Source organism: Cyprinodon tularosa, unplaced genomic scaffold, assembly GCF_016077235.1.
Source record: "Cyprinodon tularosa strain WSP-4 unplaced genomic scaffold, ASM1607723v1 ctg941, whole genome shotgun sequence".
Lineage (NCBI taxonomy): Eukaryota > Metazoa > Chordata > Actinopteri > Cyprinodontiformes > Cyprinodontidae > Cyprinodon > Cyprinodon tularosa.
Genome location: NW_024039720.1, coordinates 26,687 through 275,614, shown reverse-complemented (window position 1 = coordinate 275,614; position 248,928 = coordinate 26,687). Strand labels below are relative to the sequence as shown.

The following is a 248,928-nucleotide window of genomic DNA, read 5'->3' as shown; positions in this document are numbered from 1 at the left end:
GAATGCATAAGCATTCCCACTTGATTAGACCTAACATACAGTAATAACCAGATGCCTAATAATGTGTCTAGACCCTCTTTTCTTCCCAGATGAGCCATCTTCTGTTGTCCCGTAAGTTTTGATTTGCCGACTATGTGGATCAGATTTGCTCATCCTGCACATCTTACTGATTATCATTTGAGCAAATAATGATCAGCTCCAACATTTAAGATAATAAAATAACTACATAGTTTCTTTGAGTAGGAACTAGTTAATTTAACTGTGCTGTTAATTGTTACAAACTCACTAACTTTCTGAGGATAAGTATTTGAAAACTTTACGTTTTAAAATTGAAATCTTGGGAATTTGGAGGCCAGATCAACACTTTCAGCTTGGTTATCTGCTCTTCAGACCATTGCTGAAGCATGCTTTGCTTTTTGAAGGGCATGTTATTTTAGTTATATTTTCATAGGAACAAATTTTGGACCAGGTTTTACCACCCATGTACTGTACATCAGTTAGCACAGGCCACCCTTCATCTCATAGACTGAAAAAAAACAGCTCATAAGATTTACTTAAAAATATATTCTAAGTATTTGCACTCAAATGATTTAAGTAAAATTTAATGCTGCAATATCAAGTAACACTCACTTGCCAGTATCAAGTGAATTTTACTTTCCATTAAACATAACAGTTGTGAAGATATTAAGTAACATTCACTTAATTACATCCAAGTTGTAAGTTAGATTTATTAAAAAAATTAAGTAAAGTGAACTTGCATTTTACTCAAAATTTTAAGTAAATGTTATATCCCTGTAGAATTTGCTGTTATAAAGTAATTAAGTAGATATTAATTATTTTCTCTGATTGACATTTACTTTGCTTCATTTTGCTACATTACTCTCTAATATTAGGTAATCATTGCCATTTTTCTTTTGATAAATGTTACCAAATAAATTAAAATAAAATTCTATACATTTTATATACCATCCATCCATCCATCCATCCATCCATCCATCCATCCATCCATCCATCCATCCATCCATCCATCCATCCATCCATCCATCCATCCATCCATCCATCCATCCATTTTCTTACACGCTTGCTGGTGCCTATCTCCAGCAGTCAATGGGCGAGAGGCAGGCTACACCCTGGACACGTCGCCAGTCCATCGCAGGGCAACACAGAGACACACAGGACAAACAACCATTCATGTTGGGACTACCTCTTGCTCCGTCTCTGACGTCTGGACTCGGAGCAGAATCAGTCCTGCTGTGACACTACAAAAATGCTACATTTTTTGGATAACGTTTATCCAGTATTTGTAGGCTTATCTTCATATAACTGGTAAATATTAAAATAGTTTAAGAAAATCTAACAAAAATTTACTCTTCTTCCAAAATTCATGTATTACATTAAAAAAAGGTTTAATTTTACTTCAGAAATTCTATTTCTTACAGAAGCTTAAAAATTCTAATTAGAAATTATTACAAATACTCTAATAGTTTACTACACCAAAAAGTCATTTTTATCAGTGTCATGCCAGGTCATAACTCTTCCTACTTGGTACCCTTTAGATAGACGGTGAGTGTTGCTGACTAGGATCACTGCACAAACAAGTCAGTATTGGAAATCTCTTACATGTTGTTCCAAAAAAAAAGAAAACAAGAAAGTTAAAACCACCTTTGTGGTTTTGACTTTGGACACTTTGAACTTTGTTTCCAAGTTTTTTTAATTCAAAATGTCAGGAATAGCTTTGAGTTTTTATACAGTAGCCCATCAAAACCTTGTTTTTATTTTGAAAACATGCAAACTGAAAAGGGATAAAGGGGTCCACCCCCTTGGGATGGGGGTCATTTGGCTTCTTTTGTTAGCCTGCAATGCCCCATACCCATCTAAGTGTCTGAAAGGTGGGTCGTTAAAGGGAATTGTTGGCCTGGCTGAATAGACGAAGTCCTCCGCTCTCCTGTACACGGGGTGGGGCTTCAATGATAGCGGGAAGGGATTAACTCAATTGCTGCATTGCAAGTTTTTGGAGGCTTCCTTCACGCCCCTCTCAAACCACCTATTTTCTTTGGTTCTCAAAAGAATGTCCTTTGTCCATAAGGTATAGATATACCGCAGATGTACCGAGTCTTGTCCCAAGGAGGTCGCTCTTCTGTGTTGGGCCATACTTATGTGGAGAGGTTGTTTGGTTTCTCCAATATAAAGATCAGGGCAATCCTCACTGCATTAACCTGCATACACCACTCTGCTCATATTCAGTCTGAGGGTTTTGTCCTAAGGATGCACTAGCCTCTAAGGGTCTTGTTTTGTTTTTGCATTTAACCTTCTCACAGTTATGTTCTGCTGTATGTCTTCTGGATTTCCTTGCTGATTTGACAAACGTCCAGTTTGGGTATCCGCAGGTTTGAAGAGCATCTTTGATGTATTTCTGTTCGTTGTGCTTCCCTTCTGTTTTTGTAGCGACATGTTCAGCATGATGTAACTCAGCACGATGCAACTCAATCCTATTCCTGACATTTTGAATTGAAAAAGTTTCCTGGATGGGAAGCGAAACGTCTTCAAACTTGGAAACAATGTCTAGTGGATTGTTTTGAATTTTGAATTTGAATTTGAATTTTGAATTTGAATTTGAATTTTTTTGGGAGTTACTATAAACTGGATGACTGAGAATCTTCACCAGCTCTTACATGTTGATGTTTCACTAAAGTCCCTTAAAATTTAAGTAAGTTTGGCCTTTTTTGGGAGACCAATCGTCTTTTTTTTTTAATTCTCAATAAGAGTCAGCCCTCTTGAATCATGAATATCTGTTTATTTAGCATCTTTTATAATCATTAATTTATGTGTGTTTAGTATGTTACTAAAACTTTTATTACTTTTGTTTAAGATATTAAAAATACTTTTTTAATTGCAAAATTTACCAAAAAAAAAAAAAAAAAAACTAAAACAAGCCATCTAAACTTAAGTGAACAGCATCAATGTCCTCAGGTTGAATGAGCTAATCAGATTTCGTCTCTTGATGACGATATGTCTTGCCTTAAAGAAGATTGTTAAGAGGATCTACTGTTGTCAAGAATTTTAAGCATTTCATCAAATGTTTAAAACCCTTTTCCAAGGCAATGGAACTGGGTTAGAACTCAGCAGCTGCCATTTTAGCTAACTCATCATGGATTCTCTGCTGTTTGGCTGGGTCATCAGATTAATATAAACTGATTATTTGGTTTGAGCTGCAGGAGGATGGGTTATGCATTTATATCTGGGGATTGCAATAAATTTTTGTTTGTGAGACGAGACACAGCAGGATCAGTAGAGAGTGAGGTGGCATGGTCTCTTATTTGCTCCTTGGACAATTTGGATATGTCTATGCAGTTATGTGGTGAAACCTGCAAGCCAGAGATGGGTAGAGTATCAAAAAATTGGACTTAAGTACAAGTAGCACTACTTCACTATATTTTCACTCATGTAAAAGTAAAAAGCAGCCATCCAAAAAAATTACTTAAGCAGGAGTAACAGGTATTTGATGAAAAAGCTACTCAAATATCAAGTAACTAATTGAATATAAAAAAAAATATATGTCAAGTTACAGAATAGATAAAGATTTATGCAAAATCTGATGTTATAAAGGGTCACATTTCAAGAAAGGAATATATAGAATACAGTAAATACATAATAACAATTTTCAGCAGGAAGAAACATTTTTCAAAATTTGTTGTTTTGTTGTTGTTGTTTCAAAACTTTTCAAGTCAATTACTGCATGGTCCTTAAAAAGCTTAAAATAAAGTAAGTTAAATTTCTAGTAACAGGGTACAGTAAAGTGTTTACTGCACGTTTGTTTGACCTTTAAATGACACAGTAAATGTAAAATAGGAACAAACCAAATAAGTCTGAGTAGAAAAAAGACTCACATACGTAAGGATAAACTGTACATGCGTGTGTCCCTGTGTTTTTATTTAAAAGTTGTCCATTATTGGGTGAAACTACAACTTTTAAGTAAAAGTAAAAAGATACAATGCATTAAAACTACCCCTCAAAGTAATCTTAAAAAAAAAAAGTTACCTAGTTAAATGTATCTTGTTACTACCAACTTGTACTGCTTCCAGTGAAAGCAGCCTGGCTTTTTGTTCCCAATGTTATCATTATAATTAAAAGTCATAATCAGCAGCCAGGTGTTGCTTCTTAATATCAATTTAGTATCAAACATCTTGTTTTTCTTAATTGAACCTCCAGTTCTATTAAAAGTTCCACTAAACAGAAAAATCACCAAATACTTTGATATTTTAGATCATAATAAAGTAGCCACATAGTTACTTATTAGTTTGATTGTGCAGTAAAATAGTTACTAGTGTTGCGCTGATGCCATTTTTTTGGCCCCGATACCTGGCTGTGCAGTATCGGCTGATACCGATACCATACCAATACCATCTCTTTGAAATTGATGTGTGTGTGTGTGTGTGTGTGTATATATGAAGAACTGCATACTACTTGGATGTAAAATAATTGCCATCATGGCTTTGTCAAGCTGCTGCCTACCTTTTATGAAGCAGGAAAAAGACTAAAACAAAGTGAATCCAGTAGAACTTTTCTACCTGGAATGGGTGACAATAGTTGAATAAACTTTTGTCTCTCAAAATGGTATCGTTGCCCTATTCATTGGTACTCGCCGGTACCGATACCACCATTTTAGTGCTGGATCGGGGCCATGCCCGATACTGGTATCGGTATCGGTGCAACACTACTAGTTACTCAGTAACTTTTTTGAGATACTGTTACTAATTAATAAATATCCTTTTTTAAAATAATGTTTCAAACACTGCTAAGCAGCAACATGACATATAATCGTTTTTTTCCTTTTTCACACACGTTTCTAGCATGATTGTTTATTTTTGTTTTGTTTCTTTTTTAACTTCTGTCAGTGGTGATATTTTTCTCCTTGATCGGATATTCAAACCATATTCAATCACATGCAACGTCTATTCAGTACACACCCTAAAACCTCTGAAAGTAAGTGTTTTTAATCTGGCAAAGTTTACTCTTTTAAAGTTGAAGCAAGGCAGCGTTTTCTTTCTTTCTTTCTTTCTTTCTTTCTTTCTTTCTTTCTTTCTTTCTTTCTTTCTTTCTTTCTTTCTTTCTTTCTTTCTTTCTTTCTTTCTTTCTTTCTTTCTTTCTTTCTTTCTTTCTTTCTTTCTTTCTTTCTTTCTTTCTTTCTTTCTTTCTTTCTTTCTTTCTTTCTTTCTTTCTTTCTTTCTTTCTTTCTTTCTTTCTTTCTTTCTTTCGGAAAATGAGATTTAACAGCACAGACTGACTCCGTAATCGTGCTAAACGTTTCTGTGATGAAATGACACGGCGGCAGACTGCGTTCCGCCGCCAAACGCGTTTGCATGCCTGTGTTGGAGTGAGAGGACTGAGTGGAGACACGTCCGCTACAACAGGGGCTGTTATCAAATCCCGCAAAGCTGTTGGGCTTCCAGCAGCACAGAGACACTGAGCTGTGCACTCGCGTTTTGTACCGGGACCTACCGGCTTGGACGTTTAGATTCAGATTTATTGAACTTTTTTTTTTTTTTGTCATCCCATAACATTTACCCCTGACCTAGACGCGCTTTAACGCAGAAAAAAATGCAGCTTTTAGTCTGATCGATTGTAGTTTAACCTTCCGTAACAGGAAGAAGGCGACGGGAGCTGTCCGCGGTCCTGAAGGTCGGAGCGGCTCCTTCTCTGGAAGCGGGAGCTGCAGGGGCTGCAGGAGCAAGGACCTATAAACAGCGATCTTTCTGCGCAGACATAGTCCCTTCCATCAGTGCTACAATGGGTAAGATCAGTGAACATCGCGCCCTTTTAATTCTCATATTCGACCATTTCAGCTTTTTTTTCGAGGGGGTTTGTACTGTTATTTTCTTTAAGTAAATCTGCCCGTCAAAAAACGTTCAATTATAACAGCTGTTGCCTTTTTCTTTCTTATTGCGGTTATTTTAAGCTGTAGAAACCACCTACTGCACTGTGTGCGCGTGTGTTATGTCAGAGAGCAGGCGTCGTCTATCAAAATAAAAAAAAATGTTAGGTTTATTTAGGTCATAGAGAGACTCTGGGATGTAGCTCTGACAGACAGCCATTTCTCTGGATTTTTACAGTAATCTGATTGTTTTCCTTGTATTGCTGAACATCAAAGGAACATAAATATTAATGGAGTCTATTATTATTACAGACGCGCTTCCTAAAATTAGAACTCATTAAAATGTAATTCGCCATGTGCACGCTGTTGTCGGGGCATGTGAAAACAAGCACTTGTCATTCTTAATTGTTTCTTAAAGCTTATGCTTTTTATTTTCTCTTAAATGGGCACATAATTCATGATATATGCGGTGTCAGTAGATGATGAAGGTGGTCCATTGCATTTTTTTCTTTTTTTGCCCATTCATGATCGTCCCGTCTCTTTAAATGATTATGGACTTGAGAGTTTCATTCATTGCCTGCCTGGCTGATTAGAATGCTTGTCACTGCGACCTATCACGCTCATGTAGCCCCCCCCTCCCTCCTAAGCCTGGGTAACAATTTGCTCGGGTGTGTGCTAGACTGGCGTTTTTATGCTGGACACAGTCCAGGCTAGGATGGTCAGAGGAACCCTCCACCTACAGAACAATGAGCGTGTAATATGTTCTTCAGTTCACCCTAGTTCAGGTAAAGGAGAGTATCAGCAATGCAACATGATACCTGTGACATGCCATTTACTGGTCTATGAATAATGCATTCAACGCCTACTTTTCTCTTGACTTTATAAAAATCACCTTCTTAGATTTTATTTAAAATTAAAGTGATTGATTTAAAAATAAGTAGGTGGTTTAACTTTGAAGCTTGCATTTAGCTGAAAATGCTGATATTGCTGAAAGCTTCCTGCTGATTCATTCTAAAAGCTGGGTTAAATGAGGTTGTAATGCAGTTTAATGGCCACAAGAGGGAACTCTTCGTTATCACATGCTCTAATTTTAGAGTTAAGAGGAGATATTAATTACATTTAAACACTTTTGAATGGAATCTCGTCTGACCATTGCAGAAGGGGTAATTTTTAAAACTATTATTTATGATACATATTTGCAGCAAAATAAACACCCATCCCTATAAATTTAAATCAATAAGAAAATGTGTCGGATGAGCTGTACAGTATATAGCACATTATATTGAATGATGAGATTCTATTACCTTGAATGTAGCCCATCTCTCCATCATAAATCACCTTCATTCTTGCAACAGCCATCTTCATAAGCACAAATGTAAACTTAGAAGATGAGTTTTGCTAGTGTCCTCCAAAACCACAGCTGAATCTGATGAGATACCATTTGATAGGAAATTATTTATTGATTTCAGTGGCCTACTGTTTGTTTCTCTTATTTCACTGCCTCAGTAAACATTCCTCAGCACTGAAGATAGATTATATTTTCCCCTGCTGCTCACAGCAGGAAGAGGAACTCGTTTTTATTTATTTATTTATTTATTTATTTTAAAGTGCAGTTAAAATGACAATGAAATTAGCGACTACACAGAGAGAAAGGGGCCCGTCCACAAACCAGAGCCACCAACATTTAAGCTGACGGGAAGTGAGTTCCTGTGTGTCAGGAGAATCTTAAACAGAATGGCTTTAACGAATGTATACATAACGAGAGCCAGCTACAGCCTCTTAATTTATGTGTCTGTGTCAGTGAGGGCACAGTGCATGGTTCTGTTGTGTTTTATTATGGACAGGAGCAATCATAATTTAGTGTTTGGGCTGAGCTCAACCTGTGTCTGGGTTTTATCCCTGCCTGACCTGCCGGCTGTGCTTTGTGGATAGCCTTCAGTGCAGGAAGCGAGATAAGATGTTTCTGCTTCAGTCGGTTTTGGTGAAATATTGTAGAGGATTTACTGTAAGGTCATTTTAAATGTATCTAGAGTCATATTACTCCACCTTAAATCACATGTTGTTACACTCTTTTTGAGAGAATACCAGGCAGGAATAAATAGTTTTTATAGATTAAACAAATTTTCTGTTTATATAGTAGACGTAGCTTTTGTTTCACCATTGCAAGTGTTGGGCTTTTGCGGTTAAGAGTAATGTCAGTCCATCAGTCCGCTTTTTGTTCTTGAATGTACCCTAATCTGCTTTGCAGTTATTATGTTCTTTTAATGAAGGAATGGTATAACTTCTACAACTCAGGGGGGTCTGTCCAGTTGGAGTCCAGAGAACATTGCAGATGAGTTATCAGGTTGTATGATAGTTTCCTGTTTGTTTGATTTTAAATGTACACGTTTGTTATGTTTCAACTTTTCATTTTAATGCTATTTGCAGCTTTAATGTGATAAATAGCAGAACACTATACGGATTTAGCTACTGATGCAGGATTTCTGTTCAGTTCAATCTACAGGTGCTGGTCATAAAATTAGAATATCATGAAAAAGTAGATTGATTTCAGTAATTCCATTTAAAAAGTGAAACTTGTATATTATATTCATACATTACATACAAACTCATATATTTCAGATGTTTATTTTGTTTAATTTTGATGATTACAAATGACAACAAATGAAAATCTCAAATTCATCATATCAGAAAATTAGAATATTACTGAAGACCAATAAAAACAAAGGATTTATAGAAATGTTGGCCAACTGAAAAGTATGAACATGAAAAGTATGAGCATGTACAGCACTCAGTATTTAGTTGGGCCTCCTTTGGCCTGTATTACTGCAGCAATGCGGCGTGGCATGGAGTCGATCAGTCTGTGGCACTGCTCAGGTGTTATGATAGCCCAGGTTGCTCTAATAGTGGCTTTTAGCTCTTCTGAATTGTTGGGTCTGGTGTATTGCATCTTCTTCTTCACAATACCCCATAGATTTTCTATGGGGTTAAGGTCAGGAGAGTTTGCTGGCCAATTAAGAACAGGGATACCATGGTCCTTCAACCAGGTACTGGTAGCTTTGGCACTGTGTGCAGGTGCCAAGTCCTGTTGGAAAATGAAATCTGCATCTCCAAAAAGTTGGTCAGCTGCAGGAAGCATGAAGTGCTCTAAAACTTCCTGGTATGTGGCTGCGTTGACCCTGGACCTCAGAAAACACAATGGACCAACACCAGCAGATGACATGGCACCCCAAACCATCACTGACTGTGGAAACTTTACACTGGACTTCAAGCAACGTGGATGAAGTGCCTCTCTTCTTTTCCTCCAGACTCTGGGACCTTGATTTCCAAAGGAAATGCAAAATTTACTTTCATCAGAGAACATGACTTTGGACCACTCACCAGCAGTCCAGTCCTGTTTCTCTTTAGCCCAGGCAAGACGCTTCTGACGCTGTCTGTGGTTCAAGAGTGGCTTGACACAAGGAATGCGACAGCAGAAACCCATGTCTTTCATACGTCTGTGTGTGGTGGTTCTTGAAGCACTCACTCCAGCTGCAGTCCACTCTTTGTGAATCTCCCCCACATTTTTGAATGGGTTTTGTTTCACAATCCTCTCCAGGGTGCGGTTATCTCTCTTGCTTGTACACTTTTTTCGACCACATCTTTTCCTTCCCTTCGCCTCTCTATTAATGTGCTTGGACACTGAGCTCTGTGAACAGCCAGCCTCTTTAGCGATGACCTTTTGTGTCTTGCCCTCCTTGTGCAAGGTGTCGATGGTCGTCTTTTGGACAACTGTCAAGTCAGCAGTCTTCCCCATGATTGTGTAGCCTATAGAACTAGACTGAAAGACCATTTAAAGGCTTTTGCAGGTGGTTTGAGTTAATTAGCTGATTAGAGTGTGGCACCAGGGGCCATCAATTTTGAACCTTTTCACAATATTCTAATTTTCTGATATGATGAATTTGAGATTTTCATTTGTTGTCATTTGTAATCATCAAAATTAAACAAAATAAACATCTGAAATATATGAGTTTGTATGTAATGTATGAATATAATATACAAGTTTCACTTTTTAAATGGAATTACTGAAATCAATCTACTTTTTCATGATATTCTAATTTTATGACCAGCACCTGTATATGATGCTCTTTCAAATCTTAATTTAGAGAAAAACTTCTATTTTTTGTAATATTCTGTTTACCAACACGATGAGGAAGAGTATTATCAACCTATTTTCTTTACTTTAAAATATTTTTCTAAAGTATACAACCTTTAAAATTTATTTGTATCATTTGACACAAATACCAAATTTTTCTTTTGTACTTAAGTATAATGTAAAACCTGTACTTCTTCACTTTTACTTAATGAAACTTGAAAAATTAAATAAAAAAAAATTAAATTAGAAACAATGTTTGTATAATTTTTAGCGCTGAAACAATTAATTGGAATAATAGATTTTTGAAATAATCGTCAACTAATTTAGTAATTGATTAGTCATTAACTCGAGTATAGAGAATCTAAACATGCCTTTAGCTGACAGAGCGACCCACTTAAAGCAATAATTAAGGCAAGATTGTAAAAAATATGTCAACATTTTGCATTTAAAGAAAATGTGCCGTTGCAGAATACAAACTTCTGAAAGTACTTTAAATATGAAATTAGTACATACTGTTCAATAAATGATAAGTGTTTTTAATCAAGAGTCATTTTCATTTGAATGGAGACATCCATGTTTGTCAAAGAACACTACTGCCACCTACCGGTTTGTGACGTCACGGTGTGGTATCGGCTGTTGATCAAGTCCCGGTGCTGTATCTGATGTTTGTCCCAACGCAGTATTATCCAAGTCATCTTGAAAACATTCTTCTTCCAAATGTTGCCTACATATTACATGTTTTTTTTCTCCGGCCAGAAGTTCGATGGCAAATCCTCCCTCTTTAAGTTGGCAATTGAACAACAAACTGGATAGGATTGGTGAATCGGAAAGGTGAAATAACAAATGTTCTTTTCAGTTTTACCCGATGTATCACAACATCCAACTGCCATGCACATTGTCAGTTTAACTATACAGGTGCTGGTCATAAAATTAGAATATCATGAAAAAGTAGATTGATTTCAGTAATTCCATTTAAAAAGTGAAACTTGTATATTATATTCATACATTACATACAAACTCATATATTTCAGATGTTTATTTTGTTTAATTTTGATGATTACAAATGACAACAAATGAAAATCTCAAATTCATCATATCAGAAAATTAGAATATTGTGAAAAGGTTCAAAATTGATGGCCCCTGGTGCCACACTCTAATCAGCTAATTAACTCAAACCACCTGCAAAAGCCTTTAAATGGTCTTTCAGTCTAGTTCTATAGGCTACACAATCATGGGGAAGACTGCTGACTTGACAGTTGTCCAAAAGACGACCATCGACACCTTGCACAAGGAGGGCAAGACACAAAAGGTCATCGCTAAAGAGGCTGGCTGTTCACAGAGCTCAGTGTCCAAGCACATTAATAGAGAGGCGAAGGGAAGGAAAAGATGTGGTCGAAAAAAGTGTACAAGCAAGAGAGATAACCGCACCCTGGAGAGGATTGTGAAACAAAACCCATTCAAAAATGTGGGGGAGATTCACAAAGAGTGGACTGCAGCTGGAGTGAGTGCTTCAAGAACCACCACACACAGACGTATGAAAGACATGGGTTTCTGCTGTCGCATTCCTTGTGTCAAGCCACTCTTGAACCACAGACAGCGTCAGAAGCGTCTTGCCTGGGCTAAAGAGAAACAGGACTGGACTGCTGGTGAGTGGTCCAAAGTCATGTTCTCTGATGAAAGTAAATTTTGCATTTCCTTTGGAAATCAAGGTCCCAGAGTCTGGAGGAAAAGAAGAGAGGCACTTCATCCACGTTGCTTGAAGTCCAGTGTAAAGTTTCCACAGTCAGTGATGGTTTGGGGTGCCATGTCATCTGCTGGTGTTGGTCCATTGTGTTTTCTGAGGTCCAGGGTCAACGCAGCCACATACCAGGAAGTTTTAGAGCACTTCATGCTTCCTGCAGCTGACCAACTTTTTGGAGATGCAGATTTCATTTTCCAACAGGACTTGGCACCTGCACACAGTGCCAAAGCTACCAGTACCTGGTTGAAGGACCATGGTATCCCTGTTCTTAATTGGCCAGCAAACTCTCCTGACCTTAACCCCATAGAAAATCTATGGGGTATTGTGAAGAAGAAGATGCAATACACCAGACCCAACAATTCAGAAGAGCTAAAAGCCACTATTAGAGCAACCTGGGCTATCATAACACCTGAGCAGTGCCACAGACTGATCGACTCCATGCCACGCCGCATTGCTGCAGTAATACAGGCCAAAGGAGGCCCAACTAAATACTGAGTGCTGTACATGCTCATACTTTTCATGTTCATACTTTTCAGTTGGCCAACATTTCTATAAATCCTTTGTTTTTATTGGTCTTCAGTAATATTCAAATTTTCTGATATGATGAATTTGAGATTTTCATTTGTTGTCATTTGTAATCATCAAAATTAAACAAAATAAACATCTGAAATATATGAGTTTGTATGTAATGTATGAATATAATATACAAGTTTCACTTTTTAAATGGAATTACTGAAATCAATCTACTTTTTCATGATATTCTAATTTTATGACCAGCACCTGTAGCTCTGCTGAATTTCAATGGTAAAGTAAAGTGAATTTCCTCTCCACTGTCGCTACAAGCATGCTTAGTGTGAGGGATTGCCTTCGAGTCAATGAGTCGATGCAATCAACTGGTTTTCCTTAGAAAACTTTGAATCAGTTTGACTGGATGATCTGGTGAACTGTAAAGTGCCTTGAGATGATGTGTGTTGTGAATTGGTGCTGTAGAAATAAACTGAATTGAATTGAAGACCTCTGGAAATCTTCAATATTTGTGTCTAGTAGTTCCCATTGATTCTGCTTGTAAAGCGGGGAGAATGGTGCTAGGCTTACCACACCGTGACGTCACTGCGGGAAGATGTCAGGAGTGAGGTGTTACTATATCTGGACAAAAATGGCTGCTCCCCGACTCAGTGATGGCAATGAAAAATATTATTTTTGTTTTTTACTAAATAAGACTAAATTCAATAAATCACTACGAACATATTAGTTTTAGGTATAGATAATGATCCACTGATAATTCCTTGCTGACCGGACTTTTCCTTTAAGATAAAAAAAAATTCTTCTGTCAATCTGCTGTATCCAGAACCCCTCAAGTGGAAACGTTTGAGTTTCACCTGGTTTAATTTCATAAAGTTTTTCTTAAAGAATCTTTGTTTATCTGTTTATTAATTGGTTAATTTAAAAAATAATCGACAGATTTGCAAAATAACCATTAATTGCAGAATTATTTGTGATACACTAGGTATTTCCATGCAAGTTGTCCTAGATTTTCTGTTCCCTACATGTGCGTGATTGTCTAAAGCAGGGTTTTCAAGAACAAAATATCCCACTAATGATGTTGAGGTCTCTAAAAGGCCTGTATCAAATGATAAACTTGGTTTTAAAGGGTTAAGTAAAGCAGCCCAGTCGGTACTTTTACCAGAACATTTTCCCACAAATGTATCTATACTTTTACTTACGTTAAGAACATCAGTATTTTTGACACCTATGCAGGAAAACACGCAGTTTGAAAACATTTTTGAATATTGTGAAAATAGCATCAGTTTCCACTGACCCACATTTCTTCTGATCTTCTCTTTCTTTTATATCTTGTGCAAGGTAAACTTTGCATTGTATTATAACACAGGGCATCTAGGGCAGCATGAGTTTATGCTAATAGACGAATATATCACTGACAACCAGGGCAGGAATGCATGATGCTTAAAATATAATAACCCAACAAATCTTCCATGTGATCACAACATTGCACACATTGATGTTATAATAACAGCATCTGCATAATGTTATACTCCTGAACAAAGGCACCTCTCTTTCTTCCAATCTGATACTGAATTTCTTTTACACGTTTTCAAAAGATAAAAATCTAATCAGATTTTATGGGCTTCCTGTTATACTGTTATGATAGAGCATGCCTCGTATAAGATCTGTGCTTATCCAGGTGCTTCTGAGGTCTTAACCAGACATTTGGTTCACTGCAGAGTTCTTAGTATGACCCCACTTACATGAGGCAGCCATTGCCTCACTGCATGCACTCCTCTGGGATACATAAAAAGCAATTTATAGCCTCCCCGGTTCCATTGTGTGTCAGCACAGTTACAGCACATCTGTAACAGTGATAGCTGGTCATAAATGTCTCCTGTGTCAGTATCATCTTGTACCATGCATGCTGCCTGCTGAGAAAATGTCCGTTTTGTTGAGGTGAAAATGCAGCTGACATTTTTCTCTTATTTCATTGCTTTTTTTTTCTGTATTTGTTTTAGACAAGTGATTCTTTGAAATAATTATTCGTTGTGCATCACTGGAAAAACAACAACAAATAATTAAGAATTTAAGCTTGAATAATTTTTTTTGTGGAAGAATGTGGCGATATGATATGTGGCTTCACTCAGTACTATCTCAATACCAGTGAAGCTATCACCTTATTGTTTTTAAATAATTACTAAAACAAAATTTGGAAAGAAAAAAAAAAGAGATAGATCCAAAGAACCTATCAGTAACCGTGTCTGTTCCAGTGCATATCATCATTAGAATTTCGTTGAGTATTATATCTTCAGTACCGCTGTGCTTCCTTATGTGATGAGGGATCCCCAGAAAAGGTGGAGGTCTGTCTCAGTGCTTTGCCTTTACAGTTTTTGTGATTCATCCTTCCTAGGAGCTCCACAGCTGTGAAGCACCTTTAGGATTGTAAGCAGTATTCCATCTCTGGCCATGAAGTCAGGCAACTGTCTGGTCAGGAACCACTTCAATTCTTCAATTCTTCTTTTTGTCTTACTTCAATGTGTATTTTGTCTGTTAATAGATACTAATAGAATAAAATATAAAAAATGTCCCACAGTTGGCAAATTCAGGTGTGTTTGTGTCCTTCCGACACTTGCAGCTCAGACACCACTTTAAATGAGGTCTATAGAAATAGCATATTGGTTAATTTGGGGTCCAGTCACGTCACTAATAGTAATGGAAGCTTAAAGGAATAGTACACCCAAAACATGATTAGCCTTCATTTTCTACTCACCCCCCATACTGAACAACACTCTGGAGTACTTTTTTGATATCTCAAATGCATCTGGAGATCCGGGAGGCTTCTTGCTGTCTGCTGACATTCAAATAATGGAGGTCTACGGTGCCCGAGACAGAAAGGTCCATAAAAGTCCACAAAAAACGTGTCAATATTCCTCCATACTGCTCGTCCAATGTATTCCAAGTGTCCTGAGTGGGTAGCATCCAGAATTTACTCGAAACGAAGTCATTTAGAATGTTTTTAGAGCATAAACAGTAGTGTATAGGATTTCCTGAAAACGCGCACCTGCGCGATCACGACGCTACGGAAGCCGGCAGACCAAACCAGCGCATTCAGCTCGGCAAAGAACTCATGCTCTTCCTCAACACTGAAGTCCTCAGACATTTTTCTTTCGTTGTTTCTTTCTTTGCACAGGTAAACAGCACATTTCTTCTTCTACGCTTGCATTATCGGCAGAGCAGACGCTGAATGCGCACTTTCATCTGGTTTGGTCTGCCGGCTTCCGTAGCGTCGTGATCGTGCATGTGCGCGCTTTCAGGAAATCCTATACACTACTGTTAATGCTTTAAAAACATTCTAAATGACTTTGTTTCGAGTAAATTCTGGATGCTACCCACTCAGGACACTTGGAATACATTGGACGAGCAGTATGGAGGAATATTGACACGTTTTTTGTGGACTTTTATGGACCTTTCTGCCTCGGGCGCTCGGCACCTCCATTATTTTAATGTCAGCAGACAGCAAGAAGCCTCCCAGATCTCCAGATGCATTTGAGATATCAAAAAAAGTACTCCAGGGTGTTGTTCAGCATGGGGGTGAGTAGAAAATGAAGGCTAATCATGTTTTGGGTGTACTATTCCTTTAACTCATCTCAGCTGGTTTTTCAGCCTTTTGGTCCTATGATATTCTCTTAGTCGATCCATAGAAAAACCTGAATCATGATTCACTCCTGGCTTATAACAAGAAAGCTTTAAAATATCTGAATATGTGAGAGACATCAAAATCCTCTTGTTTTTTTTTTTTGGAAAAGACATTTTTTTCCAGCAACATGTTAACTTGTCATGACATGCAATATTTGATAAAAACACTTAAGTCAAAGGATTCTGTTCAGTTAGCAATAAAAAAAACATGAATTTAATGCATCATTAAATCACAAAACATCTACTGAATGAACTCACAGAAACTAAATATATGCCAACAATTACTTCTCTTTTTAAGGATTGCAAAAGCTGCTGAATGTGTAAAACTTTTCATTATTCATGTCTTTAAGATAAATGTAAGATTTATGCCATCTGTGTTACTACACGGCTTAAATGTCTCTAAGCAATGTTAAAAAGTCATTTTCATCCTGCAGCTGCGATTTGATGTCTTATACATTTATTTATGCTGCAGCTGTGTTTGTATTGAACTTTGCAAAAGTGTTTATGTCATGTTGACTTTATCATGTTTTGTTACATTTCAACCACAAATGTATGGAAGCACATTTCCACCACTTGAAAGTAAAGAAATGGCACGTGGCATGTCATGATTACGAGGTTTGGAAATAATAATTATGATATTAATGTCATAACTGTTAGACACAAAGTCATAATTTAAGCTTTGAAAGTCAAAATTATGCGATTCAGTCAAAATTATCCTACAAATTAAAAATTGAGTTCAAAGTCATAATTATGAGATACAAATTCATAATTTCTACTTTGAAAGTTAAAATGATGGAATTCAGTCATAAAAATAATATGTCATAATCCTGATATGTCATGAATATGTCATAACTATGTAATAATTATGATATTTAGAGTCATAATTTCAACTTTCAAAGTCAAAATTGATGACAAAGTCAAGTGTGATGTTTAAAGCAAGAGAATTAGGATTTTCTTTGTTTTGTCTTACAAATGTAATTCACCAAAGTTTATTGTTTATATATATTCAACCCCTTTTGCTCTAATGCATGTCTATAGGGAGTAGACAGCACCATGCAGTGCACCGTACTGTACCTCAAAGTACGGTTAAATAAAAGAAAAAACAATATCTTGAGCTTTTCTTTAATGCAGACAGATAACCGAGTAAGAGTAGATACAAAGATTAAATGAGGGAAATAAAGAACAATACTGGAGAAACAACAGTTATACTATAAAATGTATGGATAGTGAATTAGAGATTAAATGTGTACACCGAAGGTCTTCAACAGGGGGTCCGCAACCCCTAAGGGGTCCGTGGAGGTACTGCATGGGGGTCGCGAAAGTTTTGGTTGATCAGAACTTTCTTTTTTTATATTCCCCCCTGCAATATTTTCCACTAATTTAAATGTCTTGAAATCGACATTAACATGAATTGAACACACTGTAGTAAACAGATAAATGGAGGCAGAAGATGTCTTTCAGTCATCAATGCACACATTCAGTGACACACAGGAGCTCTTTCAAGCTGGGCACCGTTTCATTCACAACACCTGTCCCATCAACCAGGAATAAGAAATACTTTAATAATCAAATTCACTTTTGTTACATTACTCCATATGTAATAAAGTGACTATAGGACCAGTTTGATATAACACAATTTCATACAATATATATAAGTAGGGGGTCCCCGCTCCATCTTGCCATCAGTTTGGGGGTCCTTGGCCTGGAAAACGTTGAAGACCCCTGGTGTACACCATACACCAAGGTGCAACACCCAGCTGCATTACATACTTTAGTTTAAAGCAAAACGATCCTTTAAAATGATCGTATCTAAAACCTCATTTTAATTTAAACCAGATTTATATTTTATTTTTTTTGGACAAGATTTTAAAAAGTCCATGATTTTCATCCAACCCGATTAAGTTTGGCTATTTTATGAAGAGGAATATAAATACTGATCAGTTTCCAGCAATGTAAGCTATTAGAAGCGCACCTAGCTGTATGATATTTTTAACTCATGGGTGGTTGAACGTCAAGGCACTTAAAAAAATAAATTAAAAAAAATCAAAGATTGTGATTTTTTTTGTGTGAAAAAAAATTAAATCACCTGTCATTTTCCTTCCATTTCACAAAAGTTGGCTACTTTGATTAGATCTGTCATGAAGAAACCAATTAAAATGCATTCTCATGCATCATTTGAACACGAACATCATATTAAAGGTCAAAGGACATGAATACTTTTGCAAAGCCCTGGAAAGACACCCCGTTCCAGCCATCACAGTTTATCATTATAAAAAAAAGATGTCTTTGTGAATTTGGGAAGTATAAATCCCCCTTCTGTGCTTACAGGTTATGTGGGTATGCAACTTGTGCCGAAAACAACAAGAAATCCTCACTAAATCAGGAGCGTGGTTCTACGACTCGGAGCCCGGTCAGGTGCGTGGCGTGTTTGAGGGTGGGCCACAGGGAAAAAAGGCCAAACTACACGACCCATCCCTGTATGCCCACCAGGGAGCCTCAGGGGACTTGACACCAGCGTCAGACAGAAGCAGACCTCGCGGCGGGCTCCTGTCCAGACAGGCGTCCCTTGACAATGGAACAGGGCTGAGATACTCGGGGCCCAGCGATTCACCTACAGACAGGTCAGTTCTTTTTTAAAAACAACACTCTATCCTCTTTTATTCTTAATGCTCTAAAGAAATTAAATCGATGTATATTTTGTCTAAAATCATGTTGATGATTATGTCCAACAAAGCAGTTTTAGAGATCAGATCATAAGCTGCGGGCAGGATTTTACTTTGTGAAGCTTTTAAGCATTAGGGCTGATCTATATGGCTGTGTATAGGTTATGTGGGATGTGGTTTAAATCTCACAAGCCACGCAGGAGCCCACATAAAACTGCTGGTACATTGAGTCCCTAATGCCTATAAGGGAGACAGAAGCACATACTCTGTATCTAGCTCTAAGTCAGCATTTCTCCAAGAGTCATCCACCCACTCACCCTCACTTCAGCAGAGCATATTAAGACAAATAATTGCTGTCTGATTCAGCTGTGATGGAGCTTGGGGACTTTAAGGGTAATAGCAATCAATTGTGTTTTCTCTGTGCTTGAAATGAGCTGCTGTTATTTACTTAAAGTTATTTTAGTTATCCGATGGAAGTGCATGCCAGTTTGGTAATGAAATTATTTGGAAATTAACTCACTATTACAATATCAGGATGTAAGATAACGTAAACCAGAAGAAGAAGAAGAGGACAAAAACGGAACCATCGAATAGACGTTGTACTGTACATGAGCTAAAAACAATGGCCGTTTCTCAATTCAGAAGAACACGATTAAAGACTCGTGTCCTCGCCAAGTATGTTCTTGAGAAGAACACAGGATAGAGTGGACTCTGGGAGAACGGGAGCACGCAGCATAAATATGGGTCAATTGGAACAGAAGCGTACTGATGACATCACCACACGCTCGGCTCATTTGGAGCTGCATTTCACCTCCTGGTATTAATAGTCTCTAGATGATAATAAATTATTACTTTTTTCATTTAATAATGAACACAGTCAGATAAACACAAATCAAATGAACATTTTGCCGAATAAAACAAAAAAAATCGCCATCAGAGGCAGCGGTCCTTCACACACGGCTATGCAGAGAGAGGGCTGCTGCAGACGGGCTAAGACTAGACATGGCTGCCATTAGTCTCGGCACTCCGCTGGTTGCTGTGGTCCTTTCAACTTCGGAAATTCAGACTAAATCAGTAAATGCTCCATATAGTGACGCATAAAGGTATGATTTTCTCGCCTCAAATGATCTTAAAACGTACTTTTATTGAAGAACAGCAACAGAAAAGAGAACCTTTAACTTAATACTCTGAGCTCTGTAAGCGCTCCGTTGAAAGCTGCTGCTGCCCCAGTGCATGCTGGGAGAGCTGTCAATCTCAAGAACGGACAAGTCTGCATGCTGTGTAAAGAGGGAGGGGCGAGAACAACATTCAGGGACTTTGTCCATTCTCGGTCTGCTGTTCTTGTGAATTGAAAAAGTATTAGGGTTGAGGCTGATGACGTTTCACGAGTACACAAGTACACGAGAACACACAAGTACACATATTGAGAAACGGCCAACATTTCAGCAAAGAGATATGTGATTAGTTCTTGTAATCTTGTGATTCCTACTTGTAAATTTGTACTTGTAGTTTTATAAAGTTGTAATTTCTTGGAAATTAAACATCTGATGTCACATGTATGTAGGAGGTGACAACAAGAACCAAATATAAATCCTAAGTGTTCACGCTTTTTGACCAAGAAATCAAACACCAAGACATTTATTTATTTTTTTTGGCTGGTATCTTACTCCATAAAATATGTTTGGACTACGAAAGCAATACGTAGCTTGGTAAAATGACTGACAAAATGCAAGATTTTGCACTCTTTTTGATCTCATTCACTGAAATCCCTACAAAATGTTAAACATTCAGATGCTGGCAGCACAATCACGCAGCAATTTGGACTCTGCTTGATTGTATTCTGCTGTATTGTAGTTAAATCTGTGTCCACTCGGGGGGATTTTACCTTTAAGATGGAGAGATTGGAAGTTTATACATTGATCTTTATACCGTCAAAAATGTATATCAGCATTCTCTCTCTCACTTTTCTCAAAAGCTACATTTTACTTTGGTAATCTAATCTCTTTTTTATACAGTTTTCCTTTATCTCTGAATGTGCTCCAGATATAACACAATAAAAGAAAAATACATCAATCTAGCATATTTTTACCACAATAAAAGCCTGGGAATGATGCAGGAATGACTCAGACCACTAACATAGTGTAGTCTTAAGCCTTTTCCACTGCGTATTAATTAAAAATATCATTCGAGAAGTAGAACTGTTTCCAGTGAAAAAATCTGGCACTGATGTTGCTTACATTTGCAGTAGCAGGGAACAGGAAGCTGGATGTCTGAAAATTTACAGGATAATGGTGGTGATGGATAGCAGAGACTCCATAAATAGAAATCCCACTGAATAGGCACCAAAGACCACTTTCATTAATCTTAAACAATATATAAATTAATCCAGGAGTCTGTTCTGCTAAAGAAGGGAGGAGACATTCTGACAGAGTATTTATGTGAAGAGCTAACCCAGGAAGACCCGTAATGTGTCCCGTTATCAGCAGTGTCATTTAAAATCAGCACACACATTTAGCATGACGATGTGTTGGAGGCTCTTAAAAGAGCAAAAATGTGTAACATTTTCACAAGACTTTTGGAAATTCAATATTTTCATCCAAGGTAACACCTTATCTAGCAAGAATTATTATAAAACCTAACCTGAACTACGCTTAAAACATTAAAATAAACCAATTCAAATGAGAACCTATTTACAGATTTAGCCCTTTTTTCTTTCTTCTCATAAAAAACTTAAATCATGTTCTTTATTTTTTGCTGTGATATGCAATATATACTTTTTCAACATTATTGAACAGATGGACAGAAAATGCACAAAACACTTACAGTAAAATAACATATAAAATAAGTACAAGAAACAATAGTACAGAAGCAGTTAAAATAAAAAGATTAATTAATTTAGATTTTGACACCACTGCACTATTTAGTTAAATGAGGTGTACAGCAAAAATGTATACATGACCAAAATGAAGTTAATTTTTCCTTGATTTGAGCAGTAAGGAGGAGAATTGCCATTGGAAAAAGGTGATTTATGTTTAAAATTAGAAAATACAAGTTCATTATCTTATTTCAAGTGCATAACATTTAATTGTCCTATTTTAAGAGGAAAACAGTCCTTCCATTGTCAGACCATCTTATCTACCCGTCAAAATAAAATACAGTTATTTTACAGTTATCTTATGAGGTGTTTAATTATTTTTGAATGGGTTTTGCTTTGTGGAGAGCGTGTAAGGAAATAACAACATCTCCTTTGCCTTTAGGTCTAAAATAGAATTTTAAAATTAGAATTAAAATACACAGGATTCTGGGTAACTGATGCAAATTTTGTTCACCCACAAAGATTATAACGGCTTCATCTCTCTTTTTGTCATGATTTTATCTAAGGCTCGGACCCACATGCAGTGAAGCCAAACAGAGAGACACAGATTAAAAGTTCAACGGGTTTTATTGAAGGAATATGAGCTCGGTGCAGAGTGGCTCCGAACTCTGCTTAGCCGGAACTGGAAGACGAGGGGAAGACAGACTGTTAGTTCAAGCTCAGTGGGAAATGCGACTAGTTGATCTTGAAGGAGTGGAACTGTTAGTTGACACACGTTTCCAGAGTGGAGAATCCTTGACTCCAATCTGTGTGTTGGTTAACCAGAGTATGTTTGATTTGGTGGAGGGCGGAACAGGATTTACCCAGAACTCGGACGGTGAAGATTGATGCAGATGCTGGTTGCCACTCAGATTTCCTGTGGTACTTGAACGAGTCGTGGTGAAGATGATTTCCTTACTCAGAGAGTGATTTCAACAATCTCAAAGGTGGCTGGATCCAAACCTCCTGTTTGACTCCGTTGCTCAGTTTAAGGCTCAGTTGATTCCTCCTGGGAAGGGCGATCCGGAAAGGTCCAGTTTGCTGCCGATAGGCAAAGACAAAAAACAAAGTTGAAGCTCAAAATCTAATCTCAAAACTCAGATTACATTCAGCATAAACTCTGCATAAACAAGGCTTGGCTAGAGTACCCCAAACTGGCAAACACTCTGACGTCGAGGTAGTGGCAACCAGCAGTTTAAGAGCAGTCCGGTGATGAGGTAACTGTCCGCAGGTGTTATTCTCCCTTCCACTTCCTGGTGGTGGAAGGGAGAATAACACAAAGACAAGACAGACAAACACAAAAACTGGAGTCCTGACACTTTTAAGCCTCTTTTCATGTTCTAATAATATTTTCTTTTCCTGTAATTCTTCCTTTTATATCTTAAAATTTATCACTTACGGACTTTGAAATTCTTTTAAAAAAATAAAATAAAAATTCACACAGCTAAAAAAAAAAAATCTATTTTATTAATCCGATTGATTGATTTTTGATTGATTTTTGGAATAAACATCTAAATTTGTAGCCAAATTCTTAAACATGGCATTTGCTCAAAGAACAACCATAATGGCGCAGTAATTTAGTCCCAATTGGATAACAAATGTATACATTTTCCATGGAAAGAAAACTTTTCCTAAACACGATTTTCTGTCCAAATAGCAATGAATTAATTCTATCAAAAATAATAAATAAATAGAAGTTAAAGTAATTGAGACCATACTCTACAATAAGTCCAACAAAACAGGCTGAGGTGGGTGTGGAAAATCTTTTGATGTTAAACTTTGACCCTAAAGGACTCATCTGTTCGGGTTCTAACGAAAAAGACTAATAAATAAGTAATAAGTAAATCAGTGTAGTAATTTAGTAACAGTTGGATAACAAATGTATATATTTTGCACTTAAGATGGAGAAAAAACTTCTATTACACAGGTTTTGCTGTCCAAATATCAATTAATGAATTCTTAAAAAAAAAAAAAAGTAGTCAAGTTAATTGATTAGAAAAGAATAAATGATTAGCTGCAGCCCTTACTCTATAAGTTCAATAAAACAGGCTGAGTTGGGTTTGGAAAATCCCTTGAAGTTAAACTTTGACCCTAAAGGATTCATCTGTTCAGGTTGTAAAGAAAAAGACTAATAAAAAGTAATGCCAGAAGCACAGAACTTTTGTGTATACAAGTTTCCCTTAATTTGAGCAGTAAGGAAGATGATTAACCAATGGAAAAGATGATTTATGTTTAAAAAAAGCAAGTACATTATCTTATTTCATGTGCATAATTTCAAGTGCACTTCCACTACACAGGTTTTGCTGTCCAAATATTAATTAATTAATTCTTTAAAGTTGTAGGGAAGCTGCTGTTCCAACTAGAGTCCTGCAACGGATCGGGTACCCCGACGGCTGTCACCCGCTAAAATGCTCTTTTGCGGGTGAAAAATACATAAATAAAAATAAACGGGTCGGGCGGATATGTTTTTAGTGCGGGCGGGTAGTTGGTGATTTTTTTTAATGCGTGTGTGTTGTTATGGACATCAGAAATGTTATATTAATCAGGCACTGGGGTCACCCTTGTTGTAGCTTAAAGCCCTGCCGGCAGTGTGGGCTTCCCTCCAAAAAGGCCACAGTCTACATGTCTGCTGCAGTGTTAATGGCGCTGTTCTGCAGCGCAGCGTACTATAGCCTATTACTTGATGTGTTAACGGGTCGTGTTGCGGGTTAAATAACAACGGGTCGGGTCGGGTTCGGATTTGAATTGAAGATATCCGCGGGTGACGGGTCGGGTTCTGTAGTCATCCTAACGGGTTCGGGCGGGTACGGGTTGGTAAAACTCGACCCGTGCAGGACTCTAGTTCCAACCGCTGCAGAATTCTCCCGAGTGGTGCACAACTTTACATGAGTGAATAAAATGAATGTAGTTGGTTGATGATCGAAGGGGTGGGATTGTTGTGGCGGAAGGTTTGCAAGCACTTTTGGTTGTGGCCGGTTTGTCGGAAGCATCTTGCTAACCAATTAGCAATTTAGTGCTAGTAGTTTCCCAATAGAAAATTCCATTGGCACCAAGTAGCACTAAAGTAGCACTAAATTGGTGACTTAGAAACGACACTGTCAAGGAACGCTATGGACAGAGGAAACATGCAATAGGAGGAGAGTTTAGTGTCGGAGGTCGTGGATGAGTCTCCTCCATCTTAAAATTTTATATTTAGAGGAGGAAAGCGCGGACGAAGATGTTGTGGAAGAGGACGCCAGGGCGGCAGAAGCTTGGTTTGGTGTAGAAGGCTTCCAGCCGTACATGTTTGAGCCCTTGCCTCGCAACGCTGCCAGTTCAGTTAGCTCTACGCCTGCTGAAGACGCAGCAGGCGTGAACACTGCGAACACTCAATGGGAAAGGAAATGACTCTTATTTCAACCGTTGCGTATATTAGCTGCGACATATGAATCAAAGATGCTATGACCGAAAAAATTTTGATTGACAGATAACCGTTGATATATGATTGGCCGAATTTAGGCGTTCAGGCTGACGTATAACTAACTGGCCCGCAGAAGATAACACAAACAGATTTTAAGACTGGATTTTCTTTTTTATAGAAATTTTCTAAATTTTAGGACACTATTGTTTGATAAAGAGTACATTTATATACATGTTTATGTCAGAATGATTTGACATTTAAATATGACTTCCATATGACTTAAGTTAGGTTAATCAGATGCATCCCTTACTTCACAATAAGTTTTAAAAAACTGAGGTTGGTTTATGCAGAAAACCCTTTGAAGTTAAACTTTGACCCTAAAGGATTCATCTGTTCAGGTTGTAAAGAAAAAGACTAATAAATAAGTAATGCCAGAAGCACAGTACTTTTTGTGTATACAGTTTCCTCACAGATAGTCCAGCTTCATTATTGATGCAGAGCCTGATGGTATGGAGCCATATATGGCAGTCTATATATAAATACTCTGACGCCAGTATCGCCGCGCTGCGTTCTTATTGCATTGAGTTATTTATCCTCTGCTGCGCGCGTCCCCAAACCCTCCAGATGAAGCTGCAGAGCAAAACCGCTCTAGTCCAGGTTTTCATTTCTATCTGTTTGGCAAATATGAGTTGAATACTAGACAGCAGCTGATCCGCCGGTAAGGGACGCTGCCCTGCAGGCTGCTCCTCACTCCTCCGCCTCTTTTCCACTCTGGCCGCTCCTTTACTCCTTCCCTCTGCACACCGAGATGTGATGTTCAGCGCTGCCAAAGGAGCAGAGGGCTTTCGCCGGCATTTGGACTACCTCATTTTTATTAATTTTTTATTGGTCGCTTCAAATGTGAAGCATTATGACCGAAGAATCGCGATCAGAATGCGTTTCATTTAAGGACACTTTTATAAATAACCAGGAGAAACGCGGAACTTGATCGGTGCGTTTTTTTTTTTTTTGCGTTTCATGCGCCCTGAGAGATTCTAACTAAATAGTGAAGAAAGGTGCATGAGTTAACGGGAGGAAGAGGGGGGGTGGTGGGGATGTGGGATGAGGTGAGAGGAAAAAGAGTGATCACCTTCCGAGGATAAAAGGGAAAGAAAAAAAAATCCGGAGGGCGAAAATGCAGTTTGAGACATTGCGTCAGTTCTGTAGCTCGGTTTTATCACATTTCAACGGGGCTTTCTCTGCACCTCAGAACATCCTCCAAGCGGAGCTTTTCGAGCAGGCGTTGGGCAGCATCGGGTGAGTGATTCCTTTCACAGAAATGCCCAGATTTCTAAGGAAGGGCTTCCCCTGTCGGTATGGCAGTGGGTGGGGGTTGTTGCGTTTATGGATCGCATCCAGCCTGCGTAACAGCAGCCTACAGTGTAGGACTGTTGCTGCTGCAGATATTACCCGGCTTGGATCAGACACTTTCCGATCTGTGCACCTTTACTGATTGAGATTTTCATTTTACAATGAAAGGAGGAGATAAAGGTATAATGATTCGTTTGGGTGGAAATATCCGGTCGTAAATCTGGTGTTTGGCCCCAACGCATCGCTGCAGCAGCTCTGTGTGCCCCCCTCTGCTGCTCCTGCTGCTGTGCCTCACAGGGAACATACCGGTGCTACGGCAAAATCTGCCACCAATCACATATTGGGACTGAAGTGTCAGCTGGGACGGATTCTCCCCACCAGTCTGCTGTCTACTAAGCCTAAATTCACAGCAATCGCAGCTAAACCTAATGTCACAAAACTAATACATTAACCTTAATAATGCTATGGAGAAATACACGAGAGCGCCCCCTTGGGTCACAATATATAATGGGTCACATATTTGAGTGTAACACCGGGAAGCACATGCACTCAGTGGTGGATCTACACCAAATGTACCAGGGGGGCCAGGAGGGGGCCAGCATGTTTTCATGGGGAAACAGAAAAGCATGAAATAAAAAACAGGGCAAGGGATTCAAATACATTAACATAGCTGCATAAATTGAAAATTCTATTCAATTAGGTTTAATTAAAATTCTATATCTAAAACTGGGATCCTATCAATACCACTGATGCTATCACCGTATTGTTTTTAAATAATTAGTAAAACAGAATTTGTTAAGAAAAAAAATGACATAGATCTATAATTAAAATGTCTTTGATTATTATGTCTTCAGTACAGGGGCTGTAACAGGGGCCAGGACATGATTTACAGAGGCATTGGCCCCCATTGGCCCCTAATTAGAGCCGCCTATAGAAATAGATGTTAGCGCCCCCCTTGGGTCACAATGTATGATGGGTCACAGATTTTGTTGTAATACCAGGAAGCACATGGACTCAGTGGCGGTTCTAGACCAAATGTACCAGGGGGCCAGGAGGGGGCCAGCATGTTTTCATGGGGGAACAGGAAAGCATGAAATCCAAAACTGGGGAAAGGATTTGAATATATGAAGATAGCTGCATTAAGTGAAATTTCTATTCATTTAGGTTTAATTACAATTGTATATCTTATTAGCTCAATACGTGCATAATTTAGGAATTTTGCATATCTTTGACTTAATTTAAGTTAAAATGACCATTTTCTATAAAATCTGAATTAGAAATCAAGACAAACTGATAAAAATTAAAGTATTTATTTTTTTTTTTTGAGAAAAACATTTAGCAGATGAAAACTGGGATCCTATGTCAATACCAATGAAGCTATTACCTTATTGTTTATTGTTTAGTAAAACAGAATTTGTAAAGAAAAAAATGAAATAGATCCAAAGGACCTATCAGTAACCATGTCTGTTCCAGTGCACATCATCATTAGAATTTCTTTGAGTATTATGTCTTCAGTACAGGGGCCATAACAGGGGCCAGGACATGATCTACGGTGGCACTGGCCCCCGCTGGCCCCAGTGTAGAACCGCCTATGCATGGACTATTAGGAGTCAAGATCTTAAAGCAAGTGCATGCATATATCTCAGTGCTCCATCCCATTAAAAGCTGTTTCTTCCTCACAATGCTACTAAACTCTCAGTTTAACAGTTTGACCCTTGCCTCTTACTCAGCTTCGCCACAGAGCTGACCTAATGTTTTTTGAGGCCCTGAGTAGAAATGTACACATGCCATTCACTACAAGCTGCTCAAAGCTAATATTATGCTTGAACCACTTTTCTTTGTATTTTAGGGAGACATTATGATGTAGAAAAGCAGAGTGGTGGCCTAGTGGTTAGTGCATAGAGCTTGGAATCCTGATGTTGTGAGTTTGAAACCCACTCCCACAGACTGCCACTCTGGGTCTCTGACCCTTACCCCCGTTGCTCCATGGGTGTCCCATGATGGCAGCCCACTGTTCCCCACCCCAAGGGCATGGGTTAAATGAAGAGGTAAATTTCTTCAATGTGAGATAAATAAAGTTCAAATGTTGTAAGTTTTTACTGAAAATATCTATAAAATAATATTTTTATTTGACCTTTACGACTAAAACATAATTTAATGAGGACACCGACATCTCAGTAGCTGATGCATCTATAAGCCTGTGGTCTATTTTCCCTGAATGTACTTCAGGTCGCATGTTCCGGCGCTGCTCGGTCGTTCTGTCGTCAAGCATTTGGGCCAACCTAGCAAACAATCAAAGTGTTATATTCAAGAAGGAGCTTGTGAATACAGAAAAAGAACAACATTCAGCTTAAATTAGACACCAACGGCAACACCATGTAAAGTGAAGAAAAAAAACCCTCTCAAGTACAACCGTGAGCTAGCAGAAGGAGCAGAACTGTGCTGCAGTATTGTGTTTTGGCCACAGGTGGCAGTATCATTAGAAAACGCGATCATCCATCCATCCATCCATCCATCCATCCATCCATCCATCCATCCATCCATCCATCCATCCATCCATCCATCCATCCATCCATCCATCCATCCATCCATCCATCCATCCATGGCACACCCTCGACAGTTAGCCTGTCCATTGCAGGGCAACACAGAGACAAATAGGACAAGAAGACCACTCACGCACACACTAACACCTAAGGAGAATTTAGAGAGGCCAATTAACCGAACAGTAATGTTTTTGGTATGTGGGAGGAAGCCGGAGTACCCAGAGAGAACCCACATGCACAAGGAGAACATGCAAACTCCATGCAGAAAGACCCCGGGCCTGGAATCGACCCCGGAACCTACTTGCTGCAAAGCAGCTGTGCCCCTGAGCAGCCCAAAACTCCACCATTTGTCTCTAAATTAGAAAAGGCATGTACTTGACCTGTTTTCGCAAAGGTCTTTTTATTTGCAGCATTATAGGAGCTTAAAGGCAGATTTTTATTTACTTTCGCTTGAGGTAGTTTTTAACTTGTTTGATATAAAAAAAGTAAACGTACATAAGAGGAGATGGGAACACCTCGAATAAGTTCTGACATAGCAAATATTTTCCTCACATGGCTGATCAGGTGTTTCTGCTGCCGGTGGTCTGTTAGAACAGCATACGCTGTCAGATCAGCATACATTGTTCTGATACGCACGCACATGCGCAACAGAGAATTATTCCCACATTGAATTTATCAGCGGTGTACCGGAGAGCAAATACATGTTTATTTACTATTTACTTAAAAAGAAAATCAGCTTATTTTGAAGTAGAAACATCTAAGCCAGACATGATTGAAATTTCCGGGATGTTGAGAGAAGAAGCCTCTATAGTAAAAATGAATTAGTATTATATTTATGTTGAATAAAAACTAACACCATTGTGATCTGACAGCGTATGCTGTTCTGACAGAACACTAGCGTCCCATTAGAGCTGCATTTCTCGCTAACATCTGAATAGCATTTAACATCACTAATACATGCTAAGATGATAAAGTAAGTACAGCTTGAGTGATTGCAACAGATTGATTTAAATCTCGGCTCATTACTGATCTGTGGTCAACACTTGCTTGCTAAGTCTACTTCCTGTTCATTACCGCTATTGTTGTATGACGACATTATGCTTTGCATCACCTGGTTAATTTGCTCCAATGAATGGAAACATGTCTACTTGTCATTTCCTTTTTTTCTCTCGACATTTTAAAAGTTAGCAAAAAATTCAGAGAATTGGATAGAAACATGGTGCTAGAAATAGTGTGAGAATTCACTGAAATGGGATCAAAATATGTGGACGCATATAGATTTTACTGCAAAGTCGATAGATGCATGAACATGACCTTACTAGCACAGATGCTAAGCATAGCAGTGCTGTTTTTTGGTATATTCATGTCAGTTGATCATCCCTGGTGCTTAAATTTGTTTTAGGTTAAGAAAGATTAACTAAACGCTATTAGGATAAATTTTTTGCATAAATTGTTACATTTGAGGATTTATATGTTTTTTTTATGGGCCTTTTCTTATAGTCATAGTAGGGCCCTTTAAGCCATTCTGATGAAGTTCTTACAAGCAGCATGCCGTAAAAGGTATCACTAACTGATCTATGTATAAAACACAACAAAAAAGTAGGATTTACTAGATTAGATTATGAGTAGTAACTGCTTTTTAGCCCAGGAAGATTTTGAAGTTAGTTTCTTATGGGCTTTAAGGCTCTTTATACAAAGCATTAGATTAGACTCAGACTTAATTGTCATTTTGTACAAACAGGGTGTATGCAAAAAGAAATTTCGTTCTGTACAGCTCTCAAGACATTTCCATTTTTAAAGTGCAGCAGTGGTAAAAATTAAGCAGCATTGGTAAATATAAACATACGACTGTATATTATTTACAGTTTCCAACAATCAGTTTTTTGTTTTATATAAATGTTATTGTTTCGGTTCTGTTAAGTTTTATTTGAGTTTTCAGTTTCTTGTTGATTCTTGTTTTTCTTTGTTTTCTAGCTTTATTGGTTTAATTCTTATTTTGTTGTGTTTTTGGATGTTTTTGAGTTCTTAGGCTTTTCTTTGTTGCCCTCTTGTCTTGGTTTCCCTTTCCTTCGCTCTTTTCCTTGAAGCCTCTGTTCACACCTGCTCCCAATCAGCTCGTTAGTCCTCCCTTTGTTCAGTCAACCATAAACACTCTCCCTGTGCAGTTCCTCAGTGCTGGTTCCTCGTCTCTCTCTGGCTCCTCGTGCTTGTTTTCCCATGATGTCTCCATGGTTCTGGATTGTGTAACATTCTAAGTTGGATTTTTGGATTCCTGCCTCTGTTTACTGTGATAATTTATTAAATCTTCAAGAACTTACCTCTGCCTCCCTGCCTCTGCATCTGGGTCCTCAAACCTCGCCAAACATTGACAATAAACCCCATTTTATAAAACATTCAGCAGTCTAATGGCAGTGGGGAAGAAACTGGAATCTGCTGGACCTGCATCGGATGCTTTGAAGTCTCTTCTCACAGGGCAGCAGGGAGAACAGTTCATGGTGGGGGGGGTGAGGGGTCATTGATTATGTTACAGGCTCAGGACAGGCAGCACTGGGATGAAATGTCTTTGATGAAGGGAAGAGGAGCCCTGATGATCTTCTCTGCTGTTCTTACTACTCTCCTTACCTTCTTCCAGTCTGAGTCGCTGCAGCCTCCACACCACACAGTGAGACAGCTGGTCAGAACGCTCTCTATGGTGCTTCTGTAGAAGGTGGTGAGGATGGGTGGGGGCAGGTGGGCTCTCCTCATCCTCCTCAGGAGGTCCATGCGCTTTTGCGGCCTTTTGACCAGTGAGGTGGTGTTTACAGTGCAAGTGAGGGTGTCTGTGATGTGCACTCCCAGGAATTTGGTGCTGTTGAGCACCTCTACAGCTGAGCTGTTGATTACCAGTGAAGGGTGGTTAGGACGGTTCTTCTTAAAATTTTTTATTAATGTTTATTTTTAGTGGAAATGTAGTTTCATATATGCTAAATGTAATATAGCTGAGGTTCTTGTTTAAATCTCGATTAAAGGCATAATGTGAACAGTTAAAAGATCTGATCATCTGCATAGAGGCCTCTGGTCGTCCGGCAAGCTGCAGCTGTCAGACATTAAACTTGTAAACATGCACGCTGTCATGTGGCAAAAACAAAACAGTTTCTTTTCTTTCATGGTATCGATTCCCTTACCACTGCACCGTTCGCTGCCGTCTGTCTCTTGGGACTGCAAGTCTTTCCCTCTTGTCCCCCACCCTACTGTCAGAAATAATGTACAGCACTGCTGGGCTCTCTGCCACCTCACATTACATGGCCAGGACACTCGGGCACTGGAAGGGTGGAACGGTGGTGGTGGGGGCTCTCAGCCTGAAAACTGTGATCCAGTAATCATCACATCTGACTGATTGGATTGAACTTATTTTCCCTCTCTAGTCATTTTTCACTAAAGTCTTTATGTTTGAACACCTTGAGACTGAAGGTCCAAGGCAGGCTAAGCCTATTATTAACGTGCACCGAAGTAGTTAGAGTTTGTGCTTTGATGTGACTCCACACTTTCTGTTTCTTTGTCTGCTGTTTTTATTTCACTGAACAGTAAAAAGTAGCTCATATCTACAGAACTTGGAAAATCAGATCTGTGTGTCATCCTTATACGTGACTCTCTGCTCAGCCTGGGCTGTTTGAAGGTTATTTCTTTCTTACCGAAGCAGAAACCTTCTAATGGGCTGTGCCTTTTCAGATCTAGCTTCCATGTATTATGCATGTGTGCGTCAGCAGAGGTCCTAATGGTGTGCGTGGATCTGTTCTTAGAAGGTCTGACTGCTTTATATTTGAGTGGTCACTAAATTTAAGCTACTACTAAATTTGTTCACACACATGCACACACCTTACCCGAGTTAGTTGTTTCTCTGTCGGCTGTTGCTGCGGAAGTCATCCCAAGAAACTACAAACAAAAATCTGCTTTTGTTTGGCATTGATGTACAGGGATAAAGAGGATGATTTGTTCTTGATGAGTTATTAGCACCTTGGGTATGAATGATAGAAAATATAAAAGATGTCTCTGTGTTTTATATTGTGAATGTGAGATACATTTTTTCCCCTGAATTTCTTTAATTCATGAGACTCAATATTTAATCTACTATATCCTACTGTTGAAGGACTTTACACACTGGAAAAAAATCTAAATCTAGATAAGTAATTTTTTCTTAAAATTTGTGCATTTGTTCTTGGATTGAGGAGATAAAAGAGACATTTTGCCAATGGAATAAGAGAATTTGCACTTAAAATAAGAAAACACAATGGCATTGTCTTACTTCAAGTAGATATTATCTAATTATCTAATTTTAAGAGTAAAAATACTCATTCCATTGGCAAACTATCCTATTACCTACTCAAATTAAGGGTAAATACACTTAATTTAAGAAATTTTTACTTATTTCTAGATCATTTTTCCATTGCGGTACGTAAAAGTACTGCTTGTACACGTCTTCACTACTTCTACAATTCTTCTGTAGTAAAATCTTTTTTGAATAGTAGTCATAGTAGTCATAGTAGTCAAAGGACAAACAAACATTTGATCATTATGAAAAAAAGTATATACACCAACTGACCTTCCTGATAGTGTTTATATTAGCCTTTTAGAGCCTAAATAGAATTTCAGCACCGAATTCAATGAGCAGACATAAAGACGTGGCGCCCTCTGCTGGCACTGCCTCAGATCTATCAAAAAGCCAAATTGTGGCAGACTACTACATAGAGCCTGATTGTCCTGTAATGACTCATGGTAAAGTGACAGCTCTGCATGGTTGAAGACCAACAAATGCTAATTTAAAAAACTGATCTACAGCAGCTCTAAGTTCTAGTTAATCCTTCCCAGATCCTCTTTTCAGAACCTCAAGGAAAGGGAAAATTCCCATTCTTAACAAACACAAACAGGTATACAACATCAACGTAAGAACCAATCTACTACTTTATCTATTTATTTATTAGGGATGGAACGGTTTATGAAAACCGTCCGAACCGTTCGGTTCGCGTGTGTTGCGTTCGGTTCATGCGCTGCTCCTTTTCCTCATAGGCGAAGCGTGTACACTCCAGAGCAGAAGGTGGCGGTACTGCACCAAAACCACTCACCAGTAGTAAACGGCGGAAAGAAAGTTGTGGATAAAGCAGTGTGCAAGCATTGTGCAACACGTTTTGTTTATGCTAACAGCAACACGACCAACATGTCAGGCTAACAATCAACATATACTGAACCAAACCGAAAACCGGGACCACGAAACCGTGAACCGTTCCGTGGATTTTGTGAACCGTTCCACCCCTATTATTTATAATATTGTTCGTTCTTAGACTGTAGAGACCAAGAATAGCATTGCCATCACTGGTATCAGGATGTCTACTGACAAATCTTATCAACTTAGCAGCTATGTCTGAACGCCTGAGCAGCTGTAGCTTCCGCCTCAGAGAACACCAATTAATACTGTTAATACTGTATTCACGGCTCTGTTCCAGTCTTTTCCCTCTTGGAATACATTTTTTTTTTTTTGCTTTTTATCACCCTGGATGGAGGAGTTTTCTTAATTATTAACACACTTCACTAGGAGGTGCTAACTGGCTTCAGGGCTGGTTATACTCCTCCAGCAGTGTGCCGCAGAGAGCTTGTTGCAGATGTTTTTGATTTATGCCCAATATTGAAGCGTGGTCTGAGCTTTGTTATTTCACGCCACAACACAAGAGGGACAATCAGGAACTAGCTGTGGGTCTAGATACGGCCGAGGTGGTGAGGAAGTGAGGGCAAGTTTTTGTGACAACGGAGGGTCATGAGTGCGAAAATGAGCGGGGATCCAGGTGGAAAAAGGGTCCCAGCATTCTCATGCACCTCGCTCTTCTAGCTGGTCCAACTTCACGAGTCGTTTTCCACAATGGCGGTCATACAAACAAAACAAGCCGGTAAGGTACCAAAGAGGAATTACACATAGTGTAGAGCGGATGTAGATTTGACCAATCAGAGGCCTCCTGTCTGCGTCCACCTAGAATTTGGCAGGGGTGCAGCAGAGTGTCTGTAGGCTACTTGCCAGTTTACCCCCTGTGCACATGCCAAGTATCCTACCTATGGTGTTATCGTATATATGCAAGAAGGGATTTATTTATTATCAGAGGAAAACGAAACGTAAAATAATAATTAGCATGTCAGCAGATGTGTTAATCTCTCAGAAAAACTATGCATGCAACCAGAGCAACATATTACTGTAAAATGTGTCAAGTAACGTCGTTATGCACCTTTAAAATGTAGTTTTTCTAGTCCGTGTCTCTGTATCAGCCTGCACTAGATGGACATTGCAGATATTTTCTCCCTTCTGATTTTTGCCTTTGGAAAGCTCTCCCCTGATGTGAAGCATTGTGGGTATAAGGACAGAGGAAGTTCAGCAGGGATGAAGTAAAAATTTAAGATGAAAGTAGGAGAGAGACAAGAGCATCCCAGCATTGGTTACCATGGCGACTGATATGAAGACAAGGAAGATGCAGTGGACTGCAGCTTGCCAAACCTCTGCAGCTCATATTTTCATGTTCTTTGACATGTAATTAGGGGAGAGAAGAGGAGGAAACAAGCTTAGAGGGAGGAAATTAGACAAAGAGGGAGGAATCTAACCTGACAACAGCCAGATGCATGTCTCGCTCCGCCCAGCTCCACTCACATACATCTGGGAACCCGCCATAGGAATTGCCTTTACTGAAGGCTGGGCCTTATAAAAACTCCTTGCATATGATTGGATAAGCCACTTGTCTGTCATCTTTATTGACGTGCTATTTCAACCACTCACACCGAAGCTAACCCGTGACGCTGTGAGAGGAGGAGCCATTTGGTAGATCAAGCTCTTGCCAAATCCGGTCGGGAGAAGGGCGAAAACATCGTTTCCACCAACATAAGCCTTCAAAGCCGTTCTCTGATGTTCTTTTGATGAAACAATATCAGATAGATTGGACAACACAGAAGAAATAGCAGCATCAATGCTAACGCTTGCTTCCTCAATGCGAGCCGCCATTGTTGTTGGAATCTCACGGTCGCTTCTCCACTCCAGGACACACCCACCCTGCGTCCTGATTGGACAGACCATAAATTCGGTTGGGGAAATCACTTTCAATGAGCGGGTTCCCAGATGTATGTGAGTGGAGCTGGGCGGAGCGAGACATGCATCTGGCTGTTGTCAGGTTAGGAGGAATCAGATTCCAGATCTATAAAACAGCTGGACTCAGGAAATTAGCTACCTACCTTACCTTTTTTCCTTCACTTTGAGCACTTTAGCGTTGGTGCTCTACAAACAGTTCCTGGTTTTAAAAATGTATATGAAAACATGTGAACAAGTTAAGGCTGCTGCTTTAAAGTTTATTTAAATTATTATTGGTGACGGCAATTTGAAAAGCTGGGTTTTACTGATTGTCCATTTTCATGCAGACACTAGCAGGAATAAGTTAAAGCACAGTTGGACCATTTAATCTAACAACAACAAGAAAGGGAAAATGGTAGCTATAGTTTTGATTTTATGAAAAAGTAATAACGGCTTCAATTTTAATGTTTTATTCTTTATTACATGCAAAGGGAAACAACAGAAGTAGTCATTTCCTTTGCCTTGAACTTCCCCCAGTGGCCAAACCTCGGTGGGGTATCAGTTAGCCGGAGGTTTCTGGTCTTTAGAATTGTCCTGTTCATGAAATATTTTGAACCAACATTATTTTAGCTATGGAAGTGCTTATGTTTGACAGAACAACCAAAACACTACACAATAAGACACAGCATTTTGACAAATATTTGATGTATTAAACGTTTTCAAATAGCAGATACTCTTAGCCATAACCTCCTCCATTCATATATGATGGACATTTAAGTTTCAGAAGATGTATTTTAAAATGTCATAGTCATGTTATTTAGCTTTCTTTTTTTAAGTTATATGATAGTTTCTTACTTTGGCTGCATATAAAGTTTTTCTGAAAGATTAAAATGTCCTGTTAATATACTATTTTGTCACTTTAGTATATTGCACTTTTTTTTTGCTCAGTTTGTGAGAAAATAAAGCCCTTCATGTAAATTTAGAATAAGAATGGACGTCACTGCGACTTCACCAGTTAGCACCGCCCAGCAAAATTGGAAAGTAATGACTAGAAGTGAAAGATCCAGTGTGAAAAAAATGTGTGAAAGAAGTATAATACAAGTATAACTTGACGATGCCCCTTTAAGCTTCATCAAATAGGCTACAGTTTTCTCTTTGCCCATGAAAAACAATAAAAAAGCAACTCTTTAATTGTTCATATTCGAGGCGGAAATCTGTCTGTGACATTATTTATTGATGACAGCTGATGTGTTATTTTCAGCTTGCCCCAAAAATTACAAACAAGTGCTAGGTGCGCCACTGCTAGGTATCAATGCTAGGCATCTGATGCAGTGCAGACAGGAATAAGGTTGTTATACATATCCAGTGTTATACACAGCTTTGTTTTGATTCCATCTGTTTACACATTTTTCTTTTGGCATGTCTGGATTTATCTCATTAGATCTCTGTTAAGAACATGGTAAATTTAGAAAATGAGGAGTTATTTTCAATTAAATAAGACAAAACCGCAAAACCTAACTCCTGATGTAATATAGAGAACAGTTTTGTGTGATGGTGAGGTATAATACAATCCAAACCAACTTATATAGTGCTTTAAAAACCTACAGGACCAAAGTGCTTCACAAAAACAGCAATAAAAACACAATTAAATGGACTAAGATCATTAAAAACAAAATAAAATACCTGAATAAGTAAAAGGTATATAGAAAATAAAAGAAAAACTTAATATCAACCAACAGTAACATCCCTTTGAGTACTGAACACCAGAGAGAAAAGATGAAAATTTTAAATAGATTTAAAGTCAAGAGTTTTAGCAGGTTTAAGAGGTTAAGTAGGTGACTAGGTAAAATGACTACTAATCATGAGGAACTAGCAGTCAGTAATCAAGATACATTGATTACTGTTAGTGTTTTTATAATAGAATTTGAAGTATATCATGTTACAGTGTTCATACTTAACTACACAAACATTTACTTTGTTTAAAACACTTCTTTATGATGGATTGTGCATATTTTTGTGCTCTTGCAATGGCCTCCAAAGTTACATATTAAAACCTTGCGGACGCAAAATCAAGCTGACTAAGCTGCTCCCCTGTAGCTTCGGAGAGTTAAATGCTTGGCTGAAGGGCCCCTTAGCTGCAGCAGTTTAGAGACAGTAGAACATTATACTCTCTTTATTTCTGCCTCCATTTTCACAGCTAGCCTCCAGGCCTCCATCTCATCTTTTTTCATGTCTTTGAAAACAGCTTATGAAGTAATGTCATGAGGATTGTGGGTTGCCTAACTGAGACTGTAACCCAGGTAGGTCTTTAGCAGCGTTCACCTCTGCTCAACACCCCATCCTACCTGGCCCACGCTCAGCACCCCCTTGGTGTTTATACCTGGCTGGTGGTGAAACTCAGCAGCTGTAATTAAGCCAGCCCATTATTGGTTTTGGCCTCACCTGGGGGGGAAGATAAGGCGCTCTCGTTTATTGGGTGTCTAAGAGAGGCGTTGTTATGATTGCATGTGTGTGTGAGATGGGAGAGGAGAAAGAGAAGCAGGAGAGATGGATAAAGAATTCAAAAGGTTAAAGTTATAGAGAACAAGAGCAATATATTGGACAGATATATTTAAGTTGTCACATCACAGATGTGGGTCAGACTATAAGAAAATAGAGTTAAAGTGGATGTGGGAGGAAGAAATATAAGTAGTTGATTGTTACTCTTATTCACATAGATAAAATCAGATTGATTAATTGCTTTTTAGTCAAGTGATTAGTAATTACTCTGATTAATGAAAAAACAGCATCATGAAATTGAGAATCACAGCGTTTTATCATCCAAAAATAAAATTAGCATCACGCAAGAGTCCAACCAGAGAAAGAAGGTATTCATCAGAAAATTTATCAAGAGGTCCATTTTAATTCTGGACGAGCTGCAGAGATCCACCGATTCTATTATATAGGAAAACTATTATTTACACACTCCATAAATATTTATTTTATAACAATATGTTATCTCAAGGCACTTTACAGAGAAAGTTAAACTAGATCATACAGTTAGATTCAAAAACTTTTATCTGATTGCATCGACTCTTTAGCTACGTTTATCTGGACACAAATAATCGGATTGAAGGCCTGATCAGATCAAAAATGTTTCATGTAAACATGTCAGACTGAAGATTCTAATCCAATTCGGTCCGATCGGATCTAAATTTAATTCCGAATGAGAGAGGTGGTTTTTGCCGATCGCCATTCCGATTGGCGTCCATGTAAACACCCATTCGGATCTGAAGAGTAAAATAATCTTCACTGCGCATGTGTGCGACGTCAGCGTGACGTTTTTCCGCCTTGTCAACAACAGGAAACCACCGGTCGCTCTCGCTCTCGCTGTGAACAACATGGCGGGAGGAGTCTAGGAACGCCGACTTATACACTCAAGTTCATTTAAAGCTGCAGGAAGCAGGAATTTATCCTCCTCCTCTTCCTCTTTTCTCTCTCCACAGCCTACTCTCTCTCCCACACCGGTTCAATTCGCTCATTCTCTACATTTTCTCTCGGACATTTCGCTGCCAAGCGCTTTTTTCCTCCTCTCTCCTTTTTTCTTTCCGCTCGCTCCGAGCGCATCGTTTGTAAGGCCTCCCAAAAACCAGACGCAGATAGAACTGCCAAGTTTGGCAGGAAGTTCTGCGCATGCTTAAAAGATTTAATCTGATCCAACGCTTGGTACATGTATACACACGTCATTATCGGATCATTTCATTTATTGTCCATGTAAACGGAGATTTTGAATTTCCGATCAACCAAGGTTTGGATCGGATCGGGGAAATTTTGCGCATGTAAACGTAGCTATTGACTTGTCAGCAATCCCTGTCAAGACACAGTGCTCGGTGTGCTACTTCTTTGCACCACACCAAGCATGCATGTAGCGATAGTGGAGAGGAAAACTCCCTTTTGACAGCAGAACCACGCTCCACAAGCAGCCCCCTCCAGGAAACACAGAGCCATGCAGACGGGCTCTGAGCCAGCACCTATATTTGAGGATGAAAGAGAGCACATACAATTAGTTACAGTCAGAGAAACAGGACTACTCTGAAAAATAGCGCAAACTCCAACATCTCAAAGGTGTTAATGGCAGCAGCCCAGTGTCTTTCCGGGATTGTGTGACAGCCGTACGGGAACAGACCAGATGAAGCTACTATGAGGAGAAAAAACAGATGATAGCTTTATTGGATGAAATAAAAAATACTGCTGAATGAGAGAATAGAGATAGAATTAAGCAAAATGATTAAAAGTGGTCCCTATGCCCTCCAGCAGTCTTAGTCCATAGCAGCATCACTATAGAGATATCCTAGTGGGGCATTATTATTCGCAGTGCAGATCGCTGTCGCTCATCAGGCAAAATTCTGGCGAAATTTCACGCAAGCAACATTTTATGCAGATTTTACATTTAGTGTAAACCTACATTTAGAGGCAAGATAGGTGTGTGTATGTAGTTGGATAAGTGTGTAACCTCAAATTTGATAATATTTTAGATATGGGGGATGCAGTTTTCAACTAGTAAAACAACCTTTCTATTTCTCAATGAGAGCTCTTGCAGTACTGCGCCAGGTGCCTTATTTCTTTTCTTTCCACTCAAAAGAAGGGAGCACAGTCAACATGAGGCTCAGCTCTTTGACGTATCTATCCCTCTGCATTTTATTGAGGGTCCAAGTGGCACCACTTGTAGGCATTTGTGTTTGAAGTCAGCCTCTGGATGGCCTATTTTTCTCTTACAAAACCCTTTTATCAGTAAACGTGAACATATGTCTGATGTCATCTTGCTTTTGAACAACCAAGGAAGAAAAGAGAGCCTGGTATTACGCCCTTTGAATAGCGTTTTTATTTGAAAACCTTTTCCATTAAGAGCTATCCTATTTGTGACGGTGCTCTTACAGTAGTGTTATATTTTCTTTGGCCTATGCCATTACAGTACATTGGTGGCATGAAGACTTTGGCTTGTCAGAAGATTACTTGTATACACAATTGTTCTAAAGCAGGGGTGTCAAACTGGTTCCAGAAAGGGCCATGTGGCTGCAGGTTTTCTTTCCAACCAATCAATAGCACACCAGACTCCAGTCATCTCATCAAGGGAGTCTAATCTGAACATGATGACTTGATGATATGAATGGAGTCTGGTGTGCTCTTGCTTGGTTGGAAAGAAAACCTGCAGCCACACGGCCCTTTCTGGAACCAGTTTGACACCTGTGTTCTAAAGGGTTTACACTGTAAAGGTTCATCCATTTAGAGCTGCACCAATATTTAAAGTATTTTCTGCATCTCCAGTTCTGAAATGCCACTTTCCTGCAGAGAAGGATGCATCCATGCTCCAACACACCTGAATCAAATAAGTGGTAATGACCAGACCTTTGCAAAACTTGCTGACATGTTAGGGAGGTAATTCAGCCTTTAAAATCAGGCGTCTCGGAGCATGGATGCATTTAAGAGTTGTAGAATAGTGGCACCCCAGTTGCAAACCCCAGACTTTCAGTCTTAAAACACATGTTAAATGTTAATCAAGGGAGAAGAAAAAAAAAAAAAAAAACATATATATATATATATATATATATATATATATATATAAATATATATATATATATATATATATATATATATATATATATATATATATATATATATATATATATATGAGGTGTACCATGGACAGATCACAGGGGAACAGACATACTGGTCAAACACTCGTACCTGAGGGTAGGTTTTGGAGGAACAATTTGTTGTGCATTAAAAATGCTCTTTTAGCAAATGTTTTTTTTTTTTTTATCGAATAATTTTGAGACTGTCATATATATTTTTCTATTAACAAACCCCCAACTGGCTGTGTGTTAAGACAATAAATAAAAGTGTGGTTTGAGCTGAAATTACGGTCAAACTGTTCACGCTACACACTTATGGAATAAACAAAATATAAGAATATATTGAGAAAAATAATGGAAGTGCAAGTCAAAAATTTTTCAGTTGAAAAAAACGCTTGACTTAACTAGAGAAACTCAACAGAACTAAACTACTGTTTACATCTAGAAGAAGAAATAAAATGGGTTACCTATTCTATATCACCAAAAAGGAGGATATTATGTGGAATATCTATAATTTAATCTAAGGTTTACATAAGAATCTGGTATACTCTCATTTATAGTACAATTTGAGGGGTTTAAAGGGGATGCTTGTGTAGCCCTAATAGAATAAAAGAAATTAAAATAAAAGGTCAAAAAATATTGGTCCACAGTATTTCTTTTTATTCAATACATTGTGGTGTGCAAAAAGGGCCCACTGAGATTAATCTTTTAAAGTGCAGAATGCCACAAAGCATAACGTGTGTTAAAAAAAAAAATAATTTAACATGTAACAAACATAATACAAAAAAGCAGAAACTTTTATGTAAACAACAAAAGAAATAATAAAAAACACTTTTAACAGCTCAAAAAGTATAGCTTTAAAAAAAAATTATGCTTCAGTGTAATACACCTTACACCTTTTAATTTTTAGATGGTATAAGGAAAACCAGATACAGAGAAAACATGGAGTCTCCGCACAAAGTCTGCACACTTTAGTCCCAAAATCCAAACAGGAATTTATTGAAGTCACATTAAACCCACTGACCTCAGGTTTTGGCATCCCATCCACGAAAGTTAGATTATGATTAGTCCCCAGCGAAGGGGATAAACCTAAAAGATTAAATTAAGTTTAGGTGTAAATTCCAAAAACCTGAGGTTTATGGTTTCCTCCAAAACTTCCATAGCAGACTTTTTTTTCTTGTGCTGGACAGAACTTTATTGGCAAAGATGTTGTAGATAAATAGGAAAGAGATTTAAATTGCATTTAAGTTTGAGATAAAAAAAAAAATGTAATGAAAATTTGTCAGAATTACCAACATCCAGTCTGTTACTTCAGGTATATATTGTAAAAATTGTGTTCTGTAAGGCTGAGGACTCAGGACTCTGTGCAAGCCAATCAACTTTCTCTACAACAGTATTTATGCACCTGTAGACAGACAGTCCATAGATTCGCTGGTGTGAGGAAGTACATTTGATAACATAGTGTCAAAAGTATTTCCAATGACAATATTAAATTTCCACTGTATGATCACTTGATCTTCAAATGGCTCAGTTACCTTAGCACACAGAAAATACAATAAAAGCACCAAAGCTGGTGTATAAATAACAAGTATCACTTTATCACTGTGTGACTCTGGTGTCGTTCTGACTAAAACTAATCTGAGTTTAATTCAGTGAAGTTATTCAACAAGGGTAAAGTTACCACACATTTTATTCAAGTAAAAGTAGGGATATGTCCTTATATTTTCCAAGTGAAAGTAAAAAGTATATTAAAGTAAAAGTGATTTTTTTCTAGTAGTATTATTCAGTACACGCCTCTCCTCTGAGGTTAAGAACTAGATCTCAAAAAAGGGAGTTTTGAGACAAATGGGGTTTAAAATGTTTGACAAAACTGTAGATTTTTATTTAACTGTAATATTTTTTATGTTGCTAATAAGCCAGATCTGATGATGTTTAAAAACATTATGACAGTTAGGGTTAGAGAAGAGGCAAGTCAAGAAGCTATAAGACACCTTCTTTGGGATAGAGTGAACATCCAAAGAAACTGAAGCAATGGACAAATCGTGAATGACACATGTCAAAACATTTATTTTTAAAGTTTTTTAATCCGAGACGTGATGTTCAAGTGTTTAAGCTTTTAACAAATGGCTCTATTTTTCTATCAATGCACTGCAAAGTGATGCTTCCTGTTTGATGTTGTGGCAGCGTTTATGTCTTTCAGGTGCTGGATCATGGTGGTTTGATTTATTGAAGGCTTTAGTTGAATTAATTAGCTCATTCATTCCTTCCTTGCTCCATTCATTCATTAATTAATACATTCATTCGTTGAGTTTGCTGTTTGATGTAGATAAAAGCTTGTGTATTATTCATTCCCTTCCTAGTGTTACTACTCCATTAGGTGTTAGGATAGAAGTTGATCTTTTCTCCAGGGATGGATGTTTATGTCCTGAAAACAAAAAACTTGACTTTGAAGATCTCATTTTATTTTTTCTGCTCAACTTTCTTTCAATTTTGTAAATAACACTTCCGTACCTTTTTTCCATTGCCTCCTTGCTCGCTGGATTATCAAACATTTTTCTTCCATCACAATCTTAACCACAGTCTGCCTGTCATTTATACAACTTTAAGTAAAATGTATTGTCTTTTTGATTTTCTTTTTTTTTTTTACTTCTTTGCATTACAAAAGCCAGACAATAGACCAGCGTCTTAAATGTTGTGTCATGTGGGTTTGAACATGACAAAATGAAAATGGGCGTTTTGTAAACAATCAGGATTGTTGAATTCCTAAAACTATCTTTGGCAATTCTGGAAAAATTGCCATATTTTCTAGGTGTTGTACTGCAGCGTGATTAGATAAATATGAATCGAATAAATTAGTAACTAAGTGGTGCTACTATTAACTGAGGCTATACTTAGTATTCATCATGCTAAAATACTTGGAAGAGGAAACCCTATCAGTAAGAGACTCTGCATAGCATAGCTTAAGAATAAGTTAGGATATGATTATATCATTTCTTTGTCATATAAAGGTGCAAAGTCATGTTATATGCCTGCACAAAAAAGAGCAAAAAACCCCACTTAATCATAAAATAAGGTTATACACACAATCGTCCATCCTAAAACTGTTGTGATATATGCTGGAAAATAATTCCAGAACCTGCATAATAAGAAACAGAACTATCAGAAAATCAGATGATGAGAATTGAGGCATCTGCTAAATAGAACCAGATTGTCCTGCCCAAGCTCATTGTAAGGAGACACCTCGTCATGATCAAAGACGAAGTAGTGTCAATTAAAGAAACTGATCTATATTAACTTTAAGTTCAAGTTTTTCCTTCTGATGGAGTATTAGGGCCAGGATAGAGATTTTTATATTTTTTTATTTGGAGAATAAAGTTGTAATTTTATGAGAATAAAGTCGTAACATTACGAGAATAAAGTTTGATATTGCGAGAATAAAGTTGTATTTTATGACAACTCTTACAAGAAGCACTGTATTTACTAAAATGCTGAATGTCGAGCATCATGTGGAGTTATCCTTTGGCTCTGGTTTGACAAATAAGGAAATTTTTTTAGCACTAGCATCGAATTGGGCAGCAGGTCAAAATGGACTCAGGTTGCTGTTTGGTGGCGCTGGTCGGCCGTCATATGTTGGTTCTAGCTGGAAGCTTTCTTTCTGAAATGGGTTGTTGCATAATGACTTCATTCTCATAATTTTTCAACTTTATTCCAATAATATTACGACTTTATTCTCGTAATATTCCGACTTTATTTTTGTAATGTTGTGACTTTATTTTTGTAATATTTCGACTTTATTCCTATATTACGACTTTATTCTCACAATCTTACAATTTTATTCTCGCAATCTTACGACTTTGTTATCATAATGAGGGGTGAAAAATGGCAGATGAAGCAGGCAAACAGTTACTTTCTTGGCAGATGAATTCTGGTTGACTGTGCTGGTTTGCAGGGGTGAGAAGAGAACAAGGAGATGTAGATGTTGACAGAACCAATAGGCCATGTGGACCGGAGAACCACTAGAACAGGCAAGTAAGCAGCTGAGACTCACTGAGGAACAGCAATGGAGCATGTAGATAAAGGCAACCTCAACTAGAAGAGTTCAGCTGGCAGGGGACATAGGATCCAGTAGTGAAGGAAACAGGAATTAGTGCAGCATGCAGACACAGGCGACCTTAGCAGGAGATAGAGAGACATTCTGACAGAGATGAGTACGCAGAGGCAGGCAGACTGAGCTGTTGTGATAACTGCTGGTGGCTGAATGGTGACAGGATGAACAGAAAAAGTCCAAAACCAACTTAACCAAAACCATAGCTATGACAAGCTCTGGTGAATTTCAATGGTGAAGTGTTCTGGAAATCTTCAATAATTGTTGTTAATTGCAGATGTGTCTAGTAGTTCCCATTGACTATGCTTGTAAAGCGGGGAGAATGGCGCTAGGCTTACCGCACCGTGATGTCACTGCAGGAAGATGTCAGTAGTAAGGTTTTACTGTATTTTGGCAAAAATGGCCACTCCAAGACTCAGTGATTATATTAGTTTTTTACTGATTAACGCTAAATTAATTAAATCAACGCAAACGTATTAGTTTTAGGTATAAATAATGATCCATTGATTATTCCTTGCTGAACAGACTTTTCCTTTAAAGACAGTCCAAACAGACACAAGGCCTATAGTACTCTAATGTGTCTATAAACCCCTTCAAAAATTATATTTTCATCTTCAAAAAAAAAAAAAAGAAAAAGTACAGTGGGTGTTACTCCTGATAGTGTTTACTTAGTCATTTTTGAGTCCAGGAAGAATTTTTGCAGCAGGTGCAATCAGCAGACAGACACTGTATGCCATTGCCATGTGATGGCAATTGTTATTTCTGCATATATCGATAAGCAGCTTCTTTTAACCTTTTGTGCACTTGATCTTGGACTTTTCCTTTTTCTTTTCACATCTCTTTATGGGAAATGCTGACTTGCTTGGCTCCATTACTTCCCTGTTTAATCATTGCACTTATGCGCAATATTCTACCTCCAGTCGCTCTGTCTCTTTCTGTTAATTAAACTAAACACTTAAGTTTTATAACAAATGGCAGAAAAATAAAGTGTACAACTTAAAAATAAAATGAAATAAGCAGACCAGACTGAGCTAATGGCTTAGGTATTTGTAAAGTTGTGACCAGACCCCTTAAAGGCATAACAAATTCTTCTTACATCTGTCTAAAGAACCGCACACTTTCACCAATTCTTGTTTCCGGTACAGTCAGAGTACGAATTTTTTTTTTAAAGTGCAGCATTTTATTTTCAATAATGATTTACTTTAGTTTGGTCTCTGCATTCTGTGAATGCAGAGAAAAAACGAGCTAATCTGGCATGCTAAATAAGTGTTTATTTACATTTCGATTATCTGCCTGCTTACAGATCTATCGCAATTTGATTAAATATATCATATGTTATATTATTATCATTACAATATTAGCTGATTTGGCCACTATAGCTTTTCTGTTTGAGGGGCTCTGCTGCAGTTCGGTGCTGGCTCAAGTAATCCATAAGTTTCTTTTTTTTCTGTTTTTGTTTTAGATCTTACGCTGCAAATGTCTCACCATAAGTTAATTAAATGAGACAATGGCTTGTCAATGCTATTGAATAAAGGGGAAAGGTTTTTTTCATCAGATAAATAGAAAGCTTTCGGCAGAAGAATAGTGAAGTCCTGACAATGAAAAAAGGCAAGACATAGTTTTGAACTCAAGCACGAAGATAATCTTCATTTTTCAATTCACTGCAGTATCTAGTCGACAGTAAACTCAATTTTCTCTGCTGGGTCTGAATCCTGCCTACATATAGTGATTTTGCATAATAAGTAAAAAAAAAAATACTTACTTACTGTACTTACAAAGTACTAACAGAACAATAGTAACAGGGAAAACTTTGTTTATTGGTGGAGCAGTGTTCTGTTTTGAAATTGAAATGTGTTTATGTTGCATAATTAGAAAACAACTTAATCTTCTTAAGATGGACAGTTTTAAAGATGCAGAGGCTTATTTTTTCACAAGGGTAGACCTTAGGACCCCTCTCTGCACAAATAAACCCAAATCCCTACAAATGAACTTTCATTGCACTAGTATAACCCAAAAGAAAGAAAATATATATGCAGCCATTTTATAAAAATTATAGTTGGGAATCTTATGTTTTATTTTCATCTCCCTTTCTCTTTGTTATGTTTTTCCCCTTTAGGGAATTTTAGTGTTTATTTTCAGTTATTAGTAATTCTGTTTTGTTGATCTTTGCTTTATTTTCCATTTTTAGACACTCTTAAGTTACTCTCTGTTGCCCCCTCGTGCCTGTCTCTTTTCCTCTAGCTCCCTTCTAGTCTCTTCCATCCACTCCTGCTCCACATCAGTTGAGTACCCCAGTCTTTGTTCTGTCTCCCATATATACTCTCCCTGTGCAGTTCTTCAGCGCTGTTTCCTTGGTTCTCAGTTTATTTGTGTTTTTGGATGTTTGCCTCAGTTTTTCTCAATTAAACCTATAAGATCTAATCTCTGCATTTGGGTCCTAAAGCAACCTCACCCCCCACGTTAACACCCTTACGGCCCTTTGGCTTTTAAAGAGCACCAAAATCATATTGGCTTCTTAAAACTTGTTTGTTACAGTTGGTTTTTTGAAAACTTTTAATTCATCGGTCTAACTGTAAATATAAGATAGTTTGATCACCAACTGCAGCTCTGGTTGGATTTCCAGTCTTAGGAAAGATCAACACACAGCTGCTTCTTTGGAGTCATTAAGAGAACTTGGCCTGATGTCATGTTAGGTTTATACCACAGGGAAACTCAAGTTATGAATTATGATTGAACATTCCTTAACAGTGTGACAAATTAATAATTAATTCACGTTAAACATGTTAATAAAAAAATATGTACTTTAATTCAACTGCTTAAAACACCTGTAATTTAGAAAAACAATGAAGTCATATTTTATATATATTAGAAAATGAATTCAATCGAGGCTGTTTGTCAAATTGAAAATAACCTTTTAGTAAACATGAGATCTTTACAAACCATTTTTGTTCATTAAAAAATTCTTGTTTTAGGTCAGATGTAATAATCTAATCTTAAAGATGCATAGCCACATTCTTAGTCATTTTCTAAATTTATAACCATCTATATTAGGGCTACAACCTGTGGCAGCTGGCCCATAGGGGGCGCTCGGGCCATGCCCTCCCTAGATTTGGAGGGGAAAAGTCTTAAAGGAATAGTACACCCAAAACATGATTAGACTTCATTTTCTACTCACCCCCATGCTGAACAACACTCTGGAGTACTTTTTTTATATCTCAAATGCATCTGGAGATCTGGGAGGCTTCTTGCTGTCTGCTGACATTCAAATAATGGAGGTCTATTGTGCCCGAGACAGAAAGGTCCATAAAAGTCCACAAAAAACGTGTCAATATTCCTCCATACTGCTAGTCCAATGTATTCCAAGTGTCCTGAGTGGGTAGCATCCAGAATTTACTCGAAACGAAGTCATTTAGAATGTTTTTAGAGCATAAACAGTAGTGTATAGGATTTCCTGAAAGCGCGCACATGCGCGCTCACAACGCTACGGAAGCCGGCAGACCAAACCAGCGGATTCAGCTCGGCAAAGAACTCATGCTCTGCCTCAACACTGAAGTCCTCAGACATTGAGTTTTACTTAATAGTATGTGGCTACATGTAATTTGAATTATTAAAACAACATTTCTACCAACTGACTCTCATTCAACAGAGCATTTCGCCCATGCTACAGTGATATAGGTGATGTAGCTGGTAAGGTAGAGATTATGGCGACGAGTCCCAGCATGAATAAAGAAGGGTAGGACTGATTTAAAGCGTGTGTTAGAGAAGGCAAAGAAGAATAAACAATCACATAGAAAATAATAGAATATAGTGTACTTTTTCTAGGTGTCTGTTAATTTACAGTTGCTCTTAAATAAACACATTCTCAGAAAATAAATAGTTTTCATATATTAAAAGAATATTAAGCTGATTAAGAGCTTCTTCATTATTAAACTGTTACATTATTTTTTTTTAAGGTTTATGACATCAAATTGGCCCATGCAAAGCCTCAGAAGGGCAACATCTATGTACAAAAAGTAAACCTGTACATAAAATTATGTTTTGTTTTTATAAATTGTTTTTATGTTTTTTGTTGCTGGAATTCATATAAATATACTGGTGTGATAACTTATAGTGTATGTTTGACTGGTTTTCGGTATATGTCTGCTTTGAATTTATAATTTACAATTTTTGTATAGTTACTGCTAATCAGGCTAATTGTTTCAGCACTAATCTATACATAGTTCTTCTGAATGATTAGGCCTACCATGGCCTGACAATGTAGAATTTATGATTTTTGTGTTTTTGGTCAGTTTGAAAGCCCTTTATATATATTTACTGCTTTTGTGCACAAAGGGTAAACAAGGAAGTAGGCTGATGCGCTAAGCCAGTTAGCACCTCCCAGAGAAATTGATTAATCCAGGTGTGTGTGACCTCAGTAAGCATGACGAGAATGGCTAGACACACCTGGATTAATCAATTTGTTCAATAATGAAAGACAGAAAAACAAGGGAGCGGGCTGGAGTTCAGAAAGCAGTGGGGTTGGGCGTATAGCCCGTTGTCACCATCTGGCTTTCTGTTAGTTCTTTTGTACTGCTAGCAGATGGCACCATGTCTGTTTACAGTATGTGTTCTCATTGCGCTTAGTGCTAGAATTCTATTTAGGCTCATAAAGGACTATCTATGTACACTGGAAATAATTAAAGTAGGTAATAAAGAAGGTAAAAGAGACATTTTGCCAATGGAGCAAGACAATTTACATTTAAAGTAAGAAAATTCAATTGCATTATCATATTTCAAGTGCATTTGATCTAAACATCATACTTTAAGAGTAAAAATACTAATTCCATTAGCAAATCATCTCATTCACCTACTCTAATTAAGGGAAAATAAACTTTATTTAAGAAATTTATACTTATTGCTAGATCGTTTTTCCAGTGTAAACAATGTCAGGATGGACATGGTGTGTATAAACTGATATTATTAAAAACGATTTGTTGTCTTTTTGTATAGGCGTATAACATGACTATCTGCCATTTACATTAGGTGTAGGTAAAAATAAAAAATAAAAATCAGAATAATAGAAACAGGCTTTAAAACATCAATGTAATTATCTAATGTCTTTCACTTTGTCCATTTAGTTAGTGGAATAAATTATATACGCCACACTACACCCAGAACTGTGTTGTCCCCCCCCCTTTGTAGGTAAGCAGTCTCCAGTGCACACACCACTACCTCCTTTTAGGTCTTGTTGTATATTTGGAAGAGAAACCGCTTGGCACTGTGCCACAAAGGATCGTACTGCAGCATTCTTATCTGATGGTTGTAACAGACCCAAAGGACAAAAGAGAAAGCAGAGAGGGTGTGTATCTGGGCTTAATTTAGCTGTGGAAGGTAACGGTGGGACAAGTCAGTTTAATACCTCTGTTAGTTTGAACTGAGAGTCATTGATTAGACCATGAATATTCTCTTTGGGGTATCAAAGATTGTCTTTTACTTCTTTGCTTTCTTTGTTACCAGACAGCAGCACAGTGTCACTGGCATAATGATGCTTGCTCATTGAAATGAAAAAAACTGCATCCATTGCAGAACCAAGAGGAAACACATGTGCGGAGTCTGGCCGTGTTTGCAAAAGGACTTGTGTGTAAGAGAGAATAAAACAGAAAGACATTGTGTTTATTAACATCTCAGAGGTAGAGTCAAACACCCGGTCGTATTCTAATCTGCTGGGTTTGAATTAAGACGATAAGTATCAATAACTTCTCTACAGAGAGCACTTTGGATAATAGGCATTTATTGACAAGCCCCGAACATTAAATATGCAACACTAAAGCAGTAAGAAGAAAAGAGTCATCCAGTTACTTAATGTTAAGTTTGAAAGGAATTGTGTTTTATTTGTTTTTAAATTGGTCAACTTTACTCAATTTACCAGGAAAGTTGTACAACGGGCATTGTAAACTAGTGCTGTTTAAATTAGTTTTTAGTTCTACATAATACAAACATTGAATGGATTAAATTTTATGGTTTTCCTCTTTTGGAATTTGAGTTTTTAGTTATCTAAGTCATTCTGAATTGTTTATCTTTGGTATATTTTCCATTTTGTATTATATTTAAGTAGTCTTGAGTTACTCTCTGTTGCCCCCCTGTCTCCTTTCTCCTAGCTCCCTGTTATGTGCTTCGGGCACATTATGATTTTTGTCCATTTCTTTTCTTTGTTTTCTTATAAACTTTAGTGAAGGATCTTTTGTTAATATATTTTGTGATTCTTTAGTAAATTAATTATGTTAATTTGCGGTGCTGTCGTCCGCCTATAAATAGGCTGGCCTTCAGCACGTTAAGGCGTTCCTTTTCCTACCTCGTTTGGAAGCCGCTTTCCACCTGTTCCTTTTGGTTCCGGCGTGCGCGGTGCGCACTTGTCTTTTCGCTGCGGCCTGCAGCGGACGATCCAGCTTGCCATGCGGTATTTTTGTTAACCGTTTTCTTACTTTTTTCTTGAGGTTTTGGCCTGGCGGGACCGGTAGTCCTGTTTTCGATTTTTCTTTTTCTTAGGATATTTTTTGGCCTTTAGTCCGGTACCAGTAGGGGCTTCGACGGCCCTCTATAGGGTTGGCCCCCTGCTGTACCGTTTTGTTCTGTTTGGCCGGCCTGCCAGGTCCAATTTTCTGTTGTTACTTTGGGTTCTTTTTTTTACTTTTGGGGCACGGGATTTGAGGGCCTTTACTTACTCTTCTCTTCACAGAACATCAGAAGAAGCTGACCAAGAAAAACTAAATCGAAGAGAAGTGCTAAATAAAATAACTTTTTTTGAACCCTCATTTGTTGTCTCGTGTCCTCAAATATGTTGTGTCCTTGGTGGGACGTAACATATTTTTGGGGGCTTGTCTTAACACAGTTTGCCTTTAGTGCCCTCCGATATGTTGTGTCCTTGGTGGACGTAACATATTTTTGGGGGCTTGTCAAAACAACGTTTGCCTTTCGTGTCCCCAAGTATGTTGTGTCCTTGGTGGACGTGACATATTTTTGGGGGCTTGTCAAAACAACGTTTGCCTTTCGTGTCCCCTATTATGTTGTGTCCATGGTGGACGCGACATATTTTTGGGGGCTTGTTTAAACAAAGTGTGCCTTTTAGAGACAGGTCGTGTCCTACGGTTGGTTCTTGTTTGTTGGCGGTTGTGCTGGGTTTGTGTGTATTTTTGCGCAGCTGACGCGCGTTGCGCTGATTAGTAAGAGCATTCGGTTCGGGTGGTGCTGTAGCTTTGTTTGTGCAGAGGTGTCCCTGATTTGGTGTGGCTTGATTCCAGGGGTAAACATGGAGTTTGACCTGGATGAGTTTGTTCGAGGGGCCACATTGGACACTTTGCATAAATGCACAAAGGATCGGTTGCTGGTAATGAACGTGCGCACGCTCTGCTTAACTCTATCAGTTGTGTTTCCAGTGAACGAGATGACGCAGGTGTCGGGGCAGCTGCAGATGCACGGGAAGCCGAGCATTTTGAGGTTATTGTGGATTGGACGATTTGGCTCTGGTGTTTTTGTGGCTTTGTATGTGTGCTTGACAGTTTGTGTGGCTAGATTCCAGGGGTGGACATGGAGTCTGACCTGGATGAGTTTGCTCGAGAGCCTACATTGGATGGAGTGTTCCTGTTTAGTGTGGCTAGATTCTAGGGGTGGACATGGAGTCTGACCTGGATGAGTGCTCGAGGAGCCACATTAGATGTCTTTAGTGAGTGCACGAAGGATATTTTTCCTGCTGCAGTTTTAGCACAGAGTCTTGATGAATCGCCGAATAAAACCTCACTTGCAGCTGATCCGTGTCGTTTAGAGGAACTTCAGATCGAATTAGGACAGCTGGCTTTGATGGAAAAGGAGCTGTTTTTGGAAGAACGCAGACTGGAGTTGGTGGATCGGCTGTGTTTGCGCGCTCGGTGGCATTGAGAGCGCATTGGATTATGTCTTGATGTGAAAGCTTTTAACGCGTTTTTTCTTGTAGGAAGAGGGGACAACGTAGTGGCTGACGCACTCTCCTGACTCTAGTCCCGCTTTCCTTTTAACGTGTTTTTATTATGTGAAGATAAGACAATGTAGTGGCCGACGCACACTCACGACTCTAGTCCCGCTTTCCTTTTTTTTTTTTTTTTTTCTCTGAATGGGTTGAGCTTTGCTTCGGACCCCATTCAGAGTCTTTGGGTGGGGGTGTTATGTGCTTCGGGCACATTATGATTTTTGTCCATTTCTTTTCTTTGTTTTCTTATAAACTTTAGTGAAGGATCTTTTGTTAATATATTTTGGGATTTTTTAGTAAATTAATTATGTTAATTTGCGGTGCTGTCGTCCGCCTATAAATAGGCTGGCCTTCAGCACGTTAAGGCGTTCCTTTTCCTACCTCGTTTGGACGCCGCTTTCCACCTGTTCCTTTTGGTTCCGGCGTGCGCGGTGCGCACTTGTCTTTTCGCTGCGGCCTGCAGCGGACGATCCAGCTTGCCATGCGGTATTTTTGTTAACCGTTTTCTTACTTTTTTCTTGAGGTTTTGGCCTGGCGGGACCGGTAGTCCTGTTTTCGATTTTTCATTTTCTTAGGATATTTTTTGGCCTTTAGTCCGGTACCAGTAGGGGCTTCGACGGCCCTGTATAGGGTTGGCCCCCTGCTGTACCGTTTTGTTCTGTTTGGCCGGCCTGCCAGGTCCAATTTTCTGTTGTTACTTTGGGTTCTTTTTTTTACTTTTGGGGCACGGGATTTGAGGGCCTTTACTTACTCTTCTCTTCACAGAACATCAGAAGAAGCTGACCAAGAAAAACTAAATCGAAGAGAAGTGCTAAATAAAATAACTTTTTTTGAACCCTCATTTGTTGTCTCGTGTCCTCAAATATGTTGTGTCCTTGGTGGGACGTAACACTCCCTTCTAGTCACTTCCATCCACACCTGCTCCATATCAGGTGATTACCCAAGTTTTTTTCCGTCTCCCATATATACTCTCCCTGTGCAGTTCTTCAGTACTATTTCCTTGTTCTTACTTTGCTCCTAATGAGTGTTTTCTCCTTAAGTCTCCTGGTTGTTTGGATTTTATTCTTGGATTTTATTTCTGTTGACGTTTGACTCCATTAAGCCTCCAAGAACTGATCTTTGCCTCCCTCATCTCTATATTTGGGTCCTCAACCCACCTCCACCCTCATGTTGACATTATAAACAGTGGTGACAACAGAGACATCTTTAATTAGAGTATATTGTTGTGATTGTATGACTGTATTTTTAAGTATGTAGTTAAAATTATTACATTCAACAATATGGTATCAGTGTTTGTTCCAGATATGGTGAAATACACCATACAACTAATCAACTGGTAGACATGGCCAATGATTGGCTGGGATTGGCCAGGCCCCCACTTCACCCACCTCCTAGCTTAGCCTCTGACTATAATGTGTCCCCAACCATTGCTAGGGATAAAAAGCCTCCTCCCTGCTGATCTATGTGTGACATCTTGAAGTGGTTTGTTAACAGTAGACAGAGGCCCCGTCCACACGAAGCCAAACCCTGGCCGGCGTTTCGGGGGTCTGTAAACGATCTTTTTTTTATTCAGCCTTCAGAGTGGGAAGATTTTGAAACGCCGTTTTCGCGTTTCCATCTTTAAGCTCTAACCGCATTTTTTTTTTTACACGCATGCGTCATAGCGTCGCCTCTAAACACGCATGCGCGACACAGTATCACAACAACAATGGCGCCGTACTGTGTTGAATGGTTGCTGCTAATGCTACTCACCCTGCTGTCGGGCTTACAAAAGAATCTTCTTCTTCTGGAATATCTCCAGGAAGAACAGAGCAATATCGACAACATAGTTCATCACCTGAATTTGACTGAACCACGAAAATGGACCCGCAGGGCAAACATGTATAAATATTAGTGCGCATGCCCAACATTTCGTTGCCTATTTTTGCTGTGGCACCACAGCGCCACTTACAGGCCTGGCATACATTTTGCAGCGTTTTCATGTATTCGTGTGGACGATCACATTTATTTTTACGTCTCCGTCTTTATGACAAACGTTCTGGAAAATATTAGCGTTTCGTGTTCGTTTTGACTTCGTGTGGACGGGGCCAGAGAAAGATACTGCTGTAAGCATAATATTTCCTAGTATCACCTGTTAGCTTAAAGGGCTAAGCAGCTGCAAAGTAGGCTCATGACTTGGGCCGGCTTCTGTTCGTTTTCGTTCACATGCAAAGGTCACTTTTGCACTATGTTCTTAGTGATGGCCTAGTGGTTAGGGCATTCCACTTGGATTCCAGAGGTTCTGAGTTCAAGCCCCACCCCCACGGACTGCCACTCTGGGTCCCTGAGCAAGACCCTTAACCCCACACGGCTCCCCGGGTGCTGCACAATGGCAGCCCCCTGCTCTCCAAGGGGATGGCTTAAATGCAGAGATAAATTTTATTGATTTGTACTAATGACAATAAAGTTGAATTCTTCTTCTCAAGAGTTGTTCTTACCCAAAACAATATTCACCTTTCGAACCTTCTCTGTACCTTTACTTATGCAGTAAATTAAATAATACTTTAAAAGTATGTAAAGATGAGAGCTCAGACACATAAGACTTTACTGTACAACTCAATTGTTTGTGCCGTCTGCCTTGTTTCTGCTCCCAATAGGTGATTGCTTTATTAAGTTTCTGCTGTGCTTTGCATTTTTTTCCCCCCTCTTGCTAGCTGGTCTCGGCAGCATGATAAAAAAAAATGTAGACATGCTCTGCTTTTCTAACCTTTTTCTGTAGGGAGGGGAGGAGCAAGCCGCAGTGTAACAGTCATGACTTGTAGCTAATCTAATGGCATATTCTGCTGGGGCTTGGCCTACATAGAGTGCTAGCGGTGCCTCTTCTTAAAAAGGAAGCCTTACCGGCTATGCAGTAGAAGTAGCACCGTATAGAAAGCATGCAGCAGACAAAACCAACATCAACACACAAAGTGTTTACAGATGTAAAAATATGAAACTTGGTCACTCTAGCTTTACTTTCACTGAGCACAAACAAATGTTTGCATGTTTTCAGTTGCTGTATATAGATAGTTGTTTCTGATGTGTAATCTGTAAAGACAGGGCATCTGCAGGTTAGGGAGTCTTTATTTAAATATTCTCATTTCTTTAGAGAATTTGCTGCTTTGTTTTCACCCCTTTTTACACTTTTTATTTACTGATTTTTGTGGGCGTTTTGTGGCCTAAAGGTGAAGTGCTTTAATTGTCATTTCGTAAGATCTTAAATAATAAGTAATAATAAGTTTAGCTTTTTTTGTTTTTGAGGGATAAGTAAACAAAATATTTTCACACGTTTTTAGCCTCTACTATCAGGGCCAGAGCGAGGTAGGTCCAATCATTTCTACTTAAGAGTAAAAAATAGCCATTCAAATTACTCAAGTAATAATTTTTTTTTTCCTTCTAAATATTTTATTGTATTTTCTCTTTTTTCACACAACAAATGTAACATTTACTTTTACACACTTACTACATTCACCATTCAAGCCTGCATTTGTCTAGTTCCAAAAATATACAATGCCCTTTTGATTAAGGCAGAGAGAAAGAACAAATCAAACAAAAACAAGGCAATAAATAAATATAAATATATGAATAGAAACTGTAGTGAAGACTCTCATCAATAAGCTCCACCTTTAGTCGCTATGATCCTCATATATGGCCCCCATAGATTCTCAAAGTCCTGTTGTTTGCCCTTGGCAATGTATGTTAGTTTTTCCAGTCCGAGTGAACCTGCAACTTCTTTCCTCCAGAGTCCCATGGAGGGGGCCTCCATGCTCCTCCAGCATAGTGCAATAGATTTTCTGGCTTAAAGAAGTCCGTAGTCTTATCAATGTAGTTATCCTCCATGACTTTTTAAAGATATTTTACCTAGCATAGGGCAGCCTGTTCTTGCTATTATAAATAGCAGTCTGTCCTCAGGTGTGGTCCCTGCTAGTTTTAAACATGCAGTAGTGCAGCCACTGCTTAAAAAACCTGGCCTTGATCCGACTGTTCTGGCTAATTATCGGCCTATTTCGAAGCTGCCTTTTCTTTCTAAGGTTTTAGAGAAAATTGTGTACTGTCAGCTGACACAGTTTTTAGATGACAATGGCATTCTGGAGGTTTTTCAGTCAGGCTTTAAAACTCTTCATAGTACAGAATCTGCCTTAAAAAGAGTTTTTAATGACGTTCTTCTTGCATGTTATTCTGGACACCATGTTGTTCTGATGTTACCTGACCTAACTGCTGCCTTTGATACAGTAGACCACAATATTTTAATATCGCGATTACACCACATTGCTGGTATTGATGGCACTGTTCTTAAATGGTTCAGGTCTTACCTGGAGGAGAGAACTTTTTCAGTGAATATTAGTGGCTCTAAATCATCTGTTGCTTCAATGTTTTATAGTGTCCCACAGGGCTCAATTCTTGGCCTCTGGGTTCTATCCTTAGGAAATACGGGATTTCTTTTCATTGTTACGCTGATGATTGTCAGATTTATTTGCCCATAAAGCAGCAGGATGTACATTCAATCAAACATCTCCTGGCATGTCTATGAGATATTAAAGCTTGGTTGGCCTTGAACTTTTTAAACTTTAATGAAAACAAAAAAGAGGTGATGGTGTTTGGACCCAGTGGCTCCTGTGAGTCCTCCTCTGTTGACCTGGGACCTTTGCAGGTACATGTTAAACCTGTTATTACAGATCTTGGTTTTAAGGTGGACAGTGAGTTTAAATTGGACAGCCAAATTAGAGCCGTGGTTAAGTCCAGCTTTTATCATTTAAGGCGATTGGCGTCAGTGAAATCTTTTCTTTCCAGGCAGCATTTTGAAACACTGATCCACGCTTTTGTTTCAACTCGATTGGACTACTGTAATGCACTTTATCTGGGAGTCAGTCAGTCGCTGCTCTCACGTCTGCAGCTGGTACAAAATGCTGCTGCACGACTTTTGACAGGTACTCGAAAGAGAGAACATGTGACCCCTGTCCTGGCCTCACTTCACTGGCTGCCTGTATATTTTAGGATTCATTTTAAAATTCTTATGTTTGTTTTTAAATCATTGCATAATCTTGCCCCAGCTTACCTCACTGAGCTTCTTCATCCTTACGTACCCCATCGGTCTCTCAGGTCAGCAAATCAGCTGCTCTTGGAGGAACCGAGAACAAAAAGGAAGCTCAGAGGGGACAGGGCTTTCTCTGTTATGGGCCCCATATTATGGAATGACTTACCTTTGCAGGTCAGAGAGGCCCCTTCTTTGCCCATTTTTAAAGCAATGTGTCTGATCTGTGATTGAGATCGTGGGTCAGCTTTCCCAAAGGAAGGATAATAGATATCTGTGTGAGCCACATATTTACTGTTGGAGCAGAAGGAGAGGTCCATTGTAACAAAATACATTTCTTGGCAAGAAATTGAAGAATTGTAAACAAGGATTTAGAATGTGCACCCATATGATTAGAGGAAACATTTAGAAGATAAAACACAGGAGACAAAAGGAAGCATACCCCCAAAACCTTTTCAATCACCAAATGAACGTCCATACATTGAATTTTTTTTTTTAAAGATAGAACATTGTCAATGGTTTGCCTGTTGTGTCTATAAGTAGTTAGTAGCAGCAACCCAGACTAACACAGCTCATTGGCTAATTTGTATCACGTGTAGCCTGGTGCTGCACGCTCCAGAAGGCTTTACCATATAACAGCAGAAGTGGTTAAAGTGAAGTTAGACACATGCGCCGCATGTGGTAATTTATAAATGTTTTAAACCAGGCTGGGTACAGATTAGCCAGCAGGTGGGTCCGGATCTGGACACTGGTCTGCTAATCCGTAACCTCTGGTTTAGGTTGTAGACTGCTGTTGTTTAGAAGTCATACTGATCTTCTTAATGACTAGGATCATCCACATGGTACTGCATTAGACTAATCACACACTTGGACAATAGAGTGTCTGGTCTTGATCTTGGTCTCTGGTTTTGACTGATCTTTTACTCAGCCCCACATTAGTGAAAGATGTGTCTAAGAACATAATGAAAATGACTTAAAAAAAGGGTTAAAACAACACAGGTACAAACATGGAGAAACTGTCATAATACTGTATGTATGCTGGCATATCTCAAAGATGAATAAAAATGCTTAATAATGGGTTTCAGCCTAATTAAGCACACCCAACAAAGTCTACTCCCAATACACGGCAGGCAGGTTGAATGTCCACATTTCTGCTGAGCTCACCTGGACCACATATTTCACCACAGCAGGGGGAGAAACCATAGCTAAGACCAAACTAAATGAAGTTAAGGGGCGTTAAAGGGGTTGCGGTTGCGTTGATAGCGGGAAGGGACACCAATCTCGCAACCCCAACCCCTTTACAGGAGAGCAGATGACCTCGCTTATTCACCCAGGCCAAAAATTCCCTTTGACGACCCCCTTTCAGAGACATAAACAGGTAAGGGGCATTGCAGGCGAACAAAAGAAGCCAAATGACCCCCATTCTAAAGAGGTGGACCCCTTCAGCCGTTTCAAGTTCAACGTTTTCCAACAAAAACAAAATTTTGATGGGCTACTGTAGAAAACCTTAAACTCAACGTTATTCCTGACATTTTGAATTGAAAAAGCTTCCTGGAATGGGACTTAAAAAGTCTTCAAACTTGGAAACAAAGTCCAGTGGATTGTTTTTTAACTAACTGTGGAATTAATGTGCGTGTTTTAAGTAAAATTGCTAGTATCAGTATTTATGACGTTTGCCATTTTGGTTGAATTCTGACTCCATAGAAGCTAAAAATGTGTAACCGTAATTTTTATATCATTGGTAAGAAAACAACAACTGCAAAGGTAAAATGTGACAGACCTGTTGCAATGTCTGTTGACCCCTGTCTAGAAGCAACCATGATTCTATATCCTGTACACTTCATAGTCTTACTTTTTTTTTATTTTTTCCCATTTATTTATTTACTTTTAGGGATGAGAGGAAGTCAAGCTCACCAAGAGCAAAGTCAGAACTCCTAATTTAGTCACTGAGGGCTGATGCGTTTGGTGGGAAGTAGAGAGAAAGTCACAGCTCAGACTCCAGCCAGATGCAGACGACATGACTGTGGTTTCTAATCAGAAAAATTCACTCTCTCTTTTTGCCTCAGAACTCTTTGGAGTATAACCAGAAACCATTGATGCCATTGGTGCCATTGATCCTGATCTAGCAGTGTATTGACTACCAGAGACAAAGCAGGCCACATTGTTGCTCTGCTGTGAATTGCAGGATACACATTTTACCTTTAGCATCTGGTTCTCATGGGAATTTATTAGGTTTTTACCGTACCATGGTACAAGGGAATTAGTGGCATTTCTTCCATGGAAGATACATCCAAGATATGCTCGACTGCTTCACTCACACTTCTACATTGAAATGCAGCTTAAAAATAGAAAGTCATAGCCTTTTCTCCTTCATCCTTTTATGTTCTTTATTAGGACACACATTTTTTTTTTCTTTTCTTTTTTCTTTATGAGGAACAACTCTTTGATCTCATCGTGTCATGCAGGAGAGCTCTGCAGCACATAACTTATTTGTTTCCTTGACATCTTTTTGTCAGACATAAAATAGGTGCAGCCCCATCTGCAAGGAAAGGGGTGGGATCGGCACTTTGATTGCTTTTGGCTCCCTGTTTTACCACGTTTCTTCATTAGGAGGAAAAGCAGAGCAGACAGAGCAGTGTCACAAAGTCAGTTGGAAGGAATTTCTGCAAGACATTATCCACTGCTGTGCTCACATGATTGTTTTTTTTTATCCCGTCACTGAACAGATATGAAATACAGCTCTAACCTGGTTATATTTTGACTGCAAGGCAGCTCTGAGAGAATGTGATTTGAACCCGACTGGGTGGCTTCTGTGAATAGATTTTTGTACAGTGTGTTTATTGTAGAGCAGGGGTTTAAACTGAGCTACATATCTGGCTTCAACATTTTATTCATTTAAGGTTAGTTATTGTTTTTCTTGTGCTTCTTTTTTTTTTGGACAGAAGAAATGGGGAAATTCATGCTATGCATGAGTAAAAGCTGTTCTGCAAAAATGCAGTTCTGGTTTGACGGACACTAATCACCAAGGATTTTGGAGCTAATGAAGCCAAGCTCTAATTTGATGATCATAGATCAGCAGACATGTTACTTGTTAATTTAAGTCCATGACAGACAGCCTTCTGTCTGTCAGACTTGTCATTGCACACCATTGCACACCAGCTTATCAGGGATTTTTTGTTGTAGAAAAAAAAATGCCTATAGGTATTATCATACCAAGCAGGCCAGGTCACTAATAATCTTTTAGGGGTCACATTTTTTAATCTTACAAGGCCATAGTGTAATCCCATGATTTATTTTTTTTGTAAACCGCTGATTTAAAACACTACCCTGTTTTGGATAGAAAGTTTATTCACAACTTTTTTTTTCTTTTTCGTTTTAACGGGAATTACCTGAAGTGCACTGGAAGATTAGAATGTAGCTGGTAGACAAACTAAAAGGTGTAATACATTTTTTTTTTTTTTTGCTGTTGCCTCTCAAACTACAGAAAAAGTCAGGATTGCTTCTACTTCCAGGTCAAGAAAAGCATGCAAAATGATGAGTTCACATTTTGAAATAATGCAAACTTTGATGTATTTTAGTGAGATTATAATGTAATAAGGCAACACAAGTTTTTGAACATTTAAATTCAGATTTCATAGTAAATCCTTCATAGAATAGAGTATTTTGGGGCTCGTATAACAAAACTGAAAGTTTAGTCGATTTCCTCTATGAAGCATAGGCTACTTCCTTATTTGTCTCTCATACACATGCTATATCTTACCTCTGTTATTATGACAAATATATACAATGATAGATACACTATCTAATAATCCTCCAGTACTAATAATACTTTGGTTACCTTTCAGAAACACTTTGTTTGCAACCAGAGTGCGTTACTAGTGTATAACTTTAAAGTCATAGGGAAATCATATTTAAATGTAAAATCATTCTGGCTCAAACATGTATATAAATGTACTCTTTATCAGATATATTGTCCCAAAATTAGAACATTTCTATTGAAAAAAAAAATGTCTGAAAATCTGTGTTTTCTTTTTTGTTATCTTATCCAGGCCAGTTAGTTATACATCAGCCTGAACATCTAAATTCGGCCAATCATATATCAACAGTCATCTGTCAATCAAATCTTTTTGGTCATAAGCATCTTGATTCATATGTCGCAGCTAATATACGCAACGGTTGAAATAAGAAATAAGAATCATTTCCTTTCCCATTGAGTTCCGTCCCAGTGTTCACGGGGATGGACCTCTGTGTCTTCGGCAGGCGTAGAGCTAACAGAACTGGCAGCGCTCTTCCACAACATCTTTGTCCCCGCTTTCCTCCTTTAAAGGAATAGTACACCCAAAACATGATTAGCCTTCATTTTCTACTCACCCCCATGCTGAACAACACTCTGGAGTACTTTTTTGATATCTCAAATGCATCTGGAAATCTGGGAGGCTTCTTGCTGTCTGCTGACATTCAAATAATGGAGGTCTATTGTGCCCGAGACAGAAAGGTCCATAAATGTCCACAAAAAACGTGTCAATATTCCTCCATACTGCTCGTCCAATGTATTCCAAGTGTCCTGAGTGGGTAGCATCCAGAATTTACTTGAAACGAAGTCATTTAGAATGTTTTTAGAGCATAAACAGTAGTGTATAGGATTTCCTGAAAGCGCGCACATGCGCGCTCACGACGCTACGGAAGCCGGCAGACCAAACCAGCGCATTCAGCTTGGCAAAGAACTCATGCTCTTCCTCAACACTGAAGTCCTCAGACATTTTTCTTTCGTTGTGTCTTTCTTTGCACAGGTAAACAGCACATTTCTTCTTCTACGCTTGCATTATTGGCAGAGCAGACGCTGAATGCGCACTTTCATCTGGTTTGGTCTGCCGGCTTCCGTAGCATCGTGAGCGCGCATGTGCGCGCTTTCAGGAAATCCTATACACTACTGTTTATGCTCTAAAAACATTCTAAATGACTTCGTTTCGAGTAAATTCTGGATGCTAGCCACTCAGGACACTTGGAATACATTGGACGAGCAGTATGGAGGAATATTGACACGTTTTTGTGGACTTTTATGGACCTTTCTGTCTCGGTCACCATAGACCTCCATTATTTTAATGTCAGCAGACAGCAAGAAGCCTCCCAGATCTCCAGATGCATTTGAGATATCAAAAAAGTACTCCAGAGTGTTGTTCAGCATGGGGGTGAGTAGAAAATGAAGGCTAATCATGTTTTGGGTGTACTATCCCTTTAAGTAAAAAATAGATGACAGAGGAGACTCATCCACGACCTCCGACACAAAACTCTCCTCCTCTTGCATGTTTCCTCTGTCCATAGCGTTCCTTGACAGCGTTGTTTCTAAGTCACCAATTTAGTGCTACTTGGTTCCAATGGAATTTCCCATTGGGAACCTACTAGCACTAAGTTGCTAATTGGTTAGCAAGATGCTTCCGGGAAACCGGCCACAATCAAACTTGCTTGCGATCCTTCCGCTACAACAATCCTTCTTGATAAACGACCAATCAAATTCAATCTTGTAAAGTTTTGCACCACTCGGGAGAATTCGGAACTGCAGCGGTTGAAACGGCCGTTTCCCTACGACTCTTTTAAGAGTTATGGTGTAAGAGTGACTTCCATCTAGTGGTGAAATGGGTGTATTTCACTCAAATGAAGACTGTGCCCTATCGTATCACTCTCTCAAACACGTATTGCAGCAACAATAGTTGCAGATGTATGTCATCTGAACTGTTGTGAAGTTTTTACAAGCTACTAAACCCAAGTAAACCTACAATTCTGTACTAACAAGTTTGGTATATATTTGAAGAATCTACTGTTATTCCTTCTGTGATAATGAGCAGCACTGTCTAATTAAAACAAATGGAAAAATATAGCTTTACGCTAATTTAGGAAGTGCAGTTCACCTTCTTGTCAAGGAGAAACATGATAACTTTAGCTTCCCTTTTAAAATATTTCTCGTTCATTAGCTCCTAACTCCTTTATATGACCACTGAACCTATAACAGCAATCCTCCACCCATGGGGTCAAGGCATTGCCCCCTACAATGTGCTATTTTCCAGAAAATTTTTCAAATGTATCAAGCACAAGAAAGCAAGCACACGGTCTCACTCCTGGGGAGTAAATGTGCTTCCATTACAGTAACAGCTGAAGCAATACATGTGTGTAAGCAGCACAGATTGTGTCCTGCTCCTTATGCTCTGTTGTTCATCCTGAATTCTGAGTGTGAGCAGAGCTTGTATCTTCAGTGTAGGGTACAATGGCCATTTTACACAACTTGCCAAAATGCACTTTATTTATGTCAGCTATATTTAACATGAGCATTTTTTGCACAACCTGCTAGAAGGTGGTTGTGCAGAGCATTATCACAGGGCATTATCCTCAAGCTCTAAGGACGTATTTGAGGCTGATAGTTAGTTACGCTCCTACTGCTGAATTTGTAAAATTATTAACTCTCCACCATGTGGCAGTGTGCACGGGATATGCATCTCCTTAATCAAATTAGGATAATGCAAAATTCTTAAATGTAAAGTTATGTAACATCCATCAGAGACAGGTTTAGAAGAGATTAATCATCTTTTGACCAGGTAAGGATTTGACAAAGTAAGTTTTACATTCTCCATCTTCTGCCACCTGAGGGGCATCAGAGGGGGGTGGTGGTTACTTCTAGCAGTCGATGACCAAAATGTAAGGTACACCTTGGGCAAGTTGCCAGTCAATTGCAAGGGAGCACAAAAACATATAACCATGCACAACAACAGGCAATTTAAAAATGCTACAGAATAACCTAACATTGTCATGATGCGATGGTTTACTAGCCCAAATGCAGACTCACAGACACAGATGGAGGATTTAAAAGTCCAATATTTATTGGAACTTACAGGAAACTGCAGGTTCAAGCTCAGACAGGCATGGTGGCACAGATAACACAACGATCCAGCTCAGAGGGGAGGTCACACTCAGCTTATATAGGAAAGGCTTCCTTAATCAGCAAATAGAAAACAGCTGTCCATGCTGAGCCCAAGCTCCCCAGGCTTGGATCCACGGCGCCCTCTGGTGGGCAAAGCCCCGGATCCTGATAGTACCCCCCCCTCAAAGGCGGATTCCAGACGCCCCAAAGAAAAAAAAAAAACAACTCGCCCATGGAGGGCGAAGGGCGAACCAGGGATGCCAGGAAGAGTCTCAGGTGGCCGGCCATGAAACCGGCAGCAGAGCAGAGTCTCAGAAGCTGCAGGGCCTTGGAGGAGGGCGTCACCTCCGCTTCAGCAGGAAGCACCGGGAGAAACACTGTCTCTGCTTCAGCAAGGAGCCCCGAGAAGGACGCCGTCTCCGCTCCCGCTGCTCTGCAACAGGTCCGCCCACTACGGCTCTGCATCCGGAACAGAGGAAGCCACCGACTGTGGCTCCACCTCAGGAACAGAGGGAACCACCGATTGTGGCTCCACCTCAGGAACAGAGGGAACCACCGATTGTGGCTCCACATCCGGAGTCTCTGGAAGGCGCAGAGCAGGCTCAGGGGTCTCCAGACGGCACAGAGCAGGCTCAGGGGTCTCCAGACGGCACAGAGCGGGCTCAGGGGTCTCCAGACGGCACAGAGCGGGCTCTCCAGGAGCACGTAGAAGGAATCTGCTGGGCTAGTCTGTTGGCTGGATCGTTCTGTCATGATGCAATGGTTTACTAGCCCAAATGCAGACTCACAGACACAGAGGGAGGATTTAAAAGTCCAATATTTATTGGAACTTTCAGGAAACTGCAGGTTCAAGCTCAGACAGGCATGGTGGCACAGATAACACAACGATCCAGCTCAGAGGGGAGGTCACACTCAGCTTATATAGGAAAGGCTTCCTTAATTAGCAAATAGAAAACAGCTGTCCATGCTGAGCCCAAGCTCCCCAGGCTTGGATCCACGGCGCCCTCTGGTGGGCAAAGCCCCGGATCCTGACAAACATGCTGTTGGACTCTGGAGGGAAGCCAGAATCACCAGAGAGAACCCATGCAGGCACAGGGAGAACATGCAGACTCCATGCAGATAAACCCTTGGTCCAGAATTGAACTCGGGACCTTCCTGCTGTAAGGCAACAGTGCTAAAAACTGCACCACCATGCAGCCTTATAAATTGAATGCTTATTGTTAAAAACCTGAGTAATTCTTAATTTCATTTTTCCTGCTAATTGAGTCAAACAAAACCTTTAATTTGTCATCTTTTTTTGCATTTATAAGGCAACTTGAAAGCTGATACTTCCCAATCAAGAAAATAGTTAAAAACTGGCACAACAGCATCAGCCACCAGTTTGTTATTACTTCAGACAATTTCTCTTTTCATCATTAATGTTCCATATTTACATGCTAAAGCAAACATAGGCCCTATACCACTCATCACTATTTATTCACTGGATTGCTGATTAGCTGAAAAAAGTGAAGCCACCTTCTGCCATACTGGTACTCCCCACTCCCATTGAGATGCGCAGTTAAAATGCCTACATGTGTAGCATTTGGCTGCAAAAACAAGCAGTTGTAGGAAGACGTTCCACAGGTAGTTTCACAGTCAGTGGACATACTAACCAAGAAAATCAATATATATGCCAATCCTATAGCATAGTATGTAGCGTAACATTAGTCTGGCTATCTTGGACTGACTCGAAGATGTTGACTAAATCAGCCATTGACATTGTGTCTAACGTTAGAATATAGAAAGTAGAGTAAATAGAAAATAATTTACTGTAAAATGTCAATGTAGAAATTCTTTATTAAGTGGATGATGCTGTTGTTGTTGTAGTGTTTCTTGTATTTCTCATTCGAAAAATGTATGTGCAGAAATATATTGCATGCTACTGTATATTGACTAGGGGTGTGCAAAATAATCGTCATGATGATGCATCGTGATTCTAATTTTCGTGATCTACTGCATCGATTCTTGACGCCAAGTATCGATTATTAATTTAAAAAAATTTATAAATAAAATTGCATGAATGGTTGGCGAACATCAGCCAAAAACAAGTGTAATACAACTTCCAGTCCAGTAGATGTCGCTGCGGATGTGTTGACGTACGCTGCGTTGTGTCACAAGCATTTCCGGCCGCGGATACTGCGCTGAGTCATTCAAAAACAAAACATGGAGGAGATTGAGAAACTTTGTCCGGCTCCATCACATTTCAAATCCGATGTTTGGAAGCATTTTGGTTTTAAAAACGAAGGTAAAAATGAAGTTGATATATTGTTACAGTAATATTTGTTTTCATGGCAATACCTCCAAAAGTCATTTCAATAAATACAGCAATGTATGAATGCAGTTGCTTTCAGTTATTTATCAATTGGAAGACACTACCCAGATCATACTCAGTCAGCCACTGGTAATGGCTGTATTTTTTTGTAACAGTGTTTAGGAAAAATATTGCAATGCATCGCAATAATTCAAGTATTGTGATGCATCGTGATAGAATCGCATTGTGGCCTGTGAATCGTGATTCGAATTGAATCGTGACTTCTTTGGCAATACCCACCCCTAATATTGACGGAAAAATAAAAAACACCCAAACATTTGACCAATATGTGTCTGCGTATTATCACTGTGACGCATCAACGGAATGAAAATTTATTCTGCACATGACACATATTTAAAAAAAATAAATCACTGGATAATTGAACATTGAATAAATTGTTTTAAATATGTGTCATGTGCAGAATAATTTTAAAAATTTGCGAAAATCCTCCACTATACCTTTAAGTGTGGTAACTCATTGTAGCAAAACAAAAGTACACACCGTTCTATATGTAGCTACAAATTTGTTTCCATCTCTATCTGTGATTGTCTTTGTATATTTTTTGACATTGCATTTTAATTAACATTATAGTTTATGTACTCTTAAAGAAATGAAACTTCAGAGGCATATTTGTCTTGAGTTTAATTTTTTTCTAAAAAAGAAAAAATTTGTTATTATAATCGGCTGTGCTGCTGCTCCCACGTTCAGTCTGGAAAGACAGACAGATGGTCTGTGTTTATTAATGGAGGATGAATGCAGTTAATTAACGGTGAGCACTTTTTCTTAATTTTTGAAAATTTAGGTTTTTGTAAAATCTTTACTCTTTACACTTGAATACGATTCAAGTCAAACTGAAGTCCCAAGTCATGGTATGCTAATTTTGGAAGTCAGGTCACAAGTCTCTGATCATCTATTCAAGTCAAAATTGAAGTCATAAAATAAATGCGTAGCTTACAAGTCATGTGACTTGATTCAACACCTGGGTCCTACTGTCAATTATATATTTAGACATTAATTTCCTTGGTCAGGTGTTAAGTAAATCTGGAGGAGGGTAGTAACTACTTACATTTACTTTAATACGTTTTGGAAAACAAATGTACTTTTAAGGGTAGTTTTTACTGCATTTATTGAAGAGTAAAGGTGTTAAACAAAATACACCACAGAGACAAACACATAGAGTTCAAGTTGAATTGAGGCTTCTTTTTTTGTTCTCAAGCTTGATTGGTTTAAATGTTTTCTGTTGATGTGGCTTTGTCATTTGGAGGTCAATTAAAACAATAAAGTAAACAGTATACTGTATCTTGCTATTTGAAATAACTTACTCTATTCTCATCTACACATACATAACATAATGCAAGTAATCATTCCATACATTTTATACCAAAAAATATATTAAGTGTTTCTTCCACCTAAAATTGTTATCATGTAATAACTTTATTTATGTTTATTTTATTTTAATCTCATTCTTCGAAAAAAACATGAATTACATTCAAAATCATTAGTTGTGAAACTTTGCATAATTTTTAAATATCAGATGTCATGATTTTGAGTAGTATTTAAGGGTGTAAATCATTTGGACTTAGACAATTTTTATTTTCATTTTGTATATGCAGATTGTATACAAAATGAAATTTAATTTTGTGCAGCTTTCAGGCAGTAGATGAGCAGCAGCTTAGCAGCATCATGTGTCACGCAACGATTTATCCTGATGTACGCCGGTACATTAACAAAGACGATACATTTTGATTTTTATTTAGTTCTGGAAAACCTTGTGAGATTGTTGCTGAGTTTGAATTCGTGGGATGCATCCTCCTAAGGCGACGGCGAGGTCTGTTCGGATGGAAGACTCGTTTTTATGCGACCGACAAGTGCATCGTTCTTCTTGCCCGTTTTGAAGGACAGGTCCTGTGTATCCTATGTAGCCTTGGATATCCCATGATTCATTGCAAGTCCAAGCAAGCCGGCTGCTCAGTGCTAAGAGGAAAAAGGTCCTTGACGCCAAACAGTGGTGAATATTGGGAGTGCAGTTTAATATAATACAAGTATCTAATAGTTCCATCTAAAATGAATGAAAATAGTTGATTTAAATCAGGGGTGTCAAAGGCTACGTTCACACTGCAGGCCTTGATGCTCAATTCGTTTTTTTTTTTTTTTTTGTGAAATCCGATTTTTTGTGTTGCCTTTCACATTTCCAAATATATGCAAATTGTATGTGATCTCCTGTGTGAACTGCAGTCATACAACCTAAGAGTCCCGCGTGAGCAGTAGAGGACGCATTGACGTCACAGGACAGCATGCTCTGTGTTTATGGAAGTAAACATGGATGTTGGTCCCGGAGCGTATCTAGCGATCTTTCCCAACCGTAAAAACACAATCTTTTTAAGATGGTTAAACATAAATACTGCTCTCTGCATCATTGTCTGCCATGGTTGTTGTATTTCTTGCCGCTTCTTGCTGGCAAGACCCAGAATAGTGACCTTTGTCGGGTATTAATGGCGTTCAGGTCAGATGAATGCGACCTGGCCATTCAGACGCAGGTCGCATTTGAAAAGATCAGATTTTCATTTGATTCAGAACCACATAGCCAAGTGGCCTGGTTCACATTGGAAAAAAAAACTGATCTGTGTTGCTCAGACACCCATGAAAAGATCAGATACAGGTCACATGTGGGCCAAAAAGATCAGATACAGGTCACATGTGGGCCAAAAAAATGGGATTTGGGTCACTTCAGGCTGCAGTTTGAACTTAGCCAAAGAAAGGGGCTTTTGGCTGCAGGTTTTCTTTCCAACCAAGCAATAGCCCACCAGACTCCAGTCATCTCATCGAGTCATCATGTTCAGATTGGACTCACTTGATCTCTTATGGAGGTTGATACAAGTAGTAGAATCCTCTCAAATCAAGACAAGATTGATTTGAGAGGATTCTACTTAAATTAAGTGCAATAATCTGCCAATGCAGTGAGGCAATTGCACTTTACAAGACTTCATGGAGTCATGATAGTCTCATAACAAAAAGTATATAAATCTCAAAACAAGATGTAAGATTTGAGTCAGCCCATTCTGTCAATGGACATAATAATATGACTTATTTTGTAAGACACAGCAGAAAGTGATCTGAAATGTAAAACATCTTAAAATTAGGGGGTAAATAATATGATTGCCAAAGAAAATTGTATTTTTTCCTCAAAATAAGATAATGACATATAAACTACTTGAAATAAGAAAATATTTTTTTTTATTTCAATTGAAATCATCTTATTACATTAGTAAATTGTCTTACCTACCAGCTCAAATTGAGGCAGAATACACCCATTTTAAAGAAATTTGACTTATATGTCAATTTCTGTAGTGTATGTTTTAAGTACATGGGCCAGGATCAGTTCTCCAGGGGCGCTGGCCCCTATTGGCCCCTGCCTTAAACCTCCTATGGTTATATAAGATCAGACAATGAAATGGATTTTTACCTATATTTATTTTTTACATTTAGGATCCATTTGGCTGTATTTCAAATATCTATGTCTTTTAATGCAGGGGTCTTCAACCCTTTTAGATGGATGAAGAAATGTTTGCATTTCATCCTTAATAGCCTCCAAGGGCTGGGGAGGTTTGTTAATCACCCATTTATTCAGTATCCTTTTTAACCAAATACTTTTTTTTACTTTTTCTTTACTAGTAAAAATATGACAAAGTGCTGCTACTTTTACTTAAGCACAATGTTTTTACTCTACTGTCCTCTGTGTAGATCTTGGTGCTCAAGAAGCTAAAAAAACAAGCAACGTGGTTGAGATACCACAATGATAAAACAGAAGGGTGAATAACGAGAACATTTTTTTTATTTTCATATGTAATCAAACTCTCTGTTATTTCTTCTATCCCTTTGAATAATGTGCTTCACTGCTGTACCTTTTTGGGAAACACATTTTGTTCCTTTCAGATGTTAATCTTTCTCCCCTTTCTAACAGCCCATGATTTAAATGTACAGTAGTTCATAACCTTGTATCTAGCACTCATTCATCATAATGTTTCTACCTGGAGGGAAACTGTTTAGTATTCAATGTAGAAATTCACCTGAGAGAACCTGATATTTGCCTAGATGTATCCTTCCAGATTGTTTGTATTGTTGTATTGCCAATCCATTACGGTCAAACTCACCCTCAATGGTCTGTGATGCAATAGGTGAGGGTCATGCCTCCTCATTCCTCTTCAGTGAATCAGCCAATCACACAGGGGGATTTTCTTACTGTGACCACAGAGCTAAGCTGGCAGGGGTGATTTATGAAGCCCTTTAAAATTTATGGGAAGTTGTCAAGGTACAAAATGAAGGGGATGCTTCACGGAGATTTTTCCTTACAGAAATGTCATTATTACTTTGCAGCAAAAAGCGGGAGAAGTGTAGGAGAAAAGTGGCTCATGAATAATTAACTCTGAATAAAGAAATAAATGCCTTATTGGACAATTAGCCTCCTCTGGGTACTCCGTCTTCCTTTATGTGGAGCTCTTTTTTTAACAGGCAGATTCATTAGAGAATGAATACATAAAAGTTGCCACTATTGTTATTTTATTAGTATTGTTAATGATTTCTATTCACGAATACAGGTTTTTTAATTTATATTTATAAAAGTATTTAAAATGAATTAGAATATAGAGGTAACAAAATCTTTTATGCCACAGTATTTTAAGTATTAAAAAAAAAAAATTATTGTTTGCTGTCTTCATATGAGTCATCAGAAAGCTTCATAAGATTTAACAACCAAAAAAACAAAATTAAAACGTCTCAATTTTTCCAATCAGGTAGAGTTCAGAACATAGTTGTATATTTTTTAACATGAAATGAAACATATAATAAAAGGTGTTATCACAAAAATGTGATCTATACAATACAATACCTATTAATGATAAAACATACTGACCTTTAAAGAACATAATAATGCGCATGGGAGTTCTAGATATTCAACTGATTTAGTTCAGAAAAAAACAAGGAAATGTGAGTTTGATTAGGAAAAGCATGAAGGTATTTAAAAATTTCATCTGAAAAGAATAGAGGGTCATAAATCAATAACTTTCTATCATTAGTTTTCGGATTTCTGATTGGTTTGATCCATGGACTTTGCTGTTCTATGGATAAATGTAGAGGCTACAGACTAAATCTCATACAGCCTTAACATCTATTTAAACTCATATCTACATTATATGAGTTGCAACAATATTTAATTTCTCTTTGGGATAAATTTTGGGATGATTTTTTTTAATACTTTAGTGTGGATATGTTTCTGTGCGCTGGCATCAACTTTGGTCACAAAAAGGGTGAGAAAGTAAACTGCCTGTGATGGGCAATTTACTTTCACCTCTTGAGATACTGCTTTTTGTTGTTCATAGGCTGTTTCTCAATTCACAAAGCGAGTACGGACTCTTGTCCATTTTTGAGAAGAACACAGTAAAGTATGGACTTGATTAGAACGGGAGCATGCAGCATAAATATGGGTCAATTAGAGCAGAAGCGTACACTTGCTCAGCTCGTCTGGAGCTGCATTTCACATCCTGTTATTAATAGACTCTTGGTGATAATTAATACATTCGTACTTTTTTTTATTTAGTGGGGGAATAACAATAAACACAGTCAGATAAACACAAATCAAATGAACATTTTGTCAAACAAAACAAAAAAATCGCCATGAGAGCCAGCGGTCCTTCACACACGGCTATGCAGAGAGAGGGCTGCTGGGCTGGGATTAGACCTGGTTGCCTTTACCCTTGGAGGTCAGCTGATTGCTGTGGTGATCTCAACTTCGGATTTTTTTTTTTTTTTTAATTATGCTTAAGATCGGTAAATGGGCCATATAGTGACACTTAAAATTATAATGTTGTACTTTATTGAACAAAAGCAACAGAAAAAAGAGCTTTTAACTTAATACTCTGATCTCTGTGAGCACTCCATTGAAAGCTGCTGCTGCTGCAGTGCATGCTGGGACAGCTGTCAATCTCAATAACGGACAAGTTTGTTCTGATGCATGCTGGGTAAAGAGGGAGGGGCGAGAACAACATCCAGGGACTTTGTCTGTTCTCTGTCTGCTGAGGACGTTTCACAAGTACACGAGAACGCACAAGTACACATATTGAGAAACGGTCACGGTTACAGCTAGAAATGTTTGCAAAGCATTTTCAGACTGATTGCTATTCCCTTCAAGAGTTAGTCTAACACCATAACCAAGCCATCCTTGTCATCAACTGACAATTTTATAAACAAGATGGAAACACAAAACACAGTAGCTGCAAACTGATTGTAAATCTCTGTGACTATAAAAGGGAGTTCATTCAATCCTTACTTTACTCTATATAAAGGTGAAACTTTACTCAAAGTTTACTTTCTCAAAATGGTCCAGCGTCAAAGTGATAAAAGTTTACATTAGCACACAGAAAAGGGGTCTAAATGGGAGTAGGAGAGAATCTACAGGCGCATAAAAAGCAAGAGAGCGCAGAAAAAGAGCATTAACTTCTGTTTGTGACATAGTGTGGGCCAAAATGCACAAGAAGAGAAGATTACTTGCGTTTGTTTGAAATGAAATTGCTTGTATTAGTATTTTTTTGTGTTAGTGTGCACTTTTGGCAGAATGTTCACTTTAAATCCAACCCAGAATTAATTTAAAAGGTTTCAGTCAGTTTGTTTATTCCTAAATTCAGCTTATACAAAATTTATATCAGGAATTTCAATTGCAGATTTTTTCCCTTACAAAAAATGCCTAATAATAGATTTACCATAATCAGTTTGAAAACTCTAAATAATACCAGACAAAACACATGTTTAATTATTTAATTCATGTTTTCAAACTAAATACTACCACAGAAAATATGATGTATATGTGAGGAGAGAGAGAGAACATGAAAATAAAGGAGAAAAATACAGCATAGCAATAAAGAATAGGTCCTAGAAATCTGCTTACTCACTTGGAAGAAGCAAGAAGGAAGAAAAAACACATCACAGCAACCCTAACAAAGGAGGGTGTGTCCCATGAACACGCAGTAAATACATGTACATAAACATCAGAAGTAGGCCTACCACATATGAACATTACAAAATGTCTTTCAGAGCTACATGTAGGTATAGTTGCAAGCTCGGAATTAAGCATAGCTGTATATTTTTAAACTACTGGATCCAAATACCTGTGGTTTATACGCATGAGTTTGCTTGGGTGCATAAAGTAAATACGGCTACTTCAGCTGTTAGAAATGCTCAATAGCAGGTTTGAGGTGCCCCAGACCCGCCCAAGAGCCCAGGGCTACAACGGAGAAGAACCAAGCCGAGAAATTTCCAAACACTAATAAGAGTAAAGAGACACAGAGCAGCAGAAACAGGCATGGCAGCAACAAGCCTAGATTTGCAGAAAATAAGCCCTCTAGTGATTTAGAATGTTTCTTCACAATCATTTTGTATGATATGAATTGCTGTCTCCCTTGAAGGACAAGGGAATTATAATATAGAAAAATTGGACATATAAATGATAACATTTAAAGTTAACATACCTGCCAACTCAAGTGTTTATCTTCCTTCTTCCAACAGGAAAAGAAGCCCATCTGCATCCAGGGATCCAAACCAAAAATACGACCAAAGGGAGGGGGGCGACCACCCACAGTATGCACCCACAGACGGCAGTATGCCCAGATCACCGTCAGACTATGGCGATGGGGACCCACGGCGGGTTCCGCAGGGCCCACACATATTCCCAGATGTCAATGCGATGCGAATGGGCTACAGGGACCGTCGGGGTCCTGGCCGTTGGCATTCCCAGGAATATCCACTTGACCAAGAGCTAGATGGACCGCCGAGTGACTTTGACCTCCAGCGTCAGCGTCAGGAGGAGTTTCAAGCGCGGTATCGCAGTGATCCAAACCTGGCACGCTATCCTGTAAAGCCTCAACCTTACGAAGAGCAAATGAGAATGCACGCTGAAGTGGGGCGGCTGAGGCATGAACGTCGCCATAGTGATGTCTCCTTAGCCTACACAGAACAGGATGACCCTGGCCCTATTAGATTGTCTCGTCAGCATCTCACCGAGCGCAGGCCGCCTATGGTAGGACAGCGCTCGTACTCTGTTGATCGGTCTTCCCCAGGACCCATTGGTCCTGGCTTTGGAAGTCACAGAAACTCCAACCGCAGCCCCCCAACGCCACATCGGAGTCCTGTGCTTGGTGATCGATCAGGGGGGCTGCGAAGAGGAGACTTAGGGGATCCTATGATGAGGCAGCAACACCATTTGGACCCCAATTCAGCTGTCCGCAAGACCAAGAGGGAGAAGATGGAGAGTATGCTAAGGAACGACTCTCTTAGCTCAGACCAGTCAGAGTCAGTGAGGCCCCCGCCCCCGAAGCCCCATAAAACCAAAAGGGGGGGAAAGATGAGGCAGGTATCACTGAGCAGCTCAGAGGAGGAGCTGGCCACAACGCCGGAGTACACGAGCTGTGAGGATGTGGAGATTGAGAGTGAGTCAGTCAGTGAAAAAGGTAGGAGCCCGCTCAACATCTCTCCTCTCATCGTATTTATATGTTCATTCATGTTAGAATATGTTATTTGACGTTTTTAATTGTTTTTTTAAACACAGGCTGGAATGCTGTAATAGAATGCTGAAATAGTATTTTAAAACAGAAGTTGTTAAAATAGTTCATCATGTAATTATTGTTGCTGTCTTGTGTCACGATTATTGATGCTGTTTATGACTCCAGTTTCCCCTAGGCTACGATTTCAATGTATGTGTGTTTGGTGTGTCTGAATGTATGTGTGAATTTTTTTGTATGGCTCATTATTTTCAGTTTAGATATGTTAGAATGGTAAATTTTTATCATTCCACCCATTTGGAAGGATCACCAGCTCTTCTAGAGTCAGTAGCTACAAATTTATGTGAAGAAGCAATAAATAAAAAACTAAACCTTTGATTTTAGCACATTTAAAATCTCTGTGAGAACTGAAAGTAATGAGTCTTGTATTTCCGAGTTCCTCTACTGCTGTTTCTATATGTCAACAGAAAAGCTAACAGTTCCTGTGTCTTTAGGGAGGAGGATTCCACATTGTTGAGCTTACTTGATTGTTTGTGATATGTTCTGGTGTGAATGGACACTAATCTGTATCAATCATTATTTGCACGAGGGCTGCAACTATCAACTTTTTTATTATTGAGTGAAGCCATCAATTATCTTTTTGATTTATCTGGTAACATATAAAGACATTTTTATGCAGATTAAAATTCCTTCCAAGAATAATTTTACTAAATGCCTTATTTGAGTAGATGTTCAATTAAGAAGTAAACGATACTTACCGTAATAGGTTTTTTCTTCAAGATAAAACTACGCCACTTGAACAGTTCTGGATCATGCCGTTTTTGTTGGAAAAAGACGGATTTCATCTTAAATTTTTTTATATACATTGTGGCCATGATTACTCTTCTAAATTGCACTGCAAAAATAATCTAGAAATGAGCAAAAATGCCTTAAATTAAGTGTATTTACGATTAATTTGAGTAGGTAAATAAGATGATCTGCCACTGGAATGAGTATTTTTACTCTTAAAGTAAGATATCTAGATAAAAAGCACTTGGAATAAGAAAATGCAATCGTGTTTTGTTATTTTATTTGTGAATCGTCTTGTTTCATTGGCAAAAAGTTTCTTTAACCTTCTCAATTCAAGAACAAATGCATTGTTTTTAAGAAAAAAATACTTATCTAGATTTAGATTTTTTTTTTCTAGTGTGGTTATTCTTTTAGCAAATTAAAATGTTATACTCTTTATTTTCCAGTTAACGATTTGATTACCAAACTAGATAATTTCAATAATTGATTAATCACGATTCATCCGATTAATCCTTTCAGCATTGATCTGTACTTTTATTTTAATAATACTCATTAAGTAAAATTTTCATCAATCCAAATGACATATTTTCAAATAGATCTTATTGTTATAATTAAGGTGCTTTCTACCTCAGTAATGTTATGGGTAATGAGCACAAATGAATAAAAAAGGGGATAAAAACATATTTTCTGCTACATACTAGAACTGTGTGTGACAAAAGAAGGCAAAGGAATTAATTTAGCTGCTGCTTCTCTGTCGTAAGAGAAGCAGCTGAAAGCAAGCGATGCATTATTAATGTGGGAGTTTCTATGTTTACAGGTAGCCAAAATACAGTAGGGTCTTAGGAGGGTGAGAGCTTTTATTTTCTGTCTGTGTCTACAGCTTCCAGTGGCCGGCAAATATCAGAGAAAAAGGAAAGACAAAACTTAGCAGCTGAACTGAAATTCTGTAACCTTCCTAATCAGCTAGACAATAGGTCAACCTCAGAAAGCACATTCATCGGAGCTTATATAGTTAATCTTTTGTTTTCCTAGTATCCTTTAGAGTTACACGAAATCCAAAAAGGGACTGAGTTGTCACGCAAATGTCAGTTTGTAGGTTAAAGCTAAGCAGAACTTCTGAAAGAATACCTTTGTTATTGCTTGAGTTTGTAGAACAAGATAGAATTTAATTTTGAACCCTAAGCCAATTACTGTTTTTGTTGAGTAACAATGACAAGGTACCATAAAAGGTACCTGTCAGGTTCAAAAAGAAACCTTTACCATTTTATATATATGATATTTTTTATTTTACTGTTAAATGTTTAAGAGGGTAGTTTTGTGTTATATTAAAAGTTTAAATCCAGTGTTAACTTTGCTGCAGTAAAATGCATCAGTTATGTTTGCAGGTGAAGGTTCTCAGTCATCCAGGTCATGGTCGGTCCAAAAAAAAAAGAAAATGTTAAACAATCTACTGGACTTTGTTTCCAAGTTTGAAGATGTTTCGCTTCCCATCCAGGAAGCTTTTTCAATTCAAAATGTCAGGAATAGCATTGAGTCAGAGGTTTTATACAGTAGCCCAACAAAGCCTTGCTTTTTTTTTTTTAAACATGCAAATTGAAACAGACGAAGGGGTCCAACCATTTGGAATGGGGGCGGTTACTTCTTTTGTTATCCTGCATTGCCCCATGCCCATCCAAGTGTCTGTAAGGGGGGTTGATAGAGGGGATTGTTGACCTGGCTGAATAGACGAGGTCCTCCGCTCTCCTGTACAGGAGCTCAGACTGTGATTATAGGAATGATAGGATGAAGGATTTAACTCAATTGCTGTATTGTAGATTTTTAAAAGCGGAAATCTCTGTTTAAGGTTAGTTATTCTCTCTTAACATAGATGCCTTTCTTTCTCTCAAACCACCTGTCTTCTTCTTTGTCCAGAATGTGAACATTCTGGTCCTCAAAAGAATGTCCTTTGTCCAAAGGCTGGAGATGTACATCATCAGTTATGTTGGTAATATTTACTTTATGGATCCCTGCCCCCCCTTTTCTTAACAGATTTTTTTAGGTCCTCTAAGATTTGCAGACATTTTTCTCTGTAAATATTGTCTACATCGTACCAAATCAGATTCAGATCTGGTCTTTTTTTTCTCAGCTGTGGGTTTGCTGTAATGGATGAACTTTTTCCGTTTGTCAGATGGCTATTTGACTATTTAACCATGCTCCAGTGGACTTGTGCTTTACTTTGATGCAACTTTACAAAGCTAAGCTCATCAGACAGATTTTTTGTTGAGAAAAGCTCTTTTGGACAAAATATCGCATGCTTCTGGAGCCTTATTCTAGTTGTATTTTCTTGAAGACTAAGTCTAGTTTTTGGATGCATTTGATGAGTTATCCACTCCTGGGAGTATCGGCAGATATATGTTATGTTTTTTTTGTTTCCATTTTTAAATAATGCTCCTCTTCTCATTTTCAAAGAATGGATTTTAATTGTATACAATCTGTGCTCATTTATTTCCTCTTGGACTTGTGTCTTTGCTCTTCTGTATGGTCAAGAGCAGTTTCTGCTTTCCTGCTTTTAAAGAGGTTGTCGCAAAAGTTAATGATCAGTTATTCAAGTGAAACTGTCCTCTGTCCCACTTGGACTGATGCTGCCAGAGCTGTTAAAGACTCAGTTGCAGATGCAGATGAGATACTGGAGCAAAAATCTAAGTCGTTGCAAAATTAGAGAATACGGGTTAACATTTCAAAGGACTCCTTAGACTACCGTAAGTTTCCGAAATAGCTCCATATTGGTCTGTATGTTTCATTCATGTATTCTGAACATATTGCTGATATATTTGACTATTTGGATAGACTCTTAACTGTCCATTAAGTGGTTTAGAGGCTGACGTATTCAGATAATTGATTAATTTTCTGATATGGTGTCGCCCCAGGGCGTCCAAGTGATATTTCATTTCGGGGCCCGCTATTTCTGCCAATTACATGGATTTCTGGAATCGACAGTCAGATGATCCGAAAAATTCACGCATCTACAATCTTCTCACAAACTGATATACATATTTAATTCCGGTTATTCTAACTGACAGCTGATGAAAACCCCAAATTTAGTTTCTCAGAAAACTAGAATATTAAGAAAAAGTTCAATATTGAAGACATCTGGTGCCCCATTTTTATCCTTAATTCACTTCCAACACCTTTAACTGGTCCCTCAGTTTAAGATGTGTATGGAGCTGACTGCTGAGCTGACAGTTGTCCTAAAGATGGCAACTGACACCGTGCACAAAGAGGGCAAGACACAAACGGTCATCTCTAAACGGTCAGCTCTTTGTCCAAGCACAGTAATAGAGAGGGAAGGAAAGGATGTGGTAAAAGTCATGGGGAAAACCCAACAGTGGAGATGATTGGGAAACCGATCCTTTCAAAATGGTCAAAGGTTCACAGAGAGTGGAGTGCCACTGAAGTCAGTGCTTCAAGGGTAACCATGCACTGATGAATGATAATAGATATAAATAATTGAAGTTGATCTCACATTGGAGAAATTTACCTCTGAATTTTGCCCATCGCCTCAGGGAGCAGTGGGCTGCCATCGTGGGGCACCCGGGGAGGAATTGGGGTTAAGGGTCTTGCTCAGAAAAACAGAGTGGCAGTCTGTGGGAGACATAGACTGGACGGCTGCTGGGTGGTCCAACATTATTTTCTCTAATTAAAGTGAATTTTGCATTTCCTTTAGAATATAGGGTTCCAGAGTCTGGAGGAAGCGAGGAGACACAGTGTAATGTTTCCACAGTCAGTGATGGTTTGAGGCGGCATGTTATCTGCTAGTGTTGGTCCATTGTCAACCCAGCCGTCTACCAGGAAGTTATTGACCACTTCACCTCACTTAGAGGGGAGTGATGGCCTAGTGGTTAGGGCTTAGGGCTTGGAATCCTGAGGTTGTTCGTTTGAGCCCTACTCGTACAGACTGCCAGTCTGGGTGAATACATACTCCACACCACAGCCATGGTGAACAGGTGCTGCACTGAATGGCTCCTAAACAAATGGAGAAGTCTCTCTAAAGTCTGTAAAAGTAGGAGGGACATAGAGGGGAGACAGGAAGTGGAAACAGGTGTTGACATGGAAACAGGTGTTGAGATGGAAACAGGTGTTGTAATGGTGAGTGGTGGCCTAGTGGTTAGGGCATAGAGCTTGGAATCCATAGGTTCTGAGTTCAAGCTTCAGTCCTACAAACTGCCACTCTGGGTCTCTGAGTAAAACCCTTAACCCCATTTTTGCTCCCCATGATGGCAGCCCACTGCTCCAAAATTTTGAGAGGATGGGTTAAATGCAGAGGTAAATTTCTCCAGTGGTGAGATCAATAAAGCTTCCTTATTATTGTTATACTTCATGCTTCCTGCTGCTGACCAGCTTTATAGAGATACAGATTTCATTTTCCAGAAAGACTTTGTACGTAGCACCAAAGCTACCAGTACCTGGTTTAAGAACCAGATTCTTACTTAACCAGCAAACTAACCTGACCTTAACACCATGGGAAATCAATGAGGTATTGTGAAGAGGAAGATATATTACATCAGAGCTAGCAATATAGAAGAACTTAAGGAATGGTTGACTCCATGCCACTCCGCATCGCTGCAGTAATCCATACAAAACAAGCACCAACTAAGTAATCAGTGCTGTATATTTTCACTTTTTATGTTCATTTTTTCAGTTGGCCAACATCTGTAGAAATGTATTACAGTATTGGTTTTAAGTAATATTCTAATTTGCTTGGATACAGAATCTGTTTTTTTTTATTAGTTGTCAATTTAATAATCTGAATAAAAAAATAAATACTTGAATATAACTGTCTTTATGTAATAAATAAATAAATATAATATGTAATTTTTATTTTTTTATTGGAATTGTTTAAATTATCATTATCATTATACTCAAACTATAATACCATTTTCCAGTGTTGCGAAAAGTATAAAAAAATTACTAGTATGATATTTACACTGACTGTCTTGGATTTTATAATTTTTATAATACATTGTAATCTACAAAGCGTGGCATCTTTAAATAATCAATATAATGTCTCAAAAATCAAGCAAATACTTAAATGTTGTGAAAGTTTAACCAGATAAATTTAAAGTGAAATCATTAGTCTTTAATAAGTGTAAATATATGTAACAGCATGCAATATCATGATAAAATGTATATTAAGAAATGAAAACTTTTCATATTAATCATTGCGTGTGTGTCAGCATGATCATAAATAAAAAACATCTTGGGCCTCTTTGTTACTCTGGAGCCCTAAGCAGACCTTTAGTTTGCTATTCATCGGGTTGGCTCGGTTTAGCAACATGGGTTACATATAAAACAAAATGCTTTGAGATAAGTAATAAGGGAAATAAGTAATAAGTGGAAATGTGTCCCTTTATGGTCATGTTTTCAGTGTGTATTGATATATGTGCAACATGAACACAAGCTGGTAAAGGCGCAGCAGTTAAACAGGTCAGAGCCAAGCAGGATGTAAGCCTGTAGGTTCTCCTGTACTGTTGGGGGGGGTCCTTAAGGAAGGATGAGGAAATGAGAACAGTTAACGTCGGGTCTAAGAAGAGAATGTAGCTGGAGGAGAAAGGATGTGTCTGCTGTTATAGGACTGCCTCATGTGTTTGAGCAGAGGAGATGGATTTAATGCAATGGTCCTCTCTCCTTTCCCTCTGTATTGATTCCTCTGACATGCAGCCTCATAATAGTGCCTAACACACAGAAAACAGAGAATAGCGAGCTAACTGCAGCCGACAGATAGACACTGTGTAACAACAACCTAAACTACTGTGCCGTTAATGGCTTTTGCGATTAGTGTTTTACACCTCTGTAAGTCTGTTGGTTTGTCTCCAACAAAAGTCTTTTTGATTTCGACTTTTTACCTAAAAGAGTCAATTTACAGAGTTAATGTGAAATACAAAAAAAACAAAGGAAAACAAAAGTCAGAAGAGGTTTGCTGTATCACCTATTGTTACTATGTTTAAACATACACACCGTTTCACCCTTGCCTCTTTTTTGCCCTCACACTTCGAATTGTTGTAAAAACAGCATCAATAATTAATGATCCAATTAATAGTTTACACTAGTTTTTATTGAGCTGTCAGAATGATGGAAAGCCTGGAGTCGGTGAACTCCAGCCATCGCCTGCGCTCTGCCTTCCACCTGAATCAGCACTTTGAGGGAGCCTCGGAGCCGGGGCGAAACAGCAGGGCTGGGCATGCAGTGCTGATGCGCATAATTTATGGCTTTGATGAGTTTCCTGCTCTCTGAAAAACCACACTGTGCGTTGGTGGGGATCGATGCCCCACTGTGGTGTGGCACTGTTAATAAAGCTTCTGGGAAGGAATGGTGTTTGTAAATGCTGGATGCAAAGTGAGGGGTTGAGTTGGGGAGAAGCATGCCCACGCAGACACGCACAGAAGCAGACAGGCAGGCTCTGATGCAGACGGGCAGGCTCATTGATTGAGGGAACAGAGACAAGACGTTGAACCAGGATTTCAGCAGGACTTTAAACTGGTCTCCTCCTATGGCCAGGCTTACGGGAATAAAACTGAGCTTCTCCGTGATCCAAGCCAAAACCCTGAGGGCTCCGCAGAGAAGGACCGGGACACCATCAGAAGACAAGACTGACAGGAAAACCCTCTCAATCCACTGGCCAACAGGACACGAACCTTGGAACTACAGCGAAAACGACCAAACAAAACACACAACGCAAAACAATGATATGGCCTTGATAGCTGGGCTGGACTGAATATAAAGCAGAACCTACTGGTGGATGAGATCAGAGATGATTAGGAACTGGGCAAAACTACGCAGGTGAATGAAATTAGTAATTAAGGCCAGCTATCAGAGCAGATCATGACAACTAGTAGATATACACATATTATAAATGTAAAAGTTGTGTTCAGCTATAAATGAAAGCCAAAAGCCATAAAGCATGTTGCTGCTGCTTTCAGAACACATTGATAGCTGTATTGAAACATTTATTAATGCTAACTTCATTTCACTAACTTTTAACACTTTGCTACACTTTGATAATGTCACTAGCTGCAACTAGGAACAAAACTCTACTGCTTTAAGAGGCGGGATTTCCTGAAAAACAGCTAATCACAGGCAACATATTTTCTTAGATTGGTTTGTTTGTTAAAGGGACAAATGTTGACACGAGTGCTGAGAAACATGTCCATATGCGAGTAGGAGAGAATCTACAGGAGCAAAAGAAAGCAAGAGAACGCAGAGAATGAGCATGGACTAGTTCACTACCATGTACTAGTGACATATTAGGGGCCTTTGGGATAGAATCTGTACGCATAAATCAAACTCAAACCGTACATGGAGAGTAGTTCATTCAGGTTGTTTAGGTGTGTGTTTTAAATAAAACAGCTTGTATGAGTATTGTTTTACGCATCATATCACACTGGTTCAGAGGTCTTATGTCATTTAGGGCCATAGTTTAGAAATCTTGTAGCAAGGCTTGGGAGTGGTAGTAAATGGTAAGGCTTTTGGGAGTGGTAGTGAATGCTTATTTTCTCTTTCATTTAACGAAGAACTAGTACATGTACATGATTGCTGTACTTAAGGGTATAGAGGACAATGTTTTATTCCCAGGTGGATCATCTAAATAAGTGGTTCTCGTAGTTGTCAATCATTCTGGTGATATGTTTACGTAATGCTGTCCTACGTGCTCGTCCTCTTAGCTATATTTTTCTGCATTTAGGCACTTTCAGGCTTATATCTATGGTGAGCTAAGGTTTCAAACAGTCACTGAAACTCACCTTTCTCCTCACAGTTCTTTAAAAATGGCAGAGGGTCGTAAGAGAAAAAGTGTCTAGGAAGTGTATGAGAAGAAAACAAAGGCCTCAGAAGAGGCAGATAAAATGCTTGGGAAGGAGAGCTCTCCATCTTTGACTAATAACAAAGATGGCGCAGGTACAGCATGGTGGAGGAGGAGTTACATGAGCAAAAACAAAAATGTGTGATCATCTGTCAGTCAGTTAACTGAATTCTCTATAAACTCCACTATATAGTCCCCGCTGTATGTGGAAACAGTAAGCTTGTATGAGCTATGAGGACAGCATATTTTAAACAGGGCATGCACTAAGAGAAATGGGCTGGTGCACGCTCTTGCACGCACATTTTATTTGAAGGTGGAGAGGGCGCGTCTTTTAAATCATTGTGAAAATCTTCCACAATACCTTTAAGTACATATTTTGAGTTTACTTTACTTGAGTTATTTTTTTTGGGTGGGAGTGCTTAGAACGTTCACTTCACTACATTTCAAAGTCAGATATTGTACTTTCTACTTCACCACATCTTTAGTTACTGGTTCCTTTTCGATCAGCTTAGCTTTGTAATCCCTGTTGCTGTTTTTCTTTCTTGAAATGCAGTTGGCCACATTATGTTTTCACAAAGTTCATCCTTAAGAACAGGTATCCTGGATGTTTTTCATGTTTTTCAGCACAACTGGGTCAAATAGTAGCTCATTAGCAGGCATTTGACATGCTGAGGGGGTAATTACTCCGAGGAGAAGAATTAAACATGGAAGAAAGCAGCCCTTGGGACTGAATTTGGACACCACTGTTTTAGAGATTTGCTTGACGTCCCACAAATGTGAGAAACTCAGAACAGTTATTATTTGTGGTTAATATATGTATATTCTTAAGGTGTTATGTGTTGCCATGTGAACAGGTTTTTCAGTAGGATGAGATCTCAAAGCAGAGTTGTGGTTTCTTTGTGAATCTATATTCAACCTAAGACCTCTATTCTATAGTGAAAGTGTGAGCAGAATTAAAACACTTCCGTTTTCTTTTTGGTGTGTTTTTAAATGGAAAATAATAATCAAAATAGCCACCCTTTTTTTGTGGCATTTTTATTCTTTTCACAGATGGTTCAGAATTTGTAGTAGAGCGGTTCTTCTGAAAGTTGCAAGGTTCTGTAAAATTAGACAAAAATGTACTGATTTTAGAACATTAAATTTGTACTTTTGAATACTGAAGTACTTTTAATTGAACATACTTCTGAATACTTACATATTTTCAAAAGTGAGTACTTCAGTACTTTCACTTGCAGTTGAGTAAAATTTGATCTTTACATAAGTACTATAGCTATGGAAGCTGAGAGTGGTCATAGTCAACTTTTTTTTTTTTCCTTTGCTTTCTTGAGATAATGACATAACTATATCGTCATGATGGTTGAGCAATTAATTGTTATCACGAGAAAACAGTTATTGATTTCTTGACATAACAAGATTATTAACCTGCATGACTTATAATTTACTCTATGAGTTATTATTTGCATCTATGCCTGCGGGGCCTGTAGTTGTGTGGTCGTAGTGCCGCGTGGGTGCAAATAATCAGTTTCTTAGTTTCCTATTTCTTTTCACTCATTGTCAGGTTGTGGGGGATGATTGGATTTCATGGAATACAGTGTGTAAACTGTGTTTTTATAAAAATCTTTAATCTGGACTAATTTTAGGGGTTAATGCCTCTTATACCTGTTACAGGCATAAAGCCGGGACTGTTTAGAAAACACCCGGTGACAGAACAACGGCTCTAAGGTGCCAGAGGCATAGGTGTAATTGCTTATGAATCAGAATTGGAAGCAAATCATCAAACCAACGTCGTCTAGTTACCTAAGAGTTCAACACAGGATTATTTAAAGAATTAAACATAGGCTGCAATGACCTATAGTTATAAATCCTCTCCCGCTTTGTGGTATTGAAGGAGGTAATCAGTTTTAACACATTACCAATCACCTCGTTATAACGAGAAAACGGCTTTTGTTATCTTTAGATAATGAGAAAATTAACTCATTTTTTTATCGATAAAACCACTGTGTAATTACCTGAGGGACACGACCGCCCTCGGCTTCTGTAATATCTGAATACTTCTCCCACCACTGTTCAGAAACTTTAAGCAGTGCTGTTGTTTAAAACTTAAGCACCAGTAGAGAAAGTCTTTTTTTTTTCCTTAATAAAAAAAATAAAAATGTTTTAAAAAGAACGGGATATCTCAGAATAATAGAAAATAATCTAATATGCAAATCTAGGCTTTTAAATTGAATTTCCACCAATTTAAACAATAAAAAAGTCCCATGTCTCTATTTACAGTAGCTCTCTAGTGTCCACTTGTAATGTGGGGTTTTGTATAATTTAATACAGGAGCTCTTAATTGTCTGCAGGTATGCTGAGTAAGAGTTAAGAACTTTCATGAATCATGCATTAGTTATTAGTACCTGAGCACCAGCAGTGTTTTACAGGAAACCTAGAAGTTGCATGTTCACACTATCTGAGTTTGGGCAGTGTGTGGAAGTGTGTCTGTGTGAATGTGCGTATCTGTGTGTGTGTGTGAGATATGTGAATATTTGGATGTCTTGTCGAAGTGATGTTCATGTAATCTATGTGCTCGTCTATGTCCGGTTTGTGGTGTCCTCACTTGTCCCTCTTGCTGTCCTCTCTCGTGTATTCGCGCCCTCCCCCCAAACCCTGCCCCCTCACATTACAGGAGATTTGGATGGCCATTGGTGGGACCATGCGTCATGGCATAGCAGCGAGGCCTCCCCAATGTCTTTGGTGAGACATGTGGAGCCCTGCCCTGACCCTCCCTCCCTCCTTCCCTCCCCACGTCCTGTCCTTTAATCCCATCTCCCTGTCTCTCTTTCTCTGTTTCTCTTTGTCTTTACTGTCCCATGCCCCCCGATCTCCCCGAGTCCTTTGTCATTTCATGTTTCCTTTGTTTTATTTACACCTTTGCATGTTGTTTTTTCTGTTTTCTTTCTGTTTTTATCCCACGCCTGTAGGGGAGAGTCAAAGGGGAAAAAGAAAAACTATTGAGCAGGCATTTATATCCGAGCCGACACACACCTTATCTGAGAGGCAAAAGAAAATGGTGCGCTTTGGGGGACACTCATTTGAAGAGGACTTGGCGTGGTGTGAACCACAGGTTAAAGACTCGGGAGTTGATACGTGCAGTAGCACTACCCTAAACGAGGAGCATAGCCATAGTGAGAAGGTACTGAGAAAATCTAGCCTGCATTTTGTGATTCTTCTTATTATTGTTTATTTTATTTTTTGTTTTTACCCATTCAATATTTGTTTACTTCCTCTCACCAACTTAAATCCGAATAGAAGTTAATTCTGAATTTTTATTTGTCTAGATTAATTTGGTTTCTTTTTTTATTTGATCATTTTTGCTAAAAACAAACAACATTTTGGGATTTCTCTTTTTTTGCTTGCCACCTGTACTTGCTGTTTTGCCCTCCTAATGAAGACACACATGTCACAATAGTTTGTAAAGCCCCTGTCACAGCTTGACGATTTAGACCAGCATATGCATGACGTACAAAAAATCAGTCAAATACTCTAGCGTTGATTAGATAAGTTATAAGTTCTGAGCACCCTGAAGCACGCTGGAGTACGCTGAAATGCGCTGTCACACGTTGACGCGCAGCAAGTGTTCCAGCGTATGCCATACCTGGGGCATAAGTTACAGGTAAGTTATTTGATTGTAAGTTTCTCATAAGTCGTGACGTCTAGCTTATCCAAAACCTATCAGTAACTTGTGAATAACTTATGCGTAACTTATTAAGAACTTATCAGCAATGCATATCAACGTATCTGACGTGTTCCAGGCAACCGCTAAATGTGTTTCTAGCTTAAAGCTACTATATAATGGCGTATTGGCAGCGTTTCGGTATATACGGGGGTTCACAGGAGGAAACGATCTGTTCTCCTCCAGACTTCTTCCCCCTCATAGGGTGAGCATGAAGGTGAGTGTGATGGATCCTCCCTGCGTTCACGACCAACACACTTACAGTAAACAGCTAGCTTCGTGAGACCATCCTGATCTCGCGAGCTTTCAAGATTTCACCCGCTAATCAGTCTGGAGACTCTCTGTTGAAGAAAATTTGGAGCCGTTCACCAAACGAACGTCCAATCAGCGTTGGCTTTGAGGCGGGTTGAGGTGTGACGCAACGAGAAGCGCGACAGTTCAGTCTAAAGAACATGGCGGCTTCAGCCGATAAAACTAGCGTTAGCGTGGCTATCGAGCAAGTTTTATCGGAATTACAGAGTATTTCTTCACTGAAAGAAAAGCAAAACACTGCTCTGGAGGCTTTTCTCAAAGGAAAAGATGTTTCGGCAAGAGTTTGATCTATCAATTGGCTCCTCTTCGTCGTCGCTCTGTTAGTACGTCATATCCTTCGTTGATCTGATTGGTTTATTTGGCCAGTCTATCACCAACATAGGCCAATCAGCTAACCAGTATTTTCGCCCCTTCCCAAAATTACTTCTACGGGAGGTTTCCAGATGGATATGCGGAGCTAATCCATCTGGCGGAGTCAGGTTAGTAAACAGCAGCTATGTTAAGATCGCAATCAAAGACGCAGCAATCTTCTTATGGAGACCAGGCACATCGCTGCCCTCCTCAGGCGCATCGCTGCAGCAGCTTTAACTGATGCTTTGTAATTCCCAGGAAATTATGCTTCTTCCTCATTTCCTGGGCATTACGCTGCCGTGCATTATGCATAAGTTAGGTCGTCGTAGGACAGAAGTTCTCGCCTCATTATGAATACGCTATGCATACGCCCAAACTTAAAAAAACCCCAGAGAGTTCAGCATATGCAAGGTTTATTAGATTCTGGGACGTCTGGCTAAATAAGCAGGGTGTGACAGGGCCCTAAATGGTAGCACTGACGCACAACTTCTCTGTTTGTCATGGCACACAGAAATGTAGATCTGTGCTAGTTGCATGCTCGTTCTCCTTTCGTATATTGTGTTTTGTTTTTTGTTTTTTTTGCTCTGCAGCAGTCCTGTTTCGCTCAGTAGGAATACCTTTTACTTAGACCTGTCTTTCTCGCTCTACTTTCCTACCCTACACTACCCAGTCCAGAAAAAAAAAGAAAAAGAAAAACTGTCCCCTGCCTTATTTCGCACTCACTTTAATAGCACATCCCCTCACATACACAAAACTGGAAAGGTTGAATTTGTTTTGCACCAGAAATTTAAACATTTATTTTCTTTTTTCCCTTCCCTTTCCCCCTTTTTTTATTATCTGTGTCTCATGGCTTATGTTTGATCTTCAGTCTTACATCCTTTTTGATTTTTATTCTGGCACCCAGTGGTCTACTTCATTTGCTCCTCTATAATGGGTTGCCTCTCACCCCCCCTTGTGTTGTCTGCTTCCCACTCACTACTCTATCAATGGTGGTGGTCTGTTTGTATGCACTGAAGCCCCGGAGTTACACTCCGATCTTCCTGCTGCTGTTTAAAGTGCTGGTTTGAGGGGGAGTATTAGGGTTGCTTGCTTTACTCTGCATGAGATGCTGCATGAAACTCACTCCAACCTCACACTTGCAGGTTTACACAAGCTCTGAAAATGATTCTCTGACCTCGCCAGAAATTCGATGGCAACATCCTCTTTACAATTGCATACTTCGTTGAGCTAATTAAGAAACGAAAATATCTTTTTAAAGAAGAAAGTAACCATAATAAATCATCAGAGTTTGTGTGAATCATCTTCCCCCAAGTCGAGTCTCCTATTGTACTTCCTTCATGCCCCTTTATACCAGAGACAGTTGTCTTCTTTGCTCTGGTCTGACCTCTTGCAGTGAGTAAGTTGTTAAACAAAAGGTGTGTTGTTGCTCTGACTTTGTAGCACCCAGTGACATGGCAGCCATCCAAAGACGGAGATCGCCTTATTGGTCGTATTTTGCTCAACAAACGTATGAAAGATGGAAGCGTGCCTCGAGACTCAGGAGCTCTACTTGGTCTAAAAGTAAGTTTGTTGTACATGGAAGAGGCTCATTATGGGTCTCCTCACACATTTCTTCTGCTGACCTCTGTAAATACAAAATATAATATAAATAAAGACACAAAAAATATCCAAATTGACTGGCCTTATTTTAAAGAAATATTATTTTGGAGTGAACTTTGTCCTCTTATTGTCACAGCTAAAGACATTTTTTTTGTAAATGGACATCAAACAAAAAGAGCAATCCAGAAATTAAGCTTGGAAAAACTTTTCAATCAAAAAGATATTGTAAGAGTGAAGTTGCTTCTTTCTCAGATTTTATTTTTCTAATCTTTTTCATAATTTATCTTTTCAAAGTTTGGCTTTTCATCTTCTTTTTGTGTCATAGCTGTTTTTCAAATTGATTTTATAGATCAGATTCTTTTCACCGCTGGGGCACAACTTTCCACTGGAGTGAGAAGGAAAGACGTCTTTCTATTTGTCTGTTGGATAATAGAGTTACACCCCCCCCCCCCACACACACCCCAAATAATCTAAAGGAATAAAATTTGAAAATATGAAATCTGTAAAAAAAAAACTTTTGAACAAAACCTTTCATTTGTTCACTGGAAAGCCTTAAAAAAAGCATTGATTTTCATTGATCAGGACATGATTCACTGCATTTTAAAATCTCACTAAGAGATGTTTTTACAGTTCCCCCCAAAAATCTAAAAGAATAACATATGAAAATCTAAAATCTGTAAAAAAAAAAAAAAAAAAAAAGATTTTTTTAATAAAATTCCTAAAGTTAAAATGCTAAGAAAATAGCAACTTTTCTCTCAAAACACTTTCTTGATCGAGTAGTTTTTTATTTTAAGTTTCATTTCTAAATAGCTTTTTGGTTCAAATTTCCATTTACAAAACATGTTCTTTACTTGCAGAAATAATGGAACAAATATCACTCCATAGTTAACTACCATTAAACATTGGCGCTAACTTGCAGGCAGTTTCTTAAATCTCTTTGAGGAATTTTAAATCAGTCATATTGGAGGGTTTTCCAGCATTTTCTCCATGTCTAGTCTGTTGTCTTTTTTTCTATCTCTTTAGAGATGGACTTATGGGTGTGTTTTAGATTGTTTTCCACTTGCATGACATAGGTGGGCTTAAACTTAAGGTTTTACAAATTGATGTATCCTTTAGCAGAGTCCAGAAATCAATCATCAATTATGTGAAGTACCTTAAGTTCTGTAGAAGCAGGGAAGAGGGACCCAGAGCCACCATACTTGGATTTGCTGTGCTTTTTCTACAAGCCCTTAAAACAGATGTTTAGGGATGAACACCTTTAAAATCCTCTCCAATTTTTAATTGGCAGTTAGAATATTCTTCCCAAAAGTGTTGTAGGTCATCAAACTCCTTGTATTTTATTCTTATTTTACCAATGCTGCTAAATTGCTATTGAGTTGCTTTTTATAACCTATAATTTTTGTCTTCTGGTACCCTTTCGTATCATTCTTGTCGAACCTCTTATTATTACATCATGGGCATTAACCTTAACAGAAGTAAGTGAAGCCTGCCTCTGGTGTTTCTCATGGATTTTTTATGATATCCTTGGGGAGTTGGCAAAGCACACTTTGGTTAATTTTGGTAGCCTTTTCATCAAACGGGAGGTTTTATGTGTTGTTTTTTCCCAACTCTAGAAAAAACCTCTCATTTGTTCACCAGAATACAAAAGCCTTTTGTACAAAAATAAAGCATTGTTGGTTTGGTTTCTTGTCTGCTCTTTAATTTCTTTAGATCAGGACATGATTCAATGCTTTATGTTTTTACAAATAAGTTCTAATTAAGTGATTTCTTAATTAGTGATAAGGCTTGGGTCTGGATATGTTGTAGGGTGTGATCCGATAACCTTTACACAAAGGTTGATTATATCGTTTCTCCTTATTTTTAGCTGTGGTCTAAATTTGTTTAATATTCAGAAACATTAAAGTATGAGGGTGGAAAAATAAAACCAGAAGAAATATTCTGTAAGCACTGTGACTCTAAACATAAACAGTCCAGTTTTTACTTGACCTTCATGAAATGTCTGTTGTATCATAGTTTCTTACAAACAATTGAAGTACCATGTAGAAAAACACTAGGCAGCTAAATTCCTCCATTTTTTCTTGATTAATAATTTAGAATATTTAAAGTATAAGGTCAGAGTTCAGCCAATACTCATACAAGCAGTTGTATTTAAAACACTGACTTGTAAACTTTTTTTTTTCACGCATATTTTCAATGTTCTATGCGTGCAGATTCATTACATTGAAGCCCCCAATATAGTATATCACATGCATGAGTTCCTCCTCCTTCTCTGCACTCATCACTTCTTTTTCATGCATCTGTAGATTCTCCTTTGCTTGTGTGTGGAACTCATGACAACTTTGGTCAATTTGAGGGCGGAACCAACCTCAGAAAGTTATTGACAGTTTCCTTTTTCCTCTAGAAACAATACTGTTGTATTAGCAGATGCGGTTGCTAGGTATTTTAGCAAAGCATCTTTAGTCTAATAGTTGTTCTGTTCATGATTAGAATCCTGACTTTCGATCATTAATTGCTTATAAATAAAATTCTAACACAAAACATGCTTCACAGTAGATGCAAACTGATTGTAAATCAGGATTTATACAGAAATGAGTAACTCTGATTTAATGCTTTTTAATGCTCTTGTAAAGCTCTTAGCAATATTTTTAATGGCATCAACAAGAACCCATGTATATACATATATTTATACATATATATATATATATATATATATATATACGTGTATATATATATATATATATATATATATATATATATATATATATATATATATATATGTACATATATATGTATATATATATATATATATATATATATATATATGTACATATATATGTATATATATATATATATATATATATATATATATATATATATATATATATATATATATATATATATATATATATATATATATATATATATATATAATATATGTATATATATATATATATATATATATATATATGTGTATATATATATATATGTGTATATATATCTATATGTGTATATATATCTATATGTATATATATATATATATATTTATGTACATATATCTATATGTATATATATATATATATGTACATATATATGTATATATACATATATGTATATATATAACTTAATAACTTAATAATAACAAATAATATGTATATATATATTCATATATATATATATAGATATGCATATGTGTATATATATATATAACTATATGTATATATTCATCTATATATATACATATGTGTATGTATATATATATATATATATATATATATATATATATATATATATATATATATACGTATATATACGTATATAAGTTCATTAATTCATTCCTGCAAAATGTACATAGTTTGCTAAAACACACCACTTTTGAAGTATTATTAACGGGAATTAAGATAATCATTTTTGATAATTGCTAAAAGCATGTTTCATGAAAGTAGTTATGCCACTGGGGATGTTGCAGTCTTTTGCTACTGTTGCACAAAGCCTGCCATGAGGAGAGATAACCTAAAGCAGCAAGATGGGGAAAAATCATTACTGATTGAATGAACCTCCTGAAATGGCATGTTTGTGTCTGCTCAGTGCTTCTGTGCATTTCTGTCCGCTCAGCAGCTGCAGCCAACCAGCTCAACAATCCAGCCGGCCATCCGTCAGGCTGCCAGCCTCACCTTCACTGACCATCTTTCTCTCATCTCCTCTGCAAGCATTCCCTTTGAGCTCCTGTGTGTTACATAAAGCCATTTCATTTAGTGGACTTCTCTAAGCTTCTTTGTATGTTGGTATTCAGCTGCCATTAAATGGGATTTTTATTTTGTATGATGCCAGTGTAAGCTGAGTGCAGGGGTGTACAGTGCAGCCTTAGCCCACGGCTGTTACAGGACGACAGAGCTGTGCTAAAGTGCATGCCTGGGGACTGAAGCAGAAGCCACAGACTGCTTTTTTAGAAGCTATAAGTCCACTTTTATTAATAAATTTCCATTATGCATTAGCTATATATCTTTTATGGTCTTCCTAAAGTACTTGCATCAACCAAACAGCTAAAAATATATATATTTAACTCTATTCAACCTCCAAAAAACCGTGCTGCATGTTTATAATGCTGATCCAGTGCTCAATGTTTACTTTTACAGGTAGTTGGAGGCAAGATGACAGAATCTGGGAGGCTTTGTGCTTTTATCACTAAAGTCAGGAAAGGAAGTCTTGCGGACACAGTTGGACACCTCAGGCCGGGTATCACAAACACCTCAAGACTAACCTCACTCCTCATCCATAGTTTATAATGCTTTGCCATTTGTTTAAACCGATTACTTCATACTGTGTTTTTGCAGGTGACCAGGTTCTGGAGTGGAACGGCCGGATTTTACAAGGAGCTACATTCAAAGAAGTTTACAATATCATATTAGAATCCAAGCCTGAGCCTCAGGTAGAGCTGGTGGTCTCACGGCCCATAGGGTGAGTATATAGAATCACTCCTCTAACACCTGCCACGACCAAACTGTGACTGTCCCACGTGAATCCAGACAGTGCTAAATGCAGACATGGAAAATGTTTCAAGGATACTTTTACCTGAAACACCTTTATTTATAATAGATTAGCTGTCTGAACACAATATGTCCTGAGACACCCTGAAAGACCAAACACTGACACTAATCCCATCATCCCCTGGTGCAGCAGGGTGTCTTGATCTTGGGTTTCTCCGTGAGACATTTGTTAAAACTAATGCTTTGCAACAAGAAGGCCCTTTCTGCATGAAACTTGCAGTTTTCCCCTTTGCATGCATGGCCACTCTCCAAAACCTGTTATAGGGTGTATATCATAAATGATTTTGCTTTTAGCCTTCTTATAATAATATTCCGTCATCAAAGTCATGCACCAAGTGGTATTTCTGTTGATTCACGATTCTCTGTGTAATCTCCATGAGCTCTGATGTCTGAGCAATAGCTCCTCCTTATCCTGCAAAAATTAACCCTGGAGGATTTTTGATCTAAGAATTACGACAGAGTATGAGGGCCAGGCTAGAGATTTTCATTTGTCTTCTATTCTGAAAATAAAGTCATAGCGTTACGAGAATAAAGTCGTAACATTATGAGAATAAATGTTGCCAAACAGCAACCTGAGTCCACTTTGACATTCTGCCCAATTTGTTGCTGGTGCTAAAAGATTTCTTTTCTGTCAAACCAGAGACAAAGTATAACTTCACATGATTGTCGAAATTCCTAATTTTAGGAAAGACAGTGCTTCTTGTAGTAGTTGTCATAAAATACAACTTGTTTTTCGTAATTGTAGGACTTTAGTCTCGTAATTTTACGACTTTATTCTCATTATTTCTCTTTGAGCAGTTTGGGTTGCCGACCTCTGGTCTAACGCCTCTCTCACCAACTGGTAACTTTTTTAACACAATGCTCGACATAAAAGAATAAAATGCTTAACTGTATCTGCAAATTGATAAGAAATGTAAATGTCTAAATTAAACATAAGTTTATTCATCCTAGTTTTCCTAGTTTTAAAAAGTAAAGCTAATTCTAGCTAAGCATATACGTAATATGTAAGGTTCAGAAAGAGCCGTCAAACCACTCTAAGGATGGATCCTGGTTTGTATAACTTCATGTTATCATGCTGAGATGCGTTTTGCTCTTTTATATGGAAAAAAAAAGCCTTTTCAGGCTGTGTCAGAACTTCCACCCTGACCCCTATAGAAGAATAGAATTCAACCTTATTGTCAATATACTGTCACAAGTACAAAGCAACGAAATTCACTCTCTGCATTAAATCCATTCCCTTTGGGAGCAGTGGGCTGCCGTTGTGCGGCGCCCGGGGAGCAGTGTGGAATCAAGGGTCTTGCTCAGGGACACAGAGTGGCAATCCGTGGGAGTTGGGCTTGAACTCAGAACCTCTGGGACCTAACGCAATACCCTTACCATTCAGAAAAGCTGGTCAAGTAATCTTCCTTATCAGCCTGTTCATTTCAATCATCAACAATTTATTTCTTTATTTTTTCAGAGATGTTCCAAGGATACCTGACAGCACACATGCACAATTGGAATCAAGTGAGTATTCTCATAATCTGTTGGAAAGTGATATTGTTATAGTATTTGAATGTCTGTAAAGACCTTGATTAAGTTGTTGTGCTTTAACTAAGTGGTTATTTTTTTGAATTGCAGTATAACATAAAAGAAATTTAAATACTTAATAGTTCAATATAAGATAGCCAAGAGGTGGGTGTGGTACTGGGGGATGCATATACCTAATAAGCAGATGAATATGGCTTGAGCTAAAAGTGCTCTTTTTGAGATATTTGCCTAAATCAAACTGTGAATGTAAAAAAAATTAATTGGTTCAATAGACCAATCAGATTCAGTTTCTGTGGCACAAATCATCCTAACAAATGGATCTTCTATTATGTCTTCAGTACAGGAGCTAAAACAGAATCCAGGACAAGTTCTGCAGGTGTTCTGGTTCCTTTTGGCTGCTGCCTGGAACCGCACGTTCTCTTTAACAAACCTTCTCAGGAGCTCAGATCATTTTTTGGGCTGTTTTTCTCCTCTGCTGAGCTTTAGCAACAGGAAGCAGAACACAATCTGACAAAAGCTGATAGAAATCTTCCCCTAAACAGCCCTGCTGTAGAGACAGGACCCTTTTTGGATGGTAGCTTTGTGGACTATGGATTCCACTGTTTCAATATACCAAGCTTTCGAACTGATCTAATTTTCTTACTTTTTGGTTAAATTTAAATAGCACAAAGGTGTTTCTGTATTTTTGTTCATAAATATAGCATTTAAACTCTTGACACAGCCAGTCTTGCAGCATTACCATTTATATACAACAATAAAATCTGCTAATTTTAAAGATTTGTGACTAACAGACACCAACAGCGATTCATAAGCGGATTTAACAGAATGAATCCTGTCATTTTTCAAAATAAAACACCATTTGGACTCGAAAAATAAATCCGTCAGAAAATGTGGACTTCTTTTTGTACTAATCTTTGATGTCTTTAATGTCAGCCCATGGGTTTTAAAGTGTAACAGCTTTAAAGCAATGTCATTTTGATGACGTATCAGTTTTTTTTATTGCATTCTGAACTGCATTATTTGGTAGGATATCAATGTCCGAAGAAGATAAAACCAACATGGGTTGATTTAAAGTTCGGGGAAGTAAATTTTTTTGAGAAGAGACCTTCAGGATCCCACTGTAAAAATGGGCCATGATATGCCTCAAAGATGCTTCTGCCACTTTCTTCTTCCTTTAGCTTTTTAACCTTACAAGTGAAAAAGAATTGTGACATTCAGTGTATCTGTCTTGGCTCTCTTCCTAATAACTTCGGATTAAACCAAATCATTAATTATGAAGTCAACACAATCCTTTCCAACTGTGCTTCTATTGTCTTATAGGTTCAAGCTCTTTTGAGTCTCAAAAGATGGATCGGCCCTCAATCTCTGTCACATCCCCGATGAGTCCCAGTTTGCTGCGGGACGCCCCACAGTACCTGTCAGGACAGCTCTCAGTAAGTGACATCAACTTTGAACATGCAGCAAAGCAGGAAAACTGAATTATTAAAACATTTTGAATTGGGTTAATGGTTGTTATAAACGGGGCATTCAACATGAAACTATTCATCACCTTAAATAAGTATTTATGCTCCTAACTATTTTCCAAAATGTTTTGGATTGTTTGTTCACTAATCCTATCAAACAAACCTGAAGTCTTAAAATAATATTCTAGCAGTACAGCACACTTTTATTAATTAGCTGACCTTTGAAGGCAAATGTCTTGAATAGATTCTGTTCAAGGGTCTCAATTTAAAATAGTTGAAACAAACGCGACAGTAATGAGTTTTCTGTAAAAACTGGAAAGTTATTAATTTTTTTTGTTTTGTTTCACATTTAATCTTTCTTGTTGGTCCCACATAAAATCCCAATAAATTACATTGAAATTTGTGACTGAAATATGAGAAATGTGGACAGGAGCAAGAGGCAAACAATGGCTCAGTGTCTTAGTTCAGACAATTTTCATGTGTCCTGTGCTTTGCTTTCATTAGTCAGTCTGATGCATTTTGCCAATCAAGTCCAGGACTCTGGATCAGATTTCCAACTGTATTGTTCTTTATCTTGTATACAAATTTTGGTGTAGAAATAGGTAAAGAGATATAATAAAGCCATGAAGAAATTAACTCTCCAATTAATACTGTTTCTGAAAAGAGAAAAATATCTCTATTACACGCATTGCTCCAAATGTATCTATTCAAAAGAAAGATATTTTGGCAAAATATGTCTCTAACCAAATGTTTTTCTTTTTCTTTTGTAAATCATAGTACTTTTATAGTACTTATTGAGGCTCACACTCAACTGTGCAATACAAATATGTCATGTCCTTTATTAAAGATTCAGACTATATAAACTGAACTCCTAATGCTTGATTGTTAATATGGCTGGTTTTAGGGATGACTTATTATCTTGACTGAGGGTTTAAGAACTTTGATTGTAACACAATCTTATAAGGCAGAGAGAAGACTGTAAGATAAGACTTTAAGCTTAAGAAAACTTGAAAAAAAATGTATCTCATGAAGAATAGAGAGGAGTGTAGAGTCCATTTTTGGTTTTATGTCACTGTGTAAGTAAGGATAAACCGGCCACTGATGTCCAGGTGTGAACAACAAACTCTGGTTGTTGCTTCTAATTGAAATGTGAGTTTTTTGGTTTTATTGCATATTGTTTTTCTTTCTTTTCTTTTGCTGTTGAATTTTGTTTATCCAGAGCCAAAGCCTTAGTAGAAGAACAACGCCTTTTACCCCTAGGGTCCAGGTAATGGGCCCTGTAAGAAGGGCACACACTATCTCTTTGGTTTTTGCTCACTTACTGTCGACTGGCTTTTCCTCCCATGTTTTTTGGGAAATGCATTCTTGGGGGAAATCTTAGCATCAAATTTCCCTCTCTAAGGAGTGCATTGTTTGTTCTTTTTCTTCAGTTTGATGTGTTGGTTTCAATTGATTCTTTAGTTATTTCTCATTTTAACCCCATTCATGTCATTATTCCCTTGTACTACAATGCATGCTGAACTAAACTGATCAAATTTTAAAAGGTTCCTGTTCCTTTTTTAGTGATCAGCTCCAAGCTTGATCATTTTGGCATTGACAATCAAAGAGGCTTTTTCCACGAAGTCTCAGTCTCAGATTTTTTTAATCCACAGAAGAATAACATAGTCTTGTGTATAACAAAATAGAAATAAATTTGCAAAGGCTCAAAGATTAAGACGGGTGGTTGGTTTCATAGGAGAGGAGCCTGATAATGACTAGATCTGCCTCCGAATTCTACTTTTAGAAATTCAAGGAACCACAAGTAAACCAGCAGATTGAGAATTTATACTTTGAAATTAACTTTCAAAACACTGATTTAGAGTTTTTCAGGCATTTAAAAAATATGCCTTCCGGTTCTTCTTTGGACTTTCATTGTCTTCCCTCATAAAAAAAAAAAATGTGCTTGAGCTTAGCATCATCAACTGTTAACTGTGGACATTCTTGAAGCCATGAGCTATATGATCAGCCATAACACCGCTATGAATAACTGCCAATATCCTGTCCAGGAGGCCCGACCTTCCAAAACGCTTTCCTTGAGCCTCATTAGTCCACAAACTTTGAAAGTATTGACCTTCTTTTCAGAAAAAAATGTGAGATAGGTCCTTTGTCTTTTTTTTTAAAAAGTAGTGGTTCTGATTTTAAAATTCATGTTTGCCCAGTCCATTTCCTCTCATTGAATTGTGAACATTGAGCTTAACTCTTGGAGATGAAGCCAGCAAAGCTTAAATCTGATGTCAGCCAGTCCTGAGGAGATTCAACTCTTTCAATGTTTCTTTCATCTGTTGATAATGACTCACTGTGGTTACCTGGAACCCAACAGCCTCAGGAATGGATTTGCACTGAAAGGTGTCATGAATTTATTAATCATATGTTCTTGCTTTGCTTCTCTTTTTTTAAATCTTTATTTCTTTATTGTTCAGTCTTTTCCACATTGTCAGACAGATTATGTGTTAGGAGTTTATTTTGTTTCTTAATTTTAGGTCAGAAATTAGACCTGATATTTTGGCTAGCAAAACTGAACTATGGGTTAATTAGCTCTTAATTGGAGGGAAGGTTTTAGCTTTATTTAGGTGCAGTTAAGTACAGTAAGGATAACGTGTTACTTGACAAATGGCATCATCTGAAAACCAATTTATGTGAAGATCTGCAACATATAAATCCAACAAAGCAGTAGAATCTGATGTTATCTGTAATTGAGCAACTATGACCTTTGCACATGCTCAGCTTTTTGGGATTTTAACTAACAGTATACACTTCACAGAAAAATATTTTGTAGTCTTTCTAACCAGGGGCACAGTTCATGTGTCTAATGCAGCATTTGTTTAAAAAAATAATAATAATTATGGGATTTGAAGCAAAAAAATGTCATGGGGAAAAAAAAATAAAACGGGTTATTTTTAGAGATTTTCACTGATTCAGATGATCCTCGGTTTATAAAGTTTTCACCTGTCAATTCATAGATTTATTTTTTCAGAAATTGTTTTAATAATTATATATGAAGATTATTTCAATCAAAAATTTTTTTCTCTCTGATTCTTCCTGTTGTAATTTTTCATTATTGGGATTTCTTATTTACAGAAGAGGATTAGGGCCACTGAAAAAATAAAAAAGTTAACTGATTTTTAAATATTATTTGTGTTTAATATGTGAAAAAAGTCAGAATTTTGACTTTAATCCCAGAATTCTAACTTTAACCTCATTATTCTGACTTTTTTCTCAGAATTCTGACTGAATTTCGACAGCTATCAAACATGTTAGCATCAAGCCGTAGCCATGTCTATAGAGACTAAACTAGCTCTCTTCTTTTAATCACCTTCTGCTCTTCTATTAATGAAATAGCATCACTGGGAACCCCTCCCTTATACTCACCTTATACTGTCATTTTCCACCAATGTGTTACTGGCCCTCCCAAATAACTTGCATCTTTGTCAGTGAAGCTGAGTGCTCCCACATCTCTTCTTTCATGGTGCCCTTTAAGATTAGGATCCCAAATTCTGAGAATAAAGTCAGAATTCTGAGATCAAAGTCAGGATTCCATATAAAACAGAAAAATTAAAAAATCGGTTAACTTTTTTTTTTTTTTTTTCAGTGGCCCTAATCCTCTTCCATACTTATTAGAAACAATGATTTCCCAACATGCATTAAAAATAGCACTAACTTTAAAACAGAGGTTTAAGAATAGTGTGAACTGAATTTGAAATTTTATATTAGCAATTAGCATTGTAGGTGCAGTTAGTGTTAATTGTCTTTGTATTGTTTTTTTTAATTATTACCTAGAAATGCAGATCTAACCTTTGATTTTTAGACTTCCAAAAGAGCTTATTCCACAGTAGACACAGCTAAGAAGAATAACAAAGAAACTTTGCTGTGGCACATTAAGTTTTCCTGGTATCACCTGAAGGCAGCTCCAGGGCCAAAGTGACCCATCGCCACTTCTGTCCTCAGAAAATCTGCTAAACTATGCTTTTTCTTTCCAAAAGTGCAACATTTGTAGAAAATTAAAATGACCAACACACACTGAAGTCTAGGTCTTTTTGGATTATTTTTAAATAGAGTTTGTTTAGATTGATCCTTTGAATAGGTAACTTTGATCCTTCATTCTGAAGTAAAAAACATCACAATTAAGAGTGTTTTAGTTAGCATAATTTGACCATGAATTTATACTATAGCACATTCTGCTTTGCTCCACTCAGCTAGTTATGATTCATTTAATTGCTTTAAAAATAGAAAATCAGCCGATTTTTGGTCACTATGTTCAAGTTAATCTCACCGTACAGGAATGTCCATTTTCACAGTTCTGTCTCCTGCACCTTTTCAGATACGTCTCTTCCTCTACACACCTAAATTAAATGGCTGAAGCTTCTTCTGGATGCAATAAAGTTCTCCAGCCCTGATAATGACCTAAATATTTGACTCTGCAGTGTCGAAACAGAAACATTTAAAAAGTGTAGAACTTAATTTATAGGACTGGATTTAAGGTAAATTGGGCTTCATTTTAACTACATTAATTCACTAAATGAAAGGGGGAAAAAAATCTTTAAATACTTCAGAAAAATTTTCAAAAGGGATTTATAAATTGTTCTTCTTTTTCCTTTTTAAAGCCAGATAAAGACCTTGCAGTTTGTTATAACCTTTTTTTTTGCCTCAGTGAACTTTAGGTGTCTTTATCTAATCCTCTCGCATTGCTGCATGAAAGATGGTATTTGTAAACAATGGACTCCCTTTCATGATCATATTTTGAACGAAGTATGGACAAACGTTTTGAAGCCTTGTTTCTCATTTCATCTGCTGTTCTTAAGGCTTCAAGAAAACTTTTCCATCTTTTGAGTGTCTTTCACTGGAGTCCATCCTTCCCCTTTAACTTAATCAGCATGATTGATTTCTATATACAAATCACTGATGGTTATCCACAACAACTGAATCAATAAAAAAAAATCTATGGTATATATTTTATAACACAATACTTTAAACTTTAGTTTATATAAGTTAAAATAGCATTATGAGTATTGGTATTCATCTATACTGATGGTTTTATGACACATTTAGGTAAAAAAAAAAGAAGATAAAGGATGTCAGGGTTTGGTTGAGGTTTTGAGGACCCAAATTCAGAGGTGATGAGGTAGAGGTGAGTTCTTGTAGATTTAATGAAATATCTGAAGCAAAAATCCAAAAACCAAAGTACAAAATACAAGGAACCAAATACCAGACTATTTTAGGGGAAAACTCACGTGGGGAGCCAGGAAAAGACAAGGAACCAGCACTGAGGAACTCCACTGCGAGAGTATAATGGGAAACAGAACAAAGACAGGACTAATGAGCTGATTGGGAGCAGGTGTGAACAGAGGATTCTAGAAAGGAGCCAGGGAAAAGGAGACCAACACAAGAGGGCAGCAGAGGGCAAACAAGAAAAACCAAGGAACTCAAATACATCCAAAAAAAACTAGAAAACAATGAAAAACATGGATCAAAGTGAAACTAAATACTCAAAAGAAAACTTAAACAGAACCAAAATGGTGACAAAAGGATTAACATCGACAATGGATAACAATGAGAACAATACCTTATTTATTAGGATTTTGTTTTATAAACAGGAGAAAAGATCACATAAGAGTTTGTGTAAAGGACTCTACTTTGTATAGATCTATTCAGTTTAGGTTTGACTCTCTAAAGGGAAAATTACATAGATTTTAAATCAGAGTTCCTCAAATCAAGTTGTACGACATCAAAATGATCAGATTTATCTTTACAGCAGATAGGAAACTTCAAGACATTTGCAGTATTCTTGCGCTGCTTCTGAATCATTTATATCTGTCCAATCAATGTATAATTTAAAAATGCAAAATGCTGCCATGTACAGTGATTTCAAAACTAATAAAATCAGAACCTGAAAAATTTCGAGGTTTTGAATTTATTATTAAAATGTATCAATACAACTCTAATTAAAACTGAATTTGTTAGGATGACGTTACATGTTGACGCATTACTTTTAATATGTTAAAATTGTGTTTGGTTGTTGAAATCTCAACAAGAATCTAATGAATATATATATATAGTATATAATATATATAACCCTATATAGCTATATAAGGGTAAACTTTTTTGGGGGGTCAGACTTAGATTTTTTTAAGAATAAAAACAACAATTTAAGAAATTACTTTAAAAAATAAATGAAAAAGCTTTACTAATAGTTTTTGGCACATATAAATTTCTACACAATCCAAAAAAGCTGGTTCAGTTTTAAAAGTGATGCTCCTGGCAATATAAGCAGCAACTTGTAGAATGAATAATAGTTTATAGGAAATAAGAAATCTGAAGAAAGCAAAGTAAGATAAGTATTCTGCTTAATGCACAAACTTAATATCCTTTAAGCAACTTCCTCTTTGCTCTGATGGGAAGATAAACGTGAAGATCCAGTATTGAACCCAAACACTGATTAAAAACAGACGGTCGTTACACTCAGTGAAGGAAGACACAGATTGAGGCGTACTAACCTCTGCTCTGGTGTGATGAAGTCATCTCCTGCATTAAACCCTCAGTTTTTTTCTTTTTTTTTGTTTCTTTGCTTTGTTATGTTTGTATTTAATTTGTTCTTTTTGGTTCCTGATGATGTCTCAGCATCTTTTGATGGCTCTGCCCCCTACAGGTCAAACTCTGGTATGACAAAGTGGGTCATCAGCTTATTGTAACTATTCTGGGTGCCAAAGACTTGCCACCAAGGGAAGATGGCCGTCCCAGGAACCCTTATGTCAAAATCTACTTCCTGCCTGACAGAAGGTAAGACTAACATAACTTGGTGGTATCTAATGTCAGTTGATATGATGCAGATTCATTGAATTAACTAAATGTTATGAAATATTACACTTTGTTCGGGTGTTTTTAATGTATAGTAGATCATTATTTGCTGTTGAATTTTTTGACCTGTTGACATCACAAGCTTGTGTGCATTTTCTTGTTCCTATCATTAAAAGCTGGAAGAATATGTGCGTGTTTTAATTCAGAGTGTTGGATGTGAACCTTAAAGCTTTTACATTTTTCTTAAGTGTAGCTGGATCATGCAAGAGTTTTTTTGTTAAGCATCAGTGCAGTAAATAATCTTTTTCTCTCATAATGAGCATGTCGTGGTGCTGCGTTCAGTGTCCTGTGCTGTGCAGTGTCGTTTAATTCTTGTATTCGCGGCTCTTCTCTATAAAGGTTCTAAATAAAAACAGTCTGAATTATTGTTCCTCCAGTGATAAAAGCAAGAGGAGAACAAAAACAGTAAAGAAATCCTTAGAGCCCAAATGGAATCAGACCTTTATGTATTCGCCGGTCCACCGGCGGGAGTTCCGCGAGCGAATGCTGGAGATCACGCTGTGGGACCAGGCCCGGGTCAGGGAAGAGGAGAGTGAATTCTTGGGAGAGGTAAGGAAGTCAAAGGTCAACGCCTTCCACTGTCAAACGATGTGATCATGTGTTGAATTTCAAGCATTTTAACTCTCCATCACGTCAGACAGATGGCTCACCCAAAGACGATACACTATTTGTCCTTTTAGTTTGCTTTAGATTAAAACAATTCAGATCATCCCTTTTTTTTTGTTTTACTTATTTATACAATCTTTCAAAAGTTAGCTGTATTAATTCATAGTCACACTAACTTCTCGTAACTCTAGATCTAAGTTATAAATGAATCGATTTTTGTTTTTTTAAAATATACTGACCTGTAAACTGCAGCAGAGAGACAACAACTATCATTAAACATTTGAATTTACACAAATAATGATGAAGCATATATAGATAATTTACTAAATTCAATAAAACTACGAATGTTGTTTTGTCACTGGATAATTTATTCATAGAACATGAAAAGATCCTTATTTCTTAGAAGAGATAAAAGATCTGGCTTTAAACCAGGTAACCAGCCATGCTCTCTGCTGACCAACAGAGGTGTCAGAAATACTCACTTTCTTTACTGAAGTAAAAGTAAAGAAACCTGCGTAAAAATAAACTCTGGTAAAAGTAAAAGTACTTATTAGATTTAAGTAAAAATGTAAAAGTACAGGTTCTACATTGCACTTAATTACTAAGTACTAATTACTTATTTACTGATGTAAAATTAAGTTAAAATCTCTTCTTAAAAACAGTTATATGAACAAAAAAGACTTTGATTTCCCTCTTTTGCTCAATGTTTTGGTAGTGAGAATATTTGGAAATAGTAACGTGGTTTAGTTTATTCCAAATCAAAATTTCAGACAGGATGATATACATTTAACGCAACATAAGTTCTGCTTAAGCTTTTAAATACTTTTAGAGCTCTGATATTTACAGCATTAAAGTAGCAAATAGAGCTTTAAACATAACAAACATGTAAAAGTAAAATCTAATAAAAGGTAATTGTCATGTGTCTAACAATTAGATCTATCCTACGTTATGGTCTCCAGCCCCTCGTCTTCATCCTTGCCTTTTCTATGAACAAACTTTGCAAACTGGAAAGTAGAAATATCTGGGTTCAAATGTTGGGAGTAAAAGTAAAAAGTCCTCAGAAAAATAAATACTGTAAAAAAGTACATATAGTGGAAAAAGCAACTTGATTATGGTAACTAACTATTTATATTTAATTACTTGACACCTCTGCTCACCAAGCAATACTAGATCTTCCTCATAAATTAAAAGATATGTCAGACTTTTTATTAAGGGATTTCCTCTGATCAATATGGTTCTGTACAGTTGATAAATGGTTTAGTTTCTCATTTTAATGACCTGAAGTTGCTGATGTAATGTCCAAAAAGCATTTTTGTACAGTTAGAAATGATTCATATACAAATAATTTTTAATTTTCACTTTCCCTGTTTATTGGATGTTTAATGGTTTGGTTCATATTTTCTTGAAGAATCAAGATCAGGATGTTTTTGAGTTCAGTTTCTGTTTCTTTTTTGGTCTGCATAAAACATTAAGTCATATATAAATAGATACATTCAAACAGTTTTCAAAAAAGGTCTTAGAAATTCAGAAATATTTTATTTTCACTCTATGATTAAATACCATATTTGGTCATATGTCCTTTTTGGAAATCTTGGGACTTTTTCTCAGATTTAAAATAATGTTTTGGTCTCAGATTTAGTCCAGTAGAATGGAAAATGTTGAAAAATTACCAAACTTTACTGCTTAGTTTGCTCAAAGAAACTGTATTTCAGAAGTATTATGGGCAAAAACTTCTCATTGGTGTCATTTTAAGGAGATAGTACAGGAATTTTTTCTTTATTTTCTTTTTTTTTTTCTAACCTGACTTTTATTGTGTCTCAACATCTAATTTCCACTCCACAAGATGTAAATTCTCTAAATCTTTTGATTGAGAGAAAAATATTAGATAATTTGTTGCTATATAAAACACCTACAGAATCGCAAAAAATCCCATGATCTATCACTTAATGAAGCGATTTCCTCCGTTAGATCCTCATCGAGTTGGAGACGGCTCTCTTGGACGACGAACCTCACTGGTACAAGTTGCAAACACACGACGTGTCATCCATGCCACTGCCACGTGCCTCCCCAAATTCACAACGCAGGCAGCTCCACAGCGAGAGCCCAACGCGGCGGCTGCAGAGTGAGTCCATTCAGTTACACACTAGTATTGTCACTAAGCATTCATCAAGTGCTCTGTTTGACATAATAAAAAACCTTGTTTATACAATTAAGATTTTAAATGAGTTGATTTCTCATCTGCATGGTATGGATGATGATGCAATATATATATATTTTTTTGTATCTTCTGTTATGCATCAACATTACTGCTTTTGCTTTACAGCCAAAGGCTCATATTCGTATGACTCAGGTAACAACCCAGTGTTACTTGGCCTTGCTGCTCTGTGGAGAACCCTGATGTTCTTCTTTCCCCTTGAAACACGCATCCCTGTGCTTGACTTTCCATTTTTATTCCCTAAGGAGCGCATGTTTCTGCTGCCTTATATGGATTTCCAGATGAAGAGCCTATGTAAACTTACACTGCTTCAGAATCGACTCAGGATAGCAGACACATGCGCACACCAGGGAGGCAGAGATTTAGGACGCAGTACTTTATCTCCCCTCTGTCTATCCACCTATAAACTACCCTACAATCCTCTAACGCATCCATTAATTTAGATGAATTTTATGATTAACTATTAGTCTCATTTGGCTCCACCTGAGTTCTCCTTTCCTGTGTTTTGTAGTTGTGATTTAGTAATTGAGGTTTTCCCATTTCCAAGTGCTTTAAATGGCTTAACAAACTCTTGCTGAGATTTGTTTGGTGTTTCTTGAATGTTTTTCTTTTTTTTTAACAATTACAGGGATTAATCACTATAGGTCTGTTAATCAAAGACTGCAAAAACGAAGGGATAGATTGCATTGCACATTGTTCATCAGTACTTGCAATTAGTGGCTGTGTTGCAAGTGGTCTTTAAAGATTGCTAAGCAGATGTTAAAAAGCGCAAACCAGTTTAAGCCCGCCCCATTATAATGAGGCGGTTTCATGCTGTTTGAGAGGTTCTAAGCAATGTAGCTAGAGTTTATAATAATAAAAACTTATTTATAAAATAATAATTACAATGGTGAGTAATTTAATACAATACTTTACATAGGCAGCCTTTCTCTAAGTCTATGAACAAACAAAAGTAAAATATAAGATGATGAAATGAACCAAAGTTGATATAAAGAATAAAACATGAGAAAGTTGTCTCTGTATCTGTGTCCCCCCCACATACACAAGGTTCACGTGTCCTAAAAAGGTAACCTGACAACAGCCAGATGCATGTCTCGCTCCGCCTACTGTAGCTCCACTCACATACATCTGGGAACCCGCCATAGGAATTGCCTTTACTGAAGGCTGGGCCTTATCAAAACTCCTTGCATATGATTGGATAAGCCACTTGTCTGTCATCTTTATTGACGTGCTATTTCAACCACTCACACCGAAGCTAACCCGTGACGCTGTGAGAGGAGGAGCCATTTGGTAGATCAAGCTCTTGCCAAATCCGGTCGGGAGGAGGGCGAAAACATCGTTTCCACCAACAAAAGCCTTTAAAGCCGTTCTCTGATGTTCTTTTAATGCAGTGGTTCCCAAAGTGTGGGGCGCGCCCCCTAGGGGGGGCGCAATGCCATTGCAGGGGGGGCGCGGGAAGCGGTATGGATGAATGAAGAAAAAACAAACAAAAAAAAAACAGCGCTTGCTTGACTGAGCATAATGGACAGTTGTGACACTGCAACCCAGATTTGAGAAGATCTACAGCAAAAAGCAGGCTCACTACAGCCACTGAAAAGATGGGAGGATTAAAGTACAAAGAAAAAACTCTCAGGGAGCTGTTCAATGTTTTCACTCCATTTTGCACAGAGGCTTTTTTAATGTATAGATTATAGCAAAGTTAAATATTGTTACAAATTAAAAAAAAGAAATATGTTTAAAATAACATAGACAACAAAGAATCCTCTTCTAATCTACAGTATAGAACTATGAAAAAAATACAGTTACACAAAAGTGTTCCACTGTAAAGATGGTGTAGTTTATTTTGTTGCAACCTGAAGTGTGAAATAAACTTCATTGGAGTTTGAAAACAAAATATGTGTATAGGTTTATTATATCTGGTTGAACGATGGGTGTGCCATGTTATGGGGGGGGCGCGGAAATTTTATTGTAATCCAAAGGGGGGCCCAGAAGAAAATCTTTGGGAACCACTGTTTTAATGAAACAATATCAGATAAATTGGACAACACAGAAGAAATAGCAGCATCAATGCTAACGCTTGCTTCCTCAATGCGAGCCGCCATTGTTGTTGGAATATCACGGTCGCTTCTCCACTCCAGGACACACCCGCCCTGCGTCCTGATTGGACAGACCATAAATTCGGTTGGGGAAATCACTTTCAATGAGCGGGTTCCCAGATGTATGTGAGTGGAGCTGGGCGGAGCGAGACATGCATCTGGCTGTTGTCAGGTTAAAAAAGGTGCAATCGCATAAAATATAACAGTGCTTCGTGCTTTGTTGAATCAAGGGAGAAAAAAAACTCCCCTTTGTGAGTAGATGCACACTTTCCTGTGTCTCTTTGGATGTTCTTGAATGGCGTAAATTTTCTGCCAAAAGCCACACAGACAATGAATACTCCTACGAAAAGCTTTACTTCATACAGACACTCATAAACTACTCATGTTTAACATGTTAGATGTGCAAACAGAATCCCATAGGCACCAATATATCACAAACATTAGTGCTTTTTCCTTATCTGCATGATTGTGGTTTCATTTCAACACGCGCACCAACCTCCTCTTCACATGTAGACCTGTTTCTACTTTCTCCTGTCAACTTTTGTCACTTTGAAGGCATTACCCAATGGACCAAGAAACCTGCCTGTGATTGGCTACTTTTCAGGAAATCATGCATCTTGAGTTGTGACGCATTGCCAAAGTAACCAGCATAAACTGTGGCCGGTTCTCAATTAACAAGAACGCAGGTACGGACTCATGTCCTCGCCAAGTATGTTCTTGAGAAGAACACGGGAAAGTGTGGACTCTGGGAGAACAGGAGCACGCAGTATAAATATGGGTCGTCACCACATGCTCAGACCGTCTGGAGCTGCATATCACCTCCTGTTATTAATAGTCTCTAGATTATAATAAATTACTTTTTTCATTTATTGGTGGAATAATAATGAACACAGTCAGATAAAAACAAAACATTTTACCAAATAAAACAAAAAAATTGCCATCAGAGCCAGTGGCCCTTAACACACAGCTATGCTGATTGAGGGCTGCTGCAGGCGGACTCAAATTAGCCCTGGCTGCCGTTAGCCTCGGAGGAATGCTGGTTGCCTCGGTCCTCTCAACATCGTAACTTTTTTTTAATTACGCAGTAAATCAGCAAATGGGCCATAAAGTGACGCTTAAAAGTATAATTTCCCCAAATCAAATGATCCTAAAACTTACTTTTATAGAACAACGGCAACAAAAAAGAGAACTTTTAACTTAATACTCTGATATCCGTGAGCGCTTAAGGGCTGGGTATAATCCCCACAGCAGTCTGCTGTGATGAGCTTGTCACAGATATTTTGATTTATGTCCAATATTGATAGACCAATATTCCACACAACAATGCAGGAGGGACAATTATGAACTAGCTGTGGGTCTAGATATGGCCAGGGTGATGAGGAAGTGGGAGCCAGTTTGTCCAACATCGGAAGGACATGAGGGTGAAAAAGAGTGTGGATCCAGGTAGAAAAAGGGTCCCAGCGTTCTCGCGCACCTCGCTCTTCTAGCTGGTCCGTCTTCACGAGTCATTTTCCACAATGGCGGTCATACAAATAAAACAAGCTGATAAGGTACCAAACAGGAAATACGCATAGTGTAGAGTGAATGTAGATTTGACCAATCAGAGGCCTCCTGTCTGCGGCACTGTCTGCGGTCACCTACATTCTTTTGAGGACCAGAATGTTCACATTCTAGATACAGAAAATAGGTGGTTTGAGAGGGGCGTGAAGGAAGCCATCTATGTTAAGAGAGAAAAACCAACTTTAAACAGAGGTGGTGGACTCAGATTCCAGCTTCCAAAAACATACAATTCAATCACAGACATGATCCCTTCCAGATATCACCAAACCCCCCACCCCACCACAGAGGAACAAGGGACCTACTCGCTCCAGCCGGTGAACAATACCTCCTTAAAGACCGACTCTTAACAATCATAGACAGGTTTCAGATATTACAGGCTAACGATGGAACCAAACGACCCATCCATCGGTTACCATTTGCATGTTTCCAAGCAATACAAGGCCTTGTCTATATAAGACTCAAACTCACTGCGGATCCCGACATTTAAATTGAGAAACCTTCCTGGAGAGGTGGCGAGACGTCTTCAAATCTTGGAAAACAAGTCCAGTGGATATTTTTTTTAATTTTTATGGAATCAATACCCGTTATTCATCCAGTCAATGTTATATCTAATGATGACTTTGCTTCCAACTTCCAACTCTAGAAGAGAAGCAGTTAGCCTGAAGTTGCTTTGCTTAGGGTGACCATATTTTCATTTGGGAAAACCAGGACACCTTGGAGCGGGGGGTGGCGGCAGGGGGGATCTCTGTTCCCATGCATAGAGACGTCTGTGGCATGCACTCACTTAACATAGGCCTATGTAATCCTAACGTATAACATGATATTTACAGTTGGTTTATTAAAAATGCTTTTCAGTAAAAGTCAACAGCAATAACTCCAATAACAAATGATTTTATTCAAATGTATTTATTAAAAAATGCTTAACAATTCCTGTAATGAATGAATAGCAAAATGAAAGAAATAATGTCTCATCTAAACATCCCTCACTTAACACTAAAAGTTAACAATAACCCTCAACTCCCAATAACAGATGATACTCAGCCTCAGTAATGAACATGTTCTGTAGGCTATTGGAAAAAATAAATTAACAAATCAGCCAATTAACAAAAAAATACCTCTTGTGTAGCAAAAATAACTCAAAATGTACCAAAAATGAACAAACATATCAATAGACTATCTTTACTTTCGGAGTCCAGGTGGCTTTTCAGATCCCTTGCACCTCCATTGGACACCGAGACATATGTGCCTGCTTTGCACACTGTGCACAAGGCCTCCCATTTGTCTTGACCCGGTCTGAAAGCGGGGAAACTCTTTTGTAAATCGTCGGTAAACATACATTTGCGCTTTGGCATGTTGTTGGCGTACTGACAGCCACGTTATCTATCTTCCGATTAAGAACAGGGCTTCCCGCACTGACGCGGCTCAGGGATTACGTCACACGCAGCGCAGTGCGCAGTGCCCTAGTGCCTGTAAATTTTTATGGTCCAATGAAGGTAATTTAAAAAACAGGACATTTCCTCACTTTCTAAAAAAATTCGGGACGCCCGGGACAGGACGCGAAATACAGACATGTCCCGGGAAATACGAACGTTTGGTCAACCTAGCTTTACTAGTAGGAAGAAAAGTACAGCCTAAAGAGGTGGGATATCCTGGAAAGTAGCCAATCACAGGTGGGATGCTTTGTCCGAACTTTTTGCAAAAGTCACCAGATTTTTTGGCAGAATACTATACATTTTCTTTTTATATCTATCTTTATATAAATATACCTAAGTATGAACTGAACACTGTGTGTATTTCGACTGGATTTTCTAGTTAGGTCCTTTCCAAGCTTTTAATGTTAGAAATATAATTTTGTATTAGACATACAAGTCATGGAATATCTAAATGGGTTCCAACATTCTGATTTTGACATTTTTGTTTTAAATGCTTTATTTTGAGAGTGATTATCGATTGCATTTGTGATTAAATATGTTGCTATACATGATTTTACGTCAGTTGACCTATATACTGCCTTCCTGTTGTTTTCAGGGAGCAGCTTAATTATTCAATGCATTTCAAAAATACTTAATTAATCCCAAAGGGAAATCAAATAACCAGCTTGATTGTTTTAATAGTAATGACAACAATTATTGTTAACTAAAACATATAACGCATGATCATTTTATTTTTTGCCATTTTAAAAGTATGGCACCAACATATCTATCTAAACCTTGACCTAATTTCACTGCAGCTAATGCATTAAGGCCTGTAAGCTAACTAATGGTAGAAATTCACACTCAAAAGGCAGCACCTAATATATGGACAGACTTTCTGTCATTTGAGTCTGTCTAAACTCTACTTCAACTATATGCTCTTAATTTCCTTCAGAAGCATACTTTGTCTATTTCTACACAGATTTATTATATTAGCTTTTTCTTTTTCGTAACTGGTTAAATGTTTTATTTATCTTTATCCATATTTTACTGAGGAAGGAACGTCTGGTTTTATAGTTTGTTCAGCTGTTTGATCAACAGTTGCTTTTTAAAAAATTCTGTAGAAATAAATGTTGACTTAACTCAAACTTAAAACTGGGACAGTTTATCCAAAACATTTAAGATATAGAACAGCCATCTTTATATATATATATAATAAAAAGCTGGATATGTTTATGTTTTGCTTTCACAACAGCAAGTTCTACTTTCACACACTTATGTGCATAGTTATTTATATGCAATCTTTAAATAACTCACTTTGGAATGATAAACTGGAGGTGAAGTGTTTTGGATTTATAGCAGATTTAAACACAGGCCTCTCCTGTTTTTCCTTCATCTCACCTTTCCTGTTTGTTTCCGTATTGTGCAGGATCCCAGCGGATAAGTGACAGCGAGATATCAGACTATGATTGTGAGGATGGAGTAGGAGTTATAACAGGTGAGTAACAGGGTCTTATTATAAAGTTGATCAAAGGGGAGATGTCAGAACTAAGTTTATTGAAGGCAGTTTGGATGAGCAATTCCATTTTTTTAAATTTATAGTGTCTCTTTGTTAAATATTTGTAAATATCTGAGTCCGTATTTATCTTCTTGTGCTCTAATGACTCTTTTACCTAAACAGTGTTTTAACTTTGTATAGGTACCTTATTAGACCGATAAAATGCTGCAGCCCATCAGTGGAGAGAGAGGGAGGAACTTTAACTTGCAAAGCACCACGCGTAGCTTTTGTCTTTTCTTACTAGTTATATGTATAAAGAAAACATTAATTCAAAGTGCACATGCACAATAAATACCCACACTAGATGTTTTATTTAAAACTCACACACGTCAACTACTTTCCATGCACATTTTAAACGTTCTATGCATGCAGATCGAGTACCAGAAGTCACCTAATATATCAGAAGCATGAGTTCATGCTATTTCTTTGCACTTGTGTTCTTCTTATGCCTTTCTTGTCACTTTGAGGCTGAAACCAACCTGAGAAAGTAAACTGTTTGTGATAGGCAGACCGTACTGGTTTCATTCTAGTTGCAGCTAATAACGTTAGCGGAACATCTACAGGCTGATAGCTGTTCTCATAAACAGCAGGGATGACTTCATGTCCAACAGCCATCGCTGTCATTAACTGACATTTTTTTATAAGAACAATGTTTGACACTTAAGCTAAACTCTGAACAGTAGCAGCAAACTAAATGTAATTTTCTGTATTCAACTATGCTGGTGAAGATTTTCAATCATCCAGGTCATAGTCATTCCAAAAAAGTAAAAAAACAAGTTTGAAGAAGACGTTTCGCTTTTCATCCAGGCAGCTTTTTCAATTCAAAATGTCAGGAATAGAGTTGAGTTCAAGATTTTGTACAGAAGCCCAACAAAGTCTTTAGAAAACATGCAAATTGAACCGGACAAATGGCTTCCAAACAAATGGCTTCCAAACGACACCCATCCCTTTGGAATGGGCGTCGTTTGGCTCTTTTGTTAGCCTGCAATGCCCCATATCTGTCTATGTTTCTGAAATGGATATCGTTAAAGAGAATTGTTGGCCTGGCTGAATAAGCAAGGTCTTCTGGTCCCCTGTAAAGGGATTGGGGTTGCAATGATAGCGGGAAGGGATCAACTTAATTGCTGCATTGTAGGTATTGGTATTGAACTATATACAAAATTCTATTCTAGCCTCACTGTCAGGTTGAGTGGAGGCTTTGAGAACCCAAATGCAGAGATCAATAGGCAGAGCTGAGTTTTGCTGATTTAATGAAATAATCACAGGCAGCTGAGGCAAAAATCCAAGATAACGAATATAGACAAATCCAGAATCAAGAAGACATCAGGGAACACTTACATAAGGAGCCAGGAAAAGACGAGGAACCAGCACTGAGGAACTGCACAGAGAGAGTATATATGGGAGACAGAACAAAGACTGGAATAATGAGCTGACAAGGAACAGGTGTGGATTGAAGCATCTAGAACAAGGGTGTCAAACTGGTTCCAGAAATGGCCGTGTGGCTACAGGTTTTCTTTCCAACCAAGCAATAGCAAAACAGACTCCATTCATCTCATCAAGTCATCATGTTCAGATTGGACTCGCTTGATGAGATGAATGGAGTCTGGTTTGCTATTGCTTGGTTAGAAAGAAAACCTCCAGCCACACTGCCCTTTCTGGAACCAGTTTGACACCCCTGATCTAAAAGGAAGCCAAGGGGAAATGAGACAAACACAAGGGGGGAACAGAGAGAAATTCCAGAAGAAAACGCTGTTAGAAAACAACTCCAATAAAAATAAGATAAAAATACACTTAAACAGAGGGCAGAACCCTGACACTCAGTTTCCTCAATATAAACAGGTAGGCTAACTTTAGCATTGCTCACACAAAGTTCCAAATTTAATATGAATAATTTTAGATGTTTAAATCCAAAGCCGAAAAAGTCCCAGGTTCCCATTTCAGGTACAAATTCGGCACAGACAAGTGATAAAACATAAAGGATTTTAAAGCTACAGTGTGTAATTTTCAGCAATATCTAGCGTCCAGACTGCAGACCGCAGCAACATGAACATCTCCCCCCCACCGCTTCTCCCCCCCAACAGTACGGCTAGCGTTACAGGACAAAATGTCTTCCACGACGTCCGCTTCACCTACCTTCTCAAGTGATGAGGTTTGTTTACATAGATAATTTTAATACTGCCATCTATTGTTCAGTACCGTCTCAGTTCATCTCTCTCAACTTGCCGTAGTTACTTTCGAGCGTAATGGGCGATCTCGCAATCGCTAGTTTGTTGCCTCTGCGCTTGCCGTAGCGCAAAGATGTCTGCCTCCATGGCTGCGAGACCCGCTCCTATGTAATTATAAATAACGAATTCTAAGGCAACGCAAATATTATGGTTAAAAGGCTGAGCTCGTAGATGATGATAAATAACATAGTTATGTATAATATATTACATTTCTGACTGTATATCCCTGTAATTATTACACACTGTAGCTTTAAGGCAGGAAATACATTATTAACCTTTAACACATTGTAGTTTAGTACGCTTACTATTTTTAGGGAGGGAAAATGTAATTTAGGTCTTTTTTACAAAGTAAAATCGAGGGTGACCCGGATGTTTATTTGGTTACGGAATGAGCTGATGGAACGGATCTAGCTACCAGTAGTAGCTTCCGATAAGTATCAGGTAGTGACAATTTGACATCAGCGCACAGAAACAGGTCCACACACGAGTAGGAGAGAATCTGCATGGGAATAAAAAGCAAGAGAGCAGAGAAAGAGCAGGCTCCTCATGTCTGAGACACATTGCGGGCCTCTAGGTATTTGATCTGCATGCATAAAACATTAGAAAAATCTCCTGGATAGTAGTTTAAGTCTGTTTAAAATAAAACTGGTTATGAGTATTTTTGGCTTAATTTTGATTTGATATATGCCAGAATATTTCGAAAAAGAATTACCTAAAGACTTTTTCATTGTTATTTTCTCCAGGAAAAAAAACAAACATTAAATATGAGGAGAAAAAAGTTTTAAAAAGTATTTAAATGCTGATAATCGCATGGCTTTGATCATTACCAGCTTTGCTAGCAGGGCAGTTTCTGATGAATGCATAATGTGAAGAGCTGCTGGGTTGTTAGGCATGTGGTATTCTTTCACATCCCTATTTGGAAATGTATGCCACAGAGGAGAAGAAAGGGAAACAGGTTGGAAAACAAACAGGGAGCCAGTTACAGTAACCAGTACCACTCATACAGGAAGTCAGACACATTAAGAAAAAAAACAGGTCTGTTATTGCTGGGCTCTTTAACATTTTCATCAGGACTCTGTTGCAACATAAAGCCATTTTATCTCACTTCACTTTGCCCTTCTTGGACCATATTCTGCACTTTCACTGTTCTGCTCTTTTTAAGTCTTTTGAAGACATTTCTAGTGAGGATAAAGTGTGTTTTTGTCAGTTTTTAAAGATCAAATGTTTACATTTTGTACTCCTGCATTTAAAAGTGACCTTACTGCTTCGAAAATTGACTATATTATTTAGACTAGTTGACTCAAAAATGTTTTATTCTAATATTTGCAAAGCAAATTCGTTTGGCTTCAAAATGAAGTCCAGTGTCCTAGTTCCTCATAGACCCAGCTGATTCCTCTCATTAAATCCCAGCAACTGTCAGAAAAGGTTTTTACCTTTTCAACTGACACCCGGTTTTCATACTAGCATGGTATGTTCGTAGCAAGAGAAGATTTCATTTAGCTCTGAGTGGATATTAATCATTCTCCTGCCCCAGACTGCAGAATGCAAATGTTTTCCTCGTTGACTATAAACACGATGATAAAGTTCAAACATCACCCGATTCCTTCAAATGGTTCTTTGATTAAAATCAGAGAATATAAAAACTACAAATCTGGCATATACACTATATTGCCAAAAGTATTTGCTCACCCATCCAAATTATTGGAATCAGGTGTTCCAATCACTTCCATGGCCACAGGTGTATAAATTCAAGCACCTAGGCATGCAGACTGTTTTTACAAACATTTGTGAAAGAATGGGTCGCTCTCAGGAGCTCAGTGAATTCCAGCGTGGAACTGTGATAGGATGCCACCTGTGCAACAAATCCAGTCGTGAAATTTCCTCGCTCCTAAATATTCCACAGTCAACTGTCAGCTGTATTATAAGAAAATGGAAGTGTTTGGGAACGACAGCAACTCAGCCACGAAGTGGTAGGCCACGTAAACTGACGGAGCGGGGTCAGCGGATGCTGACGCGCATAGTGCGAAGAGGTCGCCAACTTTCTGCAGAGTCAATCACTACAGACCTCCAAACTTCATGTGGCCTTCAGATTAGCTCAAGAACAGTGCGCAGAGAGCTTCATGGAATGGGTTTCCATGGTCGAGCAGCTGCATCCAAGCCATACATCACCAAGTGCAATGCAAAGCGTCGGATGCGGTGGTGTAAAGCACGCCGCCACTGGACTCTAGAGCAGTGGAGACGCGTTCTCTGGAGTGACGAATCGCGCTTCTCCATCTGGCAATCTGATGGACGGGTCTGGGTTTGGCGGTTGCCAGGAGAACGGTACTTGTCTGACTGCATTGTGCCAAGTGTAAAGTTTGGTGGAGGGGGGATTATGGTGTGGGGTTGTTTTTCAGGAGCTGGGCTTGGCCCCTTAGTTCCAGTGAAAGGAACTCTGAATGCTTCAGCATACCAAGACATTTTGGACAATTCCATGCTCCCAACTTTGTGGGAACAGTTTGGAGCTGGCCCCTTCCTCTTCCAACATGACTGTGCACCAGTGCACAAAGCAAGGTCCATAAAGACATGGATGACAGAGTCTGGTGTGGATGAACTTGACTGGCCTGCACAGAGTCCTGACCTCAACCCGATAGAACACCTTTGGGATGAATTAGAGCGGAGACTGAGAGCCAGGCCTTCTCGTCCAACATCAGTGTGCGACCTCACAAATGCGCTTCTGGAAGAATGGTCAAAAATTCCCATAAACACACTCCTAAACCTTGTGGACAGCCTTCCCAGAAGAGTTGAAGCTGTTCTAGCTGCAAAGGGTGGACCGACGTCATATTGAACCCTATGGATTAGGAACGGGATGTCACTTAAGCTCATATGTGAGTCAAGGCAGGTGAGCAAATACTTTTGGCAATATAGTGTATAACTACTGTATCTTTAAAAAAACAAAGCGGTTTAAAAAGCTGTTTAATCTAAAGTTATTAAATGACCACTTAAGCTTTCAATTAGTCACTATGGTCATTTGTATAAATTAGAGGGGATTTGCTCAAATCAGTTTCTTTAGTGGTGTTAGATTTGTACCATTAGATTAATTTTATAATCTTTCCTACGTTTCTTACTTTTATTTAACTTAATTTGATGTGCCACACACTCTGCTGAATATGAATCAGGTTTAATAGAGCTATGCGTTGACCTTAACTGTGGCTTCTGACCATGTCTGATTATTAGTTAATGAACTTTTTCAGCCTGAATGAACTAAGCAGTCCAGTGGAAAGACTACAAAAAAAATTCATTATTGTGTTTCGGATTTTTAAAAGGCTATTTTCATGTTTAATGAACAATGTTAACACAGCAGAATAAAGCACTTTTATTGAAAAGGAGCACTTTTATGCTTGGACCAGATTTGTACTGAACATAGAATGAACAACAAAAAAGAAATGAAGTGCAGTTCCATTTGTTTTAACTGAGAAGTTTGGTTTCTTCTAACTTTTCAATCCAATTCAGTTCAGTTTATTTATATAGCACCAATTAACAACACACGTCATCTCAACCCACTTTACAATTCAACCAGATCATACAGTCAAATTGATTCAAGTTTTCTATCTAAGGTAAACCAGTTGATTGCATCGACTCTCACTAAGCATGCTTGTAGCGACAGTGGAGAGCAAAAACTTCCTTTTAACAGGAAGAAAGCATTTGCCAGCAGATCAGACTCAGGTGAGCGGCCATCTGCCGAGGCCGACTGGGGTTCAAGGAGACAGAAGCAGACAGAGAAAGAAGCAGAGATACAAAATGCAACTGTCAACCAGCTCCACAGGTGGCTCCGTCTGGGAAACACACAGCCAGGCAGATGAGCTCCAAGCCAGCTTCCATGATAGTGGATGAAGAGAGCACAACCAGTTAGTCACAGTCAGAGAAACAGGACTACACTTAAAAACAGGCCGATCTCCAGCATCTATAAACAAAGGTGTTGATGGCAGGAGCACAGCTGATATTTCTCTCCATGATGGAGTCACAGCCAACAGGCGCGGTAAAGCTACTATGAGAAAAAGCAGAGAGAGCAGAACGTTAGAAAGTGAACAAAGAAATTCTGCAAAGTGGGAGAATAGAGATAGAAAATGAAGCAAAATAATGAAAAAGGGGTCCCTATGTCCTCCAGCAGTCTAAGCCTATAGCAGCATAACTATATAGAGAGCTCAGGGTAACCTGAACCACTCTAACTATAAGCTTTAGGAAAAAGGAAACTTTTAAGCCTAGCCTTAAAGTAGACAGGGTGTCTGCCTCACGGACTAAAACTGGTAGTTGGTTCCACAAGAGAGGAGCCTGATAACTAAAAGATCTGCCTCCCATTCTACTTTAAGAAATTCTAGGAACCTCTAGTAAACCTGCAGATTGAGAGCGAAGTGCTCTGTTAGGAACATAAGGAACAATCAGATCTATGATATAAGATGGAGCTTGGCCATTTAAGGCTTTATATGTGAGAAGGAGGATTTTAAATTCTATTCTGGATTTAACAGGAAGCCAATGAAGAGAAGCCAGGATAGGAGAGTTATGATCTCTCTTTTTAATTTTCATTAGAACTCTGGCTGCAGCATTTTTGATCAGCTGAAGACTTAACTACAGTTTGTGGATTTTCTGATAGTAAAGAATTGCAATAGTCGAGCCTTGAAGTAAAAAGGCGATCGCTTTTGATATCATGTGGCTAAAAACATCAGATGATCTTTGTTTTTTGTTTTTTTACCTTAATATTTAGATCAGAGGTCTGCTGCCTTCTCTTAAAACGTATTTAGAGTCGCAAATGTTGTGGGTTTCTGGATAGAGAACATAATTTTTGATAAATAACGGGTTTTAAAAAGTTTGTAGGTTAAAAAACAGAAATATTTTTGTGAGTTGATTGACAGATACAGTTTCTTCTATTGGATCTCGATATTTATGTATAATTAGTCTTGATTTTCTTAACTTTGAGAACGCTGATCGATCTTATCCACTGATATTTTCTACCTCTGCAAAGGCCTCTGTCAAAAAATTTTTTATTTGAATGTGAGAGGGTTATCGCTCATGCAGTTAAAACAAGTATTTTAGTGTTTTATGAGTATTTTTTTTTCTTTTGATCAAAATGAGATTCAAACACTGAAGGTATGATGTCATCTTATAGAAACTGCAATAAACAAAACTCATCGCCAGATTTCGCATGTCAAGGTTTTTTTTAAAAATGAGTGATCGGCCAGAAAACGGCAATCAATTCAGAGCAATTATTTCATCATCAATTGAAGAAAATGCTTAAAACCTTCAGTATTTGTTGGAACATTAACTGGATCCACTGTTCAAAGTCCATAGAGACCCTTGTGGCCCCAGAGCCACAGCTTGCAGATCCCTGGTTTAAATTAAATCAATTATAACATAATTTGGACTCCAGTAATGCTGTAAAAGGTTTGGTAAATGAATGTAAAACTACTTCTCTACTTTTATTATCCCTCTATATGTTTGGTGACCAATTCTTGTTTAGATTATCGGCCAAACGGCAGAGACTTCCGGAGCTCCACGCTGTCTGTCCCGGAGCAGATCATGTCGTCTAACCACTGCTCTCGATCGGCTGACATAAACCGGGCTCGGTCGCGCTCTCCTAGTGTTCCACCAACCTCCAGGTAAACAAACTTTAGCAAATACAAAGACTAGATATTTTCTCTTTTTTTCTGTTGTGTGTTGTTTATGTTTGTTACAGATAAAATCACATTTATGGGAAATATTCTGCATTCTTATTATGTGACTTGAATCATTTCAGGGGGTTATTTCTCTGCTAATGAAATATAGGAAAAGCTTGAACTTATTTTATTGTTTATTTAGATACTAGAACATTCAAACCGGAGTTTTAGTCCATTATTGTTGCAAGCAAAACAAGTGTTTCATAAAAGGAAATTTGAAAAAAAAAATGCAATCTAGAAATTAACCTTTTTAGAGTTTCTTATATCTTAAATGAATGGTTGCTGTTTTTATTTTTTTATTTTGTTCTTTCAATACATATATTTACAGACGTAATATTTTCAAAATTTATTTTTTTAGATTGGGTTTACAAATATTTTCTGTTCACATCAAGCCAATAAACCAATGAAAATGTTGTTTCTCACGTCCATTGCCATAATGGCAATCATTTTACATCCATAGAAATGTGCGTCTTTCGTTCTCAGTCCAGAGGAAAGCCCGAGCCCAGAACAAAAATTTGAAAACAACATGAAAAAAAGAAATACTGTCAATATTTTCTCAAATAACATTAAAAAAAGAAAAGTATAAAGTTGCTACAACGAATAATGGAGCAAGATTCACTCCGTACTTGAAAAGTAGGGGTCAGTTTGTGGTCTGATTGACATCTACTTTGACCCACAGCAGAAATCGTCACACATATTCAACCTAAAGGTGCTTCCTTTATAAAGTAGGAGGATCACTTGACTTGTTAGAGATTTAAACACAAGTTGGGTATGGAAAGTAAAAAACAAAAGTAAAAATATAGCTTTCCTTTGGAACAGAGCTGTCTGTCATTTTAATCTCATGCTACACTGTGAACATTTGCTGCAAATGCTGTGTGAACTGTGTAGTTCTTATTGAACGCGTTTAACCCCCTTTATGAAAGATGCTGGCAAAGAAAGTTATTAGTTGCTCTCCATCAGCACTTTTTGTTTGGTTGAAAATGTCGATCACAGAGTCCAATCACTGCCTTGGCACTGCCAGGCTGCAGCTACTCTCTCCTGGTCAATCAACTTTATTTGTATTTCAAAGGCTCAGCCTAAATCAGCCTTTGATTAAAAAAAACGCACTTATCTAAATTGTCTTGGACAGTAGCTCATTTAATGTGTTCCATCTGCTTTAATTAACTACTTCTGGTTGTTTCTTCAGAAAACTTGTTGGAATGACACTAAAAACGAGTCATTGAATTTGGCTGTTTGTTGGTTAAAGCAAATACTGTTTTTGAAAAAACGAAAACATTGCCTCTGATTTTTTTATGTTTTCAGTTTGAAATAACGGCTCTGCTAATATTTATTTGAAGAAAGTGGATTAAAGGGGGCTCTAAGTTCTGAGAAATAAAAACTCCCCCATCTGCTGACAATGCCGATGGTTCAGAAAGTAATGACTGAGGACCCAGTAACCAGCAAAGATGTTGGTCAGGGACGTCAACAGAAATACAGCAGGTGGTGCTAGAGCACCTGCCCTTTTCACAAGGAACCAAAGAAGAAGTGCCGCAATGATGATTTCTTTTTTTTTTTAAAAACAGTGTAGCTTTAGTGTGTGGCCCATTTCTGGTTTTAAAAACTTTTACAAAAACCACTAACTTTTATACTTTTTCACAACAAACCCCCCTCTTGCCTCACCCCCCACCAAAACTGAATGTTTTGAAATGGTTAATTATTTTACAGACACTAATGTTTCATTAGTGTTCAGTTGTTACCAAACTTATCGTGAAACCAACCTGTAGTGTTCAATATTATCAAAAACATTTATCAGACAGAATATGGCTAATCATTTGAAATAGGCGAGCCGTGCTAAGCGCCACAGAAATTCCTCTTTTTTTCTACTTGAGCACCTGCCCCCCAATATTTCTGTGCACGGCACTGATGTTGGACTCAATTCTAGTCAGAATATGAGTCTGATGCTGCTCCATAGAGCTGTGATTATGGGGCGTGATTTGAACGAACCAGGAAAAAAATGCCTCTGCACTCAATTGGAAAGACCTACAACCAATAAGAGCAACGGAGTGCGTGACGTATGTTAAGCGACGCATAGTTGTTGTCAACAAAAATCAAAGCGTGCAGTTTCACGCCTAGAATAAGAAGATGAGCCTTGATCGCGTTTCTCTGTTCCTCTTTTAAAATTAATTTGCTGTTGATATCTTCTAGAACAGACCTAATAGCAGAATCTACTCACCTCAACTCTCCAGCGGCAGCCATTGTTGTTGTCACCCAAGCGCGCTTTGGTCACGTGGTTGATTATGTTACTGTTGATCATCAGATATTGTGCTAGCATACTTGCGCTACTATTGAGCAATGCCAGACCGAACTTCCCGACCTCAAATGTTGTGGGCGGGACTAAGTTCGGAATGGCACCCAGGCTACAGAAACAGTTCAGTTGGTCTCAGTCCGCCTCCCTGGGAACTACTCAGAACCTGTTTGGAGTGAATTTTGTTTCAATATCGTTGCAAGCAAAGAACACGGTCTCTAAATATAAATGAAAAATGCAATCCAAAAAAGAAACTGAAAAAATTTGTGTTGCACCGATACCGATACCAGTGTCAGACGGGGCCACTATCCAGCACTAAGATGGTGGTATCGGTATTGGCGAGTACCAACAAATAGGGCACTGATACCATTTTGAGAGCCAAAAGTTTATTTAACTATTGTCACCCATTCCAGGTAGGCAATAAAAAGTTCTCCTGGATTCTGTTTGTTTTAGTCTTTTTCCTGCTTCACAAAGGTAGGCAGCAGCTTGACAAAGCCATGATGGCAATTATTTACATCCAAGTAGTATGCAAATCTTCATATATATACACAAGCATCAATTCAAAACAGATGGTATCGGTATCGTACGATACTGCATAGCCAGGTGTCAGGTATCGGGGCAAAAAAATAGTCTCAGCGCAGCACTAGTTATAATGAAGCATTGTTCTGCCTCCCCTGTCCAAAACACTTTAACCAACTCAGCTCTTTAAATACTTCTATTTGGCTTTTTTTTCCACTGGCCGCTCAGAAACAGTTCAGTTGGTCTCAATCCGCCTCCCTGAGAACTACTCAGAACCTTTTTGGAGTGAACTTTGTTCCAATATTGTTGCAAGCAAAGAACACAGTCTCTAAATAGAAAGATAAAAATGCAATCCAGAAAAGAATCTTTGAAAAAAATCTTCATTAGTGAATTTTCCTTCTTAATTTAATATTGAAAATGTTATTTAAATGTTGTTGTTTTTTTACCGACTTTATATTTAAAAATGTATTTTCAAAAATCTCTCCTTTTCAGTCTATTATATAAGGAGAAAGACAATATATATGTTAATAAAATCATGTTCATAAAGGATAACCCTATTGCAGACCTTAATCCACCAATGGTAGACCCAGATGTATGCTCCTGACCTGGAGCTCACACAGATCACATCTACACGAGGAGACGGTTTCTCAAGCTTCTCTTGTGTGAAGAGTTTCAAACCTGGAGTGTAGCAGCTGAGTTATATTATTAGAGCAGGTTATTATTATGCTGCCCATGCTGACTCCTGTAATAGAAACTGGGTGTTAAGTTATATTACTTCCATTTGTCTTATGACTCCTCCTTACTGTCCTTGTATTTCTTTTTATCCTCTTTTCCTATTTCTTTAAAAGGTTAAAACTCATGACTTCTGCCTGTTAAAGATCTATAGATCTCTGCTCCCTTTTCTCCTCCATCCCTCAGCCCATGATTCGCTCTCTCTGAATTCCCCCTCTCTCTGTTTGCTTTCATCATTGCCTGTCTTCTTCCTCCTCATCATATCAGATCCATCTGTGTCTTTTCTCCTCCCTCCATGTGGTTGCAGCCATTTTCTCACCTTACCTCGAGCCAGATATACTCAACCTATAGACGATCCTCAGAAGGACCTCAGGTATACTTGTGTCCGAATTTGCATGAAGCCTCATCTCTACACTTCCACTTGTCCACCAACCAGTCTTGTTTATCCACCCTCTCACCTTTGCTGATTTTTTTTCAGCTTTTATTTGACTGTTTAACACTTAAGCACTCTATGGTGACACTTTCACTTCACTGTCTACACAATAAAGGTATGCTTGTGAAGTTTCGTCCAGTAGAGGGGGTCCTCTGCAGAGTTTATGACTGATTTCTATAATGTAAATCCATCAGTGCGGGTTTTTCTTAATTATATCACCTGCTATGTGGGGGAAAAAAGCAATTAAATGCTTACCATATTTTTTTGCCAGCCGCAACCATGGTGTGTACCCAATCTGCAGAGAGGAAGCAGTCAGGTTACTGCGTTCCACTCGGATGACCCGTGCCCATTCAGAGGGCACCTACTCCTCCAACTTTGACTATGAGAGGTATTCAAGTGCACGGCCACAACATCCAGTGCATCATGTTGTGGCCTCCTCGCGTTGTTCCTGGTTCATCTGTGATTCTGTGAAAGTGATGACCCAAAATGATATCTTGTCTGATATCCGTTTTTTTATTTTTTTAAAGGAGTCATCACAGCTCTGGAGCTGAGCAGTTGTTAGAAAAAGACAACTAAACAACTGCCTTCGTATGTTAAGACTCCAAGCTATGTGTGTCACTGTTGTCAGCTGTATGTGTGCTGGTCAGGTCGTTACTTGCTGGCTGACAATTGACTGTAAATGATTGTTGTCGTATGGAGTTAATTTTGTTCCATTGTCGTTGCAAACATATGCACATGTTTTTTAAATGGAAATTTGAAAAAATGTCATCTAGAAATGAAAACTTACCGAAAACAGATGTAACTTTTTTTTACTTTATTTTGCAGATTTTTAAAAAATTTTTGCTCAGATTTAGTTTTACAAATTGCCTTCTTTTCAGATTTGTCTTTTAGGAATCAATTTCTCTCTCACTTCAAGTTGAATACAAACGCTCGCTTTTGATACGCACATTAACGAGTACGGTTTGGTTGATAACGTTCGTACAGACCAATAAAAACTAATTTTTTCCAATTTTATTTTCCAAAATGTATCTTTTATTCAGATTGAGTTTTACGAATCAAATTCTTTTAAAATTGCGTTTTACAGATCACATTTACATCAGTAGGCGGGTTTTCCTCTGTGGTGAGGAGCAAAGAAGCATTTCTATTGGTCTGCTGGATGTTAGCAACATTTTTATTGGTTTTCATCAATAGCGTTTGTGAATAGAAAGGGATTTTTATAACACAATTTGAAAAAACATGCTGTCCATAAAAAATAACATGAAGATTATCATAAAAAAAAGTTAGTATTCAAAAAACAAAAAAAAGTTACTCTCAGAACATTTTTTTCATTTAAGTCATAGCGAAGTCATATTTAAATGTCAAATCATTCTGGCTTCAACATCTATACGTCAGCCTGAACACCTAAATTCGGCCAATCATATATCAACGATCATCTGTCAATCAAATTTTTTCGGTCATAGCATCTTGATTGAAATAAGAAATAATAATTTCCTTTCCCATTGAGTTCCGTCCCAGTGTTCACGGGGATGGACGTCTGTGTCTTCAGCAGGCGTAGAGCTAACAGAACTGGCAGCGTTGCGAGGCAAGGGCTCAAACATGTACGGCTGTAAGCCTTCTACACCAAACCAAGCTTCTGCCGCCCTGGCGTCCTCTTCCACAACATCTTCATCCCGGCTTTCCTCCTCTAAATAAAAAATGTATGATGGAAGAGACTCATCCACGACCTGCAACACTAAACTCTCCTCAACTAGCATGTTTCCACTGTCCATAGCGTTCCTTGACAGAGTCGTTTCTTAGTCACCAATTTAGTGCTACTTGGTCCCAATGGAATTTTCCATTGGACACCTACTAGCACTAAGTTGCTAACTGGTTAGCAAGATGAGAAACCGAGAAACCGGCCACAATTAAGCCTGCTTGTGAACCTTCCGCCACAACAATCCTGCCCCCTTGATAAACGACTATCACATTCACTTTATTACCTACGACTTAAGGAACTTTTTCAAAGTTTAATTTGTGGATACATTTTTTTATGTCCATCTACAGAACGTGTTCTTTGGTTACAAAAATGATGGAACAAAGTTAACTCCATATTGATGTTTATTTGTCTATTCCCATTCTGCCAACAGCACCACTCTTTGTCACCCAGTGGTGTGGGATTTTTAGTCTTGTCCTTTTTGTCCTATTGGCAGCAGTTTTTCACACATCAAAAGTTTGGCATCTTTGATATAAATTTGCAGGTTGGGCTGCTGTGATGTTATCACCAAGACTTACATCAGCTGTTACAGAAAAGCTATGAGTGGCTTAACTCGACTGTTTTCCAAAATTTGACCTTCATTTAGAGGAAAGGAAATGTTTTAACTGTTAGCAGCAGTCTGGTTTTATGAAAATATATCAAACTTTCCAGGAGTTCACATTTTCACCTGTATTTACAGCTCTGGCAAGAATTCTACAATTTTAAAAAATTATGTTTATCCATAAAATAATGTTTATTGCAAATGTGCAACACAATAGTAGTGTTGCACATTGTGGGATTCCAAATTATACATGCAGTCTCGATACGCACATTTGATTTATTTTATAAAAGTCTTGGAAAATCTGTAGCGAAACCAAAAAGATTTGTAGTAATCAAAGATGTCCTTGTAGGATTTAGTCAAAATGTCTCACCTCTCCTTTAATCTGAATTAGCAGAAACACAAAACCAGGTTGTCGATAAAGACCATTAACTTGTGGACACGTTGGATGTAGGGTCCACGTCTGAAGCCTAATAAGGATCCTTTATCCATTTATTCATTGATTTTTGTCTCAAACAGCAATTCATTTTGATCTCATGAGGACAATAAAGATTCCTGATACTTATACTATGTTCCTGTCTTAACAGGCTATAGCTAAGGAGCTTTTGATTGAAGTGCATCCACTTTGCAGCACCAATGGTAGCAAAACAGGCCCTCATCATGATCCTACCACTGCCATACTTGACATTCCTCTAATGATCTTCTGTTTGAAGGTCTTAACTTGAATAATTATCGTCAAAAGGCTGCTTTAACTGATGCGCTGGTTAAAAACACAGCTATCACTGGAAGGTATTACATTTAAAGGTATAGTGGATCATCAAAATAAGTGGTCCTCCTAATGATCAATCATTCTGGTGATATGTTTAAGCAAAGGCCGTCCTACGTGCTCATCCCCATTTTCAATAACCGCTGGTGAGTCTGACATAGTGAAACATATGCAAAACTTCTTTTGGAAGGTAAGATTGCATGAGCGATGCAAACAGCAACTTTTAAACACAGCGTGCACGAGAAGAAATGGGCTTGTTTACACTCTTGTACACTTTTAATAGATAATATTTAGTTTGACATCACCATCATTGCTGACTGTCTTTAAACTTCTTGCCAGAGCTACCCTAAATCTTAAATATCAAACTATATATATGGTTAAATATAATCATGTTAAGTTATACTTGTAAAATAATGTAATGTTTCAGCCTTGTGGCACATATCCTCAGAGTTAGACACTAAGGGAACGGTGTTGACTATTTAAAACAGGAATATTTAAAATTCAGAGAAATAAGAATCCATTGATATTTGGGGAAAGGAGAAGTTTAAGGCTCTGTTCCAAAGGGCGAAATGGTTTCACCGCAGCCGTATCCATCGCACTGGACATAACCTGCCAATAGGTCTTACAGTGTTTTATATAAATGAGTCATCTGGTATGATAACAACCACTAAGACTAATGGGTGTAGATTAAATGTTACCCCCTGACTGAAATGTTATTTTCTATCTGCTAATCTAAAAGGACGTCTCCTCTACTGGACAGCAAAGTATAGCAGTTTAGAGGTTTTAACATTTTGTTACGTTATTTTTTTAAACAAAATTATAGGTCACATTTTCAATCAGTTATAACAATGAAAATGATGCAGAGACAAACAAGCCCTCTGAATTTTATTAAAGAATATTTTGGTGTAAGGGTTATTTTTTGTTAGTTTTGAGCTGATGTTTTGAGGTCTGTGGTAATAATGCCAATTAATGGTTTTAAAGTGACAAATAATGTGCATGATTTTTTATTTTTGTACACCACTTTAAAATGAAATCCCAGTTTATTTTGTTTTTTTCCTGCTTGCAATGTTAAAATGTATAGCTTTCCACTATGACTGTTGTTTCTGTTAAATGTTAAAACTCATGTTCTTTTTCCCTCTAGCGTTTGAGGTTGATACTTTCACTCCTCTGCACTGCACCGTAACTTTAACACAAATGTATAAAAATAAATAAGAACAAGTGAATTCCAACTTACACATAATTATACATTTTTTTTTTTTACATCTCCACACTTGACGGGTGTTTGTTGTTTGTAGGTTAAAAGGATAAATAAGTAGTCAGTCTTAAATAAATTAAGTCAACAAATATAATACTAAGAAAATCTTTAAAAAAAATTTAAAAATATAAATCGTACAGACATGGATCTTCTGCTAAAAACACGTAAAAAATCTAATAAAGGTTTATCCTAGAAACATAATCTTATGCTGAAAATCAAAAATTACATCAAACAAACAAAAAAAAAAGAAAACAGTCGTTTCATTTAAGAAAATTCATTGATGATAAATAAAATTTAAATAAAGATTATTTTAGCATCACAAGTGGCTCATTTGTTGATCCATTTAACAAGTTTTTATAAAAACATGTTTTCTGTTCTACTATCGGAAACCAATAATTCCAACCATCTGGATTTTCCTCACTAAAGGTAGATATGACTCCATATATCTTTCAAATTTTCCAATACGATACAGATATTGCAGCTTTGAGTGTCGACAGATACCAAAATTGACGCGATACGATATCAGTGCAGATCATATTTACTTTTATTACCAATATTTCTCGATATTCTTTTTTAGACAGTAATATTCTTTTTTAGACAGTAATTGCACAGATTTCAGTATTTTGACATCCCTAGTTGGGACTGCAACAAAGGCTGAAAGCATCTTTAAAAACCGGAAGATCTTAGATAAAAATCTGAAATGCTGCAATATATCATATGAGAAAAAACTAAAAATAAAATAAATAGAACATATGTAAAGAAAAAAGAAAATAATTAAATCTTTTGATTACCCAAAACCTTTGATCAATTTGGTTTCTATGCCAGTCCTAAAGAGAAAATGTTAGAGATAAGAAGAAAATTCAAAGGATGAGATCGGCTGTATAAGCAGAGCCAAAGATCGCTTAATTTACGATCCAATATGGCGACAGTTTATCGCAGAAAAGTAAATGTTCTCTCTTACAAAAGATGTAGGTAGCAGGAGAACTACTAATTATGCCACAAGTGATCAAATTTAAGATCCATATTAAGATCAGCTGTTTCTTAAAGTTGCTTTTTTTCCCACTAATAAGTATTTTTAGTGAGAGAATGTTTGACTGACATAACATATGAGTTTATTTTAAGGACTTTTATATATCTTTTCCAGAGGTCCCAATAAATTTGTCTTTATTTGTCCTTTAGTTTTTCTTCCTACAAAAAAAAAAGTGTTTTATAGGTTAAAACTTCAGCCAAGTACCCACATAACTCTTTTACAAAAGGCTCCAAAAGTCATCTTTGACCTCCATAATGTCCACATTGCCAGCAAAATGTCCCAGGACATCCTGGAGTCACACTGAGTGCCTGCCTGTTTCTCAACAACCTCTGTAGGAACCACGGATCCATGGATAGACACGAGTTTCACAGCAGGTCCCGCTCTGCCGACCAGCGACCCACTATAGAACGCCTCTCATCCCGCTCTCGCTCTTCTGAACGCCCCCACGACTCTTCCCTCATGAGGTCGATGCCATCTCTGCCATCTGGGAGGTCCGCACCCCCCTCCCCTGCCATGACGAGGTGTGACCCAGATCGGAGAGGCTAACAAAAACAGACTAACGACAAGCTGGAGGTTTTGGTTTTGCACTCATTTTCCAGAGATGCGGCTCTACTGAAGGGGTTAAAGAACAAGACAAAAAAAAAAAAAAAAAGCAAAGATAAGAAAAAAACATCCAAACCTTAGGTAGAATAACTGATCATTCAGTAGCTGACAAAGAACATCTAATGCTGTGATGCTAAAAGTGAAAAACTTTTGCTATATGTGAGCAAATTTGATGAGTAAAATAAAAGCTTATCTCCATTTACGCTACCCTTTTAAAACCGTGCCGAGATCAGTCCGAGCACAGTTACCGAGATAACTGTTGAGTGTAAATGGCACACACAACTGAACCGTACCGCGGCAGACACAACCGAACCGCGCAAACATGGTACTAGTTCAACAGTAGGGCTTGGAGTGGTTCAGTTCTGGCTCGGTTCTCAGATAACAAAGAGCGCATGAGCAGACTGCGTCATCTCCTTACTGTCAAGGGCTGGTTATCCTCCCGCAGCAGTGTGTCACAGTGAGCTTGTCGCAGATATTTTTGATTTATGCCCAATATTAAAGCATGGTCTAGGCTATGTTATTCCATGCCACAATGCAAGAGGGACAATCAGGAACTAGCTGAGGGTCTAGATATGGCCAAGGCAGTGAGGAAGTTTGTGCGCCAACGGAGGGACATGAGGGCCAAAAAGAGCGGAGATCCAGGTGGAAAAAGGGTCCCAGTGTCAGTGGCGGTTCTAGACCAAATGTATCACGGGGCCAGGAGGGGGCCAGCATGTTTTCATGGGGGCACAGAAAAGCACGAAATTAAAAACAGTGCAAAGGAATCAAATGTATTAAGAAATCTGCATAAAGTGAAATTTCTATTCAATTAGGTTTAATTCATATTCTGTCTTTTTCGGTCAATATACATTCATAAATTAGGAATTTTACATGTCTTGACCTATTTTAAGTTAAAAATTACAGTTTTATACAAAATCTGAATTAGAACTCAAGAAAATTTATAAATTCAGCTGTAAAAATTAGAGCATTTTTTAAAATTTGATGAAAACTGGGATCCTATCTCAATACCACTGAAGCTATCACCTCATTGTTTTTAAATAATTAGTAAAACAGAATTTGTAAAGGAAAAAAATGAAAGAGATCCAAAGGACCTATCAGTAACCATGTCTGTTCCATATCATCATTAGAATTTCTTTGAGTATCATGTCTTCGTACAGGGGCCAGGACATGATCTACAGGGGCACTGGCCCCCATTGGACCCTGTCTAGAACCTACCCTTGCGCACCTCGCTCTTCCAGCTGGTCCGTCTTCACGAGTCGTTTTCCACAATGGCGGTCATACAAAAAACAAGACAAAAAAACAACAGGAAATACGCATAGTGTAGAGCGGATAAAGATTTGACCAATCAGAGGCCTCCTGTCTGCAGCACTGTCTTCACCTACAATTTTAGAGAGGTGCAGCAGATTGACTGCGGAAGGGGCAGAGGCACATTTGCATTCACTGCGACACACGCAGATGACCTGGTTTCTGATTATAAATCAGCCTTAAATGTTCTTAAGGAACCGAGATAACTGGTTAACTGATCCAACCTCGGCACGGATCGGTTTTCAGCGGGTAGAGTAAATGGGCCTTTAGATAGGCGGCACGTTGCTCATATTGATAGCAACCTAATGTCTTAATATTTTAGTTTAACCCCTCTATGAGATTTAAATCAACCAGTAGAAATCATTGTGTTATCTGCCAGAGTCGCTCAGCCTCTGTTAAAATGTTTGTTTAGCTAAAACCTTCTTAGAGCTAACATACCCTGGGGGACTCCTACCTGACCTGTTGCAGACTAACTCATACTGTATTCACCTCCCTGCTCCCGTACTAAACCCAACACTCTCAGATCCCTCTTATTTACTTCTCCTGATACCCTGCCTAACTCGACTCCACCCACCTCACCCCAGCTCACTCCATTAGTACCACGTTTAACCCCAACCTAGCCACTTTTTTCTGTTTATTTCCTAACAGCACTGTGGATGTTAGTGTATTTTCTTTACCCACATTCCAGACACATTGATCCTAACACCACAGCAAGCTTTCTACCTCTTTTTTTTTTAAATATTATGTACCACACTGCTTATACATTTGTGGGTATAGCAGTGATGGGGACAATATTATACTTTGGTTTCATTAACGTTAACTGATGCTGATTATCCCTTGTGATGGCATTGTGTTTTTTTTTTTTTTTTTTTTTAGTTTGATTTACTTTTTTGTTCAGATTTCAAGCAGTTGAGAGACAGTATGAACGCATGGTCGCACTGGTCTACCCTTTCTGCATTGAACTCCTTTCTCCCCGCAGCTTGATGGGTCGACTGTACATGCATACGTTTCACACCAAGCATCTTTTATTGCAGCTCAGCATCATGTGCCAAACCTCATTGTTGTGTGCATTTGTTTTGAAATCCACCGAGAGAATTTGAACCGAGGGGCAATAATGATGCATTTTAGTGACTTTGAATATTCTACTGTTTATTTGATAGGACCAAACCAAATGCTTGTCTTTTTGTTGTATGTCTATGATGTGGATGCATACAGTCCCTTGCCCTGCATCCACTGCCTGCTCTTGTCTTCTGCTTCACGGGAACTGTCGGTTTTGTCACTCAGGGCACATCCTCGCAGTGGATCTGTCCAGACCAGTCCCACCAGTACTCCCAGTAGACGAGGGCGACAACTCCCACAGCTTCCACCCACAGGCACAGATAGAAGTAAGTCACTTAGACTTTGGGATAATCGATCTGGGACTTATTATTTTGTTGGTGATTTGTTTCATCTACTCTAGTTTTGTTTTTCTGCTTTTGACGACCATGCATTCATCTTTTTATTGATCCATTTTCATTTCTCTCTCAGAAGATGGAAAAGAAGGAACACAGTCAACTGAAGGTTTGTATCGGATGTGTGGGTTTAGTCTATCAGGCAGGAAGCTCCGGTTGAGCCGTATTTCTCTGAGAAAACTGAAATCTTGTCTGCAGTGGAAAACGTTGAACAAGCCTCGTCTTGCATGTTTTTCTGACCTCTGGATCCATCTGGATCCTGCAGGTTGTTTCAGCTGATGTGTACCTATACAGCTTGCTTTAGGTTGACTGTGTTATTGTTAAATATTGACTTGTTTGGCTGCTCAGATACTTTATCAATATGTGAGTTTTTGTACTCTCAGGGGTTTTTCTGCATGTAGCAGACTTCCGCCTCCGTACGTTTCTTGCTAAATACAGCTAAACCCAGAAGGACCGTTTGAATATTTAGCTAAATATAGTACTTAGTTGTGAAATGTTTATAAAAATATGACATATTTTTATAGAGATTTAGTGTCATCTTTCTTTGTTACCTGATTCTTTTCTCATTTCTCCACCTTCATTCCTCTCCTGAATTTCTCTCACATGACCAAAGAGTTAGACATGTCGATCCATTTAGTCTTATCTCTCCAGTTTGTCGCTACTGTTTACATTAACATGTTTAACATATACTCAATGTTCCAATAAGTTTGGATGAACTAAGATGTTTATAATGTGTTTAAGAACTTAATATTCATATGTATAGAGTATATTTTTATAGCGAGACCAGGAGCAAAGTACAGAGCGCTAGAACCCTGTAATTCTTTTCTCCACAAAAAACCTGTTTGGGCAATTAATATCAATGACATTCATAAAAAGAAGAAATCAAATCATTCTAGACAGAGAAGTTTTGTGGACAAACGTCATAGATTGATATTTTTTAGAACGATTCATAAGTTTGGAAGAACGACGGGAATGTTGGCAGAAACTGGGGTTTCCCATCGTTCCTGCTTCTTACCATCCCATCTTGTTTATGTGTCATGTTAGTGTTTTTGACTGACTAACTCTAACTTCAAAAAGCCACATTGGGAATGACTTAAAAAATGCAACTGTAACAGTCCCCAAGGGACGGCACAAACTGGGACATTTTCCCATCACTGCAGCTGGATTCCACCTCTTTATGTTGACGATTGTTTATATCACCCCAATAATTTATTTAGTTGATATGTCTTAGTTTGACTCTTCTCTTTAGAAGAAAACAGTGTTTACTAGCGATCTAGATAAACTCTTTCATAAGGGTCATGAGATATCCATCTACAATTGACTTATTTTTAATTCTGTTACATTAGGGACCATGCAGAAGACATCAGTAATTAGACATCAGTGAGTCTCCCTCATGAATGTAAAACCTTGATTCTCTAGAAATAAAACTCAGCATATTTGCTGAAGCTAATTTAGTTTGTTCAATTGTTAATTTTTTAAACTCATTGTAGTCTTAGTTGAGTTGTATTGGCCAAATTCTCTGCATTCAACACACTTTTAGGCCATTTCACAGATGTTGGGTCAGCCATGTGTTTACGATCAGATCTGTTGGAGGTTATTTGAAGTGTTCTACTTTACTTTAATGTCTCTGGGTCTCATAATATGATAAACCTCAATCTGCTTCTAGCAGCTAACAGTGAAGACAAACTCCAAGATCCACCGGTGAATGGCAGGAAAGGCAAGTCCTCTGTGAGGTGATGGCTTGAGTTTGCTGTGGAGTCTTTCTGCCTTAACACTAGCAATCATCTCCAGTTCAGCTCTTGATTAGGGGTGTAACGAAATATTCAGCTCACAAGATGAGATGAGGAATGATAAATCTACTTGAAATATAATACTAGTGATAGTTTTGAGCTCTTTGCTTTATGTTTTATATGCTTTATATTTTTGCTTTAATAAACAGTCTGGCATTTTTATGCTTGGATCAGAGATCTGCTGCTTCAGAAAAGTTTCAAAGGTACATAGTCAGGTTATCTGCCTATATCAAAAAGACCAAAATCCAGCTGATTATTTATTATGTTAGTGTTTTGATCATCCCAAAAAAAGTTAAAAATAAAACCACTGGACTTTTTTTTCCAAGTTTCCAAGATGTTTCGCTTCCCATCAAGAAAGCTTCCTCAATTGAAAATGTCTGGAGTAATGTGGAGCTCCAGGCTTTACAGAATTGCCCAACAAAAGCCTTGTTATGGCTCAGAAAACATGTAAATTTAACTGAATCGGTTTTGATAAAACAGAAGCCCAGCAATGGGCGCAATGAGCTACGTAAACAGACGTGGCGCCATCTACAGACAGTACTGCTTAAATACCAGAAAGCCAGATGACGGCCATTGATGCAGCTACTAAGTAAATCCCAAGCGAGCAATGCCTCGCTGCAAACCATCAGCTCTGAGGATAGGGCTTAAAAGCATTGCCCAGTGACGTAATCCCGGTCACATAATGCTAATATAGTTAATGTGCACAGAAAGGCTATATTTACTAACAATTTGTGTATAAACAAAGCTTGAAAGATACAAAATAGTAAATGCTAGGTCAGAAGAATGCTGTAATTTGTCCCAAAAATGCTGGTTTACTGCCATATACATTTTAAAATCTATAAAATGTAATTGTGTTGCGTGAGTTTTAAAGCTAGAATAGCTTTAAATAGCTTTAGATTGCGTTTGAATATATATATATTCAATTTACAATATTCAAGACTATCTTTAGCTAATCCATATTGTGAATATATGCTCTACTAATCCAAAGGTACTCCATTGAAAATCCTCCCTTTGTGAGAAAAGGTTTTTATAAATGTAATTTGTTCTTCCTAGACTGATCTAGTCTGATTGATTTTAGATTTTAAACAAATGATCAGGTTATTTCCTTAAAAACCTTAATGTGGTAACTATCTAATGCCTAGAACCGTCTGTGATAAAGCAGACTTTAATACAAGAGATGCTTGTATGAATGTTTGAATTCTGTTTGTGTTGAGAAGAGGGAAAAGGTTGTAAAAACTCTGCCAAGAGTACATGTTATGTTGATTTATGAGGGAGCAGCTGAAAGGAGTTGCAGTAGCTAAACATTAGAAGCACTGTTTTCACAGTGCTAACAAATCCCTCATGTCCTGTCTATCAGTGTTTCGTTTTCTTCTTGGTGTAATATATTCACATATCCATTTTTAAAATGATGGAGGCTTCGTTGGTGCGTCTGTCAGTCAATCAGTGTCAATTAGGGTGGCCAACCGTCCCTTGAAAAACAGAATCGTTCAGTATTTAGAAACAGAAGTACCTGTCCCCTATTTAGTGGAAAAGGAATGCACTTTGTCCCGTTTTACTGTGACAGTAAAAAAAATTGTCAGTGGAAATCTAATGGAAAACGAAGAACAAGGGCGCGTTAGATACAAAACTTACGGTAAACCTGTTCCCGGTTCCTGTCCTGTGTTGTGACCAATGAGCTTACAACATATATGTAACGATCCAGAATACCCTCATCCCATTGGTTGAGCCAAGTGTTGCTCACAGAGACGATAGCGGGTAATAACAGACCAGTATAGGGGACTGAGTAATTTAAGTTATTTACTCAGTTTTACTCTGCAGCACTCAAAAACAAACAACTCCTCACTGCTGCAAGAGCTCAGAGGAAATACAAGTGGAAAAAGTAGGCTATCGCCATATAATAATAATAAAATAATAAAATAATAATTTTTGTTTCTGCTTTACAACTGTAGCCTACAGTCGTTGCATTTAATGCACAAATATGTTTACAAGTTTGCTGTTGCAGCAAAAATGTGCACTATTTATTTATTGTTTTATATTCATTTTTTGCAGCTTACAGTTAAACAGGTCATGCTTATGTTTAAGATACTTATTTTTATTCAGCAAAGTTTGTTATTTCGTATTAAAGTGAATTGCTGGATAATAATTTATGTTCCGTGTGTTCATGTCACTCAAAAATATGCATCTAATTCAATGCAGATTTGAGTAAAATATTTAAAAAAAAATATTTCACACACAAAGGGGGGCTTAAAATTAAATCATCACACCAGGAGGTGCGAAGGGGTCAGCTGGCACGCACATGAGGTGTCCCTTTTTTTCTTTTTTTTAGGGAGTTGGCAACCCTATTTACAAGACAACTCATTGATAAGTTACATTTAAATAAAGGTTAGGCATGTTTGTTATTTAGGGTTACAGCAGAACTTTATATTTCCAGAAAATCATAATTCCCCAGAATAAACATGATGATTATTATGTTGACTAGAATTGTTGACATATTTTCCACCAGAAAAATCATACGTTAATGTTGTGAGAGCTCGTTACACCTCTATTCTTCATGTTTAGTTACTGTTATTTCATAACTTAGTTCTATTTCTTAACTTTATGTTTGTCGTTTGTACTTCCTGGGTTGAGCTACTTGATTTGTATTTGTTTTAAGTGGCCCGATCAGATTAGAGAGCCCTATGTGGGTATCTGATGTTAATAAATCTGGTTATCTGTCCGTGTGATTCCTGCTAGTCTGCCCTCCTCTGCTTTCAGTAAACCCTCAAAGCTTTTTGTTAATGCTAATTTATTTTACCTCACAAGGATAGATCCAATTACTTCTACTGTGAAAGAATGATCACTTTAATTTGACATGGATTATCAAAAACAAGTCATTTGTAAAGCTTCTGATAAGACTGGATGTTTTTCTTGAAAATTAGGGAAAGGTTTAAACATTTTTTATTTTATAAGAAGTTAATCATACAAGACACACAAAGAATATTCTGATATTATTTTGTTATATTGTATCAGAATAATAAGAGAAGAGTTACCTATGTTGGCCAGCAGATGGCAGAAAGCTCACAATTTTTAAGAGGAGCTGTCACTGTTTTCAGCCCCTTAAACTGGTGTGACCCTTTTGTCTTTCCTACTACATTTTATCTTGTTTTTCTTTCTGGCATGTAAGATAAATTTAACCAAAGTTAACAAATTGATTTTAAATTGATTTGTTTCTAAATTAAGATTTTTCCCCCCCCTGGAAAATCTCAGGTTGTTGCATTCTCTAATGCTAAACCCCTCAGTATGTGTCTACTTTCCTATAGAGGTGACATGGGAGGACCAGCAGAGAGGGCTGAATGGCTCTTTGTCTGGTGAGGGGTCACAGCCGCACCCCTCCCTCACTGACGCAGGTTGGTGGGTTTGAGAGTGAATACATGCTGCTTCAGTTGCATACGTCTATAACCAGTGACATTAATCAATGCATATTATAACCAAATCTTACTGACAGGGACACAATATTTCACTAGAAATTGAAGCATAAGATTCAGCCTTCAATTTGGTACAATAAAACTTTGACATGATAGACTGTTATGTGTGTTCTAAATCCAAAATTAACATTTCCATACATTTTCTTTCACGCTTAGCCCTTAATAGGACAAGTGAGGTCTAGAAGCACAAGATCTATATCCAGCCGTACAGTAAATATACTGCCACATAGCTGTACATCTTATTTTGGCATTTGACCAATTAGATGAGCCCTTGAATGATATATTACCTACTGTGATTTAAGTTGAAAAAAGAAGTCAAGACAAAAAAAAGGTAAAAAGCTATTTGAAAAGTTAAAAAGTACAGTTAAAAAGTTAATAAGCCTAGTTAACAATTATATTTAGGTTTATAAACTAAAAAATGTAAGCGCCAGTATCGGTATTAATGCCTCTAAGGTTATGTTGTACCAAAGAATGTGTTTTTCATGAATTTCTTCTAGAAGCAATTTTGTTATTTTTCTTAATATATTCAGGGAACTTGCTGTTTCCTTTTACTACATTTTTGCCATCAAAATATCCATATTTCTGGAATGTTACAAAGGTAATAGGGTCTTTTCCTGGATTCCAATAACACTATTGGCTTGAAATTTTGATTTTCAAAGTATTTCACTGAGTGCCCTATAAAGCTGCGGGTGCTTATCTTTAGCTGTCAGTGGGCGAGAGGAAGGGTACACCCTGGACAGGTTTCAAGTCTATTGCAGGGCACAAATTCCCTATGTTTTTTTTAGTGTTTTTTTTTAACTTTCTAATAAAGCCAAAAAGCACGTCTCCAGATCAGACTTCTAAAATACTGCTCTCTGCAGAACAGTGCCTCCTACAGGTCAAGGTTCCCTGTATCCTTTGTAGCCTAGAGCTGAGGTCCGGAACTGGACCCACCTGCTGGTTAATCCGGACGCAACCTGATTTAAAACATTTTTTAATTATTCTCCTGTTTTTACGGTAAAGCCCTCTGGAGCGTCAAGCACCAGACTACATGTGATAAAAAATAGCCAATGAGCTGTGTCAGTCTGGGTTGCTGCTGCTAGCTACTGCGGTGAACTGGTGACAGAGTGATTTAGTGTGCTCATAGATGACCCAGCACATTTAGAGTATGTTTGGCTCATCCTGCTGCTGTGAAGCAGGATTCTTCACCATGAACAGGATCAAAAATAAATATGGATTCAGCCTCAAAATGAGCACCTTGATATGTGCTTTAGAATGGCTTTGTCTCCATTCAAACCCAGGTTTAAAGCCTTGCAGGGCAATATAAAGCCCACTGCTCTCATTAAGCCAGAAAGAAGAAAAGAAAAATACCAAACGGTCAGTTCAGGTGTTTTATAAAATATGTCAATCAGGAAATTGTCTTTATACCAAACTGAACGATTGTTGTTCTCTACTTCAAAAAACACTTTGGATTTTAAAATGTAAAAATGTTTTATTTTTTTTTTTTATTTTTTTTTATTTAAAAAGTCAATTAATAACATGGATGCATAAAAACCTGCTTTTATTTCACTGTTAAATTCTGTTTAAAGTAACAGATTATAATTAAAAATGTCTCTGGACCTTTACTGGTTTATCCTTTATTCGGACCCCGCTGATTTTTAATTGGTTACCCCTTGGTCTAGGGTATCCCATGATTCATTGTGAGTCCAAGCAAGCCAGCTGCTCCGTGTTCAGAGGACAAAATGAAATGGTGACAACCAGTGGTGAACGTTGCAAGTGCAGTTTAATGTAATAAAAGTATGTGAATAGTTTCGTCTTAAATTAATGAAAATACTCCAATATCTGTGCAGCGTCAGGACTACAAATCATTTATCTGCATTTTAGTCGCTTCTTTCTTTAGATTATGCACTATATACCATAAGATTAAAACGAAAGGAAAACATAAAACTAAAAAAGACTAGATTTATGTTTAAATCCAAAGCCGAGAGTTAGCTCCTGGAAGCAGCGTAGGTTCCCATTTCCGGTGTAGATCCGGCAGAGACGAGTGACAAAACAGAAAAGATTTTAAGACATTTCTCAGGAGATTCATTATTAACCTTTAACACATCATATTTTAGTATGCTTACTATTTTGGGGAGGGGAAAACACCATTTAGGTCTTAAATAAATTCGAAGGTGACCCGGACGTATATTTGGATGTGCAAATGAGCTGATGGTGCAGAATGGATCATGCTTCTGGGAGGGATCAGGTAGTAGTGACACTGCTGAAAAATGAAATTAGCACACAGGACAGAAGGAAGAAGTTGGCATCCATTCTTTGCCTGCTTTGTGAATCAACTTTAATGGTTGCTAAGCGACAAAGCTTATGCTGACTGAGGGGCGAGACAGTCGGGGAAGGCTGGACCTGTTTGAATCTATAGCCGAACTTCTCCAGCTCTTCCAGCCTCCTAATTTTTGAGCCTACCTGGATCCGGACTGGGTCCTTCAGAGGACACAGCCGCCGAAAGCAAACAAAGCCATAATGTGCAACTTAGAAGAAAAAAAGCAGCAAAATAAATAAATTTACTTTGTTCTTTGTATGTGTGGGTGTGTTTGTGTGTCTGGATAAAATCATAGTCTTAGTTTTAAAAGGGATGAAGTCTTTGGTTTAATGTATGGCTCCATTTTATATTGACGTTCTAAACACAGTTCGAAAATCTAAGCTTTTTTACTCCATACTGTTTTTCTACGCAATTTTGTTTGTTATTTTAATGACTTGAAGTCATTGCTTTATGCTTTATAAAGAATCCCAGTGTAAACTTTAAACTAAGTCTAACTATTTTTACTTGTAATAACATTTAACAAAACAATTTGCTTTGTCTATTTGTTTTCACTGAAAATGACTGGAGGATAATGAGGGACATCTAAGCTTTTGAGATTGAATGTTTTTTTTATTATTATTAACTTTTTTGTTATGGTGCAAGAAATGCATCTTTTTTTTATTTAGAAAAAAGAGCTGGAGCACACTATTGTGACACTAATCATGTGTAACTGAACATTAGATCAGTGCTGAGAGGTTTTAGGAGTTAACCTGTTTACTGGTTACATCAAAATCAACAAAAATGTCTGAAAAAGCATAAATCAAATCAGCTGCTGTTCTTAAACCCTTGGGGGGGTCTACTGCTATATAACACTATTATAATGACAGAATGTAGCTTTATTCGGGCATTGTGAGGCTGTAAAGTTGGAGACTTCACCTACAGCAGGTCCTGCACACAGGAAGGGATAATTATCGGATTCAGTACCTTAAAATGAAACCAAACGTTTTTTTTTATTCAGTTGTTTTATGCATTGCAGAGATTTGTGTTGTCATCTCACAGAAAAAGCATGTTAAGTTTAAAGTTTCTCCTTTGCTTGAGCCATGATATGTGGAGCGTTCAGGTGTGGTTTTTGCTGGGTTTATTCGGTTCTTCTCCCCATGTCAGCACATAACAGACTAACTCATTCTGTGGGTTTGGTTTGGTGTGCTAAATATTTTTCTATATCTTTTCAGGTTATTGCAAGTTAATCTTTATTTTCTTAGCATTTCTACAAAATCTTAAGCTGATGTATTGACTTGAAGTTTATTCCGCTACGTCAAATGGTCGTGTTTTGATCTCTAACCCACGAGTCAAGCTCAAGTACAGCAAACCCATTGTTCTGGTTTTTGTCCGACTGCCTATGATGATGTTAACTGTCACAAAAAGATGAAAGCTGGTGACTCACTTGTCTTTTAATCCATGCACCACTTCATTAAAACGCATTAATCGGGTTTTATTTGAGCAAAATGCTAATTAATTTTGATGGGGTGGTTTAAGAATGAGAAGTGATGTCAGCGCTCTCTCAGCTTTACCGCTTTGGTACAGATTCAGATTAGGAATGATGGTTTGAAGACAAAGGATGGTGGTACAAGTGGTCAGGCATGTTCACATAGTTGGGGCTGCTGCCAGTGACATGGAGGTGCAGTTCATCTATACAGCTAAACGTTTGTAAGTTCATAAATAATACTAATTCAGACTGAATATATGGGAGGCAGAGGGACTTATTGCTGCTGTAAAAGTTTTTTTCTGAAACAAAGTGTTTGATTTCTGCATGTTTCTGCTTGTCAATGTGTTCACGTTTTAACACATACTGTCCCATTCTACTTTGCTACAAGGTGACACTTGTGTTTTAGCCAATTACACCATTTTTCCTGGTGAAGCACGCTGAAGGAGCTGGCTGTTTTTCCTTCTTGGTGTGCTTGCTGCTCAGTGTTTCCAGCTCTGCTTTCTTTTATTTTGTTTTTTAATTTATTTCAGGCTGTCTCCCCACAGTTTCTCCATTCAAAAGTGACATCTACTTCTTCCTTTTCTCCTTCTCCTCTCTTTTCTTCACATCTTCGTTTAACAGGGTCTCCAGTTTTGGTCAGATTTGGCCCATTAACATCTCTTTCCTGTTTCTCTTTTTTTCCTTAAAGCCGGAGAATCCCCTCCTCCCTCCTTTGGTTTTCTAATAACTAAACTCTGTCTTAACCTCCCTGAATCTTCCACCTTCTTCCTCTGTTCAGCTTCTCAGGGTGCCCATGGTGGAGTTTGCCTGTTTTTAGAGAATGTGATGATTTCGTTTGTGTCTTCTGTGTTTGCTGTTTTGTCAATGTTGTGTTGTTGTTGTTGTTTTTGTGTCCCCAATCCTCCATCCCTCCTTCCTCCAACTTCCTCTCATTGTAACCCTTTAAATCTGTCCCATTTCCACACCAACACACACTGTCCTTGTCCTGACTTGGTTCCCCCCCCTTTGTTACCCTTTGTGCATCCTCTTACATCCATGTTCCTCTCCTCTGTCTGTGTCTGTCCATTTTGTGATGTAAACCCAGAAGACACGGGCTCACCCAGTTGGACGAACTCAGGTCTGTCCCTTCTTCTGCTCTCTCTTCCTTTTCTTCTTCCCCTCATCCCTACTCTGTCCATGCTTTGCTTGGCTCCTTTTTTGTGCTTTTTAAGTTGTCCTGTAGAGGATGCTTCCAGTTTCATTTATGTCTATACTGTAACTTTACTTTTGCTGCTTATGGATGAAGCATGATGGCAGTGTGCCCAGTGCTTTGCAACAGACATTGTTAGAGCACATTTTTTCTGAGTCTTATAAGGTCTTCTGTAGTTATTTGTTGATATATTTATTTATTGATATTCTAGTCATAATTCAAAATATTTAGCTTTATATCAAAAGAGGGGAAGAAAATGGTATTGAGGCTTATGCTTGTAAAAATTCTCTGTCATCCAGGTTATAGTCATTCCAAAAAAGTAAAAAAAAAACAATCCACTGGACTTTTGTTTTCCAAGTTTGAAGATGTTTCGCTTCCCACCCAGGAAGCTTTTTCAATTCATAATGTCTGAATTAGCGTTTTAGTTCCAAGCTTTATATAGTAGCCCAAAAAAGCCTTGTTATGGCTTAGAAACCATGCAAACTGAACCGAAAGAAAAGGTCCACCCCTGAGTAATGGGGAGTCGTTGAGGTCTTTGTTGGCCTGCTATACCCCATACTGGCCTATGCCTCTGAAACGGGAGTCGTTAGGGTCATTGTTGGACTGGCTGACCAGGCGAGATGTTTTGGTTCTTTGCATGGCGATGAGGATTGAGATGATAGCGGGAAGGAATCAGTCTTAAATTAAGTGAATTTACCATTAATTTGATTAGGCAAATTGGATGATTTGCCAATGGAAAGGGTATTTTTACCTTTAAAATAAGATATTTAGATAAAATGCACTTGAAATAAGACAATACAATTGTGTTTTCTTATTTTAAGTGTAAATCGTCTTGTTCCATTGGCTAAATGTGTCTTTTACCTTGTCAATGCAAGAAAAAATTCACTTATTTTAAGAAAAATCTGAATCAGAATCAGAATAAGACATACTTTAATAATCCCAGAGGGATATTAACTTATCTAGATTTAGATTTTTTCCATTGCTGCGTTGTAAGTTTTTGAGAGCTGAAAGCTGAGACCACCCCCTCTGTTGTATCGTCGTTATTCTATTCTCACAGTTGGGTTGGGAGCTGGGTCTATACTAAAGATAACCTTCACCTTGATATTTTAGTGCAGATGTACGTATATCTGAACGTAGAATTAATCAGTTTTCCAACCTGTGTAGGCCTACTGTGAAATAACCACAATGAAAATGTCATGCTGACATGGATGCAGCTATAAGGACAGCTTTATTAGCCAAGCTAACCAATCTACTTGCTCAGTGGATAGCCACAAGACGCCCGGCTTATGGGCTCGAGCTCGTTCTCCAGGCGGCCACAGGTGACTCATCTTACAAACTACCTGCCAGGCAAACTATCATAAGGAGAATACATGACCAGCAGGCCGCAGAGAAAGCCGCTAATGATGAGAAGTTAAACGAGACGAAGTGCATGTCAGATTTTTGAAGACACTATATTGTTAAATTGGGACATCTATAATTGGAAGTGGGACACGAAATTGCAACATAAAAATACTGGAGACAGATTTCAAATGAGCGATTTTTATGTAGATTTATCTAGATTAATTCTAAGATTACACTAGTTTTAAATCGTAATAATGCCTGTATTGGTATGTATTATGTTTGTGCTCTTTTCGCATATTGTGCCCTCATACTTTGCAATCTTATTTGTTTTTTTGGGCCCAAAGAGGAGCCATATTTATATTGGGAGCATATGGTAACTTTGTGGAGAAAAAATTCCATCAGGATAGAAGTTTTCTTTTAAATAAATTCCTGCACTAATGTGCATCTTCTGACCTTATTTTTAAAGTCGTAGGGAAGTTATATTCAGATGTCAAATCATCCTGGCTTAAAGATGTATATAAATGTACTCTTTATCAGACCATATTGTCCCAAAATGTAGAAGATTTCTATTAAAAAAATCCTGTCTTAAAATCTGTGTTTTTTTTTTTCTTGTTATCTTATGCCGGCCAGTTAGTTATACGTCAGCATGAACACCTAAATTCAACCAATCATATATTAACGGTCATCTGTCAATCACATTTTTTTCCGTCATAGCATCTTGAGTCATATGTCGCAGCTAATATACGCAACAGTTGAAATAAGAAATAAGAATATTTTCCTTTCTCATTGAGTTCCGTCCCAGTTTTCACGGGGATGGACGTCTGTGTCTTCAGCAGGCGTAGAGCTAACAGAACTGGCAGCGTTGCGAGGCAAGGGCTCAAACATGTACGGCTGTAAGTCTTCTACACCAAACCAAGCTTCTGCCGCCCTGGCGTCCTCTTCCACAACATCTTCGTCCCCGCTTTCCACCTCTAGATAAAAAATGTATGACGGAGGAGACTCATCTACAACCTCTGACACTAAACTCTCCTCCTCTTGCATGTTTCCTCTGTCCGTAGCGTTCCTTGACAGTGTCGTTTCTAAGTCACCAATTTAGTGCTACTTGGTCCCAATGGAATTTCCCATTGGGAACCTACTAGCACTAAGTTGCTAACTGATTAGCAAGATGCTTCCGATAAACTGGCCACAACAATCCCGCCCCCATGATAAACAACCAATCACATTCACTTTATTCACTCGTGTAAAGTCGTGCGCCACTCAGGAGAATTTGGAAATGTAACGGTTGGAATAGCCGTTTCCCTACAACTTTAAACAACACTAAAAATAGCCAACTTTGATTCTTCTTAACTCAGTCTGAGTATCATTACTGAAGAGCGTTGTTAGCACTGGTGTATCTGTCCGTTTGAGTCTCGGCTCAACTTCTCACAGCTGAAAATATCTAGAACTGTTTTTTTTTTTTTTTTTATTTAAGATAAGTAAGTATATCCTTATTACCAAGCAATGGGAGTTAAATCCACAAGGAGATGAGTTCCTCTGACATGTGGCATAAAAAAGTTTTTATTTTGCTGTCCGTTTGTGCATGTGTGTCTGAATGTTTAGTCTCATTGCTAAAGTGCATGGCATAATGTGAGCTTTAACATTCATGTAATGCTGCCATTGAGTGATGCAGTTGTAGACACAAAGACCAAAGCGGGGAGAGAAGAAGTGTTGTTGCTGCAGAACGTATAATTCTGGCTTAGATCTAAAAATATCTTGAATCTCAACAGCTGATGTCGATGTTCTAGTTGAAGGTTTTGAAAAATGTCTTCAGGGTTTAGTTTGTGTCTGTTTTTTATTCATGATGATACTGAACTTGCACCATTTAAAAAGACGTGACTTAAAAAAAAAAAAACACAAGCCGTGATAATAATTAAATAAATAAAACTAATTTCAGTTTTGTTGTATGGCAAGGGGTATGCTATAAATGGTCTGTTACTGTGCTTAAATTATGGTTAAAATAATCCTGTCATTTAAAAATGTATTTTTTGTGTTGGAGTTTTGCAATGTCTCGGTACATTTAGTTTGAAATATGCTGCGGCATCAGATGGCCGCTGACACTGAGCCGGGTTTTGCTGGAGGTTTCTTCCTGTTAAAAGGGAGTTTTTCCTCTCCACTGTCGCTACAAGCATGCTTAGTGTGAGGGATTGCATTCGAGTCAATGAGTCGATGCAATCAACTGGTTTTCCTTAGATAGAAAACTTTGAATCGATTTGACTGTATGATCTGGTTGAACTGTAAAGTGCTTTGAGATTACATGTGTTGTGAATCGGCACGATATAAATAAACTGAATTGAATTGAAGAGGTTTTATAAGTATGTTTGATTATTATTTATGCATTCTCCTTTTATTGATTTGACCTGTCTGGCCATGGCTCAATGCTCTGCAGAAGCTTGTCTCTCACCATAGCAGAATGTTCTCTCATCAGGTCCTCTTCTCAGTGCTAGTTTCTGTCTGACCAGGCTGTACCTCTGTGCACAGGTATGGACATGGAGCAGAAGACCAGAAACATGAAATTAAAGTTGAACAAGTACAAGCAGGGAGCCAGCTCCGACTCCAGACTTGAACAAGACTACCCCAAGGTACAAAACCACCCAGATGCTGGATTCAGACTTCAACACCAGGTTCACAGTAAACATCACGTTCCTGCTTTGTTCCTGGTTGTCTTACAGTCCATGACACACAGTGGCATTTTCTGGAAGCTTTCAAGCACAGTACTAACTCTCTCAGGAACATTCTTTGCTGCTCATTTATTTGTGCACATTTCAAATATATAACATAGGTTTGCTCAATGGAGATTTAGTCGTATCTTTTAAATCTTCTTTTTTTTTTTTTAGCTTCACAGAGTGGAAAAATATCTACAAAAAATCTGGAACTTGTGCTTTGCTCCTTTCAAAAGTAAAACTTGTGATTATATCTGAATCATTGTACATTTTACCATGTTATAGTCATTATCAATACAAAGTGTATGATCCTGGAAAGAAGGTTTTTTTAGGTAGACAGCAACACATTCAAAATATTAGTCATCATATTAGGGCTGTTTACAATTCAATAACTTTTATTTTAATCTTTAAATTCAGTACGTTGCAAGAAAAAAATAGTTAAAAATTAGCCCTTAATCTTATGCAAAGATCTTCATGATATCAGAGAAAACTTTGTTTAGGGGTTAAGATTATGTTATGAAACATTTAGGAAAATCATTCAACTTTAAATAAATTAATTCATCAAAAACTTACAGGAGTGTAGCAAGAACAATCCCTTTGCTGAAAAAGAAAAATGTTATGTTTACAGTTTTTCCCAGTTGATATAGGGGACACATGTGGAACGATATCCTTTGACCAGACAAGAAAATAATCAAACTTTTTGGCATATATGTAAAATGACATTCAAGGACATTACTAACATTGTACATCATTCTGAACAAGCCATTATTCCTGTAAAACAAAGTGTTTAAAGACTCATTGTTACTTCTTTATAAGCATGGTTTCTGGTTGGATGTATTATGCTAAAACAAAACAAAACAAAACAATAAAAAATCTACAGGAGAAAAATACTAGGGACAGCTCAGAGGTTGACAAAAACCCTAAACATGAAGAAAGAGCTACAGTAGAATGCATTAAATGAATTAAATCTGTATATTTTTTAAAGGCATAGTGGAGGTTTAGACCTAAATTAAGAATTTAAAGCAATAGATAAAAGTTGATCTTTGAGCTATTTAAGAAAAGAAATTACAAATAAATAATATTTTTAAACCACAAAGCCTGTAGAGACATATCAAAACAATATGAAGCTGTTTTTTGTTTGTGATAAATGTATTCAAAATCATCCTTTTCCTTCGTTTTCATTCTTTACAAAGGATTAATACTTTCACTAGGCGTATTTTTACTGAATATATGTCGATTACTTAGTGCAACTTGGTAAAAATACATTATGCATTGTGGGTCTTCATAAATTTTCTGCTTTGCCAAACACAAACAATGATCATTTATTGTTTAATAATGAAATCAGAATGGATAGAAAAATAAAACCAAAGGTCAGAGTGTCTATTTATAGTTCTAAAGAATGTGTCACTGAGTTTTTCCATAATCAAATAGCTGCTATTCGTCTCTGGAAAAAGTTCTGAAGACTTTCAGGAAAATTCACCTGCTATCACACTGAAGCCAAGACAAAGACAAAGGTCTGCATTCCTTTTAAGTCAGTGCTATGCAAACTATTGCACTGACAGAAGCTGCACACTTTTTTCAAGGTCTATAAAAAGCAGATTTAGTTCTAAGTTGTCCCTGTCTGTCGAACATTAGAGCGCTCATTGACATAGCAAAGCGGTTCCTATTAGTAAACCATTTGGCGACTGTTTTTGACACAAACAGTTACTGTAACTCTCAGCCCAGCTACTCTTACAATAAACATTCCCCTTAGAAATATAAACACTAAACTAGCTCTGTGTTAAGATGATCATTCCAGACCAGCTTCCAATCAAGTGTATTGTGTTCTCTAATCATTCCCTATTAGACAATTAATGGCTGCTTGTTTGGTTAATAATTTTACTGGATAAAAGGGAAGAAGTTATTTTATTTGCACGATGCGCTTATATCTCTATAGCAATTATAAAAAGCAGGACTGTTGTCTGCAAATGCACTATGGGGTAAAGAGAAGGTGTGGAATTAATTTTGTTTCATTATTTTTGCATGCAAAAAACATATAATGTGAATAAAAGTTTGAAAAAAATAACAAAAACGCCACACTGAAATCAAACAAAAATAAAAATGTCTTATTTAAAATAGCTTTGAGTTTTTTTTCCTGTTTTTTTCAAATAAAAAATCAGATTTTATTTTTTCAAATTTCATTTATTGACATTTTTCGGATTGTGTGCATTTAAGAAAAATCACATTATCCTTATTTTCCTTATTGAAAATAACTCTTTTCAAATCGGGCTTTAGATATACCTCTTCAGTGGGCAGACTTTTCTCTGAAGTGAAGAGTAAAAACATATTTCTATGGGTCTGCGTGGACCTTAGCAACAACATTTTTATTGGACAAGAAAGCTTTTATGCTGAACTTGACACAACTCCCAAAAACTTTTTAGAAAAGTTTTTTGAAGTTTCATTCTGGATTGCATTTCTTTTTTTATTTCCATTTGCATGTCTTTTTTGTTTGCAACAATAATGAAACAAAATTCAAACCATAAGAGCAGAGATTTTTGGTCTCACACCATCCCACCTGCGTAAAGCAGCTGTATTTTCTAAGTGTTTTGCTAATAGCATCTTTAAAGATAAAAATTATGTTTTAAACATTTCTAGACATCAGCCAGTAAGTTTAGCTCAGGTTCTAGAAAAACCAGTAACATTAACAATATTGCCAGATTGATAATAGAGTAAAACATTATTTTTAATGATGAATTAATTCTGTAATTTTTAGATCACTGGCATATTTTAATCCTTATAGATAATTTTATTAAGGTTAAATATTCAATCTAATTAAATAATAATTATTTAAGAAATTGATTTTCCTGAATAAATATTAACCCTTGTTTCTAATTTTTTTGTCCTTCACAAATGTATCCCGGAAAAACCGTTGCATTAAGATTCCTATTTGCCTATCTGTCTACAGCGCTCAGGCAGAGACCCACGGGCCGCTGACAACCTGTCAGCCAGGTCATCGGACAGCGATGTAAGCGACGTGTCCGCTGTATCGAGAACCAGCAGTGCCTCTCGGTTCAGCAGCACGAGCTACATTTCTGTCCAATCAGAAAGACCGCAAGGAAACCGCAAGATCCGGTAAGTTCACATCGAGATCAGGGAGATGACATTTCTCTCTTGAAATGGGAAAACTGCTTCTCACCTGCATACCTCAATGTTCAGGTGTTTCTTTTTCTGCTGTTTACATCTAAGAAGAGAAATTCATTTTTTTAGATATATTTATTTGGTCAGGTTCATTCTACCTTTCTTAGAACAGAAGAACCAAAATGCCTGAACTTCACTTAGTCATGGATTAATTGCTGCATATCTTTCACTAAACAGTTTAACACAATTAATCTTGTACTCCAAGTTAAACCAAGGTCATTTGCATGATGCTTTTCTCTGAGCTCACTTTGTTTTTGTTTAACGTTCCAATCGGCTGCTGTGTCTCTGGATCATTTGTCTGTTGTTTTTGATGTCGTTCATTTCTTTTTGCCTTGCATGTGCTGTTGTCTTTTCGCTTCTGTCTCCGTTTTCAGCCAGTTGCAGTCCAGAAGGCATTCATGGGAAGTAGATAATCAGTTAGGGGAGGTGCAGGAGGAGGATGAGGCTGGAGACAGGGGGAGAGAGAGTTGTAAAGAGGAGAGGATGCAGGGTGGGAGCAAAGAGTCAGGGAGAAAGATAGAGAGAGACATGGAGCAGCAGGAGGATTTGATGGATAAAGAAGAGGAACTGCACCAAAGGAGTGCCTCAGAGACTAACCTCAGGTAATACATATGCAGTGGTCTAACAAACAAAGATGGCTACTAACTTTACTAAGAACCTAAAGCTCCTCTGGCCTACTAACATTCCTAAGTTCCAACCACTATTTGTTGTGTTGGTCTCTACCCCTCATCCAAGAGGATATCTGTGACCCTAATACCCCTAATTAGAAGTTTAATGTGCCATTTGTTAAATTCAGTTGGTTATGAAAAAGAACAAAAAAAAATAAAAAAACAGAGACTGGATCCTGATGTCTTTAAAATAACAATTTGATCCTCTAGGCTGATTCTTCTTTTATTCACAACAGAAAAGGAACAAATCTCTTTGCATCTAGGTGTATTTTTTGGTACCCCTAATGAGGTGGAAATTATGAAAATATATTTAAAAAGTAAATAAGAGATATGTAATGCTGTTGCATAATCTCACACTGAAAAGAAACAACGATCAATTTGAGTTAATTTTTCCGGGGGAAGAAAATCAATGTCAAGGAACAAACATTTTCAACAAATCCACCGGTTCTAGGAATAAAACGGATGCTAGAAAAAAAATCTGAAAGTGTTTTCACACCAAATATGATTCATAAATATCTCTCCTGATTTTATTTTATGAAAATAAATTATAAATATCAGTAACTATAAAAAAAAAATACTTTTATTTCAGTGATCCTCTCTGGAAATTAAACTGAATTCAAACTGAACCGTGGATAAGTACAAGCTTTGAAACTTGGTAAAACAAGCTTTCAGGCGACTGTAAACAATGAAAATAAACCAAACGTTTGCAAAAAAAAATGACAGAGTTCCCAGAAAATATAAACTTCATTTACACAAATTTGAATTGATCAATAAAATCTATTTATGATTAGCAATCTTTATGATAATCTGGCCCTGATGTTTGGAAAGTTGCTCTGTTGAAAGAGAGTGGGACCATTTACTGGTAACTTTATCAGTCTTTAATAAAATATCCTGGTTTTACAGAGAATACATGATGCTGTGCTCTGAAACATGGTTTCTAGAGGCTTCTAAAGAGAAAAAAAACCCACAGCATCACAGATACACATTTAGTTGGAGCAGTTATGATGAGCAATGGGTGCATCCACCTATTGTTTAATGGCACCATTTCAGTTAAGTTCAGTCAACATGTTAATATCTGAACTGTAAGGCTTCACTTGCAAGCAATATGGAGATGTTGTGGCTCTAATACGCTAATATGTGAATTATAGATTGCTGAATCAGCAAATGCTTTCATTTATTTAAACTCAATAAATTCACTTTATTTATATAGGGCCAATTCACAACGATGTCATGTCAAGGCACTCTACAGTTCACCAGACAGGCCCCGATCCAGCACTAAAATGTTGTTATCGGTATCGGTGAGTACCAACAAATAGGGCACCGATACCATTTTGAGAGCCAAAAGTTTATTCAACTATTGTCACCTATTCCAGGTAGGCAATAAAAAGTTCTACTGGATTCACTTTGTGTTAGTCTTTTTCCTGATTCACAAAGGTAGGCAGCAGCTTGACAAAGCTATGATGGCTATTATTTTACATCCAAGTAGTATGCAGTTCTTCATACAGACACATCAGTTTCAAACAGATGGTATCAGTATTGGGCCGATATTGCACAGCCAGGTATCGGGTATCGCTATTGAGGCTACAAATTAGCATCGGCGCAACACTTTTAAATATATGTGGTGCAAATATGCACTATAACTAGAACATAACTAGGAAGGGTTATTTTCTGGACTGTCAGCTCCTTAATTTTTATAGCAAAATGAACAACTAAAAAAATCACAGCCTGAGATGAGACCTGTGCCATAAAAAAAGAGAAATAGCAGGCAACAGAAGAATAGACCTTGATTATAAAACAGACAAAAGCCAAGGGAAAAAAAAAATCAGAAAACTCTAAGAGGCAAATAGGTGCAGCATTTAATCATTTTTACTGGAATAGTCTGGAATAGTAAATATATTAATTTTTGTGGAAAAATGCACCCAGCTTATTTTCACTTAATCTTGAAACACGTGCAGAAAGGAATGGTGCATAGAGATTAGGTTGTAACGTGTTCCAATTATATTTAAACCGGCACCATTTCAGTGAGGCCACAGGAGAGTTTGTCTTCATTGTGAACACTTTTAGAATAGCAATTCTGAAAAAGTATGTCAAGAGAAAACTGATTAAGAATCCCAGAGCTGGATAAAAGCTTAGCTTGCACCGCTAATAAGATGCTTCACCATCAAATTAAATTCACAGCAGGATCCAGGTTAGTGCCTCTTTCCAATATTAGAAAATGCCCCTTGGTAGTCAGAGAAATCACTTTAAGATTAAAGCCATGAGCGGCTAATGTTGCAGCCGGGTTTACAGTCAGCTTGATTAGGAAAACACATTCTTTGCCTCTATTGTAGCAGCTTGATGGTTGGACTTTCTCTGTTTTGTAGATATAGTGTCTTAACTGGAGAAATGACATTGTAGATCAAAGCAATGAGTTTAAAAAACACTTCCCATCTTCCATGAGACATGCGTAATGTGTTGCCTTCCTGTTCTTGCTGTAATTTCTTTTGATGTCGTATCCATGTGTTTCCTATCAGCTCCTATTCTTCACTTTTTCACCTTTTTCACTCAGACTCCCTTTCTCATCGTGCCACGAACAGCTTACTTTCTTATGTAACACTCAATATTTATTACCAAATAAATTGGTGTTTAACCTTTTACTTTCAGAAAATGATGTGTAAATGAACTAATTTAATTTGATTGGATTAGATAAATATGCTCTCAATGGATTAGATCTGAACTGAAAGTGAGCTGGACTGGTTTTGATTTGAACTGCCTGCCTCTGTGATCAACCCTACGTTTTTCATGACCGCTACAGTATAAAATCAGTATATATCCTATAGGGCCTTGCCATAGTATTCACAAACATTGACCTCTTTTTACGTTTTGTCACATTAACCCATTTCATGTAATATAAGCACAAATAAAAATAAATGATGAAAATAAATACTCCATTAAATAAAAATCCCTATGAAATAAACAATATCAGTGTATTCTCATTATCAGTACTTATGAAATCGTACGAAAAGTTATGCACAGTAATTTCTAACTTTTTTGATGTTTTTTTTGTCGTATTTCGTCGTATTTTTACGTCTTGCCTCGAGACAAGATATCCTTGCACATGCGCATCTTACACACCATTCAATAACATAGAATTTAACATACAATTAACCCTAACCCTAAGATACAAAACAGCAAGCTACCTAGTGAGAGACATGAAGAAGTAATTATTGCACTGTTTTTCCCAGTTTTACGTCCGTCCGCGGATCTGCTTTTTTCGTCTGTCTGGCTGCGCATGCGCACTAATCTGTTTTTTTGAGGAAAAACGTCAAAAACGTACGAAATACTGTTCATAACTTTTCGTACGATTTCATACGAACTGATAATGAGAATATGTTGACAATATGTGAAAATAATCTTTGCTTTATTATATTTCAAGATTTCATTTATTCAAAGATTTATGAGCACAAATGAGCTCCAGGTATGGATTGTGATTCGAGTACGCATCGGGTAGTGACAGGAATACTGTCACTATAGAGCAGGAATACTATGAATTGATTGATAATCATGAATTGCGTGTTTCCGGTTTTTCAAAGCATATGCAGCGCTGGCCAACAGATAATGCTCTGCCTCCTTTTTTGAATATAAGAACATGTAATAAAAGCTTAAAATGGAAAAACGGAGTCAAAAAAAAAGTAAATGTGTACGTAAAGTAGCTTTACAAAATAAAAGCTTCACAAAATAACAGAAATAAATAAATAAATTCATAAATAGCTAAATAAATACATAATATAATTCATAATATAATAAATAAAGTAATTAATAGATCTTTGAATAAATAAATATTTAAATATAATAAATGAGATACATTTTTTTTACATATTTTATTCCATGTGGATATTTTTTCACAATTTATTAATAGCAGTATTTGTTGAGATATTTTTGAATGAAACAGTTTTCTCTATTTTTCAAATCAATGAATTAATGTTTTTCCGGCAATAACTTAAAAAAAAAACTAAAACAAGAGGGTAGAACAAGAAGGTAGAACTAAAACAAACAATTTTCACAATGTTCACATAAGCAAGCCTTTTAAGACCTGTCTCTTGCATATAAAGTCAGAACACTCCTTTATTTCAAACACAGAAACAAAATTCTCTCCACACATATTTTGAACATTTTGCAGATTCAATACCATGAGCCCCCTAGTATGTCTTAATGTTTCTGTCCGTTAGTGTCAATTTTTGTGTGATTGGCTACTTTTCAGGAAATCACGCCTCGACTGTTTTCTTCCTAGTTGCAGCCAGAGCCATTGAATCGGAGAGTTCTGACAGCTCCATTGGTTACAGTGGGCAATATTTGAAAGATCAATGCAACACGAAGAAATTCAATCTTTCGTTATAATTTAGACGCCCATGCTATCATTACCATAGCGATTAGGGGAGCATAGGCAGTAGAAAATGACATTTAGGTTTCTCTATTTGTCTTTGATCATGTAAACTAAACATTTACATCTATAAACACAACGCATGAGTAAATTGAATGTGATTGAAACAGGCTCTAGAAAAGAAAAAAACCCAACATATTTCACATAGCTAATAACAGAACTATAATTCGGAAATTAACCTCTCAATCCATAAGGTTTTTCATTATTTCATTACAAATTTTTTTTAAATAATTACCAAAAGTATAAAGTCTATCACAGATTTGCCTGTATCTTGAACAGGACACCAAGCATTTCCGCCAAATTACTGAACTTTTTGATGTTCTGCTGCAAAAACTCCTATTTAACGGCTCTGGTGGCAGCTAGTGATGTTAGCAAAGTGTTTTCAGGCTAATCATGGCCGTTTCTCAATTCACAAGAATGCGAGTACGGACTCATGTCCTCGTCAACTATGTTCTTGAGAAGAACACAGGAAAGTTTGGACTCTGGGAGAACGGGAGCACGCAGCATAAATATGGGTCAATTGGAACAGAAGCGTACCGATGACGTCACCACATGCTCAGCTCGTCTGGAGCTGCATTTCCCCTCCTGTTATATTAGACTCTAAATAATAATAAATTCTAACTTTTTTCATTATTTGGGGGAATAATAATGAACCCAGTCCCTGGCTGCTGTTACCCTTGGAGGTCCACTGTTTGCCGTGGTGATTTCAACATCAGAACTTTTTTTTAAATGACACATTAAATCGGTAAATGGGCCATAAAGTGACGCTTAAAATATAATTTTCTTGCTTCAAATGATCTTAAAATGTACTTTTATAGAACAGCAGCAACAGAAAAAAAACTTTTAACTTAACACTCTGAGCTCTGTGAGCGCTAACCTGGAAGCTGCTGCTGCTGCAGTGAATGGTGGGACAGCTGTCAATCTCGAAAACTGACAAGTCTGCTCTGATGCATGCTGGGTAAAGAGGGAGGGGCCAGAAAAAGATCCGGGGACTTTGCCCGTTCTCGGTCTGCTGTTCTTGTGAATTGGAACAGTACTAGTGCTGAGGCTGATGATGTTTCACGATTACGCGAGCACATGAGAACGCACAAGTTCACCTATTGAGAAACAGTTGTTGTTTTCCTCAAGAGTAGAATCAGGACTTCGTATCCAACAGCAATCTCTGTCATCAGCTTAAACAGATTGCTGAACTGTGGCTACACACAGTTTGTAAATGTCTGTGTCCAACTATAAACCAGAGTTAATTTCAGCCTGACTTTGCTCACTATAAACAGTGCTAACATTACATTAGCTCATAAGAAGTTCCAAATTTAAAATGAGTTGCTTTAAAGCATATATCTACCACTCTCAGTACTCACTATGTTAAACCAAATTTTTTTAAAGATGACTTCGTTTGACCAATTTTTTACTTTTTAAGAAACTTTTCTAACGTTAGTGGCCGCAATTAGGATGGAAACAGTACCGTTACAAGAAGAGGGATTTCCTGAAAAGTAGCCAATCACAGGCAGTTTACCTTTTCAGGTTGGTTACAGCCAAATTTGACAAAAGTTGGCATGAGCCACAGAGAAAGGTCCATAAATGAGCAGGCAGGAATCTGCAGGCACATTTAAAAGCAAGCAAGAGCAGAGGAGAATGGACTCGTAGTGGTGATATATTGGGGGCCTCGTGGTATTGAATTTGAACACATAGAATGCTCAAAATGCAAGTGGAGAGTAGTTTACAGGATATGCAGGTGTTTAAAAAAATGTAACCACTCATATGAGTAGTTTTTACACATGTGCACTTGTGGCAGAAATTTGCACTACTTCTAACTTTACACAACTAAAGACCAAACTGTTTCCTTATTCCTCTTTAAAAAAAATGTTTCCTTATCAGTCTTCATAAAATAAAAAAATAAATGTATGGAAACGAATGAACTTTCAAGTCTCGCCAAAGACGTCTTTCTCAGTTGGATTTATGTCTAGACTCTGCCAAAGTTATTCTAACGCCTTTATGTATGTTCTAAACCATTGCATTGTATGGCAGATTTTATAGGTTTTCATCCACACCAACCCACAGAAATACTCAACTGATTGTTTTTCTAAATCCGCCGTATGGCCAAGTAATAAACAGTGGTCACACATTTGACGAAGGACATGTGTATTTGTCGTAAACCATTCTGCAATGGATATGAATATCAGTTTTTTCATGTACAGACACAGGCTAAAAACTGGAGCATTTTTAGAATCTTCACTTTAGCCCGAATTTTTAGGATTATTTGTTATAAGGGACGTATAATGCTGTTTATTTGTGGCTAAAAAACAAAATGACATAAAAATCTCTTGTTATTTGCAGATATCCTGCTACCTAGGGACAACCTCTAATTATTAAGTATAGTAGCAGTTCCCAGTCATATGCCAGCCGAATGGCAGCCAACTCCCCTCCTTCTCCTACTCTATCTCCACCCTTTCACTGATTTGCAGGGTCTGACCGGGAGATAACGCTTCTCTTTAGTTCTTAATATCCACAATTCATGACAGAAAGAATATTTTAGTGCAAAGATTGATGTTTCAAAGGGAATCTTGGGGGACCAGCCAAGGACCCATCAAGGAAAGTGGGGAAATTTTAAATGGCTACTACTGTATTTGGTGTCCTCAAACATTTGGAATACTGTGTATTAAGCCTAACCTATCTAACTCCGACCATGATTATTTTTCTGCTTGATTCCACAGCACTGTGCTTTGGAATAGAGCATAAACATGGATGAATAGTGGTGTTACTCTGCAGCTACAGATATAAAGAAATATATAACTCTAAATTTGAGCTATCGCAACGTGCACATGTTTCATGAAGTAACGTTTGAAGAACAAACAAACATTTTACCAAGAAAAAATTCAATCTTCAGATATAACAGTATATAAACCATCATAAATATGCCTTTTAATTTTCTGGTTGAAAAATTCAGCAATTTTAATTCAGATTAAATGCTACAGTTTTAAAAAAGCTATAATTGCTTTGATTTAATAACAACGCTATAAACTACCAGAATTTTTGGTTTCTAACCAGACAACATTTGAAGAAGTTCAAGGGACTGCAAATACTTTAGTAAGTAACCCTAACCTCCAGTGTACTGCTGCAAATTCTGTATTTCTGTAAAGAAAGGGTTAAAAATGAGTGAATTTAGCTTTTTACTTTTAAAGACAATGTGTATCTATGTGGATGTTAATACAATGAATAAACAAGCCATTATCTACACAGTCGTGTGTTTAACAGAGTGTAGGAAAACAACTGGGATAATCTAAAGTCTGATTAACAACATCTAAACTACAACTAATGTCAACACAGTAAGTAAAATGAAGTCGTAATGAACATAATTTGTTATAAGCTTCCTAAGGTTGAGTTGTAAAACATGCGGTTGCTAAGTTGCAGTAATTATTGTTAAATGATTGTTTGGATATAGAATTAGTTTATAGCCTGTAATCAGGAGAAAGGACACACATTAATCTAATGAACTATCTCTGGCTGTCCTTCCTTTATCATCTGTTTATTCAAAGCTCACTGTATGAAGACAATCCCAGGCGGCTTGTTTGACTGCATGGTTAGAGGATTAGAATTTGGTTTAATTTACTCTTTTCTAACAAACCCATATATCTCTAAACCACAGCTTCCAAAACATTTCAAAAATATATATTTACCTCATTACTTCCCTCCATATTTATTTACACACATAAAGTAAATAAGATTTTTTTTCCCAGTAAATGTATGTTTTAATTATTGATACATACTTTTTATAGTTTTTTTTTTTTAATGGGACATTAAATTATTTAACTATTAATTTCCTAGTTAAATAAATTTATTATATTTACTACTTTAATTACATATTAGATAATAAGTAGACATTATGTTTGAATTCAAAAACTTTTAAAAACTTTCCAGGACCAACTTTCTGAAATTAAAGGACCATGTGTGGCAGCGTTTACCTCCTGCTAGCGTCATCTGTTGTTACTTTTAAGGATAAGTGTTTTTTTGTTTTTTTTGGTTTTTTTTTAGCTCTGCTTTCAAAACATGTATTGATTTCATGGTAGAACTTTTTTTAAAGGGAAACGCCATTTTTTTTTTACATTGGGCCCTTGATTTTACGTTATTACATCATGTTCTTCTCACCCATATGAGTTTTGTGTCATTTGGAGCTGTTCTGAAGATATTCCCTTAGGTTATATCCAGGTAACGTCTTCCTATGGGCAACGAGTTGACTGTTCATAATTTATTCTTTATGGTGCGCCAGCATTCATAAAATGTAGGCGAATCACTGTCCCCCAGACATCCAAGTTATATTTTTTATATTTATATGTTTTAAAAACAGAGCAGAGTGTGTATGACGTCATCCGCGAGCGTCAGCTACCATTCATTCTTCCTGTCCGCTGAACTGCTCCTAGTTTTACTCACATGCCTGGAAGATGTCTGGTGCTACTAAAAAAATGGTGTTTCCCTTTAAGTATTTCAGGATAAACCTCCATATACCCCAGAACATCACAGTGACCGGGAAAATCTCATAATTCCCAACTTTGAGGTTTCACAACCTCCACTTTTGGGACCCGCTGCTCAAATGCACAGCTTTTATTTCAAAATAAAGGTTTTTGTTTTTACAAAATAAAAATATTTATACAAATTAATACAATAAATTTATATTTATACAAGTCATAAAATGTAGCAAAGCAGCTTTATTAGACATCCTATAACCATTTCAAGGTTCATCAGTGTGATGACATAACTATTTAATAATCCTAATACCTTTCCAATCCATTTTAGATGTGTGATTTTGTGAAAGGACCCTGACTATGAACACCACATTATAGATTTGTATAGAATTCATTGTAAAATGTTCCAAAGCTTATTTAAAACTTCATTCTTAAGATTGTAACTAAAGTAAATTCACTTTATGTTTGTAAGCTGCTTTTGCCTCACTTTCAATATATATGATTGCATTATTCGATTTACAGAGTACTGAATGCTTCTGGGTTAAATCAAAGAGCTTTGCTCACTGATGTCATATCAGTAAGGGAGACAGCTCAGAAAAAAATGGCTTAAATACATGCAGTTAAACCACACAGATTTCGTACTATTGATCTAAATTTAAGGTTATTTTTGGTTCAACCCAGAGGCTTGTTTCTGATAGGAAACTGGCAACTCTGGAAATGTTAAAAAGCAGGTTTGGAAGAAAAGACAAATATTTTTTTTTTATTTTTGATTTGTATTTAATTTTAAAACTGGGATATTGCTGTTCTCTACAATAATATACAATAATATACACATTTATTATTTTGACCATTTATCCTTAATGCTGAGCTAGGGCTGGATACTATAGCGAAATATTTTATCAGAATATTTGTCTCCATTTTGGTTGATATGATGTAATTCAAATATCAATATAAATCCTGAAAATATAAAGGCATCAGAAAGACAGCAAAGAATGCTCTAAATGCCTGTGCAAATTTATGATGATTATTTTGCCACAAAACTCCTCTGATATAACATTTTAGAAATAAATTTGTTATTCATAAATGTGGCTGCAGGCAGACTGAAAGTGCAGAAAAGTTTAACTGAATGTATTAAAATATGTTGTGTGATGAGTCATGAAATGGTTATTAAAAAGATAAAGAGTTTCAATCAGCCTCAATAAAGATAACAGGAAAATAACAGACAGCTCACACTTTTTCTAAAAATTATAATCATGCGCCCAAGCCACAGTTAAACTGATGAAAGGGTTTTTCACTGCTTTGCTCATTGATGTCATATCAGTATAAAGACAGGCCACAGAATCCTGGTCAGGAGACATAAAGATTGCCACAAGCTACATTTACTGATGACTCATTATTTATGTATTAAGGTCACATTATGCATCTTCTACACATTAAACAGGCCTGTTCACAGGGATCGACCTTATTTGATTCTAAACCGAGTGACCTCCCCCTGCAGAGAGAAACTAATGTGTTCATGACACTTCAACTTAATGCTGTTTCAGTGTTCATCAGGACTAATGAAACATCCCAGAAGCTGTCTGAAATCGCATGCAACATCCTTCTTTTCTCTGATTTAATACTGTAGCTGCATAGGAAGTAGGATCCTGTTTGAAGAATGAGGACGACTATGTTTAACTGTTTGGATTGATTAAGACACATTTTTACCAAGAAGAGTCTGCATCATGTCCAAATCACAATTTGCTAAAACATTTTAGTCATAGATTGGAAATTTAGCAGTGTTAGAACATGTAAAACTGTGCATGAATGTTGCAGGTTTTTAAGGCATCTGTGATTCATCTGTCAAAGCAGCCAAACTTTTTTGAAAGTCCTTTTTGAGCCTAAATAGAACCTCAGCGTAGGGTGCAATGACCTGACATAAACAGACATGGTGCCACCTACTGGCAGTACTGCTGAACTACCAGAAAGCCAGATTTTTGCCACTGGCACAGCTACTGCATAAGGCCTGATTGTGTTGTAAGGCTTCGCAGAAAATGAACAGCTCAGAGGATAGGGCTTAAAATTGCTAACACCAGTAGCGCTATTAGCAAGGACATGTGTTCACATGTCTCTTAACATCACAGCCACATCAGAAAGCTTCGTGAGCTTTTGCTCCAGCTTAAATTAACTACAGTAGTCAGGCTGTTTTTTTTCTAGTGCAACTCGAGTTTTATCCATTTAGGAATTAAACCCTCTTCTTTTGATTTTCGGGGCATGTAGGTGGCGCAGTAGTTAGCGTGCACAAACCATGTACAGAGGCCTTAGTCCTCGATGCGGCCGAGCCGGGTTTAAATCGGACTGTAGTCCTGTCCATGTCTCTCCTTCTCTCTCATACCCCCTTTCCTTTCTGTCTACTGTTGAAAAAACGAGCAACTAGTGTCACAAAAACTAAAAAAAAAAAAAAATTATTTAGGACCTTTTCTTTTTTTTTTTTTGCAACCAAGCTGGAAGTTCCACACTGTCCTGCTTCCATGGCTTTGGTTTGTTTAGCAGTTGTACACATGTGCATTTGTGTAATCACAGTCAGATGATGGTATTATGGTGAATATACAAAGAAAAGGCTATATTTATAACAAACTGAGCAAAATCAAAGCGTAAAAGACAAAAATGATAAATAATACCCCAGTAGGAAGCTGTAATTTGTCATAAATCGTTGTATGCAGTCACAGTAAAAAATGTCAAAGAACATGACCATGTAGTGTACCTTTAATAAGTTCAGACAACCATAAACATGCTTTCTCACCAGCTAATCTTGTTGCTCACAGAACAAAAAAAGCACCAGCATGAAGTGAAACATTTAAACTTTACTTTTAATTATTTATGTATTAATAATGGACGAAGAATAACGCTTTTCATAGCAGTCAGATTTATCTATTGAAAGCAGAATTGCATATTGAAACCTGTCAACTCCTGTGTGAGGAAATAATATTTCCATGCTTCGTTTACTGTGGGAACATCTTGGCCTAGATGAAAATGCACGATGAGCAATCTGCATGATGAGGCACACAGTGTTCTTTGGGTCTAAGCTGAACAACATCCATCCCTGGAGAGTCCCATTTTTCTTAGCTGGTACAGTTTAAAGTAAGTGTGGACAGAGGGCCAGAACCTGTTCAAAGGCTGGAGGTACGGTAAAGGGATGAGGTTCTCTTAGATCATGCAGGTCTGTTTATTTAAGCCTCAAGTCAAGACTAATAGCCTCAGATCTGCAGAATGGAAATGTACCAGGTGTACCAGTGCTATTTTATGTATATATATTGGAAATTTTACATTTAATACATTAGGAAATTATATAAAAAGAAGTTAATTTGATTCTGATAACTTAAGTTGATCTTTAAGTTATGTAAAAATGCAAACAGTTAGAATATTAAGTGTCAGTTAAAATTAAAAGCAGTGCTTTTGAAGTTATACTGTAAACCCAAATGAGTTAGCAGAACTCAAATACTTTGACACAATCAATTTCCTCCACATTATCTAATCTCATCACTCAGCCATGCATTGTTAATAGCTTGACATTTACCAATAGTTGCAATCAATCTTGGCTTAAACAATGTTGTTGTTTTCTATAAACCTCAGAAGTTTATAGAGAACTTTAGTGGTCAAACAGCATCATGAAGAGTGAGAATAGCAGCAGACAGAAATGAGATACAGTACAGGATCAGTTTCCTAAAGAAAGTATGTTGAAATCCAAAAGATATCCCATTTATATTGTGCAGAAAACCTTTAAAAACCTTTGCAAAGCCCTCGAGGCACATGGCCGCGGAAAGTGGGGGTTCTGGGGGGACTGCAGCATCTCCTAGTGGCAAAAGGGAGATTTAAAAAAGCATAAAAAAACTTTGTACAATTAAAAATGTTCTTATAAATACTTTGGGAAATTATTTAACTTTTTAACCACTGTGTGTATTTGGATTTTAATTTAATTATTTCAAAGGCCTGATCAACGCAAGTTCATGGAAGTTACGTTGTCATGGCAACGTCAAGCAAGCTAGGGCGTGGTGTCCCGCTCGCGGCAGCAGACTAGTAAATGTACATAGTCTAATGACAGAAACAAGGAGGAAATATGGCACAGAAATGCATTTCTGATTCGTCCGCTTATGAGAGACTTTATCTCCACGACCCCAGAGCGCAGCTGAACATTTGGACACCTGTAACCAGGCATGGCACCCTGCCTGTAGCCAAAGTAACAGCATGGTGCCGCTGCACACTTTCATATCTATTTGTGCAGTTTAACATTACTAAAGTATTATAGAGCGTTATTTTGATCTTGTGTTCTTTGTGTAATGGATGCGGAGAACTGTTCAATAACGTTTTGCGTAAAAGGATTTTTGTGCTAATAGAGTCACATGTGACATAAACACAGTGACTCAGGTTCATACCAGCTGACCAAATCTATGTTATAATGTTATTGTGAAGTTTAATCAATAGCTCATTTATTCACCTGAGAAATTATGATGTCTGTGTGTTACAGACCCTGGTTGCGTGGACTGAAGTGTATAAGAAAATAAAGTGGTGAATTTTAATATATTTACTTATTTATCATTATTGTATTTTAAATACGCCTATAGGCTCATAGGTCTTTTGTCCAGAAAAAAAAAAAAATTCACCGCACCCCCTGTTGAAAAGTACTTCCAGTGGCCCTGAAGCAGGTCTGGAGATTCACAAAAGAAAGAGATTCAGATTACATTTGAGTGGTTCTGTTTGGGTCCTGAATGTTTTAGAGAAATTATGGCAGACACCTTTTATAAAGTTTTACTAAGTTTCACCTTCATTCGTTTATTTTTTTGCAAGGAATCCAAATACATTCTTGCACTACCTAACTGCTAAAAAAAGGCTTGCAGTTTTAATCGCAAAAAAAAATAAATAAATACGGTTTAACCTGTGAATCTTGGCGGAGATGAAAATACGCAGACACAACTCTTCTACTCATGTAACTTAATGTACTGGTTGGAGTTTCTCTATAACATAAGATATAAACAAAATAATTGTATGAAGTCAGAATTCTGCCACAAGGACACTCTGATAATAAACTACTCTTCGTGGGATTTTTGAATGTTTTATGCTTGCAGATTTAACACATTGAGGCCCAGTGCTCATGCTTCTTCTCTGTGCTCTCTTGCTTTATATGCTCCTGTAAATTCTCCCCGAATCACATGTCAACCTGTTTCTGTGGACTTATATCAACTTTTGTTACTTTGATAGTGGAACAAACCTAAGAAATGAAACTGCCTGTCATTCGCTTCTTTTCAGAAAATCCCACCTCTTAAAAAAAGTAGTTTACTTCCTAGTTATTGCTAATAATGTTTGCCAACCAGTGTCGGGCTAATAGCTGTTACCTTAAAGAGTCAAAATTGGTTAATTGACGTAAAATATTAAAAACATATTTTAACACAATTATGATTGTATTCTAACAGCAGTAATGTGCTCTAAAAGGATGTATTTTCAATTTGAAACCTTGTATGAGCTAGGCTAACGTTAGCTTCACTGTTTATAGGTTTGATTGAATTCTGGATTAATTTTTTAACTCAGACATTTAACATCCAGACATTTTTAATACATTTTCAGCTACTGTTATGCATTTTTTAAATTGCTAGTTGATAGAGATTTCTACTACTAGCCGCAACTACAGTAGTAGCCATTTAAAATGTCCCCATTTTCCTTGATGGGCCCTTGGCTGGTCCCCTACAATTCCTTTTTAAACATCAATCTTTGTACTTTTCTGTCATGATTTGTGGACATTAAGATGTAAAGGGAAGCGTCATCTCCTGGTCAGACCCTGTAATTCAATGAAAGGGTGGAGTCAGAGGGAGAAGGCTAGTGGCTGGAAGGTGAAGGGGATTTTGCTAGGAGTCGCAGGGGGGTCGGCTGCCATTCGACTGTAGTTTGACTGGGAAGGGCCATTTTAAATGGCTGCTACTGTAGAATGAAAACTGTACTTTGTCCTGAGAAGTAGCCAGTTGCAGGCACTTTACTTTCTTAGGTTGTTTCCAGCCTCAAAGTGAGAAAAGTTGACATGAGTGACAGAAGCAGGTCCACATGGGAGTAGAAGAGAATCAAAATAGGCATAAAAAGTGAGAGAGCGCAGAGAAAGAGTAGACTTATTTTAACACACTGAGGGACTTGTGTTGAATCTAAACACATAAAACATTACAAATGTGCATGGAGAGTAGTTTACTTGCATGGGTTTTAAGTAAGACAGTTATTATGATTATTTCTTACATGTGTGCACTTCTTTAGAATATGTGGTTCCAGAGATATTAATACTTCTGCAGGCGATACAGAAGTGTTGTCTTCCTGTCACGGTATTAAAACTTCTGTCAGAATTTCATCTGAAACCAATCGACCTAGTTAAAATGTTTAACCTCTGCTACAAAATTTTAATCCCACAAGTCTCTATGATACATCACCTCTATGTATTTGTATAACTGCACATTTGAAGTTTCAACAAAAACAAAAACTGATAATGAAAACATAGTGCAGTACTACATGAGGTAACATCGCTTCCAAAATAACCTTACCAAAGATATTTTGAGTTGCATTTTTAAAATGATGAGTAATGAAAAAGAAACATTTTAATTGAACCAAAGTAATTTTATAAGAATCTGACCATTGGTACTTGAAGTAAACTTTTTTTTATATATAAATCTTTAGGTTGAGTCCTAATGACTAATGTATTAAAATTCAAAATCAAGCGGAGACATGTGATAAAATCACTTCTTAGATGTTCAACAGCATGTCTCTCCATAAATTGCCTTTATTATCCAGTTATGTGATGGAGGTCAGTAATTAATTAATGAACGGTACCCCGTGAGAGTTACATGGACCTCATCCTATTAAGAGCACATGATACAGAATGTAATTTGTCTCCTAAAGATAATTTTCTGGCTGAGCTAAAATTAGGATTTAATTTAGGAACTGACCTAATTTTTTTGTTCAAATGAGAAAAAAATAAAAAAAATCAGCTCATGAAAGGCACTCAGTGTGCCCAGTATTAGTGAACAGAGGAAATAGAACAGCTTTAATGCCTTTATTCTTCATTTTAAGAAAATTTATTGAAAAATATATTTTCCCATTGTAGATAAACCTGCTGATTATATATAACTCAATTAAGCAAAGCGTACGCTTAAAGATTCAGATGTAGAAGCAATAAGAGCTGAAATATCAAATGATAGTTGATTTTTATCCCATGAAACGTCTCCTTAAATCTTTTACTCAACTATACTGTAAGTCATGAATCTCTATACCTGAATCTGTCCTTCTCTCCTTTTCACCCCACTCCTTCCTCCTGCTCCCTTCATCCTTCCATCCTCTCCTCCTGTATCCTCCTCTCACTTGGCCTCACCTCTCCTTCCACATCTCCTATCCTTCCCTCTTTGTATTTGCCTGTCCCTCCACTCCCCCGCCCCCTACCCGCCACCCCCTCCTCAATGGTGGTGCCTGACAGTGACTTTGCATCCAAAATGAAAAACAGGCAGATGGGCACTTCCGGTGGGGTGAACATGACCAAGAGCACAAGCATCAGCGGTGACATGTGTAACCTGGAGAAGACGGACGGCAGTCAGTCGGACACGGCGGCGGGCACGGTAGGCACTGACGACAAGAAGAGGCGCTCCAGCATTGGTGCCAAAATGCAGGCCATGGTTGGCATGTCGCGCAAGAGCCGGAGCACCTCACAGCTCAGCCAAACAGGTAGGAATGCAGACATAACACCTTTTTTCATACTCTTTAACAAGATGTTGACATGTGCGTCCTGTCTTGACTTTGTTCTCTTTGTTTATATTTATTTTTCTCATGTTGCACTTTCTTTTTAATCTCCTCATCTTCTCAGCTTTTTCATTTCCAGGGCTTTGGACTTTTAGGGACCACACTGTTTAATCATGTAAGGTTTCTCTCTTTTCTCTAGGTGACTGACATCCTGGATGCTTTTTCGTTTTCTTACTTTACTACAGGTTCTATACCTTCTATTCACTTGCAAACATACGGCGAGTTTTACTTATTGAGCCTCTGCAGATCTAATTTTTCCTTTTCACTCATATACATATTTTACTCTTTCCCAATAAAGCCACTGGTTGTATTTTATTACGTTTCCCTTTGATGTTTTTCTCTCTGATTTTCAGTGGTGAAAAATAGTAAACCTTTTGGAGTGCAACGTGTTTTCCTCTGCAGCTGTTTGTTTCTAAGCCTCCATGCACATTTAATGATAAGTGGCTGCGCTCTGCTTAAATTAATCTACAGTAATATATGTTTTTTAAGGGGAATAGATACTCTATTCAAATTAGCATTAAAGGTATTTGTTTTAAAGTGTTCAGGGATAATTAATTTACTAATTGATCAGTTACATTAATTACAAGGTGCTTAACTGAGAGGAACACTAAGCCTTGTAGATGTGGGGCAGTGTTTTTTTTTTTTTTTTGAGTTTATCGTGAACTTAACGACCCCAAAGTGACCTTTTAGCTCAAAGATGGTTGATTATTACTTTATTTACCAAAACATTATAATAACGGGAAGGTAAAGTGAGATGCTTGTATACAGAGAGGACGGATGAGTGTTAAAAAAAGCGACTGGAGCGAGGCACTGCGCTCACGTGGCATTGTGCTGTTCCCCGGCTCATGAAATAGATGGCACATGGACTGCAGGCTTATCTCTGTTGGTAAATAATCGCATCACGTTTATTGTAGCAGTTTTGAGGGGTTTTTTTTCATGCAATTTCAGCTGCCGTGCCGGGGGACATGTTGCTTTGTTGCTAACATAAAGATTCTCCTGCAGTTTGATAATTTGGTTTTACGAATAGTTCACTGATGCGTCTGCAGTTTCTATTCTTTTTTTACAGAGAGAACTATGAATGTTTTGGTTTAACTAAACAGGCTTTGTCTGAAATGATTATTCAGATTAATCATGATTAGGCAATTATTTAAATAATCCTAAGCTAATATGCTAATCAAATCATTACCTAGAGTCTGCAACCTTTATAATCCCTAAAGTCATTTTGCACGAGTCCAGCTGATTGTTTCGGGTTGCAAATATTGAAGCTTTGTTGACTGATTATGTCCTTTTAATAAAACACAACAAAAAACATTGTTTGTTTTAAATATCTGCTATAAGAAATTTGTTTCCACTTTAAACAACCAACAGTTTATTTATATTTTTAATTGAGTTTGAGGAAAACCTTAAAAGGGTTTATAGAGAATAAGCACAGATTTTCCTTCAGAGGATATGACTTGATTTGAATAAAAAAAAACAATTGAATTTCCAAGGTAACAACAACAAGAATTTTCATTAGTTGCTTCTTTATAACATGTTGTGTGCCACTATTAAGAGCCATTGTAGAGGTTCCAATGAGCGGCTTGTGGCTCCGGAGCGGCAGGTTGCAGACTGCTGATCTGAAAGATGCCATTTGCTAAAAGAATAACCTACAGTACTTAAGTCATTAATTGAGACAAAAGTAAAAATATAAACTATAAACATAAAATCAAAATGAATTTCAATTAAAGTTCTAAGTTCATCGTTCATAGTATATAATTAAATGTAGGTTTGGCCATTTGGAAATCATAAAATTTTAATTTTTTTTAAATTATATTTTTAATATTTGTTTATTTATATATGTCATATTGATCAAAAGTATCTCTTCTTAGATTAATGGAAACAAATAATCAATATAATAATCGCTTTTTTAAATAATCACTAGGTTTAGCCCTAATGCACACTTTTCTCTTTCCTTGCAGAGACAGCAAAACTAAATATCTGCATTTAATTTAATTCTTCTCTAAGTTCAGTTTTTAGAGACTGCATCACTGCCCGGCTGAGTTTTTTGATAAAAAGTTGTTTTTATTTTTGGCTTTCATTTCAACAAAAACTGGTCCAGTTGCCCTCTGCCCTACTTTGTTGTTCACTGTTCCGAGTCGCTCAGCTCAGCTTCCACTTGGCTGGTGCACGGGGGGGATGGGGTTGGGGGTGGAATTGGATTCACCACTGTTTGCTGGTGAAGTTTGAAGAGATCAACCAGGCAGTAAAAATGCAGCTTCCTCATACACAGGTTAGTTTAATGCATGTGGTTCTTAGTCATCACCTAGAACCCAACTCTGTTTTCTTCTAACAATTTTGAGGAGGGAAAAGAATTGTGTCTTTTCAAAATATAAATAATAATCTGATGCAACAGAAACGATAGTAATTTTTATTGCTGTAAAGTAAAAATAAAAATAAAAATACAAATAAAAAATAAAAATACAAATAAACATGCTAGTTGCAAAGTCTTCATCTTCATTAATACAGCTCTGATGATCAGGGTGCAGCTTTTGGATAGATTTCAGGGAGTTGTTGTTGTTCAGATGGGACATAACCAAGGAGCAAACTGGAGTTGACTGATGTTAGGTAGATTAAAGTAGCGAAACGGAGAGAAATTATTATACGGTTTGAATAATTTTCATCCAAAATTAAATTAATGCGATTATTGCCGTTGGAACAATGACAGAGGATGGACAGAGAATCATGCAAGAGGAGGAGAGTTTAGTGTTGGAGGTCATGGATGAGTCTCCTCCATCATACATTTTTATTTAGAGGAGGAAAGCGGGGATGAAGATGTTGTGGAAGAGGACGCCAGGGCGGCAGAAGCTTGGTTTGGTGTAGAAGGCTTCCAGCCGTACATGTTTGAGCCCTTGCCTCGCAACGCTGCCAGTTCTGTTAGCTCTACGCCTGCTGAAGACACAGACGTCCATCCCCGTGAACACTGGGACGGAACTCAATGGGAAAGGAAATTATTCTAATGTCTTATTTCAACCGATGCGTATATTAGCTGCGGCATATGAATCAAGATGCCTGACCAAAAAAATTTGATTGACAGATGACCGTTGATATATGATTGGCCAAATTTAGGTGTACAGAATGAAATATAACTAACTGGCCTGCATAAGATAATGAAAAAAATACAACATAGATTTTAATACAGGATTTTTTTTAAATAGAAATGTTCTAAATTTGCGACAATATCGTCTAATAAAGAGTACATTTATATACATGTTTAAGTCAGAATGATTTGACATTTAAATATGCTTTCCCTACAACTTTAATATATGTCATTTGGATGTCTGTTCTTTCTCTATTTAGCAAAACATAACCATGCAAGAAGCACAGTTATATTTTCTTTCCCTCTACTTTTGTTTGTAGCACTTTGAGATACACTATGTGGTGCACTATAAATATTATTAGTATTGTCATTATTATTACTTTTATAGTTATCATTAATACTTCCATCTCCATGACTTTGAACCTCATCCTTCTTTTAAAGCCAGTCTTTAACTGCCTGTAGAACATTCTATCTGTTCATTTTAATCAGTGAAACTGATCGGTCTGCATGTCTTGCCAGTTGTGCAGCAAAAGTTTGTAGATCACCACAACACACCCATTTATTGCTGATACAAAAACTACAATTTACATGCAATTTAGAGCAGGTTATTCTAACAGTTGTAGATGAGGCCTCTATGTGGCCATTAGGGAGAAAAGAAATAAAAAAACATAAAGGGGCAAGAACAGAACCTTTTGCCCTGAGAAAGAAGGGATTGCTTGGAAGATAGTGTAAGATTATACAGGCACGTTTTAACCCCAAAAATCAAGCAATGTCTCTCTGTTAAAAACCTACTGTCTTCCATCATAATATGCATTTGCTTACCTTTATTACTTTAAAGAGAAACACTGCTAGAGTCACAAAGTTGTGTTTCTTTACTGACTCAGTTCTCTCTTACCTATGCTGTATGTGAAGCTGCTTTCTACCGTGCAAAAATAGCTGAACTCTGAGCCTCTAGCCGTGGTGATTTATCTTCAGTGTTGAAGTTGGTGCCATCTCAGCAGCTCTTTTGCCTGCTGAGTGTGTTTATTAATCTGCTTTGGAGCTCTAGCAGACACGCGGCTGTCAGGATCCTACATGATCAGGACTCGGCGGCACAGATACACCAAAGGCTGAGTGAAAACAGTTCTCCATGGCTTCATCTACTCTAAAGGACAAGAAATAGTAAACAGTACATTCTGCTTTCAAAAAAACACATCCAAACATCCTTGTTTTCAGAAAGCATTAAAATGGAAACTGAAAACGGGCATCTTTATTATTATTATTATCTTTATTATCAGACTAAACAAAACTGTGCAAATGTATCCCCATTGTTTTTATATTTTTAGAATTGCACCCGCCCCTTCCCCCATTGGTTTTTTCTGTGGCACAATAGGGTTTCTATGCAGGAGAAAGTAGTCCTTCTTGACGCCTACATAGTATTCTTGGAATAGATATGTGGCACCAGGGCTTGACTTTAGCTCTAGCTGTTCCTCAGCATTTTCACTAGACACAGGGCTATTGTTGGTTAAGTATGTGATTAAAGCAATGGCGTCTAAAGTTTACTTGGACTAGACTTAAAATGTTGATACAAGACAACATCAACCATTTTTTTTCCCCAAATGTCATAAAATTTTCTGGAATCAAGGTTCTATATTCAAGTTTGGCATTTTTTTCTATGCACTGGTCCATATTTAATCTAGTCGCCCTTTTGTGTCTGTCACCTTTTTTATTCCTTATCTCAAACTCTCGCCTTTACTTGGTGAGTAAATAAATGCACAAGAGACTTATTAATTACTCTGAGCTTTGCTTTCAGAAGCTTGTTTAATGAACTCAATCTATTGTAAATGGTAACGGTTCACATTTTCTTAGCGAAAATATCGGATGCAGCCTTGTTGAACTGGTATGCACATACAACAAAGTCAGAAAAGCTTTGTTTATTACTTGAAAAAATTTTAATGTTCAGAACTAAGTGCTTAATACAGTGTTCTGTAACTCAGTTAAAAGTGAGTCCAAAAGCTGACTGTGAAATTACTGAAGAAAATACAATCAACCAAAGTCCAACTCCAGCCGTCTGCAGGTTTCTTAAGTTCATAAAGTAACAGTGTGCGGCTCATGATAATCAAGCAGCTGATCTGTGCAGTGTGGCCTAGAAGGGGATCTTCCAGCAGCTTTAAGTACATCTTTTTCATGAGAATTTAACCCCTTTTACACTTTTTGTTGCAAATATCCAACAAACAGTTTGTTGGATATCAAGCAAACAGCCAACATAGCATACGCTTTCCTCCGTTGCCAGTTAATACACATTTGGTTCAGCCCAGGAACCTTTGGCATGCACTTGTTTCTGGTACGACTGGTGCCTGTCAGTTTATGTTATCAGTGACCATTATAACTGTTTGTCACAAATTAGCTGTATACCACCTTTCTCTTTATTTTTTTGTGCAATGATCAAATAACAATCTCTGCGTGGAAACTTTAAAAAGGATTTCTTATTTATGTATGCATTTGAATTGAGGCGTCAAAACTTTAAATGATTTTTACTCAAATATCTGCAACATCTTGTTAGACAGATCCTATACAGAAACATTACTATTTTAAATTTGATTTATCATGGAATTCATCCATTTATCCATCCATCCGTTCATCCATCCATCTATCCATTCATCCATCCATCTGTTCATGCATCCATCCATGTATTCATCCATCCATCCATGCATCTATCCAAACATGCCTCCATCCATGCATCCATCCACTATACACCCATGCATCCATCCATCAATGCTTACATGCCCTCATGCATCCATCCATCTATGCCTGCCTCAATCTATCCATTCATTTATCCATCCATTCATGCATCCATCCATCCATGTATCCATCCATCCATCCATGCATCCATCCATCCACCCATGCCTTCATGCATCCATCCATGCATTCATCCATCCACACATCCATCCATCCACCCATGCCTTCATGCATCCATCCATGCATTCATCCATCCACACATCCATCCATCCATTCTTACATGCTTTCATGCATCCATCCATGCATTCATCCATCCACACATCCATCCATCCACCCATGCCTTCATGCATCCATCCATGCATTCATCCATCCACACATCCATCCATCCACCCATGCCTTCATGCATCCATCCATGCATTCATCCATCCACACATCCATCCATCCATCCATGCTTACATGCATTCATCCATCCACACATCCATCCATCCATCCATGCTTACATGCTTTCATGCATCCATCCATGCATTCATCCATCCACACATCCATCCATCCATCCATGCTTACATGCTTTCATGCATCCATCCATGCATTCATCCATCCACACATCCATCCATCCATCCATGCTTACATGCTTTCATGCATCCATCCATCCATCTAGGCATGCATCCATCTATCCATGCATCCATCCATCCACACATCCATCCATCAATGCTCGCATGCCTTAATGCATCCATCCATCTATCAATGCATCCATGCATCCATCCATCCATGCTTACATGCTTTCATGCACCCATCCATCCATCCATCTATGCATGTATCCATCTATCCATGCATCCATCCATCCATCCATCCATCTATGTATGCATGCATCCATCAATCCACACATCCATCCATCCACCCATGCCTTCATGCATCCATCCATGCATTCATCCATCCACACATCCATCCATCCATCCATGCTTACATGCATTCATCCATCCACACATCCATCCATCCATCCATGCTTACATGCTTTCATGCATCCATCCATCCATCTAGGCATGCATCCATCTATCCATGCATCCATCCATCCACACATCCATCCATCAATGCTCGCATGCCTTAATGCATCCATCCATCTATCAATGCATCCATGCATCCATCCATCCATGCTTACATGCTTTCATGCACCCATCCATCCATCCATCTATGCATGTATCCATCTATCCATGCATCCATCCATCCATCCATCCATCTATGTATGCATGCATCCATCAATCCACACATCCATCCATCCACCCATGCCTTCATGCATCCATCCATGCATTCATCCATCCACACATCCATCCATCCATCCATGCTTACATGCATTCATCCATCCACACATCCATCCATCCATCCATGCTTACATGCTTTCATGCATCCATCCATGCATTCATCCATCCACACATCCATCCATCCATCCATGCTTACATGCTTTCATGCATCCATCCATCCATCTAGGCATGCATCCATCTATCCATGCATCCATCCATCCACACATCCATCGCATGCCTTAATGCATCCATCCATCTATCAATGCATCCATGCATCCATCCATCCATGCTTACATGCTTTCATGCATCCATCCATCCATCCATCTATGCATGTATCCATCTATCCATGCATCCATCCATCCATCCATCCATCTATCTATGCATGCATCCATCAATCCACACATCCATCCATCAATGCTCGCATGCCTTAATGCATCCATCCATCTATCAATGCATCCATGCATCCATCCATCCATGTTTACATGCTTTCATGCACCCATCCATCCATCCATCTATGCATGTATCCATCTATCCATGCTTTCATGCACCCATCCATCCATCCATCTATGCATGCATCCATCAATCCACACATCCATCCATCCATGCTTACATGCTTTCATGCATCCATCCATCCATCTATGCATGCATCCATCTATCCATGCATCCATCCATCCACACATCCATCCATCAATGCTTGCATGCCTTAATGCATCCATCCATCTATCAATGCATCCATGCATCCATCCATCCATGCTTACATGCTTTCATGCATCCATCCATCCATCCATCTATGCATGCATCCATCTATCCATGCATCCATCCATCCACACATCCATCCATCAATGCTTGCATGCCTTAATGCATCCATCCATCTATCAATGCATCCATGCATCCATCCATCCATGCTTACATGCTTTCATGCATCCATCCATCCATCCATCTATGCATGTATCCATCTATCCATGCATCCATCCATCCATCCATCCATCCATGCATCCATCCATCTATCCATGCATCGATCCATCCACACATCCATCCATCTATGCATGCATCCATCTATCCATGCATCCATCAATCCACACATCCATGCTTACATGCTTCCATGCATCCATGCATCCATGCATCCATCTATCCATGCATCGATCCATCCATCCATGCTTACATGCCTTCATGCATCCACCCATCATCTATCCATCCATTACTGCATCCATCCACCATCCATCCATCCATCCATCCATCCATCCACCATCCATCCATCCATCCACCATCCATCCATCCATCCATCCACCATCCATCCATCCATCCATCCATCCACCATCCATCCATCCATCCATCCATCCATCCATCCATCCATCCATCCATCCATCCATCCATCCATCCATCCATCACATTCTGCTTAACCCGTCCTGTTTGCAGAGGGGCACGTGTTGATCTCTAGCAGTCTAGAGGTGAAAGGTGGGGTACACCCTGGTTGCCAGTCTGTGTTATAAGTTTTATTAATACATTCTTATAATTTGTTGTGTGTATTGTTTATTCTAAATGGGTGCAGCGTTTACTTTTTTACCTTAATTTGATCTGTATTCACCCTTTCACTTGTCTTCCTAACAGCCAGTTGGAAGTGTGCTCATAACAAACAGCATTACTTTACGGGGTTATTTTCAGTTGTTTCCCCAAGGTTTGGTTCTGTGTGACAGGTTTTCCAAAGCGGGCTAACTTCTATCACGATGACAATCAATTTCATCTAATAAATTATGATCCATTAAAAGTCTTTATTATTCTTCCATTTTTATCTGAAAACTTTTTTTTTTTTTTTGTTTAAACTCGATTGGACTGCTCCTGTTATTTATCTACAGTACATATTAGTCAAAGTTTTACCAGGTTGTTTAACAGAATATTTGCTTCAAATATTTAAAAAAAATGTGGATTGAGCAATTTTTTTTAGAATATCTACCCTCCTTCCTCTCCTTGTTAAGATCACTAAATTTCTCTAAGGTGAATTAAATCAAAACTTGTCCCACAACCCAATCCTGTGCAGAATATTCTTTAGCCCCGATGCTAGAGAAAAACATAAATAAAGAAACAGATTGCCAGACAGCCTGAAACCATTTTTGTTGTGGTTTAAGGCTTCGTCAAAGCGCAGTATGAATCCCATATCAATAACAAAACTGCGGGTTATTTAACAGCTTCCTCTAAATCAATGACGAATACTGCACCCACGATACATTGGCAAATATAACACACTCCAATGTTTCTCTAAAATAACTACAAATAAACGCTCAGCCTGTGGCTAAAAATACAGTAAAGACTACCTCTTTTGATTGTTGTGGTCCAGTCTGGAGATCTCAGTCACTCAGGAAGTCTGATGACACATCGTGTAGAAAAACACTGTGGTGAGACGAGTCATGAGCCGTGTGGAAGACGCTTCTGATTCCCATGATGCTGAATAAAAAGAACATGCTTCCTCTTTTTCTGTACAAAATGATCATGTTGTGTTGACAATGCTTATGTTCGTGTCTTTTTATCTTAGACAGTATCAGACGCCTTGATGTCAGCAGTTTTTTCCTTTATCAATAAGCCTGGGCACTGTTTGGATCCCGCCTCACCCCCACGTGAGCTCTCCATCTGTAACTTCACTATGTGTTACTCTGAGAAGAGGAAGGCAGCCAAGAGACAGGCTGTTCCAACATCTACTAATAGAGTGTCTGTTTTACCTTAGAATGAAAGCTAAGGATCTGAAGCTTCTTAGCTGAGAGAGAAAAGCAAGAGATTAATCTGTTTGCAGCTTTTTTAATGAGCTTTTTCGACATCACAAATGAGTTTAAATTTCTTACTTTTCTGGATAAAGGATCACCATATAAAGCTATAAAAGACAGAACAACTAGAGCTATGTGGTAAATATCCAAAACCATATCCATATAAACTTTTGATTTGCCAATAAAAACGATGGCGTCTTTAAGGACCTTGAATTACTGGATGGAAGACCATCATTACAAGTATGTTTTTATAGCTTTCCTGCCATGAGAACATCGTTAATATTTGTATTTGGAGAGGATATAAGGTCACACATGGTTTTTAAAGGTTTCATGAGGAGATGATGATCATTCACTGTAGGGAGGATGGTGTGAGGCAGTTCCAGAAGGGTTATGACGATCTTAGGCTTACTGCGTGTGTAGGGAGGAGGAGGCTCAGAGGGAGAGGTTCCGGTCTGGCTTTAAAGGAGTAGGTGCTTTCTCCTGGTCAAAGTCCAGATTCTTGTTGCTTAAGCAATCTGAGCTTCTTACCTTTGATATTTTGTTCAGCAAAAATAAAGAGAATAGAAACACATTAAGATTTAGATGAGATTAGTTTTTGCTGTGCAATCTAACCTTAACCTATCAGGTGGCGATTAGCTGTCAGGAAGCTTTCCCCCAGCTTACACTGCATCTGCTCTGCCGCATTGCAAAAATTCTCCATCCTCCTAATTAACACTGCCTTTGCTCCTCTGCGTAAATCCCAGAGGAGCTCCAGTGAGATTAAGTAGATTGTGCAGAAAAAGCCAGTGATAAACAGGAAAGTCACACCATTACAGCCATAGAAGTTAGCCCCATTTACACTACCATCTAAAACGGATCCGTGCTGAGTTCGGACCGAGCTTGGATCAGTTAACCGTCCCGAGCTTGGTTCCTTACAACCATTTAGACATCACGCTAGAATGGTTCCTCGCCTCCTAGTGATGATCTATGCTACTACTGCTCTCTAGGATTTAAGGAGGGAATCAAGCAAATCAAAATGGTTACGTCTGTAACATTCAGGAAGTTATCTTTAGTTATAATTGTGATATTTCGTTGTTTGCGGAGAGTCAGGCGAAGAAGGCAACCTTTGGTGAATTAATTTGACAGAGTCGGCTTTTGGGAAGTGGATACGAAAAATGATAGTCTAATCAGGGCTTACAGATGCAGGAAACAAGGACAGACGTTGAGGTTTATCACACTGCTAAGCAGAATCATCACTGGAAATTGTGCGGCACAGTAGGGAAGCTAATATTTTTATGAATGTCTGAATTTTAATGGAGATTAGGCAGTCTGCTCATGCGCTCTTTGTTATCTGAGAACCGAGAACTGAGAACCTTAACTGAACCAAGCCAAGTCCTACTGATGACCTAGTACTAGTTTAGCGCGGTTCTGTTGTTTCTGGCATTTACACTCAACAGTTCTCAGCACGGTTTAAAAAGGATAGTGAAATGGATCGCTCTTGTCTGTTGGCAATAACGGTCGAGTCTTAAGGCTTGTAAAGGTCGCCTACTCTACTCAGTGTAATTCTTCTTGGCAGGCTTTAGCGCATTAAGTCAAACGTTGCTTGCTTAATAGTGGATTTTTGTACTTTGATCTTTATAATTACAGCTATCATAACAACATGTTTGGTTCAGCATATTTAAAGGTGCAGTGGAGGATTTTCTGGAATTTTTGAAAAGACCCACCCTCTCAACTTTAAAAAATGCACACGCGCAACCCTGTGCCCGCTCCTATTAAACACGTGCGAGAGCATGCACAAGCCCATTTCTCCTCGAGAAGGTGCTGGGACACAATGATAGGGCGGTCGGTCCGATTGATCTCATCTCACCTATATTTATATATAAAAAGTTTCCCCGCAAACAAGACTACTGCTACATTAAAAAAATCATGACATGCTTGTATGTGTTTGTGTGCTGCAGTTTTAATTTGGACATGTTTGCGGTGTAAATAAGGACATGTAGCCACCTTATAACTACTAACGAGACAAATTACAAAATAAATGAACTTATCGTCCCTGGAAAGTTACAATATAGAGGTAGATATCTTTTACTAGCAGTGATGTGAAATGTATTTCTCCAAACAGCATGCCAAAATGTACCTGTCGAGTAGAAAATTTGCAACCGATTCATCAGTGGGAAGTCCAACCTGTGCTTTCAGTGTACGCCATCGCATGAAAGAATCTCCCAAAAATATTCTGGTGTTGTTTCTCTCCTCTGAGGCCTTTCTTTTCTTCTCATATATTTCATAGACACTTTTTCTCTTACGACCCTCTGCCATTTTCAAAGAACCACGGTGAGCTTAAATGACTGTCTGAAAACATAGCTCACCACATAAAAGTGCGCATGCGCAGAAAAAGATAGCTAACTGAGGATGAATACGTAGGATGGCCTTACGTAAACATATCACCAGAATGATTGACAATTAGGAGGACCACCTATTTAGATGATCCGCCCCGATAAAGAAAATCCTCCACTATACCAATAAGTATTCTTAATGGAGTTTAACAATAAGAACATTCCAGTGTCAGTATATTTATTGGACAAGACACACAACCTATAATAGATTTATATTTGTCAATTTGTTAGTATCTATCTCCTAAAATTTGTACTTATATCTATATATGCATGAAATGATACAAATGTATTTCAGAGAAGCGTAAATTATAGGATAACATGTAATGCATTTAATATATATGATCTGATATACATATATATATGATATGAATATAAATGATAAATGTAAAAGCTACAGACATAAACATAGGCTTATAAATATGATTCTAATAAAAGGGGGCAACATATTCAATGACAACATATCTATTGCAGATGGAGGTTCCTTGCTGAAAAATATCAAACCCATCTCCTTTGCTGTAGTCCAGTCAGCCTTCTTGTTATCTCCCTGTCTAGCTCTCACTTGCTCTCCCACAGCCTAAATAAATCACAGTCACATTCTTTTGAAATGCTTCCTATATCCCTGTGCATCCTCTGACCTCATTTCATCACCTCTGTGTGCTGTTTTTGCTTTGGTGTTGAATGTTTACTCGTTTACAGTCTGGCTGTTCCTCCAAGGTAAAAGTTGTGTTTCAGCAAACGAGTGTTTTCTTATCGCACCTCATCACCCAGTAATGTGTTAATCACCTCAATGACTGCATAAGTATTTCTTGGCCACATCGGTTTTATTACACAATGTTGTCTAAACTTTTGTGTAAAGTTCAGCAGCCAATATGTGTCAGTGTGACCTTACTGTGTGCTCAAGGATAACTGATTACAAAATGGTCCGTAAAGTAGCTCTGCACCTTATTTGGTCGTTGAAGCCCTTTCCTGCAATAATTACCATCATATCTGAGTTAGACAAGGAAGGGGAAGCTGCATCTCCAGACGACAGGACTTGTCTGCATCATTCGCGCCACAAAGAATGTAAACTCAGAGGGGAGAGTGTTTAACTGCCTCTGTGTATGCACTCATGGGTATCCTGGTTTATGGGCATCTAAGTGCTCTTTTGTGTCTCTCTGCCTCAGCCGGTACATGTGTGGCTCCCCCATTACACTATGTTTACAGTGCTGGAGGGTTTCTCTGGTGCTTGGCCTGCCTTAGCCTCATCTGTATGGAATGCTTCCAAAGTTCTTATTCTGTGAGCACTTCAATCTTCCAGGCAGAATACATACGCAAATCACTTCTGGGATATTAGAGTATTTTGTTATTGTTAAAGAATTAGAAAGTTTTTTACATTCTTGCCTTCTGATGTGGACATGCTTTCCAGTGGTGTGCTCCCTGTCGTAATGTTTTATTATGGAGTTCTGGGTGAGACCAAGTTTGGTTATCTTCAAGGGATAAGTATTATCTATTCTGTTAAAGAAATAAACTAAAGGTTAGCTTTTATTCTTAATCTGCCTGAAGGAAAGCTGCTCACACAAATTAGCAGGCTGGTTTTTTTTTAAATAGCTGAAGGTTTTGATTTTATGTCCTTTTTCTTTTAATATGTCCTAAAAATAAACTCTTTGCATTTGTTCATTTGAGGATAAAAAGCATGTCTTTACTCTCAGTAATGATAGAAAGATACAATTTTAAACCATAGTTATTATCACCTGTTTTCTGTGCACCAGGTGAGGTGATAGCAGTGAGAGAGGTGTCGCTGTGTGCTGGGCGGCAATACAAGAATAAACTGATGAGGAAACAAAGGTTGAAATCGACGACACGTGCCGACTGGGTTGCGGGGAGAAACGGGCACGTGTGGCTTAGATAGAAAAGAAGAGACCTACCTTTGCTATCTATTTTGGTTTTCTCTTTGGCTGAACACCATCCTCTAAATAAGTGATGGGAGAGGATGTGAATGTCCCCTTTTTTTCTTTCTTTCTTTGCCATCAGGATGGTGCCGTGCTGCCTTGTTAAATCAAGCAGTGAGGATTTAGATTTGCCAAAACAATACACTGAAGGAATGTGTTAGTAAGCTCACATTATCACAAACATACTTAAAAAGGTATAATAATGTTGATTTCCTTATGATATAGAGTAAGGAGTTTTATAGACTTAGATTTATTTGTCATTTTGTAAACACAAGTGAATGCAAAAAGAAATTTATCTTAAAACAGCTCTAGATTATTTCATTTTTTAAAGTGCAGCTTTGAAAAACAGTAATAAATACATTAAAAAAAATAGTAATATAAACATATGACTGTATATTTAACTTTTAACATTTTTTTAAATAAATAAAATAACCCATTTTTTTTAATAGTCAGTGGTAAGAATGTTAATATCATCATCAGAGAACTTACATCATACACAGTTTTCAAAAAGCATCTGAAAAACCGGCTCATAATACATCCGACATGTAAGCATTAGTTAAATGTCTTCCATTAACAAACCATGCTGCCACTTGTGTCTCATATATATATATATATATATATATATATATATATATATATATATATATATATATATATATATATATATAGAGAGAGAGAGAGAGAGAGAGATAATAATAGATTTAAATATATATAGTTTAATTATTTTTATTTCAATGCTATTTGATTTTTATTACCCTGAAATCTGTAGAACATTAATTCCGTATTTTTAAACAACTTTGGAAGAGTTATAGCTGTTTTTATTTCTTTTCATTGTAAAATTCTTACTTGTGTGTTTTTAGGTAGACAATTTTAAGATCCGTCCAGGTACAACAGATAAAAAATATTGCCTTTTGGCTAATTCTGGTGCATTTGCAGGAATACTTAATATTGTACACTGTCCCTGTCAATAAATAAATAAATCTAAATACATTGTAATTTAGGAGGAGGAGGAATTTTGCCTTTTGAGTTTCTTTTTATACACAGTCAGAGATACAAAATAATACAACACAAATTATTACCTTCTAAAAATGAATTATGGCACATGTCCACCTCAGTCAAGACTGGGGGACAGAGTCAGTACAGAACCTAAAGAGGGGAATCAAAAAATAAAACAAGTGTGAAAAATTTTAATCATATTGTGAAGTAATTAAAATTGGAAGAAGAATCTAAATAACTGGTGCGGTCCTTGTTTTACCCACCTAAATTTAGATGTATTCAACTGGACAGTCATTTCTAAAAGGGCATTGATAAGGGAATCGCAGCAGCGTGTGTGCAAACCAAAGGAACTGACTTTATATCGTTTGTAAAATTGAAAAGGGAATTAAGTTTGGTTAATTCAGATACATTTAGGTTGAGACGCTTTTATGATTCAGACATCTGAATGCATCTTTCACAAGAGGGAGGAAAATTGATAGAAATAATCTGAGGGCAAACAGAAAATTAGCCTCCATAATTGTCTCTAGATTTTGCATTAAAAACTATAATAGAAATGACTCGCTTTACATCAAAAGAGACTAGAAATCCAATAATTACTATTGAATAATCCGATGATAATAGTTTAACTTTATTGATCTCACATTGGAGAAATTCACCTCTGCATTTAACCCATCCATTTGGGGAGCAGTGGGTTGCCATTGTATGGCACCCGGCGAACCCAGATTGGAGCAATAGGCCAAGACTTCCTCTGTGGGAATACAAATGTCATTCCCATGTTTTTTGGTATTTCCTCATAGCTGAGCCTTCTGAGAAATAAATGCTGCAAATGACCAGTAATGTTAAATACATACACCAGTCATTTTGAGAAAGGAATCTATTTTGATATCTTAATGTTTTTTTTTTATTAAAATCTTAAAGCAGTGGTTTAGCTATATTTTAAAAAAAATTATCTGATATATCTATTTGTGAGGTGTGGTTACAACCCATGACTGATAAATCATTCAAACTGCATCGACTTCTTTACTGACTTACTGAGACAATCTTGTAGAGCAACAAAATGTTTTGGTAGCTTTTGAACTGTACTGAACATCAGATTAGACTCTAATCGAATTTGTACATTAGATTAGCCTGAAATCTAATTCACAGATACAGCTATTTGTTTGAGCCAATTTGCCTAATTTCTCAGCACAAAGCATCTTTATCTCCTCAACCTTCCTCAGTTTCCTTGCATAAGCAATTCCCTTCATGTCCAATTATATTATTTCTGTTGAATAATCCATCCATCCAATTTCTTCCGCTGTATCCGGGGCTGGGTTGCAAAGGCAGCAGTCTAAGCAGAGATGCCCAGACTTCCCGATCCACACACACCTCCTCCAGCGACACCAGGCCAGCTCAGTGACATAGTCCTTCCAGCGTGTCCTGGGCCTTCCACGAGGCCTCCTCCTAATATAACATGCCTGGAACACCTCCCAAGCGCGGCGACCAGGAAGCATCCAGAATAGATGCCCGAGCCACCTCAGCCAGCTCATTTCATTATGGAGGACTCTACTCCGAGCTCCTTCGGGGTAACTGAGCTCCTCACCCGATCTTGAAGGGTCAGCCCAGCCACCCTATGAATGAAAACTAATTTCTGCCGCTTGTATTCACGATTTTTTGTCCTGTCATTCATCTCATGATCTGAGTAATGACCCAGTAGGGTGGGAACGTAGATAGATCGGTCAATCAATAGCTTTGCACCCTGAGTCAGATTCCTCTTCACCGCGGCAGTACAATACAGCGACCGCATCACAGCTGACGCCACACCAATTTGTCTATCGATTTCAAACTCCATCCATCCCTCACCCGTTAACACAACCCCAAGATACTTGAACTCCTCCACATAAGACAACGACTCTCCACTGACCTGAAGAGGGGAGTCCACCTTTCTCTGGTGGAGAACCATGGCCTCAGATTTGGAGGTGCTGATCCTCTTCGTGGCCACTTCACAACCGGCTGCAAATTGCCTCAATGCACGCCCCAGGTCCTGGTTTGATGAGGCCAAAAGGACATCATCTGCAAACAGCAGAGATGATATTCTGAGGTTCCCAAACCGGACATGCTCCGGTCCCTGGCTATGCATAGAAAATTCTGTCCATAAAAGTAATGAACAGAACTAGTGATAAAGGGCATCCCTGCGAAGACCAATAAGCACTGGGAACAGGTCTGACTTACTGCCGGCAATGCAAACCAAGCTTCTGCTGTGGTCATACAGAGACAGACAGCCCTTAACTATTTTCTATCTATGGAAACCTGGTTGACTGCATAAAGTCATTGACTTTACAGGATCTGCTCATAAACCATCTAGTTCCAGTAGACATTTCCTTGCATTGTGTTGTTGACTTCATAGAAATCCCTCACAACGAGCTTTCATGTGCTGAAAATGTGTTGTAAAAAATGTTCTTATGGTTTTCTAAGATGGACTTATTGAAATTAAAAGAAAAATTAGTAACTTGGTTATGGTATGTATTTCCCAACGTACTGCACAAAAAGAAGTGCTGTGCAGTGTACATTTTGGACATCCTCAGGTCTTAGCAAATGAGCGCACAATTTTCAAAGTTGATTTAGTCTTATAGAAAGCCTAATATAGCAATTTAAAATCGCATTTATGGCCACTGTCATCCACCATACAGTAGATGCCTGAGCTGTACCATTTCACTTTGACCTGCAGTGTATCATGGGAAATGGAGGGAAGTTTGATGTTTTTAGCTGTAAATATGGCTTTGTTAAACTTAGATATGCTCAGTTGGTCTGGTTTTCACTAAATAAAAACAAAAAGAGCTTTTTCATTTCCCAAGGCTGAAGACCCTATAGATTTCTTCTTAACAACTGAGAACTTATTTCTTGAGACCTGAGGGTGTCCCAAAGTGGACTCTGTATTTCCGTCCTCCCAAGTGCTTCTGACATTTTTCAAAGTTAATATTAACCTAAAAACCTCAAAACCACATCATCTTCTGTTTTAAAGAAGAAAGTTTTGCTGATCATAGTTTGTAGTTCAGATCACTGTAGAAACTTCTGATTCAGCTAAAAGAAAAGTTTTTGAATATGCTCATACTTAAGACTGTCCCACATGCATCCACTGTCACTGTTCAGTTTCCCCTCTGGCTCTAAAAGGCTTAGTGCTGCTTGTGCCGACCTACATTGGATCTGCAAATGGATTCCTTGCACTACCAAGCTTCTTGGGGAAAGTAGACTGCAGTGTTTAATAGGGAGGAGGAGTTCATTCTCAGCAGTATTACTGCCGGGAAATGTTTTGTTTGTGCAAGCACAAGTAAACACTTGGATTTTGTTTTGCAGTTATTCTGCTTGAGAGATATAAAAACAAAAATGTCACATTTGGGATTTCTGGACACAAACTGAATTTTTGATGTACTGCGGACAGTTTGCTCAGACCAAATGTTTGATTTACAAGCATACACTGGATTTATCTGACACATCTGGTTAGCTCCCAGGTCTTTCAGAAGGTAGACCTCTTTTTACTTTTGAAGTAGCCAATTAACCTAACAGTCATGTTTTTGGACTATGGGAGGAAGCCAGAGTACCCAGAGAGAACCCACACATGCAAATTCCATGGACAAAAGCCCCAGGCTGGGAATTGAACCCAGAACCTTATTGCTGCAAGGCAGTGGTGCTACCTACTGCACCACTAAGCAACCCCTGCACAGGCATCCCACCAAGCAAAAATGGGTTTGAACAGACATTGTAAACACAACATGATTTACCTCAAACGACGTCTACATTTGGTTGAAAGGTGAAAACCCGTCATTCTCAGATCGTTGAAAAGACGTTTGAAACCCAGTTTTAGTCTAAAAACCAACGTCTTAATGTTGTCAGGTGTTTTGGGGAGATACAATTGGTCAACAAGCCAAAGAAATGGAGGTGAGAGAGTTTGGAACTACTAACTTAGCTTCCAAAAAGAGGAAGGTCCGAGATCAATTAAAAAAGGCACAAGAAGATGCCTTAGTTTTGCCGTTGGTGTAAACTATAGCTGGAGCTACAACTCAGAAAGCATTCTGAGCTTTAGCATGTGAGAACATGTGATTTCTCATAGTGCTGCTGGTGTTTGCAAAGCTTCCAAACCATATCCTCTTGGCCGTTTTCTACGAGGCATTTCAGCATGGTCGGATTGGTCTCAACTTATTTAGGAGCTGCATCAAATGCCACCATCTGGCCTTCTGGTGGTTCAGCAGTAATGCCTGAAGATGGCACCGCATTGGTTTTTGTAACTCATTGTGCCCTTTGCTGGGGTTCTATTTAGGCTCACAAAGGGCAAGCTAAACCCTATCAGGAGGGACACCTTGAGTATATAGCGGGGGTGTCAAACTGGTGCCAGAATGGGCCGTGTGGCTGCAGGTTTTCTTTCCAACCAAGCAATAGCACACCAGACTCCATTCAACTCATCAAGTCATCATGTTAAGACGGGACTCACTTGAGAAGATGACTGGAGTCTGGTGTGCTATTGCTTGGTTGGAAAGAAAACCTGCAGCCACACGGTCCTTTCTGGAACCAGTTTGACACCCCTGGTATATAGCCTTATTTTATAATAATCAGCTGGATATTAGTTTTTTTGCTAAAGGCGTATAATGTGACTATGTACCTTAAAAAAAAAAACGAACGTGTCAACTTTATACCCAACTAGATTAGTTTTTCAAAGCAATGATGACTGCAGATGGGTAATTTAGCTCGCTCCCCCAAACGCAGTGGTAATGATGTTGTTAAGGAGGAACAGGGAAGAGCAGTGTAAGCCACGTGAACTCTAAGTGACTGCCAGGTGGCCTCTCTAAGAGATGCTGGCAGACCTAATGACAGCTTGTTGTCATTGGCCTCTGTGGATAGAACAGGGGCAAAGAGTGTCAGGATGGAGAGAAAAAGTAAATAACGGTAATGTACGGCTCAGAAGAAAGAAACCCGGCAGCTGGTGGGGGAAAAAAAGAGAAGAGTCGCGAGGGGGCTGAGTATCTCTGGGTAGAGCTTTTTCATCCGCAGAGCCAGCAGAGGTGTGCCTGAGCAGCTCAGCTCTCTGATTGTTGAGGCCAGACACTGCTCTGTTCCCTCCCCCGCTGAAGAAAGAGGTGCTGCAGGAGCATCAGACCCAGACAGCACCAGACTGAAACACAGAGACAGCATTTTTCTGCTGCTTCCACCTTGTTGAAATCTCCAGAGCGTCCAAGGACAGACTTTTCTTTTTTACCCAGCTCTGATTTACAGCATCTTCAACTGCAACTGGGCTTAGATTTTATTTACATACAATTTACTTTTTTTTTTTTTTATTCATCATCTTAAAAGGAATCACTGAGATTTCTGAGATCCTGTAATTGCATTGATCACACTGAGGAGGACGACTCGGTCAGCATGGGCAGACAGGGACACGATAGCTCAGCCACGGCTCCTGGGATGCGCATCCAGTGCTCCCAGAGCAAAATGAGCCTTTCTGCGTCGTTTGAGGCGCTGGCTGTCTATTTTCCCTGCATGAACTCCTTTGATGAGGAAGATGGAGGTAAGATGCTGCCCTGAGACACTGACAGTTAGAAATTAGGAGCTTGGTTTAGAAAAGGATGCACAGATAAGAACTACTCTAGACTTAAAGAAGAAACCTGAAATACAGTAAAGTTCAGTTATGCATGAAGTGGAAGGTTTTAACCTGCCGTGGTGTTTTTTGTGTTTGGTTTTGACAGTTGAAGCAGAGATGATGATCTAATTGATGCTGAAAGAGTCTGGTTTGTTTGATTAGCTGAACGGATGTTGATGAGCCCACGAAGGGTTTTTGTTTATTTTTAATTATGTGCATGGATTAGGTTAGGACACTGCTATTCTCCCATGCTTTTTTCTAATCTACTTATCTTTATTGTTTTTTATTACCAAGCCTGCAGTGTGTTAGGAAGCAATGATTCATATTTATTGGTGATAAATAAACAGAGTATCTTGCAGTTATATACATGCGGGTCCGTGCCACATGACTGAGGCTAATTTGCAGAAATGTTCCGCTTCGTTTGAAATGGAGGGTTTTTGAGTTCATTGATAAGATCTGAGTCGTCACTGATTGGCTGAGAATGTTTTGCTACAGACGTCAGAGACAGCCTCAGTCAGTGCATCTTCTATTGAAACATCTGAAGAGCAGGAAGAGGAGGTGGAGGCCAGGTCAATAGCTGAGCTTTCAAGGCTAAAGAGCTTCATCACTGTATACTGTCTGTTTGAACAAAGACGGGAAGAGAATCACAAATTACATCTGGAAATAAAATATTAGTGGAAGCCGTTAAATAACCAATTAAACAATCTGTGAACAATTTGCATCTCTCCAGGGTAAACAGTAACCCGATAAAAAGGTAGAACATTAATTAGTGGCTGTAATTGTTCCATTGTTTACCTAAGTCTGAAATTTTTGGACTGCATGCATAAATGACAGAATAATCAAGTAATATACTGTAAATCATTTGATCAGAGTCAAGAATTAAAAGAGTCCTACACAGTGATAAACCAGAACAAGAGGTGCAAACAATGCGGGGAAAATTGAAATAGGTCTGTGTTCACCTCATCAACTCTAGAGGTTTTGCCGGTTTGATATAAAAAATTATAATTTATACTTTTTCTTATTTTTTTTCAAAGTAAGACACAGCATGTCGACAACAAGCAAACATTTAAGCCTGTATCCCCAAAATAACAATTCAAGAGATGACAGACCCCCCCTTAAATACATGTAAATACTTCACACTGTATCTATACATATCAGGTAAAGTTTTTTTTATTGTATTTATTAATTTTATTTTGCATATTAATAATAAGTATATGAAACATCAACATATTTCATAGGTCATTCATTTACTTTAATTTACATTTATGTATTTCATCATGTATTTTGGTCCCTCATATACCTGAAGTTTCTCATCACAGTGACTGAAAACCATCTGATGACGCCCCAGTCGGTGTCTCCTGACCCCGACTTTAAGAACTATCGGTTCAAAATTATAAGATGATTAATTCCATAAATATAGTTCCATAGTATTAGTTTGCCATACATGCCTTTATAAATGCTGATAATCTTGCAATTACCAGTTTCTGTTGGATTTAAAGATACTAGCCACTACTATTTTTGTCAAAGCAAATACTTTTTTAGAAATAGTAAATCCAAAGATAGTAGAGAATGAAAATTATCTTAATTAAACAAAATATTTTACTATACAAAGAGTTATTTTATAACTTTTGACGGGTCCAAAATGTGTATTTCTGGTTACAACAACTGAAAGACATGAGAGAGGTCGCTCAGGTGTTTCCAGATGCTAGTAGCTCTGTGATAAAGCTTTTTTATCTGTGTTTTATTTCAAAGATTAGCATTAGCGGACCTAGCAACATGCTAACAAACAGTATGAGCTGAACGTAAGTGGGCTAGGAGGAGTAAACTTGTAGCCATCACTTTTTTAATAATTTCATCTGTTTAAAAACCTGCAGCACTTATTTCCCCATTTTTTTCCATTTGCTGTAGTTCTTTAAAATAAAACCAGAAATAATCAAAGTGTGTTCATCAGATAGTCACTGGAACATCATTGGAAATTAGTATTAGAAAAGGAATAGGGTTGCCAACCGTCCCTTATAAAACAGAATGATTCCGTATTTAGAAATAGAAATACCTGTCCAGTATTTAGTGGAAAAGTAACGCACTTTGTCCCGTTACTGTAAGAGTAAAAAAAATAGTCAGTAAAAAGCTAATGGAAAATGAAGAAGGGCACGTTAGAAACTAAAACTAAACAAAACTAAAGGTAAACTTTTTCCCGGTTCCTGTCCTGCATTGTGACCAATAAGCTGACAACATATATGTAACTATCTAGTATACCCTGATCCCATTGGTCGAGCCAAGTGTCGCTCACGGAGAAGATGCTGACGCTGCTTTTGGAGGCAGTGCGCCTTTGAATAGTTATGCTCCTCTGAAAAAAAAAGGATGCAGAAATATAGGGAGGAATGGGAAAAAACAAATACCAGGGTGGAAAACGTATGCAATAATGAATATAAAGCACACTGCAAAAATTATTTCACACACAAAGGGGGCTAAAAAAATCACCACGCCAGGAGGGGTGAAGGCAATCGGGTCAGCTGGCACACACATGAGATGTCCCTTTTTTTTTTCTTTTTTTTTTTTAGGGAGTTGGATACCCTAATCTCTGACAATATTTAGTTTTGCTCTTATAAAAAAAACAAGGTTCTTGAATGAATAAGGAACATGATTTTCTTTGTGTTCTGGGTGATTTTTGGCCAAGAGAGGAGAGGCAGACTGCTTTAGCTTGTTTAGATGTGAGTATTTCTGTCAACCATGTAGTTCTGGACTGTGGAAAAGTAGCAGCAGGTTTGCTGGGGGGAGGCAGTCAGCTGTCTTCTTGGATCAATTTGGAGGCTTTGAAGTGGAAAGCATTGAGGACTGAGGTGGAGTACGAACCCACTGTGTCTCCTGCAGCACAATATGACTGTACTCCATGTTCTATTAGGCGTATACACAGTCAGAATCCTTATATATCAGTTGAATTTTGCGTGATCCTTTCCAAAAAATATTGCTGCTAATAAAAGGTGGAATTCCAATATATAAGATTGTCTCTTTTGGAGGATGTCAACAATAAAGCCAGATTTGTTCTGACATGAATTCATAGTCTGGGTCTCTTTTTTTTCTCTCTCTTTCGTGTCTGACTGTCTGGGCAGAAGCAGGAGGCAAGAAGTTGCGCAGCACGGTCCAAAGGAGTACAGAGACGGGCCTGGCGGTGGAGATGAGGAGCAGGATGACTCGACAGGCCAGTCGGGAGTCCACTGATGGGAGCATGAACAGCTACAGCTCAGAGGGAAAGTAAGGGCAGCCATTACATAAGAATTATTAACGGCTTTAGTTTAAATTCTGAGGCAGTTCCTCACAAGGTTTCAAGCTCCAGTTTTTGTTGCTGAAAGGTGTGCAGCCATCGATGTCCTGACTTTCATCTGATCTTTCTCTTTCAGCCTCATCTTCCCCGGTGTGAGGCTTTCCTCGGACGCTCAGTTCAGTGACTTCCTGGATGGTCTGGGACCTGCCCAGCTGGTTGGACGTCAGACTTTGGCTACTCCACCAATGGGTGAGAAAAACATTTTTTAATGTATTTTTTTTTTTTAAAGGAAGGAATACTTTTAAAAGAAGGTGGTATTTACTTAGTTTGATCTTTTTTCAGGCGACATCCAAATAGGCATGGTGGAGAAAAAAGGAGCCCTGGAGGTCGAGGTCATCAGAGCTCGTGGCCTTGTGGGCAAACCAGGATCTAAGGCACTGCCAGGTAATTTATGTTCACAGAGAAACCAAAAGTTCAGGTGACATCAGTGATTCAGAGACACTTGATAAGCAAATATGATATAAAACATAGTTGGACCAAACGTGCCACAGTTAGATATATATAACTGCAAACTGTCAATATGTATTCAAATTACAAAGAAATAAAGAGATGAAATATATGTATTATAATAGTTATATAATGTCCTTATTTTATTCACAGAAATATGTCAGAGAATTTCTTAATTAGTTCTCTATTTAACTGTTTAAGTAGACTTTAAAGCAGAGGTCTTCAACAGGGGATCCGTGACCCCTAGGGGGTCCTCGGAGGTACTGCATGGGGCTCATGAAAGTTTTGGTTTATATATATTTATATTCCTCCCCATAATTTTTTCCACTAATTGAAATGCCTTTAAATCCACATTAACATGAATTCAACACACAGATAATAAACAGATAAATGGAGGCAGAAGATGTCTTTCAGTCATCAATGCACACATTCAGCGACACACAGGAGCTCTTTCACGCTGGGCACAGTTTTATTCACAACACCTGTCCCATCAACCAGGAATCAGAAATACTTTAATAATCCCAGGGAGGAATTACTTTAGTTACATGACTCCATCTGTAACAGAGTGACTTTAGGACCAATTTGATATGACACAATTTCATGCAATATATATAATTAGGGGGTCACCGATCCATCTCGCCATCAGTTTTGGGGTCCTTGGCCTGGAAAACATTGAAGTCCCCTGCTTTAAAGGAACTGAATGAGTTTATTCTAATCTATCTGAACATCAGTTCATCTGCAGGGTTAGAATCAACCAATCAGATGTTAGATTAATTATTTCACTGTTTGCTGTGGTCATCTTATGCATTTCACTGATTATTTATGTGTTTATTAATTACTTTATATTGATAGTGATGAACATACATAGGTATTTAATGATTTCGAAGGGTGTTTAGGGTTCTTGAGGTGCTTTATACAAAACAAGCAAATCAGCCAGATTGTAATCCGTCTTCCTTGTTTTTGTCCATTCCAGCACCATACGTAAAGGTCTACCTTTTGGAAAACGGAGCCTGCATAGCCAAAAAGAAAACTAAAGTAGCAAGAAAAACGCTGGATCCTCTCTACCAGCAGCAACTGCCGTTTGAGGAGAGTCCAGGAGGAAAAGTTTTACAGGTTAGCCCAAAACCTCCTTAAAGTTTCCCAGGGAAACATTAACATCCAAAATATTTGAGCTTTTTTTGTAACTATTTTTATTCTCTCATGTTTTTTTAGGTCATTGTCTGGGGCGACTATGGACGTATGGACCATAAATCCTTCATGGGAGCAGTCCAGATCCTGTTAGACGACCTGGACCTGTCCAACATGGTGATTGGCTGGTACAAGCTCTTCCCTCCTTCCTCACTAGTGGACCCTACTCTGGCCCCACTGACAAGAAGAGCTTCCCAATCCTCACTGGACAGTTTCTCTCGATCATAGCAGCGTGTGGACTAATAGCGTTGTTGTAGCAGCCAGTGTTGCGATTACAGGTCACGAGCCCCGGTTACACTGCATGCTTGATGTTGTGTCTTCTGAGCCTGTTTCTAGGGGCGCGAACGTGATCCTGTGTTTTAAGCAAAAACGTTGCGCACATTGTGCACGTGGCAAAGTGTGTTGCAAGCACCCAGCGGCAGGGATTGCCAGGTGTTGTTGTCATTCGGAAGAGGCCGGGATGAACTCCTTAGCACGAGGAACTTCTCAGTTCCAGGTTTTCTTCCAATTTGAAGCCATGGGGGCCGACACTGGGTACTAATAAATGAGTTCAACAGTGGCCCCTTTAGAATGAAAAAAAAAAATCAATGAGTTGTTTTGATTTTTTTTCTCTTTTCCGTTTCCTTTTTTCTTTTGTTTCTTTAAATGTCTGCGGTACTTTTATCTGAATGGGGTGACGGTGTTCCCGAACACATGCTTGGTCACACCATGCCAACAAACGTAGCTAACATGCAGTTGAGGAGACCAACATTTTCCAAAGGGGGTGTGTTCGTGTGTCCTCCTACCTGCAAGAGAAATGCATTGCATCCTCTTGGTCTATGTGCTGACCCGCTGTTGCTGGTAAACCACCAGATAATCAGGGGCAAAACTGAAGTGGCCTCCAACAACACCCCAAAATAAACTGCATCAATCCCAACCCCATAAAAAGTACTATGGTATTTTTCACTTCCTTTCTCTGCTGAAAATCCTATAAGAATCCAATTCTGATATTATTTTCCCTTTCAGTTGATTTGCATGGGCACAAACTTAGCTGAATAATAATAAAAAAGAATTCTATTTATTTTTTGAGGCTGTAACTTGCAAAAAAAAATGAATAAAACTAAAAACAGATCAGCCATTTTCAACAATTTATATTATTTTTCAAGAAGAGTTTCACTAGTGCATGGTTTTCAAAGGGAGTGAATGCAACATTGTGACAAAAAAAGACAGTTTATCATTCTTTTTAACCATGAGTCATAAGTCTGTGTTTTTAAAACAATCAGATTAAGGGAACTTTAAAAAAATATATATGTTTGGAGTTATTTAAGAAAAAAATGACAATGAGAATAAATGTTAGATATTTATTTCATTGTAAAAGGCTAAAGCCTTAGAAAGATTAATGTAATGTGCAAATTGTACATTTCTCTTTTTCTTCCTTGTCCCAGGGTACTTCTCTTTGTGGTATTCGCTGCTACCATCAGTTAGTCCCCTGAAACTGTCCAAATTTAAGGACTCTTAGTTACTTTACACTTCTGCATTGTTTTAATGCGCATTTTTGTTTCGAACTGAATTTGATTTTACAAGCATGTTGAAAAGGATTTTCTGCAACATGTCTTGGGCACACCTTACAGTAACTCAGCATGTTTTTGATAACGATGATATTTGGACTTTTTGCAGATTCTTGTACAGTGCATGTGAATTTTATTACTTTTCTCCCTCACGATTAATTGAGCAGTGAATAAGTTGTTGGTCTTCCACGGCCAGGTATAGAAGTTTGATTACAGAGGATTAAAAAAATACATTCCACCCCCCCTGAAATCGTATTTTCTTTCAAATTTCTGAGGGAAAATAGAAAAGAAGAACGAGAAAAAAAAAAAGTTTTATATTTTATCAAAGCAGGCAAAATAAATGTGATTTCAAAGTATATTTATTTTGATGCTGTTGACAAACAAACATGCAAAAATGATCCTTTTCTGGTGCACCAAGACATCTGTACGTAATCAAGGGGCAGCAACCATGCAAGAGCTGCAGGAAGCTGTGGTTCAGTTTTACAAGCACTCTTAGGTGAGGATGAGCAAATCACAATTTTAAAAGAAAAATAAGGGACATTGCCACAGAAAATTTGTTTTTTTTTTCTTCTTTTTTTGAATGAAAATGAAATTAATTTACTATATTTTTGTTAGTTTTACTTTGAAGCCAAGACCAATTTATTTTTTATTTTCTATTTTTAGTAACTTACAAATACTTCCCATGTTTTGGGAGGTATACAAGTCTTACAGTTGCAGTATGTCTGAATGAAATGGAACCGAGGCATTGTTCCTTTTTCCACATGAGGAAAAACATCATTTTAATAAAATAATAAAAATCCACCTCAACTGTGTAACAGAATACAGAATATATTTTCAATTTAAAGCTCACTGTACATACCTTTAGATGTCAGAATCTGAATTAAACAATAAGCAGATCATATATTCTCCTTTGGAGCAGGGAAAATGCCTCAGGATGAAAAAGACATATGTTATTTATCCTTTTGAATGCCTTTTTGATTTTCTCTTTTTGGTGCAATGTGTTAATGCCAAGGCTATGTCTTGGCGAAGTATGGTTGAGTACAGAGATTTATGTAAGTTATTTTTCAAATTAAAAATAAAAGAAATTGATATTACATTGATACAAATTGTTGTGTATTGATTTAAAGCAACCAGAGCAACAAAGCAGCCAAACTGCATAAAGAGTTTGGAGAAACCGAAGCGGAGGAAGTGTTTTTAGCTTTCAGATGGAATTTATTTTATCTTTCAATCAACTACGAAAAGATATGCTGAGGATGTTTGGAGAAAAGCTCAAAAACAGCAGCTGATGGAGGGAACCAAGAGGAGAGCTTAGAAGTTTACGAGGTTCTGATGTGACAAAAAAATAATGTTGTAATGTAGCGTTGATGCATCTTTTGGGTCCAAAGTGGAGCAGCTATCCATCTTCTGCAGTTTCTGGAACATCTTGCAGAAATACACGCTGATCCATGTACCACATGTGTTCTGCCTAAAATCCAATATGGTTGCAGGCGGGTTATCTGGGCTGACTTTACATTATGATAGCAAAGTTTCACATTTTGGATTAAGGACTATATGGAGTTAATTGTGTTCCCTTATTGTCGCAAGCAAAGAAGAGGAAATAAATAAAATAAAAAAATCACATTTTACAAGTGTTATAGTTTTTATATTTTTTATTTAAAGTCATAGGGAATCATATTTAAATGTCAAACCATTCTGGCATAAACATGCATATAAATGTACTCTTTATCAGACCATATTGTCCCAAAATTTAGAAAATTTCTATTTAAAAATAAAATCCTGTCGTAAAATCTGTGGGTTTTTTTCTTCGTTATGTTACCCAGGCCAGTTAGTTATGCGTCAGCCTGAACACCTAAATTCGGCCAATCATATATCAACGGGCATCTGTAAATTAAATATTTTGGTCATAGCCTCTTGATTCATATGTCGCAGCTAATATGCGCAACGGTTGAAATCAGAATCATTTCCTTTCCATTGAGTTCCATCCAAGTATTCAAGGGGACGGACGTCTGTGTCTTCAGCAGGCTAGAGCTAACAGAGCTACATTCCACCCCCCCTGAAATCGTATTTTCTTTCAAATTTTTGAGGGAAAATAGAAAAGAAGAACGAGAAAATTTTTTTTTTATATTTTATCAAAGCAGGCAAAATAAATGTGATTTCAAAGTATATTTATTTTGATGCTGTTGACAAACAAACATGCAAAAATGATCCTTTTCTGGTGCACCAAGACATCTGTACGTAATCAAGGGGCAGCAACCATGCAAGAGCTGCAGGAAGCTGTGGTTCAGTTTTACAAGCACTCTTAGGTGAGGATGAGCAAATCACAATTTTAAAAGAAAAATAAGGGACATTGCCACAGAAAATGTGTTTTTTTTTTCTTCTTTTTTTTGAATGAAAATGAAATTAATTGGCAGCGCACACACTCACACCTAAGAAGAATATAGAGAACCCAATTAACCTAACAGTAATGTTTCTGGACTGTGTGAGGAAGTCGGAGTACCCAGAGAGAACCTCCACATGCTCAGGGAGAAAATTCATACTCCATTCAGAAAGCCTCCAGGCTGGGAATCGATTCAAAACCTTCTTTCAAACATTTATCAATTAAATATTCATTAAAAACAATCACTCTGTTCTGAAAATATAGTTTGCAAAAATACACAACCAATCAGAGCCAGAAGGAAAGTCTGAACAGTGTGCTGCAGCTGTGGATAAAGAGCTGAATAAATATGCTTATTTAGAAAAAGTAAACCAACACTGGATACTTAGGTGAAAGGATTTTGGACATTTGAAATCTAATTGTACTTAAACAAACACAAAAGTTGTTCTTTTACTGAGTGCTATAAAAGGAAAATAAAAACAGGCTGGGATTCATTCCATAAGTTCCCCACTTAGGAAGAGGTTTCTGATACCATGACAGGTCAAATAGATTTCTCATCTAATCTACGCTAAAGCAAATGTTTTCTATCAAGTCCTCAGGAAAATCTTGAAACTGAAAGATATTGCAATGAGTTACTTTGGCTGGCATTCCTACTGCCATAAAAGGCAATTCACACAAAACAAAATGCATCTGACACTGTTTCATGTTTCCTTCTGGTTTTGAATATAAATAGAAATGACTGACCAATAACATGACTGAGGTTAAAAATGGGAGGGAGGTTCCTGTTTGTCTTGTATTTAAGTGGAATTCATGCCTGAAACAGGATTCAGTGACGCCTTATTTTATTTCCTTTGTTTTTTCAGGAAAAATGCATTTTAGGTTTTCTAATACAACAAGTCTGGCTGTTATTTGAGGAACTAGATATGAAGGAATAGTGCCCTGCTGTACTGAAGCAGAACTAATTGGGTTGGATGTAAATGGATTTGCATCGGACGCCTTTATCTTCCTTCTTTGGCACCTAGGCTGGATGTTCTTTGTACCGACCGTGTCCTCATAAGGTTTGTGATTCATGGAAAATCTCCTTCTCTAAATATCTACACAACCAAATGATCCAAATGAACTAAATGATTTTAGCCTTTTCTTCTTTTTACAGCTTAACTGTTCCTGTTTTATCTAAGAACCACACTGCAAAAAAAATTAAATCTCAACAAGCCATTTTTTTCTTAAAATAAATGCACTTTTTTCTTGAATTAAGGAGGCAAGTTAGACACTTTGCCAATGGAACAAGACAATTTACATTTAAAATAAGAATAAACAATTATATTGTCTCATTATAAGTGCATTTTATCCAATTATCTTATTTTAAGAGTAAAAATACGAATTCCACTGGCAAACCATCCTATTCACCTGCTCAAATTAAGGGTAAATACACTTAACGTAATACTTTTTTACTTGTTTTTAGATCATTCTTGCAGTGCATCTGCTCTACAGGATGCTGCTTACATGGACTTCAGTGAAGCAATGCTTTGATGAGACCGTTTCTCAGGCTTTAGATGTTTTCACCACTGGTGAAAAAACCAACTGGAGGAGGACCTTCCTCCTCATCCTCACCTGCATTATATCCAGCCTCCTGCTCAGCTCCCTGCTCCTCCTGTACCTCCTCTTTGCTGTGGACTACGAACTAACGGTGGCCGGTTGGATAACTGGCTGCTTTGGGATTTCATTAACTGTTTTCCTATTCCTTTCAAACAGAGTGAGATGTTTGGCCACTCTGTTTGTAATATCTATTTTCATGAAGAAGAGCAGGAACCTACTACTGACAGCTGGTACGAGTTTAGTTGTTCTTAAAAACATTAAAAACACTTTGAGGAACCTGCACCTCCTGACCAAGAGCATGATTTGCAACCTGAAGGCCAAGAAAGCATCCATTGTTGCACCGTTTAGTAACTATGTCAAGATGTTAGAATGGATCGGAGGCATTCTCAAAGGGGTTACAGACCTAGGAGTTGTCAACCTGGACTCGAAATTGAAGGTTTCCCCGAGTATAGAATCGGAAGTGTTCAGGTTGAAGCTGAGCGAGGCCGAGCAGAAGCTGAACGAGACCGTGAAATATGTCCAAAGTGTCATGGAAACCATGTCCTCTGTGACGGACAAGACTTTTCCCGCTGTCAGCTTCCTTGTGCTTATGATGTTCTTAGCTGTACGAATAAAAAAATACTGCAAGGATATGAAGTATAAAAACAGCTTTATCAGCAGGAAGTTTGTTGTGTTTGATGAGAAGCAGAAGGCTGAAGGGAAGCCTCATGTTCTCCCCCTCACCTCGAAGGAAGAGAAGCTTTATAAGTTCATTCCTTCGGCCCGGCCCACCATCAGTGAGGGGAAAGCTATCATGAAATTTGGAGCCCCAGTATTATCCCACTTTGTAGCTTGGACCTTATTTATAACCATGGATGCCGTGTTGTATTACTTTGTTGATATTATTACGAAAACGTTATCGGAGCTGAAGCCGTTCAACGTCCCACTGATGCTCAATTTCAAAGTAAGTTTTTTTTTTTTAAATGTGGTTATTTTCCCTTTACTCAATGGATTATACTGAGGGCTCACTCTCTTTTCTTTTCAGGGAATTGCTACTTTAATTGGCGTACCAATTGATGAGGAAAACCATCAAATGGATTTTTCCTACTCTGTGACCTTGTTTGAAAGGAGGTGTCTCCCCGAACCCGAGCTGCTGTTTTATACCTCTGTAGTGCCACTGAGCGCCATCCTCATCACCCTGCTCATAATGGCCATAATGGCGGCCAAAACCTCCCAGCTCAGGCTATTGGTCTGCGAGCAGTTCTTTTCCCACGCCTGTGACGCAAGGGTGGAGTTTCTACATAGAAAAATCCTGAGAAAAAGATTAAAGCTCGTCAAGGAAGAAAAAGAATCCAACATTAGGTCATATATTTCAAAGGTTTGCTTTTAGATTCATTGCACAGTAATAATCAGTTATATGTAATGTGCATGCATGAAAAACCACCTCTGATATAAATTCTGCTTTGTCTCTCATCAGCTACATTTCTGGTGTCCGATGCTCTTCCCACCCAAAGATGTACCTCAGAGTATCACTTAAGGATATGGATCTCTTTACCCATAATTCCATTAAGCACAAATCCATGCAGGTCTGTTTAGGACACTGGAGGAGTTTCTATTTACCAGGATGGCTCTTCTTCACGAGGAAAGAACATTGTTCTGGTTATCTAAACTCACCTTTTATTTTTGTACTGCATAGATGCACAAAGCCTGGAAAATTTTCCTTTTTTATGGCATAGATTAGGAATGTCCAGATCTGACCCAACGTATTGATCTGATGTCTCTCTTCTCAATGATTTGTTCTTGACAAAACTCAATATCCAAGTGTTGTTCGATGATGCGTTTAAGTTATTTTTTATCTAATCAAATCTTGCAGTTCTGTGGACAACAGCCCAAATAGCTTATTTAGCACCCTTGAATTTTTTTTCAGATCCCCTTTAGTCATCATGTGTACAGTTATTACTGTGTATAAGAACAGTAGTGATAACTGCAAAAACAGAGAAGCTGTGCCTTAATTTATTAATTCTATCTATCTAGTCAGCAGTGTCTAAATCCCGGTGGATTGTTATATCCCTAAAAATAGTCACTAAAAAAATAACTATTGAACAAAAAAAACATTATTTGCATTTTTGCTTTATTTATTTCTGTTCTTATTTTTACTAATTTATTCCATTTTCAATTCTTGTTTTACAGAGAGTTCGTTAAAGCTTTGACCCAAGTATTAACTGGATTAAAGATATCTTAAATGTTTGTTCAGGTCAATATTTGGCACTCGGAGTGTGTTTCTGCTACTTGTGTTGCTGAATTAGAAATGTGACCAGGACATGCTAACGGGAGTCTGAGCTCCCCTTAAACAGGAGAGAAAATTAGACTAAAAGTTTCAGTTTGCCAACAAAACAGATCTGACCTTCAACTGATCAGATATATTTTTTGGTTTTCCAATGTAGGATTTAATAATAGAGGGGTGGATGTTTCCTTATCTTTATCATTACTTTGCAAGCAAGTTTGGTTGTGGCCGGTTTGTCGGAAGCATCTTGCTACCAGTTAGCAACTAAGTGCTAGTAGGTTCCCAATGGGAAATTCCATTGGGACCAAGTAGCACTAAATTGGTGACTTAGAAACTACACTGTCAAGGAACGCTATGGACAGCGGAAACATGCAAGACGAGGAGAGTTTAGTGTCGGAGGTCATGGACGAGTCTCCTCTGTCATATATTTTTTATTTAGCGGAGGAACGCGGGGACAAATATGTTGTGGAAGAGGACGCCAGGGCAGCAGAAGCTTGGTTTGGTGTAGAAGGCTTACAGCCGTACATGTTTGAGCCCTTGCCTCGCAACGCTGCCAGTTCTGTTAGCTCTACGCCCTATTTTTTGTTTCAACCGTTGCATATATTAGCTAGAACATATCAATCAAGATGCTATGACTGAAAACACTTGATTGACAGATTATATATGATTGGCCGAATTTAGGTGTTTAGGCTGACGTATAACTAACGGGCCTGCATAAAATAAGGAAAAGAAAACACAGATTTTAAGACAGGATCTTTTTTTAAATGGAAATTTTCTGAATTTTGGGACAATATTGTCTGATAAAGACTATATTTATATACATGTCTAATGATTTGACATTTAAATATGATTTTCCCTACGACTTTAAAGTATCAATGGAAAAGTGCCTTTATTCATTTGCTCTAGTTGTCCATGTGTTTATAAAGCAGCACCTTCTGCGAGCAGCTGTGGCCCATGTTTAATATGACAATGAAATACAGACATAATTGGCTGCTGCAGCTGCTGGTCTGTTTTATACAACCAAATTCAGAAAGCGCAGTTATCAGTTAGCTGTTATGGAGAGCTCCTAGAGAGATATTGTTTTTGATGTCAGGATTTTTAAAGCGAAACACTACATTTTCAAAAGTTGAAGTTTGACACGAACCAGAATGAACTAACTTATTAACAAGGCATAAATATTAAGCTAGCTGTATGAACCATTTACCTTATTTCTCTGAATTTATCTCCACTGGGGGTGGATTTCCTTTGGTTCACTTATTGCATTAGGAGGGGGATGGGATTATTTAAGGTCAAGTGTCATGTGAAGTAGCAAACGGTTTTCTACTGTCCTTAGTTTGAAGTTAAGTTGTTTGTATTTTGTTGTAAATGGAAATTGGAAGAAAATAGACCTTGTGATGGAAATGAATGACTTTATAGCCCAAATTACACTACCCTCTGAAAACCGCTCCATGCCGAGGTTGGATCAGTTAACCGTGCCGAGCTTGTTTCCTTACGACAATTTACACTACCCCCTAGCACAGTTCCTCGCCTCCCAGTGGCGCATAACATTCAGGAAATTCGTTTATAATTGTGATAGAGTCAGGCGAAGAAGGCAGCCTTTGGGGAATTTACTTGACAGAGTTGGCTTTTGGGAAGTGGATACGACAAACGATCGTCTAATCAGGTCTTACAGATGCAGGAAACAATGATGGACGTTGAGTTTCATCACACTGCTAAGCCAAATCATCACTAGAAATCGTTTAGCACGGTAGAGAAGCTAATATTTGTATGAATGTCTGAAGTTTGTCTGAAGTTTTTAGTTGATTACGGTGGCTGACAGTAAGGAGATGACGCGGTCTGCTCATGCGCTCTTTGTTATCTGAGAATGAGCCAGCACTAAGTCGCGGTGAGCCCTACAGATGAACTAGCACCATGTTTGCGTGGTTCAGTTGTGTCTGCCATTTAGACTCAACAGCTATCTCGCCTACGGTGTTTGGACTGATCTCGGCCCCATTTACACTACCCTTTCAAAAGGGTAGTGTAAATGGGGCTTATGAGTAAGTCCAAATATAGACCTGCATGCTTGATTGAGCTCATGTAAGACCAAAGCCTACCAGGAACGATAGCAAGCAGTTGCCTAGAATATAATATTTTAGCCACTACACTTAACTAGTTAATTGCTGTAGAGGAAGACATTATCAAGAAAAGCAAAAACTGAAACATCGAAGATCATCGGCTGTATAATGAATCATTATACAATAAAATTTACGAAGTAGAATAGGTTTCTTTAAGACATCTGTGCATACTGATCACATTTAGTCACAGGGCTATTATAAAACGAAATGTATTATTTTACAGTACATACGTGTTCACCCTAAATGACCTGGATAAATATCAGGGACAAACAAAATCTAGTCTGACACTTTCTTAGTTTGCTAATCTAGGTTATATGATTTCTTTACATAAATGCTGACTCTGTTCAGTCCCAGATGGAAAAAGTTACATCACAGTGATTTGAACAGTCATGTTTTGCAGTATTGAGGATGCAGTTGGTAGGACAGGATACAAAGCTCATAATTACCTTTTTGAGTTCAAACTGCTACTCACACTTTGTTTAGCTACAGATAACAAATCTCTGTAAACTTGCAATAAATGTACAACATTGAGCTGTACTGTTGTGACTGTGTCTGTTTCCATGTCTATATTTCTCTGTGTCTCTTCTGATGACAAACTGAATGAACAGGACATGAATAATTTTTTAGCTTCACCGATTATGCAAGGAGACTTACTTTTCATTACATAAAGCTGCTAGTAACACCGATTGGTTTGAGAAGATTCTATATTTTGCATCCATTTTATGATGAATGTAGAGCAACTCCTGTTTCTTATATAATCTATGACACAAATACCCTACATATGCAGCGAGCAGCACAGTGCTCCTTCCTTCTAAGCGCTGTCTTTCCCTATAGAGATCTTTCAGGAGCTTCTATGCCTCTCTTAGTAGTCACAGTCAGCTTAGGCTCAGAGTGTTGATGGAGCACTCAAAGGTCAAAGACAGATAACTGCAACGTTTTTCTATGGTGCTACTTTCTGATAGAACAAATGTACTGATGGCGCAGTTTGTGGCACAGTGTTCAACTAAGGAAACTGAGGGATTAGTTATTATAAAGAAGGGCTTAACAATTAGCTTTATATTTTGAACAATTCAGCATTTGTAGTAAATAAGGCCTGAAATAACTCTCTTTAACATATACTGTATACTGTATTTCATTTCCATGTTTTTGCTTTTTAGCTCTCTCCATTAACTTTTTTTAGTTCCTATAGCATGAAGGGTTATTTTAAAAAGCACTTATACTTTTTCATTTATCATTATGATATGAAGGTTGAAAAAATATTTTTTTCGAATTGACTTTTTTATTTCAGAAATGTATGAACTCAGCCGGGAAAAAAGTGTTCACACACCAGACATACCCTGGGCTCTGTTACCCAGCTCCTTTGGAGAGGCTGGACTCTCCTCTACTCTATGGAGTCGCACACTGGAAGAGGCAAAGAGATGGGGTGGCACTGCTTGTCTCAAGGGTCGCATCCCTTTGCCTTCTGGTATGGGGGGAATTCTCTAACTGTTGTTTCTGTCTACTACTATTACTATTTACCCCTTGGAAGTAAGATTGATACGCTGGAAGAAAAGGAAGCTGGACATATTCTGAAGATATACCTTTTAATCGAAAGTGGAGACGACTTTTTACATTAAGTTTTTATAATAAATGTTCTTAATGAAATTCTACGTACCAACATTTTACAATTTCTTCCTACCATTCTAAAAGTAGAATGGGAGGCAGATCTTCTCCTCTCCTGTGAAACCAAATAGCAATTTTAGTGCATGAGGTGGACACCCTGTCTACTTTAAGACTAGGCTTAAAACTTTTTTTTGTGATAAAGCTTATAGTTAGAGTGGCACAGGTTATCCTAAAGTACCAGCAATCACATGGTTTTCCTTAGATTGAAAACTTTTAATAAATCTGAGCATATGATTTGTTTGAATTGTCTCTGTAAAGTGCCTTGAGATAACATGTTATGAATTGGTGTTATGCTGCTATAGGCTTAGGCTGCTGGAAGACTTGGGGACCACTTTTCATAATTGTTCTTCAATATTCTTCTATTCTTTAGTATTTGTTAGTTCAACTTTTAAGTTTATGTTCATTCAACTTTTTTCTAATCATAGTGCCTCTATTTGATCTGTTCCTGCTGGGCTTTGACACCATCCTAGAGGGATGAGGGCTAAGGCATCACCTCAGCTGTTGCCATCAATTAAATTCAATTCTGTTTATTTATATAGCGCCAATTTACAACACATGTCATCTCAAGGCACTTTACAGTTCACCAGCTCATACAGTCAAATTGAATCAAAGTTTTCTATCCAAGTAAAACCAGTTGATTGCATCGACTCATTGACTTGAATGCAGTCCCTTACACTAACCATGGTTGAAGTGACAGCGGAGAGGAAAAACTCCCTTTTAACAGGAAAAAACCTCCAGCAGAACCAGGCTCAGTGTGAGCGGCCATCTGCTGAGACCAGCTGGGGTTCAAGGAGACAAAAGCAGAGATACAAAAAGCAGCTGCAAAAGGCGGCCCCGTCCAGGAAACACACAGCCAGGCGGATGAGCTCCAAGTCAGCTCCCATGTCAGAGGTTGAAGAATCCAGCCAGTCACATTCAGATAAACAGCACTACACTCAAAAACAGGCTGATGTCAAACATCTATAAACAAAGGTGTTGATGGAAGCAGCACAGCTGATATTTCTCTCCAGGATGGAGTCACAGCCAAATAGGCTGTGACTCCATCCTGAGAAGAGAAGAAGAGAAGATAAATGGGAGAATCAACAACTCACATTATAGATGATAGAGTTGGACTTATATTAAGTGTTTAGTCCTGTTTCTCTCTTAGACAGTTATCACCTCAGTTTTGACTATGTGTGCTCTCCTTTATCCATTTTGACACAAAACACAACTCAGGGCTAATCTGCTTAACTGTATTTTTTTCTTGTACAAAGCCGCTACATTATATATATAATTCAATGCCTGTATGTATCTTTTGTATGTTGGTTTTTCTCTTAAACTCCGATTTGGCTTGGGCAAAAGGCCGCTCATGCTGAGCCTGGTTGTAAAAAAAAAGATTTTCTTCTTTACAGTCATTGCATGCATGCTTGATGCGAGGGATTGCTGCAGTCAATAACACAATACAAGTGAATGTCTATTGTCTCCACATGCTCTTTCATGAGGAGTGAATCTGCAAAGTCAATGATTACATGCAATCATTTTCTAACCAATCTGACTATGATCTTATTAAATTGTCTCCTTGCCTTGAGATGACGTGTTGTGGACTGGCACGATATTAATAAACTGAACTGAACATAACAGCCACTCCTTTACTTGGGCAATAGAATAGCGTTTAATAAAATAACAGGGAAAAACCTCAGGATTCATTGTTATAAGTTTCCTATCACAGATACAACCATGTGTTACACATTGCCTCACACGATTATTTTAATAAAAACTGTAAACCTTTGATTTCCACCATTTGCAGCAGCACAGTTTTTTCCTAATATTTATTCCTAATAAAAGCACACAGACAGACCCAACATTTTCAGATAATTCCAATTTTGACCATGTAAATTCAGTAACCAATGCTTCCCCCACCATGTATTGTACTTCAAGAGACAAGAGGAAGGAAGTAGGTTTGCTCAGGCATGAGTAGACCTTCTGTGAGTCACATGACGCCACTGACCCGTGTGGCAACCTGATAAACTCATGCTGTGTCCTAACTGGCCCCGTGGCAAAACAACACGGCAGCATGCCAGCCCAATGGGAAGCGGCCGTATGATGCTGGGTGACGGTTGCAGACCTTTTTTTCTTTTTTACATAGAAAAAGGAAAAGAATTAAGTCCAAAAATGGGCATAAATGGAGATAATAGGCCTTTCCTACAGCTTGCTTAACATGCAAGCAGTCTTTCTGGGTCAATAAGTGCATTTGAACACTTTTGTGTTTGTCTGTGTGTTTTCGTGGATTTTTCATCAAATAAAAATATGTTTTTGGGCAAGGAAAACAAATCATGTTGCCATTGGCAACAAACTTAAGGGAGAAATTGGATTAAAATAAAAAAATAAAAACTAGCCTCAGAGAAGAAAAGAAGCAAAAATCAGCTCAGATTGCAGTTTTATTATTCAACTACCACAGTATACAAAGTATGAAGGATGCACACTCATTTATTGCTGCTGCATTTCATTAAAACATATTTCACTTGACTGCATCACACCTTTTAATCAGCAGAGTGGTCTATGCTGAACTGGATTGGATCTGACTCAGTGACCTGACACAGAGAAGGAAATGTGCCATGGTGTAAATCAGTCTGAAGAAAACTGAACAAGGTGTTGAGCAGTGCTCACTTAAAGGCTAATACCCTGAATCAGGTCAATTAAACATCTGCCCCATTTCAAACTGCCCTATATGTGAAATGTCTCTTCTTTTGGGCCTTTCTGGCACCTGGTTTACTCTGCAAAGACACAGCTGGAGGTTCAGAGACACTTTCATCTTCCTGGTCAGTTCAAACAGACAAGACTTTGCCTTCATAGGGCTTTCTGATCACAGCTGTAGGTCTCCCCACCTGTAGACAACACACAAAGCCAAAAGAAAGGTTAATCCACTTCACTGAAAACGCCAGTAAGTACATCCAATCTGGCAGCTGATTAGGAATTTTCTTAGAGCAATCACAGAAAAGTGGCCACGTTGACCTCAATTTGAGATTGTCATTTATTCCTGTAGGCTGTGCTGCACAAGTCTCCTCCTGCACCTGCAAAGCCGTTAGCCAATCAGCCTTAGTCTTATTAATGTTTCAGCATTAACACTCAGCATTTAAACTCCTTACTGGTTCCTCTTTTTATCTACCCCGTATTTTTCCTGCTCCTCGCTTCTCCTTGGATTCCTGTTATAGTTCATCCTTGGCTCCTTCTGTCCCTATTAATTTATGAGCTTATTTTGTCATTGAATTAAACCTCCAAAGACGACCTGCTGCCTCATTCTTTCTTCATTTGGGTCCACATCCAACTACACCATGACATGAACACAATAATAAGTAACCAAATTCAGTGCCCAGACCTAGAAAAAGAGAATAAGCACTATTCTAGAATAATATATGTGCATGGAAACCCACCCTGAAATAACGCTTTTAAGACAAAGGGCTAATATTTTCTACAGAACTGCACTTATCAGGCTTTACAAAGCACATCATTTGTATCCATTTTCTGGGATTAAATAGTTGGATTGGTGAAGTGATAAAGCATGACTGTAAAGGTTCTCATTCCTCCAGGTCACAGTCATTCCAAAAAAAGACAATTAAAAACAATCCACTGAACTTTGTTTCCAAGTTTTAAGATGTTTCACTTCCCATCCAGGAAGCTTTTTCAAATTAAAATGTCAGGAATAGCGATGAGTTCAAGGTTTTATTCAGTAGCCCAACTATCACTTCCACCTCTTCTTGACGGCAATAAAGAGTTCGGTACTGCTGGTGTGAAGTCAGCTTTATTAAAATTCTTCTTATAATTTCTTTTCCACTGACACCAAAACCACCGTCGAACTAAAATACAACATAAACTTAAATGAGATGGTTTCATGAGTACAAAATGACATAAAAAATTATATAAATACATATAAACATACCTCGCTGGCTGACCCTTCCTTTTGAGGTAGAAATGAGAAATAAAGGACCTTTTAAACTAAAATTTCTCTGTAAAACTTCTTGCAAATGTCATGCCTTCATGCTGTGTGCATCTTTTTCTTCTAGTTTTTCAGCGAACATGCTAGATTCCACTTCCTAAAGAGGCCTTTCAAAATAAGACTCATAATAACAAAAAATTTGCATAATACAAAATAAAACATGTAAACCAAAAAATATGGCAGTAAAACTCCCACCAAATCACTAACCTATAGTGATTTAACTTCAAACATGTAACATTGCAATAGGAATATATTTACATTTTAACATTTACTGTGCTTCCAGCAACAACACAGTTTTATGAACTGGTCTATCAAGATACACTGGCTTGACAGTCCTTAGTCCATTCTTATCCAAGGTCGAATCACCTAACAACAGTTTCACCTTCCTGATCCTTCCATCTGCGCTTGGATATACATCTGTTACTCTTGCAAGTTTCCACTTGGTCCTTGGAGAATTGTCCTCTTGAAGAATAACAATGTCGTTCACCTTTGCATTTCTTTTGTCTCTTTGCCAGATTTGTCTCTGCTGAAGATTAAGAAGATATTCTTTCTTCCACCTTGTCCAGAATTCATTGGCTAAAAACTGAACTTGGCGCCACCTCTTTCTCAAGTACAAGTCCTGGCTCACAAATTCACCAGGAGGGGGCAGAATAACACCAGACTTCATCATGAGAATATGATTTGGTGTAAGAGGCTCTAAACTTGGATCACTTAGGTTTTCTACTGTTAGTGGCCTGCTATTCACAATAGCCATCACCTCATACAAAAACGTTCTGAGGGAAGAGCTATCAAGTCTCTTAGAAGTTTTATCAAGAATAGCAGTTAAAACACTTCTAATGGTCCTAATCTGCCTCTCCCAAACACCTCCCATGTGGCTTGAAGATGGGGTGTACAGAACAAACTCACATCCATATTGTTTCAACTGTTCTTTGTCACAGTCCTTCAGTGCATTCAAAAACTCTCCTTTAGCACCAACAAAATTAGTCCCTTGATCACACCTGATCTGTCTTACATGTCCACGAATAGAAATAAAACAATGTAATGCATTAATAAAAGCCTCAGCAGTAAGGTCATCTAACATTTCAATATGTATTGCCCTGGAACACATACATGTAAACAAAAGACCATACTTTTTAAGTTCCTTTCTGCCTTCTTTTACATAAAAGGTCCAAAACAGTCAACACCACACTACGAGAATGGGGGTGTTGTTTCCATTCTGTCCTCTGGTAAGTCTGACATCTGTTGATCTTGGGTATGCCTCCTGTACTTCCTGCAGGTTGTGCACTTGAAGATGTGTGAAGCAACTGCACTGCTGCATCCTGTGATCCACAGTCCATTGGAACGCAGCTCATTTACAGTAATTCCTCTTCCTTGATGCTGCACCTTCTCATGGAAGTGTTTAATCAGTAAAGATGACACATGACTTGATTTGGGAATAATGGCAGGATGTTTGATGTATGGGTGCAGACTTGCTCTTGTTAAACGTCGTCCCACCCTGAGTACTCCTTGCTCATCAACAAATGGGTTTAAGCTATACAGCCTGTGTGTCTTATCCTTGAGTTGAATGTCCTTTCCTTGGGTTGAGTCCTTGATTTCCTTGCTGAAAGTGTTTCCTTGTGCAAGTTTTATTATGAACAGTTCTGCTTCTCGTCTGTCCTCAACACATGTGCTTCCACCTTTTGTTTGTGTGTCTCCTTTAAAATCTTTCACAAATTTCCTTAAACGAGCAATAGCTTTAACAGCTCTTCTCCAATCTGAAAATTTGTTGAGACGATCAAGTATTGTTCTCTTTTCTTGTACTTCTGTTTTGAGCACATGTACTGCTTTCAGTTCTGGGTCATTAGAAACAACTTCACTTATCTTGACAGTTTCAATGGGTATTTCATTTTGCCACAAAAACTCTGGTCCTTTAAACCAGTTAGATTTGAGTAGCTGTTGGACACTTAATCCTCTTGATGCATGGTCTGCAGGATTATTCTCAGATGATACATGATGCCACTGCTGTGGTTCTGTGAGTGACTTTATTATTTGAATCCTATTTGCCACAAACACATGGAATCTTTTGGCATCGTTATTCACATATCCTAACACCACTTTAGAATCTGTCCAGAAATGTTCTTGAAGATTGCTGATCTCCAGTTCCCTTCTTAGCATTACACTTGTTCTTGCTGAAACTACTGCAGCTGTTAGCTATAGTCTAGGGACAGTGGTAACTTTGATTGGAGCAACACGTGCCTTTCCCATGACTAGCACACAGTGAACATCTCCTTTGGATGTGACTGTTCTTAAGTAGCTACATTGTCCATAGCCTGTCACACTGGCGTCTGAAAAATGATGTAAATCACACTGTGTGATGTCTGTGTTTTCAGGTAGTATGCATCTTTGGATTCTCACCTTTGACAAGTTTTGAAGATCTAGGAGCCAGGATTCCCACTCTCTGTAGAGTTGATCCAAAGGAGGCTCATCCCATCCAACCTTTTCTTGACATAGCTGTTGCAGGATTTGTTTTCCTTTAAGGATGAAGGGTGCCACAAATCCCAGTGGATCATACACTGATGCTACTGTGCACAGGATTCCTCTTCCTGTCATTGGGTGCTCTTTGACTGTTATCCTGAACTGAAACTCATCAGAAGAGATGCACCACATAACACCAAGTGCTCTTTCCATCAGTGGCTCTCCAAGTGCTAGATCCAAATCTTTAACACTGTCAGCACACTCCTCTCTGAGCAGCGACTTTAACACATTGTCACTGTTTGAAACAAATTTGTGTAATCTTAATTTGCCTGTGCTACACAGCTCTCTTACTTCTTTTACTAGTTTGATTGCTTCTGCTTCAGATTTAACACTTACAAGTCCATCATCTACATAAAAATGTCTTTAAATAAACTTCACTGTGTTTGGAGAGAACTTTCCCTCACCTTGTGTGGCTAGATGTTTTAAACCAAAATTGGCACAACCAGGTGAAGAAGCTGCACCAAACAGGTGAACCTTCATGCGATAGACTGAGGGGGGAACACTTAGATTACCATGCTCCCACCATAGGAAGCGTAAATAATCCTGGTCTTGGGGCGTTACATGGAACTGGTGAAACATACGTTCCACGTCGCACATTACAGCCACTGATCCTTTCCTGAACCTACAGAGTACTCCCACCAAAGTGTTTGTTAGGTCAGGCCCTGTAAGCAGGTGTTCATTTAGCGAAGTGTCTTGATATTGTGCAGAGCAGTCAAAAACTACACGAATCTTGCCAGGCTTTTGAGGGTGGTATACCCCATGGTGGGGAATATACCAGGCAGGGGAATTACAGAGTTCTTTCTGTGGCACTTTCTCTGCGTCACCACTTGCAATAATGTCCTCCATGAACCTTACATAATCAGAGTAGTACCTTTGATCCCTTATGAATCTGCGTTTGAGACTGCTTAAGCGTTGCATTGCACATGACGTGTTGTTGGGAAGATTTGGTCTGTCGTTTTTGAAAGGCAGGGGCATTTCAAAATGTCCATCCTGCTTTTGTTTTATTCCTTCTTGTAGCTTTCTTATGAAGCAGACATCTTCTTGTGAAATGCTTGTTTCTTCCACTGCTTTCTCTGTAAAATCTGCTTCAAGAGCTTTAATTACTCTGGTCCTGTTACTTCTTTTACTTTGTTTTCAGATGTAATAAACCCTTATTCTTTACTTCATGTTGGGCTATCTTTGTATTACTTGTTTTACAGTGATGCGGGGCTTACCTCCAATAACATGCTGGCCCATCAACTAAATCACAGTAACTTATGACTCCACCCAAACTTTTTTCTGGCATAATTTTGGTTTTCCCTTCACCACATATACTTCTCTGGCATAAAGCTTGGTACAGTTGACCTAACAGTCCTATCTCAAGCCAAGGGTGGAGAAAAGTATTCAGAGAGATTTCCAAATGTGGCCATGACTTCCCGTGCTGGAGTGGGAAAATGGCACTTTTGGGCATATAAAATCCGGTGTAATAGGGGGGGGTATTGGCAAAGAAGTCAATTCGATCAAATCACTTCACATCCACGATCGTTCTATCACGAGCTTCACGATACTTAAAATATTCGATGCATTGGAATTTTCACTGAACACTGTAAAAAAAAAAAGAAACACCCCCTTACCAGTGGCGACTGGCTGTCAGACGGAAGTGTCTTAAAATGATACATAACTGAAAGCACTAAATTTCATACATAGCTGTATTTATTGAAATTATTTTTGGAGGTTTTCATGAAAACAAATACTGGACAAAATATTACTAACGGGTGTGGACACACTAACAAAAAGATCTTAGATTCATCAAACTTAAAATAACAAAAGAGGATAATCATGCCATTTTACAGGGCCTCATGGTCTTTTAAAAAAATTAAAATGAAAACATTAAAATGTAAGCTTTTCCCCCTTTTGGAAATTACTGCGCATATCAATTTTTTTTTTTTTACCTTCTTTTTTTTTTAAACCCAAAATGCATCAAGCATCGACTTAAAAATGTGAGGGAGCTGGGGGCAATTTTCTCATCTCCCCCCCTTATTTTGTTATGGAGGAGTACCCAAGGCCGGACAGCTTGCAACACAAAGCAGCAGGCTCAAACATCCGAGCGACATCTCTGGACTGGAAGTGGTATTCCATTTGGGTTTGATTGATGTGCCCAAACCTTTAATGTATTTTATTTGTCATTTTTTTTTTTTTAATAATCGTTTTCTTCCCTTTAAAGAATCGTTCAGTGATCACAAAAATTAGAATCACGATGCTTTTCGATTGACATTATTTTGCCCCCCTTTTATTTGTAAAAATTTGGGCACAGTGAGTTTTTTTTTTGGAAAACAATCCTCTTATTTCAAGCTTCAAGCTTTGTACATGTACAATTTTTTTTCTTGGATGACATCGAGATAATTGATTTTAACCTTGGTTTTAACTTTCCAATTTTTTTGCTACTTCTTGAAAATAAAAAAAACAATCACTCTGTGGTCCAGCAGAGCGTAATAAGTATTTCTTTGTTTGGCTCCTTTTGTGGGATACATAAACAGGTACTATTCAATGTCTGGTTTTCTATTTTCATGAGTCACTTTTTTAATTAATTTCTTTTAACTTGTCTTGTGACTGTTTCCCTGTTGCTGATTTCCTTCCCCGTTCAGCGCTTCTTGGGTCTTTGGGTTGTTCTTTTTTTGTCTTTTTCTTTGTCTTTTTTCTGCAGACTTGGATGCGTTTGGAGCATTTTTTTTGAAAATCATTGGGTTGCTGCAGTTCTGGAGAAATGACCATATTTAAACAGCCAAAACAAGTTTTTCACCTTGAATAACTTGATTCCCCTCATAACTGGTTTCTCAGTAAACTTACGACTTTTTTAAAATAAGCTGTTCCCTCTTTTTACAAAACAAAAACAATAACCCATGCTTTCTTTCTGTAGAGTTATTTGAAGTTTTTTTGCTGATCTTGTTTTTTGTGAAGGGGTTAAATTTTGATTTTGTCTTTGGTTTGTCAAATTACTTTCTTATAGCTTATAGATGTAATGGTTTAAATGCAAACTTGCCTCCATTACGGGAATGTTACAAAGTAACTGAAACGGGGAACTGTCGTGCTCGGCTGGTACTCGTACCTTTCGGTTCCATCTGTTGCTAAACCATTGGGGAGTTTAGCACAATCTTTTGTTTCTCTACCCCATCATTGGGGATTAAATTTCTCATTAGTATCATTGCAGATTGACAGCTTTGTAAAAAATCCAAATTCCAACTCTCACATCTTTACCTGGAGCCTTGGCCCCTGTGTGCAACTTGCCCTAAATCCTTAGCGATGACAAAAAGCTCTCCCTAACTTCATTGAGCATATTCCATGCGCTATATAGGGAACTTTAAGCCAATCAAAAAAAAGCCTTCTAAGGCTTCTTTAACACATCCACCTACAATTCTGTAGGAAAAATACTTTTTTTGCAATGGGGTGTTCTTTCTCTCATTAGGTCGAAAGGATGCTTTTTCCCTTTTAAAAAATTAAGTGGATCCCCATAAATACTAGTTCTGGAATAGGGACCTTTAGCTACATACTTTTGCCAAAAAACCCTTTTAAAAATCACCGTCCTCATGGATGACATTTAACTGTTTTTGGGGGCTGTTGGGTTGATTAGCAGTGTTCTGAACTAGTTACCTGTATTTGCAGGACTTGAGTGATGCTTTTTTGCTTTACTGAAAAATAGTCCTCTTCAAAACTTTAATTTTGCCTTTTCTGCTTGATCCTTTCAGAAATTTTTCCCGTTTTGAATTTCCCTTTTTTAAGTCCTCATGACTTTCTCCTTGCAGGGGACTTTCCTCTTTTTGTCTCTTTATCACACTGCCTTTTTTTTTTCTCTTTTCAACTTGCGTTCTGATTTCCCCCCTTTCCTCTACTGGGGTTGTGACATCACAGCAGCTTGCGTTCTCTTATGCGTTTGTCTTTTTCTTCTAGGTTTGGATTTTTTTTCTGAATTTCTCTTGTTCATTTATTATCTTAACACAGCCTTTGGGCTTCATACCCGCTGCAGCTTCTTGTCTTTTGGCGGAGGGGGCCATAAAACACTGAAAATCTTAAAACAACATAACGAACACTAGCTGACTAGAAATTAAATACAGAACTGGCATCAGGCCAAACAATCTCCTCCTTATTTGTTCCCCAACATTGGGCCGGAATGTTTTCAAAACACTTTAGTCCTGATTACATTTTTTCTAATTGGAACGCATATTAAGAGGGGGGTCCATCCCCTTTCTCTGTATTGGTCATAAAAATCATTAAGACACTAGTTCTCTTTGCACAAGCCATGTTATCTTAGATTCCCAACAGATCCCCTTTAAAACAGTTTTTAAGCAAATTTAAAATGGGCTTTCCCTTTCAAAAAAATTTTCTTTTTTCCCCAAAGTGACGTTGAACACCTGTAGTTTTCTTTTTTAATTTTTTTCCTTTTCCGTTGCAAATTTTTAGGTCTTTCACCCTACGCCTCTCTTGCCCAATTGAATTAAAAAAGGTTCATCTACTTGCTCACCTACGGGGAGCCTTTTCTGCATCAGCAAGTGTTTCTGTTTCATTTGTTTCTGACTTTTTTTGTTTACTTGGAATGTATGGGGTTTTTTACTTGGTGAAAATCTCCTTTTTAAACTTGACTTAAATTCACTTTGAACTTTGTTGCATTATTTCCCCCTTCCCGGTTACCTTTTGTGCTGTTGTTGTCAGCTTCAAAAATTTTCCTTTTTTGTTACCCTCCCTCCTTGTGTCACTTTTTAAACATTAACTTTAAAAGTCTGGCTTCGCACCCCTTTTGAAGAAGCAACAGATGAACTTTGTCCATTAAATTTTGCAGCAGCTTTTCTTTTGGTGCAATGACGCGATGTGCCACAAAAAGGGGCCGGGGAAACATGCAGCTCCGAGTTCGACTATCACTTTTTCCCCCCTTCTTGACGGCAATAAAGAGTTCGGGTACTGCTGTGTGAATTTAGCTTTTTTTTAAAACTTCTTATAATTATCTTTTCCACGACACCAAAAAACCACCGTCCCAATAAAATACCCCAAAACTTAAATTTAATGGTTTTAGAGTACAAAAATGACTAAAAAAATTTTAAAATCAATAAAACAACCTTTTCCTGACCCTTCCTTTGAGGAGAAAGAAAATAAAAGGACCTTTAAATTTAAAAATTTCTCTGTAAAACTTCTTGCAAATGTCTGCCCCTGCTGTTGGGATCTTTTTCTCTATTTTCCCCGCGAACATTTAGATTCCATTTCCAAAAAAGGCCTTTCAAAATAAACTCATAAAAACAAAAATTTTGCATAATAAAAAAAAAAACTTTAAAACCCCCAAAAAAAATCAGTAAAAAACCACAAAAACCTTGTTTTAGTTTTGAAAAATGCAAATTGAACAACGAAAAGGGGGCCCCCCCTTTGGGGAAAGGGGGGCTTTGGCTTCTTTTTTTGCCTCAAGCCCCATACCTGCAAGTTTTAGACTCTTTAAAACTTTGAAAAAAAAGTCCAGTGGATAGTTTTTAATTTTTTGGAATGACTGTGACCTAGATGTCTGAGAATCTTTACAGACATGCTTTTTCACTTCACCAATCCAAGTGTCTGATCCCCCAAAAATTGATACAAATGAGCTGCTTTGTAAAGCCTGATAAGCACAGAATGAGGAAGCAAGTTTGAAGATGTTTCGCTTCCCACCCAGGAAGCATTTTTCAATTCAAAATGTCAGAATTAGCGTTGAGTTCAAGGCTTTATACAGTAGCCCATCAAAGCCTTGTTTTAGTTTGGAAAATATGCTAATTGGAACAGATGAAGGGTTGATCCCTTTGGAATGGGGATTGTTGGCCTGGCTGAATAGGCGACCCCCCTTTCAGACACTTAGACAGGTATGGGGCATTGCAGGGTGACAAAAGAAGCCAAGCGACCCCCATTCCAAAGGGGTGGAACCCTTCGTCCTTTCCAATTTGCATGTTTTCAAAACAAAAACAAGGCTTTCTTGGGCTACTGTATAAAACCTTGAACTATTCCTGACATTTTCAATTGAAAAAGCTTTCTAGATGTGAAGCAAAAAATCTTCAAACTTGGAAACAAAATCCAGTGGATTGTTTTTAATTTTCTTTTTTAGGAATGGTAAAGCCTGAAAATTTTCAGTCAAGGAAAGGAGAAAACCTAATATCCAATTGCCTAGACTGAACCTTTTCAAGCCTGAAAACGCATGTTTTTTTTTCCTCTGGGTATATCTTAACAAACAGACACAGCAAAAAATAAATAAATAAATGAAAATACAACCTGAGCTTTGCTTTGATTGGCTGTTGGGCAGAAGCAAACAAACTGCTCCATATAGGAAAGAACAAAGAATGCAGAATAGTAGCAGAACATAAAATATCCAATATAGGATAATATAGGATTAATTGATTTGATTATGGAGCATGGAGGTTTTTTTTTTCTTTAGCTTTATTTTAACATAAAATTTAATCCAACCAGAGAGACATTTACTGTATTTCATTTATGCTTTGTTTCATACAGAGTAATGTGAAAAAAATTGTTTAATTAGGCCTTGGGAAGCTAAACAGTGATTAACTTTTAGTAACATTTTAAGGAGATGAACAAGCACTGTGGTAGCCATTTAAATTTGTCCTCACTTCCTTTGATGGGCCCTTGGCTGAAAATAATGTGAAAAAAATATGCAAGATGGGGTCACTGCAGTGGCTGGAAGTCGGACGGAAGTGTGCTGCCATTTGTCTGGCGTTAAACTGGGAGGGGCCATTTTGAATGGCTTCTACTGTATTTAGTATCAAAGTGTGGTTTGTTGACTGAAGGTTTTTTAAAGTAAGCTCTGACTCACCTGATCCCTTTGCTTGATTCTTTTATAAACAAACTCAGAGAAAGGCTCTCTGTGGATGAACCTGCCATGTCCTGGTTCTACCTGCAGCTTTTTGTTCTCATAAACCACTTTGCCTCTGGAGATGGTGATGATTGGGACACCATGGCACTCCATGCCCTCAAAGATGTTGTAGTCCACAGCTTGATGGTGAGTCTTGGCTGATATCCTCCTGCAACATAGATGTACAACATTATCATATTAAGCAATTTGGCTGCTGCTGAGAGGTGACATCATCTGAAACAGAGGAAGTGAGAGAATCAGACATTTACTGAGATTTAATCTTCCACTACCCACCACTTTTTCAGTCATTGAAAAGACTTTTATATTTAAAGCATTTAAGAGGTGTTAATTATTGAAACACAGCCAGGGGATTCTTTGCAACAAACAAAAAGCTCTACTTTTCACAATAACTGCATTTAAATTTAAATAGTGGATCTAAAACATGCGTGAACGCCAGTTAAAATTCCATTTATTTTGCTTCCATCATTCAGAGTTGGGCAACAGAAATCTATACGCAATCTGCTTCTGAACTATATGTTATTTTCCCAACCCTATTAGCTAAATCTCTTCTTTTATCCATTATTTTTTTTACGGTAGATTTAATGCAGACTCCATCCATCCATCCATCCATTTTCTGTCATGCCTATCCCAAGCAGGGTCACGAAGGGAGCTGATGCCTATCTCCAACTATCTGTGGGGTAGAGGTGGGGTCCACCCTGGACAGGTCTCCAGTCCATCGCAGGGAAACACAAAGACAAACAGGACAAACAACCATTCACACACACATTCACACCTAAGGAGAATTTAGAGAAGCCAATTAACCTGACAGTCATGTTTTTGGACTGTTGGAGGAAGCCGGAGTACCCTGAGAGAACCCACGCATGCTCGGGGAGTACATGTAAATTGCATGCAGAAAGACTCCAGGCCAGGAATCAAATCTGGAACCTTCTTGCTGCAAGGCAGCAGTGCCACTGAGCAGAATTTGGATGTATGTATGTGCGCTCTAACCAGGTGAAAAATATTTCTTCCTTTGTATTTTTTATCATATTTTATTGTTATTTCCTGTAAGAAAAAGGGTTTTGTAAAAATTCAAACAATTAAACCTAAATCTGTGGAAGGTACAATTAGTTTTCGGCTAAATGTATAGAATTCAACAAAAACTTTTAGGAGAATTTTTGACCATTTCTAATTTAAAAAAAGGGGAGAAAAAGTGGAAAACTGTATTCCGTGAGATGCACTTTATTAAATCTCACTGAATTTAGTTTGTTTTTATCCCCTCACTCCATCAGCCATAGAAACGACACGGCTCAGAACTGGACTACTTTACAGTGTAAATGTTCTGTGTAAAGATTTACATTCTGGATTTCATTTGGATACTATTTTGGCCAGGCTAACAAACACTGGATTAGTCTAAGCAAAGGTTCCCATGTTTACAACACGCTCTGAAGGCAGTGCATTGCCAAGCTGTAAGCACAGCCTAGTAATACATAAGGGAGACACCCATCATATCCTCTTGCCTCCTGAGACCCAAAGGAGTTTCTAGAAAAGTTATGTTGTATTAAATCAAGTGTGAGATAAATCTTTAAATACAGAAGACAAAAATGCTCTGACACAACAAATGAAAATATAAATCTATATTGCTAAAAAATACGGAAGCCCAGAGCGGTCGTATTCGACTTTTTTTTTTTTTTGCCTTCTCGAGATAATGACATAACTATCTTGTTACCACGGTTAAACCATTAATTGTTTTCTCTCGACTAACTGGATAATTATCTCATTATCATGAGAAAACGGTTATTGATTACTTGAGACAATGAGATGATTAGCCAGTATGAGTAATGAATGAGGCTTGCCAACAGTCCTGGATTCCCAGTCCATCCATGCCTGCGGGGCCCCTAGTTGTGAAATTGCAGTACTGCGCGTGTAGATGATTGGATTGCATGGAATATAGTAGAAACAAATCTGATAATTTTTTTAATGAAAATCTTTAATCGGATTCATTTTGGGGGTTAATGCATCTTAAACCTGTTACAGCCGTAATACTGGGGCTGTTTAGAAAACAGACGCCGGAGGCAGCAGATGTTAGAGCTAAATAAATGGAAATCCTTAAAAATATGTTCTGCAACCTTAAGGTGGGTTAGAGATTAACCTTCAAACAAAATTAAATATGAAAAAGAGACCATAATGTAAAGGCTTTAGATCAATAGACATGTGTTAATCTGACCTGGTCAAAGTCCAGACTCAAATAAAACTGGCAACACTTCAAGATGTCCTGTCACTTTATGAATTTGTATGCAGGTAGCTCATGTTACCCTGTTGGCCTATTGCATTTTATTTCTGCAATACACTCTCTTTTTGCTACATTTGTTAGTAAATTTAACCCCTTACCGTATTTACCAAAAACAATACAATGACATATAGGTACAAAATATAGATTAGAGTAATTAACAATCAATAAATTAATTCAGCCAAGCAGGTCAGCATTTCCATAGTTGGGCTGTAAAAAGAAAGAAGAGAAGTGCAAAACCAAGTGTTGAAAGGCTAAAGAAATATTGGATGCCAAGAGGGATAACACATGAGAAGCACTTAGATTACAATATAAACCTTGGTTTTCACTGAAGCGAGAGCTAAAGCTGCAGAAGCTGCCAAATAGATGTGTGCATGAGTAAGTACTGACAGAAGATGATGATAATGTACAACCAAATATGTCTGCTGATCCAACAGGATTTTATGCTGAAAAAAGGAATAGGTAAAAACTATTAAGAAGAAAGTATAGTATTTATTGCCCAAATTGTTTCCAAATAGAGCTCCTTATGAATTTTTACAATCATAAAACAGTATGCAGGGGGGTAAACAATAAAGTAACCAATTAGGCTACTTGTCACCTCCCAGCAAAGTGTGTAAAAAACGAAGAAAGTCCAAGACACAGCGGTAAAAAAAATCGGCACAAAATTTGTTTTATTTTTAGCAGAGAGATAAGATTTGGAGTATGGAAGAATGTTGGTGTTCACTGAAGCGGGAGCTAAAGCTGCCGAGGTGTTTGTGTGACTGTAGAGTTGTTGTATGTGTGAGTTGGCATCCTTATTAATACTAATACTAGTTATAGAAACACCACCCTTGGTGTAACCCACCTGAAACATTGGACTACTAAACCATTACATTTAGTCTAGTTGTAATTCTTGCAAAATCCACTAGAGAGCACATTAATTTTTCTGTAGACATAATTGAACTTTTATTGATCTCACAATGGAGAAATCTACCTGTGCATTTAACCCATTCCTTTGGGGAGCAGTGGGCTGCCATTGTGCGGCACCCGGGGAGCAGTGTGGGGTTAAGGGTCTTCTGGTAAGGTAATCTGGACATAAAAAATAAACACAAAACTACACGGGTAGAAACGTTGCTATAAACTAAGGCTTTGTTTTATTTTGATTCTGCATTTTCTTTTGAATATTTCATTTGTTGCAATTTACGTGCAATAAAATAATCAGTTCAATGTTCAGTCAATCTGACGTCTCATTATTCTTTGTGGAATTTAGTGGGTGTTTAGTTCCTGTGTCATGCTGGTCCACAGCCTTTATAATCTAAGTATATGTAAATAACATTATGATTAAATCAACTAATTGATTGATTTGTTTTTACTTTGATGCTATGTCGCTCTTTGATTATGTTAGGAAAAAAAAATTTCTTCTCTCATATGTTCTGATAGGAGGATCTGGGGAGGATTTTCCAGAACTGATGCTGTAGATCGGTTTATTTAATTAATATTAGTTGCTCTTTAACCACATTAAGCAGTCCCTTTACTGCAGGATGATCATGCTCTATTGAGTAGTTGCAATCTGTCACTCTAATATTTTTGAGGTTCTGCCAGTTGATGGCACAACGTCTGTTAATGGATGCTCATCGCACCCTAGTGCTGGAATTCAATTTATGCTCAACCATCTGAACACCGTTAGAACAGCCGGTTGATGTATATAACATTATTTCATCATGATCAAATTATTTTTGCTCCTTTTTGTACACATAACTATGGACCTTCAAAGATGTTCTACACTTTCCTCACTATAAACAGTCTGCAGTGGTAGTATCTACTGGAATATGGTTTGAATCACAGTCCTAATAGGTTGGCTTCCAGATTCCCAACAAAAAAATCATGATGAACTGAAAGACAACATCAGACATGGAAGGGGAAATGGAATTTGAGTCTGACTCAGCTTCTTCTTTGAAATGCACTAAATGGCATTTTTCCACCATTCATATTAAGATAGCTGCCGCAGAGCCATACATCATGCCCGCTGTTGTGTGCACTGACATAAACAAGATGTGTCCTCATTATTCAAGTGGCCCAATTATGAGAAACAAGGCGGACGAGTGATCTTCCCCAGCATTAGGCAGTTACGCAACCGTTTGTAGCCCCTGGACCCGGATGTTATGAAGCAACGCCTGTGCTGAGGGCAATTAATTACACTGCATCACAGATGACTTCACGGCCATGGCAGCTGAATACGAGGCGAGCACATGGTTGGAATGCATTTTGACATCGCCACAGATGCTGCGACAGTAAGGAGAGAGTGACACAGAGAAGACAAACAGTTTTAGGTCCTTCGTATAACTATCAGTGATCCTCTCAGCTCCCAGAAGTCTGCAAATGTGACGAGTGGATTCATTTACGGGACATTACACAAAGGGGTAACACATGTCTCTCTCATCCACATACAGTAAGCTGTTAGAGATCTCCCAGGAGTGCTCAATCAAGGTCCAACAACAACCCATTTCCCTTCCGTTATATAAGACCTTGGGACATTATACTGTAAGCAACTGGAATGAGAACTATCCTGAATGGTTGCATCTTCATATAATCCAAAAAAGAGCTACTGTGCTCTGCTTAAATCTGGAATAGAATAGAATGATTTCATTGTCATTATGCATCACTGTGCAATACATTTTCCATTGTTTGGTGCAAACAATAAAAAAGCACACAACTAAAACAACAGGTACATAAATAACCAAAACAACAACATAAAAATAGACAGACATAACAATATTATGCATCTGTGCTACAAAATGACAAAATAAAGGTATTGCTGTCAATATGAAGGCCTTATTTATAAATCATACATAATTCAAGGGCAAAAATAAGCAACTATCACTGAATCCTCTTTTTTTTTAAATCGTGCAGTGTTGCAACATCTTAAACCAGTTACCAAAAATAATCTGAGCACTGTTGGTTCTGCTCCTACGTAGGAATATTTGTCACATTTACATCCTCACAGTTTCCCATCAGGATCATCATGAAGAGAAACTGCGCATCTAGCTTATATAAGTGTACGACAGAATGGGTTCTTTAAAACGCTGTTTCCTTAAAAAGATGCTATCCCTCCCACCCTAAAAAATGTAAATATCCATCCCAATGTTCTGGAATAATGAGACGGATGCAGATGTGAAATGTGTTATGCACTGGTTTGTAGATGAGGCACACACATAATCAGCTTAGTATGTGTTAAAGTGGCACAGCATGTGATGGAGCACCTCTTTTTTTAGCTTTCTGTATTTAGAAAGTGCCTGTTTTCATGAGCTACAATTTTGAAGTGTTGTCTCATTTACACCCTGAAGTCATGCTGTTAAATTTCCCCGAATGCTCCAGCAGCATCTTGTACACTTCACCACTGGAATATTTGACTATAACTTATAAGAACCTTCCTGTAAGGCTCAGTTATAAAGGTCTTCTTTAGAAGTAGCATTGCCAGAGCTGGGGGTCCTCACCTTGTCATCTTGGGGTCCCATATCACCACATCGGCATCAGAGTTTTTGGCGATGCGGCCTTTCTGTGGGTAGAAGTTGAAGATTTTTGCAGCGTTGCTGCTTGTGACGGCCACAAATCGATTCTCATCCATTTTGCCGCTGTGCTAAAAGGAGAGTGAGGTACTATTTGAATATAGGGGTCACAGCGAATGACGACAACATTCAGAATTACTACACAAAAGGTCGGCACTTAACTTTGCCAGCAGCAGCCTGCTTGAGCCAAAATATCATCTATAATTTGTGATTTGTAAGCACTGTAGTAGTAAATCTTTCCAGCCCCCCCCACCCCACCCCCCTCTTACACACAGCTACAGCGTGGAAGTGCAGCATCAGCACTCTCCAGAAAATCTGCTGCTTTGCGAGTTTATTACATTTTCTGATTGCAATGCAGAAAAGAAGTGCATCTAACATTTTGGTTTACAAAGGAATAAATATAAGCTTGACATTTCTTTAAGTTGGAAGAAAATCACAATGTAATAGGCTATAAGCTAATTCACTTTGATGTTAAATGTGAGGATGTTACAGTAGTAGCCATTTCTACACTTTCCTTAATGGGTCCTTGGCTGATCCCCTAAAATTCCCTTTTAAGCATCAATCTTTGTACTAAAATTTTCTTTCTGTTCTTGTGGACATTAAGATCTAAAGAGAAGCATTATCTCCTGGTCAGACCCTGTAATTCAGTGAAAGGGTGGAGACAGAGTAAAACAATATGTTGGGTTCATTGAGGGGATTTTGCTGGGAGTTGCAGGTAAGTGGGCAGCCATTCGGCTGGCGTTTGACTAGGAAGCGCCATTTTGATTGGCTGCTACTGTATTTACATAAAGAAGAAGACCAGGCATCCTTTAGATGCAGATCCACTCAGGGTTGTAAATATGTGAGGGCTATTCTGTAAGACAAAGGATGCTTTGGAACATGTGGTCAGGAGCCTGGAGGGGGATTGATTGAATTAATAAAAGAGATATATTCTTTATATTAGTCAGCTCAACTTAGTTCTATCCATTAATTTTATTGATGCAAGTAAACAGACCTGTGATCTCAACAAAGCAGGTTATGACTGCCAGCTTTGCACCTGTAGAGACTGAACTTTTTTCTGTTTTGAGGAACTTAAGCTTAGTTACAAAGGATGCAGAGTATCTTTGAACAGCTATTTTCAAATTGTACAAAAGGTTTGAATCCGTTTTAGCATTTGGGCTTTGACTTTAGCGTTTAAACCCGTGAATGTGCTTATATCTAAACCCCTCCATAGCTGCATGTTTAGAATTTTAATCTGGCTGAGAGGACAGGCCTCTGCCCCAGCTTCTAACTTCACTCCAAAAAAGGATCTAGAAATAAGTAAAACATTCTTAAATTAAGTGTACTTAACATTAATTTGAGTAGGTAAATGAGATAGTTTGCCATTGGAATGAGTACATTTACTCTTAAAATAAGATAAATACATAATATGCACTTAAAATAAGACTAAACAATTGTGTTTTCTTATTTTGAGTGTAAATTGTCTTGTTCAATTGGCAAAATGTCTCTTTTACCTCCTCAATCCAAGAACTAAAGCATTTATTTTAAGAAAAAAATTACTTGTCTAGATTTCGATTTTTTTCTAGTGTTGTTTTCGTTCTCTGTATTGACCTCCATCCTTTAGCTTCCCTATCACTTTTAAATAAACGTATAGCCTTTTCTGGTCTAACTATCTTCTTCCATGTGTTTTCTCTGTTTTACTGCATGACAGGCTAAGTTTATAGGGTACTTCTGAGAGTTTTCTTTCAGCTATTTCTCTATTTCATAAATGCCAGAGTTGTGGAGTGAATGACTAATCAGTCAACAGATTCACCCACCTTAGTTGTGCATTTCTGCAGTTCCTCCTGAGATATGTGAGTTAGTTAAGCTTGAGATATTGCTCTAAAACTTCACCTTGATTTAAACTCCTCCACGACTCCAGGGACGAACCTGACATGTTTACTCTGCTGCTGTTTGTTAACTTTAAGAACTCTCCTCAACGGTACAGCTGTATTTTTGTTTTTAATTCCACACAACTTGATTCTGCTTACAAATGGATGCAGTTGAACAGATATGAATACTTTTACAAGGTAATTACTGAACAAACTAATCAAAAAGCAAGGGAAAAAAAGGCATACCAGAGTTAAAATAAATGTATTTGCCCTTAATTTAAGCAAGTAAATAAGATGATCTGTCAGTGGACTGAGAATTTTTGCCCTTAAAACAAGATAATTCGGATATCCTACTTGAAATAAGACAGCAGTGTTGTTTTTTTTCTTATTTTAAATGTAATTAATCTTATTCTATTGGCAAACTGCCCTATACCTGCTGAAAAAAGTGTTTCTAGTGAGTTTTTGCTTTTGGCTCGAGTAGAAAAAAGTGTTTGTTTTAACTTATGCACTATTGTAAAACCAACTAAAGTATTTTAACTTTTTGGTTTAGATCAGATCTTACAGTAACAGTTAGAAAATACCCTCCATGCTCATGTTTGTCAACAGGCCAGAAAATGTGATAATCTGCTGTCTCTGCGCTAATCAGTGTCAGACACAGAACAGTTGTTTAAAACAGGCCTACCACTCCTCTCTCCCAAATGACCGACATCCTGTCCTCTACACCATTCACTCCGTTTGGGATCTTAGTGAAGTCGTCTTTGCCCAGGGCCTTCTGGCACACAGAAAAGGTGCAGTTGTCTGTCCCAGTCAAACTCAGGTCATCACTAATGAAAACACAGGTAAAAAAAAAGCTAAGGCCACAAAAAACATCAGATATCAAAACAGCTAAGTTCTCAACCTGAAGCAACAACCATATAAAATATCATCTGAATCATAATTATTTCCACCTACTTGGCCAAAAGGTCCATAAGATAACCTGGAGTGCTGGGATCAGGTCTAAGGGGAGGTCCCATAACAAAACCAGCAGCATGGGCCCAATCTTTGTGCCAGTAGTTGGTCCCATCTGTGCCTAACCCAGCTGCAATCGGCTCCCCAAACACCACACGGCCTTAGAAAAGGTCATTAAATAAAACGAACAGAGATTAGAAGTGAAATGATTGGGGATGAGCACCATTCGTACACCAAAGGAGTATTTACAGCTTTACTTTGGGTTAATCAATTATGTCATCCTCTTTAGCTTCTTTGCCAAGTCAAGCATGTGGCAGTGGTACCCACTCACCGTCCCTGCGTGCGTTGCAAACCACCTTGGCAGCCGATTTACTCATGACATGGACCACATAGAGAGGGCAGTTGACGGCATGAGCAATTGTGATAGCTCTCTGGGTGGCCTCAGCCTCCACCTCCTCTGGTCGACAGAGTTCATGCCCTTCAGGCCCCGTGATGCCCATGGACAGCATCTTTTTGGCCCCCTGTGGGGTTAAAATATAGAACAGGCATGATGGAACACAATCAAGAATGGGAAGAAGAACAGTTGTGTGTAATTTAAGCTCTATAAATCACAATTTTTTGTGAAAGGTTTAAAACTTTTTAACAGAACAAGACACCAAAAACCAACAATTTCAAATAAGTCAATATCTCTACAAAGAATTGTTCCAGGTATTGTTTACTTAGTCCTTGTAAGGTCTGAAAATAATTTTTGCGCAGGCAACAAATATTGTTGTACACCATCACCACCTGCTGGTAGTGCTTATGCATACATCCATAAAGTTGTTACCTTTTTTAGCTAAAACTTCTTTGATGCATTCTAAGTGCCACTCATGTCTTATCCCTGATGACATCTAATATTTTTCTGGCCTTTTCTCAATGGATGTTTGACCTTTTTCTCCTTCTCTACTTAATGTTTAATCCTTGCACACACGGGCTATATCATCATATATCATCGGGCATCTAATTCAAAGTTGTATTATGGTCAAAAGGTTAAGATCGACAACTGATGGTGACTCAACGATTAAGCAATCATCCAATTTAAATAGAATAGAATAGAAAATCCCTTTATTGTCCCACAATGGGAAAAAATGGGAAAATGTGTGATGTTTACAGCAGCAAAAACATTGTAAAAATGGTCACACAAATATGGAGCTTAGAAAATGTATAAGAATAACATAGTGGTGAAGAGTAAAAAGATAAACACTGAAATACTGTACTGTACAGTACAGTTATACTAACAATATTTTACTGTGGACCTGGAAAATACCTAACCAATGTACAGCTATGGAAATTTTAACAGTAATGGATATTTGAAAATAGCAGCAACATCTGAGATGTGCAAAATGCAAACTGTGCAAAATCAGCATGAATGTAACAACTTATTGATGTTCTTGGGAACAGTGGTGGTTATAGGGTTTAGAATAGAGTTTAGAGATGTTATTGAATAAATGTAGTTTAGTGGTTGATTTTTTTTATGATTGAAATGACATTGTCTAATCAATATTGAATCAACATATGCCCTTTGTCGAAATGTAAAGATTGCTGTTTGACAGAGGGATCTGATGTTTCAATCCCTTGAGACCTTGTACTTCATGCTTACAAAGAAGGGGAGCTTCGTACTCTATGAGGATACAGAACTGTTGTACAGTGATTTACAGGTCGGCTACACGCTGATGCAGATTGTAGCACTGTTGCCTTGTAGCATTAAGGTCTTGGGTTCGATTCCCAGACTAAGATCTTTCTGAATGAAGTTTGGCTGTTCTCCCTCTGCATGCATTCTCTCCAGGCACTGGAGAATGGCTGTTAGGTTAATTGTCTTCTCTAAATTGTCCTTATGTTTTAATGTTTGTGCATGGTTGTATTTCTTTGTATGGATGTGTGTTGCCCTGTGACAGACTCCCTGCAGGGTTTTACCCATAGACTGTCAGAGATACTGTAGGCACTGCCCCACCGTGACCCTGACAAAATAAGCGAGAGAATATGCCCAGCTGCTCGCTTTCCTTTTGATCTAGAGCCAACGACTGGATTGCTCTGCGGAACTGGAGAGTGAGCTGGATTTTGACTTGCCAACAAACTCACTGCAGGCAACCTCAACCCTGGTCCTTTGTCCGTGCTGTTCTGCATCTGATGCCAGCTCGGAGTATTTTAAGCTCTTCCATTCATAGGCGTCATGGCCCCCATGGTACAACCGGTTGGACTAAGTAAGTGGAGCAGAGACAGGATGAACAGACCACAAGGCTGGGCCTGAGATTTGTAACAACAATCTCTGTAGGAAAACAGAGATGATGGTCAAGGAATGTTGGTTGGCTACTTGAGCTTTGTTTGGTGTTTTTATTAGCTCTAATGATAGATATGGATTGTGTAGCTTGGTGAAGTGGGGCAGGTAAGGCATTGGCAAAGGTCCACTAAGCCTCTAAGCTGCTCACAAGACATCTTGACATCTGGTTGTGCCACCAGGTGTGATGGCCCTGCAATAAGCTTATTTTGAAACCAAAGAGAATACAATATGTCTTAGGCTGGCCGGAGACGGACACAGTGGGCATACGGCATCTTCTCCAGTATATCTTGGGCTGGCTCGAGACGGACGCAGTGGGCATGCGGCATCTTCTCCAGTATGTCTTATGCTGGCTGGAGAAGGACACAGTGGGCATGTGGCATCTTCTCCAGTATGTCTTGGGCTGGCTGGAGAAGGACCCAGTGGGCATGTAGCATCTTCTCCAGTATGTCTTACGCTGGCTGGAGAAGGACGCAGTGGGCATGCAGCATCTTCTCCAGTATGTCTTGGGCTGGCTGGAGAAGGACACAGTGGGCATGTGGCATCTTCTCCAGTATGACTTGGGCTGACTGGAAAAGGACGCAGTGGGCATGCAGCATCTTCTCCAGTATGTCTTGAGCTGGCTGGAGAAGGACGCAGTGGGCATGTGGCATCTTCTCCAGTATGACTTGGGCTGGCTGGAGAAGGACGCAGTGGGCATGTGGCATCTTCTCCAGTATGTCTTGGGCTGGCTGGAGAAGGACGCAGTGGGCATGTGGCATCTTCTCCAGTATGACTTGGGCTGGCTGGAGAAGGACGCAGTGGGCATGTGGCATCTTCTCCAGTATGTCTTGAGCTGGCTGGAGAAGGACGCAGTGGGCATGTGGCATCTTCTCCAGTATGACTTGGGCTGGCTGGAGAAGGACGCAGTGGGCATGTGGCATCTTCTCCAGTATGTCTTGGGCTGGCTGGAGAAGGACGCAGTGGGCATGCAGCATCTTCTCCAGTATGTCTTGGGCTGGCTGGAGAAGGATACAGTGGGTATGTGGCATCTTCTCCATACACTGGCTGAGATTGGTGGGGCATGGGAGAACATCACAGACCGATCGAATAAGGAAACTTCTTCTACGAGAGAGATCTGACAAAGCCATGCTGACACTTTCAGACCTCTGACATTGAACCGTTGCTATCAATTGCCTTAGCTGGGTATTTCAGTCTGAAATATCATAGTTGTGTTGATCTGTTGTAACAAATCATATTTGCTGCCATATTACCCACACCTGTTGCTCAGTGAAAAGCTACTATCCGTCTTTACCTGTGACGCTTAAGTAAAATGTAATAATAATGCCACATAGTCATATAAGTTCGAGATTAAACATTTTTTGGAAATATGGTACTTTAATATGAATGATAATTTTCTAATGACATTACACCCATTAGCTGCCAACATTATTGTCTGTTTTAACATCAGTTCTTAAGAAATGGTATTGTAATGATATCTAATGATTTAGAACTATCAGCAGAAAGTAATTGGCTAAAAACTAAACTTCTCTAATGGGCCTCACAATCGCTTTAAAAAAGTCAGGAATTTTAACCCCAAATGCATCAACATTTGGGGTTAAATGTTATCAATGTTATCAATGTTATCAATGTTATCAATATTGAATGATAACAGATTGAAAATAAAATCAACAAAAATGTACATTAGGCTTCAACATGAAACCAATAGTTTTAACAAACCATATTTCAACATTGATTTCCTCATATTTTGCTATCTGGATTCCCTTTGTTCACTTGCTGCTGTTAAGGTAAATATAGAAACTGATAAAATAGGCCAAAAACAACATGGAAAACACTTAATTGGTTATAAAATGCAAACAGGTTGTTAAACTGACAGCCTTTTTGGCCAACCAGAGAGAGCCACTGACAAAAATATTTGTGAAGTTACAGTAATTAAAGTTAAAGAACCAATAACATCATAATGACCAAAGAAATAAAAATCTGCCAATTTAGAGTAAAGGTTGTGTAGATTTTTGAGGCCGGGTTAAGGTTCTTAAACAATATGTTCAGTTTTGAACATCTCACTGAGCTTTGTTAATTCCATCATTTGAAAATTAAAGGAAAGTAACGCAACTAAAATATGGCCTCGCCTCAAAACTGACTAGGAAAGGAGAAGTTTAATCAGAGAAGCAGCCAAGGGTTCCACAGAAACTCTGGTGGAGCTGCAGAGATCAACTGTTTAGGATGCATAATCTGTTGAACTTGACAGGACTATTTATTTGGCCTTTTCAGAAAAGTGGCATAAAGAAAGACAGTATTAGATAAAATAGCGATGTTTCCCTTAATCTGCATACAGCAGGTCATTTGGAAAGAGGTTCTGGTCAGATGACCATAAAGTTTACTTATACTTTAGTTGTTTTTTAGTTATTTTAGTCTTTGATACATGATTTCATATGACTTTTATTTTTATTTTATTATTGATTTTCTGATCTAAATTTTTTTTGTTTATGCTTGTATGTTTTTTTTTATTCTGTGTAATGTTTTTATGTTGTTTCACTGTACAGCACTTTGGTACTTTGAGAAATTTTAAAGTGCTTTATAAATAAATTTGGATTGATTTGTACTGTGGTGAGAAATTAACATCTTTTTTTTCTTTTATTAAAACAAAATGTGAAAATCATGCAACTGATTTAATTGCATTTAAGGTATCTTTTTGTTGCTCTTCACATTAACAATAGATCAAAAATATATATTGAAGTTTGTTATACTTTGATTAAATAAAATGTGGGAAAATGATCTTAATCATACTGATCCTCTTATGGACACCTTTTTACATTACTAAACAGTAAATCATGAATAGATTTGACATTCGGATGCGTTAAACTTTTTCTGAATGATCTGAAGCTCAAAATCCAGTTCAGTGCCATTCAATTATTTTATTATTTTTTTTATATACAGACAAGGTGTTAAAGTAGTGCTTCTGTTTAATGTTAACCTCCATCAGTAGCAACTGTCATTTCCCCCTGGCTGCAATAAGATTTTCTAGCATTTGCTTCCCCCTGGTGGCGGTTATATTTCACATGAAAAAATATTTTATTTATTAATAACAAAAACATTCTGGTTCTTATCAGAAGCAAGCATCTTTAAAAGAATTAAAGTGAGAATGAAGAGGGTTAATATATTGAAGCATCAACTGAGGAAATGAGTTTTGGCCTTTTTTATTTTAAGCCGTTTTGTCTTTCTTGATGTATCCTTTCACTCAGAATGATGCAATGTTAAAAACAAATAGTTATGAATTTTGCTCAGTTTTCCACCGCAGTTCTTGCACTTTTAACTTACTCTCTAAGTAAACTAAGCTATCGTTAAGGTCAAACATTAACTCCCAGTTAAAGCTGGCATTTGACGTGCTCACACTAAATTCACTAACAGACCTTAGACAAACAAAGGGCAGATTTTAGTATAACCTGAATGCTGTGTTTCTTTCTGGGGTCTGACCTGCCTAGATTAGGAGTCAAAATTCAACATAAATAGACTGATGTGAGTCATAAACCAAGAGACAGGAACAGCAAAAAATACTCAAAAACACAAATGGGCCACCAATGTTGTCATGGTCTTGGTTGTGTTAAGTTTTCTTTGATTTTTCAGTTTAACATTGATCCATGTTTTTCTTTGTTTTTGAGCTTTATTGGTTTAATTCCTATTTTGTGGTGTTTTTTTTTTTTGGATGTATTTGAGTTCTTAGGTTTTCCTTGTTTGCCCTCTGTTGCTCTCTTTTGTTGGTCTCCTTTTCCCTAGCTCCTTCTAGAAGCCTCTGTTCACACCTGCTTCCAATCAGCTCATTAGTCCTGTCTTTGTCCAGTCCCCTATATATACTCTCCCTGTGCAGTTCCTCAGTGCTGGTTCCTTGTCGTTTCCCGGCTCTTCATGCATGTTTTCCCTGATGTCTCAATAGTTCTGTTTTTTCTGTACTTTGTATGTTGGATTTTTGGATTCCTGTCTCAGATGCCTGTGAGTAATTTCATTAAACCTTCAAGAACTCACCTCTGCCTCCTCACCTCTTCATTTGGGTCCTCAAAACCTCAACCCAACCCTGACAAATGTATATATCTTAATAACATATAAAAACTCATACAAACCTCTGCGATCAAATCTCCATTCTCAGCATGAACCTGAGCTATAGCTCCGATCTCCTTACACTGGGCAAAGGCAGCATATAACTCAGAGTCCTGAAGCATGAACACATCCTTATAGGCCATGAACATCTTGAAGGAATTTACTCCCTTTTCTTTGGCCAGAGTTTCCATCTCTTTCTTAACCTGCAGTTTTTTAAGAAATACAACAGTTCTGATTCAAAAAGCATAGATTTGTTTGGCCCCTTTGCAAAAGGATCACATCAACAGGGTTCTACTCCTTTACCTCATCGCTCCACCAGGTGACAGCAACATGCAGCGAGTAGTCACAGCAAACCTTAGCATCAGCTGTCTTACGCCAAACATCATAGGCCTGCAGGAGAGACTTCCCCTTTTGTGGGATGACAAAGTCCAAGATCATTGTGGTGCCTCCTGCCAGAGCGGCCTGGAGAGAGAAAAACATTCCCACAGAGATGAAAGTTAAAGAATAACTACATAGTAAAAATATATTTGACCAATACCCTTTGTTCTCCTTCAAGGTTGAGGATTTTTTTTTTTTTTTTTTACAGGAATAGGTTTAAATTCCACCAGTAAAGCAAATATTGGATCCAGCACTGATGTTGAAATATATGGAGTAAATTTTGTTTAATTATTAAGCAAGAAACATGTTTCGTAAATATAAAAAATGCAATTAGGAAATAAAAGTTTGAGAAAGATTTTAATAAAAAAGAGTTTTAAACTAACTTTTCTCTATTAACTCTCTATTAACTCTCTTAATTTTTGTTTTTAAATTGATGTTTATCATTTTTATAACATCTATTTTCCCATTTTCCCTTTAAATTTGATATTTTTTCCTACTTCTTATTGCACAGATTCTACTTTATTTTATTTTGTCCAATTTCTGCATTGTAAGGGCTTCATTATTATAAATTTTGCTTTACATTTCACATTTCTTTACTTCTGGGGGTGGGCTTTCCTCTAGAAAGGGAAGCAAATATTTATTTCCATTGGTCTGGGTGGATTTCTGCAGCAATCTTTTTTTTTTTTCTTTTGGTCAATGTGTGCCCGTATAGCGTGTGTTTGCATTGATTTGTATCGGTAAAGAGAATGTGATCTATAAAATGCAATTTAAAAAAAATACAGTTCATAAAACTTAATCCGAAAAACATAAATATGGAAAAAAAAAAAAGGTTTATTTTTGGATCTAATTTTTTTGAAAATCTTGTTTTGCAAAGCATGTTCTTTCCAACAATAATGGAACATAGTTCCCTCCATATTGATCCTTAAAATGGGATAAAGTTCAGGACTTCTTCATGCTGGTGCAGTTTGCAGCGCTGTATGTTCCTGCGTCTTCCTCTGCAGAATGTTGACGACCTGTGAACCCCGTCCCATGATATATCCAGCCCACCACCCCATAGTGGAGTTTTTTTTCTTTCCAATATATTCCACCTTGTTATGGATTGACGGACCTAATGCTCTGTAAGAGTCCTATACCGTTCACTGAACCTCTGAGACACCTGCTTATTTCATAAGTGGCATTAGAAAACGTTCGTTACGGATTTCAAACACAGTAAATGACTTCACAACAAAAAATGGCTTCTAAAAAATAAGAAAAAAATATAGTGTTTTAAGTGAATAATTGCTTTTTTTGAGCAAAATAATCTGCCAGTGCAGCAAGCAAATGAGACTTGGTAAGATTTCTTAAAACAAGAACATAATATCCAAGTAGTAAGCATCCAAAAAAACTTAAATCAAGTAGAAAAATCAATTGTTTTCTTTTACTTGTTAAGATTTTTTCTCTTATTTTAAGCAATTTATTCTCATTTATTAGTCATTATTGCTTAGAATTAAATAACCTCTAACCAATTATTGCTCAAAAAAAGCATACAACAGGCTTAAAAACAAGGCAAATGTACTTGATTATTTATCATTATGAGCGCTAGCCGGCGCACGCGGATGACGTCATACACGCGCCGCTTCGTTTTTTAAAACATATAAATATAAAAAATATAACGCCGGATGTCTGAGGGACAGTGATTCGCCTACATGTTATGAATGCTGGCGTACCATAAATAATAAATTATGAACAGTTTAGTTTGTGCCTTCAGTCGTTGCCCATTGGAAGACGTTACTTGGATATACTGTAACCTAACTGAATATCTTCAGAACGGCTCCAAATGACACAAAACTCATAGAACATGATGTAATAACGTAAAATCAAGGGCCAAATGTAAAAAAAAAAACAGCGTTCCCCTTTAAGGCAGAGCTTCTATTTTAATAACCATATGTATGATGTACAGTAGTTATGTTGAATTGTAAACAGTGAATGGTCCACTGCTAAGGTTCAGAATCTCAAAGCTAAACCATGAATGAGAATCTCAATAACACTATCAATTTGAATGCAATCAGATTTGATTAACTGGAATATCTTAATGAGATGGGGGCAGTCCTTAAAACAAGTTTATATGGATTGTCTTATTGTCTTGAAACAAGTAAAAAAGTACTCGCAGTCTAAATGTTAACGCAACTCAGTCCACAATGTCTGCTATTTTAAGAAAAAAGCTGCTCTTAATTAGTTGTATTATCTAGTTAGAATGAAAAAAATTAATTTTCTTAAAACAAGTCAAATAATCTTAACAATATTTAGTCTTACTAAGAAAATATGCTTAATTCAAGTTTATTACACTTGTATAGATTTTCCTTTTTGCTGGGAGTTGCAGTGGAGTCCGCTGCCATTCGGCTGGAGTTTGACTGGGAAGGGCTATTTTAAATGGCTGCTACTGTACTTGTGCTTGCCCTGTTGGTTAACTCAACAGAACTGCCAACAAGCAAAATTAGAAATTATTATTTTTAGCCATTATTGCATGTTTGGTCAATAAATATATGCGTTGTATTCATCTGCCGTGCCTTGATCATGTTAAGGACATGCAGTGACATTCCCTCAATTTGCTATCTATTGTTAATGTTTGTTTGATTTATTCAGAAATATTTCTTTGTTTAAACTGAGACTGTTATATCATTAAATATCATTGTGTTATTTTTATCAGGTAAATGGAGGAAGAAGCAATATCAGCTTAAAGAAACTCCTCAATTCCTGGACAGGATATGTTCAGACTAGAGATCAACTATTTCAGGCCGATGTCAATTCTCTTCTGACATGAGTCTATCCGATCCCCGATACGTGCTGCTGATTTGATAAGGCAGATTTTCTGAGCTGATATTTCTTTTTCTTCCACCATTGACTAGAAAAAAATGTCATAATAACCAAAATTACACAAGTCTTAATTTAAACAAAACTAAAACTTTATTAACAAATCAAACTAAATATTAATTTTTAGTTTGGGGCTGGGCCAGAAGTTCTTGCACTTGATGTGATCTTAAAGCACGGCTGCTAAATGCAATAAAGATCCAGCAAGTGCATACTGTACATGCATCGGCCGATACAATCAATATCGATACAAGGCAGAAAAAAAGAACAAATATCTGCCCAAAATATCAGCCTGACGATTTGTCTGTCATGAAATAGAAGTTAATATTTTGGGCCTATCAAAACAATAAAACAATTATTCTTTCACTAGATTTAGCTTTTAGTTTTACTACAACATTTTATTATTACTATTATTCCAAGAAAAGAAATAAAAAACAAACCACTGGACTTTGTTTCCAATTTTGAAGAAATTTTGCTTTCAATCCAGGACGTTTTTTCAATTCAAAATGTCAGGAATAGCGTTAAGGTCGTCGGGTCGCTCGACCACTCATTTGGACCCCCATTCCAAAGGGGTAGACCTGTTCGTCCGTTCCAATTTGCATGTTTTCAAAACAAAAACAAGGCTTTGTTGGGCTACTGTATAAAATCTTGAACTCACTATTTCTGAAATTTTGAATTAAAAAGCTTCCTTGATTGGGAAGCGAATAGCTCTTAAACTTGGAAACAAAGTCCAGTAGATTGTTTTTAACTTTCTTTTTTGGGAGTGACTATGACCTGGATGACTGAGAATCTTCACCAGCATATTATTATTATTATTATTATTATTATTATTATTAATAATAATATTATTATTATTAATATTATTATTATTATCTACTCTAGATGATGTGTGGATGTGTTGTTTTTACCTGCTTAATTGTTAATTTAATATTTTTCAAAGCTGTAAATTGTTCAATTATTGAAACTGAACCCCTGTGAATTCAGGTGATTGTAATAGGTTTAGATGGAAGTTGGGCCCCTAAATAAAACAGTACCAAGAGCCTAATTTAACTATTGTGGGTTAAATTAGAGAAACTTGTAAACATTAAATGTTTTAAATAAATTTGAAGATTTCAGGTTTGGATTTGTTACAGCAGTCAGTTTTTCTTTAAAGTCCTTATAAACTTCACCTGGCTGTTTGATTAGGTTACCTCAGAAATCAGTGCTTTAAGGAAGCAACAACCTTTCAGGACGGTCCTAAATGTATTTCTCTGATCAAGTGTCACATACTGCACCTTGGTCCCGATGTGGAAATCATCCACAGCCCTGGTGCTCATGAAGGCCAGCTCCATGTGTGTGTGCGTGTCTATCCCGCCTGGGATCACTAGTTTGTCAGTGGCGTTGATGACCTGCACTCCTGCCGGGATCTGAAGGTTTGGTCCAACTTCCACTATTTTCCCATTTTTGATGTAAACGTCGCTGATCACGGAACAGTCCTCGTTTACAACTCTCCCCCCTTTGATTAGGATCCCGCTGGGCTCTGCCATTCCTGCTGCAGACGGCTGCTGCTCAGCCTTTACAATGAGCTGAGGCGACAGTCAGAGCAAACTGATTCTGCTCTCTGTTTGCTGAGCATGGGGGTGATCTCTCAGCTTCAAACTTTGAGTGAGAGGCGAACACAAAGTTTGTTAAACAGTGCAGGTCTGATGAAAAAACTACCTTTTATAAAATCATTAATGCAAAGATTCACCAATGAAAACCTGTGAAAATAAATCTTTTGTTTTTTTTAGAGGTTTACATCCATTAAACTAATTGTTTATCTAATAAGTTGTCATGGTTTTGGTTCTGTTCAAGTTTTATCTCTGAGTTTTCATTGGTCTTATTTCCATTTCTGTGTTCTAGTTATTCAAAAATAACTAGAACACAGAAATGGATAATTGTATTTGAGTTCTTAGATATTTCTTGTTTGCCCTCTAGTGTTGGTCTCCTTTTCCCTAGATCCCTTCTAGCCTCCTCTGTTCACACCTGCTCCCAATCTGCTAATTAGCCTGGTCTTTGTTTCTCTCTCCCATATATTCTCATCCTTTTCAGTCACTCTTTGCTGGTTTGTCATAATTTCTTTGCCCCCTTGTTGAGAGTATTCATGGTTTTCACTGAAACTTTTCAGTAGCTTGGAATTTGTGTGGATTTACGTTTTTGGATTTTTGCTTCTGTTACCCTTTTCGTTATTAAATCTTCAAGAAACCACTTCTGCTTCAGTGTCTGTATGTGGCTCCTCCTTCAAACCTCTTCCTTATGTATGATGTTTGCTGAGAGTCAAGGAGTTGATGCAGTCAGCTGGTTAACTATAGAAAACTTTGAATTAATTTGACTGTATGATCTGGTTGAACTGTCTCTGTGAAGTACCTGGAGATGACATCTGTGAATTGTTGCAATATAGATAAGCCGAATTGAATTGAATTTTAATTTCTGTTGTTTTCATATGTTTTTAGGTCCATTTTGGGATGTATTTAATATTTGATATAACTCTATGTGTGTGAAAGGTACACGTTAAGAACTGCACTGTTTTGTTAACTTTGTTCTTGGTCAATTTTATTTCACTATAGCACAAAGAGGGTTAAATAAGTCTTGGTTAGTTTGATTTTCTTTTTTCAGATATTACTTAAAGGTCTTTTTTCAGTGTCCTATCTGTCAATGTGGCAATAAGAATAATTGTCTTGATGCCAAAAAGAGCCCAACAGATTTTACTTTCACAAGTGGAGCAGTACGGGTAACACCATAGCGTTCTGCTAGATTTATGCATATAAATAACTTTATTATAATTCATGCAGGGAGTTTCAGATTATATGGACACTGCAATGTAAGTAGAACAGAAAAGGAAAAACAGGAAAAAAGGAGAAAAGATGAAAGAAAGAGGAGATAAAAGGTAGATAATGATAAAGCATCTTCTGTCTGCTTCATCACCTGCAAAGCGATGTAAAAAGAACAGCACAACCAACGGATATAGTATAAGAGATACAATAAATTAACACATAGATATTATCTCTGAAGTATAAGTAGTATTATTCAATCTGACATGTATACTGTGGTAGCTAAAGATAAGAATATGCGCTTTCTGTATGGAAGTTCCTGGAACCAAGCACCTGTAGTTGTTTGTGAGAGTGCACTTGTGCATGTAAAGTTTATCCAAAGGGAAAATGCTCAATAGTGGTTGTGAAGAGCCACAGACCCACCACCCCAGAGCACCAAGGCAGGCGCCGGGGGAACCAAAACCACAAATACCCAAAGGGATCCCCAGAGTAAAGGCGTCCAGGAGGGGGCAACTAAGGAATTCTGCTCCTCCACCAAGGGGAGAGGAGAGGAGGCACTGAGGAAATCCCCCAGCCGCCTCAATGCTGAAGCCCCAGGAGGCGCTCACAGTTACAACTTTTCTTTTTTTATCAAACAACACATTTATCAAAAAAAAAGTAGATTCACAAAACATTTAGTGATGCAGGATAAAAGCTTTTTTGTTGTTGTTTGTGAAGAAAAAAATAGTGTTCAAATTATTTAGTCTAGTAATTAGATGGCTCCAAAATATATAGATAATTACTTATGGTCATAATGAAAGTATTGAAAGGAGAGGATTGTGCAATAATAGGAATACCATGCTGAAGTCACTTGGGCTGGAGCTCAGCTGCTGCCAGAGTAGCTCCCTGATAAAGCAAAGGTTGCAACTTTTCTCCTGAGCTGCTCAGTTAAATGCTTAGTTTGATTAGCATTTGCATTAGCAGACCTGGCAGCCTGCTGGCAAACAGAGCAGAAGGAGAGCAGGTTAGCCTTAATGCACTACTTACTGTACTAACATGGAGGACTTAAACTCTATCACCTTTAAGGAACTCTAACATTGCAGATCAAGATTTAGTGGATCTACAATAAAGCCCTGAAACTACTGATCTACAATCTATCAACCCTTTCACCACCGTCACCTTTTCCATAAAAATAACACTTTTACTTTTTACAACCAATATGGAGCCTTTTAAAATAGCCTGACTGAGGCTGTTGTGTTTTTCATGCGTTTATTTTTTTTAAACCTGAAAATAAGTAGATAATTTCATGTGGTTCCTCAGTGAATAATAAAACAATCCTTTGCTGGTTGGTTTCAGGACGTCTGGGGAAATACTGAAATTAGAAAGTACAATGGGGGTCATTAGGGGTCTAATAATTAACTTTTGCACTTAACGCCCCTCTAGAGGTTGAATTTCTCTGATTGCATGTATGTGGACCCTGCTTTTTGTATCTAGCAGTAAAAAACAAACTGAATAGAGCCGTCCAACCTTGGGATCTGCACAGTAGAGACGCTGAATTCACTTTATTTGAGTTTTAAGGATTAATTTTTGAATATTCCACATTAAAATACTCCACCTCTTGAAATGTTTCATAGAGATTCATGGTTTCACTCCTGGTAAAAAAAAAAACAACAAGTTACTTTTTCTTTGTTTTTTAGTTTGCAAGCTGTTGGCAGCTTTTTTAAAACCTCCAACATATAGCAGGGCCTTCGTTCTCTGAGGAATTTCCACACAGATTGATTGCTGCCTAGTAAAATGGGCAGAAAGCTGTTTCATAAGACTGCTCTCTAACTCCCAGTTTGAGATCATTGATGCTCTTTTTATTAATAATCAATGAAGGAAGCCAGAATAAAACATGTTTTTTATTATTTTTTTTTATTTAATATTTCTTACAATTTTTTTATGAAAGTTTCTACTGGGAAAAAGAAGATAAATCAGGAATTTCCACCTGGGAACCATATGACAAGGAAAATGGAGAAGGACACCCCCCAGAGAGGGGACTCTTATTGCATGTACGTTCTTTGTCTGTGTCTGTACTTATTTTTCTGAGAAGTTATTGAATTTACTCACTAAATTTTTCAACATATATATCTTTCCTTTCTACTCCTTGTGTTTTCCAAACTGCCTTGTTACTTGTTATACAGTAACAGCAGCAACATGATGAACGGCATAATAGGTACAGAGATGTCTCAATAAAGAACGAATGAAACTTATTTACATTTATGTCATTAATATTTGTTGTCAGGTATAAAAACAAGGTAGGCAAGAATCAGCTTTGCTTCATATTATTCATCTTTTGGTAAATTATGGGTTTATTTATTGTTGCTTTTTATTATTTTTTTCTTTTTTACTTTTCTTTTGCTCTTTCCTGTGTTTAATCTGGATTTATCTAAGTAAAGTGATTGATTGATTGATTGATTAAATATTAATTTATCAGTTACTTTATTAGCCAGCCATCCATTTCCTGTTTAGCTCACATGATATGAATCCTTTCGTGTATTTGACACAGTTTCCTTTGTCAAATTGACTTAAAGTTATATTTAGAAATGTGCAGATACGACCTGCTTTCCCACTGAAATTAGCGGGTTAATTTGTGTTTTTCAAATGTGTGTCGACCTGCTAACAAGCAGCATTTAGCTCCTTTCCCACATTAGAGAAACCAGCAACAACCACATAAACACATGGAGCAGCAAAGGGGGTCAACAGCTCAGGGTAAGATTCAGTGGGAAATTAGATGCCAGAAAGCAAAAGAAACCTTTGAAGACCAAAATATTGACATTTTGGACAGAGAGGACAGATGGTTTGAAAGAGGTGTGAAGGAATCCATATCTGTGAAAAGGGGAAAAGACATCACTGATCAGAGGAGGAGGTTTTTCAGGTATTTCATGAAACTCAGTCCAAAGACCAATCACAGAAATCATACACAACAAAAGGCTCAAACAATCCAGAATAACAATAGAGGGCAATTTGATTTGCCTGTGACTTGGAATGCAGAACGATGGACCTCCATGCTACTTAAATACATCAGCACTACAGTGCGAGTCGGCAGAATGAATAAGACCGCTGAATAGGCGTCTAAAAATGTTCATAAAAACTGAGTGACAGTCCAGTTGCTTACGATTTAAGCCTGTTTTGTGGTGGATTTGACCGAGGTGAGGGATAATTAACACAGAAATACAGGCTTTATCTCATAATAGTGCTTATATTATTTTCATCCCAAAGGGGCATTCAGCAGTAGACATCTAACTGACAAAAGTTGCAGTATTGTTGCCTTTTAAGCGGCCGGTCACTGGCAGAAAAAGCAAAAATAATCATATAGGCTCAAATTAATTGCTGAATTTACTTCTTATTCAGATACAAAGCAATAATATCTGATTGCATCAGTTTTCCAGGAGTTGTCCTTCCCTCTGTGATGGCTGGACATGTGAAACTAGGGCGATAAACATTGACTCATTACTGCTTAATTATTTGTGCCAAAAGAACATTGAAGCTTTTATTCTAACAATAACAGATTCCGGCTGCAAAAGTGACTCTTTATAAAAAATATTACTTCCTCCACAAATAAATGATTCTGTGTTCTAGTGGGTTTGTTTGTGTGAGCGTGTTGTAAATATCTGTTGAAAAGAACAAGACAAAAATAAAAACAGGGCAGAACAAGCTAATAATGCTGTGATCTCTCTGGAGCATGCGGGTGCCTCTCTTTCATGAGGGCTTGTTAGCTACTGGGGGAGATTAATAATTTCCTGCAGTAGATTTGTTGTCTGCTGCGCATCAGGCCAGTCAACTTTTCCTCATCCATTAGTGTATTACGAAAACAAGACACATTGGAGAGACAAAGATGCATGCGCTGCTGAGATAAGAGCACGCACCGGGCTTAGGAACACCTAACCTTCACAGTTGCAATAAACAATAACATGTGACTTAAGAGGATTTACATAAGATGAGAGGAGTAATCAGAGGGAATGAAAAAACCAATGAGGCAGCAATGGCATCTCCTCAAAAGTCTCAGCGTTGCTGAATGAGGAAAGTTGCATTTCTTCTGGATTTAGAGGAAAGCTGTTATCATTTTATTTCCACTGCCAGCACCACAAACCAACATAGATGTCACTTCCTTTTTCTTTTTTTCCAAAGTGAAATTTGGCAAGCACGACGTTGGATAAAAAAACTCTGGCATTAAAAAGGCAAGGCATGCACTAAAAAGTGACATAAGATCATTCTGCAGCAGATTATCAGAGCTTTCTGCTCCGACAGCAAGAGGATTGTTTATTATGCTTGTGCACAAATGCACACATCATACTGCAGCTACTGTACAACCAGCATGCTCTACGGTTTCTGCAGATAAAAATAAGTCAAGTTCACATAGCAGTCCTGCACTAAGGTTCCTTTGAAGTTTTGTAGATATTGTCATTTTACAACTATGAGTGGAATCCATTTTAACAGACCAAGCAAATTCAACACACTACGTGCAAATAAAAAGGAAATCATTTCTAAGGAGTTTCTATAAAAACAAAAAATATATATATTTAGTTAGAGGCCTTATCTGTTGTAAACCAAAAGCTATATGTGGAAAACAAACATGTAGAAACAAGGGCTCAGGTCAGATGAGACCAAACTTAACTTTTGGGAGGTTTCATATCTCTAAGGCATCAGTCTGAAAGTATCAGCCTACCAAGGAGGCATGGCGGTGGCAGCATCATGAGGGAAGGCTTTTCTAATACCACTGGCTGCGAAAAAAAAGAAAAGAAAAAATTACAAAACAAACCTTGAAACACAGGGGATCATTACTTTTAATCAAGATAACTCTAAACATTCAACTATTGCTACAAATAAATGCTCCAGTGGAATAGTTCAATCAAAATCTACATACAGACAGAGATGGCTAGAGTACCCAAAAATTTTACTCATGTAAGCATGGACCTAATTTGGAGGGGGGACACAGGGGACATGTCCCCTGCACTTTTTACTGTCCAAAAACAATATTACGCTACAGTATGCAGACAATTGTCGAGCACTAGGACCAAACGGAAAACCACAACTTAAGCTGAAGCCCCCTTCCCTGAAGACAAGCTCCTGATTGGCCCTCTGTATTTTCTTGTGTGATTGGCTGTCACCGCTGTCACTCCTAAGAAGCTCACTTTACAAACATCTGATGCGCCACTGAATCAGGTCTGTTAGAGGTCTTGCAGAAAAATGTTGCTCTGCAAAAAATGACAGTTGGTGTGGAAGTCTGCGACTGTAAATTAGGCTTTTTTTCTTCTCTTGGGTCACATAACCTAGAAGGATTGTAATATCAGGTGTATTCATTTACACAAATCGTTGAATTGTTGTCATGTGAGTGCCTGTTTTAGTGTGTGTTTTTGGTTATTAGACTCGCAGCCAGGGTGTCTGCAAAAAGAAAGGGAGACATAAGAGTCTTCTTTTAAAGTCAAAGTATGAGTGACTTTCAAAGTACTGTGTAACAGCCTTCCTAAAACACCTTCACTGGCTCCATAAACCAGCATATCTACTTTAAGATCCTCCTCCATATTTTAAGCTTTCAATAACCTAGATTTGTTTTATTAAAAGTGCTAATGCATCAAATGTATCCAAGTTGCACATTATTATCATCAAAAAAGGAAAAAGGAACAAAATAGAATTTGATAGAATGGGATTTCTTTACAGCCAAGCACATACAAAATTTAAAACTATGTCTCTTTAATCTACATGGATTGCTGCACCCCAAATTATGCAGTTGTTCATGTTGTGCATCAATGTATTTTGCCAGGAGAGTGATAATAGAGATGCAAGAGAAAGTGGAGAAAACAAACACAGAGGAACTACTAGAAAACACACTGAACTTATATATAGTAGTCATATTAAAAAATACTTGTGCCCCCACGCCACCCACCCAACCACTTCTAAAATCGAAATTTCATCCATGCACAAAACAGTAGCAATACTTTAACGCCATTTTTTTTTACTCAAGTCAAATATAAAGTAGTCATTTAATGAAAAGCTACAAAAGTAGCTGGTAAAATGGTTACTCAGGTACTGAGTAATTCTAGGTTCATACCATTTGATTTAATGTTTCAATGTATATCATCAGACAAACAGTTATCTGCAGATTCTGATATTAAAAGAAAAATAAATAAAAATAAAGGAAAGATTACAAAATGAGTAATTAGTGAAAGATAAAGCATGCATCGATATCCTTCAAATGAACCTGTAAAAAAAACTAACTGTAAAGAAGGTCATTTATATATGTTTCATAGGAAAGGATAAAGTTCTACTGTTAACTGTATTTTCAACTCAGCTCTGCATAGCTTAACTTACATGTGGAGGCTGGAGTAACTAGAAATTATTCAAGAATAGCAATTTTCTCACAAGAACATCACTTCAGTCAATTAAAAGTACAGTAAAGAAAAAAAGACTCCTAAAAGTATGTACTTTAAAGTTACTTCAGTAAATTTAACTGAGTAAATGTAACTAGTTACTATCCATCTCTGAGCAAAGAAACAAATGGAAATCTGGAAAAAAAACACTTCATTGATCTTTTGCTTCTGATCTGGTTAAAGTGAAGCTATTTAAAGAAAGGACTTAATATTCTTCTGTAAATGTACAAACATTGTTCCATCTGTTTCAAGACAGAACACCTATTTTTAAAATATAAATAGAAAACATTAATTCAGAAATTAAACTTCTTAATCAAAAAATGTATTTGTTTGTAGATTGTATCTTAGTTTTTTCCCCCCAAAAAAGTATTTTTATTATATTTTATTTATTTTATTTTTTATTTCAATAGATTTTTAGATATTTTCCCTGCTAATTTTATATCTTGAAATTAGATTTTTTAAATTTCATTTGTACCTTACCAATACATAGACACCTTTGCTTTTAGAATTAAAATCCCTTTATCCTTGCAGAGGTAAGGGTTTATTTAGACTTTCTGAAGCAAAGTTCCCTAAATGTTTATATTAGACATATAACCTGTAGTAGAAAAATGCAATTTGCTCCTGAACTTGTGGGGAAAATAAATTCATCCTCCAAGGTTATCAAAGCTAAGCTAACATGCTATAAAGATGTAGGCT

General features: G+C 37.8%; 3 protein-coding genes across 39 annotated transcripts; 2 read left to right on the top strand and 1 right to left on the bottom strand.

Moving 5' to 3' along the window:
* The first annotated feature begins 5,690 nt into the window (after nt 1–5,690).
* Nucleotides 5,691–198,555, top strand: rims2a (regulating synaptic membrane exocytosis 2a). Of its 37 annotated transcripts, none has more exons than XM_038275109.1 (29): nt 5,691–5,791; nt 18,277–18,569; nt 75,390–76,330; nt 87,968–88,179; nt 90,823–90,942; nt 95,115–95,214; nt 95,313–95,436; nt 96,985–97,031; nt 98,376–98,488; nt 99,738–99,785; nt 105,201–105,331; nt 105,766–105,958; nt 107,984–108,137; nt 108,339–108,365; nt 114,728–114,796; nt 122,576–122,714; nt 127,011–127,127; nt 132,417–132,602; nt 135,274–135,374; nt 145,543–145,575; nt 149,506–149,606; nt 152,632–152,798; nt 153,239–153,466; nt 169,914–170,131; nt 194,063–194,201; nt 194,348–194,460; nt 194,554–194,655; nt 195,692–195,831; nt 195,931–198,555. In XM_038275109.1, the coding sequence occupies exons 2-29, from the start codon at nt 18,280–18,282 to the stop codon at nt 196,132–196,134; spliced, it is 4,557 nt and encodes a 1,518-aa protein (XP_038131037.1). In that variant the 5' UTR covers nt 5,691–5,791; nt 18,277–18,279; the 3' UTR covers nt 196,135–198,555. The 37 variants fall into 37 exon arrangements, with proteins under 37 accessions (XP_038131037.1, XP_038131036.1, XP_038131042.1 ...); XM_038275108.1 differs by having other exon boundaries at nt 5,693–5,791; nt 194,060–194,201; XM_038275114.1 differs by lacking the exon at nt 127,011–127,127 and adding an exon at nt 126,614–126,679 and having other exon boundaries at nt 5,693–5,791; nt 194,060–194,201.
* Nucleotides 198,556–200,679: 2,124 nt separating this feature from the next.
* On the top strand, nt 200,680–203,276 carry LOC119776609 (dendritic cell-specific transmembrane protein). The gene is made up of 4 exons (XM_038275106.1): nt 200,680–200,885; nt 201,290–202,366; nt 202,448–202,780; nt 202,880–203,276. The coding sequence occupies exons 2-4, from the start codon at nt 201,320–201,322 to the stop codon at nt 202,937–202,939; spliced, it is 1,440 nt and encodes a 479-aa protein (XP_038131034.1). The 5' UTR covers nt 200,680–200,885; nt 201,290–201,319; the 3' UTR covers nt 202,940–203,276.
* A 6,585-nt stretch (nt 203,277–209,861) lies between these two features.
* On the bottom strand, nt 209,862–240,644 carry dpys (dihydropyrimidinase). The gene is made up of 9 exons (XM_038275148.1): nt 240,329–240,644; nt 236,133–236,291; nt 235,853–236,032; nt 229,755–229,944; nt 229,427–229,583; nt 229,158–229,299; nt 226,554–226,696; nt 220,755–220,962; nt 209,862–210,326 (listed from the first exon to the last, which is right to left on the bottom strand). The coding sequence occupies exons 1-9, from the start codon at nt 240,578–240,580 to the stop codon at nt 210,267–210,269; spliced, it is 1,491 nt and encodes a 496-aa protein (XP_038131076.1). The 5' UTR covers nt 240,581–240,644; the 3' UTR covers nt 209,862–210,266.
* Between the last annotated feature and the right edge of the window lie 8,284 nt (nt 240,645–248,928).

Coding starts and splice junctions, on each gene's coding strand:
- rims2a (XM_038275108.1), top strand. CDS start 18,280: ATGTGGGTATGCAACTTGTGCCGAAAACAACAAGAAATCCTCACTAAA. Junction 95,215..95,312: donor AGTTGGACACCTCAGGCCGG/GTATCACAAACA, acceptor GTGTTTTTGCAG/GTGACCAGGTTCTGGAGTGG. Junction 105,959..107,983: donor AGAGTGAATTCTTGGGAGAG/GTAAGGAAGTCA, acceptor TTCCTCCGTTAG/ATCCTCATCGAGTTGGAGAC.
- LOC119776609 (XM_038275106.1), top strand. CDS start 201,320: ATGCTGCTTACATGGACTTCAGTGAAGCAATGCTTTGATGAGACCGTT. Junction 202,367..202,447: donor CACTGATGCTCAATTTCAAA/GTAAGTTTTTTT, acceptor TTTTCTTTTCAG/GGAATTGCTACTTTAATTGG. Junction 202,781..202,879: donor TTAGGTCATATATTTCAAAG/GTTTGCTTTTAG, acceptor GTCTCTCATCAG/CTACATTTCTGGTGTCCGAT.
- dpys (XM_038275148.1), bottom strand. CDS start 240,580: ATGGCAGAGCCCAGCGGGATCCTAATCAAAGGGGGGAGAGTTGTAAAC. Junction 229,584..229,754: donor TTGCAACGCACGCAGGGACG/GTGAGTGGGTAC, acceptor ACCTTTTCTAAG/GCCGTGTGGTGTTTGGGGAG. Junction 210,327..220,754: donor GAATCAAGCAAAGGGATCAG/GTGAGTCAGAGC, acceptor TGTTGTCTACAG/GTGGGGAGACCTACAGCTGT.